This window comes from Macaca nemestrina, chromosome 12 (genome assembly GCF_043159975.1).
Source record: "Macaca nemestrina isolate mMacNem1 chromosome 12, mMacNem.hap1, whole genome shotgun sequence".
In the NCBI taxonomy this organism is placed as follows: domain Eukaryota; kingdom Metazoa; phylum Chordata; class Mammalia; order Primates; family Cercopithecidae; genus Macaca; species Macaca nemestrina.
In genome coordinates, this window is record NC_092136.1 from 122,345,332 (window position 1) to 122,589,124 (window position 243,793).

Consider the following 243,793-nt stretch of genomic DNA (forward strand, 5'->3'; position numbering starts at 1 on the left):
GTTTGGTTATCTAGACTCTTTATGGTTCCCTATGAATTTTAGATTTTTTTTAATTCTGTGAAGAATGATGATGGTATTTTGACGGGAATTGTGTTGAATTTGTAGATTGCTTTTAGCAGTATGGTCATTTTCACAATATTGATTTCACCCATCCAGAACATGAGATGTGTTTCCATTTGTTTGTGTCGTCTATGATTTCACGATTTCTTTCAGCAGTGCTTTGTAGTTTTCCTTTAGAAGTCTTTCACCTCCTTTTCATTAGGTATATTCCTAAGGTTTTTTTGTTTTTGTTTTTGTTTTGTTTTGTTTGTTTGCATTTATTATAAAAGGGATTGAGTTCTTGATTTGATTCTCCACTTGGTTGCTGTTGGTGTATAGGAGAGCTACTGATTTGTGTACATTAATTCTATATCCAGAGACTTGGCTAAATTATTTTATCAGTTCTAGGAGCTTTCTGGAGGAGTCTTCAGGGTTTTCGACATAAACCATCATATCATCAGCAAACAGTAACAGTTTGACTTCCTCTTCACCAAATTGGATGCCCTTTATTTCTTTCTCTTGTCTGATTCCTCTGGCTAGGACTTCCAGTACTATACTGAAAAGGAGTGGTGAGAGTGGGCATCCTTTCTTGTTCCAGTTCTCAGAGGGAATGCTTTCAACTTTTCCCTATTCAGTATTATGTTGGCTGTGGGTTTGTCATAGATGGCTGTTATTACGTCGAGGTATGTCCCTTGTATGCCAATTTTGCTGAGAGTTTTAATTGTAAAGAGAGGCTGGATTTTGTCAAATGCTTTTTCTGCATCTATTGAGATGATCATGTGATTTTTGTTTTTAATTCTGTTTATGTGGTATATCACATTTATTGACTTGCATATGTTAAGCCATCCCTGAATCCCTGGTATGAAACCCACTTGATCGTGGTGGGTTATCTTTTTGATATGTTGTTGGAAGCATCTATGTTCATCAGGAATATTGGTCTGTAGCTTTATTTTTTGGTTATGTCCTTTCCTGGTTTTGATAATTAGGGTAACGCAGGCTTCACAGATGAATTAGGGAGGGTTCCTTCTTTATCTTGTGGAATAGTCTCAGTAGGATTGGTACCAATTCTTCTTGAATGTCTGATAGAATTATGCTGTGAATCTGCCTGGTCCTGGACTTTTTTATTGTTGGTAACTTTTAAGTCACCATTTCAATCTTGCTGCTTGTTATTGGTCTGTTCAGGGTATCTACTTTTTCCTGATTTAAGCTAGCAGTGTTGTATCTTTCCAGGAATTCTCCATCTCTTCTACATTTTCTAGTTTATGCAGATAAAGGTGTTCATAGTAGCCTTAAATGATCTTTTGTATTTCTGTGGTGTCAGTTGTAATATCTCCCATTTCATTTCTTATTGAGGTGACTTGGATTTTCTCTCTTCTTCTCTTGGTTAACCTTGCTAGTGGTCTATCAATTTTATTTATCTTTTCAAAGAACTACCTTTTTGTTTTATTTATCTTTTGTATTTTTCTGTTTCAATTTCATTTAGTTCTGCTCTGATCTTGGTTATTTCCTTTCTTCTGCTGGGTTCAGGTTTGGTTTGTTCTTCTTTCTCCAGCTCCTTGAGGTGTGATCTTAGATTGTCAGTTTGTGCTCTTTTAGTCTTTTTGATGTAGATGTTTAGGCTATGAACTTTCCTCTTAGCATGCCTTTCCCGTATCCCAGAGGTTTTGATAGATTGTGTCACTGTCATCGTTCAGTTCCAAGAAGTTTTTAATTTCCATTTTGATTTTGTTTTTGACTCAATGATCATTCAGGAGCAGGTTATTTAATTTCCATGTATTTGCATGGTTTTGAAAGTTCCTTTTCAAGTTGATTTCTAGTTTTATTCCACCATGGTCTGAGAAAGTGCTTAATATAACTTCAAATTTCTTAAATTTATGGAGGCTTATTTTGTGGCCTATCATATGGTCTATCTTGGAGAAAGTTCCATGTGCTGTTGAATAAAATGTGTATTCTGTGGTTGTTGGATGGAATGTTCTGTATATATCTGTTAAGTCCATTTGTTTCAAGGTATAGTTTAAATCCATTGTTTCTTTGTTGACCCGGCCTACTAGGTATATATTTAAAGGAAATGAAAACAGTACATTGAAAAGATAACTGTATTGTCATGTTTCTTGCAGCATTATTTACAATAGCCAAGATATAGAATCAAGCTAGGTGTTCAATAACGGATGAATGGTTAAAGAAAATGTGGTATATGGCAGGGTGCGGTGGCTCACGCCTGTCATCCCAGCGCTTTGGGAGGCCAAGGCAAGCGGATCACCTGAGATCAGGAATTTGAGATCAACCGGACCAACATGGAGAAACCCCATCTCGACTAAAAAGATAAAATTAGCCGGGTGTGGTGGCACAAGCTTGTAATCCCAGCTACTCAGGCAGCTGAGGCAGAAGAATCTCTTGAACCCAGGAGGTGGAGGTTGCGGTGAGCCGAGATCGTGCCATTGTATCCCAGCCTGGGCAATAAGAGCAAAACTCCGTCTCAAAAAAAAAAAGAAAAGAAAAGAAAAAGAAAATGTGGTATATATACACAATGGAATACTATTCAGCCATAAAAGAGAATGGAATCCTGTCATTTGCAACAACATAGATGAACCTGGAGGGCATTATGTTAAGTGAAATAAGCCAAACACAGAAAGACAAATACAGCATGATGTCACAGGAATCTAGAAAGTTGATCTCATAGAAGTAGTGAATACAACAATGGCTACCAGAGGCAAGGAGGATAGGGGAAAGGGAGAATGGGGAGAAACTGACCAATGAGGAACCTGGATAGTCCAGTTGGTAGAGCATCAGGCCCTTAATCCAAGGGTCCAGGGTTCAAGTACTTGTTTAGGCACCTGCATTCCTTCTTAGGCTGGGTGGGGCGGAGCTTGCCGTGAGCCGAGATCATTGTGCTAAAAGAAAAAAAAGAAAAAAAGAAAAAAGAAAAAAAAAAAGAAGTTGGGCAATGGGTACAAGGTTACAATTAGAAAGGAAGAATAAGTTTTGGTGTTCTATTGCACAGCAGGGTAATAATATGGTCACATATTTTGATGTTCTGTTGCACAGTAGAGTGAGAGTATGGTCAACAATAAAGTATTATATATCAAACTACCTAGAAAAGAGGATTTTGAATGTCCCAACACAAACAAATGATAAATATTTTAAGTGATGGATATGCTAATTACTCTGATTTGATTATTATGCGATTATATATGTACCAAATCATCACATTTCCCATAAATATGTACAAATAGTATGTGTTTCATTAAAAATCTAAAATAATTTTTAAATTAAAATAAATTAAAATGTTTAAAAGTTTAAGAAGAAAACTAACTAGAAAGGTTCATATACAGAATACATGGCATTTAACAGTTAATCAATACATTTTTAAAATTTTACATTCAGGAGTACATGTGCAGGTTTATTAACATGAGTATATTACATGATGCTGAGGTTTGGGCTTCTAATGATTCCATCACCCAAGTAGCTTTTCAATCCTTCCTCCCTCCCCCTTTTCGGAATCTCAGAATTTGAAATCTATTATTCCCATCTTTATGTCTGTGTGTATCCAGTCAATACATTAATTTTTAATTAAAGTAATTCTATATCACATAAGTTAGGATTTCTTTAGAATGATTCTCAAATTGTATTGTGCAGCAGAATTACCTGGAAAGCTCATTAAAACAAATAGAGAAACAGGCCGAGCGGGGTGGCTCACTCCTGTAATCCCAGCACTTTGGGAGGCCAAGGTGGGTGGATCACCTAGGGTCAGGAGTTCGAGACCAGCCTGGCCAACATGGCGAAACCCTGTCTCTACAAAAACTACAAAAATTATCCGGGCATCGTGGCACACGCCTGTAGTCCCAGCTACTTGGGAGGCTGAGGAGGGATTATTGCTTTAACCTGGGAGCCGGAGGTTGCAGTGAGTGGAGATTGCGCCACTGCACTCCAACCTGGGCAACAGACAGAGACTCCATCTCAGAAAAAAAAATAAAAAAAATTGGAGAAACCCCCAGAGTTTCTAACTCTGCATTTTTTACAAGTTCTCAGGTGGTGCTGATGCTATGGGTACAGGGACCACACTTCGAGAACTCTAGAAGAAAAGAGAAAAAGATGTGAGAAACTGTATACATTTATAGAAAGGTTAATCTGATAAACAGTACTTTGCCATAGTACTAGTGATAGGACTTTGTGATGCAGTATAATTTTTTGGAACAAATTTAATTTCCTCATTCAATTTAGTTTCAGTCCTTTGGATTTAGGTTTCCCGGGCACCTAAAAAAAAAAAAACAAGAAACCCAGAAGGGTGCTGATTGACACTTTTTCAATCACATAACTTTCAAAATAAAAATAAAGCCCTATGTTATTCCATAGTATTCTGATATTTATAAATGTTTTAAAATGTATTTTTCCATATGCTACTGATAATCACCTGGGAGGCAGGCAGGGTAAGAATTTGTATCTGAATTTTATAGGGGAAGACCTGAAGAGTATGGGAATCAAATAATTTATGCAAAGACACACAGCTAGTAAGTAAGAGAGCCACAACACAAACCTGAGACCCCTGATTCCCCAGCCTGGGCTGTTTCCACTAAACCCCACTGACTTTAATGAGATAGTATTAAATTATCTCTTCATTTCTATGCATTGTATCCCTTGTTTAAATCTCATTGCTCCATCTTGTTTTGAGTCTTATCAAAGACTTGTTTTAAGTCTTGTTTAAGTCTTTTTTTTTTTTTCTTTTGAGACTGAGTTTCACTCCCATCGCCCAGGCTGGAGGGCAGTGGCGCCATCTTGACTCACCACAACCTCCGCCTCCCGGGTTCAAGCGATTCTCCTGCCTCAGTCTTCCTGAGTAGCTGGGATTACAGGCATGCACCACCATGCCCAGCTAATTTTGTATTTTTGGTAGAGGTGGGGTTTCTCCATGTTGATCAGGCTGGTCTCAAACTCCCAACCTCAGATGATCCACCCGCCTCAGCCTCCCAAAGTGTTGGGATTACAGGCGTGAGCCACCGAGCCAGCCTAAGTCTTATTTTAAGTCTTATTGCTCCATAACTCACAGTCAGAAATGTACATAATTAAACCATGGTATTCCTAAACTTCCATCAGGGTTGATTTTCCAGCCACCACTCCTAACCTTGATATTTAATGAGTGCCACCAACTCACCTTCATTCGTGCCAAGTATTGATAACATTAAAAATACATTCCATGTAGAACTGGGAATAAATTCTCATACACTTTGAAATTCCAGTCCTATGGTTGTTTTTGTATGAATAACTAAAATGTATCACCAAGATTCAGGTTGAACAGTAATAATTCATTTTAACAATATATATTCCTCCAAAAAGTTTATAATTATTACATAAGCTCACAATATAATACAGCTCTAATATTTAGTTAGAATGCAATTTATTCAGGGGAATTTTACATATATTATAATTTTGTGCCTTTATCCTCTTTTCTTTATAAACATTCACTCTAAATTATCAATTTCTTACTTAAAAACATTAGTTATACATTTCTCCTCTTGAAATGATATCTGAAAATTGTATCAGTTCTTTTCACAGGTCAAATTATATAGAACCATAAACTCTGAAAAGTTTTGAGGCTCAGCAATATTTTCTTTTCAATGTGGTAAAATATTATGTGGTAGAAAGTAGGAAAATTTTCAGAAAAACATAGAGAAAAATCAAAGAAGGGACATTTACATGGCTATTTAGAAATACTGACAGAAGGGGGTGAAGGATAAACGAAGACATATTGGATACAGTGTACACTGCTCAGGTGATGGGTTCACTAAAATTTCAGAAATCACCACTAAAGAACTTATCCATGTAACCAAAAACCACATGTGCCCCAAAATTATGAAAATACTAAAAAAATCAAAAAAGAAACACTAAAAGGAGGAAATAGTGATAATTCAGAACTAAAACTGGTTCACCAAGAGCATGACATGTCAGACTAACCTTGAGTTTTTCACTGACACGGTCACTGAACTTAAACAGATTTTATCAAAGCATGTAACAATGACTTTCAATGGTATCATGTAAGAAATAAAATATGTTTATGAAAAAATAACTGAAGTGACATCAGAAAGATGGTTGACTAGAAATGCCTGGCACTAAGCAGTACTAAGAGGCAAGATTATATAAAAAATGCTTACATCAATAAATTAGAAAAGTTTCAAATAAACAACCTAATCATACATCTCAAAAAACTAAAAAAGGCCGAACGTCGCAGCTTACGTCTGTAATCCCAGCACTTTGGGAGGCCTCCACACAAGAAAGGACTAAGAAAATGAAGAAATGACTAAGGTTTGGCTGGAGTGTCGAAGGGAGCATGCTGAAGTGCAGTGGGGGAGTGGAGGCACGCCTGTGGTGAGTGGAAGTCCAGGAGGGCAGCATGGAGGCAGCCAGCCTCTGCGGCCCCATCACCCAGGCCCAGATCACATCTGCCCAGAGTCAGAAAGGACTTCCCATTGTGAGGAAAAGATAAGAGGAGATCCCCACCCAGACCCCGTTGCCACTTTACCTGCAGTCCTTACAACAAAAGAATCCTAGAGTCCTCGCAAGCCCTGACCCAGTTTGGAGAGCTGCCAGAATTCACACAGCAGAATTGCCGCAGATTACCTTACCTGCCCACTGTGAGTCAAGCTGCTGCAGCATGGCACCATCTCGAAGCCAAAATCATTGCTGGAGTGTACCTGCTCTAGGGATCAGTAGCTACTGCTCCTCTCCAGCACTGGGCTGAAACAAATTTCTTGAAACAAATGAAAACAGAAACAAGGACAGGTGTGGTGGCTCACGCCTGTAATCCCAGCACTTTGGGAGGTCAAGACGGATCATCTGAGGTCAGGAATGCAAGACCAGCCTGGCCAACAGAGTGAAATCCCATCTCTACTAAAAATACAAAAATCAGCCGGGCATGGTGATGTGCGCCTGTAATCCCAGCTACTTGGGAGGCTGAGGCAGGAGAATTGCTTGAACCCGGGAGGTAGAGGTTGCAGTGAGCCGAGATAGCGCCATTGCACTCTAGCCTGAAGACAAGAGCAAAACTTCATCTCAAAAAAAAAGAAGAAAATAGAAACAAAACATACCAAAACCTATGAGACACAGTAAAAGCAGTACTAAGAGGCAAGATTATATAAATAAATGCCTATGTCAATAAACTAGAAAGGTTTCAAATAAACAACCTAATCATACATCTCAAAAAGTTAGAAAAGGCTGGGTGTAGTGGCTTACACCTGTAATCCCAACACTTTGGGAAGCCGAGGTGGGCAGATCACCTGAGGTGAGGAGGTCGAAAGGCCAACATGACGAAACCCCATCTCTACTAAAAATACAAAACTTAGCTGGGCGTGGTGACAGGTGCCTATAATTCCAGTTACTTGGGAGGCTGAGGTGGGAAAATTGCTTGAACCTGGGAGGTGGAGATTGCAGTGAGCCAAGATAGTGCTATTGCAGTCCAGGCTGGGAGATAGAGTGATATGTCATCAAAAAAAAACAAAAAAAAACAAAAAAACCTCGAAAAGTAAGAACAAGCCAAACCCAAATTAGTAGAAGTGAAATAATAAAGATGAGAAAAAAATAAAATTTACACTAAAAAAATACAAAAGACCAATTAAAGAAAAAAATGCTTTTTAAAAAAGTAGAGAAAATCAACAAACTTCTTTCCAACATATAGTCCCCATCAATAAAAAAAGTCAACAAAGCATTAGCTAAACCAAGAAAACAAGAGACGAGATCCAAATAAATAAAATCGGAAACAAGAAGACATCACAACAGATACAATGGGAACAGAAAGGATCATTGGAGACTACTATGAACAACTATATGCAAATAAATATAAAAACCTAGAGGAAATGAATAAATTCCTGGACACATACAACTTACCAAGATGGAAACAAGAGGAAATAGGAAACCTGAACAGACCAATAACAAGTAACAAGATTGAATCATTAGTTTAAAAAAAAAAAGACTTCCATCAGAGAAAAGTCTAAGACAAGAAGACACCGCTGTTGAATTCTGCTGAACACTTAAAGAATAATTAATATCAATTCTTCTCAAACTATTCCAAAAAATTAAAGAAGAGGAAATTTTTTCTAACTCATTCTACAAGGTCAGCATAATGCTGATACCAAAACCAGAAAAGAACATGCACATAAAAGAAGAAAACTATAGGCCAATATCCTTGATGAACATAGAAACAAAAGATTCTCAACACAATAATAGCGAACTGAATCCAACAAAACATCAAACAGATAATATACCACAATCAAGTGGCATTCATCCCAGGAATGCCAGGATGGTTCAACATATGCAAATCAATAAATGTCATACATCATATCAACAGAAAGGAAAAAAACCATATGACAATGTCAGTAGATGCAGAAAAAGCATTTGATAAAATGTAACATCCCTTCATAATAAAATCTCTCAGTAAAATGAGTATAGAAAGAAAGTACCTCAACATAATAAAGGCCATATATAACAAACCCACAGCCAGCCTCATACCGAATGGAGAGAAGCTGAAAGCTTTTTCTAAGAACTGAAACAAAACAAGGATGGCCACTCTCACCACTCTTATTCAACATAGTAGTATATATCCTAGCTGGAGCAATTAGGCAAGAGAAAAAAATAAACGTAATTCAAATTGAAAATAAAGAAGTCGAATAATCCCTGTTTGCAGACAACATGATCTCATATATAGAAAAACCTAAAGACTCCAACAAAAAACTGTTACAACTGATAAATCCATTTAATAAAGTTGGAGGATACAAAATCGATGTACAAAAATCAGTAGCACTTACAAATGCCAACAGTAAACAATCTGAAAAAGAAATCCAACTGTTTGATGCAGCAGTCTCATTATTGGGTATGCACCCAAAGTATTATAAATCGTTCTACTATAAAGACACACACATGGACACAAGGGAACAACAGACAACAGGGCCTCCTTGAGGGTGGAGAATAGGTAAAGGGCGATGATCAAAAACTACCTGTCTATCAGGCACTATGCTTATTACCTGGGTGATGAAATAATTTGTATACCAAACCCTCACAGCATGCAATTTTGCCTATATAACCAACCTGTATATGTATCCCTGAACATAAAATAAAAATTTTAAAAGGAAAAGAAAAAAAGGAAAACAATCCCATTCACAATAACTACAAAATGTAGGAAATGCCTAGGAAAGAATCTAACTAAAAAAGTAAAATATTATACAAGAAAAACTATAAAAGTCTGATGAAATAAATTGAAGAGGACACCAAAAAAATAGAAAGGCATTCCATGCTCATAAAGTGGAAGAATTAATGTTGTTAAAATGACAATACTACCCAAAGCAATCTACAGATTAAATGCAATCCCTATCAAAATACCAATGGTATTCATCACAGAAATAGAAAAAAATCTTAAAGTATATGTGGAACCACAAAAGATTCCGAATAGCTAAAGCAATCCTAAACAAAAAGAACAAAGCTGGAGGCCTCACACAGACTTCAAAATTTACTACAAAGCTATAGTAACCAAAACAGCATGGTACTGACATAAAAAAAGAAACATAGACCAACTGAACAGAATGGAGAATCCAGATATAAATCCAAGCATTTATAGCCAACTCATCTTCAACAAAGACACTAATAACATACAATAAGAAAAGAACAGTGTTTCAATAAATGGTGCTGGCTCATGTGTTCATCGCAGCACTATTCACAACAGCAATAACATGAAATCAACTCAGTGCCCATCAATACTGGACTGGATAAAGAAAAAGTGGTACATATACAACATGGAATACTATCCAGCCATAAGAAACAATGAGATCATGTCCTTTGCAACAGCATGGATGGAGCTGGAGGACATTATATTAAGAGAAATAAGCCAGGCACAGAAAGACAAATATCACATGTTCTCATTCATATGTGGGAGCTAAAAATGTAGATCTCATAAAGATAGTAGATTGGTGGTTACCAGAGGCTGGGAAAAGTAGAGTAGTGGAGGAGATGAAGGGAAAAAAAAAAGAATATAAATGTAATTATTATGACTGAACTGTGTACTTAAAATGGTAAATTTTATATGTACATTTTACCTCAATAAAAATTAAATTAAAAATAAATTAAAAATTTTAAAAGGCACAGCATTTTGAACCCTTTAAAAAGAAGCAGAAGCACAGGCAATAAAATCCAAAAATAAACAAATGAGATTATATCAAACTAAAAAGCTCCCGTGCAGCAAAGGAAACAGTCAACAGAGTGAAAAGACAACCTACAGAATGGGAGAAAATATTTGCACAAACTACCTATCTGACAGAGGATTAATGTTCAGCATATACAAGAAACTCAAACATTTCAACAGAAAACAAAACCCTGATTTTTTTTTTTTTTTTTTTTTTTTTTTTTGAGACGGAGTCTCGCTCTGTCGCCCAGACTGGAGTGCAGTGGCCGTATCTCAGCTCACTGCAAGCTCCGCCTCCCGGGTTCACGCCATTCTCCGGCCTCAGCCTCCCGAGTAGCTGGGACTACAGGCGCCAGCCACCTCGCCCGGCTAGTTTTTTGTATTTTTTAGTAGAGACGGGGTTTCACCGTGTTAGCCAGGATGGTCTCGATCTCCTGACCTCGTGATCCGCCTGACCTCGTGATCCGCCCGTCTCGGCCTCCCAAAGTGCTGGGATTACAGGCTTGAGCCACCGCGCCCGGCTGATTTTTTTTTATTTAATTTTTTTTTTTTTTGCCATTTTAAAACTGGTTCTTACTTTTTTAAATGTTTTATTTCCGTAGGTTTTGGGGGGACGGGAGGTGTTTAGTTTCATGAATAAATTCTTTAGTGATGATTTCTGAGATTTTGGTGCACCCATCACCCAAGCAGTATACCTCAAACAATCTGATTTTAAAATGAACAAATGACCTGAGCAGACATTTCTTAAAAGAAGATATACATATGGCCAACAGGCATATGAAAAAATGCCACAAAGAGGTATCATCTCACCCCAATTAGGATGGCTGTTACCAAAAAGACAAAAAACCAACAAATACTGACAAGAATTCTGAGAGAAGAGAACACTTAAACACTGTTGGTGGGAATGTAAACTAATATAGCCACTAGGGAGAACATAATAGAGGTTCCTCAAAAAAACTACACAAAGAGAACTGCCATATAACCCAGCAATCCCACTAATGGGCATTTATCCAAAGGAAAGAAAATAACTACATTGAAAAGACAACCGTATCCCCACGTTTATTGTAGCACTAGTTACAATAGCCAAGATTTGGAATCAACCTAGGTATTCGAGAACAAATAGGTGGATAAAGAAAATGTGGTATATATACACACAATAGAATACTACTCAACCTTTAAAAATAAGAAAATCTTGTCATTCACAGAAACATGGATGAAACTGGAAGACATTATATTAAACAAAATAACCAGGAACAGCAAGTTAAAGATATGTTCTCACTCATACATGGAAAATTTTTTAAGTTGACCTCATAGAAGCAATAGGTAGAACAGGATACTAGAGACTGGGAAAGGCAGTAGGGAGGGGAGGATTCGGAGATACTTGTTAAAGGATACAAAATTACAGACAGGAGGAACACATTCTAGTGTTCTCTACCATTGTAGGATGCTTATAGTTAACAATAATATGTTTCATAGTTTCAAATTGCTAGAAGGAGGATATTGAATGTTCCCAACCCAAAGAAATGATAAATGTTTGAGATGATAGATACACTAATTACTGTGATCTGATCAACATACAGTATGTGTGTTGAAATATCACCATGTACCCCATAAAGATGTGCAATTATTATGAGTCAATTTTTTTAAACCCCAGGAATTAAAAAAATAATAATAACTAAGGAAATTAGCATATGGTAGAACAAGAAAAAGGAACACTTATACACTGTTGATGTGAATGTCAATTAGTTCAATTTCTATGAAAAACAGTGTGGAAGTATCTCAAAGAACTAAAAATAGAACTACTGTTTGATCCAGCAATCCCACTACTGGCCATCTACCAAAAGGAAAGGAAAGCATTATATAAAACAGACATCTGCACTCAGACGTTTATTGCAGCACTAAACACAATAGCAAATTCTTGGAACCATCCTAAGTGTCCACTAATGGTTGATTGGATAAAGACAATGTGGTATATATACACCATGGAATATTACACATCCATTAAAAAAGAATGAAATCAGCTGGGCATGGTGGCTCACGCCTGTAATCCTAGCACTTTGGGAGGCCGGGGCGGGCAGGAGATCAAGACCATCCTGGCTAACACGGTGAAACCCCGTCTCTACTAAAAATACAAAAAACAAAATTAGTCAGGTGTGGTGGCGGGTGCCTGTAGTCCCAGCTACTCGGCGGGCTGAGGCAGGAGAATGGTGTGAACCCGGGAGGCAAAGCTTGCAGTGAGCTGAGATCGCGCCACTGCACTCCAGCCTGGGCAAGAGAGGGAGACTCCGTTCCCCCCACCAAAAAAAAAGAAAAAGAGAATGAAATCATGTCCTTTTCAGAAACATGGGTGGAGCTGAGGCCATTATCCTAGGTGAACTAATTCAGAAGCAGAAAATCAAATATCACATGTTCTTACTTATAAATGGGAGGTAAACAATGATTACAGACCAGGTGTGGTGATCCATACCTGTAATCCCAACACTCTGGGAGGCCGAGTGGGAGCATCACTTGAGCCCAGAAGCTTGAGACCAGCCTGGGCAACGTAGTGGAACCCTGTCTCTACAAAAAAATACAAAAATCCGCCAGGGGTGGTAGCGCATGCCTGTAGTCCCAGGTACTCAGAAGGCTGAGGTGAGGACTACTTGAGCCTGGAAGGTTGAGGCTGCAGTGAGCTGTGATGGTGCCACTGCACTCCAACATGGGCAACAGAGTGAGAACCTGTTTCAAAAACAAAACAACGGGTACACATGGACATAAAGATGGAGATAATAGACACCGAGGACTCCAAAACAGGGGAGGTTGGGAGGAAAGTGAGGGTTGAAAAATACCTGTTGGGTACAATATTCAATATTTGGGCGATAGGTGCATTAGAAGCCCAATCCCCACATTACACATGTAATATCCATATAACAAATGTACTCCCTAATATAAAATAAAAATTTTTTTAATGGTAGGACAAATAATCAAATGATTAATTGAATTTAAAAAATTATACATTAGGAGGTTCCTGCTGGTGGATCCTGAGTCAACAAATGCAAATTAGCCTTGGCCGGGTGCAGTGGCTCACACCTGTAATCCCAGTAATTTGTGGGGCTGAGTGGGGAGGATCACTTGAGGCCAGGAGTTTGAGACCTGCTTGGCCAACATGGTGAAACCCCATCTCTACTAAAAATACAAAAATTAGCCAGGCATGTTGGTGGATGCCTGTAATCCCAGCTACTCAAGAGGCTGAGGCATGAGAATCACTTGAACCCAGAAAGCAAAGGTTGCAGTGAGCCGAGATCCTGCTACTGCACCCCAGCCAGGGTGACAGAGCGCGATTTCGTCAGATGGGCAGAGCAAGATTCCAAAAGAAAGAAGGATGGAAGGAAAGAAACAAAGAGCGAGAGGCAGAGAGACAGAGAAGGAAGGAAGGAAAGAAGGAAGGAAGGAAGGAAGGAAGGAAGGAAGGAAGGAAGGAAGGAAGGAAGGAAGGAAGGAAGGAAGGAAAAAGAAAGGAGGGAGGGAAGGAAGGAAGGAGGAAAGAAAGAAAGGAGAAAGGAAGGAAAGAAAGAAAGAAGCAAGAAAGAAAAAGAGAAAGAAGAAAGATGAAAGAAAGAAAGAAGGAGGGAGAAGAAAGAAAGAAAAGAAAAAAGAGAAAGAAAGAGAAGGAAGAAGAAGAAAGAAAGAGAAAGAAAAGAAAAAAAGAGAAAGAAAAGAAAAAGGGAGGGAGGGAGGGAGGGAAGGAAGGAAGGAAGGAAGGAAGGAAGGGAAGGAAGGAAGGAAGGAAGGAAGGAAGGAAGGAAGGAAGGAAGGAAGGAAGGAAGGAAGGAAGGAAGGGAAGGAAGGGAAGGAAATGTTCAAATATTCAACCTCATATGTGGGGAGGTGTCCTATCACAGCACCCCTCTGTTCTTAATCCCTTGATGTTCCCCAACTCCACTGATGTGTTTGCAAATCTCTCACTCTGATATGCCTCATATACACCCAACATTTTAGCCAAATCGGATTGCACACTATTCTCCAAACATATCCCAGACTTCCTTGTCTCTGCTTTTCTTTATGCTACAGCCTCTAAAACGTCTTCTCTCTCTCCCATATCCCTCCTCTGCATGGCAATGAAGCTGGAAATCTACTATCAGTACACTCAGATGTGAGCTTGTTTATTTTATGCCTTACTTATCCAGTGTTCTCACAAGCCCCTACTCGGTGGTTAAGTAGGAAGGAAAATCTGCCTATATTTAGTTGAATTCAGTACAGTAATCTAAATTGTCCTTTAGAACACACTTAGCCTTTATGTGTAAAACTGAATGCCCGTCCCCTCAGAATGGCCATTCTCCCGCCTGCCTCTCCAGCTCTCTGTAGTGACATCTAAGCATGCCGTGGGGAGGCAGGAGGGGAGGCTTGCTGGATCTCTTGGTGGAAGTAAAGACTATGGGATTCTTGAATGTCTCAGCCTCAAGGGGGAGAGAGGAAATGAAAAGGTGAAATCTACCTTTCCCATAGCCCACTCTCTCTCTCCTTTTCCTTTGCATTCCTTCTGTAAGATTCCTAATCTAGGCTGGGTGCGGTGGCTCATGTCTGAAAACCCAGCACTTTGGGAGACCAAGGTAGGCAGATCACTTGAGGTCAGGAGTTCAAGACCAGCCTGGCCAACATTATGAAACCCCATCTCTACTAAAAATACAAAGATTAGCCTAGTGTGGTGACAGGAGCCTGAGGCAGGAGAATCATTTGAACCCGGGAGGTGGAGGTTGCAGTGAGCCAAGATTGCACCACTGCACTCCAGCCTGGGCAACAGAGCAAGACTCCATCTCAGAAAAAGAAAAAAGAATCCTAATCTACCTCTAGGTAGATGAGTATCTAAGACCAAAAAGAAGATCATGTGCTGAGAGTCCAAAAAAACAAGAACCCAAGCCAAAGCCCCTTCCTAACTCCTGCATTACACTTTTACCATTGGTCATCCTATGTTGCATTGTTTCAGTGTTTCTTGTATCTCTTAAGGAAAGACTTAACAAGATAAAAAGCAAGGGAAAGGAGTGAGCCAGGCCACTCCAGCAGTTACTGAAGCAGGTGTGACAGGATGGGGAGAAGAGAGGAAAGCTGATTGACTAAAACATTCAACAGAAGAAAGGGAAATAACAGATGAAGCAGAAGGCTTTGTCAGAAAGAGCACATCAGGCCAGGTGCAGTGGCTCACGTCTGTAATCCCAGCACTTTGGGAGGCCAAGGCGGGGGTGGATCACTTGAGGTCAGGAGTTCGAGACCAGCCTGGCCTACATGGTAAAACTCTGTATCTACCAAAAATACAAAAAGTTAGCTGGGTGTGGTGGCAAGCACCCATAATTCCAGCTACTCGGGAGGCTGAGGCAAGAGAATCACCTGAACCTCTGGGACGGAGGTTGCAGTGAGCCAAGATCACACCATTGCACTCCAGCCCAAGCAACAGAGCAAGACTCTGTCTCAAAGCAAAAAGAAAGAAGTATACCCTCCAGGACAGCTTCTCTGATTCTCTAGCTTTGTGCTGGATGCCTCCCTTACTGTGTTCCCACTGTGGTAAACCAAGAGAGGCTGCACCCCAGGCAGTGAAGTCTAAAGTCATGGAAAATGTTCCTAGGTTCTACAGGTAGGATGGACACAGAAGGGTAGTGGCCCTAAAGGGACAAATTCATATGGACTCGGGCCACTCAGCAGACAGTGGCTGACAACCATTGACCAGAAGAGCCTCCCCAGTGGTTTAGCACTAGGTGACCTTTGTGCCTTTGTATGTTCTTGGAGACAGGAGCTCTGATAATGACTGAGGTTTAATTTCCTGCCAGCAAATTGGTTATTTTGATTCCGATGCAATTTTTTAAAGGAAATTAAGAAATTTGATATGCTTTGCACACCTGGGTTTGTACACTGTGATCTGTTCCCGCTATAATAGCCCAGCTTATCCCAGGGGAATTTGAACCTGGAAGTGAATCTGTGCTTGCAGTCTTTTAGTTTAAGACCTTATGCTCTCCACCCAGTGTCCAGTCAGATTGGTTCAGTCAGCTTGGTCATGTGCCTGGGCCACTCTGACTGTCTCATTATTAATAGGTAATATGAACCCAACATCATGATAAATCACAGAACATTCCCTGATTCTTCTCTTTTAAGCTTCACAATTCATGCTAGGAGATACATAGCATAGTGCATATATGTATAGATATTGTATCTATATATGTATCTATACATGTATAGATATCTGTGTATCTATATATAATCTATGTATATCTATATATGTATCTATACACATATAGATACATATGTATAGATATTGTATTGTATTCTGTGATGCTATATCTATGTAAAATGTAGATACATTGTGTGATACTACTTTATATCTATCTACCTATCTATCTATAAAATAGTATCACACACTATAATATCTTGCCCATTTCCAACAGTGTTGAAGAATTCATTGAGCTTATCTGTGAGCCATAAGCATCTTCATCAAGTGATTATTCTTTTCTCCCCTAGCCCAACCATCAGGTTCCACGCACCCACACCCTGATTCAGGTTGCTGAATATAGATGTCAGCCAAATGTGTTCAAAGCTAAAGCCCTCAGAGGTTCCTAAGACTCTAAGCATCCTAAGGCCCTTCCCATTCTGACTTCAAACTACCTTTCAGGTTTTGTCTTCCAGCATCCACTTGCTGTGTGAAGACACACACACACACACACACACACGCATACACACATATGCAAATACTACAATTTAGCCATATCCAGCAGCTTCCCTTTTTTGAATGTACCATAGTCATTTACACCTTTGTATCCCTACACATACACACACTATTAATTCTTGGGAATGCCCTCCTGTTTCTGTCCCCCTCCACTTGATTAACACCAACTGAAACATCAAGATGCATCTCAGATGTCCCTCCCTCTCGTGACTCAGGACAAGCTAGAACTCCCTAGTCCCTGGGCTTAGAGTGTTTAGAGAACACTTTGTTACACAGTGCCTACACTTTTATAGCAACTGGTTTATCTGCCCAGTCATTAACACATCAGCTCCCACAGCATGTACTGTGTGTGCATCTTTGGATTCCTAGTTGATTGCAGTATCAAGCACAGAGCAAGCACTTGATACATATTTCCTGTATAAATGAATGACTGATAAAGCAATGAGGTAATCAGGAAGTCAAAATGATTACATTACCCACTACAAAAACCAAAGGAATTTGGACAGGATGCTCAATTCAATCCTATTTTAATATACTGCCAAATAAATTTTTTCTTTACATTTTTCTTTTTTAATTAAAAAATTAAATTTAATATAGAGATGAGGTTTTTCCGTGTTGCCCAGGGTGGTCTTGAACTCCTGAGCTCAAGCAGTCTGCCCATGTTGGCCTCCTAAAGTGTTGGGATTATAGGCGTGAGTTACCACCCCCAACCCAAATACATTTTTAAATGGATATTTTTCATCTACTAATGCCATTCTTGGGCCTTATCCTAAAGAAAACATTTTAGATGCGTTTAGGTATAGCATAGATTTATTTCATATATCACTCTTGAGCATAGGAAAAAAACAAGAAAATACCTACAAAATTAATCAAGATTTTTTTTTAAATTTCTTATTCAGACTGCAACTGTTCAGAATACCTCAGAGTTGTTGATATCTGTATTTTCCCACATACCATTTATGGCATTATATACCATCAATGCCATTAGTCATTAAATGCTTATAAAATGATGGAATAACTTGTACATGTTGCCTGCGTTTTCACTTCTGTGATCTTCAAAATGCTCACTGCACTTGCACTTGGAGAGTGTTCTGACCTCCACATTTTGTAAGCACATGCTGTTCACTTGAAAAACTGGTTATTCTTGGCCATTGCAAGTAAGCAATTTTCTGCTTTTGTAGCACCAATAATAATTAGCTTTTTATCTTTCACCACTAAGGAGCCTCATACACTTAACTTATCGCAGCCTTTTTGCAAAGAAACAATTTCACAGCTCTCTTTCATTGTGTAGTGAAGAATCCGGTCAGAAGGAATAATATTCATCTTCTCCAATACCAAATCTATGAGTCAGGGTTCTCCAGACAGACAGGAGTAATAGGACATATACATAGATAGATGAAAGAGGGTTTATTAGGGGAATTCATTCATGTGATTATGGTGGCTGAGAAGTCCTATGACAGGCTGTTTGCAAGTCAGAGACCCTGGAACAGTGGCAGCATGGCTCGATCGAAGTCCAAAGGCCTCAGAACCAGGGAAGCCAATGGTGTAACTCTTGGTCCAATGATGAAAGTCTCAGTATCCAGGGGTCCCCTGGTGTAAGTCCCTGGGTCCAAAGGCCAGTAAACTTGGACTTCTGATGTCCAAGACAGCACCAGTAAAGTCCGTCCCAGCTCTCAGAGAGAGACAAATTTGCCTTCTGTATTTGTTCCTTCTGGGCCCACAGCCAATTGGATGGTGCCCGCCAGCACTGATGGCAGATCTTCCCCCACCTAATCCACTCAGACCCACACACTAAGCTCCTCTGGAAACACCCTCACAGGCACACCCCAACTCATGCTTGACCAGGTTTCTAGGTATTCCTTTTTCCCGTCAAGTTCACACCTAAAATCCAGTTCAGAAATCCACCCTTCGTCACCTTGGCACTCGTATGCATCTCCTTCAACCATACTTAATTTCCAAGTAAAGACAATAACAGGGTAATAGTCCCACCTACCATAACACAAGTGTGATTTTGGAGATTTTAGATGCTAGAAATTTTAGATTTTATGAATTTTAATTTTTAGGGATTTCAACATTTGGGACTAAGGCATTCGGGACCGTCTTTCGGGATTATGATCCAAACTCAAGCCAGCACATATAAGGAATACGGCAGTGTGAAAAAATACTTCATCAACTGTGATTTCATTTGATTCTCATAATATTCCTCTGAGACTTGGTCCTTGTAAAGTTCCTGATGCTGGTGACGGAGCCAGGACTGAGCCACCGTGAACTAGATCACCAGCTTTCCTCTTCCTCATTCCTTCCAATATTAGGCATCATCCAAAGTTCTGGACTGTGGCAGACATTCCTGAGGTGTCCTTGAGATCATTATTCTGACCTTGCTCCAGTTTTCCCTCGCATTTATCCACCTGAGTTTTTTCTGATACTTCAAATCATGGCTATAACAGCTCTTCATCGGCTGCCACCGCTGCCTCCTCTTTCTCCTATTTCTGTTCATGGGCCCAGCTCCCTTCCAGTTAGGTAAGTCAGAGTCTCTGTTCACTTCATTCTGAACCTTCCTTAACATTCAACTCCCTCTCCACACCATGTCTTGTATCCATCTCCATTCTCCTGCTCTGGGGCAAGCTCCTAGGGCCTACGCATACATAGATGAAAGAGGGTTTATTAGGGGAATTGATTTATGTGATTATGGCGGCTGAGAAGTCCCTCTTCCATTACGAGATTGTCCCAACAAACACCCCTCCAACCCATCCTGCCTGCTTGCAGGACCAGACCCATGAAACATCTGGGGGCTCCACATTCTCTACTGAGTATCAATCTGCCCTTTGTCCTAAATCCTCACTGATCTATTTTCTGACGAGTTGTGGTCATGGGCCAAATGCAACCCCCGCCCCCATCCTCTCAAACCTGCTCATACCCAGAGGCCCCTTTCAGAATCTGTGTCTTCGTCAGAGGTCAGCAAACTACAGCCTGTGGGCCAAAGTGGCCTGCTGCCAGAGCTAAGGATGGCTTTTGCATTATTTAATAGCTGAAAAAAATCAAAAGAAGAAAACCATTTTGTGACACATGAGAATTAAGTGAAATTCAAGTTTCACTGTCTATAAACAGGGTTTTATTGGAACACAATTATGCCTGTCTGTTTACCTGCTGCCTATGGCTACTTTCATGCCACAGTGGCAGATCTGAGGAGTCACCACAGAGAATGCACAGCCCACAAACCCTAAACAGTGACCATCTGGTTCTTTACAGAAAACGTTTGCCAATTTCTAGTCTATGCTATGATCTTTCCAATCTTGATGACTATGCTTGTTTTTAAAGTATTTCTGATACATATTGTAAATGTTTCTCAGTTTGTCTCTTCTGATGCTAATTGCTTAATGTCTATAAGTTTTTACTTTTGTGAGATCAGTTCCATCTTTGTGTGCATTTATGATCTGCCCTTCCTTTTATGCTAGAAAGGTCTTACCTGTGTTGATGACAGTAAAATACTCATATTTTCTTCTAATTTTTCTTTTTTTTTTTAGAGAGGGGATCTTGCTATGTTGCCCAAACTGGTCTTGAACTCCTAGCCTCAAGTAATCCTCCTACCTCAGCCTCCCAAAGTGCTGGAATTATAGGCGCGAGCCACCGCACCCAGTCCTTCTAATTTTTTAGTGATTTATTTTCAATCTTTTAACTTTTTCACATATATGGGATTTCTATTGGTGAGTGCTATGAATTAAAGAAACTTAGCTTTTATTCAAATCATTATCCAATTGTCCTAGCACCATTTGTTGGATATATTTTCCTGATGATGTGAAAAACTGCCATTAAAATACACTGGGTGCCAAGTGCACTGGTACACACCTATAGTCCCAGCTATTCAGGAGGCTAAGGCAGAAGGATCACTTGAGCCCAGGATTTTTATGTATCTATTCTGGATTTTATTGGGTTTTTGTTTGCCAGTTTGAGTGTTCTCTCGTTTTGTTTTATAATTCATAAAATCTTGATCCAGGTGAGGTGAGGAAAAAATTAAAAATAAAAATGTAAAAATCTTGGGAGCCCTGCAGTTCGGTTTGCAAGCTGCAGGTGCCCCTTTGTCCACCAGATGGCAGGGCAGCTCTGCAGGTAACTTCTGGAGCCGCCTCCGGCTGCCTCTGCCTTTGCCCTGAGCAAGCAGCGCCAGTTCATCTTTCAAACAATGTCTCCCTTCCTGTCTTTAGGATTTTCCCCAAAGAATATTTTCAGCAGAAGTATTTTACATCTCAGCCTAGAAATGAACTTCCCCAAGAGTGTTGTGTGTAGGCTTGTAGGGTTTTTTTAAATTATTATTATTCACTATAAATCTGTATTAAGAAAGATTTAACAAACACCTAGGTACAGAAAGTCGATGTGAGGAAAGAAGACGGAACACACACACACACACACACACAGCTGACGCTCCGACACAGGGCGACACACACACACACACACACACACACACACACAGCTGACGCTCCGACACAGGGCGCAGGACAGGAAGGAAAGGGTAGCTCCGACACAGGGCGACACACACACACACACACACACACGGCGACACACACACACACACACACACACAGGGCGACACACAGACACACACACACACACACACACACAGCTCCGACACAGGGCGACACACACACACACACACGGCGACACACACACACACACACACAGGGCGACACACACACACAGGGCGACACACACACACACACACACCCCTACCTGACGCTCCGACACACACACACACACAGGGCGACACACACACACACACACACACGGCGACACACACACACACACACACACACACACACACACACACACACACACACACACACACACACACACCCCCCCTACCTGACGCTCCGACACAGGGCGCAGGACAGGAAGGAAAGGGTAGTTATAGACTGGCCGGGAGGAACATGGTTCCTTAGTAAGTCTGGAAAATACGGTATTGCCACTTAGGGAAAAACAAAGAGGCGCGCTATACTGCCACCCAGTGGTGTGAACTGTTTCTTTCCAGGCTTAATGCAAACAAAACCCTTTTTTTATGCTTCTGATGGTGGCTGAGATCTTCTTCTCAAAAAACTACATTACACACTACTGCTTGCGCCTACCAGTACCTGACACGGGTGTCAGGCCCAACCACGTGCTCGGTATATTCATAGACCTTAGTCACTGGAAGCACAGTCTTGTCCGGATGCACAGCATGTGAGGACTTGCTCTCCAAACTTACCATCTTACTGCTCCAGTTAATATCACAGCAGACCATTCATGCGTCTAGGAACGTAAGAATTACCCTAGGACCCTGCTATTATTTGGGCAAGAGACTCATAATGACCTTACTTGACTGGCTGCATAAAAAGTCCCAAATCTTCCTGCCATTCCTTCCTAGTCTTGGCCTCTGGTCCAGGAGCAGAGAGCCTAGGAAAGGACCCGGGGACACCTCTAGGTGCAGAAAAAGGAAATATCGAGGCACTGTTTTTCCTCCTACCACCTCAGCTTGGCCAAAGGAAATTTTCAGAGTAACTGAGCTCAGCTCCAGCATCCTCCTCTTCTCTTCTGATGTGGTTAGGCTTTGTGTCCCCAACCAAATCTCATCTTTTTTTTTTTTTTTCAGTCACCCAGAGAGATATGTATAACCTCTCTCTTTTTTTAATTTTTATTTTACTTTAAGTTCTGGGATACATGTGCAGAGCATGCAGGTTTGTTACATAGGTATACATGTGCCATGGCGGTTTGGGGCACCTATCAATCCATCATCTAGGTTTTAAGCCCCACATGCATTAGGTATTTGTCCTAATGCTCTCCCTCCCCTTGCCCCCCACCTCCTGACAGGCCTGGGTGTGTGATGTTCCCCTCCCTGTGTCCATGTGTTCTCATTGTTCAACTCCTACATATGAGTGAGAATATGCCGTGTTTGGTTTTCTGTTCCTGGGTTAGTTTGCTAAGAATGATGGTTTCTAGCTTCATTCATGTCCCTGCAAAGGACATGAACTCATTCTTTTTTATGGCTGCATAGTATTCCATGGTGTATATGTGCCATATTTTCTTTATCCAGTCTATCATTGATGGGCATCATTGATGGGTTGGTTCCAAGTCCTTACTATTGTGAATAGTGCTGCAATAAACATACGTGTGCATGTGTCTTTATAGTAGAATGATTTATAATCCTTTAGGTATATACCCAGTAATGGGATTGCTGGGTCAAAGGGTATTCCTTGTTCTAGACCCTTGAGGAATCACCATGCTGTCTTCCACAATGTTTGAACTAATTTACACTCCCACCAACAGTGTAAAAGCATTCCTATATCTCCATATCCTCACCAGTATCTGTTGTTTCCTGATTTTTTAATGATCGCCATTCTAACTGGCATGAGGTAGTATCTCATTGTGATTTTAATTTACATTTCTCAAATGACCAGTGATGATGAGCTTTTTTCATATGTTTGTTGGCCACATAAATGTCTTCTTTTAAGAATTGTCTGTTCATATCTTTGCCCACTTTTTGATAGGGTTGTTTGTTTTTTTCTTGTAAATTTGTTTAAGTTCCTTGTAGATTCTGGATATTAGACCTTTGTCAGATGGATAGATTGCAAAAATTTTCTCCCATTCTCTAGGCTACTTGTTCTCTCTGATGATAATTTCTTTTGCTGTGTGGAAGGTCTTTAGTTTTATTAGATCCCGTTTGTCAATTGTGGCTTTTGTTGCAATTGTTTTTGGTGTTTTAGTCATGAAGTCTTTGCCCATGCCTATGTCCTGAATGGTATTGCCTAGGTTTTCTTCTAGGGTTTTTATGGTGTTAGGTTTCACATTGAAGTCTTTAATCCATCTTGAGTTAACTTTTGTATAAGGTGTAAGGAAGGGGTCTGTTTTCAGTTTTCTGCATATGGCTAGCCAGTTTTCCCAGCACCATTTATTAAATAGAGAATCCTTTCCCCATTGCTTGTTTCTGTCAGGTTTGTCAAAGATCAGATGGTTGTAGATGTGTAGTGTTATTTCTGAGGCTTCTGTTCTATTCCACTGTTCTTCCCATTGTCCACATCCGAATCCATAAGCACAAATTTCCTCTCCTCTCCCCATTCTAATTATCCCCATCTCACGTGGGTGGCAGAAAGTTTGCACATTTTCCAGCCTTCATGGCTTAGAACTCCTTAGGGAATGGTTCCAGTCTCTACATCCAAGATAAGTATGGAGTTATTTTGTAAGAACAGGACATTTCTGGAAGACAGAAACCACGTGAGCAAAGGCAGGCAGGTGTGGAGTGTGCACACCAGTGAATCTAAGATTGTGCAAATGGCATGAATACCAGATGAAAGGAAACAGAGCAGGCCTAAGTTTCAAGTGTGAGAATGGCAAACAACCTGTTACCTGTATCAACAGTTCATTCTTTTTTCTTATTGAGTAATATTCCATTGTAATCACTCACTATAGTTTATCTATAAACCTGTTGAAGGACATGTGAGTAGTTTCCAGTGTTTGACTATGAAGAATAAAATTACTACAAGTATTTGTGTACTGGATTTGTGTATACATGTTTTAATTTTTCTAGGGTAAATATCCAGGAGTGAGAATGATGGTACATATGGTGAGTGTGTAATAATTTACAGCAAATTTTCAAGACAGGGCACAGTGGCTAAGGGCCTGTAATCTCAGCACTGAGAGGAAGAGGTAGGAGGAAGGCTTGAGGCCAGAAGATCAAGATCAGCCTGGGAAACACAGTGAGATCCCTTCTCTACCAAAAAAATTAAAATTAAAGGTAAATAATTTTCCAAACTTTTTCCAGAGTAGTTATATCATTGTTCACTTCTACCAGCAACGTACAGATGTTCCAATAGTTCTACATCCTTCTCAGCACCTAGTATTCTCAATATTTTAATTGTAGCCTCTCTAGCACGTGTGCAGAGGTATGTCACTGTGGTTTTACTTTGCATTTTCTCTTTTTTTTTTTTTTTTTTTTTTTGAGACGAAGTCTTGCTCTGTTGCCCAGGCTGGAGTGCAGTGGCAGAATCTTGGCTCACTGCAGCTGCTAACTTCTGAGTTCAAGCAATTCTCCTGCCTCAGCCTCCTGAGTAGCTGGGATTACAGGTGCATGCCACCACGCCTCACTGATTTTTGTATTTTTAGTAGAGATGGGGTTTCACCATGTTGCCCAGGCTGGTCTGAAACTCCTGACCTCAAGTGATCCACCTGACTTGGCCTCCCAAAGTGCTGGGATTACAGGCGTGAGCCACCAAAGTAGAAAATGCCTACTTTGCATTTTCTTAATGGTGATGTTGAATAGCTTTTCACGAGCTTATTTGCTACCCATATATCCTCACTGGTGAAACATCTGTTCAAGCTTCTCCCCATTTTTTAATCTGCTTGTCTTACTGATAAGTTTTGAGCGTACTTTATATATTCTGGATGCAAGTCTTTTGTCAGATACATGATTTGCAAATATGTCTCCTAGTTTAGAACTTGTCTATCTCTTAACAAGTTCCTTTCTTGTTTAAATTTTACCAAAATAGGCCTGGTGCAGTGGCTCACCCCTGTAATCCCAACCCTTTGGAAGGCTGACGTGAGAGGATTGCATCAGGCCAGGAGTTCAAAGTTGTAGTGAGCTATGATTACACATCTGCACTCCAACCTGAGTGACAGAGTGAGACCCTGTCTCAAAAAAAAAAAAAAAAAAAAAAAAGAAGCTTACTAATATATAAGTCCCTTTACACACACACCTTTGGGTCATACTTATCTTATATATTACATTTACATGCATTGAAACTCCATTAAACAATATTGTGATTTTTGCTTGTACACATCAACACATCGTAAAGAACTCAAAAGGAGAAGAATACGCTCGTATACTTACCTGATATTTGTCATTTCTTCATTTCTATTTCCTCTTCCTTCATTTCTTTGTTTTTTTGTTTTCATTTTTCGAAATGGGGTCTCGCTCTGTCCCCCAGGCTGGAGTGCAGCGGTGCGATCTCGGCTCACCAAAATCTCTGCCTTTCTGGTTCAAGCAATTCTCCTGCCTCAGCCTCCTGAGTAGCTGGGATTACGGGCATGCACCTCCACGCCCCGCTAATTTTTGTATTTTCAGTAGAGACGAGTTTCTCCCTGTTAGCCAGGCTGGTCTCGAACTCCTGGCCTCAAGTGATCTGCCCACCTTGGCCTCTTAAAGTGCTGGTATTACAGGCGTGAGCCACTGTGCCTGGCCCTCTTCCTTCATTTCTGATGATCCCAAAGTTCTTCTGGTTTTTTTATTTGCTTGTTTAATTTTGTTTAGTTTTGCTGTCTAACAAACTTTATTTAGCAATTCTTTTAGTATGGGTCTGCTGGTAATGAATCCTATTCTATTCTATTCTATTCTATTCTGCTCTATTCTATTCTATTTTTTATCTGAGAATACCTTTACTTCATCTTCATTTCTGAAAGATACTTTTGCTGGATTTGGAACACTGGGTTTACAGTTCTTTCAGCACTTTAAAAATGTGTCATTTCCATCTGTCCCCATGGTTTCTGATGAAAAATCTGTAGTTGTTTAAATTGTTGTTTCTCTGCAGTAATATGTTGTTTTTCTCTGGCTGCTTTCAAAGATTTTTTTGTCTTTTCTTTTCTTTTCTTTTTTTTTTTTTTTTTTTTTTTTTTTTTTTTTGAAACTGAGTCTCACTGTATCACCCAGGCTGGAGTGCAATGGCGCTATCTTGGCTCACTGCAACCTCCCCGTCCTGGGTTCAAACGATTCTCATGCCTCAGCCCCCTGAGTAACTGGGATTACAGGTGCCCGCCACCACACCCAGCTAATTTTTGGTATTTTTAGTAGAGACAGGGTTTCACCATGTTGGCAGGCTGGTCTTGAACTCTTGAGCTCAAGTGATCTACCCACCTTGGCCGCCCAAAGTGCTGGGATTACAGGCATGAGCCACCACACTCGTCCAATTATTTTTCTCTTGTCTTTAGTTTTCAGGAGTTTGATCATGGTGTGTCTGGATATGCATTTCTTTGGGTTTATTGTGTTTGAGGCTCTCTGAGTTTCTTCAATCTGTAGATTTACATCTTTCACCAAATTTGGGAAGTTTCCAGCCATTAATAAGTCAAACATTTTTTTCAAGCTATACCTTTTTCTCTTTGTTTCTAAGACACCAATGATGTAAATGTTAGACTGTTTTTGTCCCACAAGCCCCTGAAGCTCTGTTCTTTTTGTTTTTAACGTTTTTCTCTGTTGTTCATATTGTATAATTTCTATTGATCCATCTTCATGTTCATTGTCTCTTTTATTTGCCATCGCCATTCTGCTATTGAATCCATCCAGTGTTTTTTAAATTCATTTATTATATTTTTTGGTTCTAAAATTCCTATCTGTTATGTCTTCTGTTTCTTTGCAGAGGGTTTTTATTTTCTTATTCATTTCAAGGATGTCCATGATTGCTGTCAAAGCAATTTTGTAAAAGCTGCTTTAAAGTCTTTGTCAGATAATGCAAACATCTGTGTTCTCAGCATCTCAGCATTGACATCTGTTGTTTGTCTTTTCCTTGTGCATTGAGATTTTCCTGGTTCTTCATATGGCAGGTACTTCTGAATTATATCCTGGACATTTTGGATATTATGTTATCAGGCTCTGAGTCTTGCTTAAATAAAGTGGAGAAAGTTGACATCTTTGTTTTTGTAGGCAATCAAACCAGTTGGGCTCAGGTCACAAGTTCTAATCTGCCCTTTGTGGGCTATGGTTCCTATGTCATTTCTGTTTTCAAAGCCTTTAGTATAATTTGGGCCGCTTTGTGACTGAGACCTGGGCAATGACTTATCTGTCAGTTCAGTTCTCAAAATCTTTGGTATACTAATTGGGATCAAAAGTATGCATGTGCGCCTAGAAGATGAGCCCAGGACCTCATAAATAACGTCACGGGCTCATCTTCCGAAGTTTTCTCTTTCCATGATTTCTCCAGTCCTTTCTGGTTTTCTTGGGCTCTCCTCAGTCACTGATCAGAAAGTCAGCAGTTTAAGCTGGATGTGGTGGCTCACGCCTGTAATCCCAGCACTTTGGGAGACTGAGGTGGGTGGATCACTTGAGGTCAGGAGTTCAAGACCAGCCTGGCCAACATGGTGAAACCCTGTCCCTACTAAAAATACAAGAAATTAGGTGGGCATGGTGGTGGGTGCCTGTAATCGAAGCTACTTGGGAGGCTGAGGCAGGAGAATCACTTGAACCTGGGAGGTGGAAGTCGCAGTCAGCCGAGATCATGCCACTGCACTCCAGCCTGGGTGACAGAGTGAGACGAAAGGAAGGAAGGAAGGAAGGAAGGAAGGAAGGAAGGAAGGAAGGAAGGAAGGAAGGAAGGAAGGAAGGAAGGAAGGAAGGAAGGAAGGGAGGGAGGGAGGGAGGGAGGGAGGGAGGGAGGGAGGGAGGGAGGGAGGGAGGGAAACAGACAGAAGGAAGGAAGGACAGAGACAGAGAGAAAGAAAGAGAGAGAGAAAGAGAAAAGAAGGAAAGGAAGGAAGGAAGGAAGGAAGGAAGGAAGGAAGGAAGGAAGGAAGGAAGGAAGGAAGGAAGGAAGGAAGGAAGGAAGGAAGGGAGGGAGGGAGGGAGGGAGGGAGGGAAAGAAAGAAAGAAAGAAAAGTTTAATTACCTAACTCAACTGTGTATTTCTATGGCCGTGCTTACATCTTGGGCAAACAGTAGAAAACAGAGAGGAAAAAAAGGCAATGGGGGTTTGCCTCACCCTCATGGAACCACAACTCCACCAGCCAGAGAAAGTCCTGCTTGCTCAGTGTTTCAGCTCTACAAACTCCTGTTGCTGCTGCTATTTCCAAAACAAGATTACTTGGGGGCTGGAGTTTGAGAGAACAGAGATGAGGAAAAAAAGCAGGGGGGAATTTCTTCATTCTCTGGTTGTTAAGTTGCCTGCTCCTCAAACCAGAACTAGGACCCTTCCCCTGAAATTCTTTCTGCACTTCTGTGCTCACTTTTGGGCTTGAGGCTGTGTTGGGTTCAGGACAGAGAATACTGGAAGAAAAAAAATAGCAAATTTACTGCAGGTTCAATGGTGCTTCGAATTCTAGTCTTCATCCCCAATTCACCCATCACTACTTACTTTCCAGAGTCCTTAAACAGCCGTTCCATGCATCCTGTCCAAGGTTTTAGACATGTTCAGTAGGGGACGCAGGGTAACAAATGTTTACCCCATCTTACCCAGAACCAGCACCCCTGGCTGTTATCTAAGCACCAAGTGATATTGATATGCGTTCAGGGTGAAAATTACTGCCTTCCACTGCTCCCTTCATTTTCCTACCTATGCTTACAAATATTGTGCTGATCCTTGGAGGCCAGGCTCAAATATCCCTTCTTCCGAGATGTCTTCTCTGAACTCCTCACCAGAGCCAATCTCTTTCCCTCTTCTGATCTTCCACAGCGTTGACTTGTGCCGACATTACAACATCTGTCCATCTTCTACCTCTAGACTTTTAGTGGCTTCTTAAAATAAAAGATACTGTCCGGACATGGTGGCTCACGCCTGTAATCCCACCACTTTGGGAGCCTGAGGCGGGCGGATCATGAAGTCAAGAAATTGAGCCCATCCTGGCCAACATGGTGAAACCCCGTCTCTATTACAAATACAAAAATTAGCTGGGCGTGGTGGTGCATGGCTGTAATCCCAGCCTCTCAGGAGGCTGAGGCAGGAGAATCACTTGAACCCAGGAGGCAGAGGTTGCAGTGAGCCGAGATCACACCATTGCACTCCAGCCAGCGCAGCAAGAGCGAAACTCCATCTCAAATAAATAAATTAATTTAATTAAATAAAAAATACTTTGTTTTAATCTTTCTTGGCTTGCTCTCAGTCCTAGGCCTGGTGTTTAGAACATAGTAAACAGCTACGAATTACAATAGAATTACTAAAGCACTGGCCAATTTTTTGTGTTTTTTTAAAATGATAAAGGAAATCAGGACTTCTGGTCATAACATAGTCTAAAGATGCATTTCCCTCTTTTCTTCTTAGAAATTATCCAAAGGTAACTAAAGAATGTGAAGTATTTTTAATAAAAGAAAACCTGAAGGCCGGGCGTGGTGGCTCACACCTGTAATCCCAGCACTTTGGGAGGCCGAGGCAGGCGCATCACTGAGGTCAGGAGTTCGAGACCAGCCTGGCCAACATGGTGAAACCCCATCTCTACTAAAAATACAAAAATTAGCTGAGCATGCTTGTAATCCCAGCTACTTGGGAGGCTGAGGTAGGAGAATTGCTTGAACTCAGGAGGCGGAGGTTGCAGTGATCCGAGATCGCATCATTGCACTCCTGCCTGAGCGACAAGAGCGAAACTCCGTCTCAAAAAATAAAAAAGAAAACCTGAAAATATTTGTGTAAAATAGAGGGAAGAGACTCAGTAAACAGCCTTTCAGCTGCTAATCTGTTGATTATGGAAACTTAACATTGAAAGAACCCACTCGAATACAACATGGGGTTCTAAGGAAAACCTGCCTGAAACAGGGCACACTTCATCTTCCATACAGTTGGTATCGGAATACTTTATCTCATTCAAAGATGACTGATAATTAAAAAGAAGAAAGAAAAAGAAACCAATAGATGCTCTATAAAGATACACTACAAAATAAGGAAAAAAAGAAATGGGAAAATAAATCACAGAAAACACTAATGAGGGGAAAAAACCTATCCTCTTAATTCTTGGGTCGAAGAAGAAACTATAGCTAAATTACAAAACACTTTAAAATAACAATAATGAAAATGTCACATAGGAACAGAAGAAGATATTATTTATAAAAAATGAATGGGTGCTGACGAGTTGATGGGTGCAGCACACCAACATGGCACAAGTATACATATGTAACAAACCTGCACGTTATGCACATGTACCCTAGAAATTAAAGTATAATAATAAAAAAAAATGAAAGCAAGAATTAATAAATTATAAAATGGGGGAAAATTATAGAATTGATAAATAAACCTAAGACCTGGTTCTTTGAAAAACATGACCACCAAAAACATTTAGCTAACCTGATTTGTTTATTAAGTGAGCAACAAATATACAAAATAAGAAATATCATTGGAGAAAACTCTTCACCCTTACAGAAGAAATTAAAGGTATCATAGAACTACTTTGCTCAAGACTATGCATACAATTTTGGGAAACTGTATGAAATGGTTGACATCCTGGGAAAGATTAATTACCTAAATTAGCTTCATAAGAAATGGATCATTGAACAGATCAATTACCATTGAAGGAGTCAAAGTTTTTTGTTTGTTTTTTTTTTTTTTAAGTATGAACCCCATACCTACAGGTTTGACAGAGGACTTCATCAAACATTTATGGAAATCAATGGATCCTATGTAAAAGTGGTATATCAAGTAATAGACAGCTGGGTGCAGTAGCTCACACCTGTAATTCCAACACTTTGGGAGGCCGAGGCACGTGGATCACTTGAGGCCAGCAGTTTGAGACCATCCTGGCCAACATGGTGAAACCCCATCTCTACTAAAAATGCAATAATAATAATAAGCCAGGTGTGGTGGTGGGCACCTGTAATCCTAGCTACTTGAGAGGCTCAGGCAGGAAAATTGCTTGAACCCAGGAGGTGGAGGTTGCAGTGAGCCGAGATCCTGCCACTGCACTCCAGCCTGGCGACAGAGCAAGACTCCATCTCGAAAAAAAAAAGAAAGAAAGAAAAGAAATACGGATGTGAATGATAGAAAAGCAGTTGAAAGAGTTCAATGAGCTTCTTCCCTGGCGTAGGCAGGACTCTTGGGGAAGGAAGGATAGAAATGGGAGTTGGTCCCTTTTTTCTTTTTCATGTGGGGACTGGTCTTTTTGACACAAGCTTTTTAGAATCATTTGATTTTTTTAAACTACAAATATGTATTACTTTGCTAAAAACAAAAAGTAATTAAATGCTTTAAAAGGTTCGTGTGAAACAGGACAGGTAATTGGATAATTTGTTGGGCTGGGAGCCTAGTGAAACACTTGGGGAGGTCAGGTCCCCACTGTTTCAGATGAAGCTGACTCTTGTTCAGAGTGTGAATGACTACCCAAATTCCAACAGACACCCCTTTGCCTAGATATTGATGGCACTGGGCTTTCCAGCCCTCCTGACAGCCCTAACGTGGCCTTCATTCTTCTGTCCTCCAGGTTCCCCGCTTCGGCCAAGTTAACATTGTCTCTTTCTGCACTTACTTCTCCTACCCCTGAGTGTCTGACTCATGGGTCTTTCTGAAATACCATCCATGCCCAGAACATTTTCCCCATACAGTTCTCCTATAACAGTATTCATAAACCACTTTACCTAGGTGACTTTCGTTTATCTTCCCTTCTTATCACACTTCTCAGCATCTTGAGGTTGCAAAAGTGAGTATCTCATCTGGGGCTGGATGCATTTCTGCTGTGAACAAAAATGGGATTTATTAGCAGATAAGAAAAGGTAAATGGATATTGCATAGGCAAATAATATGGTCTGCAGTAGAGGGTAATGGAAGGAGTAGGAGAAATCTACCCTTTCTCCCAGAAGGACAATTCAAGGTTCATATGCACTTAGATGTATGGGCAGAAATTCAAATGTCTAAGCACAGCTGCGACAGAGGAATAAAGATTTGAGAGCGAGACATAAGAAGCAATTGTGGGGTAAAGGGTTTATCATCGTAGGATGAAAATCTCTCAGGAATTACTCAGCTGGGAAGTTCTTTCTTTGCCAAAATTCAAACATTCTAAAAATCTCACTTCACAACCTCAGGGGGTATTAACATGAAGCTGGAACAAACCTATTTGCTTCTAAGCAGAGTATGCAATCAGAACAGAAACTGCTAGGGAAATGCAAATCTGGGGGTGAACTTGAACTTGAAGCAGTTTCAGGATGAAAAACCAAGAACCCTTTGCAATTAGTATGCCAGAAGTGATAGTAAGAGGGAAATGGGTACTGTTGGAGAACACAGGAGATAATCAGAGAATGTCCACAAAAGGGGAGGTGGGAGCGGAAGACCTTAACTAGAATCAAAACAGGTTATTTCCCAGTCATTCCTGATAAGAATTTCACGAATGAAATGGGTATTTGTATAAATGAATGACAAGCAGGTATGGACCAGAATCAGTTCATTACTATTGCTGTGTTCAGTAATTGTTATTGAGCACATTCGATGACCAGAATGAGAATGGCATGCTTTATTCTCACAGTAATTTTGCACATAAATATTATTTTTCACCAATATGCCAATAAAAAGAATAACATTAAGAAAGGCTTAGAAACGTGCCCAAACCCAATTCAGTAGTAAGTGGCAGAGGCAGGATTCTGACTAAAGCCTGTACGTCGCCAAAGCCCAAGCATTTCCACTCCTCCACAAAGCCATCTTTGGTCACTATGACACAAGCAAACTGTATTAATAATTATTTTCTTATCTGCAGTTTGTTGAATATATTTTAACTGCTTAGTAAATTCAGTTCAATCTCGTCTTGAACACTTTACCATGGGATCATTTTACTTTTTAGTTGAAAACACTCTAATGGCATAAGAACTTATTAGAGCCCCTAAGTCAGATCCTAAAGAACCTTATAGACAGGTTTTAATCAGATGATTGACAGATATTATGCACTGTTGTGGTCTGAATGTTTGTATCCCCTATCATCCTGCAAATTCCTAAGTTGAAATCCGAATCCTCAAGATGATGGTCTCAGAAGGCAGGGCCTTTGGGACGTGATGAGGTCATGAGGACTGTGCCCTCGTGTACCCTTGTAAAAGAGCTGCTCTTGGCCCAGCGCATTGGCTCACGCCTGTAATCCCAGCACTTTGGGAGGCCGAGGCAGGCAGATCACCTGGTCAGGAGCTCAAGACCAGCCTGACCAACATGGAGAAACCCTGTCTCCACTAAAAATACAAAATTAGCCGGGTGTGGTGGCACATGCCTGTAATCCTAGCTACTCGGGAGGCTGAGACAGGAGAATCACTTGAACCTGGCAGGAGGAGGTTGTGGTGAGCCGAGATCACGCCATTGCACTCCAGCCTGGGCAACAAAGAACGAAACTCTGTCTCAAAAAAAAAAGAAAAAAAAGCTTCTTTCCCCTTTCTCTTATGTGAGGTTACAGCGAGGAAACACCATCTTTGAACCAGGAAACACGTCTTCACCCGGCACTGAATCAGTCAGTGCCTTGATCTTGGACGTCTCAGCCTCTAGAACTGTGAGGAATAAATGTCTGTGGTTTATAAGCTACACGGTTCAGGGCAATTTGTTCTAGCAGCCCAACAGACTAAGACACCCATTGTCTTGGTTACTAAGATCCCTGACCAAAGTTTTGGTTGCTATGGCTCTTTGGGGACCTTGGGATGAGTTAAAAGACTAAAATTATTTAGTCAGAAGAATTATGATATTGTGTTGGTATGACTTTCTGTGCAAATTAGGTAAGATTTCCATTTCAGCCTGAATCACATAGTTTCCAAAAGATTTTACATTAACTCCCCAGTGCTCTCCCTTATGGCGCCCCCTGTCTCCATGGAAGGGGGAAACCTTGGAGATCAAGTGATACCACCGGGTAACAGTTCTTCGTTCTCATGAGAATCGGGCAAGATGAACAGACTCGGACAATTGTCTGTTGTTCTTAAGGAGAGTACTGGAAGGATCTGTGTGTGATTTTCCGAAAGAAAAGTTGTATATTTGCTGCAAAGGAAAGAACATACTATGTTTTCAAATTTCCTATGAAAAGGTCGTCTTTGCCCAGAAATGATATTTATTTGTTTTCTGGATATTTTATTAAAGAATATAGAGAGAAAGTTTCTCAGTGTCCAAATGAGATTTTTAAAAAGCAAGTTGGGATGGGATGTCTCTATAAAATTTGTTCCAAATTATGTAAGAGACTTATATTTAAATAATACAATTATCCTGCAACTTCTGCACTGAGGAAGACAGTAAAAGGGGTTAGAATACTTTAAGGTGGCTGGGCGTGGTGGCTCACATATGTAATCCCAGCACTTTCGGAGGCCAGGGAAGGCCGATCACTTGAGGCCAGGAGTTTGAGACCAGCCTGATCAAAATGGTGAAACCCCGTCTCTACCAAAAATACAAGAATCAGCCAGGCATAGTGGCCGGCACCTGTAATCCCAGCTACTTGGGAAGCTGAGGCAGGAGAACTACTTGAATCCGGGAGGTAGGGGTTGCAGGAAGCAGAGCTCGCACCACTGCACTCCAGCCTGGGCAACAACAGAAGGAGACTCCATTTCAAAAAATAAAGAAAGAAAGAATACCTTAAGGTGAACACCTGGTTTGGCAGCCATCCCCTCCGTCACCTGCTTTCAAAGACCAAGTAAATTGAACTTATGCCACAGTCCTGAACCACATGGATGATCAAAGACATTCACCTTCAGAAACAAGGCAGAAACCATGTATATAGTATAGAAGCTTTTTTTTTTTTTTTGAGACAGAGTCTCACGCTTTCACTTGGGCTAGAGTGCAGTGGCGCCATCTCTGCTCACTTCGACCTCCACCTCCTGGGTTCAAGCGATTCTCCTGCCTCAGCCTCCCTAGCTGGGAATACAGGCGCCTGCCACCACGTCCAGGTAATTTATTGTGTTTTTAGTAGAGTTGGAGTTTCATCATGTTGGCCAGGCTGGGCTTGAACTCCTGACCTCAAGTGATCTGCCTGCCTCAGCTTCCCAAAGTGCTGAGATTACAGGAGGGAGCCACTGCACCCGGCCAGAAGTATTTCTTGACACTACATTTTGATGTCCTGACATTTTCAACTCATTCAGAGTAAAATAATCAAATTATGATTTGGACTAAACAAAGGAGGTGTCATGTTTTGGGAGACCCTAACACAAGCCCATATAAGAAAGAGGTGGAAACAGAGGTACTTATTACTGTTTTGTCTAGGAGTCTTGTCTTGCTCTTCCAAGATTTATGAAGTGACCAATAAATTCATTTTTTTAAAAACCCAGTTCCTCTACATTATTACAGGTGAAGCTGTTTATTTATTTAAAAAAAAATTGGAGGGAAAAAAGTAATATATAGAGACAAAAAAGTACCTTGAAGAACAATAGAAAGTATATCATGTAAATGTCTAGTCATGGATATCCTTTTTTCTGGAGGAGTTCAGTGGCAAACAGGGTCTGAAGGAAGGTGTAAGAGCTTTCTGCTCTGATGACTTATCAAGGTTCTTTATTAATTATTGGATATATTCTAAGCATTAATATTGCTCAATACTAACATAATGCAACTCAGAATCACAGAATATTAGAATTGCAAAGGTTCTCTCAGTCTAGTATTTTTCAAATTTTATTTAGCTATAAAGCCCATAATTTTTAATAAAGGAAGGGAGGGAGGGAGGGAAGGAGGAAGAAAGGAAAGGAAGGAGGAGGGAAGGGAGGGAGGGACGGAGGAAGGGAGGGAAGGAAAGAAAAAGAGAGCAGCCGCTACGTAATATGTAAAGCAGATAAAACAGGAGTAGCTTTGCCCAAAGAAATGAAGAGGGGGGCTTACTAGCTTCCACTTTCTTCTCCATAGAGTCCTTCAAAACTTCTAGAGAAGTCCTTAGTGTTCTGGAATACAGATTTTAAATCAATCATTCTAGTCCAAACTTCTTTTACAGAGGAAAAAAATGAGGTCCCATTGGGGGAAATCATTGTGCAAAGCCATAGCTAGAATTCAGATCTTGCGGCATCAAATCCAAGACTTAGAGAAAGAAACTGTCCTCCTTCCAACAGCTGTGATGGAAAGATGAGCCCCGAACACGTCTCTGCTGAGCCATGTTAGTTTCCTAATAGAAAACATGAAGTGAAATCCAAGCCTAGAAGCCATCAGGAAATTGATCTTCATAACAAGATAATGAGCCTGAGAAAGTGTGGTTACACTTTGCTGACAGCTCCACGTGCTGTTGCCAGAGTAAGCTCCAGAACCAAAGTGGCAGTGGGCCCATCCGCCCCCCTTGAGTGTAAGTCATATATGATGCTGTTCACAGTTCAATCTAACACACCCTGCAATTACAGAGAAAATTTTTCCTTTTTTTTGTTTTTTTGAGACAGAGTCTTGCTCTATCGCCCAGGCTGGAGTACAATGGCATGATCTCAGCTCACTGCAGTCTCTGCCTCCTGGGTTCAAGCGATTCTCCTACCTCAGCCTCCCAAGAAGCTGGGATTACAGGCATGCACCACCACGTCTGGTTAATTTTTGTATTTTTAGTAGAGATGGGGTTTCACCATGTTGTCCAGGCTGGTCTCGAACTCCTGGCTTCAGGTAATCCGTCCGCCTCCGCCTCCCAAAGTGCTAGGATTACAGGTGTGAGCCACCACATCTGGCCACATTTTTCTTTCTTTCGAAGGAACGGTATTAACCTATAAAAACACAAGCAGTGTTAGCACAGAAAAAATCGTGGCTAGACTCCTGGCCTTCTGTGCCTTGTTTTTATGTTTGAGAAACTCACAACGATACACCACGTTTAGTCAAAATATCTCCACTGTGATTTGTTTAAAAGGAAAATATTTGGAAGCTCAGCTGAAGACCATGGGAACGCATGGAAACTTGTGGAGGGGAACCACTGCAGGTTTGCAGGGAACGGGGCTGGTGGTGAACTCCACCCATGGAACAAGAACTGCTTACGGTGGTCACACACCAAGTGCCCACTTTGAGCAAGACCCTCTAAAGGCACTTTACATTGAGTGTTTCTAATGGTCACTACACACCCCCAACATGAAGGGTGTATTGTTATCCTCATTTTTCATATTAAAAAATAGGCCAGGCGCAGTGGCTCACACCTGTAATCCCAGCACTCTGGGGGGCCAAGGCGGGTGGATCACCTGAGGTCAGGAGTTCAAGACCAGCCTGGCCAACATAGTGAAACCCCATCTCTACTAAAGATACAAAAAATTAGCTGGGCGTGGTGGCAGTCACCTGTAATCCCAGCTACTCGGGAGGCTGAGGCCAGAGAATCGCTTGAACCCAGGAGGTGGAGGTTGCAGTGAGCCGAGATCGAGCCATTGCACTCTAGCTTGGGCAACAAGAGTGAAACTCCATCTCAAAATAAAAATAGCTGGAGCTCTGAGAAGGTTAGGAACCCAGCTAAGTTTATTTACAGGTAAGCTGGAAAACCAGTATTCATTCATTGAACAAATGTGGCATCAGCACCTACAGCATGGTAGGTGCTGGAGAGTCAGTGGGGAATGAAGAAGAACAGCAATATCCACATTCATGGGGCTTACAGTCCAGGGAGGACACAGAGAAGGGAGCAGCCACACTGGAGTTGGTGAAGCGCTGTCCTGGTGGAGGCACAGAGCATCTGTGAGTCATAGGGGAGCAACCAACCTGGACGTGGGGGCTGACTGCTTGGCTTCTCAGCCTCCCGTTCTTATTGACACTGAACCTGTCATGAAGAAAGCCAGTGTGACCTCAGATAATCTCACCAGAGCACCTCATAGCCTTCTCTCTGAGCCTCTCTGCAGAAGAGCTTCAAGTTCAAGTTGTCTAAGCCTTCAAGTAGAAAGAAGCAATTTTATCTCTAGTTCTGGGCAGCACAAGTGCCTGGGGAAGGGCATAGTTAAGTCCACTGAATGCTTAAACTTTTATGTATCTACTAATATGGTGATAAATTGTACCTGGCATATAAATTTCACTTGGGGAATTTATGCAATGTGGCAGAAGGATTCCCTTCTCTTAATTACAAAGAGTGAGTCCTCCAGCACAGAAACATCCCTCAGGGGATGCCCACAGCAACGGATATTTTTACCTCTCCACACCCACATCCCACCATATTGCTCAGGGATGCTGCTCCCCTCCTAATCCTTCCCACCACCTTCTATGGCATCACATGTCCTTTAGCTGAGAAGGCAAAAGCACCCTTTTACAACAAACCCCTGTGAAGTTCTCCCCTTCCTTTTTTCCCTCCCTAGGTTTCCCCCCATCACCCCCTTCTCTTTTATACCTTCCCTAATCCTAACCACCTTCCTCATTTTGGTTTCTCTGGCTTGTGCTCTTTGTAGCTTTTTTTTTTTCTCTCTCTCTCTTCTTCATCTTCTTCAATAAAATCAATCCAAAGGGGAGGTAAAAGATAGGCTGAAGATACCGTTCTGCTTCGCTTACGAGCAAGGGGCTGGTCTTCCATCTCAATGAATCACAAACTTGCTGCACATTGAAATCACCTGGATCTTCAGGAAACCCATGTCCTGACTCCCACCCCAGACTTTCTGGTCTCATGGGAAGGAGTGCAGCCTGGACATCAGGAATTCTAAGAGCTCCTAGGGTGATTTTAATGTGCACCAAATATGGGGGACTACTATGCAATTCTGCTTCTCACGTGGGCACCCACAATAAATATGGCCTTCTGAATGGCAGACCTGGGCATCTGGGGTCAGTGGAGGTCCATTTTTAAGATTCCCAGCCAGGCTGATCCGTTCAGAACAGAGCCCTTGTCCCTTTTGCCGGTCTCTAATTCAGACTGTCATCCTGCAGAGAATATAAAAACAAGCATGGTTAAGTCAAAGCTAGAAAGAGCACTGAGCTGCTCAGCAAAAAAAAAAAAAAAAAAAAAAAAAAAGACCTTAACTAATGATTACATTACAATCTTGAAGCCAATGTATTATATATGCAGGAGATGTCGACTTCAGACAAAACTCTATCGTTCTCTCTAACAGCTCCTCTTCTGGGAGGCAGAAGTGGAATCTATACTCTAAGAGTGATCAAACTGGAGCCCAGGAAGGTGGAAGCCTTGTCCTAGGGTCATACGGTCAATTTGTGGTGGACCCAAACCAAGGAGAATTCAGGTGATCTATGAAAATGGTTAGGGCCAAGCATGGTGGTTCATATCTATAATTCCAGCACTTTGAGAGGCCAAGGCGGGAGGAGTTTGAGACCAGCCTGCGCAACATAATGAGATGCCGTCTCTACAAAAAAAATAAAATAAATAAAAATTAGCTGGGCCTGGTGGCATGTGTCTGTAGTCGTAGCTACTCAGGAGACTGAGGCAGGAGGATCACTTGAGCCTGGGAGGTCAAGGCTGCAGTGAGCTATGATTGTGTCACTGTACTCCAGCCTGGGTGACATAGTAAGACCTGGTCTCAGAAAAAAAAGAAAGAGAGAGAAAAAAGAAAAAAGAAGGAAGGAAGGGAAAGAAGGAAGGAAGGAAGGAAGGACGGACTTAGGCAAATCAAAATTGACATCAAATTCTACTAACATTATTAGTACCGTATTAATAAATCATAATTACCACTAATTTTACAGTCATAATTTCATTTGGCTCTAATGCTGCCCATAAACAAGAAAATGATGATGACTTCTAGATAGCATCTCTCCATGCTTGTATTAACCTCCTCCATCTCTACCGTGGTCCCTGGAGTATCTGACTGGGTTTCCTGATGATGATACCGCAAGCTTTTTGCTGAAAAGTGATGTATTAGCCTGAGTGACTGGGTGGTCCTTGAGAATAGCCACGAGGGTATGCAAGGTCACTTGGTTTCAAGCACAGTCAGCTGCCCAGAGGGAAAAAAGCTTGTGCTGCATGTTACCTCAAGTTCCTAAACAGTGATTGACAACCTGGTGTAGAGGAAGGCACTGGGTCAGGGATCCCAAGCCACGAGTCCCTGTCCTGGCTCTCTACTGACAGGCAGGGTGGTCTCGGACAGCCACACTGTTCCTATTTGGGAAAAAAAAAAACCTTGGGCTGAACCATCTCAAAAGTCCCTTCCAACTCTCAGATCCATGGATTTCATGATCTGACTCACAGAACAGCAATGCAACAAGCTGCAGAGCCAGGCATACGTGGAAATTTGCAGCTCCCTGGAGTTCCATAACCTTAACTGAATAAGCTTCTTGGAGTGAACTCAAAGTTGTGGGAATTATATGCCTCTTTTATATTATGTAAATATATATATTATATATATTATATCATATGACAGAGAAATCTGTGTGCGAGCAGACAGGTAGCATAATTATATAGAGAGAGAAACCAAAAGTTAAGACTTTCTAAGACATTTCACATTTTAACTGTTTAGTCATCCCCATAAACACATTTTAGTTGTGCAACTATAGTCCCTGATAGTTGGACAAGAAAGCACAGTCTCTATTGACAGAAATCTTTTAGACCTTCAACAAACACCAGATTCTGCAATGCATCCTTGGCTTCCAACAGAGCATATGCACATTTCTTGTTCTTTGGTTTTATTCTGGAGAGGTAAAACATTTATGTCTTTTGTCTCAAAATGATGCTACTTTATAGAGCACTTTGCCGTGTATTATCTTTTTTTTTTTTTTGAGACAGAGTCTTACTCTGTCGCCCAGGCTGGAGTGCAGTGGCGCGATCTTGGCTCACTGCAACTTCCACCTCCCAGGTTCAAGTGATTCTCCTGCCTCAGCCTCCCAAGTAGCTGGGATTATAGGCACGTGCCACCATGCCTGGCTAGTTTTTGTATTTTTAGTAGAGATGGGGTTTCACTATGTTGGCCAGGCTTTGAACTCCTGACCTCAGGTGATCTGCCCACCTTGGCCTCCCAAAGTGCTGGGATTACAGGTGTGAGCCACCTCACCTAGCCCATGTATTATCTTTATTTATGGATTTGGGGTCCTTATCCATCAATCCTTCAAGATAGGTGGCATGGCACATTGCCCTATCTTACAGATGATAAAACTGAGGCCCAGGGGAATTAAATATTTTGCTAGTAAATATCAGCATCTCTGCTGATTCAACTCTAATCTTCCAACTTCATTTCTTGTTCATTTTTAGTTCAGAATGGTAATAGTCTCTACCCTGAGGAAACTTAGGGTAGACACTGATTTGGGTTTACCCAAACTTACAGTAAAAACTGATTAAGGGTTTGCCACTTGATTTGGGGTCTGGGATTTGTCAGTTATGAAATAGGCTTATTTGGCTCATTGTGATGGCTCACGCCTGTAATCCCAGCATTTTGGGAAGTAGAGGAGGGCAGATTGCTTGAGGTCAGGAGTTCAAGGCCAGCCTGGCCAACATAATGAAACCTCGTCTCTACTAAAAAAAAAAAAAAAAATACAAAAATTTGCCGGGTGCGGTGGCATGCGCCTGTAATCCTAGCTACTCGGGAGGCTGAGGCAGAAGAATAGCTTGAACCCAGGAGGCAGAGGCTGCAGTAAGCCAAGATCGCACCACTGCACTCCACCCTGGGCGACAGAGTGAGACTCTGTCTGAAATAATTAATTAATTAATTTTAAAAAAGAAATAGTCTTACTAGTATGAGACAAGGATCAATACTGGCTCATGGTCACAGTCAATGTCTATAGACTACACTGGAAGGCTCAGAGTCCAACTCTGGACTGGGCAAGCAGGCCCAGTGCACAAAATAAGCCCTGGGTCCACAGATGCTTAACTTTATGAACCTCTAACACGTTATTAAACAACTAAACATCGCTATCAATAAAAGAAGACGGCATCATGTTGGAAGCAGTAGTGTTTGAGACTGACTCAGATGGCGTTGGTCTATATTCTTACTGCCCAACTGGGATACAGCAGCATAAGTGTCACCTGAGAGCTTGTTAACATGCAGAATCAAAGCCAGGTGTGGTGGATCATGCCTATAATTCTAGTACTTTGGGAGGCCAAAGCAGGAGGATCACCTGAGGCCAGGAGTTTAAGACCAGCCTGGGCAACATACTGAGACCCCTGTCTCTACAAAACAATAGAAGTAAAAATGAGTTTAGCATGATGGTGTGCACCTGCAGTCCTAGCTACTCAGGAGGCTGAGGAAGGAGAATCACTTGAGCCCAGGAGTTCACGGCTGCAGTGAGCTACGATAGCACCACTGCACTCAAGCCTGGGTAACAGTGCAAGACTCTGTCTCAAATAAATACATAAATAAATAAAATGCAGAATCTCCACTCCCTCAGATGCACTGAATCAGAATCTGCATTTTAACAAAGGCACCAGGTGTTTCATATACACACTATGGCTGAGAAGAACTTCTCTGAACTTCCTACATTCTCCAGGTTCTAAAGACAATTATTTTATAAGTGCAGCTTCTAGTTCATGCTGGCAAGTGGGTTAGTTACAGCAAGCCCATGGCTGGAATCCTGAACATCAAGTGTTCACATATATGGGTCAAAAAAAAGCAGTTATAACAACTGCAGCAGCTGAGGTGGTGGTTCATACCTGTAATCCCACATTTTGGAGGGCCAAGGCGGGTGGATCACTTGAGGTCAGGAGTTCGAGACCAGCCTGGCCAACATGGTATAACCCCGTCTCTACTAAAATTACAAAAATTAGCCAGGGGTGGTGGCAGGCGCCTGTAGTCCCAGCTACTCGGGAGGCTGAGGCAGGAGACTTGATTGAACCCGGGAGGTGGAGGTTGCAGTGAGCCGAGATCAGGCCACTGCACTCCAGCCTGGGCAACAGAGCAAAACGCTGTCTCAAAAAAATAAATAAATAAAAATAAAAAATAACAACTGCAGAGCATTTAGCATCATGCAAGGAGCCACTTAGAAAGTTGCTTGTTGGCCGGACACGGTGGCTCAGGCCTGTAATCCAGCACTTTGGGAGGCCGAGGTGGGCGGTTCAGGAGGTCAGGAAATTGAGACCATCCTGGCGAACACGGTGAAACTCCGTCTCTACTAAAAATACAAAAATTAGCCGGGCGTGGCGGCGGACACCTGAGTAGTCCCAGCTACTCGGGAGGCTGAGGCAGGAGAATGGCAGGAACCCGGGAGGCGGAGCTTGCAGTGAGCCGAGATCGCGCCACTGCACTCCAGCCTGGGCGACAGAGCCAGACTCGTCTCAAAAAAAAAAAAAAAAAAGAAAAGAAAAGAAAATTGCTTGTTGGTCCATTTTATGGGAAGGATTGTGAGATTACCAGGCCTCTCACTTTCCTCAATTCGAACTTAAGAAGGTGAGAGTTGAGATTTCAAAAACTGATGTCGCTGTCCTTCCTTCTCACCACCCGGTTCAGAGAAGAAAGCTGGTTTTCTCCCTCTGCCCTCTCATTGACTTGTCTCTGCCTCTCCCTCGCTCTCCTTGTTTCTCTTTCTTCCTCGATGCACTCCCCTGCCCCCAACACACCCCCCCACACGAACAGTTGTATCTTCAAAGTTGAAGAAACGTGAAGATCCATCTCTTTTGATTAGGGCCCGGGAGAGAAGTTTCTGCAAAGACATTTGCATTAATTACCACATTAATTTCTTGTCCCAGGGCAAACTCAGCAAACCCAAAAGGCTTCCTGCAGGCAAACACCTGCAAGACCCGGCAGTGGGCTGGGGGTTCAGGGTTAGCGAGGTGGCAATGGCAGTGCTGGAAAGGAGCCTGCTAATGGCTTCCGCACAGGTGTTCAGCCTCATAGGGTGTTAATTGGGTAACAGGTGGAGGCACAGAGGGTGGAGTGAGCAGCAGAGTGAACAGGGCAGAAGCTGACTGCCATAGCCTAATTTCATACAGAGTGGAATTTTCCTTCTCCTTACTGCAGGTTTGACTTAGAAAGCTCAGCCACATTAGAACTGAACAGCACATCATCATGTACCACAACTAATATTTATTGCTGCTTTCTAAGTGCCCAACACTGAGCTAAGTACATTACTTGCTTTATCCCTAATCTGCAAAGCGATTCTACAGAATAGGTATGAGAATCTTGGCCTTAAGAATGCCGAAGCCAAGGCTCAGAAGAAGATGAATAATTGCTCAAAGGCACACAGCTAGTATGTTGCAGAGCTAGTATTCTCTGCTGCTAAATCATCTGTGTACCATCTTCTATATCGTTGATCTTATGAGAGGCAACAAGCCTGTTAGATGCATATTGGTCACCCTCATCTGGAGTGTCGTCCTCCAGAACAATCCTCTCAACTGATGAAAACCTAGAAACCATGTGAGAACTGGCTAAATCCGAGATCGTCTAACTACCACCCAAATCCAAGCCTAGCCCGTTGTTGTAAATAAAGTTTTATTGCAATACAGCTAATATTTAAATGCTGTCTGTGGTTCCTTTCATGTGACAATTGCAGAATTGAGTGGTTACAGCAGAGACTGTATGGCCCACAAAGCCTCATGTATTTTATAGTATGTGGACATTTACAGAAAAAGACTGCCCACCACTGAGCTACATAAATCATTGCCCTTGAGCATAATTACAGAGACTATTCTGAATCACCACTCAGCACTGCCAAAGAAATTGGAGGTGTTTGGCCTGAAACAATGAAAACTCAAGGCACATACTTGACATCATGTAGAAGTGGATTTGTTTGCAAGCCAATGGGTGGAAATTTCCAAGACGTGGTTTTTGGCCCAACCTAAAGACCTAATGTCTTTCCTGTTCCTAATGTTTATAAATTAACTTATAGGGCAATAAGTTCGTCATTGCTATTAGTATTTAAATAGTCAGATGAGCATCCTTCAGAAATGTCATACAGGTTGTCCTTCATGACCTCTATGATCCTTTGCAACTCCTGTGATCTTATGACTTTGTGAGTTTCGATATGGCTAACGAACCATGGGAACTTTTTTTTTCCTGAGTCTCTGTGCCCCAGTCTACTAGATTAGATCCCAGCTACTCGGCAGGCTGAGGCAGGAGAATGGCTTGAACCCGGAAGGCGGAGGTTGCAGTGAGCCAAGATTGCGCCACTGCACTCCAGCCTGGGCAACAGAGTGAGACTCTGTCTCAAAAAATAAAAAATAAATAAATAAGAAGAACTATGGTAGAGGCTTGAACTTTGGTAAAGAATAGGCATGGTTAAACAATGACCTATCATTTCGTAGCTGGCTTTTCCAGAAGTTGTTTGCTGCTCCACAGTCACATAACTGGGAAGGTCAGAAGATTTATAACTTCTGCAACTACTGCTATAGATAACATCACTATTGTGAAATAAAGAACTGGTCTTTGCGATATTTTTCAGATTTAACATTTCAGCAGACCAAGAGACGCTATTGATCCTGAGACCCCGTCCCGGGAACTGAGTCAACTACACAAAGACAGTTTAGACACCCTTGTGATTTCATCTCCAGACAATCAATTATTTCAGTTCCTGAGCTCCCTGCTTATCAAAGTACCCTGAAAACCTCTAGCCTCCAAAATCTCGGAGAGGCAGATTTGGGAAATGCCTCCTATCCTTGGGCTTGGCTGGCCCTGCAGTTATTAAACTCTTTCTTTGCCACAATACCTGCTGTTCTCAGTGTATTGATTTTTGTGGGCAGTGGACAAAAAAAGAACCCATCAGGTGCGACAGTGCTGGAATTACAGGCGTGAGCCACTGTGCCCAGCCTGTATGAAATGTTTTAACTATGTACAAGATAACATATGGCCAAGTACCAATGAAAACGGCACAAGGTATAAGTGGCTTAAAAGAATTTAAAAGACAATAGAAAATATTTAAAATTTTATCAAAGCTTCCCATTTAAAAAGCAGTAGATGAGTGAGAATGTAAATTAGTATAGCCTTTAAGCTATATGCAGATTCCTCAAAAAACACAGAGTTACCAAATGATCCAGTCATCCCACTTTTGGGTGTTTACCCAAAAGATCTGTTATCAGTTTGCCTGCATTCCCATAGTCATTGCATTGCTGGGTACGGTGGCTCACACCTGTAATTCTAACACTTCAGGAGGCCCAGGCGGGCGGATTGCTTGAGCCCAGGAGTTTGAGATCAGCCTGGGGAACATAGTAAAACCCTCTCTCTACAGAAAAATACAAAAATGAGCCTAGCATAGTGGCATATGCCTGTAGTCCCAGCTACTCGGGAGGCTGAGGTGGGAGGATGACTTGAGGCCAAGAGGTGGAGGTTGCAGTGAGCCAAGATTGCGCCACCACACTCCAGCCTGGGTGACAGAGAGAGACTCTAGACACTATAGCAAAAAAAAAAACCACACACACACACACACAAAGAGAAACAAAAACAAAACATGTTCATTGCAGCACTATTCACAATAGCCAAGTTTTGGGATCAAACTTAGTGTCCCATCAATAGATAAATGGATAAAGAAAATGCAGATATGTACACAATGGAAAACTACTTGGACTTTGAAAAAAGGGAATCCGGTTACTTGAGACAACATGGATAGAATTAGAGAACCTTGTGCTATGTGAAGTGAGTCAGGCACAGAAAAAAAATACCACATGTTCTCACTTATATGGAACCTAAAACAATCAAACTCAAAGAAGCAGAGAGTAGAATGGTGGTTATAGAGGCTGGGGTATGTGAGGAATGGGGAGATGATGGCCAAAGGGTACAAAATCTCAGGAAGAATAAGGATTTTTTTTTTTTTTAGATCTATTGCACAGCATGGTGAATATAGTTAATAATAGTGTAATTGCACACTTCAAAATTGCTGAGACAGTAAATTTCAAATATTCTCACCACAAAAAAGTGATAAGAACTTGAGGCGATGTATATGTTAGCTTGATTTAATGATCCCACATTGTATTTATAAATCATAACATCACTCTATACCTCAAAAAATATATATACCTCTGCCAGGCATGGTGGCTCATGCCTGTAATCCCAACACTTTGGGAGGCCGAGTTGGGGAGATCACCTTGAGGTCAGCAGTTCAAGACCAGACTTGTCAACATGGTGAAACCCCATCTCTACTAAAAATACAAAAATTAGCCAGGCATGGTGGCAGGTGCCTGTAGTCCCAGCTACTCGGGAGGCTGAGGCAGGAAAATTGCTTGAACCCAGGAGGCGAAGGTTGCAGTGAGCCAAGATGACACCATTGCACTCCAGCCTGGGCGACAGAGCAAGACTCCATCTCAAAAAAAAAAAAAAAAAAAAAAAAAAAAAGAAAGAAAGAAAGAAAGAAAGAGAAAAGGGGCCGGGCGCGGTGGCTCAAGCCTGTAATCCCAGCACTTTGGGAGGCCGAGACAGGCGGATCACGAGGTCAGGAGATCGAGACCATCCTGGCTAACACGGTGAAACCCCCGTCTCTACTAAAAAATACAAAAAACTAGCCGGGCGAGGTGGCAGGCGCCTGTAGTCCCAGCTACTCAGGAGGCTGAGGCAGGAGAATGGCGTGAACCCGGGAGGTAGAGCTTGCAGTAAGCTGAGATCCGGCCACTGCACTCCAGCCTGGGCAACAGAGTGAGACTCCATCTCAAAAAAAAAAAAAAAAAAAAAGAGAAAAGAAAAAGAAACAGAGAGAAGTCGGGGTGCAGTGGCTCACGCCTCTAATCCCAGCACTTTAGGAGGCTGAGGTGGGCGAATCATCTGAGGTCAGGAGTTTGAAATCAGCCTGGCCAACATGACAAAACCCCATCTCTACTAACTAAAAATACAAAAATTAGCCAGGAATAGTGGTGGGTGCCTGTAATTCTAGCTACTCAGGAGACTGAGGCAGGAGAATTGCTTGAACCAGTCAGGTGGAGGTTGCAGCGAGCTAAGATTGTACCACTGCACTCCAGCCTGGGTGACCAAGCGAGACTGAAAAAAAAGGAAAGAAGGAAGGAAGAAAGGAAGGAAGGAAGGAAGGAAGGAAGGAAGGAAGGAAGGAAGGAAGGAAGGAAGGAAGGAAGGAAAGAAGGAAGGAAGGAAAGAAGGAAGGAAGGAAGGAGGGAATGAGGGAGGGGGGAGGAAGGGAGGGAGGAAGGAAGGAAGGAAGGAAGGAAGGAAGGAAGGAAGGAAGGAAGGAAGGAAGGAAGGAAAGAAAGAGAAGTTTGGGTAGAAATGTCCTAAACTGAAATGCAGTTAAGGGAAGTTTCAACAAGACCATCCGGAGGACTTGAGCCAATAAGCAGACAAAAGAACCCCAGGTCTTCCCGAAAGGGATTTGCTTTAGTTAGCATCTCCCAACACTCACATCAGTGGTGAGAGAGTTTCACACATATATGGCAATGGGGTTTCAAGGGCAGCAACTGAAAACGTGGGTCTCTTACACTGCTCCTCGCAAGAGGAGGCCAGCAGGTACCTGTGAGTGTTATGAGAGCTGGACAAAGCACAGAGAAGGCTTTCCCTCTATATGCATCTCATTGAATAGGAAAATAAAGATGATCTGGGTTTTAAGGGTCATTTTAAGAGACAGGGCTTGGGGAAACGGAGAGACTGCTGGTTTGGCAGTTGACAGAGCTCCTGAGAGGGGACATGGCAGTACCATGCTAAAGTGAGAAATGTCCTATCTTCACTTTGCTACTCTTTAAGACCAAGGGTTCCAATTCCCTTATGCTCCAAACATTTTCAGAGTTGTTTTTGCGTTTGTTTTTGTTTTTGTTTGACAAGGAGTCTTGCTCTGTGGTCTGTCACCCAGACTGGCGTGCAGTGGCGCCATCTCGGCTCACTAAAACCTGTGCCTCCTGGATTCAAGTGATTCTCCTGCCTCAGCCTCCCAAGTAGCTGAGATTACAGGCAACCGCCACCATGCCCAGCTAATTTTTTGTGTGTGTTTTAGTAGAGACAGGATTTCATCATGTTGGTGAGGCTGGTCTCAAACTCCCTGACCTCAAATGATCCACCCGCCTCGGCCTCCCAAAGTGCTGGGATTACAGGCGTGAGCCTCTGTGCCCAGCCATTTTCAAGTTTCTGATAAAACTGTTCTTTCTGTGTTGCTTCACCTGCAGGTCCTGTCCACTCCTCCGGTCCCCTCCTAGGATATGGGATCTGTGGGGTAGGGCGAGGACAGTTAGAGTGGTGGCCCAGTTCTCCATCTGTCTGCCTGCCACCCTGCTCCCTCAGGAGAAGTTCTTTCTCAGGGGGGTCCTTAGCCTCTCATGCAAACACATCCCTGTGGGTCAAACTCCAGTCCTCCAGGCTTGAACCCACATGTCAGAATCCTAGGCCAAGGGCAGGTGAATATAACTCAGCTGTGTATCTTCTCTACATTTCCTCCACGAAGCAATATCTCAGTCTCTTCCAAAGGCGCCCCCTTTTGTCTAAGAATCCTGTCTTCTCGTGGTAAGATCCACCTGCATTAAGGCATAAAGTGTGCTTTCTTGAGTGTAAAGGAAGCTGCTATAGTACTGTGGGAATCTTATTATACAGCAAAGACGGAGGGTACTAACTCCAGAAAATATACATGTTTTTTGTAGCTTTCTCTTTGCTTTGCTTTGTTTTTTGAAACAGAGTTTCACTCTTGTTGCCCAGGCTGGAGTGCAATGGCGTGATCTCAGCTCACTGCAACCTCTGGCTCCCAGGTTCAAGCAATTCTCCTGCCTCAACCTCCCAAGTAACTGGGATTACAGGCGTGCACCACCACACCTGGCTAATTTTTTTAGTTTTAGTAGAGACAGGGTTTGACCATGTTGGTCAGGCTGGTCTCAAACTCCTGACCTCAGGTGATCCACCTGCCTCAGCCTCTCGAAGTGATGGGATTACAGGCATGAGCCACCACACCCGGCTTTCTTTCCCTTTGTTTTATTCCAAACTTTGGCCATCGTGCACCACATGAAAATGTGAAAAAAATTCATGTGGAATTCTGCTGAGTGTCCTTAGCGGAAGGCAAGAAGTCCAAGAACCCACTTCCCTACCTAATAGAAAGGAAAGACTTGCAGTGGGAGGAGGACCCTTCCACAATACCAACCACGCATTGGTGACCTCTGGGGTCCCCTGAGAACGACTTGGTTCTTTCTGAAGTCAACTGGGAGTGAATTTCCAGGCTAAGCCAATACATTGCACAATTTTAAAATGAGAAGAGGACTTAGATATTATACCATCTAAAGTTTCTGTGCATTGGCCATGGCTTGGATTAGCAGTCTAAATTTCACCTTTTGTATGGAGGTAGGTGGGGGAAACATTAATATGCAAATTCCTGGTTCTTGCCTATAAGGATTCCAGTTCCATAGATCTTAGGCGATACCCAGAAATCCTTCCTTTAAAAAAGTTCCATGGGAGCTTGGGAGATTTTTAGGGTAGTGAAATTATTCTGTATACTGTTATAATGGTGGATACATGTCATCACACATTTGGCAAAACCTACGGAAAGGGCTAGGCGCAGTGGCTCATGCCTGTTATCCCAGCACTTTGGGAGACCAAAACAGGTGGATCACTTGAGGTCACGAGTTTGAGACCAGCCTGGCCAACATGGTGAAACCCTGTCTCAGTAGCTGGGAATGGTGGCGTATGCCTGTAGTCTCAGCTACTTGGGAGGCTGAGGCAGGAGAATTGATTGAACCTGGGAGGTGGAGTTTGCAGTGAGCCAAGATTGCGCCACTGCACTCCAGCCTGGGTGACAGAGAGAGACTCTGTCAAAAAAAAAAAAAAAAGGGCCAGGTGCAGTGGCTCACGCCTGTATTCCCAGCACTTTGGGAGGCCGAGGCAGGCGGATCACAAGGTCAGGAGATCGAGACCATCCTGACTAACTCAGTGAAACCCAGTCTCTACTAAAAATACAAAAAAATTAGCCGGGCATGGTGGCAGGCACCTGTAGTCCCAGCTACTCAGGAGGCTGAGGCAGGAGAATGGTGTGAACCCAGGAGGCAGAGCTTGCAGTGAGCGGAGATCGAGCCACTGCACTCCAGCTTGGGTGACAGAGCGAGACTCCGTCTCAAAAAAAAAAAAAAAAAAAAAAAAAAAGAGGAATGTACAACACCAAGAGTGAACCCTAATGTAAACTATGAGCTTTGGTTGATAATGATGTGTCAATCAATGTTAGTTCACCTATTGTAATGATGCTGATGGTGGGGGAGGCTGTGTGGGTGGGTGGGGGATATGTGGGAACTCTCTGTACTTTCTGTTCAATGTTGCTGTGAATTTAAAACTGTTCTAAAAAAATACTCTATTAGAAAAATAAAAGCTCTGTGGGTTTACGAAGCCATCAAAAAAAGGAAAGAAGAATCCTGTCTTCTAAAGTAGAGAAACAGGTCTGGGCGCAGTGGCTCACACCTGTAATCCTAGCACTTTGGGAGGCCGAGGTGGGCAGATTGCCTGAGGTCAGTAGTTCGAGACCAGCCTGGGCAACATGGTGAAACCCATCTCTATTAAAAACATAAAAATTAATCGGGCGTGGTGGCAGGTGCCTGTAATCCCAGCTACTTGGGAGGCTGAGGCAGGAGAATCGCCTGAACCCAGGAGGCGGAGGTTGGAGTGAACTGAGATGGTGCCACTGCACTCCAGCCTGGGCGACAGAGCCAGACTCCGTCTCAAAAAAAAAAAAAAAAAAAAAAAAAAGAAAAAAAAAAAAAGTAGAGAGATGGACAGTTTTTTAACCAGAGTCCCCTTTGTCACTTTAATGAGCCTTGACCCCGGAAGTGCTGACTTCCACGTGCTGGAGAGTGTTGAGCTGTGAGAGTGTTGCTCCTTCCCCCAGCGCCCTGGAGCAGCACACATCCGTCTCCATGAAAGTGCTATTTCTGAGCCTCATCCACTTCCCACCTCAAGCATAACACACTCGGGATAGTCTCTTCCTGACTCTGGGAAACTTCCTTTGAGACTCTGTGGCCTGAAGGTTGGTCTCTTCATGCATTTTGGCTCAAGGTTAACAGCTGGACCTTAAGCTCCAGCCCGCTAGGCATGCTCCTTCTCCTGCCCATATTAGCAGCCACGTCAGAGTCCCACACTAGCCAGGGCTCCAGCTCCCAGACGGAGAGAGGAGTTTCCTGCCTTTTCACAGATTGCCACCTTCCAGCACTAAGTATTCCAGAAACTCCACCTCACATTACAGGGTGCAAAGGTGCCAGGCTTTGGAAAGGCTACAGATGGTTTAGACATCTGCTTTCACTCGCAAAAGTGACCTGCCCCTCTGTTTTCCACACTGCAGTTGTTCTTATTTTGCTGCAAGAAGCTAGAGTCTTCTCTTACTTTTTTCAAAGTCCCAGCCTCCTCCAAAACACTTCACTAAGGGATCTCCGGTAAGAACCTATTTGAGGAGAACCTGTTCCACTGCCCCATTTCTGTGACTTTCTGGAACAGAGAGGAAAGAGGAATTGGCAACATCCCCTCACAGTCCCGTAACTCCACCAAAGTGAGACTCTGAAGCCAATGGACTTATTAAGGTTCATTCCCTGAGAAGTAAGAATAGAGAACCACTGAAAGCTAGTGTCAGTTTTGTTTGTTTGTTTTGAGATGGAGTCTCACTCTTTTGCCCAGGCTGGAGTGCAGTGTCACAATCTCAGTTCACTGCAACCTCCGCCTCCCGGATTCAAACGATCCTCTCGCCTCAGCCTCCCAAGTAGCTGGGATTACAGGTGTGCACCACCACACCCAGCTAATTTTTGTATTTTTATTAGAGACGAGGTTTCACCATGTTGGCCAGGCAGGTCTTGAATTCCTGACCTCAGGTGACCCAGCTACCTTGGCCTCCCAAAGTGCTGGGATTACAGGCATGCGCCACCAGGCCCAGCCTAGTGTCATCCTTTCGTGATGTTGCCAGGCCTTTCCACTGAAACAGAAAATAAAAGTCCCAAAGGCTTTTTAGCATTATAACAAGGACACTTGTTTAAAAACAGTCACAGGCCGGGCGCTGTGGCTCACGCCGGTAATCCCAGCACTTTGGGAGGCCGAGGCGGGCGGATCATGGGGTCAGGAGATCGAGACCATCCTGGCCAAAATGGTGAAACCCCGCCTCTACTAAAATACAAAAAATTAGCTAGGCATGATGGCACGTGCCTGTAGTTCCAGCTACTCGGGAGGCTGCAGCAGGGGTAATCGCTTGAACCCAGGAGGCAGAGGTCGCAGTGAGCTGAGATAGCGCCACTACACTCCAGCCTGGCAACAGAGCAAGACTCTGTCTCAAAAAGAAAAAAAAAACAGTCACAGAGCCTTGCTAATGGGGAAAATATCCTTTTCCAGGTATGAATTTGGATCATATAGTCTCTAGGAAATACCTAATGTTTGTCTCGGAGATTGGTTCTTATTTAACAAGTCAACCAGTAAAGGAATCAGCCGTAACAATTCTACCTGTTGGGAAGATTGGAAAGAAATTGGCTCCCAACATTCCCAACCAGCCATAACACCCAAGCTCATCCGCTCTGCGAAATATGCAATGCAGACAGACTCCCTGCTCATCTGGCAGAAGTCCAGAGTGACACAGAGATTGCAGGACTAAGGCAAGAGCCAAGGAGTGAGACTCCCTTCTCTGGAATGGATTGGGCTTTCTCTAATGGATCTTAGAACAGCGCCTTTAAAGTCCCACACACATAAGCTGGTTCTAATCCTGGGCACAATGGCAGATCACAGCACCAGAATTCATAAGGGCCCCAGACAAAATATCAATATTTGTTTTCTAAACTCCATAACGGGCTGGGTGGGGTGGCTCACCCCTGTAATCCTAGCATTTTGGGAGGCTGAGGTGGATCATTTGAGGTCAGGAGTTTGAGACCAGCCTGGCCAACATGGTGAACTCGTCTCTACTAAAAATACATAACTTAGCTGGGTGGTGATGGCAGGCACCTGTAATCCCAACTACTGGGGAGACAGAGGCAGGAGAATCGCTTGAACCCAGGAGGCAGATGTTGTGGTGAGTTGAGATCATGCCACTGCACTCCAGCCTGGGTGACAGAGCTAGACCCTAGCAATTAAAAATTAAACAATTTGGCCGGGCGCGGTGGCTCAAGCCTGTAATCCCAGCACTTTGGGAGGCCGAGATGGGCGGATCACGAGGTCAGGAGATCGAGACCATCCTGGCTAACACGGTGAAACCCCGTCTCTACTAAAAAATACAAAAAAAAACTAGCCGGGCGCGGTGGCGGCCGCCTGTAGTCCCAGCTACTCCGGAGGCTGAGGCAGGAGAATGGCGTGAACCCGGGAGGCGGAGCTTGCAGTGAGCTGAGATCCGGCCACTGCACTCCAGCCTGGGCGGCAGAGCGAGACTCCGTCTCAAAAAAAAAAAAATAAAAAAAAAATAAAATAAAAAAAAATAAAAATAAAAATTAAACAATTAAAAGGCCGGGCGCGGTGGCTCAAGCCTGTAATCCCAGCACTATGGGAGGCCGAGACGGGCGGATCACGAGGTCAGGAGATCGAGACCATCCTGGCTAACACGGTGAAACCCCGTCTCTATTAAGAAATACAAAAAACTAGCCGGGCGAGGTGGCGGGCGCCTGTAGTACCAGCTACTCGGGAGGCTGAGGCAGGAGAATGGCGTGAACCCGGGAGGCGGAGCTTGCAGTGAGCTGAGATCCGGCCACTGCACTCCAGCCTGGGCGACAGAGCAAGACTCTGTCACAAAAAAAAAAAAAAAAAAAAAAAAAAAATTAAACAATTAAAAAATAATAATAAATAAACACAACAAAGTGCCAAAAAGAAAAATCAGGGCCCAATAAAACACTTCTAACTTTTTCTGCATCACTTAGCACAGTCCTTTGAATAGAATAGATAGGCAATAAATAATTGCTATCAATTTCAACTAAATAGCTTCCACTATCATTGAACATTAGTTTATCTGGTTTCATCCTTACAGCAGACTTCCCCAGTTAAAAGTCATAAAAAACTATTTAAAAATGTAAGCATCATTAAAATTTCACCCCATGGCTTTCAACTCCCTGAGGTCAACAGTGCCAGTATTTTTCACCTGCTCAGGTACAAATCAGCTCTTAGATCAGATGGTTGCTGCAGGCCCGGACTCTTCTGTTCCAAAATAGTTGTTTCACTGTGGTTGGAAGAAGCACAGTGGCTGCTGTTGGAAGGGGAGGGATGCAGGGAAAAGCTGTGAGGAGGCTTTGTGGGTTGGCAGATGCTACGACTTTCCTCTCGGTGCAGCAGTTGTGTTGAGCTATATGTTTTTGCATAGACACGTTCCTTTGGCAAACAGACTGTTCTTTTTTATTTCTGCTTCCAACAGACTGGTGGCATCCTGTGCAGTAAGAGGGAGGCATGCTCCTCCTCCAGGAGGGGGAACCCAAGGCTGGCTACTCTCATCGGAGCCAGCCCTTAGGGATGGATGCAGGCCCCAGGGAAAGCCACAAGGGGTCGCCTCTGTGCACGAGTGAAATCTGGTTTGAGAGACAAAATACCATTGTCAGTGGATGGGCGAGAAGGAAGCTGGAGATGGCGACTGGAGTTGTGAAAAGGAGAAATTACTTGTAAATCGACTGAGCCAGTTCAGCAACACACAACTCCTGGGTCTTTTTCAACAGGTGAAAATTATCTGCTCTCTTGCAACCTTGTGACCGGATTGAAATGAAAATAAGCCCCAAGTCAGATATGTACAAAAAGTTATTAAACAAGCCCTTCTTTGCAAACTGGCAAAGAACAGTTCATATAACCAGTTCTTTCTTTCTTTGTTTGTTTTTTGTTTTTGTTTTCGTTTTGAGACCGAGTCTCACTCTATTGCCCAGGCTGGAGTTCAGTGGCGCAATCTGGGCTCAGAGCAACTTCCGCCTCCCAGATTGAAGCAATTCTCCTGCCTCATCCTTCCGAGTAGCTGGGATTACAGGCATGTGCCACCATGCCCGGCTAATTTTTGTATTTTTAGTAGAGACGGGGTTTCACCACGTTGGCCAGACTGGTCTCGAACTCCTGGCTTCAGGTGATCCACTCACCTCGGCCTCCTAAAGTGCTGGGATTACAGGCGTGAGCCACCATGCCTGGCCTTTTTTTGTTTTTTGTTTTTTCTTTTTGAGACAGGGCAGGCAGTGATAATAACAGGGTCATAGCCAAGAACTGTGGGAATCACCACTATTTGGTCACCCAGTTGGTGCTGCTAACACACAGTCTCCCAAGGAGACTGGCAGTGGGAAAGGCTCACTTTCTGGTGTGAGCCAGCCCCCAAGGAAAGGATGTTTTCTATAAATCCTGTTCTCACATATCCCACTCCCAAAACACACACACACAGACACACACCACTCCCTCAACGCTACCTGAACACCTTCATCTGCGCTGTGATGAAGAGCAGTGACCTCAATCCTCAGTCCCCCACTGAGATGACGGTTTCCACACATGTGGACCCAGGAGCAGACAGAAAGGTTGGAAGGCAATGCCAGGAATCCAAAGCTTTGGACTTTGCTGCATGATGCTGACTCTTTCACCTTTTATTCTTTCGTGTGGTATAAACTTAGAATGAAGGTTGGTTTGTTTTTTCATGAACTAGTCAGACAATTGACAATGTGATGTAGCATTTAGATTTCCCAATACCCAACTGCCCACCAGCAGAAAGTCATTGTGTCTACTCCAGGCTTTTTGAAACAATGTTTGTATTGAGGGCATCAGAAGCACCTGAAACTTGAGATGTTAAAATCATTGTCTGTAGGCAGGTCTTAAGGTATTGTGGTGGTTTGTACTGTGTCTGTTTAGCTCAGCTGGAACTACGTTTCCTGGAATCTCCTCTCTATATGGTCCTGGATTAGGGTCAGCCTCTGGGGAGATGTACAGGAAATGTGTAAGGTGAAAGAGGCACAGCAGGAATTACCTAGGAGGGTTAGGTGAGACTTCGGGTGATGCCCCAGTTGGTAGGTCATTGCTCATGGGGCTGGGAGGGTCATCTCTTTAGCACGGGGCCGTCTTAGGACAGGATCATGTTTTCAGTTCCTCCAAGTCCTGCTGGATCTCCCACTTCAAGTTCTGCAAGTCCTCAGCCAGGCATGTCTGCAGTTTTATGGCAAAGAGCACCAGCCTCTTCCCATGTCATTGGGATTAGTGGCAGTGGGAGGTGGATGAGGATTCTATGTTGTCCTTAAGAGCAGCCTCCAAGGCCGGGCGCAGTGGCTTAAGCCTGTAATCCCAGCATTTTGGGAGGCCGAGGCAGGCGGATCACCTGAGGTCAGGAGTTCGAGATCAGCCTGGCCAACTTAGTGAAACCCCTTCTCTACTAAAAATACAAAAATTAGCCAGGCGTTGTGGCGCGCGCCTGTAGTCCTGCTTGGGAGGCTGAGGCAGGAGAATCTCTGGAAGCCAGGAAGCAGAGGGTGCAGTGAGCCGAGATCGCACCACTGCACTCCAGCCTGGGCGACAGAGAGAGACTCCGTCTCAAAAAAGAAACAAAGAATAGGCTCCAATTTCTCCTCAAGGGTTCCAGTTTATTCCTGTGGATTCTTGTGCATCTTCACTTTCCCCTGCTTCCTACTCAGCTTTTCTTCCTGAGTCCTTACCAACTGAGCTTCACTACCAGAGACAGAGCCTTCCACAGACATCTTCACCTACTGCATAAGGTCCAACCCCTGTAATAAATCTCTGATTCCATATCATTCATAGTGGTTCTTCTTGCCTGATGGGACCTCAACTGTTAAGACTTATGTCGATATTTTTCTGCCTCAAAAATATGGTTCTGTGGGTGCACAAATAAACAAATGTGGTCTTTCCATACAATGGAATATGATTCAGCCTTTCAAGGAGAGAAATTCTGGCACATGCACAACATGGAAGGAACTTGCAGACTTCTCTTAAGTGAAATAAGCCAGACACAAAAGCAAATATTGTATGATTCCACTTACATGAGGTACCCAGAGTAGTCAGATTCACAGAGATAGGGTTACGGTTAGTCATAGTGAGGAAGTGGGGAGTTATTCTTTAATGTTAATGTGTACAAAGGTTCAGTTTGGGAAGATGAAAAAGTTCGGGAGATGAACGGTGGTGATGGTTGCACAACAATGTGAATGTACTAAATGCTACAGAACTGCACACTTAGAAATGGTTAAAATGGGACCAGGTGTGGTGGCTCATGCCTATAATCCCAGCACTTTGGGAGGCTGAGGCGGGCAGATCACCTGAGCTCAAGAGTTTGAGACCAGCCTGGTCAAAAGGGCAAAACCCAGTCTCTATTAAAAACATAAAAGTTGGCTGGCCACCATGGCTCACGCCTGTAATCCCAGCACTTTGGGAGGCCGAGGCAGGAGGATCACCTGAGGTTAGGAGTTTGAGACCAACAGACCAACATGGCAAAACCCCCTGTCTACTAAAAATACAAAAATTAGCTCCGTGTGGTGGTGTGCACCCATAGCCCCAGCTACTCAGGAGGCTGAGACAGGATAATTGCTTGAATCCAGGAGGCAGAGGTTGCAGTGAGCCAAGATCATGCCAGCCTGCACAACACAGTGAGAATCCGTCTCAAAAAAAAAAAAAAAGTTATATCATGTAGGCTGGTGCAGTGGCTCAGCCTGTAATCCCAGCACTTTGAGAGGCCGAGGCAGGTAGATCACCTGTGGTCAGGAGTTTGAGACCAGCCTGACCAACAAGGCAAAATCCCATCTCTACTAAATACAAAAATTTAGTAGTGGCACATGCCTGTAAGCCCAGCTACTCAAGAGGCTGAGGCGGGAGAATCATTTGAACCTGGGAGGCGGAGGTTGCAGTGAGCCAAGACCATACCATTGCACTCCAGCCTGGGCAACAAGAGAGAAACTCTGTCTAAAAAAAAAAAAAAAAAAAAAAAAAAAAAAAAAAAAAAAAAATTATATCATGTAGTGTACTGAAGTTTTTATCACAGAAAAATTAGATTCAAAAGTTTTTCTTTTTTTTTTTTTTTTTTTTTGATATGGAGTCTCACAGTGTTACCCAGCCTATAGTGCAGTGGCTATTCACAAGCATGATCATAGCTCACTCCAGCCTCAAACCCCTGTGCTCAAGCAATCCCCTTGGTTTAGCCTCCCAAGTAGCTGGGAGCATAGGCACATGTCACCATGTCTGGTTCAAGAGCTATCTTGAATCTACAAAGAGCTTGAATACGTGATGGGCTGTTGTGTAGAAAGCAGGTTTCAAAGAGTTTTCAATTCCTCCAATGTATAGGTTTTAGATCTAAAGGGACAAAAACTGTAACCCCATATAAAGATTTCTGGGCCAGGCACAGTGGCTCATGCCTGTAATCCCAGCACTTTGGGAAACCAAGGTGGGAGGATCACTTGAGGCCAGGAGTTTGAGACTAGCCTGGGCAACATACTAAGACCCTGTCTCTATTCACAAACACACACACACACACACACACACACACACACACACACAAAAATTAAGATTTCTGTCTGAAATAGCTGCCTTGATAAGTGATGCATTCCCCAGAACTACAGTTGCTCTGGCAAATGGGGAATGACCTTTGGCAGGGTTGTTGTCAGTGAGTTCAGTCCTGGACTGGATGCTTGCAAATTAATATTCTAGTCGGCTTTGTTCTATTGCTTACTTTGAATATTATCAAAGATTTACCCATCTTCTCAAGAGCATCATGGTGGGTTAAAAAGAGGAAAAAGGGAATACAAAGAAGTAGAGAACCAAATTTATTTCTTTGAAATATTTCCAGTATCCTCAGGCAAACAAGATACACAATTCAACTTAATACAATAAATATTTACTAAAGCTGACTTTGTGGTCAAGTCTAGGCTTGTTGGTAAAAATTCAAAGAGGAATTGAGACAACCCCAAGAATCCTGGAGAGGTATATATTAGAACAAGTAGTGTAAACAAGATGGTATATGCTAAGGGTTCAGTGAATTTTTGCACTGTATGCCCTATATGAATTCAGAGGAAGGAGAAATCCTTTATTCTGAGCAGAAGCATAATTATGTATAGTCAGTAGTGCCTTAGCAAATACTTTGTACACACAACTTGCCCTACTAATTGCAATAAAATATGTTTATATCTTGACCTGAGGACTTGCTACAAGCAGGGTCATAGTGAGAGGTGACAACATGCTAGCAGCCCTCGCTCTTAGAGCCTCCTCTGCCTCAGCGTCCACTCTGGTGGCACTTGAGGAGCCCTTCAGTCCGACATGGCACTGTGGGAACCCCTCTCTGGGCTGGCTGAGGCCGGAGCCGGCTCCCTCTGCTTGCAGGGAGGTGTGGAGGGAGAGGAGTGGGCGGGAACAGGGGCTGCGCATGGCGTTCGCGGGCCAGCGCGAGTTTGAGGTGGGTGTGAGCTCGGCGGCCCCGCACTTGGAGCGGCCCGCCAGTGCCACCGGCCCTGGGCAGTGAGGGGCTTAGCACCCAGGCCAGCAGCTGCAGAGGGTGCGCTGGGTCCCCCAGCAGTGCCCACTGTGGGCGCTGTGCTCGAATTCTCACTGGGCCTCAGCTGCCTACCCACGAGGAGGGCTCGGGACTTGCAGCCCCCCATGCCCGAGCCTCCCTGCACCGTGAGCTCCTGCGCTGCAGCGCTTCCCCAGCTAGCACCACCCCCTGCGCCGCTGCACCCCGTCCCATCGACCACCCAAGGGCTGAGGAGTGCAGGCGCGGTGCGTGACTGTCGGACAGCTCCACCCACGGCCCCAGCACAGGATCCACTGGGTGAGGCCTGCTGGACTCCTGAGTTGGGTGGGGACTTGGAGAACTTTTATGTCTAGCACTCTGTCTCTAGCTAAAGGATTGTAAATGCACCAATCAGCACTCTGTGTCTAACTCAAGGTTTGTAAATACACCAATCAGTACTCTGTATCTAGCTAACCTAGTGGGGACTTGGAGAACTTTTTTGTCTAGCACTCTGTGTCTAGCTCAAGAATTGCAAACGCACCAATCAGCACTCTGTCTAGCTCAAGGTTTGCAAATACACCAATCAGTACTCTGTATCTAGCTAACCTAGTGGGGACTTGGAGAATTTTTCTGTCTAGCACTTTGTGTCTAGCTCAGGGATTGTAAAAGCACCAATCAGCACTCTGTCAAAACGGACCAATTAGCTCTCTGTAAAATGGACCAATCAGCAGGATGTGGGTGGGGTCAGATAAGGGAATAAAAGTAGGCTGCCCAAACCAGCTAGTAGCAACCTACTCCTGTATCCTTCCCCACGGTGGAAGGTTTATTCTTTGGCTCCTCGCAATAAATTCTGCTGCTGCTCACCCTTTGGGTCCACACTGCCTTTAAGAGCTGTAACACTCACCGCGAAGGTCTGCAGTTTCACTCCTGAAGCCAGCGAGAACACAAACCCACCAGGAAGAATGAACAATTCCAGACAGGCCGCCTTTAAGAACTGTAACACTCACTGCGAGGGTCTGCAGATTCACTCCTGTCAGCGTGACCATGAACCCACCAGAAGGAAGAACCTCCAGACACATCTGAATGTCTGAAGGAACAAACTCTGGACACACCATCTTTAAGAACTGTAACACTCACCGCTAGGGTCCACAGCTTCATTCTTGAAGTCAGCGAGACCAAGAACCCACCAATTCCGGACACAATAGGTTAGAAGCAGCAAGCATGCGTTTGCCAGACTTTAACCACAAGAAGAAAAGTCAAGACCTTCAAAGCCTTCCAGAGTGGGGACAGTAAAGGAAGGAATACACGGAGACAGAATGTAAGCAAAGGGGTTGTCTACTGGGCATGGTGATGGGCCAAAATGATACTATTGACTAATTTGTCATTTTTAAAATTTTTGCTTTGTCATTATGTAGGAAGCTTAACAATTACTAAATCCTTTGATAAGTTCACAGCACATCCAATTTGCCTCAATTATATCTTCACTCATTCTTTTCAAGAATTTCTGGGCCAGACTCAGTGGGGCTCACGCCTGTAATCCCAGCACTTTGGGATGCCAAGGCAAGTAGATCACCTGAGGTCAGGAGTTCAAGACCAGCCTGGCCAACATGGCAAAACCTCGTCTCCACTAAAAATACAAAAAGTAGTAGGGCATGGTGGCAGGCACTGGTAGTCCCAGCTACTCGGGAGGCTGAGGCAGGAGAATGGCTTGAACCTGGGAGGTGGAGGTTGCAATGAGCTGAAATCTTGTCACTACACTCCAGCCTGGGCAATGGAGCAAGACTGCATGTTTAAAATACAATAAAAATAAAAAAGAATTTCTGTATTCCTTAGAGAAAGAAGTGAATAGGAAAGGAAGTACATTTTTTGAGACTCTACATCAGACACTTTATATACATTGTCCTATTTTCTCTTGAAAATGAGTATTATTATCACCTCTACTTAATCAATGCAGAAACTCACACACAAAAGTGTAATTTGCCCAAGGTAATATCGCTGAGAAGAAACAATTCGAATTCAGATCCATTTGGCTACAAAGCACGTGGTTTTAAACTACCCTACACTGATTTCCCATTGTCTTCTGTATGTGCACCTAGCTATTGATGGTGATGATGATGGTGGGGAGGAGAATATTGATTGCAATATGCTGATGAACTCAATTACAGAATCAGATTCTCATGGTTCTAGAACAGAAGCAAGACAATGTTAACAACCAACACAAGAGGGACCTGTAACACCAGACTATAGGGAAATAGAGTTGTGGGTTTTTTTGGTTTTTGGTTTTTTTTCTGAGACGGAGTCTCACTCTGTCGCCCAGGCTCAAGTGCAGTGGTGTGATCACGGCTCACCACAAGCTCCGCCTGCCGGGTTTACGCCATTCTCCTGCCTCAGCCTCCCGAGTAACTGGGACTACAGGTGCCCGCCACCACACCTGGCTAATTTTTTGCTTTTTAGTAGAGACGGGGTTTCACCGTGTTAGCCAGGATGGTCTCCATCTCCCAACCTCGTGATCCACCCGCCTCAGCCTCCCAAAGTGCTGGGATTACAGGCGTGAGCCGCCACGCCCGGCAGGAAATAGGGAGTTTCTAAAGCCAGCCTGCCTACGCCTGAATCCCAGGAGAGAAGCAGTCCTGGCAACACTGTTGCTGCTTCCAATACAGAGAGTTTGATACTGCATTTTAATCCTTAACTGATTTAAAAGTCAACAATCATCTTTGATTAATTTTTTTTAAATTTTTTAATTTTAATTTTTTTTTTTTTTTTAGAGACAAGGACTTTGCTGTATCACCTGGGCTGGAATACAGTGGCATGATCACAGCTTATTGCAACCTCAAAATCCTGGACTCGAGCAATCCTCCCGCCTCAGCCTCCTGAGTAGCTGGGACTACAGATGTGTCACCAAGCCTGGCTAATTTTTTAAGTTTTCTGTAGAATCGGGATCTTGCTATATTCCCCAAGCTGACCTCAAACTACTAGCTTCAAGTGATTCTCCCACCTCAGCCGCCCAAAGTGCTGGGATTACAGGCGCGAGAAACCACACCCAGCCATTTAATTAAATTTAAATGAGTCTGTTAATAAGACATTAAGAGGCTGGGCGAGTTGGCTCACGCCTGTAATCCCAGCATTTTAGGAGGCTGAGGGGGACAGATCACTTGAGGCCAGTGGTTCAAGACCAGCCTGGCCAACATGGAGAAACCCCATCTCTACTGAAAAATAATTAGCCTGGCATGGTTGTGGGCACCTGTAATCCCAGCTGCTCAGGAGGCTGAGGCAGGAGAATCGCTTAAACCTGGGAGGTGGAGGTTGCAGTGAGCCGAGATTGTGCCACTAACTCCAGCCTGGGTGACAGAGTGAGACTTTGTCTCAAAAAGACATTAAGAAGGAATTTTGCATGGATTTCAACAAAACTACATGTGGCTTCATCATGTGTTACTTTATTTTTATTTGATTTGATTTAGATTTATTTATTATCTAGATTAAATACAGAAACAATTTTCATGAAAAAAACATTTTTAAGTAAACAATCCAAGGCATCTATTTTGAATGGAAAGAAGGAATTTTCTAATTTAATCCCGATAACAAATCTAGCATTCTCAAAGAAAAGATAGTCAAATAAGGCCACTATGCCCCTGGTTGAACTGTGTGTTTTCAGGAGTGGGAGAGAGAGAGAGAGGGAAAGGATCAAATATAAGAAATTCAGAGAAGAGAGGGGAAATAGAATGAGAAACAGATGGTCTCAGATTTCCAAACCGGAACTTTTTTTTTCTTTTTGGGGGTTGGTTATTTACCATTTGTAATCTGAACCAAAAAGAGGAGACAGTTATAAGTGCCTTCTAGTGACAACTCACACAGCTGGTGGTGGCTGGAAGTCAGGCCAACAACTTCCTGGAAGCAGGGTAAGGCGAGCTCCGGGCCTTGTGCCCCACCCCACAATCGGTGCAGGCTACTATTCCTGGTGCCTTCCAATTTAGGGCTTTGTTCAGGCTGACTGAGAGAATCTCGGGTTCCACGGAGCCAGCCTTGGTTTGGGCCCTGTGTGTTTTGTTGTTGTTGTTGCTGTTTTGGTTTTTGGTTTTTGGTTTTGAGACAGAGTCTCCCTCTGTTGTCCAGGCTGGAGTACAGTGGCACGATCTCAGCTCACTGCAACCTCCACTTCCCAGGCTCAAGCGATTCTCTTGCCTCAGCTTCCCAAGTAGCTGGGATTACAGGCGCATGCCACCACACCCGGCTAATTTTTGTATTTTTAGTAGAGACAGGGTTTCACCATGTTGGCCAGGCTGGCCTCAAACTCCCAATCTCAAGTGATCCACTCACCTTGGCTTCCCAAAGTACTGGGATTATTACAGGTGTGAGCCACCGCGCCCAGCCCTGTGTGTAGTTTTTATACTCGGCCCTATCCATGGTGTGCTGAGTGCAGAGGCCCCCAGTCCAGAGTACAGCAGGGTGATCCCTACTGGTTCAAAAGAGAAGCATTTATGTCTGTCAAGTCCCACTTTCATATTTCCAGTTTGCTGCCATGACACTTTTTTCAACATATCCAAAATAAATTTAGCAAACCCCTCTCTTCCTGTCCTAAATAAGCTTCTCTTCTTGAATAACCAGTTTTTGAGAATGGCATTACCATTTTCTTAGTCCTGTAGACTCAAATATTTCTCCTTCGTGGTCTCAATCCTCTAGAAAGGGTAGATTTACTTGGAAAAGATCTCTTTTACCTACTTTTTCATTTTTAACTGCACTGCCAACATCCTATTCAATTTCGCAACATCAAAAGTCAGTCCTTCTCTATCCCCAAAAACATGCTGTTTTCCTTGAGAAATGGATACTATTTTAAAGTGGAAAAAAAAAAAACGCCACTGGGCGCGGTGGCTCACGCCTGTAATCCCAACACTTTGGGAGGCTGAGACGGGCGGATCACGAGGTCACGAGTTCGAGACCAGCCTGGCAAATATGGTGAAACCCCGTCTCTACTAAAAATACAAAAATTAGCTGGGCATGGTGGTGTGCACCTGTAATCCCAGCTACTGAGGAGGCTGAGGCAGAAGAATCGCTTGAACCCGGGAGGTGGAGGTTGCTGTCAGCCAAGATTGTGCCACTGGACTCCAGCCTGGGTGACAGAGCTAGACTCTGTCTCAAAAAAAAAAAAAAAAAAAAAAAGCCTGGGTGAGGTGGCTCACATACATAATCCCTACACTTTAAGAGGTTGAGGGCACAGGATCCCTTGAGACTAGCCTGGGCAAAATAGAGAGATCTCATCTCTGTTAAATAAATAAGTAAACAGGGAAACATTCTATAGCCTTTCAGTGTTGATGTAGCTCATTTTGTATTATGATATTATTTAAATATATACAAAGACCAGGCACAGTGGCTCATGCCTATAATCCCAGCACTTTGGGAGGCCAAGGCGAGTGAATCACCTGAGATCGGGAGTTCGAGACCAGCCTGGCCAACATGGTGAAACCTCATCTCTACTAAAAATACAAGAATTAGTTGGGCACGGTGGCAAGTGCCTGTAATCCCCTCCACTTGGGAGGCTGAGGCAGGAGAATCACTTGAACCCGGGAGGCAGAGGTTGCAGTGAGCCGAGATGGTGCCACTGTACTCCAGCCTGGGCGACAGATCAAAACTCTGTCTCAAAAAAAAAAGGCCAGGTGCAGTGGCTCATACCTGTAATTCCAGCACTTTGGGAGGCTGAGGCAGGCGGATCACAAGGTCAGGAGTTCGAGACCAGCCTAGCCAACATGGTGAAACCCCGTCTCTACTAAAAATACAAAAAATTAGCCTGAGGTCGTGGCAGGCGCCTGTAATCCCAGCTACACGGTGGCTGAGGCAAGAGAATCGTTTGAACCTAGGAGGCAGAGGTTGCAGTGAGCCGAGATCATGCCACTGTACTCCAGCCTGGGCAGCAGAAAGAGATTCCATCTCAAAAAAAAAAAAAAAAAAGGAAAAATTTTTAAAAAAGAAAATATTAAGCATACACAAAAGTAAGGCAAATGGCACCATGAATCTCTTTGTACCCTTCACCAAGCTATAGCAACAATCACTTCCTGGACAATCATAATTCATCTATATCCTCAGCCACTTCTCTCCAGTCACTACCCCACTGGACTATCTTGAAGCAAATCCTAGATTCCATGTTAGCTCATATACAAATCTTTCAGCATGTATCTCTAAAAAATAAGAAGTCCTTTTAAAGCACAACCACATACCATTTTTATTTATTTTATTTTATTTTATTTTTGAGATGGAGTCTTGCACTGTCACCCTGGCTGGAGTGCAGTGGTGTGATCTTGGCTCACTGCAACCTCTGCTTCCCGGGTTCAAGTGATTCTCCTGCCTCAGCCTCCCAAGTAGCTGGGACTATAGGCATGTGCCACAACACCCAACAAATATATATATATATGTGTATATATATACACACACACATATATATATACACGTATATATATACACATACACATATAAAATATATATATATATATTTTTTTTGTATTTTTACTAGAGATGGGATTTGACATGTTGGCCAAGCTGGTCTCAAACTCCTGACCTGAAGTGATCCACCTGCCTTGGCCTCCCAAAGTGCTGGGATTACAGGCATGAACCATCGCACCCAGCCCCAAAAAAATGCTATTTAAAGTGGACTGATTTCTGGATAGTTTAGCTCACATTTGTTCTACTGGGCTCCAGGTCATACATTGAGTTTTCCAATTCTGTCCTTTTATCTGGGAGAAGGGAAGGCACTACCACAGTGGGGCCTGGACTGGACTGAGAATGAGAGCCAGACACCTTCATTTGACAACCATTTGTGAGGAAGCTGGCCCGATGGGAGGGGATGATAATCTTTATTCTACCACTGCCTTAGCGGGTTCTCTCCCTCCTCCTGCACTCTGCCATTTCCCTCCAGAGTATCCATCGGCCCACGCCATCCCCCACCAGCTGCTGCTCTTCTTATGACCACGAAACACTTCCCACTTCACATCCTTCCACAGATGTACAAGTGCAAAAGCATCACCACAACAGGAAGCAGTTAAAGGAGCCGATCTCTCTCTAATGTCCATCCTTTTTGTCTTCTCTCCTCTCTCTCACCCTTCCCTTCCTCTGTCCGTCCTCCCCTCCTGCCTTGGGAATACAGCATGCCTTTTATTTATTATTAATATTGAGACCAAGTCTTATTCTGTCACGCAGGGTGGACTGCAGTGGCTTGATGTTGGCTCATTGCAACCGCCACCTCCCAGGCTCAAGCAATCCTCCAGCCTCAGCCTCCCAAGTAGTGTGTGCCACCACAACTGGCTAATTTTTTTTTTTTTTAGATGGAGTTTTGTTCCTGTTGCCCAGGTTGGAGTGCAATGGCTTGATCTTGGCTTACCACAACCTCCGCCTCCCGGGTTCAAGTGATTCTCCTGCCTCAGCCTCCCAAGTAGCTGGGATTACAGGCATGCACCATCACACCTGGCTAATTTTGTATTTTTGGTAGAGACGGGGTTTCACCATGTTGGTCAGGCTGGTCTTGAACTCCTGACCTCAGGTGATCCACCAGCCTTGGCCTCCCAAAGTGCTAGGATTACAGGCATGAGCCACTGCATCCGGCCAGCATGCCTTTTAAACTCCTTCAGACTAACAGCAAAGGACAACTATTGGGGGTTTCTTGAAGTGGCTTCTGTCCCCTATGATGGGCCCAGGAGATTTGAAGTTGTCAAGAATTTCAAGATATTCACTTATTTTCATTCCTTACAGATCATTTCTGTGAAACTAGCTCCAGCTCTCATTGTGTAGTTGTTACCCCTGGGATGTTAGCAATAGGCAAAGAGCTGTCCTCCCCAGGTTTTAATGAGTAGAAATAAGAAAACTCAGGGATTTGGAGGTAGATGAGCCTGGACTGTATTTTCACCTGTACCTATTTTGTTTTCCCTTTTTCTTTTCCCCCTCCCATTCTAATTCCAGTATTACTGGTAGTTAGCAAGTTAGCTAGACCCAAGCCCATTGTAAGAATGACTTCTCCTTTTAGCAAGCAAGTCCCTGCTAGGGACAGTCCAACTTTACATATTGCATCTTATTGTCAGGTCACACGAGCTGAGGTTTGCCTCAGACAATATGGCGGCTTCATTTGTAAGTGGCCATACACCTTCCCCAGGGACCTAGCAAGGCCTGTTTTCACACCCGTTGCTTCTTAAGGAAGAACGCCAGCCAGACTGCAGCCATCTTGTCTTCATTTTTTTGTTTTGTTTTTTTGAGACGGAGTCCAGGCTGGAGTGCAGTGGCGCGATCTCAGCTCACTGCAAGCTCTGCCTCCCGGGTTCACGCCATTCTCCTGCCTCAGCCTCCCGAGTAGCTGGGACTACAGGCACCTGCCACCACACCCAGATAATTTTTTGTATTCTTAGTAGAGACAGGGTCTCACCATGTTAGCCAGGATGGTCTTGATCTCCTGACCTCGTGATGCACCCACCTTAGCCTCCCAAAGTGCTGGGATTACAGGCGTGAGCCACCGCGCCCCCCCCAGCCTTGTCTTCATTTTTATAGTGTGTGCTTAGCACCCCATGAGAGCTTGTAGGGGCTCCAGCAATGTACAGGCTAAGAAGATGAAATACACCTCAACAAACATCCCCAGTCGGAACCCTGACATCCTTTGCCTCAAGGTGTTCTCACCTGGCAGTGGAGACAGGAAATTACCTTGAAAATAGATGTTGTCACTTTAGCCATTGTCATTAAAAGCGATTCCCAATTTCTTCATCTATGAAATGGCAACAGTACTGCCACCCGCCCAGGACTATTGATGTTATAACTGTAAAGCCCCACACACGAGAGCTATTCGAAAGCCAATCCAGTTTCAGCTTCATCAGCCCTGCATAATGAATGAGGAAATAAAGGAATGTGTTCATGAGTGGATGATTAAATGAATACAGTGGTTTATTTTCAGTATAAATGGAGGGATGCGCTAGCTCAAAGTCTGTAGGATTTTGCAGTCTGCAATGTACTTGTTTTTGTTTTTTTTTTTTAATTTTTGAAGACTGGGTCAGCCGGGTGTGATGGCTCACACCTTTAATCCCAGCACTCCAGCACTTTGGGAGGCAGAGGCAGAAGGATCACTTGAGCTCAGGAGTTTGAGACTAGCCTGGGCAATATAGCGAGACCGTCTCTAAAAAATAAAATAAAATTTAAAAACCAGGTCTTCCTTTGTTGCCCAGGCTGGTCTCTGAACTCCTGGCTTCAAGCGATCCTCCCGCCTCGGCCTCCCAAAGTGCTGGGATTTACAGGCATGCGCCATTACACTCAGCATTTTTGTAGCATTTAAAAAAATCTTTTTGTAGAGCAGGAATATGAGATTCAGAATTGCTTAAAGTGAACTAGGTCGGAAGTAGAAGAATCAGAACTTGAACTCAGGTCTTTTCCAGCTAAATCACTGCTATTTTCATCTGGTATGTGTACCTCCTGCTGAACGTTCAGACCTCAGCTTAAATATCACCTCCCTGCTGCCAGCCTTCCCTTGCAGCCCAGCTAAGGTGCCCTCTTCCCCTTCCCTCTCTTTCTCATTCACCTGCTTTATTCATTTATCACTACTATGATTTGATGTCATTTCATTTTTTGAGTTGAAGTCTGCCAGGTATTCTATGTGTCGGTATCTGTGTTGGACTTGACCTCCATTATTTAATAAAATAATCACACAGCCTTAGGAAGATAATCTTCTATCTCTATTTTACCTATACAGAAACTGAAGTTTGTAGAGTTAATTTCCAAGTTTAAACAGCAGCTAACAGTGTTACTCTAAGTAGAAAGGCTCTGATATTTAATTGTAATGGCCACACACACTTTTAAATACTGGGCTAGCCTCCTAAAAGTGTTATTTGATTACCTTTCAAGGTACTGTTTTATTGTATTTTATTTTTTCAGATTTGATGTATAGTGTCTACATCTCTTTTTCTGTTTTGTTTTTGAGACAAGGTCTGGTTCAGACAAGGCTGGAGTGCAGTGGTGTGATCTCACTGCAACCTCTGTCTCCCAGGCTCAAGGGATCCTTCCACCTCTTGATCCTCTCACCTCAGCCTCTTGAGTAGCTGACACCATAGATACGTGCCATCATGCCTGTCTGAATTTTGTATATTTTGGGGGTAGAGTCAGAGTTTCGCCATGTTGTCCAGGCTGGTCTTGAACTCCTGGGCTCAAGCAATCCACCTGCCTTGGTATCCCCAAGTGCTGGAATTACAGGAGTGAGCTATCTCCCAGCCCTACAACATCTCTTAAGAAAATTGGTGATATCAGCCAGGTGCAGTGGCTCACACCTGTAATCCCAGCACTTTGGGAGGCCAAGGTGGGCGGATCACAAGGTCAGGAGATCGAGACCTTCCCGGTCAACATGGTGAAACCCCGTTTCCACTAAAAAATACAAAAAACTTAGCTGGGCATGGTAGGCGCCTGTAGTCCCAGCTACTCTGGAGGCTGAGGCAGGAGAATGCCATGAACATGGGAGGCAGAGCTTGCAGTGTGCTGAGATCGCGCCACTGCACTTCAGCCTGGGCGATAGAGCGAGACTCTGTCTCAAGAAAAAAAAAAAAATGGTGATATCCTGTTATCTATTGATTTCAGAATAATTGAGAATGATCTAAATCAGTGATTGATCGCTACAATAAAGGAATAATTCAAGTTTATTTTTCAGACTAATGGAGACAAGCAGCAGTATGGGCTTCATTAATATCTGGCTTGAAAATAATTGTTCTTATTCTTCTCAACAAATTTCACCGAAAACCATTTCACTGAAATCATGGGCTAACTGGTCAGGAAAAGGAGATAGCCCAGATGTGTGTTTGGGGATGATAGGACTATTGACCATCACGTATCAAGAAAATAGTAGAGTTGACTACAAATTACTGGAAACGGCAGACAACAGTGGAAAGAGTGTGGATTTCAGGTTCTGGTACTTACTAACTGTGGGTAAATCTCAACTGAGTCTTGCTTTTCTCATCTGTAAAATGAGAAAAATAAAACTTTAGTTACAGGGATGTTATAAGGATTAAATGAAATAATTCTTATAAACTACCTGATATGCACTTGGTGATAAGTTAACTTTATATTTTTTATCTTACTATTATTTTTTAAGGTGGAGTCTCGCTCTGTCACCCAGGCTGGAGTGCACTGGCGCAATCTCAGCTCACTGCAACCTCCACTCCTGAGTTCAAGCCATTCTCCGGCCTCAGCCTCCCGAGTAGCTGGGACTACAGGCATGTACCATCATGCCCAGCTAATTATTTTTATTTTTTTTTATTTTTATTTTATTTTTTTATTTTATTTTTTTTGAGACGGAGTCTCGCTCTGTCGCCCAGGCTGGAGTGCAGTGGCCGGATCTCAGCTCACTGCAAGCTCCGCCTCCCAGGTTCCCGCCATTCTCCTGCCTCAGCCTCCCGAGTACCTGGGACTACAGGCGCCCGCCACCTCGCCCGGCTAGTTTTTTGTATTTTTTAGTAGAGACAGGGTTTCACCATGTTAGCCAGGATGGTCTCGAACTCCTGACCTCATGATCCGCCCGTCTCGGCCTCCCAAAGTGCTGGGATTACAGGCTTGAGCCACCGCGCCCGGCCATTTTTTTTTTTATTTTTATTAGAGGCGGGGTTTCTCCATGTTGGCCAGGTTGGTCTCGAACTCCTGACCTCAAGTGATCCGCCCGCCTTGGCCTTCCAAAGTGCTGGGATTACAGGCGTAAGCCACTGTGCCTAGCCGGTGACAAGTTAACTTTAGTTTCTTTCCACTCTCTCTTTTTCATAACAATTTACTAGTCCATATATGAGATGTGATTATGAAATAAAGAACAAGATCGATATTTCATGTGACTGTACTGAAATGAAAACATCTAAATCCATGCCATCCCCAGCATAGCAGCACATCTTGGGAAGCTACCCACTTAGCCTAATTCCACTCACTGTGTTTGCTCAAAACATTTTTGGAATGCTTCTCTCTGCCAGTCAGAGCCCGGTGCAGAAGACATTCACAGGAAATGAGATCAATGATTTACTATTCATCCACCATAGACTGTTACTCATCCTGAACAAGTGAATGAGTGATTATTTTCAAAACAGACGAACAGATAAGAGCAAGCCACAGCCCTCACACCACTTCACAGAGTGGCCATTCAGCACTCAGACCAGTATCCCTCAGCTTCCCAGAACTTTTTCCAGATATGCTCAGAGAAGCACTTGTTGGCAACTTCACTGGGAGCCACTTTCTAAATGGGGAAGTGATTGGCTCTGAGGAACAGCATGGCTTAGTCACAGGAGGCGAGGGATGGTGACATTCCTGAAAACAGGGGACCAGAAATAGAATTACACATGTCTAGGACACTCTTTTCTCTAGAGAAAGGTTTAAAAACACTGGCTCTAATGAGGGGTGGGTGGTATGTAACAAGGGTAATGTGGGAGAGAGGCAAACCCATTTCAAGGGAAAGCATTTCCCTGGAGATGCTCTCAAGAGCCTCTATTTACAGAAAAAGTTGTGTGACCGTGAGCATCCTGAAGAAGAACCACCTTCCTTAGATTTCAAAGACCAACCATGTTGATGCTCTTAGCCAGTGATTACCAGCTGGATCTGTGGATTTGTGAGACGCCTGTGTGGTGATGTGAAAACGGAAAAGTCCAAGAACTGGAGGTCAAGCAGCTTAGATGGCTCTGGGGCCCTTCGGGCCAGTGCTAGGCACTCAGAGTGAGACCATCCCCTGCTCAGGTGAGGCATCTTTCCTGCAAGGCTCTGCCACCACTGGAGGGAAACCCAAGGTCCTCCATCATTTGAAAGGCTTAACTGCAGCCAGGTGCGGTGGCTCACGCCTGTAATCCCAGCACTTTGGGATCACCTGAGGTCGGGAGTTCAAGACCAGCCTGACCAACATGGTGAAACCCTGTCTCTACTGAAAATACAAAATTAGCCAGGAATCGTAGCGCGTGCCTGTAATTCCAGCTACTTGGGAGGCCAAGGCAGGAGAATCGCTTGAATCCGGGAGGCGGAGGTTGCAGTGAGCCAAGGTCATGCCACTGCATTCCAGCATGGGCAACAAGAGCGAAATGCAGTCTCAAAAAAAAAAAAGAAAGAAAAAGAAAAAAGAAACAGGGTCTCACACTGTTGCCCAGGCTGGAGTGCAATGTCACGATTTTGGCTCACTGTAACCTCCACCTCCCGGGCTCAAGCAATTCTTCCACCTCAGCCTCTCCAGTAGCTGGGATTACAGACAGACACCACCATGCCCGGCTAATTTTTTATATATTTTTTAAGAGACAGGGTCTTGCCATGTTGCTCAGGCTGGTCTCGAACTCTTTGACTCAAGCAATCCCGCCCACCTCAGACTCCCAAAGTGCTGGGCTTACAGGTATGAGCCACCATGCCCAGTCACAATTTCTTAATTTTTAAAAAAAAATTGAACATTTTCATGTCTTAATTTTTTTTAAACTGAATATTTTAAAACCCCCAGAAAATTGGAAAGAATAATACAAAAAAAAAAAAAAAAAAAAAGGAGAGAATAATACAACAAATCCTCATATGTTTTCTCACCTAGATTCATAGCGGCAGGTTTTTGCCATGTCCACCTTACTTCACTCTTTCTACTCACACACACTTCCCTTTAGCCAAATCATCCAGAAGGCTGCCCATATGATAACATTTCACCCCTAAAACTCCAGCCTGCATTTCCCAAGGGCAAGAATATTCATAATCACAACCTAATCACAACACCAGTATCACATCTAGGAAAATTCACATTCATACAAAAACAGCGTCCAACACTGCATCCACATTCAGATTTCCCAAACTGTCCCAAAAACGTCCTTCATAGTTGATTTTTTGGGGATCCAAGAACCAATCAAGGATCTGGCACATGATATTCTAGGCCAACCTGTGATTGCCTGCCTCTGACCTGCAATCAGCATCTCTCCGTGAAGCTCTGGCTCCTTTTAGTAGAGAATGATACTTAGAACTCAAAATCTAGGTGCCAGGTATGCTGTCTCTGCCATTTTTCTTTTCTTTTTTTGTGGAGATGGGGTCTCACTATGTTGGCCGGGCTGGTCTCAAACTCCTGGGCTCAAGCGATCCTCCTGCCTTGGTTTCCCAAAGTGCTGGGATTACAGGCTAAACCACTGCACCTGACCTTAACATTGCTTTTTTTGTTTGTTTGTTTTTTGAGACTGGGTCTCACTCTGTCACCCAGGCTGGAGGGCAGTGGCACCATCACAGTTCACTGAAGCCTTGATTTCCCAGGCTCAAGGAATTCTCCTGCCTCAGCATCCAGAGTAGCTGGGACTACAGGCATGCGCCACCATGTCCAACTAATTTTTTTGTGTATTTTTTGTAGAGACAGGGTTTCACCATGTTGCCCACGCTGGTCTTGAACTCCTGGGTTCAAGCAATCCAGTCACCTCAGCTGGATTGTGCTGGGACTACAGGCATGAGCCACTACACCTGGCCTACTACAATTTTTATTCTTATTTTATTTTATTTATTTTGTTTGTTTGTTTGTTTGAAACAGAGTCTTGCCCTGTCACCCAGTCTGGAGTGTGGTGACTTGAACTCAGCTCGCAACCTCCACCTCCCGGGTTCAAGTGATTCTCCTGCCTCAGTCTCCCAAGTAGCTGGAATTACAGGTACATGCCACCACGTCTGGCTAATTTTTCATATTTTTAGTAGAGATGGAGTTTCACTATGTTGGCCAGGTTGGTCTCGAATTCCTGACCTCAAGTGATCCACCAGCCTTGGCCTCCCAAAGTGCTGGGGTTACAGGTGTGAGCCACCACACCCGGCCTGTATACATATATGTGTGTGTGTGTGTGTGTGTGTATTTTTTTGAGACACGGTTTCACTCTGAGGCCCCGGGTGGAGTGCAGTGGTGCAATCTCGGCTCACTGTAACCTCTGTCACCTGGGTTCAAGCGATTCTTCTGCCTCAGCCTCCCAAGTAGCTGGGATTACAGGATCTTGCCACCATGCCCAGCTACGTTTTGTATTTTTAATAGAGAGACGGGGTTTCACCGTGTTGGCTAGGCTGGTCTCAAATTTCTGACCTCAAGCGATCTGGCCACCTCAGTCTCCCAAAGTGCTGGGATTACAAGCATGAGTGACCATGCCTGGCCCACTGCAATTTTTAAATGCAATTTGCAATCAATAAATTTCCAGGTCACTGTTCCTCATCCCAGGCATTCCTGAGACATGATGAGGGTTACTAGCAATACAGTATGACTCCAGAGGACAGTTCAACCTTCATCCTGAGAGAATTTCTATTTTAGATGCCTTTCAGAGGCTGAGGGAGTGAGTGAAAACGTCACTTGGCCTCACCTGAAACATTCGTCTTCACTGCTTTAAGGAACTTGCCCTTCCCTCCTAAGAGCGCCAAGTCACAAGACATTTCTAGACCCTGTTCAAGAAAGAAAGAAAGAACATTAAACGTATAGCTTTGATTTCAGAAAACCTGCATTTCAACACTGATTTACCATCTTTCATCACTCTATTATCATGGGTTACTCACATAATTTTTCTGAGCCTCAGTTTTTTGTTGTTGTTCTTCCAAAGAAAAATGTATTGAAGCAAATTTCCCATGTTGTTTTGTTTTCTTAGGTGAATAATAATTAAACAAGGTATTATGCCTGAAAGTGCTAGGAAATTGTAAAGAGCTATGTAAACACTATTACCAAAGAAGAACAAGAGTGTGACATTTTAGGTGGGCTGAAGTGGCACAGACAGTTGAAGGCCAGGAGCAGTCTCAGTCCCCAGCTTTTCAATTAGAGCCTTGAGCTAAGAGGTGGATTGGGGCTTGCTTTCCTTCCCCTCTCTTAGTTACCCTTAACAGGAGCTGCTAATAGAGGAGCAGGCCCTGAGGAAGCTCTTAGGAGGCTCACCTTGGACACTCAGTCCCAGCAGCACTCATACGCAGTCTGGTGGGAGGGCAATGACTAATGCAGACATCAGAGCCAAGAAACTGAAAGAAATGTGCCTCTTGTCATCTAGAGACGTGTTTTCCAAACCACACTTTCCACGGAACATTGGAGATTGGCTAAAATATCATTTCTTTTGCTGGTTCACGCCAGCCCATTCTAAGAGGGTCATTTTCCCTCAACGCCCCCCTCCTCAAACTTCCAGTTGTCCTTGCTCCACTTCCTGTGTGTGCCCCTTCGACAGACCCTTCAGGGACTGCCTTTAAGGAGAATCCCCTTGAGGTTACTCACAGCACTCTGTGCACCAGAGACATGAGCAAGGGATGAAGGTCTGTCTAATCAACAATGAAACGAAATCAAGGGAGGGAGAAGAAAGATTATGACCAGGGCTCTGAGCCAGTGCAGCCCAGGTGGGGCTGTGGGGTGGAAGAAAATTTGTTGACTTCAGTCTCAAAACCAGGGAAAAGAGAAAATGCAACCGTACTTGTGCTATCAAGACGCTTCTCATCTTAGCTGAAATGCAATTCAAGTCAATTCAACAGACATTTATTAAGCCCCTACTGAGGGCACAGCTAAAGTAAGATGCATGGAACCTTATGGAGCTCCCATTCTACCCTGGAGATAAGCGCTTAAGCAAATGAAATGTGCTTCGTTGTGCTTGGTGCTATGATAAAGGGGGCACAGAGGACAGGATATCCACTCCCTCATGAAATCAGCCCATTCCCTTTTGAATACGTCTTATAATTAGGAAGTGTCTTTTCTCTGTTCCTTCTCCCTCTACCCTCCTAGCCCTTCCTTCCTCTTCTCCTCCTTCTGTTTTTCTATTTCCCTTTTCTCCTCTTCTTTCTGCCCTGTCCCTGTTTTCCTCTTCCCTCCCAGGTCCCACCAGCTCTGAGAACCTGAGGTCCTGCTCCCTACCCTCTCTGCCCCATCTATGCGATGTGGGCAAAGAAGGGAAGTGAGGCCAGACAAGCCCTCTTAAAGGAGGCCAGAAGAAGGAAGAATTCCAGGCAGAGGGAAAAGCATAAATTGAGAAGTGTGGCCTTTCCCAAAAGGCTTGGGGAAGTATGATTTACTTACTCATTTCTTGTCCCTCCCATAATCTCTCTCTTCCCCTTAACCTAAGTCATGAGGCTGAAAAATCTTCTCCTGAATCTTGAAGCCCATTCAGCCTCAAAAAATTAGCTGCTCTAAGGAATGGTAGTGTGGTAGGTAAAATAATGGCCACCCAGAGATAGCAAGTCCTAACCAGGGTGTTTGGAGATGTAATGAAATTAAGGATTTTAGGCCAGGTGTGGTGGCTCACACTTGTAATCCCAGAACTTTGGGAGGCTGAGGCGGGTGGATCACTGAGGCCAGAAGTTCGAGACCTGCCTAGTCAACATGACAAAACCCGGTCTCTGCTAAAATAAAAAAAAATTAAAAAAAATAAAATTAGCTGGGCGTAGTGGTGGATGCCTGTAATCCCAGCTACCTAGGAGGCTGAGACAGGAGACTTGCTTAAATCCAGGAGGCGAAGGTTGCAGTGAGTCAAGATTGCGCCATTGCATTCCAACCTGGGCAACAAGAGCAAAATGCCATCTGAAAAAAAAAAAAAGGAAAGAAATTGAGGATCTTGAGATGGCGAGAGTATTCTAGATTAGTATCTAAGTGGCCTTAAATGCGACCACAAGTGTCCTTATAAAAGAAAAGGTAAAAAGAGATGTCAGAGAGATGCACACAGAGAAGGTGATGTGAAGACAGAACAGGAAGACTTGAAGATGTTGCCTTAAAGACTGGGAGAGGTCAGGCACGGTGGTTCACGCCTGTAATCCCAGCACTTTGGGAGGCTGAGGCAGGTGGATCATGAGGTCGGGAGTTCGAGACCAGCCTGGCCAACATGGTGAAACTCCATCTCTACTAAAAATACAAAAATTAGCCGGGCATGGTGGCATATGCCTGTAATCCCAGCTACTCGGGAGGCTGAGGCGGGAGAATCACTTGAACCCGGGAGGTAGAGGTTGCAGTGAGCTGAGATCGCGCCACTGCACTTCAGCCTGGCCAACACAGCAAGATTCTGTCTTGAAAAAAACATATTAAATTATGTTTTAAAAAACTAGGAGGATGTACTGCCAAGCCACGGAACTCCAGCAGGCACCAGAAACTGGAAGAGGAAAGAAATAGATTCCCTTCCAGAGCCTCCAGAGGGAGCGCAGCCCTGCTGACACCTGAGGTTAGCCCAGGGATTCTGATTTAGAACTTCTGGCCTCTAGAATTGCGAAATTAACATTTCTAATGGTTGTAAGCCACCCAGTTTGTGGTCATTGGTTACAGTCACCACAGGAAACGTGTACAATCAGATTCCTCCAGAGATGAAGCATCTCTTTTGCCTAGGAGTCTTTTGGAAGGAAGGAGAGAGGAGAGAAAGAGGGTGACCTGTCTCTTCCTTGCTTAGATGGTGGCCAACACTGGTTGGTGGTCTCCAATCCAGAGAGCCACACTTGTACAAAGACTTGTCTTGCATATTTTTTGTTTGTTTGGGGTTTTTTGTTTGTTTGTTTTTCAGAGTCTTGCTCTGTTGCCCAGGCTGGAGTGCAGTGGCGCGATCTCGGCTCACTGCAACCTTCACCTCCCAGGTTCAAGCAATTCTCCTGCCTCAGCCTCCTGAGTAGCTGGGACTACAGGCACTTGCCACCAAAGGCAGATAGTTTTTGTATTTTTAGTAGACACGGGGTTTCAGCATGTTGGCCAGGCTGGTCTCTATCTCCTGACGTCATGATTCTCTTGCCTTGGCCTCCCAAAGTGCTGGGATTACAGGTGTGAGCCACCATACCTGGCCTGTTTTTTTTTTTTTTTAATTATTTATTTATTATATTTTTTTGAGACAGAGTCTCCTTCTGTCGCCCAGGTGGGAGTGCAATGGTACGATCTCAGCTCACTGCAACTTCCACCTCCTGGGTCCAAGCACTTCTCCTGCCTCAGTTTCCCAAATAGCTAGGACTACAGGCATGTGCCACCACGACCAGCTAATTTTTGTATTTTAGTAGAGATGAGGTTTCACCAGGTTGGCCAGGCTGGTCTCAAACTCCTGACCTCAGGTGATCCGCCCGCCCCAGCCTCCCAAAATGCTGGAATTACAGGCATGAGCCACTGTGTCCGATCTGTTTTGTGTGTGTGTGTGTGTGTGTGTGTGTGTATGTGTGACGGAGTTTTGCTCTCATTGCCCAGGCTGGAGTGCAATGGCGTGATCTCACTTCACAGCAATCTCTGCCTCCCGGGTTCAAGCGATTCTCTTGCCTCAGCCTCCTGAGTAGCTGGGATTATAGGCATGCCCCACCTTGCCCAGCTAATTTTGTATTTTTTGTAGAGATGGGGTTTCTCCATGTTGGTCAGGCTGGTCTCTAACTCGCAACCTCAGGTGATCTGACCACTTCAGCCTCCCAAAGTGCTGGGATTACAGGTGGGAACCACCGTGCCTGGCTAGTGCCAGGTCTATTATTATTATTATTTTTAATAGAGATAGGATCTCATTATGTTGCCCAGGCTGGTCTCAAACTCCTGGGCTCCAGGGATCCTCCTGCCTTGGTTTCCCAAAGTGATGGGATTAGAGGCCTGAGTCACCACATCTGGCCTAAATTTACATTTTAAAAAGTCTATTCATCTGGGAGTGGTGGCTCACCTGCCTTTAATTCCAGCACCCTGTGAGGTTGAGAGGAAGTTAGAAGGATCACTTAAGGCCAGGAGGTGGAGACCAGCCTGGACAATATAGCAAGACGTTGTCTCTACCAAAAACAAAACAAGTCTATTCAAAATTAGATCTTGAGGCCGAGTGTGGTGGCTCATGGCTATAACTCCAGCACTTTGAAGGTTGAGGCAGGAGAATCAGTTGAGTCCAGGAGTCCAAGACCAGCCTGGCCAATATAGGAAGACCTCATCTCTACAAAAAAAAAAAAAAAAAAAAAAGAAGAAGCTGAGCATGGTGGGACACACCTGTAGTCCCAGTTACTCGAGAGGTTGAGATGGGAGGATGGTTTGAGCCCAAGTTGAGATCCCTGCACTCCAGCTTGGGTAACAGAGCGAGACCCTGAAAAAACAAAGGAAAACAAAACAAAACAAAAGGAAAGACAAAAAAAAAAAAAAAAAAACACTTAAAAAAATTAGATCTCGGCCAGGCCCTATGGCTTACGCCTATAATCCCAGCACTTTGGGAGGCTTAGGTGGGCAGATCACTTGAGGTTGGGAGTTCGAGACCAGCCTGGCCAACGTGATGAAACCCTGTCTCTACTAAAAATGTAATAATTAGCTGGGCGTGATGGCACATGCCTGTAATCCCAGCTACTCGGGAGGCTGAGGCAGGAGAATCGCTTGAACCCGGAAGGCAGAGATTGCAATGAGCTGAGATTGCGACACTGCTCTCGAGCCTGGGCAACAGGGAGAGACTCCGTTTCAAAACAAAACAAAAAACACACAGAACAACAACAAAAACAAAATATCCCAACATATAAAGCTGATAGACTTACAATGAAAGAAAAGAGGATACCACACTACCCTCTTAATCCTCAGTTGGGTAACCCCAACCCCTGTCCCTCAGAGTTCCCGAGGGTCCCTTGACAAAATCCTGGCGATCTCATTTGGCAAGCAAGGAAGTTGAGGCCCAGAGAGGGGCAGCACGTGGTTTCAAAATCTTCTGACCACGAAGGATCCCCTTAAAGTCTAGGGGTGAAAGTCATTCCCAGCAGTTCCAAAGCTGCCTTAGTTTGGCAAGGCAACAGCCCAGCCCTCAGGACTGGAAACACTGGGCAGACTTTACTGCCTGTTTTTTTTGTTGTTTGTTTATTTGTTTTTTGTTTTATTTTTTTTGAGATGGAGTCTAGCTCTGTTGCCCAGGATGGAGTGCAGTGGCGGGCGCCATCTCAGCTCACTGCAACCTCCACCTCTCAGGTTCAAGCAATTCTCCGTCTCAGTCTCCTGGGTAGCTGGGATTACAGGCGCCCGCCACCATGCCTGGCTAATTTGTTTGTATGTTTAGTAGAGACAGGGTTTCACCATCTTGGCCAGGTTGGTCTTGAACTCCTGACCTCGTGATGCACCCACCTCAGCCTCCCAAAGTGCTGGGATTACAGGCATGTGTCACCACGCCAGGCCTTGTCTGTTTTTTTAACAGGGTCTCACTTTGTCACTCAGGCTGGAGTGCAATGGCGCCATCTCGGCTTGGCTCACTGCAACCTCGACCTCCCGAGTTCAAGCAATCCTCCTGCCTCAGCCCCCCAAGCAACTGGGACTACAGGCACGCACCACCATGCTGGGCTAATTTTTATATTTTTAGTTAAGATGGGGTTCAGCATTTTGCCCAGGTTGGTCTCAAACTCCTGAGCTCAAGCAATCGGCCCACCTACCTTGGCCTCCCAAAGTGCTAGGATTACAGACCTACTGCATGTTCTTATTGTTATTACTTGACCATTCCTTAAGGACAGAGTGAAGGAGAAGGAGCAGACATACGACATGCTTCAGAAATTATGAGTGCAGCCAGCTGGGCCCATCCTGGGTCTCCCTCTGGCCATCTGAGAGGATATACCATAGCGAAAATGTGGCAGGGGCCAGTGAGGGAGGGTTAAACATGCTCACATGAACAAAGAGAGCTTTGTGGTCCAGTGTGTATTCTGACCTGACCGCACATGGGGAACATGTCAACTTGCTCTCCCTTCTGAGGGAGGAACTTCATGCTGATATGTCAGCTCTGTCCCTGTGCAAGACCCCTACTCCCATCTCACCTCTCTTGGCCACTGTAAGATATACTGCCAGATGAATAGTCATTTCTTTTCTTTCAATTTATTTATTTATTTATTTATTTATTTATTTATTCATTTTGAGATGGAGTCTTGCTCTATCGCCAGGCTGGAGTGCAATGGCGTGATCTCAGCTCACCGCAACTTCCACCTTCTGGGTTCAGGCGAGTCTCCTACCTCAGCTTCCCGAGTAGCTGGGACTACAGGCGCATGCCACCACGCCCAGCTAATTTTTGTATTTTTAGTAGGGATGGGGTTCACCACATTGGCCAGGATGGTCTCGATTTCTTGACCTCGTGATCCGCCCACCTCAGCCTTCCAAAGTGTTGGGATTAAAGGGGTGAGCCACCGTACCCAGCCCCACTCTTTTCTCTCTGTAATAGAACAATGTAGACATTTATGAAGTTTTTCCTAGCTTTTCAATGTCAACACAATTAAAGCACAATGCACCTTAACTGCCAGTCCCCCCACCCAGTGCAGAACAAATGGCAGGGGTCCTAAATAAAACAGGGGTTGGCACTGAGCTGAAGACAAGTGAGGAAGCGAAGCTGGGATTTCTGTAAAAGTGCCCCAGACAAAAACAGTTTGTGTCTAAGGTGGCTAGTTTTCCATAGTGCTTTTTCCAGTCTACCTAAAACTATTTTTATATCCGTCATTTCCTTTATCTTACAGTTTGCCTAAAGGCAGGGAGAAAGACAATTAATTCGATTTTTCTGGAGAAACAGAGATCCAGCATTTCTATGTCAAGGGGCATAGGTGGAGTCAAAAAACTATCTTAAAGGCTGATGTCGTCTCATCATCATAACAATGGTCGTAAGTAGTTGTTTGGCCAAATGTTAAGAGTTCAAATCTTGGCTCTGCCATTTACTAGCCATATGACCTTGGACAAGATACTTGACCTCTGTCTCAGCACCTTCATTTGTAAAGTAGTTCCTAGTTCATAGTCTTATCAAGGAATTGTTTGAGTCACATGTGTAAGAAGCAAAGAACAACACCAGCATATAGTAAGTACTCAATAAATTTGAGTTATCATTTATGTAGCGGTTTATGGTTTACAAAGCGCTTTCACGTACATTATTATCTCTTGACTAAGATCCAGATCACTTGACTTTCAAACCAGGCATTTGGAAAAAAAATTCAGAATACTGGGTAAAATCCAGCATATTTTACTGAACACATCCAAGGAGGCTAATACTAGGTATGGTGTTTCCAGCCTAGTCTTGTCTTTTTGCTCCATACCCCGGAAGTGCATTGTGCAAGGTCTCCAGGATATCCCCTTTGCTCTGGAAGAAGCTCCTATCCAGGAAGCATTAATTTTCCCTCATCCTTTATATAGCAGGAAGCAGAATTAATGCACATTGTTGCTTGAGCTCCAGCTGTCTTATCTCCCTGCTTCCAAACACCACTGGCTATTCTTTAGGAAGCCAATTCCTGGCTCAGGGAGTTACACTGTGTCATTTCCCCTGGTAAAACCTTTAGAGGCCTTATAAAGCAACCTCAAAATGCCACTCCATGGGTGCTGGTCACCATCCCTCCCCCATACTCCAACCAGGGACAGGCCCTGACTGACATTTCTGGAAAACCCAGTGTGTGCAAGGTTAGGTTACCACGGTCCATACAAATGAGGAAATTAGGCTGTAGAGAGAAGTAACTTGTCTAAGGCACTGTAGTGGATACAAGTGCTCTAGCTATGCACTTACCAGCTCTATAATCTTCCCCAACCTCTCTGAGCTGAGTTTTCTCATCTATAAAACTGGGATAATGATTAAATACACTCCTAGGGTCAGTGTAAAAATTCAGTGAGTTAATTCATTTATTACGATCAGCACAATGACAGGCACATACAAGAGCCCAATAAATGTTAGGTTTTATTATTACTATTATTACCCAAAAAAGACTATCGGTTATGGTTTACTCATTGCCTCTTTCATTATAGCAAGTGGGACCCTTGTCCCTGACTGAAGACAATGACTTTGTTTCCAAATGAAAGAGCGTTAACATCCCCCAGCCAAATTTACCAGGTGGGGCATGGAGCATCAATATGGTTATGACTTCCACCATCTTTGCAGTGGGAGTAGTTTTGTCCAACCTACGATACAATTCACTTATTATTGTGCAGCGGTGATTCAGTCCTTCTTTGAATCCTTTTATTGACAGGATATCCACTCCCTCATGAAATAAGCCTATTCCCTTTTGAACACCTCTTATAATTAGGAAGTGTCTTTTCTCTGTTCCTTCTTCCTCTACCCTCCTAGCCCTTCCTTCTACTCCTCCTCCTTCCTCCTTTCTTTTTCCCTTCCCTCTTCTTCTTTCTGCCCTGCCCCTCTTTTCTTGTCCCCTCCCGGGTCCTGCCAGCTCTGAGAACATTAGGTCCTGTTCCCCACTCCCTCTGCCCCACCCAGAAGGCACTATCCAGTCACTGACCATAACCTTGTAGAGCACAGTAGGTCTTGAGTGCAGCCACTTGGACGGCTGATTGGGAACTCAGCCTCCGATGGTCCTAACAACCCTTTGGGTTTTGCAGGATCTTTGGGAAGCAAAACCTTTTACCTAGGACTTATGACTTGGCCTTCTGGTCCATTAGTATCATCCAGCAGTTCACCCGATTTCCATTAATGACCGCATCTAGGACCACAAGAAACTTGAAATGGGTTGATCTGCTGTCTTGAGGCCCAGCTGGGAGGGTATGCCAGCCAAAGAGAGGGCTGGGGCGCCCGGCGTGACGGTCGGGAGCTGAAGCACACAAGCAGCCCATAAGGTTGGGATCCTCCGCCTCCAAGTAGCGCGACTAGAGCTCTTCCACGCACCGAGCAGCCTCGGACAGCGCGGCCGCTTTAAGAGAGGGGCGGGGCCCGGGTACAGGCAAGTCAGGGCCAGCCCACAAGGCTCCTTTTCCTTTTTGATCCATTCAAAAATTACTCATTGCAAATTCCCGGACTGCTAGGCGAGGAGAGGGAAGGGGGCGGAGGAGACAGGGCTACTGCAGGCGCAGCGCTGGGGGCAGCCGGGGGCCCGAGTGGCTAAGGCTGGTCCCGCAGCGGCCGCTCGCCGGCGTTCTGGCTCCTGTGGCCTCACCAGGAAGCGTCAGAGTCTCGACACTGGGGAAGCTCGGAGCGCCGCCTCCGCCGCCGCCGCCTCCTGCCTGGCTCTGGGTCCCCGAGCCCCCTCCTCTGGCCGAGCCCGACTCCCTCCTCCTTCCCGGACCATCCGGCTCGGGCTCCTTCCCTGGCGATGGCTGGCCGCTGAGCCATGGCTCAGTACGGCCATCCCAGTCCGCTCGGCATGGCTGCGAGAGAGGAGCTGTACAGCAAAGTCACCCCCCGGAGGAACCGCCAGCAGCGCCCCGGCACCATCAAGCATGGATCGGCGCTGGACGTGCTCCTCTCCATGGGGTTCCCCAGAGCCCGCGCGTAAGTGGCCGGGCTCGCAGCCCTCGGCGACCACTCCCGCGCGCGCGGCCGGCCCTCGGCTTCGCTCCGGCTCGCCTCCCAGCGCCTGCGGGACAGGCGGCGCGCTCCCCGCTGCCCGAGACCTGTTGGGGGCAGGATGGGCGCGCTGGCAGCCCGGGACTCGCCTCCGGGCGGGGGTGCCGGGGAAGACGCGGCGCGGGGGCATTGGGCCGGGGCCTGCTGTGGGATGCCTAAAGCTGTGGGACGAGGGCGCGGGGTTCGAGTCCCGGGTACTATGCCCAGCCTCCGGGCCCCGCGGGTGGAGCTCAGCGTTTCTCTCGCGCGCTCCCCTAGGTCTCCAGCGCCGAGCGCCTAAGGAGGCGGGGCCTTGCGGAAGACTCGGGCACCCTTTCCGCCTGGAATACTGGGCTGGCCTGGGATCCTCCGGTGTCTGGGAAAGGTCGAGAGACTGCGGGGCAGGGAGGCCGGCGCCCCCGATGCAGCGACTTCCAGCTCCGGATGTCGCTCTCGGGTTCGGTCTCCCCCTGGAGTAGGAGGAGCGGGAGCGTGGGTGTTGCTGCGTGTTCATTGATGGGGAGGATGGAATGAGAAGGAGAAGCGATCCCTCCAGAGAACCTGGGTTCTCGTCAGTGGTGACGGCAGCTCAGAAATCTGTGGGTGCCTGAGAGTAAGGAGGGGGAGCTGTTCTCCTTCATCCTTGCTCTAGGAGAGTGGGGTAGGGAAGGGCAGGGAGAGAGCAGGTGGCTGCCCCTGGAGCCTGCTGGGGAGAGGCCTCTTTGCCAGCATAGGGCGGCGGCGGCCGGAGTCGTCTTAAGCCGGTCGGCTCAAGTCTCAGGGGCTGGAACTCTGCCTAAGAGGAAGCCAAGGCCCAGCGGCCAGGCCCTTCTCCCCTGGTTAATCCCTGGCGTGCAGATTTCTTAGGTGAGGACACAAGGCCTGGGGTCCGGACTGGGCGCAGCTTCTTTTCATCTTTGAATTACATCACCTAAACAGGAGAGTTGGGCAAACTTTATCAGCAAGGGCCAAGTAAATGAAAGCGCTTTTTATTTTTTCCCTTCTCACATTTTTTTTTTTTTTCAGGTGATAACTTCATTTATTTATTTATTTGAGATGGAGTCTCGCTGTGTCGCCAGGCTGGAGTGCAGGGGCGCGACGTCTGTAACCTCCGCCTCCCAGGTTCAAGCGATTCTCCAATCTTAGCCTCCTGAGTGGCTGGGACCACAGGCGTGTGCCACCACGCCCGGCTAATTTTTGTATTTTTAGAAGAGATGGAGTTCCGCCGTGTTGGCCAGGCTGGTCAGGCTCAGGTGATCCACCCACCTCGGCCTCCCAAAGTGCTGGGATTACAGGCGATAACTTTAGGTCTCCCCTCCCGTGTCCCTGGGCAAACCTTGTTTATTCTTTACTAACTTGGTTGTAATCTCTTAATCAAAGTAGACCCTTGAATTTGTTATTCTCCAGGCTGCTGGGACACGTTGGAGTGACCTTAGAAGGCCGTAAAATGGACTGATGGTTTCTGCCTTCCACTGACTTCCTAATACAACTTCCTAATACTAGGGCTCCAGTTCCTGATACCAGAATTACAGGGAGAAAATGTGGGTTCTGCAGGGGTGTGTCAGGTGTGGACGCTTCAGGTGAAGTCATCAGTATGGATGATCAACGTGCATAACTCTCCTTAAAAACTGGAGGTGGGGCTGGATGTAACCCCAGCACTTTGGGAGGCTGAGGCAGCCAGATCACTTGAGGACAGGAATTCGAGACCAGCCTGGCAACATGGTGAAACCCTGTCTTTACTAAAAATACAAAAATCAGCTGGGTGGGGTGGTGCGTGCATGTAATCCCAGCTTCTTGGGAGGCTGAGATAAGAGAATCACTTGAGCCCGGTAGGTGGAGGTTGTAGTGAGCCAAGATCGCGCCACAGCACTCTAGCCTGGGTAACAGAGCGAGACTTCATCTCAAAAAAAAAAAAAAAAAAAAAAAACTGGAGGTGGGAGTGGGGAAGTCAGCTGGGGAATGCTGCAGAATTAGCAGAGTCTCAGGCTACTGCCTTTTTTGAAATGAGGCCAGCATTAAAAACCTAAATTGCTTAATTAAGGGAAGAAATACTTAACTGAACTCCTCAGACAGTCATATTTGAGATTCAAATCAGCTTTAAAGGGACATCTTTTCTCCTGCACTGAGTCCGGGAGGTCTTGCCGTGTCTTGACAGATTAGCATAAGGGTCTAATTTTGGCTTGCTCAACCCCTGAGATCTCCTAATAGCTAGCATGTATTCAATACTTATTCTATACTGTTCTAAGTACTTATATCTTTATTACCCATTTTATCCTCCTAGCAACTCAATGAGGAAGGTACCACATGCCCATTTTATGAATTGGGCAACTGAGGTGTAGAAGGGTTGCATAACTTACTCAAGGTCACAACAGTAAGCAGTGAAGCTGGGATTCAAACCCAGGTATTCTATCTGCACAGCCCAGGCCTCACACCATCTAGGGCCAGTAGGGCCAGGATAGAAATGATTTAATGTGGGTAAAATGCTTAGAACAGTTCCTGGCACATAGTGAGCAATCATGAAGTATTAGTTACTGTGTTAGCTTCCTGGGATTGCTGTAACAAATTGTCACAAACTGAGTGGCTTAGAACAGCAGAAATTTATTCTCTCACAATTGTAGAGACCAGGAGTTGAAAATCAGTATTGCTGGGCTAAAATCAAGGCATCAGCAGGGCCGTGCTCCCTCTGGAGGCTCTAGGGGAATCCACTCCTTGCCTCTCCTACCTTCTGGTGGGGGGCTGGCATTCTTTGGCTTGTGGCTGCATCAGTCTAGTCACTGTGTTTGTGGTCAGATTGTCTTTGTTTTCTGTCTGTGTCCAATCTTCCTTGGCATGTCTCTTATAAGGATACATGTGGTTGTACTTAGGGCCCACTTGGATAATCCAGAGTAATCTCCCCGTCTCAAGATCATTATCTGCAAAGTCTTTAAAAAAAAAAAAACATATAAGGTGGCATTCACAGCTTCTAGGGATTAAGATGTGGGTGTCTTTTGGGGGATCATTATTTAGCCTATCACGGCTACTATTATATTACTACTAGCACCGCCCCTCTTTACCAAAGAGGTAACAAGAGTAGGCCTGGAAAGCGGGAGGTTGGGTTTGCTGCTCTTTTTCTTAAATTCTCTGCCCAGAAGGGAGTGAAGCTCTGGGAGGTCACCTGATCTAGTCGGACTCCTTGCTCAGGCTTGCTTGCCTCCTCTGCTTCAACCCAGAAAGGCTGATGCGGTCGGCCTTCCTCCTAATAACTTAGACTAGTATGAAAAGGGGCCATCGGAAGCTTCAGAGAGCAGGCATTTAACTTCATTTTGGAGAGTTGAGAAGAAAGAGCAAGGCCATCAGGCTTAGCTCATCAGAAGCTTCTCTCTTGAGCTTTATGCCTGGAGAGCTGAGCATAATGAAAATCCAAAGCCCCAAAGAGCAGTGATGGTCTCCTGGGTCCAGAAGACTTGGATGTGATGCTTTAAGAAGGGATAAGATGGTTGTCTCAAACCTGGCACTTTTGACAGACTGACATTAGCCAGGGCTGACTGCTCTAGGCCCTTTTGACAGAGTGACAGCAGCCAGGGCTGACAGCTCTAGTTTCCCCTGTGGGTGTCACCGGGTCTGGTGGTGTGTGGCAGCAAGAAGGGGCACTCGGGCCAGGCTCTTGGTGGGCTGGCAGAGAGGGTTGAGGCCAGCAAGGCTGGATCCCACCCAGCCCATGCTGGGCTGCACTGTGCTGTGATCTTGCAAAAGTCACTTAGTCCCCTCAGGGCCATGCTGGTGCCCTCTGAGGAGAACGCAATTAATGACTGCATGCTTGTTAAGTGCTTGACAGAGCTAAGAGGACCAGAGGGCTGCAGGGCTGGCTCGAGCAGGGTGACCTCAGGGTGTGCTCTCTCCAGCTCATTACTCCCTGGAGCTGGGCTCGGTTTTTTCCATTCCACTCTATGAACTTCAGTCCAACTTAGAGACTGCTGTAGGAGAATCTGCCACATGGAGAAGGACTGAGAAGTGGCGATTTCACGGTGCGTGTGTGTGTGCTCGTGTGCAAGTCCAAGTTAAGGAGGTGTTAGGGAGGCATCAGGAAGGAAACCTTTCAAGGGTCAGAATGGCCAATCGCTTCCTTTTTTCTATGCCCACTAGCACTTCCCTGTTTTAAGAGTTCTAAAAATAAGGATCCAGCTTCCTTGAGGCTAGCGAGGTTGGTTGAGGGGAAAAGAATGTATTGGGGGCAAAGACCTGAGGAAGAGGAGGCCGCAGAGGCCAGGAGAGGGTCTGAGCCTAGAGAAGATGGGGCAGAACTCAGATCAGGGCCATCCCTTTGCACAGCCGGACCTGATACCAGCACTAACATCCCCCTGCTGACCTCTGGTTTCTGGGGAGACAGGCTCTCATCTCTTCTGTAGCTTGGGGCTGACGCTGGGCCTTGTAGCAAGTCACTGAATAATCGAATTGGAGGAATCCTTGCTGATACAACCCTGATCAGTTTTTGTTGTTGTTTTTTTTTTGTTTGTTTGTTTGTTTGTTTGTTTTTGAGGCTGCCGGTGGCTGGAACTTTGTCTACAGCAAATGGCTTTCTAATGTTTTCAATGATTGAGAGATAATAGTCTTGGGAGGGACACTGTGGCAGGGGTCAAAGGTTCTAAGGTCTGGTCTAGCTCCTGAATGACATCTGCACATTTTAGGTCTTCTATTTAACCTCTTTTCCTTAATATCTTCACCAACTTCTGTGCATGGCAAGACTTGTCATGTGTCATCGGTCTTTGCAAAGACAAAAGGAGATAACGGACAGAAAAGAACTTGGGAAAGTTAAAAATAGGATCAGGATGCAGGATGTGATTGTGGCATTATTGTGTTGGATTGGAAGAAGGGAGAGGAGGTGAGATGGTGATTGAGGTGTCTGGCGAGGATTTACATGTATTACTGGACTGTCCTTTTTTTTTTCTACTGAGAATATTTGAACAATGTCAGATTAAAGAGCAAGGCAGTGGCAGAAGGAAAGAGCTGGAACGAGCGCCTTTGACTTGGCTTTGGACAGTAAGCTGTGTTAGCTATGCCTCACTGCCCAAAGATAAAAGCAGCTCCAAGTTGGCTGCATGAGGAGTCGAGAAGCGGCGTGTGGAGCCCATGAATTAAAGTATCTGGTTTCCCTGGCTTTCTCTATCTTACCTGTTGGTTGACATTGGATCCTCTGAGAACACTTGGCCAAAACCCAGCATCTCGGAAATGTGGCTGACTCTGGCGTGGGGGCTGCAGTTGCTTTCCCGTCCTTAGATAGATAGAGGAACCCGCCTGGAGCTGAAGGGCTCTTCTAGGTGGGCAGGGCAAGGAGGTCTCTCATCTACCTGCTGTGACTGTGCCCCCACACAACACACCCTTCTATTTGTGTTATTGTACACTGTAAAAATTGCTCTTATGTGCGTGAGATACCCCACAGCAGTCTTGTGAGGTAAAGCACACAATATATGCTTTGTTTTAAGACAAGACTAGAGGCTCAGAGGAGCTCAGGATGTGTCTAGAGTCACACAGTTGGTATGCAGGGACCATGTTGCCATAACAGCCCTAGGGTAAACTGCAAGTCTCCTGAACTTTCCAGGCTACACAGAGGTCCTGGTTCACACACACAAAAAAACTTGATATGCTTTTTTATTGTTTTTGTTTTTGTTTTGTGTGTGTGGTTTTTTTTGTTGTTGTTGAGGTGGAGTTTCGCTCTTGTTGCCCAAGCTGGAGTGCAATGGCATGATCTCGGTTCACTGCAACCTCTGCCTCCTAGATTTCAAGTGATTCTCCTGCCTTAGCCTCCCAAGTAGCTGGGGTTACAGGTGTGTGCCACCACACCCAGCTAATTTTGTATTTTTAGTAGAGACAGAGTTTTATCATGTTGGTCAGGCTGGTCTCGAACTCCTGACCTCAAATGATCCACCCGCCTCCCAAAGTGCTGGGATTACAGGTGTGAGCCACTGCGCCCAGCGAGCCGATGTGCTTTTTTTAAAAAAAAACTTTGTTAAGTTATAACTTATGTATAATTAGCTAACCTATGTGATCACCTACTACAGGACACAGCACATTCATTGCCCCTGAAAGTTTCGTTTGTACCCCGTTGCCATCAGTCTTCTCTCAACCCCCAACCCTGAGCAGCCACCAGTCGTTTTCTTTTTTTTCTTCTTTTTTGCGATGGAATTTCACGCTTTTTGCCCAGGCAGGAGTGCGATGGCGCGATCTTGGCTCACTGCACACAATCTCCGCCTCCTGGGTTCAAGTGATTCTCCTGCCTCAGCCTCCTGAGTAGCAGGGATTACAGGCATGCACCACCGTGCCTGGCTAATTTTGTATTTTTAGTAGAGATAGGGTTTCTCCATGTTGGTCAGGCTGGCCTTGAACTCCCGACCTCAGGTGATCTGCCTGCCTCAGCCTCCCAAAGTGCTGGGGTTATAGGCGTGAGCCACAGCACCCGGCCCAGTTGCTTTCTTTCACTGTACATTAGTTTGCATTTTCTAGATTTGCATGTAGGTCATACAGTGCATACCCCTGTACTTACCTTCTTTCCTCCAGCATATTTTTGAGACTCATCCTGCATGTATCAATAGTTTATCTCTTTTAATTGCTGAGTAGACCTTCAGGTATTTGGATATACTAGTAGGGCATTTGTAACCCCTTGCACACAGCTTCTGTGAAAATTCCTTCTTATGCCCTAATTTCTTTTTTTTTTGGAGACGGAGCCTCTCTCTGTCGCCAGGCTGGAGTGCAGCGGCATGATCTCGGCTCACTGCAACCTCCGCCTCCCGGGTCCAAGCAATTCTTCTGCCTCAGCCTCCTGAGCAACTGGGACTACAGGCACATGCCGCCATGCCCAGCTAATTTTTTGTATTTTAGTAGAGATGGGGTTTCACCGTGTTGCCCAGGCTAGTCTTGAACTGCTGAGCTCAGGCAATCCACCCGCTCTGGCCTCCCAAAGTGCTGGGATTACAGGCATGAGCCACTGCGTCTGGCCTTACGCCCTAATTTCTAGTAATACCTTAAGTTTTTAGACCACGTTCGAGCTTACAAAGCAGAGTCACATATATAATCACTATCACATCTCAAACATTGATAATTTAATGAGGAAACTGAGGTTTGGAAGATTAAGTGCTACAGAGATTGAAGAGTATCCTGCCTCACTGTTCTATCCTGTGGCTTTGATCACTACCTGCTCCCCACCCTCAGCTGCCTCAAACTCCAGCTGCCTTTCAGGGAGTGGACAGTCATTCGCAGAGCTAAAGGCGCTGCTTTCTAGGGAAGCAGTCAGCCTAGGGAATTCTGTGTCTCCCGCCAGCTTTGCTCCAGCTGGTGATGATGTGGTGGTACGATCAGTGCCTCCCCGATCCTAGCAGGCATCAGCCTGTGTAAGGGTATCTCCCTTCTTAGCCATCTACAAGTTGAAGAGACCCCGTCATGATCTGCCCCATCCATCCTGCCCTGACAGACAGAAGTCTGAACTTGTGGCAGCCTGGCCTTGAATTCCAGCTCTGCCCCCTTACCAGCTGAGTGACTGACCTTGGGCAAGTTGCTGAACATGCTAAGCCTCAATTTTCCTGTCTGTACAAGGCAGGCAATAACAGCACTTACCTCGAAGGACCTTTGTGAGAGAAGGGTGCCAAACCACGCAAACAGCTCAAGAGCACCTGGCACGGGGCACACCCTCAGTAATGAGGTAGATATTAGTGCCACTCGAGTGGCGATGTTATTCCACATGGCTCCCTCTGCGGTTTGGTTCCTTGGTCGCCTTCCACTTTGATGGTTCTCTGCTCCTCACTGAGCTCTGGGCATAAGGTGGTAAGGTGGGGCAGAGGCCAGTGGATGCTTTCTCCCTGGTAACTGCATTCTGCTCTCCGTGCCTCTCTCTCTAGAGTGCCCAGAGGGGTGCAAGGCCTGAGAAAAAGCAGACCCAGGGCAGAGCGAGCACCACGCAAGCTGCTGACGATAATAAATGGCAGGGGTTGGGGAGGGAAAGGGGTACCATACGGTTGTCTTCCGTTTACTTTCAAATGGAATCAGACTCAAGCCTCAGAGAGAGAGCGGAGAGAAAAACACCACAGTGAAGAATGGATCCTCTCTGCACGGTGACAGACACAGCCAAGCAGGATGCAGAGCCATTGCCAGGAGAATGACATGCCTGTGATCCTCATTGAACTGAACACTTCCGTCATTTTCATGGATGGATTCTCCCAGGGGCCACTTTGTATTTGCGCAAAGGCTTATGGAGAATCTCTGGTTTTTCTCTTTTCCCTGGAGGATGGGTGGGTAGATGTGGCAGTGATCGCAGTCCTCTGGATCCTCTGCCCGGGGCCCTCGGTATGTGATAGGTGATCCCTTTTCTTGTTTCATCTTGCTCACATCCCTGTTTTCCTGGCGACTTTGCAGTCGTGCCCTTTGCCACCTACTATCTATGACGGTGAAGCCTATGGTGAAGTGTCCTAGATGAACATCCAGAAACTGGCTGAGCTCTTGCTGTGCATACAGCACCCTACTAAATTCTGTGCAGTTCTCCGGAGGAAGAGGTAAATGTCAGGTTTTCCCATCTGGCACTTTGAAGTCAGCTGCTCTTCTGAGCGGCCTGCACGTTCTCCACAGTGGCCCTCAGAGGGGCAGGCCTGCCTCTTTGAGGCCTGTGTGAACACAGCTCTACAGAGAGTCCAGCGGCTCTGGATTCTGCACACCGCCCACATGGAGCCTGGTGGTAGCACACTGTGAGGCGAGCTAGGTCTTCCTTTTGTTCAGACCCTGTCTTTGGGATGTCACTCTACTCTCAACTATTGGCTGCTTGGACTCATACACATCCTTTTCCTTCCCAGGCCTCAGTGGTCCCAACTGTAAAAGGAGTTGATGTCAGCCACCTTTCCAATCCCTTGCAATTCTGACAGCTGGATCAGTGTGTGTGTGTGTTTTTTTCTGTTGTTGTTGTTGTTTTTGAGACAGGGTCTTGTGTGTCACCCAGGCCGGAGTGCAGTTGTGTAATCATGGATCACTGCAGCCGCCACCTCACAGGCTCATGTGATCTTGCCACCTCAGCCTCTCGAGTAGCTGAGATTACAGGTGGCATGCCACCATGCCCGGCTAATTTTTGTATTTTTTTGTAGAGATAGGTTTTCGCCTTGTTGCCCAGGCTGGTCTTGAACTCCCGAGCTCCGGCTATCCGCCAGCCGCGGCCTCCAACAGTGCTGGAATTACGGGTGTGAGCCACTGCGCCCAGCTCAAGAGTGTGTTTCACTATCTCCCAGGCTACAGTGCAATAGCATGATCCTAGCTCGTTGCAGCCTTGAACACTTGGGCTCCAGTAATCCTCCTGCCTCAGCCTTCTGAACAGTGAGAACTACAGGTGTGCCCCACCACACCTGGATCATTTTAAAAATTTATTTTATTTTTATTTTTGTAGAGATGGGGGTCTCACTGCATTGCCCAGGCTTGTCTCGAACTCCTGGGCTCAAGTGATCCACTCGCTTCAGCCTTGCACAAGTGCTGGGATTACAGGCATGAGCCCCTGCGCCCAGCCTGGACCAGTGTTTTTGCACAGCACGAGGATGCTCTCACTGCTTCATGGGTGTGCTTCTCTGTTCCAGAGTATTTGGCTTTTCTGTTCCTGTTTTTGTTTTGTTTTTCGCAGTGCTTTATGGTCAAATTCTTCTCCTCTCCCTTTAAAGAAAACTCTTCTTGACTGTTGATACTCTGGAGAGTAAATAAATGGAAAGGAAGAAAGATATGAGGCAATTACAGCGGTGGGGAGCCGTTTACTAGTATACAATAGTGTAATTCTCAAATTGGTACAAAACAAAAACAATTTGTTTTCTTGCGAAATACAACCAAAGTGCTAGTTAAATAAGAGGAGGGGAGTGCCTTGAGCCCAGCCCCTGAGGTAAATAGATTGCTTATGGGTGCCTTTTTAATTAAAGGGACATCTTCTCTTCTGTGGAGTCACCAGCTGTTTGTGTGACACTTCCCGTGGTGCTCCCGGCCTCTGTGGAAGCATAAACATTCTCGTACATAAAGCAACTGTGGCAATGAACTCCACCAGGACCAAGGCTGTTCTCGTGCAGAGTGGGAAGCTGAAAGAACGACCGCTGTAGCCTCTCGCGGCAGTCCGGAAAATGCCGGGGGGAAGCCGACGGCACAGATGGCCAGAGGCAGCTGAATGCTTCCCATTTCTTTCAGGTTTTGTTGGATGAACCTTCTCGGTGATTCAGGGAGCAGGATTGTTTAGAATCCTACTTCCACGTTGATGGTGCTCGTTTCAAAAACATTTACCGAGAGCATTCGCTCCCTAAGTGTTTATTCCTTTACCTTGGGAAGAACTCTGCCTCGCTGGCCGCTTTTGTGTGCCGCCCATTCAGACACAGGCACATGTGGAACGATGCAGGGTTGCTGGAGTTCTCAACCAGTGGCATCTGCAGTTTCGTTTTGAATCAACTTTTCCTTGAATTGCCTGTTTGCTCATTTTTTTCTCCTCTTTTTCCCTAATCAGATTTTACCCATCCTGGAGAACTAGTTCCACCGTAATGCATCTGGCTCCTCTTCCCTTCTTTTCACTTTCTCTTCCTCTCCTCTCTCACTCTCCTCATCTCTTCTGCCACAAGACTTCTTAAGCTTCACACCCTGTGAAGCAAGCCAGGCTAAGGGGATTACCCCAAATCACCTACGAAGATACACAGTGATCTGCCCAGGGTCCTCAGCCACTTTCTCCATGACATGTCTCCTGGTAATGCCATTCTTTTTTTTTTTTTTTTTTTTTTTGAGTCTCACTATGTTGCTCAGGCTGGAGTGCAATGGCACGATCTCAGCTCACTGCAACCTCCACCTCCTGGGTTCAAGCGATTCTCCTGCCTCAGCTCCCTGAGTAGCTGGGATTACAGGTGTGCACCACCATACCTGGCTAATTTTTGTATTTGTGGTAGAGATGGGGTTTCGCCATGTTGGCCAGGCTGGTCTCGAACTCCTGACCTCAGGCGTTCACCCGCCTCAGCCTCCCAAAGTGGTGGGATTACAGATGTGAGCCACCGTGCCCAGCCCATTTTTTCTCTCTCTCTGTATATGTATGTATCTACTGTACAGACACTTCACACATTTATGTGCAACTGTAATATCCTATTATAACAGGAGTTGAGAATATAAAGACAATTAGCTATAATCTCCACCCTCAGGAAACTGGCAATCTAGGGTGGAAGATAGACGATTATGATAAAGCGTGGTAAATGCGATGCAAGAGACAGAAGACGGAAGACACATCAGTGTGGGAGGGTGAGGGTCATAAACCAGATGGGGAGCACACGATTACATCTGAAGCACCAGTAAGACAGGAGCAATACTCTTCAGTTTGAGAGGAGAGGAAAAAGTCTGGGAAGGCCAGTAGACAGTTAAAATGATTTAATATTATGCCCCAGGTGTAAGATTCTGCGTGGAAGAAACCTCCAGAGGTAGACGCTCAGAAATCTCTAGCTGGAATTGCTAGTAGAGCTCATCTAGTCTAGTACCCTTTGAAACACTTAAGTAAAATGAGACCAGAAAATTAAGTGATATTTTCAAGATCCCACACGGCTAGTCTGTGATAGAAACCAGAACTTAGGCCTGCTGATCTCAGTCGAGACCATGGTTTCTTTTTTCCACATCAGGCTACCTCTCTGAGTCCAGGCACCTAGAGACAGTTTTCTTTTTTTCTTTCTTTTTGAGATGGAGTTTCATTCTTGTTGCCCAGGCTGGAGTGCAATGGTGCGGTCTCTGCTCACTGCAACCTCTGCCTCCCAGGTTCAAGCGATTCTCCTGCCTCAGCCTCCCAAGTAGCTGGGATTACAGGCACCTGCCAACACACCGGGCTAATTTTTTTTTGTATTTTTAGTAGAGACAGGGTTTCATCATGTTGGCCAGGCTGGTCTTGAACTCGTGACCTCAGGTGATCCTCCCACCTCCCAAAGTGCTGGGATTACAGGTGTGAGCCACCAAGCGTGGCTGAGACAGCTTTCTAACAAGGTTTTGGCTCTGTTTTCTGGAGGAATGGGATGATCTGTTATCTGAATTAGCCTTTTCATATGTTTTTCTTGTCTTTTCCTTTTGCTCCTCTCTTGCTCCTGGCCTTTTGTTTGCATCTTAGCCTGTAGAAGACAAAGCTAACCTGTCCGTAGGCCATGGGAGTGGTCACCTCTCTAGGTGGGTGAGATGCTTGGGTGAGAAAGTGCCACTTGCACCAGTGATAGGATATTGAAGGGATAGACGGTGGTGGTCTCAGTCACCCATCCATGAGGGTAAGTGATATTCTGCTACAGCAGAAAGAAAATTGGCTTTAGAGACAAAAGACTTGGTTCAAGTCCTGGATCTGTCACTTTCTGAGGATGTGGTTTTGAACGTTATTTCTATAGGTGGCTGCATCAAAATGAGGCAATGGATCTAAAAGTAATAGAAAACCACAAAAAGTCATGCATATGCAAAGTGATACTATTATTTGTTACCAACAATTGGGTCCTGGTACTTTGAGGCTCTCAAAGTACTGTGAACTGTTGGTTTTGTGTGGTATTTAGTGGGCTATTCTAGTCTTCTTCCTTGCCAAGCATCACTGTTTCAGAGAGGCTAATTCTGTCAGGGTGAGGAACAGAAGTAGTCACTCGAGAAGCCATCTCCACCAAAGTAAACACATCCTTCTGGAAGCTTAAATTTTCACTTTATCTCTTTTGGGAACTAGGGACATGAGTCATAATGAGTTAGCAAGTGGCTTTTGTGAAATACAAGAGGCTTTGTGAAATGCAGCAAATATAGCCAAAAGCATGTGTAGTAGCTTCCTATGGCTGCTCTCACAAATTACTACAAATTCAGTGGCTTACAACAACACACATGCATTCACATTTATTCAGTTGGGAAGTCAAAAGTCTGAAATGGATATCATGGGCTAATGTCAACAGGTCAGTAAAACTGTGTTCTTCCTGGAAAGAATGTGTTTCCTTGACTTTCTTCCAGAGTCCGCCTGCATCCCTTGGCTAGTGGCCCCTTCCTCTTCCATCTTCAAGTACATCGCTCCAAGCCCTCCTCATCATCATCACCTCCCCCTTCTGTCTCTGACTCTCCTGCCTCACTCCTTTCCTTATAAGGGCCCTAATGATTGTATCCTCCCAGCTCAAGCTCATCAGCTGAATCACATCTGCAAAGTCTCTTTTGCCATGTAAGGTCACATATTCATAAGGTCTGCAAATTAGGACATGGACAGCTTTGGTGATTATTATTCACCAAAGAATAATTATTTGGTGATTATTATTCTGTCAGCCACAGCATGTGTGTGTGTAAGCGCTTGGTCTGCCTTTCCCCTGAGTTCATGACATTTCTGTTGCTAACTCATCACCCTTACCATTCCCAACCCAAGCAGCAGGTAGTTACAGCTAACCTTCACTGGGTACCTACTTTGTGCCAGACAATATCTTAAACACCTAACATATGTATTATTTTGTTTTATTCTTCATAACAACCCTATGAGATAGGAACTATTATTATACCCATTTTACAGACAAGAAAACTGAAGCACAGAGATTTTAACTTGCCCAACATCACACAGCTAGAAAGTGGTAGAAACCAGGTTGCAAACCTCAGGCAATTGACTCCACACTCAAGAGTTCTTAGCCAGCACCCATGGTATTGGCATGTAGCTAGTGTTCAGTAAGGTTTGATGAATAGCAGAAAGAAGGAAACTTGAGATCCAAATAAATGATGTGAAGTCTCTAGATTACATGGAACTGGGGTCGAGAGGGCAACCTGACTTGCCCATTGGTTTGGTCTTTGACTTGGCCCCAGCTAAATGCAGTGTGATTGGCTGTCTAGTGATGTGGTCTGGAGTTGGAATGATGTTATCACACTTTCTAGAATAGTGTGTGTGTGTGTGTATATACACTGCCCATCTCAGCTCCCAACTGTGAGAAGATGGGCACAGGATTGTACTTACGGGTCACAGAGCACCATGTCTCTGCCAACCACCTATCCCAGCCTCCACCTGCTGCTGCCAGATGTGGTAGAAATAGGAAGCGTGTTCCTAATCTTGCAGCCTCGAGAAGGGGCTCCTGGCGCAGAATGCATAGTGGTGTGTCTGGTACTTGAGTGTATGATCAAACTGATGTACATTCAAATTCCTACTCCACTTAGGTTACCAAATCCCCCTAAGCTCAGTTTTGTCTTCTGTTAAATGAAGGTAATAGTCTGTGCCTCAAGGAATTGTTACAATAATTAGATGAGATAATACATATAAGCATGGTGAGTGCAGAGCCTGACCTTAAGTGCATGATAAATGGTAGGTACGGTGGTTGGGCTCAGTGTTGAGTACAGAAGGGGACTCTGGGTATGTTAATAAGCTATTCTAAGCCTTTCGGTAAGAGTGTGTTTCTGTTTCCTCCCCACCCTCTTCAAGACCTGGGTGGAGCCTAGGAATAATTTATTATTTATTTATTCGTTTATTTATTTGTCGAAACCGAGCTCTGTTGCCCAGGCTGGAGTGCAGTGGTGCGATGTGGCTCTCTGCAATCTCCGCCTCCCAGGTTCAAGCGATTCTCCTGCCCCAGCCTCCCGCGTAGCTGAGATTACAGACATGCTCCACCACACCCGGCTAATTTTTGTACTTTTAGTAGAGATGGGGTTTTGCCATGTTGCCCAGGCTGGTCTGGAACTCCTAACCACAGGTGATGCGCCCGCCTCAGCCTCCCAAAGTGCTGGGATTACAAGCGTGAGCCACCGCACCCTGCTAGAAGGAATAATTTCAATAGCATTCAGTTTATGTGATGAATGTTCTGAGGAGGGGAACAGAGATGTGGGGAGCTGGCTTAGGAGTGTGGAGCAGTGCTCCTCCTCAGCGCGCAGTGGGAGCCACACCACTCCTGCCTTCTGCTTGGCCTTGCAAGTTCAGAGCTGCTGTCTTGTCAAGAAAAATCCACGGGCCAGGCGCAGCGGCTCACGCCTGTAATCCCAGCATTTTGGGAGGCTGAGGCAGGTGGACTGCTTAAGGCCAGGAGTTCGAGACTAGCCTAAGCAACATGGCGAAACCCCAGCATGGTGGTGTGCACCTGGTCTTGAAAATCCACTGATCAATCAAGATGTCCCTCCTGGGATCTGCAGCAGCTTTTCTACATCAGGGTGGAGGAGAACATTTGAAGTTCTTATCTTCCTCCAAACGTAAGACCACAGGCCCACAAATGGAAGGCTGAACAGACAGCTGTGTCCGCTTGCTGTCTGGCCGCCTCAGGCGCCACAGATCTCCCGGTATCACTTTATCCATCAGGCCTTGGCAGGGAGGCCGCAAGTGGGCTGTCCTGTTCCGGCCTGTGGCTGCCAGCCCTGCAGACCAGTGGAGCAGGAGATGGGCCTCGGAGGAAGAGCTGTGGGACACCAGGAAAACCGCCTTCGTGAGATGGCCCGCATCGTGCATGACTGGTGAAGACTTCCGAATGGGATGACTCCCAGGGGGCGTTGAGTAAACAGACGGTTGCTGTTAGCTGTGCAGCTGGCTCCGAAGGATGTGGAGGATGGAATCTCAGTATTTGAAGTTTTTTTTTGTTTGCTTTTTGTTGTTTGGTTTTTCAATGTTCCCTTTCCATCTTCTGCATTCTGGGGCACCAGCCGCTGCCCCAGAATGGGTTGTCCTGGGAAACAGGTCATGCAGGGCTACCAGTGTTTAGTCTGGAAAAGACATGCAGAGATAAGGAAGATGTTGAGGCAGGACAGAACCGGGCTCCTGTTAGTCCAACAAAAATTTACTGAGCAGTGACTTTGTGCCGGGCACCTGGGAATTGTGCCGCATCCTGAAGGTACAATCATGAATAAGACCCTGACCACAAGGAGCCCCCAACCTCTTGGAGAAGACAGACTCAAGCAAATGACTTCAACATAATGTGATATGATAGAGAGGGAGGGAGGGTATCTCTCCTCTAATAGTGAAAGGGCTGTCATCTGAAAAACAGATGCCTATTTTGTGACCTTTTTTTTTTTTTTGAGACGGAGTCTCCCTGTCACCCAGGCTGGAATACAGTGGTATGATCTTGGCTCACGGCAACCTTTGCCTCCCAGGTTCAAGCGATTCTCCTGCCTCAACCTCAACCTCCCGTGTAGCTGGGACTACAGATGCGCACCACCACGCCCAGCTAATTTTTGTGTTTTTAGTAGAGATGGGGTTTCACCGTGTTGGCCAGACTGATCTCAAACTCCTGACCTCAGGTGATCTGCCTGTTTCGGCCTCCCAAAGTGCTGGGATTACAGGTGTGGGCCACCATGCCCGGCCTATTTTGTGAAGTTTAATGAGTGGTTATAATTGCTGGGGACAGGGTCAGATTTTAGTTCACAAGAAAAACAACTTTGGAAACCATTGGCCCACGTACAGATGCTCGACCTCCTCAGGGAGAGTGTCCTCTGGTTCTGGGTGAGCACAGCAGAGCTTCCTGGTTAACCTCCTCAGAAGGACCCAAGCCTTCTGCGTTGGAGTCAGGAGCATACCTCAAGTCCCTGGGGGACCAGGCTGGCCAGCCTGCACGGGGGACATGGCCTCTAGGGGTGTTCTTTATGGATTAGCTTCTGGATAGCTGCTTTCATGGGCATGATTCCCCGGTTGGTTAGGGATGGATTATCCGTACCCCAGGGCTGAGGGGATGTGCAGTGATGAACTGATGGAATTGAGCAATGGCCTTAGGAAAGATGAGCCCACAGCATTCTCTGGTTGGGCAAGCATTCACTGGCCAGCCACTGTCTGGCCTCTGGGCATGTGACAGTGAGTTGCGCTCAGCATTTTGGGAAGGGGTCAGTGCTGAGAGAGGCCTCGCGAAGGAGATGGGAAGCAAGTCCAGTGTAACCAAGCCAGGGCAGAACAGCCACCTTAGGAGGAAGAAAAGGAACTGTTGAGCTGGGAGTGCAGGTACTTGAGACTCAGGAGGATTTGAATTTGTAACAGTCAGGAGGCTGAAGTTTTCAGCAGTAGGAGGAATAGCTTTAGCCAACCTTTAACTCCTTACCATAGAAAGTTCCAGGGCTGGGCGCAGTGGCTCACGCCTGTATTCCCAGCACTTTGGGAGGCTGAAGCGGGCAGATAACGAGGTCAGGAGATCATCAGATCATCGAGACCATCTTGGCTAACACAGTGAAACCCCGTCTCTACTAAAAATTAAAAAAATTTAAAAGTTAAAAAATAAAAAAATTAGCCAGGCATGGTGGCGGGCACCTGTAGTCCCAGCTACTCAGGAGGCTGAGGCAGGAGAATGGTGTGAACCCGGGAGGCGGAGCTTGCAGTGAGCCGAGATCGTGCCACTGCACTCCAGCCTGGGCGACAGAGCGAGACTCCATCACTTAAAAAAGTTCCAGAAGGCCTGGTGCTCTTTCTGTTGTCACTGCAATTTCTGATGATGGACAGAATGTATATTGCAACCCCTTTTTTTGCTAAAGAGTCCAAGACTATTTCCTTGTTTGGTCCTCTTTGCTCTGGAATTGCTCTTTCTGCAGAGGTGGTTTTCTACTTTAAAAGAAAAAGAAGATCATGATGAAGAAGGAAGTACTCTCAAATTTCTTCAGCCGTTCTCAGCTTACTGCTGGACTCCTGCCAGAATATTAAAGTATCTTTTTAGAGCTGCATATCTAGGGTTCAGGATGCCTCTTTTTCTTCCTTCCACGAATTTCCTGTTAATAGGGCTGTGTTGTTGTTTTTCCCACACACGTTTATTAAGTGTGTGCTCTGCTAGGATCAAAAGAAACAGATGTGAATAGAGAATGAGCTGCCACCTTGGTGCTCCCAGTCTAGTCGGGAAAACAAAAATTAAAATTAAATTATATTAAAATAAGAAAAAAAGAAAACCAAATAAGTATATAGCAGTCTGCTAAGTGCCCACAAACACAGAGACGTAAATGGTGCTATGGAATCATGGAAGAACTAGTGAAAATAACTCCAGTTGGGGCCCCTCATTCCTCTGAAGAGCTGGATTTTGTCAAGTGAATTGATATTAGATCCTCGAAGGTGTTGGAGGTAAATACCATTCAGTCATCTCTTATGTGCCAATCATAAGCCATGGCACCTTACAAACATTGTCTTTATTTTGAGACAGAGTCTAGCTCTGTCCCTGAAGCTGGAGTGCAGTGACACGATCTCAGCTCACTGCAAGCTCTGCCTCCCGGGTTCAAGCCATTCTTCTGCCTCAGACTCCCAGGTAGCTGGGACTACAGGTGCCCACCACCACATCTGGCTAATTTTTTTGTATTTTTACTAGAGACGGGGTTTCACCGTGTTAGCCAGGATGGTCTTGATCTCCTGACCTCCTGATCTGCCCGCCTCAGCCTCCCAAAGTACTGGGATTACAGGTGCGAGCCACTGCACCCAGCCCAAACACTTTCTTACTCAGGACAGCAAACCTCTGCAGTTAGTTGTTTTTTGTTTGTTTGTTTGTTTGTTTGTTTTTTTGGAGACAGAGTCTCGCTCTGTGGCCCAGGCTGGAGTGCAGTGGCATAGTCGCAGCTCACTGCAACCTCCACCTTTTGGGTTAAAGCGACTCTCCTGTCTCAGCCTCCTGAGGAACTGGGATTACAGGCATGCACCATCACACCCGGCTAATTTTTGTATTTTTAGTAGAGACAGGGTTTCACCATGTTGGCCAGGCTGGTCTCGAACTCCTCACCCTCGCCTCCCAAAGTGCTGGGATTACAGGCGTGAGCCACTGTGCCTGGCCTGCTGTTAGTATTAATAAACCCATTTTACAGATGAGGAAACTGAGTTTGTTAAACATGCACCATGATTAAGTGGCAGAGCTGGGTCCCTAACCCAAGTTTTCCTGGCTCCAAAAACCTTATATTAGACCCATGTTTACAGTGCCTCGATTTCTGCTTTGCCGGTTTATTTTTGTTCCTGGATAACAGCTTTAAACTTGCACACAGAGCTCTAGCACCCTGACTGGCAAATAAGCATTACTGGCAATGCAGCCAGCTGCTGTTTCCTGTGTTTAGAGACCACATTGCAGGAAAGTGTTTTAAGAGTTGTTTTGAGTGTTGGTTCTGTTCCTCTGTGTGAAAGTGTGGATGCTGTTCTGAGAAAGAGAAAGGTGACACGATGCTCAGTGTTCTGTGGCAGTTCCCATTCGGTGGGGATTTGGAGAGGAATTTATATGTCACCGACTGAGATCAGAGTCTTTGTTCTGTTTGGTCTGAGACCATGTGGCATCATGAAATCAATGGACTGTGAGGTCAAAGTTCTAGAACTAGCTCAGCCGCTGTTCTGTCCTGTGACTTTGGGGAAGACAGTTTATGTCTACTTTGCCCATCTGTGCAATTTAGTTCTTCAAAGCTGCAAGGAGCACCTCTGTTGAGCCAAGTATTTTCGGTCCATAGCCCCCAGAGAGAAAACAGGATGTAATCCTAGGCCCAGTGAATTCCTGAGATTAGGAAGGAGATAGACGCATCAACAGTAGATAATCACAAAACAAGGAGGCACCTGCTGAAGGCGGAGCCCATTTTCCTCCTCTTTGCAGCGGACCGTCTTGGAACTGCAGGGTATTCGGAACTCTATAATTAGAGAGTGAGAGCTTACATTTGTTCTGAACCTGCTAATGTGTAATTTTACTCTTTTCTCAATCCTGAGGAAAGTAGTAAGCAGTACTTCCATTTTACAAATGAGAGAAGCAAGACAGATACATTAAAGGATTTATCCCACTCAGAAATGACTGTGCCAATGCACTTACATTCATCTGGCTTTAGACCCCTCAGCTCTCCCACCTCACACTAACAGCTCTTGTAAGATTTCATTTTAAAAATTTTTGGCTGGGCGCGGTGGCTCGTGCCTGTCATCCCAACACTTTGAGAGGCTGAGTCAAGAGGACTGCTTTGAACCCAGGAGTTCGAAATTAGCCTGGGCAACAAGGAGAAACCCCGTCTTTACTAAAAAAATACAAAAACTGCCTGGGCGGGATGACTCATGCCTATAATCCCAGCACTTTGGGAGGCCGAGGCAGGTGGTTTACCTGATGTCAGGAGTTCGAGAGCAGCCTGGCCAACATGGTGAAACCTGTCTCTACTAAAAATACAAAAATGAGCTGGGCGTGGTGGCAGGCACCTATATAATCCCAGCTACTCAGAAGGCTGAGGCAGGAGAATCGCTTGAAAACCCGGGAGACGGAAGTTGCAGTGAGCTGAGGTTGCACCAGTGCACTCCAGCCTGGGCAACAAGAGCAAAACTCCATCTGAAAAAAACAATATATACAAAAACTAGTTGGGTGTGATGGTGCAGGCTTGTAGTCTCAGTTACTCTGGCTGAGGTGGGAGGATTGCTTGAGCCCAGGAGATGGAGGTTGCAGTGAGCCAAGAATGTGCACTGTAGTCTGTACTCCAGCCTGAGTGACAGAGCCAGACCCTGTCTCAAAAAAAATAAATAAATAAAAATAAAAATAAAAATCTAAATAGCGACATTCCAGCATTCCTGTACTATTGAATTGTTGTCTCCCTATCTTTCCCTTAGGCTCCCTTCTGTATTTCCTGGCATCACTGTCACCTTCTGGCCCTTCCTGCTCACCTTTGCCTCCCACCCCCAGGCCCTTCTGTGTGACTCCGCCACCTTTATGAAAGCTGCCATTATCACCTCTGGGTCTTGCTTATGTTTGTTGATGAATCCATGGATAATTTCTTCCTGGGTGCATTTTTCTCTTAGATGAAATGTTATACAGTCGGCCCTCCATGTCCATGGGTTTTGAATTTGTGGTTTCAACCAATTGCAAATCAAAAATATTGGGGGGAAAAATTACACGTATACTGAACGTGAACAGATTTTTTTCCAGCCGTTATTTCCTAAACAATACAGTGTAACAACGATGTACATAACTTCTATGTTGTGTTGGGTATTATAAGTAACCCAGAGATGATTTAAAGTACACAGGAGGATGTGCATGGGTTATATGCAAATACTGCACCATTTTATATCAAGGACTTGAGGATTTCGATATCTGAGGGAGGTCCTGGAATCAATCCCCTATGGATACCAAGGGAGTACTGTACATTCTTTTCAAATATTCTCTCCTTTGAGAAAATTTCTCAGGTTGTATTATCCATTCCTAACTCCTCTACATACTACATTCCCATCTCGGGGCAGAATGTGTTTATGTGCATCTGTGCTGCCCTGGAACGTTGTACATACCCGATATCATGCCTCTGGTGGAACACTTACCATTATCACATCATCAAGGTCAGCCTATGTCAGTTTCCCAGACTAGACTGTGACTCCTTGGAGAGATGGTGTCTTAGTCTTTTCTCTTTCCCTACCCCTTTGCATGGTGCCTGGTACATAATAAGCACTCAGTTCATTCATTCATCTCTTTAATAACCTTTTATTAACATTTATTATTTCATATACCCTGTGCTAGCTGAGATTGTGCCATTGTACTCCAGCCTGGGCAACAAGAGCAAAACTCCGTCTCAAAAAAAAAAAAAAAAAAAAAGTCTCTTATAATCTTATAAGGGCACTATTCTGTTTTTTTGAGACAGAGTCTTACTCTGTCACCCAGGCTGGAGTGCAGTGGCAGGATCTCAGCTCACCACAACCTCTGCCTCCCGGATTCAAGCAATTCTTCTGCCTCAGCCTCCCAAGTAGCTAGGAATACAGGTGCCCACCACCACACCCAGTTCCCACCACTGTGCCCAGCTAGTTTTTGTATTTTTAGTAGAGACAGGGTTTTGCCATGTTGGCAAGGCTGGTCTCAAACTCCTGACTTCAGGTGATCTGCCTGCCTCGGCTTCCCAAAGTGCTGGGATTATAGGCATGGGCCAAGGGCACTAATCTCATCGTTAGAATTCCTCCCATGAACTCATCTAACCCTAATTACCTCCCAAAGGCCCCATCTTCAAATACCATCCTATTAAAGGTTAGGGCTTCAGTATATGAATTTTAAGAGGAAACAATTCATTTCAGTTCATATCAGCCATCAGTGGCCTGGAGAGAATACCTGTGTGAACTGAATGGTGGGAGTTTGAGGCCAGGTGGGACCCTACTCCATCCTGCCACAACCCTGTCAGCTGGCAGGGGTCACAGTGGGGACCATGCCGTCTGCCCTTCTTTCCACTGTGGCTGCACTCAGCCTCGATCTGTCTGGCTGACCCATGTTCCTTTGGGTCCAGGTGTCCAATAAGAAAATAGAAACCACAAGAAGTGTAAAGGGAAACGCCTGCAGCCTCTAGGAGTGAAGGTGGTGAAGACTGAATCTCTTTCCTAGGCCTCTCACTAACCACTTGGAGTCGCTTCCACATGACTCGTTAGTATACATGAGGATCCAGCAGCCACTGCCAGCATCACCCCAGGACCCACTGCCCAGAGGCTGAAAGGTGTGTTTCCAGGAGCTGACTGACCCCTGTGCTCTACAGAGTAGTGAGTGGCGGGGAGGGGCCGCCATTCCCAAACTCTCTTAGGAGTTTCAGAGCATTCAGAGTTTGGAATGCTATGGAACAAATTCCTCCATCAGTTAGGAGAATGAGTGTCCACTTATGAGGCATGGCTTAGGGAAAAGGAACCACACACCAGGATTTAGAAAGTGTGGACTCTAGTCCCAGCTTTTTGCTTGGTTTGCTGCATAATCCTGGGGAGTTCATTTGTTCCATTCCAAATAACACTCATTATACCCCATGATGTACCAAGAACTATGCTTGGCTACTGGGTATGCAGGAATAAACAAGGACGCCTCTGCATTTAAGGGCCGTAGTATCACAACCATGTAATTCAGGCTGTGAAGAGGTCCACGAGGTACTAAGAGACCTCACTGAAAGCCACGTAGCCCAGACAGCATAAGACTCACAGGATCCAGGAAGGATCCACTCTAAGGAGGTGTCACTGGAGCTGAGGATGCGAAGACAGGAAGTTGGGCAATTGGACATGTTGAGGGTGAAGGGGTGGGGCGAGGAGGGGATAGTGCAGTTGAAGAGGTCAGTGTGTGCATAGGCACGATGGATGAGAAATCCTGGTGCACCAAAGGAGTGTGTTTGGGGGCAGTGGAGCTGGAGAAGCTGGCTACAATCACATTGTACTAGGGAGTCTCAGTTTATTTTGAAGGCCCCAGACAGGCACCAAAGGATGGTGAGCGAGTTCATGATGTAACTGGATTTGTCTGAGAGAGCCTAGCCTTGCCACTCAGAATGTGGTCCTCAGACCAGCCCTTTTGGTACCAACCAGGAGCTTGTTAGAAACATAGAATCTCAGCTCTATCTCAAACCCACTGCATTAGAATCTCCACTTTAATAAGATCCTTAGGTGACTGGTATGTACACTGAAGTTTGTGACACCTTGATCACCAGCAAACTCTGCAAAGGGCCAGAGAGTAAACATTTCAGGCTTTGCTGACCATATGGTCTCCATGGTGGCTACTCAACTCTGCTGTTTTGCAGTGCAAAAGCAGATGCAGATGAGACATAAACAAATAAGCATGGCTGTGTTCCAATGAAAGTTTATTTGTTTATTTGTGGGCACTGAAATTTCAATTTTATATAATTTCCATCGGTCGCACCATTGTCATTCTTCTTTTGACTTTTTTATCTTCTTTTTCTTTTTTTTTGCTTGAGATGGAGTCTCTCTGTCACTCAGGCTAGAGTGCAGTGACGCAATCTCGGCTCACTGCAACCTCCGCCTCCCAAGTTCGAGTGATTCTCCTTCCTCAGCCCCCTGAGTAGCTGGGATTACAGGCGCCCACCACCTTGGCTGGCTAATTTTTGTATTTTTTGTAGAGATGGGGTTTCACCATGTTGGCCAGGCTGCTCTCAAACTCCTGACCTCAAGTGATCTACCCGCCTTGGCCTCCCAAAGTGCTGGGATTACAGGCATGAGCCACCACGCCCAACCAATTGTTTTAACCATTTAAAAATGTGAAAACCATTCTTAGCTCACGGGCTATACAAAAGCAGGAGGTGGGCTGGATTGGCCCCTGGGCTGTAGTTTGATGGCTCTTGATCTGTAGGATTCTGGATCTTTAGCTTCAGATAAAACCTACTGAACTATAAGCTTCAGAGAGATTGTGAAAATCAAAGGCATGGGGAAGGACACCTAAACTAAGTCCTTATTTTCAGATCAGAAAATAGAGACTCAGAGTGGGACAGTGACTTGCTGAGAGTAGCACAGCTTGTTACTGGTTAGGACTTCAATGGAGGTCTGCTGCCTTCCTATCAAGTGCTCTTCCTTTATCTTTATTTTTATTTATCTATTTATTTATTTTTCGAGACAGAGTTTTGCTCTTGTCACCCAGGCTGGAGTGCAATGGCGTGATCTGGGCTCACCACAACCTCTGCCTCCCAGGTTCAAGCGGTTCTCCCGCCTTAGCCTCCCGAGTAGCTGGGATTACAGGTGTGTGCCACCACGCCCGGCTAATTTTGTATTTTTAGTAGAGACGAAGTTTTCTCCATATTGGTCAGGCTGGTCCTGAACTCCCTACCTCAGGTGATCCACCCACCTCGGCCTCCCAAAGCACTGGGATTACAGGCATGAGCCACTGCCCGTCCGTGCTCTTCCTTTATTCTATGCATAGCTGATTTGAAAGGAGAACCAGAGTCCTATCTTTTCTCCTCCACAACCAAAGCAGAGTAAAGGATGCGTAAAAGGCAAAGTAACCTTTCTGATGTGTTACAAATGGTGGGTAAGAGCTTTTTAATGTCAGAGCTGCTGTGTCAAAGCCAAAATGCTGTGAGCAGCCTGTCCCAGGGTGCCGTGTTGTCCAGAGCGAGACCCCAGGCATTTCAACACCTAAAATTAGATACCAAAACTGTTTTTATATTTAGCAGAATAAAAGTTAGATTAGGTGCTATTCCATAACAAATGAAGTTTAGCTAAAAATTATTTAATGTATTCCTATTTGTTTTTGTTGAAACCTTGCTCTTGCATAGTAATTAATGAATCTTTCATGGTAATAGTTACTTAAAAGCATAATAGAATGAATCAAGCATTCCCTTTGTTTTCTTATCCAAAACTGTAGGATGTCTAAGTGATTTTTCTTGTGACAAAATCCAAGACACTGTTGATTTTTTAAAAAATCCAGCCAAAATTTCTACATACATAGCCCCAGCTCTGGCCCTGTTTCTTCTTCTTCTCGCCAGATTCCTCAGTCAAACAGGAGCAGTGCTCACAAAGGAAATGGAGTTTTGCCTTCTTATACCTCTGCTGCTTTGGTTTTGGGCACAGAAAGGCAATGATGAGATTGAGAATATAAGTCCTAGACAAGCCACACTGAACAGTCCACTCTGAAGTCACATATGTAGGGAGGTCCTCGGGGAACCTGGATAAGCTTCCCTCCAAAGTAAAGCTGAGTCCTGGGAAGTAGGGACCTAGTCATTCACTGTTTGAGCGTCTTATTCCTTGTTCTTCCACCGTGACACTGGGATAGCACACTGTCTGCAGGGGTAATAGACACAGGTTCATATGCATCCTCCTGTACACACACACGTACACACACACACACAGGCACAGGCACGTGCATGCAAACCTACATGCTTACCCCTCTGGCTTGCTTGATCCCTTCAGGGTTTGAAAAAAAGATGCTTCTATTTGGAGGCTGGTAGATGCCTGTTAGGTTACTGAGTGCTTTTGGGGAAGGGACACAAAGAGACAAGTCATCTGTTGCCATCACGCAACTGCATGGTCAGCGCGTCTGCGATCCACAATGCTCTGCCTGGGCTTGGGAAGCCTTGTGTGCTGAGTGTGGCAGCAGCAAGGCTGACTCATCACTGCCACCCAGGGTGGCCCAGCTGTCAGAACAAGATGGGCCCATCTATCTCCTCTCTGTTCTCCCTGCCTTGTCAAAAAAGCACCGGTCATGAATCATCTGCCCCTGTACAACTCGGAGGGATCGCTGCGAGGACAGGAGTGCACATTCTCCTCCTGCGTAGTACCCTGCCGACACGCTGTGAGGCCTTGGACAAATTGCTTTTTCTTAAATAATTAATTATAATAGTTTTTATTTAGTAGTTGACTGTGTGGATGGTACAATGGAGCCACCATCAGATGCAAGTCTGACCCACGGCCCCAAGCTGCTTCTCACTGTCCAGTATGAGATCTCATCTCATCCTCATGGCAGTTCTTTGATGTGGATGGTAGTTATATTCCCATTTTATAGATGGGGACACTAAGGCACAGAGAAGTTCACTTGTCCCAGTTGCGGGACAAGGAGTAACTCTAAATTCAATATTCTTTCCAGTCTGCCTTTCCCGAGTTTTTATCTTTCTGTGTAAAAAGTTGAGAAACACTTCTTTCTCCTTCATTTGGTTCCTGGAGCCTGAGATGCACATCTCCTTCTAACCAAGAGCTTCTTTGAGGACGATGGTGATTAGGACACTAGGGGCCAACTCTCCATAACCCAGCTCTGGGTTGCCTCCTCTCCCCTCCAAGAGGGAGCTGCACCAAGCCCAGCACCGTCATGGGTAAGCTTGCTCTGTAGAATTCACTGGCCACCCTCCAGTGATTAGAAATAAAATAAACTACTGATTAAAAAAATTTAATGGAAATTTTCTAACTTATCGTAAGGTAGTAAAGGGAAACAAATGCATCAAGCAGTTCATCCCTGATCCTGTTTCATCAATACTACCCACTTCCCCACCCTCCCCCATATCATTTTGAATTAAATTTTAGGGTGAGGCATGGTGGCTTACGCCTGTAATCCTAAAACTCTGGGAGACCAAGGCAGGAAGACTGCTTGAGCCCAGGAGTTGGTCTTGAGACCAGCCTTGAGATCAGGGCAATATAGTAAGACCCCATCTCTACAAAAAATAAGTTACCCAGGCATGGTGGTGCATGCCTGCTGTCACAGCTACTTGGGAGGTTTAGGTGGGAGGATCCCTTGAACCTTGGAAGTTGAGGCTGCAGTGAGTCGCCACTGCACTCCAGCCTGGAGATAGAGTGAGACCTTGTTTAAAAAAAAAAAAAAAAAATCTTAGATGTATCATGTAGTCTGTCTTTCAGTTTGCATCTTTGAAAGACTATGACTCTTTAAAATATGACATGACCACAGGGCCTGGCATGGTGGCTCACACCTGTAATCCCAGCACTGTGGGAGGCTGAGGTGGGCAGATCACTTGAGGTCAGGAGTTGGAGACCAGCCTGGCCCACATGACGAAACCTTGTTCCTACTGAAAATGCAAAAATTAGCTGGGCATGGTGGTGCACGCCTGTAATCCCAGCTACTTGGGAGGCTGAGGCAGGAGAATCACTTGAACACTGGAGGAGTAGGTTGCAGTGAGCTGAGATTGTGCCATTGCACTCCAGCCTGGGGGACAGAGCGAGACTCTGTCTCAAAGAAATAATAATAAAAATAATAAAATAAAATATGACCACAGGATCATTATCACACCTGAAAAATACTTAATATCATCAAATATCTAGTCAATAATCACATATCCTCAATTGCCTTATAATTTAAAAAAAAATCTGTGTGTGTGTGTGCATGTGTGTATGTGTGTGTGTGCGCCAGATTTCAAATAAGGTCTGTACTTGAGATGGAGGGTTGCATCTCTTAGGGTAGTTAGCTTCCCTGCCCAGTCTTTTCTGGTTTTTTTATTTGTAATTTTTCTTGTTGACGACCAGGTCAAATGTCTAAAGTCTCCATAGTTCGGATGAGGCTGATCGCAGCCCTGGATGGCAGGGAACATCTATGTATTACAGTTCCTTTAAGTTGATAGTTAAGTCAAGAGGAAACTATCAGTTTTTAATACAGATCTCATTTGGATCAAAAGCTCACTTGACCAACTCTTGGTAAAACATCAGATACAGCACACATTCTTATAGAAAAAATGGGAAAGTCAGCTGAAGAATAGACTGAGATGAGACATTTTGTCCTATTATATGCATTTACAAGGTGTATCCTGGAGTCTGTGTTCACATTCAACCCATCTAATAAATTGGCCATAGAGACAAAATTGATCAGTGAGGAGTGATCTAGTGAGTAAGCATTTATTGAGTACCTACTATGTGCCTGCCTGATACTAGGTGCTAAGAAGTCAAAATCAAATAAGGAAGGCCTAGCCTTGGCCTGGGGATGCTTATCTTCTAGTGAGGGACAAGCAAAAGTTAGGAATGGTGGTATATTGTGAAAATGCTGTGTGTACTTATTCATAGATAGCAAGAGCTGTGGAGAAGAGTGTGTGTTCACCTCGCTAAAGCAGGTGAGGCTTCCTGGAGGGGGTGACATATGATGAAGGATGAGGTGTGAACAATTTTAGAACAGAAAATATTTGGTTCAGTTTCCTGAATTTGGAAAAGTAAAGAGGAACTCAAAGTGATGTAGGTTTGTGTTTGTTGTTCGTGTTGTTTTGAGATGGAGTTTTGCTCCTGTTGCCCAGGCTGGAGTGCAGTGGCACGATCTCAGCTCACTGCAACCTCCACCTCCTGAATTCAAGTGATCCTCCTGCCTCAGCCTCCTGAGTAGCTGGGATTACAGGCATGTGCCACCACACCCAGCTAATTTTTGTATTTTTAGTAGAGACGGGGTTTCTCCATGTTGGTCAGGCTAGTCTCGAACTCCTGACCTCAGGTGATCCACTCGCCTTGGCCTCCCAAAGTGCTGAGATTACAGGCGTGAGCCACCACGCCCAGCCTGTGTTTATTTTTTAAGAGATTTTCAACAAGGTTTCCAAGCAGAGGCTAGAAATCCTTACATAACTGATAAATCATTTGTCCAGATGTTTCATTCTTTCATTCTTCTGGCTCATCAACGTATCTTCATGGGCCCTGGGTCTGAAACTGCAGTATCTTGCCCTGGCAAGAGGAAAGTACTATCTTTTTCCCACCAATTCTGGGTCTTTTCCTTGGATTATCACTGAGTTTGCAACTGATGTTTCTGCAGCCTCAGAATAGGAAAATAGGGTGAAAGTCCATTGTGCCCTCAGTGGAAGGACAACTTGCCTTGTTTTTCTTCTTTATTTGCTCATTCTCTGTCCCATATCCCCACCCCCAGGATGTAGCTTTCTGAGAGCAAAGACCTTGACTGTCTCAGTCATTACTCTGATTCTCCTGCCTGGAAGAGTGCTTGCCACAGAGCAGGTGCTCAAGAAATACTGTAGAGTTAATTAATTTATCTTTGTCCTTCTTACCTAGGGTAGGGTTTCCCTCTGAAAGTGTCTGCCTGTGAGTATTCCAATTTATAGGCAGACGCAGAGTTTTCAAAATATAAAATGTTTTCATCCAACACCTCCTCGTGATAATGGCAACACTTCTTTATTATTATTATTATTATTTTGTGTCGCTCTGTCGCCCAGGCTGAAGTGCAATGGTGTGATCTCGGCTCACTGCAACCTCCGCCTCCTGGGTTCCAGCGATTATCCTGCCTCAGCCTCCCGAGTAGCTGGGATTACAGGCACGCGCCACCATGCCCAGCTAATTTTTTTGTATTTTTAGTAGAGACGGGGTTTCAGCATGTTGGCCAGGCTGGTCTCGAACTCCTGACCTCAGGCCATCCACCCACCTTGTCCTCAAAAAGTGCCAGGCGTGAGCTACCACACCCGGCCAGCGCCTTTCATTTTTATAGTTCGTTACATTCTACAAAGCATTTTCACCTCGTGGGGTCTTCCTTGAGCTTCATAGCAGCCCTATTTGGATACAGGCTGAACAGAGGATGTTATCACCATTTATTGAGGAGAAAACTGAGGCTCTGAGAAGTTGAGTTGCACAAGCCCACACAGCCAGGAAGGAGCAAAGCAGGTACTGAACCCAGGCCTGCCTGGCACTCGTTCTGCCACAACACTCTGCAGGACCACTCGGCCCTTCTCTCTCTGCTCATGGAAAATAAAGACTGAAAAGAGCAGGTTTCTCTCCGGTCACTTCCTCCCTGAGGAAGTCCAATCCCAACTATGGCCTTAAGTGGTTTGGAGTCCTTTGGGGAACATGATATTTGGGGCTGCTTAAGTGCTTAGCCAAAAGTCTGCCAGACAAAGTCTAAGTGGAGCTGAGAGAAGCAGGTTTTTTCTCCTATGAGCTGAGTCATGTCGAGGAAGAGACAAATGGCTACCAAGGAGAAATATGTAAGTAGACTGGTCAACACGCATGGTCAAGCATGAGACAGCGGACTCAGGTACAGTTATTCTGGGAGGAAGCAGAGGGCTTGACTCCAGGGTGTGGACCTGGAAGCAAGCATTCCTCCTAACCGGGACCCAAGGATGCTGTTGACAGTGGACTGGTAGATTTATAGGAAAGGTGGAGATGGTACTGAGATGGTCTTAAATGTTAAGAAAACAACCATAGAACTTGTTTGGGGGCTGGATCTGTGCAGGATGAGTAAGGCTCTTGGCCGTGGTATGCAGGGAAAGAACGTGGCCCTGGAGGAAAAGCCATCCAGGCTTTTAATAGAGCTCCGTGTGCAGGGACTTGGGAAGAGAATGGAGGCTAGAAGGCACTGTCTCTTCTTCCTACTCTACCACAAACGCCTTAGTGAAATAACTAGTCCAGGCATTGACTTTTTCCCTTTCCTAATCCCCTTCTTCCCCAACTGCTATTCCTATGTGCCAACTAATCTCCGACAAATCAACCCATCTCTCTAAGCCCTGTTTTTTGGTAAGTAAAATGAGGACTTTTCTTTTCTTTTCTTTTTCGTGATGGAGTCTAGTTCTGTCGCCCAGGCTGGAGTGCAGTGGCACAGTCTCCACTCGCTGCAACCTCCACCTCCCAGATTCAAGCAATTCTCCTGCCTCAGCCTCCAGAGTAGCTGGGATTACAGACATGCACCACCACGCCCAGCTAATTTTTGTATTTTTAGTGGAGATGGGGTTTTACCATGTTGGCCAGGCTGGTCTTGAACTCCTGACCTCAAGCGATCCGCTCGCCTCAGCCTCCCAAAGTGCTGGGATTACAGGTGTGAGCCACCGCACCTGGGCAAATGAGGCTATTTCTATTCTGTACCTCCAGTGAGGTGCAACAGATACTAAAGTAGAAAGTCTATCATGAGCCACACAAATGGTAGACGATTTTGATGGCATCATGGTAGACACTTTAGGAGTGTGTAATACATATAAGGTCATGGTATTTCCAAGTATGAAATAAGTTGGCAACTTGCCTTCTGCTTGGGCGCCTGCCTGATTCTTATTTAGCAATGATGACTGATGAAATGACTTACCCTTTGATTCAAACCTTCCACTTAACGTGGTCCTTCACAGCACTGGGCCTCCAGTGGGAGGTTTTATGTTACTCTTCTGCAAAAGGGAAAAATTTAGAGCTTGAGGAAGATAGAGAGTAGGTATGTTGTATTGGGGGGTGGCAGATGAGTGAGGAGGGACCGTGAGAAAGATATTAAGCACCTACTGCATGTCCCTTTGCTATGCTTCTACTATGTGTTTTGTATGCTGTATTTATTTCTTTCAGCAGCCTCTTTAAACCCATTTTACAGATAAGAAAGTTAAGAATTCACAGTGTCACTCAGTAAATGGGATCAGCATTTTAACCCATGTGTGCCTGAAGGTCAGCCCCTGTTTTTCCCCCACCACACCTCTAAGTCTTGCTATTTCTCCATGATCATCTTCTTCCTGGTGCTCCCATGTCTCCAAGATGAGAGAATTTGCCAAGACATGAAGCCAGTTCTGTCCTGTCTTATCTCCCTATCTTGCCATCAGTGCCTCATTTAAATACCTAGTAATAATAACAATCATAATAGTTGAGCAGAGATAGATTATACATACATTTCTTTTATTCATTGGTTTTATTTTTGTTTCTCTGCCCGACTTCTTTAGAACATAGGGGTCTGGGCCAATTGGCATGGTAGGTGCCCCAGCCTTGGAGAAAGAACTGTTCAACTGCCTTGGTTTCCCACTTATTTACTGCATACCTCAGGAACAAAGGGAGAAGCTGAGGGGACTTCTTGGTTTTCATTTGGGAGATGTCAGTTGTATAGAATCTCAATTCTATACAATTTTTATTAAAAAAAAAAAAGCATTCCTCAGGATCCAGACACCAAGAGGAATGGGAGTTTGCTGTTGGTTCTTTCTTTCTTATCTTTTCTTTTTTTTTTTCCTGAGAGGGAGTCTTGCTCTGTTGCCCAGGCTGGAGTGCAGTGGCACGATCTCGGCTCACTGTAACCCCTGCCTCCCTAATTCAAGCAGTTCTCCTGTCTCAGCCTCTTGAGTAGCTGGGACTACAGGCACCTGCCACCACACTGGCTAATTTTTGTATTTTTAATAGAGACGGGGTTTCACCATATTGGTCAAGCTGGTCTTGAACTCCTGACCTCTGGTGATCCACCTGCCTCGGCCTCTCAAAGTGCTAGGATTACAGGTGTGAGCCACTGAGCCCGGCCAGCTGCTGGTTATTTCGGATGGGCTTTTAAATAGCCCCACAGTGTAAAAAGTAATGTATGTTTATTGTGTAAATTTTGAAAAATATGGAAAAACCCAAAGAACAAGCAAATACTATATTATTTATAATTATATTTAAATTAAACAAAGTTCAGGTTATTACTTAGCAGTTTGCTGTCAATTATTTGTCTAAACATTTTTCTGTCAATTATTTGTCTAAAATGATTTCTCCTGCATTTCTAGTACATGAATATACTATTTACTCAGTACCCTATTTTTGGAAAACTAGGTCATTTTATTTAGATGAATATTCTTACACATAAATTTTTGTGTCCTGAATAGCAGAGTGGGATGAAAAGCCTTTAGTTTTCTCTTTTGTAAAATGGAGGTTGTTTCCAGAAAACTCTCAAACTGTGTTTTTGCTCTGCCCTTACACCACAACAGCAATCATCAACACCGAGGAAGGCTTCTATGACCACATGTGTGTCACGCGTCCGTGTGAAGAGACCACCAAACAGGCTTTGTGTGAGCAACAAGGCTGTTTATTTCTCATGGGTGCAGGCGGGCTGACTCCGAAAAGAGAGTCAGCAAAGGATGGTGGGATTATCATTGGTTCTTACAGGTTTTGGGATAGGCGGTGGAGTTAGGAGCAATGTTTTGCAGGTAGGGGGTGGATCTCACAAAGTACATTCTCAAGGGTGGGGAGAATTACAAAGAACCTTCTTTTTTTTTTTTTTTTTGAGTCGGAGTCTGGCTCTGTCGCCCCGGGCTGGAGTGCAGTGGCCGGATCTCAGCTCACTGCAAGCTCTGCCTCCCGGGTTCACGCCATTCTCCTGCCTCAGCCTCCCGAGTAGTTGGGACTACAGGCGCCCGCCACCTCGCCCTGCTAGTTTTTTGTATTTTTTAGTAGAGACGGGGTTTCACCGTGTTAGCCAGGATGGTCTCGATCTCCTGACCTCGTGATCCGCCCGTCTCGGCCTCCCAAAGTGCTGGGATTACAGGCTTGAGCCACCGCGCCCGGCCTTTTTTTTTTTTTGAGATGAGTTTCGCTTTGTGGCCCAGGCTGGAGTGCAGTGGCGCCATACCTGCTCACTACAAGCTCCGCCTCCTGGGTTCACGCCATTCTCAGCCTCCCGAGTAGCTGGGACTACAGGTGCCCACCACTGCGCCCGGCCTACAAAGAGCCTTCTTAAGGGTGGGGGAGATTACAAAGTACTTTGATCAGTTAGGGTGGGGCAGAAACAAATCACAATGGTGGAATGTCATCAGTTAAGGCTGTTTTCACTTATTTTGTGGATCTTCAGTTGCTTCAGGCCATCTGGATGTGTACGTGCAGGTCACAGGGGATATGATGGCTGAGCTTGGGCTCAGAGGCCTGACAACATGTGGAGGTTTTCCCCACACAGCAAGCAGCGGACACCAGTTAGTATCCTCCAATTCAGTTCCAACACTGTCTACCTGGAGATAGCCTCAGATCCCACAGTGGGAGGGCTCAGGCCCCAGACTGCCCCCATCCCCACCAGTTGCAAGTCCAGGCTTCTGGAACTTCTGACTGACAGCCTTCAAGTTGGAGTTACCACAGCCGCCTCTTTGGGCTCAATTTGCTGGAGCAGCTCACAGAGCTCAGGGAAACAATTATGCTTACTGATTTACTATAAAGGATATTGCAAAGGATACAGTTGAGGAGATGTGTAAGGTTAGGCATGGGGGAAGGGGCATGGAGCTTCCATGGCCTCCCCTGGCACCACCTTCCAGGACCCTCCATGTGGGCAGCCCACCAAACCCCGCCTTCTTGGGTTTTCATAGAAGCCTCATTCCCTCAGCATTTCTTCCCCTAGGGTGGGACATTCTCTGGGGAGGACTGCTTTGGAAGATTAAAGTCCTGCCTTAGGGCAGGTGAAAGGAGAGCAGATCAGGTCAGAGAGATTCTGTTTCCTCAGGCCTGCTCCTGAGTCCTACCGCACTCAACATGATAACAAAAGGCTAAAGGGCGATGGGAGTCATGAGCCAGGAACCATGGAGGAAAACCTAATATATATAAAACCAAACTCAAAGGACACTATATATATGTATATAGGGTTCTATATTATAATACATGTAGAGTTCTTAGCACATTGCCTTACATGGAGTTAGCTCTTTACATCTGACTTTTGGTTTTAAGTGAAATGCTAAGTAGAATTATGTTCTCATGGTTTTGAAGGGTGTGTGGTTGCACTGTGTTACCCTCTCTGAGGTTCAGGTAGCCTCTGTGACATCTCAGCTGCCTCAAAAATGGGGTCCTGGCAGTCAAACTGCTGCTGTCCCAAGCATCCCTTGCCAAGATCTTCTGGCGTCCGAATCCACTGCCTGTCACGAGCCCAGCTGCTGCTAAAGTTTAGATACGTATGCACTGAGAGCCAGTGAGACACATAGCACTGTGCTCCCTCCAAAACTCACCCTTGTCGCCTTATTTCCCATCTTTGTGCCTCGGTAGTGGGAATGATGGCTGAGGGTGGTGCGCGCTGCTCTTGGAAGAGGATTCTCCTTAGGGTACAGCACCTGGGAGAGTTGAGTCAGACTCGGCATCTTGCGCTCTGTAATATGCTACTATAAGATCAGTATTTCCGAGCTGAGGAACTTGATCATTGGGCCCGATCGTCTCACTTCTTCTGTGAAAGGCTGAAGCCCAGAGTGCTTAAATGATTTACCTAAGGCCACGAAGCGAATGAGCGGTAAAGCCAGAACCAAACCCAGGGTCTTCCGGACTCCTCCCCTCTGCAGGATTCTCCCCCTGGGTTGTGCTCACATCCAGCAAATGAAAGGTCATGGTTAACTTGTTGTCCAGATACGTTTGCCTGTCTCCAAAACGGAGTGTTTCTCCTGAGAGGTTCATCACTGGAAAAACGAAACCACATGACTGTGTGTGCTGTGTGCGTCTGCCGGGCCTTTCCTGCAGAGAATTCTGGTAACATCATCAAGAAGCAGGAAGGAGCTTTTACAAGGTGGCTCTGATTCCTTTTCTTTCCTCTCAAATTTTATACAATTATTTGAAGCTGGCGTTTGTAGGTTAAAGTCACTCTTTTCTGGACAAAAACTTCTGCAGCCAAGCAGCATTTCTCTGACTTCCTTGGGTGCAAACCAGAGGAAACTGGCCTTTGTTAGCTCAGATGCTGTCAACACAGGGCTGTGAGTGAAGAAAGAGCAGCTGTAACCCCTTTCCTCTCATGCAGGGAATGCAGTTATAAAAACCGGGTCAATATTTTCTCCCACTGGGGTGCTGCTGGACTCTCTCACTTAGCTCCTCAGTCAATTTAAGGCTTAACATCTTTATTGTAAAGTGTTTCTATTCAGCTTTCAAAGATACCAGTTCATCTGTTATTGCTGTAGCCACCCACCACTTGCGGGAAAATCCCAAAATGTGGGTATTTTACAAACGAAAAAGAGACATTTCTGGAATCAATGAAAAGGCTGCCTTGCCTGGCCTTCTGCTGGGTAGGTGTGGAGCTGGTGATTTTGCTGAGTCCCATGGTTTGAGCAAAAGGCTGTGATGGCCATTTGTGACAGGGTTCTGTGTTTTGGGCAGGGTTTGCTTGGTGGCTTAGCTGGGCTCTCAAAGGACACAATCAGTGCTACCCCCAGGCAGGCCCAGATCCATCTGCCCAGGATGTGGCTTCTGATCACGAAGGAGGGAGGGAGGTCAGACAGTATAAGCTCAGAGTCCAAGCCAGAGTGATAGTTAAGAACACGAGCTTTTCAGGCCTCGTTCCATGTGCTGGCTCTGCCACTTACAGAATCCTGGACAAGTGATTTAATCTCCCTAAGCCCAGATTTCCTCACTTGGAAATTGGCATCAGTAGAAGTACCTACCTCACAAGATGGGGATAATTAAATGAGATAATGTTGACAGAGTGCCTGGCACATAGTAGGTACTCCATTTAAGTCAGCAATAAATTTAATATTTTTATGGTTATACTGACCTCAACTCCAGGGACTTTGGGATTGCTGAGAGAAGAAAGATGAATATTTTCTTACTAAACATTAGTAAAATATTTTCTTACTAAACATTCATTCTTTTCTTCAGACAGTATTTAATATCCATTGATTATCCACTGTAAGATGCCAACCACTCTCTAAACCTTGGGGACACAAAAACAAGAAGCTCATAATTTACTGAATTATAGCAGCCTAGAAACAAAGAATTGCACAGATGTGGGACACACCCTACAGTAAAGGTGATATTCAGGGGCTATGGTGGGAACAGAGAGGAAGGAGTGCACCCTTGGCTTGGAGAATGGGCCCCCGCGAGGCTTCTCAGCAGGAATGTGGAAGAGAGTTTGCATACTGTCAAGGGCACTCTGGTCAAAGACACAGTATGTGGGCCAGGTGTGGGGGCTCACGCCTGTAATCCCAGCACTTTGGGAGGCCAAGACGGGCGGATCACGAGGTCAGGAGATCGAGACCATCCTGGCTAAAACGGTGAAACCCCATCTCTACTAAAAAAAAAAATACAAAAAATGGCCGGGCGCGGTGGCTCAAGCCTGTAATCCCAGCACTTTGGGAGGCCGAGGCGGGCGGATCACAAGGTCAGGAGATCGAGACCACAGTGAAACCCCGTCTCTACTAAAAATACAAAAAATTAGCCGGGCGCGGTGGCGGGCGCCTGTAGTCCCAGCTACTCAGGAGGCTGAGGCAGGAGAATGGCGGGAACCCGGGAAGCGGAGCTTGCAGTGAGCCAAGATCACGCCACTGCACTCCAGCCTGGGCGACAGAGCGAGACTCCATCTCAAAATAATAATAATAAATAAATAAATAAATAAAAAAGAAAGAATGATGAGACTAAACGATGCATCCATTCATTCAGTCATTCACACAGTTGTGTTCTGTACCTATAATTTTCCTATGTGACATTCAAAGCTCTTGGGATGCAATGATGGAGGCCCAATCATGAGGTTGACTAGGGAGCGCAGATGGTATCAGCTGACCCATGTGGCCTGATTTGGGTGATATGTAGACGTGACATTAAGAAATGATGAATCACATAGTGAACAATTTTTCTTTTTACAATTCTAATTACAAACAGTGAGGGGCTCAGTTCAGAGCCTATTATCTTTAAAACCTCTCTAGTACTTGTTAATCTCTTTTTTATGAGAGCTATAGGCCTTAGGTTCAGAGCACTAGCAGGGAGGGGATGTAACAAGAATTTAGTAAGATTCCTTTGTTTCCTTTTTTGTTTTGTTTTTTAATGGCAAAGGGTACTAGTTTTCTGTTTATGGTAGAAATAACATTTTATTCAAAAGGTATTTGAATAAAAGTAGATGAATTATTTTAATGAAACTTACTTAGGCCAGCATGGTGGCACATGCCTGTAGTCCCAGCTACTCAGGAAGCTGGGGTGGGAGGTTTGCTTGAGCCTGAGAGTTGTAGGCTGCAGTGTGCCATGATTGTACATGTGAATAGGCACTGTAGTCCGGTCTGGGCAATATAGCAAGACCCTGTCTCTAAAACAACTTGGAAGGAAGGAAGGAAGGAGGGAAGGAAGGAGGGAGGGAGGGAAGGAAGGAAGGAAGGAGAGAAGGAAGGAAGGAAGGAAGGAAGGGCGGTGGGGGAGGGAGGGGGGGAAGGAGAGAAGGAAGGAAGGAAGCTACTTAAATATAGTCTTAAATATAGTACAGTATAGATACTGATATAGAAAAATTAATGAATTGATGATGGAAATGGCTGAAGTCTTGGAAATGCTGTTACTGATGATGGGAAGTCAGTGGAGAGAGTTTTAAATTTTAAGAGTTCTAAGCACAGGGAAGAGCTCCTAAAACAGGCTTGTTTGGACTGTGGGTTCCTTGAGTGTCAAGATTTAGTATGCCACATTGGATCTGAAAACCCTAGCTCTTAGCATAGAACATTTAGTCTGTGCTTAATTTGAGGTATGCCAGGGTATGCCATTCACCACCGATCTGCTTTGTTTTTATTTTATTTCTTCTCTCTTTCTTTCTCTTTCTTTTTCTTTCTTTCTTTCTCTCTCTCTCTCTCTCTCTTTCTTTCTTTTTCTTTCTCTCTCTCTCTCTTTCCTCCCTCCCTCCCTCCCTTCCTCCCTCCCTTCCTTCCTTCCTTCTCCCTCTTTCCCCCAGGTTGGAGTGCAGTGGCACGATATCAGCTCACCACAACCTCTGCCTCCCCAGTTCAAGCGATTCCCCTGTCTCAGCCTCCCTAGTAGTTGGGATTACAGACACCTGCTACCACGCCTAGCTAATTTTTGCATTTTTATTAGACACAGGGTTTTACCATGTTGGTCAGGCTGGTCTTGAACTCCCTACCTCAAGTGATCCACCTGTCTTGGCCTCCCAAAGTGCTGGGGGATTACAGGCCATGAGCCACCACGCCCGGCCCACTGATCTGCTTTAAAATTCAAAACCTTGCATTTATTTCTTCTATCCACTCCTGTCATCACTCAGTTGCACGGGTGCTTGGGAGGAGCTCGAAGCTCTGGCATGATCTGATCAGAGCCTGCGGATGGGTAGGAGTTTGCAGTACTCATGCCAGCAGGCTGGTGAGCATATGCATCCGGCTCCTCCTCTGCAAACATGCTGAGTCCTCCCAACCTTGATAACGCTTCAACCCCTTCTGGGAATGTCTCCTGGGGTGAATGCTAATAAGTGTCTGATGCTGTTGCCATTTCAGTAGCCCTTAGGAGACTCTGTGGTTTTCTTTCCTTTTTTTTCTTTTCTTTTTTACTTTTTTCCCATTATCCATTAGCGTTTATGCACATCGTGTTTTATGCATTGTGATCCTCTTAGTGCCTTGGATATGTTGTTTGGACCTTCAGTTACACAGTGCCTCACCCCTGGAGGTTTAATGATGCTCAGAGAAGACGGAGAAGAGAACTGCCTTGCAGCATTTTTGCATTGACACATTGATTCCTGCATCCCAGCCATGCCCAGAGTGGTTTAAAAAATGAAGTTTTCATTTAGAGCTCCGAATGGCAGTTTAGAACTGTTGGGAAGTTACTAAATAGACACATTGAGCTTATGTTTCCACTCAGCCTGATAACCAAATAGTTTTTTTGTTTATTTTTTCTTTATTTTTATTTTTTTGAGAAAGAGTCTCACTCTCTTGCCCAGGCTGGAGTGTAATGGTGTGATCTCGGCTCACTGCAGCTTCTGTCTCCCAGGTTCAAGCCAATCTCCTGCCTCAGCCACCTGAGTAGCTGGGATTACAGGTGCCTACCACCACACCTGGATAATTTTTGTATTTTTAGTAGAGATGGGGTTTCATAATTTGGCCAGGCTGGTCTTGAACTCCTGACCTCAGGTGATTTGCCCACCTTGGCCTCCCAAAGCGCTGGGATTACAGGCATGAGCTACTGCACCCGGCCCCAAATGGTTTTTAGTTTCTCAGTAATAAGCTGGCAGAATTTTAACCTTAATGAGGATTTCTTCAGGGCCCTACATTTCTTTTTCTTTTTCTTTTTCTTTTTGTTTGTAAGATGAAGACTCGTTCTGTCACCCAGGCTGGAGTGCAATGGCGCGATCTCAGCTCACTGGAACCTCTGCCTCCCGGGTTCAAGCGATTCTCCTGCCTCAGCCTCCCAAGTAGCTGAGATTATAGGCACACGCCATCACGCCCAGCTAATTTTTGTATTTTTAGTCGAGACAGGGTTTCACCATGTTGGCCAGGATAGTCTCAAATGCCTGACCTCTGGTGATCCATCTGCGTCGGCCTCCCAAAGTGCCAGGATTGCAGGAGTGAGCCACCACACCCAACCAGTAGTACATTTCTAAATCTATATTTTCAAAGACTTTAGCTAAAGACTAGAATGTGTTAGTTGCACGTGTGTCCGAGCTGTGCCCACCCTTTCCTGGGCCGTGTTTAGTATACAGCCACATCAGAGCAGAATTGCAGGTGGCTAATGGCCCCTGCCTTCCCATCTGTACAGAATACACAGAGAGCAGCCCAGTTCTGGGGTAGGCCAGAGTCTGTTGACAGACATTTCTCCTTATCTTGTTTTCACATCAGCTGCAGCCACGATTTCTGTTCAGAGCAAGCGTGGGTGGGGGTTCCTCCCGCCCTGCCCTGTGCTAGCTGTTAAAATAGGAGGGTGGTTTACCGTGTTGTTTTTCAAGTAAAGATCAGGCCACCAGGAGTTGGTGACTCCAGTGGGTCACTAGCAGTATTTGTTCATAGCAAAGAAAAGTCAGCCCAGCTCTTTTGGGGATACATGGGTAATCTACATAGCAGCCATTTGATTTTGAAGATTAGGGTTTGGGGGAAGTTTGAAGTTTTGTTTGACTGCTAAGAGGAATTAGATAGCTCTCAAAACATTTTTCAAACCCAAGTAATTGAACTCTCCAAACAACAGGAATGGTGGCATAACAGACCCGAACATTTCAATTGTGCTTTCCAGGTTAACAAAGTATTTTACATATGTGATTATTCCCTTTATTACAGAAGAGAAAACTGAAGCTCAGAAATCCAAAGCCATATGTCATATAGCTAGTGACTGAAGGCGCTAGAATTCGAACCCAGATCCACTGCCTCCCACTTCTGGATCCTTTTTCCTCCACCATCCTCCCTCACACTTGTTTCCATCTTCTTGTCCAACTTGAATTGTTTATTTGCTGCTTCAGCATATAGCACCTCAGTGCCTTGATAGTCAAGACTTAGGGAGGGCAGGATAGCCACATTAAATAACCGCGGATTGAGTCATTGCATTGCACCATAGAGACATAAGCTTACAGCAACTTAGAATAAAGAGGAAGCAGATGCTGTGCTGGGAACTTCATAGACCTGACACTGTCCAAGGGGGAATATATTTATATACCTCCTCATTTAACTCTCAAACAGCCTCCGGAAACACATTTTCTCATTTTCGCCTGACAGTTAAGAGCACTGGGGCGTGGCGATGTAAGGAAACTTGCCGAAAGTTGCATAACAAGTCATTGGTGGAGCCTGCATTTGAACCTAGATTTGTTTTATTCCAAAGCCAGCCCAGTCCAACCCGCACATTCTCTCAATGAGGAAACCAGGGTGGTGGAATGACTGCTCTGGCAAATTAAGGGCGGAGCTGGGCTCAGCCACGTAGTCTCGGTGTTCTTGCCAGTATACCTGGCAGATCTCTTCTCTTAGAGTTGGAATTCTCCTCTGTCCTATTAGATGAAAAATTGTCAACATTGCAGATGCCCTCCCCTCCCCCTACCCATACCCCCCTAGTCATGCCAAATTTTTGTTGCAGTTCACACCAGGCATGGATTTCTACCTTCTGTTGCTCCCTACCTTCCAAAATCTTCCATGCCCCTCCTCTAGGCTCTGGCAAAAATTGTTCCCAAGTAACACTATGTGACCATGTGAATTTTACATTTTCTCCCTACCTTGCAACAAGGCAGGAGAGAATGGCTTTGGGACTATAGAAAATTAGGATGGCATAAGGCTGAGGAAGAGCAAGAAGATGGATGCATTATGTAATGAAAAATGCACTCGCAGTATGGGAGAGCCTGGGGCATATGTTTGGTAAGGCAGGTGCCAGCTGTGAGGATACTAGAAACCAGGTGTGGGAGCACCCTGGGTGCCGTGTATGGAGGCTCACTTAGTTGCTACAATGGTCAGAACCTAAAGCTAGTCCCCTAACTCCCAGTGATCCCACAAGCCCCCACATTCCATCCACCTGACACCCAGCACTCCCCAGGCCTCTGGAAATCTATTTGCTTCAGTATGGTCATTAATGTTCACTTTAATCTGAAGTTGTGGGTATAAATGTGTAGTGTGTGCAGAACATATACTGGGATTTTATTTATTTATTTATTTATTATTTGAGATGGAGTTTTGCTCTTGTAGCCCATACTGGAGTGCAATGGTAAGATCTCAGCTCACCACAACCTCCGCCTACAAGTTCAAGCGACTATCGTGCCTCAGCCCCCTGAGTAGCTGGGACTGCAGGTGCCCAGCACCACGCCCAGCTAATTTTTGTATTTTTAGTAGAGACAGGGTTTCTCCATGTTGGCCAGCTGGTTTCGAACTCCTGACCTCAGGTGATCCACCTGCCACAGCCTCCCGAAGTGCTGGCTGGGATTCCAGGCATGAGCCACCACGCCCGGACTGGGATTATTTTTAAATCTTTTGGCCCCTGATGGAGGAGGGGCATGGGAGGGAACTGGTATCTATTAGGTGCCTGCTGTATCTAGGTTATTTTATTTAATCCTCATGGTAACACTCAATGTCTTACAGATGGAAAAATGTGACTTTTCATCTTAGAGAACTCACAACTCAGAGGAGTGTGGCACGTGGAGTCACAGAACTGAGTTTGAATCTTAGGAAGCTGCTGTGTGTTCTTGGCATTTCCTGCAACCTCTATGCTATCTCTACTTCTGTGAAATACCTGTGGATAATATTATCCACCTTCCAAAATTATTGTGAGAAACACATCAGATGACTGATTTTTCTTTTTTTAATCCTTCCTTCCTTCCTTCCTTCCTTCCTTCCTTCCTTCCTTCCTTCCTTCCTTCCTTCCTTCCTTCCTTCCTTTTTTGAAACAGGGTCTCCCTCTGTCACCCAGGCTGTAGTGCAGTGGTGCAATCTCTGGTCACTGCAACCTCCGTCTCCAGGGCTCAAGCAATCCTCCCACCTCAGCCTCCTGAGTAGTTAGGACTACAGGCAAATGCCATGACAGCCAGATAATTTTTGTATTTTTTTGTAGAGACATGATTTCGCCATGTTGCCCCGGCTGGTCTTGAACTCCTGAGCTCAAGTAATCCGTCTGCCTTGGCCTCCCAAAGTGCTGGGACTACAGGCATAAGTCACCATGCCCACCCCAGATGACTGATTTTTCGATGTCTTGTAGTCTTTTAAGCTTTATGTAAATATTATTGTTTAGCTTTGACAGTGGTACCCAGAGCCCAGCAGTGGAACCAGAGGCAGTGTTGTTGGTGGTGCTTTATTCACTTGGCCCCATTCAGTGGGTAGGTGTGCAGCATGAGGCATCGTGTGTGGGTACTAGGGGAGACCCGGCGTGCTGCACATCTGAGAGGCCAAGAGAACAGCCCTGGGAGACCCTGGGAACAGCCTTGCTGCTGGCGTGAGGAAGAGGTCAGTCTCTTATGATTAGGTAGAGATCCAATTCCTCAACACTTTAAACTAGCACAAAGTCCCCAGTGCTGAATGAGATGGGCTGACATCATAAGCTTTATCTCCTCCTCTGTTTAGGCCCTGACCAGAGTTACATATGGTGAGTGCAGTTTTTAAATTCGTTTCCCAAGTTCGGGATTTGTTTAGTGGATAAAGTTAACATTTCTTTTCCAAACACCATTACATCTTTTTTTCATATTTTTCAATGTAAATGTTCATATGTTCATCTTACTCACTCTCATGGTTTACTTCTGATCTTTTTTTTTTTTTTTTTTTTTTTGAGATGGAATCTTGCTCTGTCACCTAGTCTGGAATGCAGTGGTATGATCTCGGCTCACTGCACCCTCCACCTCCCAGGTTCAAACAATTCTCCTGCCTCAGCCTCCTGAGTAGCTGGGATTACAGGTGCCCACCACCACACCCAGCTAACTTTTGTATTTTTAGTAGAGACGGGGTTTCACCATGTTGGACAGGCTGGTCTTGAACTCCTGGCCTCAGGTGATCCACCCTCCTCGGCCTCCCAAAGCACTGGAATTAATAGGTGTGAGCCACTGCCCCTGGCCTACTTCTGATCTTGATGTTAACAGTAGGGGATGCAATTTGTAGAGGAAGTGTGTTTCTGACAGGCGAGAGACCGCTTCACGTAGGGTGAACAGTAAACTGTCCCAGACAGGGATGTGCTATGTGGACGAGCACTGGGAAGCCTGTGTTTTCTCAGAGCTCCTGAGGACACCCTGCTCCACATTAAACCAGAATCATCATGTTTCATCACAAAAAGAACATGAGTGTTATGGGATATATTTTCTGTTTCATATTAAAAATTCCCAACCCCTGGCATTCGGACCCTGTCAAGCCCATGGGCTGCTACTAATTTGCATGGTTGTGTGATGTGTGTGATTCTGCTCCATCTGCTTTGAATTTCTTGGCTTCTTTGTCCAAGACGTTAATAAACCTAGTCCTTTCTTGTGAGGATTTAAAGATGCTATGGATTGATTTTGGATTACAAAGAAACAAAAAGACAATGGGAAATGTTCTAATTGGGTCTTCTTATTGTGCACTGTAGCCTGAATCCCGCAGGGTAATTAATAAGAAGTGCGAAAAGTTGAATGTTCCAGTCTAAAAGGCAGTGGGAGAAATTACATAGCTTGGAAATAATAAAATGAACTCTTATTAATGAGAACGAGGCTCTTGCAGTGGCAGGTTCTGCTGGTCACCCAGTGGGGATGGGAGCCTTTCAAGCTTCTTTTTGGGCAATACTCACAGTTTCCAACATCTGTGTACTTTTCAGAATGAGCTTGTTCTTCCTTCTAACACTCATCTCAAAGCTCCACGGTGACGCAGAGGTCTGCTGAAGGTCACAGGGTCCTCGCTTGCAATGGCATACGGTCCTGTAGCATCACTTGCTAGCCCACTGCTGCTTGGAGGAACTAAGGGTATTCAGGGATAGAGAGCTGAAAATAGGATTAATTCTTTCCTTTAGACTCTCCCCTCAAGATGTCCTTGCTTTGGTCTGAAAACCTCTCCTGACAACTTTTGCCCTAAGCAAACCTCTGCCTTTTCTGAACTCTGAGTGAATATATTAGCGTCTTCGCTTCTGAGCCCTTGTAGTGCCATGTTTGTTTATTTGTTTCCAATAAACTGTGTCTTGCTTTGTCACCCAGACTGGCGTGTAGTGGCACGATCATGCTCACCGCAGCCTCAAACTCCTGGGCTTACATGACCCTCCTGCCTCGGCCTCCCAAAATGCTGGGATTACAAACGTGAACCATCATGCCCAGCTGTAATGCCAGGTTTCAATCTTCATTCCCAGTGAAGACGACAGTTTCTTTGACGACAGATGCTGTGTTCTTTACTTCTCTATGTCTCCCGTAGTCCTAACATGTGGCTTCCAAGTAATGTAGCATATGCTCAACCAAGAGGGATGGTCAGCAAACAGCCCCTGAGGAAAAGTAGCATTTGTTCCCTAGGAAAACCGAATTATTTGCTTTAGTAATGAATCCAAGTCCAACATAGCTACGTGCAAGGAAACATTTCATCCAGAATACTAATGACATCAGCATGGAGAGAGGAGTCTAAAATAAAGATCTTTTTCAAGTACTTAAAGGAGGGCAGAGAGTATCATCACATAAAGTATAATATAGGACCCCACCCCTACAAAGCATGGAGATCCCTTGCCTTCATCGTTCAAGGTCAGATTGGAGATTTCAGAGAACTCTAGGTTGCAAGTAATGTGTTTGGGATTTCGGGGAACAGATAAAACAGTAGGCAGTAGGAAAAAAAAAAAATCACCAGATTTTCTTTTTTGTTTTTTTTTTTGAGATGAAGTTTCACTTTTGTCTCCCAGGCTGGAGTGCAATGGTGCGATCTCAGCTCACTGCAACCTTTGCCTCCCAAGTTCAAGCGATTCTCCTGCTTCAGCCTCCTGAGGAGCTGGGATTACAGGAGCACGCTACCACACCCAGCAAATTTTTGTATTTTTAGTAGAGACAGGGTTTCACCATGTTAGCCAGGCTGGTCTCTAACTCCTGATGTCAGGTGATCCACCCGCCTCGGCCTCCCAAAGTGCTGGGATGACAGGCGTGAGCCACCGTGCCTGGCCAGATATTTAACTCAGGAAAAATGTATATTCTCCTCAATCATGTTTGGATTATACTAATACCATTAAATGAAGGAGTGGAATTGCTATAAAACTTACTACTAATCCTGATTCTGCATTCACTCATCATTTGTTTTCTCATATATTCACTCATTCTATAAACAAATCGGACACTCCCTGAAGATCAGTGCTGTATCTGGTTCCTTTTGGAATGTCCTCTTTCCTCTTTCCCCCAAGCCTCGCCCACAGCAGGTACTTAGTAGATGTTTTTTGAACTGGTTGGTTGCAGACATGCCACATACTTCCTTGAAATATTTTTTTTTGACCGGGCACAGTGGCTCATGCCTGTAAATCCCAGCACTTTGGGAGGCCGAGGTGGGCAGATCACGAGGTCAGGAGATTGAGACCATCCTGGCTAACACCGTGAAACCCTGTCTCTACTAAAAATACAAAAAATTAGCTGGGCGTGGTGGTAGGCACCTGTAATCCCAGCTACTCGGGAGCCTAAGGCAAGAGAATCACTTGAACCCAGAAGGCGGAGGTTGCAGTGAGCCGAGATTGTGCCACTGCACTCACTCCAGCCTGGGCGACAGAGCAAGACTGTCTAAAAAAAAAAAAGAAAGAAAAGAAAAGAAAAAAAAGAAATATATTGTTTCTTGTTTCTTCCCCCCTGGCCCTTTTCAAAATAAATAGTGTCAAATGATGCTTATTCCCTTGGAAATATGGGGAAACATGCCTGCAAGTCATAGATTAGGTTTAGAAACTTGGGCAGTTTATTGATTTGAAAAAGAAGTTTAGATCACGTCTGAAATAGAAACTTTTAGATATGGTGAATAAGTGGGATTGTCTGAGACTCAAGGGTTAAACACAAAGTTCTTGGCATAAATATAATGTATTGTTTTATTGTACTTAAAGCTCCTTGTTTTTTGAAGACAAGCATCTCACGTCCCATGACACAAGAAATGACTGGATTCTAAAAGCAAGAGAACATGGCACCCTGGTGTTAGTTCAGTGGTTAGTGGAAAGAGGCATTTCTCTAGGGTAGAAGAGAGACTAGTGATGGCATAAGCCTGGGGATATACACTCTAGGGACCTGGAATTCTTGGAATGGGACCTGCAGGCATTGGAGGGGCTGTCCTTCCCTATCTTGGTGGACAAGATCTCTTAACTTGGGGGACACTGTCTCCAATGTGCTAATAGCCAAGGCCTCAAAGATGACTCACTTGGACTCGGAAACCAACCTAACTTACTCAGGGTGCCTGCGGCCATGGGGCTTTTGTAGACCAAAGCCAAGTGTTGCCAAAGGCAGCAAGTGCTTTGTAAGCTGAGTGGGGAACTTACAGGAACGAAAGCTGAGTGACCTTTTATTTATGGGCTGAGTCCTTGGCTTGAAACCTGCCAGTTGAACAGTCTAACTTGGTGTCATATGGAGTGTCTGAATCACAACCTGTTCGGTCTTCCTCTGAGAAGGTGGCCGGAAGAAGTTCACATTTCTCAGCATTGAATACACGCTCTGCTCTTTCTGTTGAAGATGGCCTTATGAAAGGCTACACGGGTCGGCCGTGAGTAGGAGAGTAGTTTCCAGGGGCACCTGAGCATGGGGGAACCAAAGGGCTTCAATTGCAGAGAATTCCCCGAGTGTCGGGTTGGTGGCGTGTTAGAGAGGCTGCTTTCCTCAGAGAAGTTACAGATGGGTGTCTCTGGAAACATTTTCTTTTCTTCTTTTTTTTTTGAGACTGAGCCTCACTCTGTCGTCTAGGCTGGAGTGTAGTGGCGCGATCTCGGCTCACTGCAACCTCTGCCTCCCAAGTTCAAGCGATTCTCCTGCCTCAGCCTCCCGAGTAGCTGGGACTATAGGCATGCACCACCACGCCTAGCTAATTTTTGTATTTTTAGTAGAGACAGGGTTTCACCGCGTTGGCCAGGCCGGTCTCAAACTCCTGACTTCAAGTGATCTGCCCGCCTCGGCCTCCCAAACTGCTGGGATTACAGGCATGACCACTGCGCCCCATCAACCATTTTTTTTTAATAGGAAACTTTATTATGGGATTTCTTTAAGGGTCGCACTTTCTCAAAGTGGCATTGGGTGAAAATAGGCAACTGTCTTATGTTTTCCTTATTTGGGGGGTTAGAAGAAAAGAAGGTCACTCTGATAAAAAGACCTGTGGTTAAAGAAGGATTTGTTTTAAGGCTCTAAGCCTAGTTACTGTAACTGTGGGAGGGAGCAGGCAATAACCTGGCCAAAATACTGTGTTTGGGCCTTGGCTCTGCACAGAGAGAAACTATCCCCGTGGACACAGTTTGCCCTCCTAGCTGCCAGCAAGACTCATGAGTCCCGGAGGGAAGTGGCTCTGAGGTTGCAGCTAAATCTGAAATCCCTGCTGGGCATGGTGACTCATGCCTGTAATCCCAGCACTTTGGGAGGCTGAGGCAGATGGATCATTTGAGGTGAGAAGTTCGAGACCAGTCTGGCCAACATGGTGAAAACCAACCATCTCTACTAAAAATGCAAAAATTAGCCGGGCGTGGTGGCACATGCCTGTAGTCCCAGTTACTCAGGAGGCTGAGGCAGGAGAATCGCTTGAACCTGGGAGGCAGAGGTTGCAGTGAGTCGAGATCGCACCACTGCCCTCCAGCCTGGGCAACAGAGCCAGACTCTGTCTCAAAAAATAAAAATAAAAATGAGGCCGGGCGTGGTGGCTCACGCCTGTAATCCCAGCACTTTGAGAGGCCGAGGCGGGCAGATCACAAGGTCAGGAGATCGAGACCATCCTGGCTAACACAGTGAAACCCCATCTCTATTAAAAATACAAAAAACTAGCCGGGCATGGCGGCGGGCACCTGTAGTCCCAGCTACTCGGGAGGCTGAGGCAGGAGAATGGCGTGAACCCGGGAGGCGGAGCTTGCAGTGAGCCGAGATGGCGCCACTGCACTCCAGCCTGCGCGACTGAGCGAGACTCCGTCTCAAAATAAATAAATAAATAAATAAAATGAAAAAAATAAAAAGAATCTAAAATCCCTCCATTACTGACAGTCAATCCAAGAGCCCACCACCCATTGCTTGAGGGCCAGCCTTCCCTTTACACACCTTGACAGTGTCTCACAGAAATTGTTGAAGCAAGGCCTGCCCTCTAGCCCTAATGAAGGAGGACTATTTCCCCAGGAGCTGCCGTCACAAATGTGCTTGGGGCTCCTGGGCTTCCTCACCAGGGACCTTAAATCTCACCAACTCATGGGGGCATCCATTGCCATCTACCACCTCATGTAGTTAATAGGGAGGCTGGGGGCTTTGAGAGTAGAAAGAAAATGGCTGCCAATGGATTCTTTCTGACCTCCCATCTTCGTTCAACTTTATCACAGGACTTCGTTCCACCCTTGCTCTGACTAACTCAATCTGCAGGGCCTGATGCCCTTCTTTTGTGGGGAAAGCCGTTGACCAGGCTCGACTCCTGTGATCACAGGTGTGGCATCCACTCCACAAGTCACACGGAAGCACTGGGACACAGGTAGGGGCTGCCTGGGTCCAGCTGTCAGGCCACCTCATGTCTATTCTGAAGGGGTCAAAATATTCATCATGAAGAGAGAAGCCAAAAACATTCCTTCTTTATTTGCCAAAGCTCTAATTGTTTTTTTCTTTTTTTTTTTTTTTGAGACGGAATTTCATTCTTGTTGCCCAGACTAGAGTGCAGTTGCATGATCTCAGCTCACTGCAATCTCCGCCTCCCGGGTTCAAACGATTCTACTGCCTCAACCTCCCAAGTAGCTGGGATTACAGGCATGTGCCACAGAACTCTAATTTTTTTTTTTTTTTTTTTTTTTTTCCAGACGGAGTCTCACTCTGTCGCCCAGGCTGGAGTGCACTGGCTGGATCTCAGCTCACTGTAAGCTCCGCCTCCCGGGTTCACGCCCATTGCCTCAGCCTCCCGAGTAGCTGGGACTACAGGCACCCGCCACCTCGCCCGGCTAGTTGTTTTTTTTTTTTTTTTTTTTTGTATTTTTTAGTAGAGACGGGGTTTCACCATGTTAGCCAGGATGGTCTCGATCTCCTGACCTCGTGATCCACCCGTCTCGGCCTCTCAAAGTGCTGGGATTACAGGCTTGAGCCACCGCGCCCGGCCAGAACTCTTAATTCTTAATGCCACCCCTGGATTCAGATCTAGGGCTTGGAACTTTAAAAAGTGTGTCTTATATGGAAGAATCCCTCTCCATTGCTATATACTTTTGCTGGCTTCTATAATCCGAGCTCTGAAAGGCCCTCAAAGGTCTTATTTGCACATCTGGCCATCTGTGGGGAAGTTCCTCCCATAAAGGTCTGGAGAAATGGCTTTGTTGCTAACAACTTGTGTTGTTGAGCTAGAGAGTGTACATTCTGCATTTTACTCCAGTACCCTAGATACGAGATTCTTTTAGGGAGTTGCTGATTTTCTGAGTGTGTCTGTGGAAGGGCTCAAGGATAGCGTTTAGAATGAAGAGTTTGAGGCTTGCTGATCTCCTGATGCTGGAATCTAACAAGGCGTGGACTTGTAGGCTTTTAGAGGAACTATGTAGATGGATAGTTATAGAAATCCTTGGCTGGGAGTACCAAGAAGTGACATATATGTATGCAATCACATATGGAAAAGGGAATATAAGATGGAGAATTTCAGCTGCACATTTCTGTAGATTATCATGTTTATATGGCACCATTATAGGTAAAAGAAAATTGTTTGTCTCTAAATCTATCTGGGTTAATGGGCTACATTCTTTTCAGTCCCGACTTTGGACCTAAATTCTGTCAATATTGTCATTAGTCCACATTGAAATGAGTCAAGCCAAAAAGAATGCCGGTGGAAATTGCTGGATGATCTTCCTTAGAAGGAAGTGTCTTTTATTCTGAGAGGGTACCCTTTCTACTTTTTTTGTGATTAAAACGTCCTTACTTTTATGAACTGTTGGTGGTAATTGATCATGGGGATTTCAGATGCAGATTTTTGCTGGAGAAAATTGAACATTAAATCCACACGATCCACCCCCACCTACCCCATAGATCCCTGTTTTTCAAAGAACATTGGTCCATAAAATCCAAATATCTGGGACCAGCTGACCTACTTACTTTCTTGGAAGTCATTAGGCAAATGTCACTCTCCTGTCCCAGAAAAACAGGCTACAACCCTACTCTGCAGGCTTTTCCAGTATTTTCCTCTTGCTTCTGACGGGGAGCGGTAACCTTTTCCTAGCGTGCGACTTCTCTGCGTGGTGCCTCTTCTACTCCTTACAAGACAACGAATTTGCCTCTTCCTCCTCTGGGCTGCCCAGGCACCTTGTTTGTACTTTGCTTAGCACTTGCCATGATAAAAGACAATTATTTGAATGAGGCTTTTTTTCTCACTAAGCTGTGAGGTTTCTGACAGCTTATCTTTTTATTTTTTATTTTTTTGTCATTACTAAGCACAGTGCCTGGTAAATAGATATTTGCTGAATGAATAAGCATCCTAAATGTCAGGTTAAAGGCTATTGTCTCGTTTGTCTCTTTCAGTAACAATAAACAGCTAGTCTTATTTTTTTTTTTTTTTTTTTGAGACGGAGTCTTGCTCTGTTACCCAGGCTGGAGTGCAGTTGCGCAATCTCGGCTCACTGCAACCTCTGCCTCCTGGTTCAAGCGATTCTTCTGCCACAGCCCCCTGAGTAGCCAGGATTACAGGTGCGTGCCACCACACCCGGCTAATTTTTGTATTTTTGGTAGAGATGGGGTTTCACCATATTGGCCAGGCTGGTCTCGAACTCCTGACCTCAGATGACCCATCTGCCTTGGCCTCCCAAAGTGCTGGGTCATGAACTCACTGCACCTGGCCTCTAATATATGATTTATGATGCCTGAATACTACGATAGAGTTCTTCTTTGGCCATCTCTTCTCCTGACATCATAGTACTAGTAGAAACACACTGAGCCAGAAATTTGAAAACTGGGCTTTAGTTCCAAGCCACTTACTCTTTGGAGATTCAGTGTCCGAAGGAAAGGAATTAAGAGCAGGTTCTCACCATCTTGAACATCCTAGAGCAGAGAGGCTAGGAGGAATTGGTCCTCAGAGGTGAGATGCTGACTCTTCTCCAAGAAGTTTTGCTAAGTCATTTTGGACTTTGTGGCTTTTTTTTTTTTTTTTGAGACAGAGTTTCACTCTTACCCAGGCTGGAGTGCAGTGGTGCAGTCTCGACTCACTGCAACCTCTGCCTCCCGAGTTCAAGCGATTCTCCTGCCTCAGCCTCCTGAGTAGCTGGGATTACAGGCGTGTACCACCACACTCAGCTAATTTCTTTTGTATTATTAGTAGAGACGGGGTTTCACCATGTTGGCCAGGCTGGTCTTGAACTCTTGACCTCAAGTGATCCGCCCACCTTGGCCTCCCAAAGTGCTGGGATTACAGGTGTGAGTCTCTGTGCCCGGCCTTCTTGTTTGGCTTTTGGTAACTTATTTATTCATTCATTCTTCCAAAAAGTTGTATTGCCAAATAGCACCATTCACTTGTATCCCTCAGAAAGATTCACGCAGGTTTTGGAGTCAGGCCTCTTTAAGTTTGATGTTGGCATGAGTCTTGGCTCTGTCTTCCAGGAGCCATGTAATATGGGGCAAGTTTCGATTTTAGGTTTCAATTTTTCTCACCAGCCGAAAGTGTATAATAATAATCCTTCTGTCATAGTTATTGAGAAATAAGAACATGTATATAATGTATTTAGCTAGTGTTCAGTACATGATCATTTCTCATCACCTCCCCTTAATGTAGAACCCAGTCAACTTAAACATGATAAATTCATTCACAGCCAGGTACGGTAGTGCATGCCTGTAGCCCTAGCACTTTGGGAGGCCGAGGCTGGCAGATGGCTTGAGCCCAGGAGTTCAAGACCAGCCTGGGCAACATGGTGAAACACTGTCTCTACAAAAAATACAAAAATTAGCTGGGTGTGGTGGCACATGCCTGTGGTCTCAGCTACGCAGGAGACTGAGGTGGGTGAATCACTTGAGCCTGGCAAGGCTGCAGTGAGCCATGATCACACCACTGCACTCCATCCTGGGTGACAGAGCGAGGCGAGACCCTGTCTCAAAACAAACTATGTTATTAGAGACTTAGAAGTCTTCATTTTCCCATCCCCAGCCCCACCTTCATGTCTACGTTGTAAAAGAGGCTGCAGCAAGAGGGCAATACCAATATCTATTCTAGAGGAAGAATTTGGTGATGATGGGCTTTCAGGAATAAAGGTTTGGGGGAAAAGCTGAGATTTCTTCACTTACAAGTGAGCCACTGTAGAAGCCAGTCAAGTGTATTGCGTGGTAAGCGAGCTTTGACTTTACTAAATCAGAAGGGGATGGGGAACATGTGTGGGTGTTGGAGTGATTAGAGATTCAGCGTGTTTGTGTCCTGCTGCTTTGATTCCCTTATTAAAGAGAATGAAAATAAACCCAGCAGCTGCTGGTTAACTCTTTCTGGGTGTAGGCCTACAATCAGCAGAAATGTTCCAAGTCATCAAGCATTGCTGACATCCTGGGTGGAATTATCTAATCTAAGGCTTTTGCAAGGGAGGAATTTGAGTCCCCACCTAGCCTTTCCTCCTAGAGATCTGGAAGAGATTATCACACAGTCTCAGAAACTAGAGCTCTAACCTGTTTTTAGTTTATGTGTTTGTTCATTTGTTAGTTCATTCATTTGCCTAGATCAAAAGAGCATTCTCGAGGCCAGGGGCTCTGGGTCACGCCTGTAATCCCAGCACTTTGGGAGGCTGAGGCAGGCAGACCACTTGAGGCCAGGAGCTCAAGACTGCCTGGCCAACATGGTGAAACCCCGTCTCTACTAAATTACAAAAATTAACCAGGCATGGTGGCGGGCACCTATAATCCTAGCTACTTGGGAGACTGAGGCAGGAGAATTGCTTGAACCCAGGAGGCAGAGGCTGCACTGAGCCGAGGTCACACCACTGCACTCCAGCCTGGGTGACAGAGTGAGACTCTCTCTCCAAAAAAAAAAGCATTCTCAGCCATGGATTTAAGATAATTATAATAAACAACATGGTCTAGCTTCCAGGTTCTCACAACAGAAGAAAGATAAGGCCAACAGAAGTAAAGTTAGAAGACAGAGGTAAATGCAGTTTAGGAAAAGCATTTAGGAGGAGGAGAAAGAGCAAGTCCCAGAGTGTGCTAGTGGTTGGAGAGATGGTGGGGCCACCATTGTTGTACACGCTTATTACATGCCAGGCATTGTGCTGCCCTTTGCACACATCATCTCTGTATCATCACAACCACTCTGCAAGGCAGGTCCAGTCTCATCCCATTTTTTGAAAAGAAGGCTCAGGGACATTAAACACCAGACATGATCTCCCTCACCTGAAAAGTGGCAGAGCCAGAAGTCAAACATTCATCCATCTGGTCGTGGTATCCTCAACCTCTGCCTCCAGAAGCATGTGATCTTGTTAAATCATAGCTAATGCCGATATAGCCAAAAATGGGCACATAAAGGCACCAAAGTAGAAGGGTGTAGGGGGTGGCTGCCCCAAAAGGGTCTGCTGGGGAGAATCGGGGAGGGGGACGGGGCATGTAGAATTGGTAGGCAATGGGAACACAGAAAGCCTATGCTGCATTCCACTTCCCTAGAGCTTTTGCACTCTCGTTCCATAAGGTGAGGAACCCCAGGTGGGTAGGCTTTGGCCTGGGGACAGGGTGGCGGGGGTGGAGATGGTGGAGCAGCCATGAGAACATCGAGGCATATACCCTGGATTTTCAGGGATAATCATAATTTTCAAATCATCCCTTTCCATTGACGGGCCATAGATGAAACATTGGTCTTGACTCTTTTTCAGAAAATAAGGTCCCAGCAAAGTTAATGGGCGAGGAAGTGTGGGAGCCCTGTTCTCTGAGGACTGTTGGAAATGAGATTCATGGAATGAAGCCTGGGCTGTCCTGAGTTTGTGCTTCAGTGTCCAGGCAGATCTCCTCAGTTAATTCCCCAGAAGAGAGCCCCCACCCTTCCTCTTTCTACACTCTGGCAAAGGGAGCTCCCAATCTTGCAGTCCCAGGCTCCCAAAATCTCTGTAACAGACATTTTTTGGGGTCCCCCATCTCTTGTCCAACGCTTGGAATTCATAATCATTTTAGTGCTTAGGGAAAGGGAGGAGAGGTAATTAGATCACATCTCTTGCCTTCCATTTTTCTGGCCTCACTCTCCAGCCAGGTGGGTCCCATCACAAGTCATCAAGAACAAGATGGTCACCCCTGAGGCCCAGGGAGGCTCACAAGACTCAGGCAGAGTGAAGCTGAGCACAGGGCAGGATGTGATAAGCAGGCCTGAATGGAGCCTAGGAAGGCTGGGCACTGGTAGCCTTTAAGTGCCTTGCAAGGACATGTGCCAGGAGTGCGTGTATGCCTCTATGTCTCCTGAGCATGCCCCCGGGCACTTCAGCCTGGCCTTGGCCTCATTACTGCCTCATGCTGTGTAATGGGCACAGGTGCATGTGGAAGAAGAATCCAGGTTTTCTGATAGAACCAATTTCCTTTGCTGGAGTTTGCGAATAACCTGCTGTCCTTGGGCCTTCATTTTTCCATCTCTAAAATGGGAATACTAATCCTGCCTTCGATGTCCCACTGACCACATACACCCCTCACAAAGATACTGTGAGGACAAGTGAGTAATAGCAAAGACTCTTAAAGCTGAAAGAACCCCAGGGTTCATTTTTTCTATCCCTTTACCTCCAGCCAAGTTCTCTACACAACAATACCCCACACCAAACAAAGGAATGTGCCGGGCATAAAGACCATCTAGAAAGGACAGCCCACAGCTTCCCCTTGGTTTGAAGCCAAGTTGGAAGTTGTCATGCCAGCTGCATTTTTTTTTTTTTTTCTAACTGCATTGCTGTTCATCATCAAGTAATTCAGGGCACTGGGGGGAAAAAACTTCTCTGAAAATGAGGGAGTGATTTGCAGCATCTGTTATTTCCTTTTTAATTGAATCTGTTCTTCTCAGATACCAGGAGCAAGTGCCAAAGTCAGCAGTAGAATTCAGCTGCGTACATTTTGAACGAGCTGAAAGATAAGTTTATGAGCACTATACGGATGCAGATTGTACAGATACCAGATGGCCAGATTGTCCTCAAAGTCCTCTGGAGGGCGGTAGCTGACATGAAGCTCCAGCATGAGGAGGTGGTAGGTCTGCTGACTTTCCTAAGGAGCTGCTTGGGTAGATACACCCCCAGGGTGGACTTGGATGCTTCCTTCCATCCAGGCCCTGAGTAATAGGCACAAGCCAGGGTCCCATTGGTACTCGCTCTTTTTCCCTCACATTCTGCATCCTTGTCGAGCACCAGGAGGGTCACCAAGGGAAGCTAGGGAATTTCTACCCCAGAAAGTACCTAACAGCCCTGACTAGCTGGGAGGCAAGAGAAGGACTCTATGGGTATCACAGCTACCTTCCTACCCATGGTGTTACGAAAACGAAAGGAAACACTCTGAAGTATAAAGAAATTCACTACCAAGTGCACCTTCTTAACAGTAGTTACGTTTGCCGGAGAAGTAGGGATTTTGCTCCTGGATGAATGAGCAATAGTGGTACAGGGATGTACATCTCTGAGCTGAGCCCCAGCAAGCTGACTGGACATTCATCTTTCTTCTCTGGTGGTTTTTTTTTTTTTTTGAGATGGATCTCGCTCTGTCACCCAGGCTTCAGTGTAGTGGCACGATCTCAGCTCACTGCAACCTCAGCCCCCTGGGTTCAAGCGATTCTCCTGTCTCAGCCTCCCAAGTAGCTGGGATTATGGGCATGTGCCACCAAGCCTGGCTAATTTTTGTATTTTTAGTAGAGACAAGGTTGCACCATGTTGGCCAGGATGGTCTCGAACTCCTGACCTCAGGTGATCCGTCTGCCTCGGCCTCCCAAAGTGCTGGGAGTACAGATATGAGCCACCGCACCCGGCCTCATCTTTCTTCTCTGAAAGGCCTACTTTCTGAGCCTTCGGGACCACAGCTTGGAGATTGACATGCCAATCTCTCAGCCTGTGTTTGTCTTTGTCTTTCTTATGCCCTGAGACTAGACAAAGTAACTTGGTATTAGTGTTCCTCATTTTCACACAGAGGAGTTGAGGCTCACCCGGGATGAAGTTCTCTTTAGGGCACACAGGAGGTGCACTGTAGATCCCAGGAGCAGCCACACAACAAAGAGAGGCCTTGGTTTGGGAGGTAAAAAGCTGTGTGATCAACTGACTCTGTGGCATCAGACAAATGCACGTGAAATCATGGATCTCACCCACTGGAGGAAAGTGGGAAGTTACATCAGCTGTGATAATAGATCTGTAGATGCAAAAGCCCTTGGAAGGAATATCCTATGGAAATGGAAGATATATCATAGCTTTAGCCTTTTAGGGGAGTGTATGTGATTTGTCCATAAAGATAAGCTTTATGTTAGCAATGATAAAGAAACTGTAGGCATCTTGCATTTTTCTGAGAGCTGTGGCCAAATTCTTGGTAAGAGTTTTCTTGAAAATCATAGTATTTTATTTTGGGGGCCCTAAAGTTTATTTATCTTAGCCACTCCCAAATCTGGCCACATGTCAGTCATCTGAGGAGCTTTAAAAAATATTAATGCTCACGGTCACCCCTGAAGATTCTGATCCAGTAGGTCTTGGGGAACATGAGAATCTGTATTTTTACTGCACTCCACCAGTAATTCAGATATGCAGCTGGCTTTGTGACCTAATCCAGTCCAGCCTTCCATCAGATGTTTATATCCAGGTTAGAAACCACCTCTGGATAACTTAAGCAGGAAAGGAGTTTAGGTAGCTCGCAGCACTGATCAGGGTCTTGGATAGTCAGACTCTGGAAACAGGCAGGAGCCAAGGACACTGCTACGGACGTTTGCCATGACCTCTCCACTCTTGGTCACTTGAGGTTCCAAAGTCTTTAATGGGAGCAGTTGATTGCCTTCGTCTAAGTCATATGCCTGGGCGTCATCTGTCAGGAAGCTGAAAGAGAGAACGTCTGCCCCATCACCCTCTTCAACGGAGCTGCCCCTGAACTCATATTGGGATTTCCCTAAGTAAGAAGAGTGCTTAGATACCGGACAGCCAAAACAGCAATTGCTGTCTACAGTGTTGCCACAGTCATCAAGACTATGCTTGAATTCCTCCATTCTTGGGGAGCCCACCACCTTACGAGACTATCCAATTCTCTCTAAATCTGCCTTCCTGAAATTGCTACCTATTGGCCTTTAAGGTCTAGCCTTTCCCAAAATCTCATATTTAGGGGACACTGAAGAAGACCTTCTGAACTTCCTCTTCTGCCTTCACTTTAAAACCTGAAGCGAGTGAGAGGGAGACCTCTTCTTCCAGTTATTGGGCCCAGAGGCAGCGGGGCAAAATGGAGAGAGTGCAGGATTGAACTCAGTCCTGGCTCTGACTCCTGGTTCTGCTGCTTAACGGTCGTGTGACTTTGGACAGATTGCTTCACAACTTGTGACCCTCAGTTTCCTCATCAGTAAAACTAAAGAGACTGATGATGGTGACAATTAAGCCTGAACACTTTACCAACGGGCTTCCTCCTTCTGTCTTCGCACTGAGTGAAGCGATGTCAGCTGACGATGGGAAGGCAGGGTAGGATGATGCTGAAGAACAGAGGTGTCTGGCAAGCCTGTGTCTGAGCCTGGGACACACTCATTATCTGCATAACCTTGTACAAAGTATTTACTTTCTCCTTTGCTCATCTGTAAAGCGAGTGTAATTATAGTACCGACATCATAGAGTTGTTCTGAAGACTAAATGAAATAAATTTGTTGTTGTTGTTGTTGTTGTTGTTGTTTGAGACGGAGTCTCACTCTGTGGCCCAGGCTGGAGTGCAGTGGCGCAATCTCGGCTCACTGCAAGCTCCGCCTTCCGGGTTCACGCCATTCTCCTGCCTCAGCCTACAGGAGTAGTTGGGACTATAGGTGCCCGCCACCACACCTGGCTAATTTTTTGTATTTTTAGTAGAGACGGGGTTTCACCGTGTTAGCCAGGATGGTCTCAATCTCCTGACCCTCGTGATCCACCCGCCTCGGCCTCCCAAAGTGCTGGGATTACAGGTGTGAGCCACCGCGCCCGGCCGAGATAAATGTTAAGTGCTGACACAGTGCTTAGCATTTAAATAACACTTAAGAAATGTCATGTCTTATTATTGATTGATGGTTGAGGTGGGATTTCATGGTCTGGACAGACCTTGCATTGCTGCCGTCAAGGGGAAGTTGCCTTTTTCAAAACAGTTCTAGCGCTGTGTCCGTGTCTGTTAAGAATGAGGTGGTGCGGCCGGGCGCGGTGGCTCAAGCCTGTAATCCCAGCACTTTGGGAGGCCGAGGCGGGTGGATCACGAGGTCAGGAGATCGAGACTATCCTGGCTAACATGGTGAAACCCCGTCTCTACTAAAAATACAAAAAACTAGCCGGGCGTGGTGGCGGGCGCCTGTAGTCTCAGCTACTTGGGAGGCTGAGGCGGGAGAATGGCGTGAACCCGGGAGGCGGAGCTTGCAGTGAGCCGAGATCACGCCACTGCACTCCAGCCTGGGAGACACAGCGAGACTCCGTCTCAAAAAAAAAAAAAAAAAGAATGAGGTGGTGCATATGCTGCAGCAGAGACCATCCAGAAAGCTTCTGAATCAATAGAACCTCCATGGCTACCGTAGCTTCGGCAGAGCTATCATCTTTTAAGGCCATTTACCCGATCTGTCACCAAAGAGACACAGCAGAAACTGCTGGAGAAACACGGACCCGAAAGTCCAATAATGACGGCTCCTCTCCTCTTCTTTCTATTCTCTCCACCCATCTGTTCCCCTACTTCCTTCAAAGCACACATCGACACACACCCCTTTTTTCTCTCTCAAAACAGGGGATAATTAAAAAACCAAAATCCAAACATCCAGCAGAAGTTTATGCTTGAGTTTCAGAACACAACATATGGCTTCCCAGCCATTGCCAGGTTCTGTAAACCACAAAGGGAGAGGTCCCCAGCCTCCACCGTGGCCCCCTGGCTTTGCCACTATTTGCTAAAGGAGGCAGCACCCCCCCCCCCCCCCCCCCGGACTAGAGGGTCACGGTGTTCAACCCCTTGAATTGCAGTCAAAATTATATTTTCCTGTCATTTGAAAATGCTCCAGAAACAGAGGAGATTCAAATACTTCCTTTCCTTCTTGTCCCTGTTTCAGCCCTCTCTTTCCAGTATTGGAGTAGAGTCTGTGGGGACTGTGGAGAGAGGATGAGGAGGTGGAATTTCCTGATCGTGATGCAGTGTCCCTCTGTGGGGGCAGAAAAACTGCATGGTAGTAGCAGCAAGCTGGGGCTGGTGAGAACCCCGAGAGGAAGGGGGATCTCAGCTGCAGAGGAGAGCTCTGAGACAGGGTCTCACTCTGTTGCCCAGACTGGAGTGCAGTGGCTCATTCATGGCTCACTGCAGCCCCAGCCTCCTGGGCTCACATGGTCTTTCTGCCTCAGCCTCCCAGGTTGCTGGGACTACAGATAGGTAGCACAGTGCCCAGCTCATTTTTTGTGTTTTTAGTAGAGACGGTGTTTCGCCATGCTGCCCAGGCTGGGTTCTTTTTTATTTCTATTGCCCAAGTCACATGGAGGAATTGTGTCAGATTAAGTAGAAAGAGGATGATTCTACCTTATCCCTCCCGCCACAAAACACACACATGTGCCGTGAGTTAGCTTTTCATCTCTGCCCCTCTAATATCCTTTGTGGGACCTCTTGCGTGGGGAATCGCTGTCCACCCAGAGGCTTGGAACATCAGGATGTCCTTTCACCTCCTGAGGAAAGGTCGCCTGTGGGAGACCTTGCTCAGAGCTTTCAGTCTGCACTGCTCTGTAAGGAGGTTTGGGTTGCAGACATGTCCTCTCTCCACCTGAGGGCAGGTAATACAACCACAGTATCACCCACTTCTGTAAAACGCCTGTCTAAGGAGTCCAGTTCAGTTTTCTGAATCTTGAACACCAGACCAGGCTAAAGAAGGGAGCCTCAGAAAGCTTTGCTGGAAGGAAGAGAGAGACAAAGTGCCTTGCCTTTCCTCCCGGTGGAAGCTGTTGGCCATGGCTCTTCCAGCCTCATAATTTGGAGATGGTAAATGGAATCATGGCGATTATAGCCTCATCTCCCCTTCTCCCATCCTGTCCAAGTAGTCACACAGATTCATGCCTTAATTTCCCATAGCACGGCTGAGGCCAAGGTGCAACAAACTGAACAAGACTTTACCAGCAGCTCAGGATCAGGACCAGGCTTAGGATCAGCCCATTCTCAGGGGGTTCCCTCAAAGCTACCACTGTATGACAGAGACCCCTGTCCTCTAGCTTCCAGAAAAGTCCTCAAGTTTTGCCAGACTCCCGGGAGTACTAGCATAAGAAAGCAAGGCCCAGAGACATGGAGAGTGTCTCTTCTTATCCCACCTAAGGCCTCCCTTCCGAATCCTCATTGCCTGTCCTATGAACTACCACTTCCTGGACTAATCCATAGCGGAAGGGCCAGATTCCCTCTCTGCCCCTGGGGAAGTGATCCTACCCCACAGTCCCAGGAGATGATCACATCAGAATAGAGCAGACCTGCAGTAGTGTGAGAGATCTCCTGGCAGTAAGAAGGGGTAGGGAGGAAGGAGGGTGACCTTGCCACACCCAGGCTGCCTGGATCCTGTGGCCTCCACCATATACATTAGGCGTGGCTGTGGCCACAGATCAGCAGAGGAAGAAACACTGCACACAGCATGGATACTTGTAAATGTCAGCTGCCCTCAGTGGCTATAATTAGTTTCTCTGGTACCCTGTGTTCAGCAAAGGGGGGAAACAGCCCCTTAGAGAGTGTGTATTTTCCACCGCTGTACCTCGTGATACCACCACAGGTACCTTCTGGCTGACGCCAAGTTTCTCGTTGTTCTCCAGGAACTGCTGTGACTGTTGGTGGCAGTTCTGCAACTCTGAGAAGTCACAGGGGACCTGGTCAACCAACAGCAAATGACTTCCTGTTCCCTTCCCCTACTGTCCCCCACCCCCCACGACACTAGGCCAGCCCTTGCCTGGTGAGAATGAATTCAACTGTATGTGGATTTCTCACCCAAGTTTTCTTTCTTCTTTCTTTCTTTCTTTCTTTCCTTTTTTTCTTTCTTTTCTCTTTCTTTCCATTCTTTCCCTTTCCTTCCTTCCTTCCTTCCTTCTTTCCCTCCCTTCCCCCCCCCTTTCTCTCTTTCTTTCTTTCTTTAAGTCTCACTCTGTTACCAGCCTCACTCTGTCACCCAGACTGGAGTGCAGTGGTGCCATCTTGGCTCACTGTAACCTTCGCCTCCTGGGTTCATGCAATTTTCCTGCCTTAGCCTCCCAAGTAGCTGGGATTACAGGCACCCGCTACCACGTCTGGCTAATTTTTGTATTTTTAGCAGTCAATTCCCTTCTCTAAGCTTCAGTTTCCTCATCAGATGATTGGTTTAGATACCCATGTCCACCAGTGCTCAAAATTTTACATCTGTGCTAAATTTAACCAGGAAATTTGGGGGTTATGTTAGTGATGTCTGCAATGGAAAAGAAATAGTTTAGGAAACTTAACATGGCCTGAAACTCTTTAAAAGTCTTCCTTACAATTTTTCTTGTCCCTTTCTTTTACTATTCTCTCCTTGTCTTTCCCCTTCATCCTCCTTAAAATAAATCTCTGAGAGGGAAAAACCTATGGTTCACATCATGAGTTCATCAGAACCAGGCATCTATGTATCCCATCACATAGGTCCATTAACCTCCCAGCAAAGGTAGTAATAATCAGCCTTAGTAGCTGGAAAGATCGTTTCATCTGTTTCTCTTCTTGCAAAACCTATTGTGTTAAATCAGATTCTTGAACAGTAACACGTCTCAAACAAGTTGTCTATACTGGCTGTTTCCACTTCCTGTCCTCCTCTTTTCTTTTAAACTTATTTCAGACTTTTGTCATGCTACCTACCAAAGCTGCTGGCATCAAGGTCACTAATGGCCACAGTATTGCCATATATTGTGAGCAACTCCATCCCCCATCAGCAGCATTGGATGCAGGCGATCAGTCCTCTCTCGATGCTTCCTTAAAGACTTCTGGCTTCTAGGAGTTTCTTCTCTCTTGGTCCTCCTACGGCAGTGCCTGCTTCTGCTCCAACTCCTTTGCTGGCTTCCTCATCTCCTCGCCTCAGCTGTTGGAGAGCCCTCAGCTGAAAACTACAGACCCCTTCTCTTCTTTGTCTAAACTCACTCCCATGGTAGTCTCCAAACTCCTGACTTTATGTTCTATCCATGTGCTGACAACTCCTGCACTTACATCCCCCGCCCAGTCCTCTTCCCCATTTTCCAGACTCCGCACTCAACATCTCCTACGGGTGTCAAATAGGTATCTCAAACGTGGGTCCTCCCACAGTCTTGTCATCGGCAAGCAGGGTAACTCTTGCTTCCAGATGCTCATTCTAACCCCTTGGAGTCACCCTTAGCACCTCACTTTTTCCCTCATCCAGTCCATCAGTGAATCTGTCAGCCTCGCTGCTTCCACAGATCCAAATCCCTGGCATTCTCTCTTGCTTGTATTATTGCAACTGCCTCCAACCTGCTCTCCCTGTTTTGGCTTTTGCTTTCCTATAGTCTCTTCTCATCAGAATAGCTGGAGATCCTTTCAAAGTGTAAGGCAGATGGAATCACTCCACTGCTCAAAATGCCCCAACGTTCTCTGTATCACAAAGTTAAATCTAAAGCCTTCATGTCTGTAGGGTGTTCCCTTGCTACCTCCCTGAATCTGTTTCCTAGCAGGCTCCTCCTTGCCCATTCAGCTGAAGCCACACGGTCTGTTCTTTGTTCCTTGAATACACTACACACACGCCACTGCCTCCGGCCTTTGTGCTTGTTCGTCCAGGAAGGCTCCTCACACAGCGATCCACAGGGCTCTCCCTCCCTGACTCTCTCATTACCTTTATCTCATCTTTCCATGCAAAATAGGAATCCCTTCCCACTCTTCCCTGCCTTATTTTTTCCAAAACACTTACTATAAGGCGCATGTATTTACTTACTGTCTGCCCTCTCCCGGAGAATATAAACTGCAGGAGGTCAAAAATCTTTGTATGTTTTTTTCTCTGCTATCTCCCCAAGGGTAGACAAATGTCTGACACGTAGTAGATGTTCACTTTATATTTGTTGAAAGAATGAATGCCTCGGCCAGGCGCAGTGACTCATGCCTGTAATCCCAGCAGTTTGGGAGGCTGTGGCGGGTGGATCACGAGGTCAGGAGATCGAGACCATTCTGGCTAACAGGGTTAAACCTCGTCTCTACTAAAAATACAAAAAATTAGTTGGGCGTGGTGGCGGGCGCCTGTAGTCCCAGCTACTCAGAAGGCTGAGCTGGGAGAATCGCTTGAACCCTAGTGGCGGAACTTGCAGTGAGCCAAGATCACGCCCAGACTCGAGCAAGACTCCATCTCAAAAAAAAAAAAAAAAAGAATGAGTGACTCTAGGTCAGTTTCTACAACAGATTCTGAATGACCAACCAAGATCCTTATGGAATTCTGTTCACTTAGAGTAAGCAGACCTTCCACAACACTACAGGGGGTGGGGGTGGGAATGTGGTGGCTGGGAGGACCACTAAATCTTTTTTGCCATAAGTTGCTTTTCCATATGATGATATTTACCATACCAGGATTTCAGCTGTAGCTCAAAGCTTGCTTAAGGATATTTGTCAGAGTGAGCTTGCCTGAGAGTTTGGTAATTCTCAAGATGGTTTCCCTGAAAGAACCGTTGTGCAAACACCATCCCTTTGAAAGTCCTTAATCCAGACTGCCTGTTCTGCAGACTTTCTCAGATGCATTATTTAAAGTTATTTCCAGTGGTGCGTGGGTGGGAGGTGGGAGCTGCATTTGTTACTTAGTGGTTTCCAAAAGCCTTCCAGGATCTTTCCTTTTTACCCTAGTGAGGTTGCTCACTTTTAACCCTTCTTTTCCAAGTCTCCTAACATAACCTCTTAGGCTTAGTAGCTCATCGGCAAATCCGTTAATGCATTTCACTGCTATTGGGTGAAATTTAGAAACATGCTACTCTGTTCTTTGGGGATGCCTCTTAGGAGAATGAGGCTCCTTTTTCTTGAGGAGTCAAAGAATGACATTCATAGAGGATACTGTTTATTGGATGAACCAGTTGTATGGACTTTTTAATTCTTGGGAGAATGTTCATATCTGTGGTATAATGCATTAGTCATCATACTTTTGAAGAATAAAGACATCACATGGTATTTGCCCTCTCCCAGGGCCCTGCAACCTTTTGCATCTGTTATTTTGTTTGAAGCTCACAAAGCTTCCTGCAGTAGATAAGTTGTATCACATTTTACAGATGAAGACAGAGGCACGGGGAGGGTAGCGACCAGCTGAAGGCTGCCCTTGATGGATGGCCCAGTGGGACCTAGAGCTCCGCCCGCACGCTCTCTTGCTTCCTTGCCTTGCAAGACTTTCACTTATACATTTTGCCTCTCCTAATTCCCGATAGGTGTCCTGGTTCTCTTCTGTACTCCAGGAGCCCAAGTACTGGTCTCAAACACTTGATGATTGTCTTTTGCTGCATGGGTCCATTTCTAACTTGCAACATCTTGTTTCTGGTTCTCCTGCTTCTTCCAGATACTGAGAGAGATGGGAAATGTCTGTGTGTCTCTGGATATTTTGAGACTGTTCTTTGTCTAGGAGAATGTTCAGTGGCTGAAGGAACCATCTAGATAATCCAAGGAGAAAACTGCCCTTCTTGAGTTCTTTGGTCTCTAAGGTCCAACTTGGTAGAGAATTGGGCTTCTTTTCTGAATATCCATAGTGAAGTCACATTCCTTAGAAATTCTTCACATGCAAGTCTGACAGCTCTAGGGTTACCCTTTAAGCATAATATTCAGACCTGGTGTTTCTTTTACCACAGGGTTATAATACGGCCAGCCTTTGCACAGAGCTTTAGAGTTGTGGTTATGCTTCAGAAACTCCCAGAAAGTTTCTGAAAATACAGATTCCTGGGCTCCTCCTGGCGATTTTAATTCAGTAGGCTTAAGAGGATCAGAAATCTGTAATTAAAAAAAAAAATCCTTTGGCAATTCTGACAGTTAACCAGGCTTGGAAACCACTGTTTAGATTACAAAGCCCTTTTGTATATAATATTTCATTTATACATCACAACACATGAGGAAGCCGTTAACCTATTTTTTTGCAGATGTGACTCAAATACGGTAAATAACCTATTCCAAGCCTCTAAGTTAGTGAATGGTAGAGCCAAGTCTCCAGCCTAAAGCCTTTGTCTCCAAACCTGATTTCATTTCCACTGCGATCTCCCTTGGAGACGCATTCTCCCATCTGTCCGTTGCCCCAGGGGTGTTGGTTTCTTCTCATACTCTGTTTTGCTAACCAGCAAAAGTCCAAATTCATCTGTTCTTCCCTGCCAGCAGCTCTAAGCAGATTTGGAGAAGGTGGTGGAAAGGCAGGCCCCAGGCAAGTGTCTCAAAGCATCCATCCTTGTCAGTTATCTGGGCCCATCAGACAACAGTGGCAGGCAGGCCCAAGAGACCTTTCAACCCAGTTCCAAGAAAGAGTCCTGAAGAGCACAGGGTAGAAACCACGGGCCGCTGGCTTAGAGAGTTAGTGGTAAACCTTTCCTCTTTCCATGTGCACTGTGTTTTGGAGCTCGGTCATCATGAAGAAACCTCAAAAATCTCAAGTTTCGTTGTGATAGCAAGGAGGCAGGGTGGCCCTGGGGGTGACTATGGGAAACTTTGAGTGGACTTTCTGGTGCTTCTGGGTGAGACTATGTCAGCGTGTAAAAGTAACTTGAGAGCAGGGCTCTTTTGTCCTAGCTGGGTCTGTGTCATTGGGAGCTCCCAGGGTGGAAATGCTTATGCGGACTTTGGTGGGTGGTGCCCTCATCCCAGATTCCCAGTGTGGCAGCTATTCTCAGGATTTTATAAATTGGAACCTAGAGGACCTTTGCCTTAGGAATGGGAGTTTGATTTCTGGTTATTTCGTTCATTCATCTATTGATAGACATTATTACAGAGTAGTTAAGAGCCTAAGCTCTGAAGGCAGACTTCCTGGATTCCGTATCTGGCTTTGCCACTTACTAGCTTTGTAATTGGTGTCACTGTGCCTCAGTGTACTCATCGGTAAGATCATGATGACACTGGTACCTCCTGCTTCAGGTTTTGGCGAGGAGCAGATGAATTATTATGTGTGGAGTGCTTAGAATCAGGGCAGCACATAGAAGTTGCGGCAAAGTGCTAGCTTCACTGCTGTTTGGCAAACATCACGTTCTGGGTCCACCACTGTGGCACAGAGGCAACCACCAGGGTCCCAGCTTGCAGGAGTTCACAGTTTACTGGGAGACAGGCATGGAAACAGACTACTGCCATGTACAGTTGCTGTTAACATGGGAAATGCTGTAATAGAGGAAAAATCAGAGGACTGTGGGGACACAGAGGAGAGGCCAGCTATGTGCCATGAATGGGCTGGGCCAGGCCTGAGCTGGCTTCTTAGAGGAGGTAGTAGCATTTGATCTTAAAATGTCATTAGCAATTCACCAGATGGGGGAAAGGGGAATGGCATTCCAGAGAAAGGCAACAGCACACACAGGGCCACAGAGGCATGACAACCCCAGCATGTGCAGGAAATGACAGAAAGTGGGGAATGTGCTGCATGAAAAGGAAGTGGGAGGTGAAGTGGAGAGTCCAGTGAGCGCCATCCTAAGATCCTAAGAATCATAAGCGCCATGCCAAGGGATGTAGACTTTGCTTGGAGGAAAGGCACTTGAGACTCACTAGGAGTGTTTGAAGAACAGACTCAAATTTCTATTTTATTTTATTTTATTTTATTTTGTTTATTTATGAGACAGAGTCTCGCTCTTTCCCCCAGGCTGGAGTGCGATCTTGGCTCACTGCGACCTCCTACCATCCTCCCACCCCCACCCCCACCCCCTCGTTCAATTGATTCTCCTGCCTCAGCCTCCCGAGTAGCTGGGATTACAGGCACCTGTCACCACACCCAGCTAATTTTTGTATTTTTAGTACAGACAGGGTTTCACCACATTGGCCAGACTGGTCTCAAATTCCTGACCTCAGGTGATCCATCTACCTCAGCCTCCCAAAGTGCTGGGATTACAGGCGTGAGCCACCGCACCCAGCCTCAAATTTGTATTTTAATAAAATCACTCTGGTTGCTGTGATGAGCATAGCACCATAAAAAAAAAAAAAAAAAAAAAGAAGAAGAAGAAAAGAAACAAACTCAGTGACTTGAGTACCTCACCCTTGTTAAATGTGAGTGTAAGGTATCTACCATTTCAGAGAGGGCCCAGCATCAACCGTGGTCAGGAGGCAAGGGTTTGGAAACTGTGGTGCTGATTCTGCCTACGACGTTCAGGGTACCCCTGAGAAGAGCCCGTCCAGTGTCTGCTCTCCCCATCGTTCTGTAGGTACAGTAGCGATATCATGCTCCCTCGCCAGAGCTCAGTGTTGGAGGAGCATGCTGTACTGGATTCCCTGCAAACATAGCCTGCTCAGGAGGAAAAGTGGGGCTTCATTGCTTGTTTCATTTTTCTTTCTTTCTTTCTTTCTTTTTTTTTTTTTTGAGACAGAGTCTCGCCCTGTCACCCAGGCTGGAGTGCAATGACTCAGTCTTGGCTCACTGCAACCTCCGCCTCCCGGGTTCAAGCGATTCTCCTGCCTCGGCCTCCTGAGTAGCTGGGATTATAGACGTGTGCCACCACGCCTGGCCAATTTTTTGTATCTTTAGTAAAGGCAGGGTTTCACTACGTTGGCCAGGCTGGTCTCGAACTCCTGACCTCAAGTGATCTGCTCACCTCATCCTCCGAAACTGCTGGGATTACAGGCGTGAGCCACTGTGCCCGGCACCAGCATTTCTTTATGCATCTGTGAGCAAATGAGATCATAGATTCTTACTGTTTTCCCCTTCACTTGTAGGATGTATCAACAAGGTCTTTGAAAAATAAAAGTCATACTCGTTGAGGGATTTCTAGCTAGTCCAGTTATTCCTTCCACAGTGAAATAAAGGAAAGCAGAAGCTTTGCTGTGACTGTGTCTCCCTGCTCTGTAAATGAGGGACAGTATTGTCCACTCTGACTCCCATGCAGGAGAGTAATAAGTAATTTCACATTTATCAACCGTTCTGAGCTTTCTGCCAGAAGGGATGCTCAGAGCAGTGCTGTTTTGATGATTTCTCAGCAAAATACTTCCCTCTTGTCCACGGGTCCCAGGACTTATTTTTAAAAAAGGATTCCGATTGCTAATTGTTAACAAGTTGTTGGGTTTTTTCCTCCCCTCCAGCTCTTCCTCTCAAAACTTCTGAGCCTCAATTGGCAGCCCCAGTCTCCGGCGGGACCATGTGTGTCTGATTTTAAGCCGCGTCCTGCCGGGGACTCCTGCTGCACACATGTGCCTGCAAGTGCTCCCCCAGTTTCTGTTGCAGTGTTTTTTCATTTTTTTTTTTTCCACCACATGTGCTGAGCCACACAGAAGCTTTAAGACTCCAAATCACAGGGCAGCAGTGAGCCAGTGTTGGCTGTAATTAGCTAGAATTGCAAACTCCCGGTCCTAAAGACGTCATGTCTTCGCTTACTGTGGTGAATTTCCTGCGTTCTCTAAGGGTCGCTGGAGAGGCTCAGAGGAAGGAAGTTGTCTATGAATTGAGGGAGGGGTGAGACTAGATGATCCCCCAGATGCCTTCATTTCTAAAATTACACTTTAATGACATCTTCTCCAGGACCCGCCTGTCCCCACGTAGGGAGTGAACCGCCAGGCCCAGCAAGGAGGAGGCCTCTGAGATGGGCACCAGGAGAGAAGGACAGCGAGGCTATCGTCTCGACACCACGGAACCTGGTTACCGTTTTGAAAGGGATTCGGTTTTGTTTTGCTGGGACGGTTCCTGAAGTCTTTTCTTGAGACAGTGTGTTTATCTGGTTTCTCAGGTAGAGCATAAGGCTGTTTTCTCTCAGATGTGGACGTGGCAATGTGGAACTCAGTTCTGGGCCGTGATTCAGAGCCTTGCCAGCTTTGTGAATTCAAGAAATCCTTGTTCCCACCCAAAGACCCAAAGAGATTTTGAACAGTCATTTCACCCTCCCCGCACAGCTGGGCCAGACAGCAACAGTGGCCCAGTCCCTGTCCTGAAGGCTCCTTACCTAGAGGAAACCCACCTCACTGGGGACCTTCTCCTGCCCTGTAGTTTTAGTCCATCTTATTATTATTATTATTTTTTTAATTTTTATTTTTAGAGATGAGGTCTCCTGTGTTGCCCAGGCTGGTCTCAAACTACGGGGCTCAAGCAGCCTTCCTGCCTCAACTTCCCAAGGTGCTGGTATCACAGACATGAGCTACCACACCCGGCCTTAGCCCATCTTTTTTTTTTTTTTCTGAGACGGAGTCTCGCTGTGTCGCCCAGGCTGGAGTGCAGTGGCGCGATCTCGGCTCACTGCAAGCTCCGCCTCTCGGGTTCACGCCATTCTCCTGCCTCAGCCTCCCGAGTAACTGGGACTACAGGCGCCCGTCACCACGCCCGGCTAGTTTTTTGTATTTTTAGTAGAGACAGGGTTTCACCATATTAGCCAGGATGGTCTCGATCTCCTGACCTTGTGATCCACCTGCCTCGGCCTCCCAAAGTGCTGGGATTACAGGCGTGAGCCACCGCGCCCGGCCTTAGCCCATCTTGAGGTGAAACTATGCAGTTGTTCTGGGCGGATCTACATGCCTGTCTTCATGAGGATGCAGAATCACTGAGTTTACTGAGTCACTGAATTTACATTTAGCCGTCCGCGTCGTTTCTGTGGGCTTCCCTAGGCTGACCCTGGAAAGGGCTCCGGATGCTACTTGGGAGATTCTCCTCTTTGCAAATTGGCACAGACCTCTTTCTGCCTTTTCTTTGTCCTAGGACCGCTCTTTATGGTGTTGCTGTTGAAGCAGGTGGGGGGATTGGGAATTAGGTATCGCTGACAGGGTAAAATTTGAGGAGCAGGAAGCTCATAGATGGGGGCCACCAGCCCAATTTCTTTATCTTAGGTCTGAGCTGTTAAGACCCATAGCTACTGGCCGGGTGCGGTGGCTCAAGCCTGTAATCCCAGCACTTTGGGAGGCCGAGACGGGCGGATCACGAGGTCGGGAGATCGAGACCATCCTGGTTAACACGGTGAAACCCCGTCTCTACTAAAAAATACAAAAAACTAGCCGGGCGAGGTGGCGGGCGCCTGTAGTCCCAGCTACTCGGGAGGCTGAGGCAGGAGAATGGCGTGAACCCGGGAGGTGGAGCTTGCAGTGAGCTGAGATCCGGCCACTGCACTCCAGCCTGGGTGACAGAGCGAGACTCCGTCTCAAAAAAAAAAAAAAAAGACCCATAGCTACTTCTCTTATAATTATCAAACTTTTCTTCTCCATTGAACATCTCCCTATTTAAATATGAGGCTCTCCAGGGAGATCTTTGTGATCTCCAGCCTAACATGGTGTTTGGCTCACCGTAGATGCTCAAGAATTGGTTGTTGGATTGGGTACCCCATTCAGCAACATTTATTGAGTGCCCAGAATGCGCTTTGTGCCCTGCTAGAATCTGGTGATGACAAAATCTGATAGAGCCCCTCCCTTTAAGCAGTTTATCATCTAAGAAGGGAGACATCTGTGTACTTCCAACATCTAGCACAGCGGCAGAAACAAAGTCATTTGGTGGCTTTTGAGCTTAGAGTCATAAAATGTCAGAGCTAGAGGGTCGTAGGGATTGTTAAGTCCCTCCCTCTCACTTTGGAAGTAAAGAAGCTGATTGGTCAGAGTCTTGCTCAAGGCCACCCGGTCAGACAGGGACAGAGAGTGCTCAGCCTGCCGTCCCTGCTTTCGGCTCTTTCTATCACCCCATGCAGCTTGTCTTTGGCCTTTAACTAGAAAGATCAAATCATGAAAAGTAGAGGCAGTACCAGAGAGAGCAGGAACCCACTTTCATTGCAGGTCTACTGTGGCTCAGTGACCTAAATCCTGGGAGGACTGGGAGGCTCTGGACAGTGGCTCTCGGACTAGGACTGCGGAGTGAGTACTCCAACGCCACAGGGGCCAGCTCCCTGCAGTTCCCACTGAGACTTATTTCTCCAGAGGCCAGAAAGCCCAGAAGATGAAGGCTCGCCACTTTTGGTCTTGTGGCCCAGTTCAGCTGAGATGCCACGTGGTTCTTGTTGAGGGGAAGGCGTGTGAGAGGCCCTGGCGCCTGAGCCACACACTGGGGCTTTCCATCCTGCTGAAGTCAGGACCTTCATTGGCCCCGATTCAAACAAACTGATTGGAAAAAGACATTTTTGAGACCATCAGGGGAAAATGAATGTGAACTTGATATTAGTGATATTAAAGAATTATTATAAATGTTAGATATGATAAAGGCAACTGATTATGTTAAAGATAAAACAGTCCTTATCAGTTAGAGATGCATGTTAATGTCTAGGTTGTTTTAAAATACTCTAGGGAAAATAAATCTTTATGAGTATTTTATAGTAAAATGATATGATATCTGGGATTTGCTTTAAAATGTTCTAGGCTGGGCATGGTGGGTCATGCCTGTAAACCTAACACTTTGGGAGGCCCAGGTGGGAAGATCGCTTGAGCCCAGGAGTTTGAAACCAGCCTGGCAACATAGCAAGACCCTATCTCTACCAAAAAAAAAACGTAAAAAGTTACCCAGGCACTTAGCTTCGTACCTGAGGTCCCAGCTTCTCGGGAGGCTGAACCGGGAGGATCAGTTGGGCGTGGGAGTTCGAGGTTGCAGTGAGCCGTGATCATGCCTGCACTCCAGCCTGGGTGACAGAGTGAGACCCTATCTTAAAAAAAAAAAAGGCCAGGTGCAGTGGCTCACACCTGTAATCCTAGCACTTTGGAAGGCCAAGGCAGGTGGATCACTTGAAGTCAGGAGTTCAAGACCAGCCTGGCCAACATGGCAAAACCTCATCTCTACTGAAAATACAAAAATTAGCTGGGCATGGTGGTGGGCGCCTGTGATCCCAGCTACTCAGGAGGCTGAGGTGGAAGAATCGCCTGAACCCAGGAGGCGGAGGTTGCAGTGAGCCGAGATGGCTTGGTGGCTGTGGAAGAAGTGGCTTCCACAGACATGACAGGGTGTGGGTGACATCACACAGGTCCTTGAACAATTGTACTCACATGGGTCGGGGGGCGGTTCCTGCCTTTCCATGCATCCCCTAAAAGACCCAAGGACTTGACCTGGCACAGTGGCCAAGATGAACTCCATGCTATCCTTGGTATTTTCCATTCATGTTGCCAGATCATCTCTGTTTCAGGTCAGCCTCCTCTGGCACCCAGAGAGGCCCATCCTAAGCCAAACCCCCTCATAGAGCTGTAGGGCCAACACTGCACATCGCTGCACAACTGAGCTTGCCTTCTCAGCCCACTGTGATGCAAATATTTGGATTCTTATTCACCTTCTGTCCTTGTTTTGCCCTCCTTCCTTTCCCTTCCTGACAGTGGAACCTTTACCACTTATACCCGCTAAAGGTTCTGCCATGTCTGCAATCCCCATAGTCTCTACGATGCGATTTTCCTATTACAGTGGCCCCTCCTTATACTCGGGTATACTCAAGACCCCCAGTGGATGCCTGAAAGCATGGATAGCACCAGACCCAACTGTGTCAATCGGATTCTGTTTCAGGTCATGCCTTCCATCCACAAATTTCACACTTTTTCCATTCTAACTAAGCAATTATCATGCACCGTGGCTATAACTTTTGCAGTTTGAGGTGTGGCAGCAAAACCAGCACAAATTTCTTTTTCCTTCTTCACAATTTCACGGATGGAAGAGGAGTTCTTACTGTAGACCTCAGCGACTTCGGCATGCAAATTTTTCCTTTCATTATTAAGTTAAGAACTTTCACCTTTTTACTTAAACAAAGCACTTTACGGCTTCTCTTTTGGGATATCCAAATTGCCAGCATCACTACTCTTGCATTTTGTGGCCACTATAAATTAAAATAATGGTGATGTGAACATAAGCACTGCAACACTGGGTCAGTTGGGCTGATAACCTAGATGGCTACTAAATGACTAACAGGCAGAGAGCAAACAGCATGGACTCACTGCTGCATCCACAGTCTGTATCCAGACTAGACGAAGAGATGATTCATGTCCCTAGTGGAATGGAGTGGGATGGCTCGAGATTTTATCGTGCTACTCAGAACATCGCACAATTTGAAATGTGTGAGTTGTTTATTTCTGCAATTTTTCATGGACCACAGTTGACCACTGAGCCCTTGGAAAGTGAAACCATGGATAAGGCAGGACTGCTCCACTAGTTTGTTTAAATGTTTACTCTCTTGTCGCACCCACTACTGAGGTTTTTGTACGCAGACCTGTTCTAGCCTAGAATGCTCCATTCTGGTCTTCCCATGGCCACGTTCTTTAGTACAGAGTGAAGAGGTCTTAGTTCCAAGGAGACGCGCATACACTGGAGCTTATGTGTCTCCCACCCTGACGACACACACACACACCATGCTCTGGATAGTCAGAACACAAATGACTAGGAACCTGCTTCTGGGGTCTCTCCCCCATCTCCAGTCTCCCAAAAACAGACAGCCCTAGCCCTGAGGATGACAAAGGAGCTTCTCTTTGTAGGGGTGTGGACACAACTTTGACATCTTCTCGGGGTACCCATATGCATACATGTGAGGACCCTCCTGGTACCCACAGAAGCCAGGGTCTGAGCTAAAAGCAGATGGAAGCAGACCACAGGAGAAGCGATCAGGGCCAGCTGGCTGCTGGCTCTTCCCGAGCTGCCGTAGCCTGGCACACAATGGCAAGAAATCTGAGCCTCTAACCAGGTTGTTATGAAGGTGTGTTGGCCAAGGTAGGAGGCTAAGGCATATTTATGAGTTGGTGGTCGCTTGATTATTTGTAAACATTTAGACATTGGGGTATGTGGGCCTCTCTTTACACTCTTGCCCAGGCCCTGCACGTTGTAAGTATCTATTTCCTAATGGAGACACAGGAATTTTGCTCTGGGCTGGACTTCATCTTGCCTTAAGGAAGGCTTGTGTTCTTCCATGGTATTTCCTGCAACTTGTAAAATACAACTTGTAAAGTCCTATTGTAGCACCACGTATTTCCTGTGTTTATAATGGAGATGAAATCATGGTTTGTCTTTCCACCACCCATCTTTCCACCCCCAACAACACTCAATTACATAAACTAACAAGCTAATTAAAAATAGCCTTAAAGTAAGGACACTTGTGTAAACCAACAACTTTATCAGAAAAGGTTTTCCCTGGAATTTCCCATCCTCATTCAAAGGGACAGGCAGTGTTCTGGATTCCAAACAATAGATTCTAATCAATAGCTCCTCCTATTCCAACAGCAGCAGAATCCTACCTGCCTGCCTTCCCTCCGGTGAAATGTTGTTCTCTCTCTTAATGAATCATTGAAATTCCTGGCTTGTTATGATGTACCCATCACTATACCTACATAATATCAAGCAGAAAGGTTTTGAAGGTGTTTTGGGATGGCAGAGCAAAGGTCTCCCCACGCAACCGGTCATATAATTGGCTTTTCTCTCTTTAAAGACTCAAAGCCTTTGTGCTAAACAGAAAATGCCAAAGGTCTTCGCATATGGGGAGTCGAGTGTAGAGGTGGGGTGTTGGCTTCATACACAGCAAAAAAGTTTTCCCTCCTTTGCTGTAGAAGACTAACCTTAGCAGCTTCCCACTCACTCCATCTCAAACCCAATTAAATTTTAATTTAGATCATCACAAATACAAAGTGCTTTCTTCAATCTCCGTTATTTCTGGAGTTCCCTGGTGTCCAGTTTAATAAATTCTTCAGGGAAAGATGTCTGGCAGTGATTGGATGAAGTGAAGGTATTGACTTTGGAAAGAGGAGTCTTAACATCAACAAGTATGTCAACGATAAGTCACTAGAAACAAATCCCAGCCATCCAGTTTGCTTGTTTATGTGGTTCAAGTGCCTCGCGCCAAAACATGGCCCAGATCCAAGTTTCACATCAGTAATTCCTGCCATTCAACATGTTTGGCTTTTGTTTCTTAATGGCTGTTGACAGACAAAATCTACTTCCCATAATCCTCCATTCGCAGCCGGCTTCATTGACATATTCATTCCACAAATGTGTTGAGTAGCCCTGGAGTCTTTGCCTTACAGACACCCGTGGATATGTCAACAGATTATTATTGTCATGATAAGAGTATATGATAATAGAGGTATGTATAGCACTGCATGAACTCAGAAGAAATAGTGTCTTGTCTTATCAAAGAACTAGAATATCTTAGAGGGTGACAGTTGACTTGTATCTTGAATGATGTACAAGATAATTCACAGGAGAGTTGAGCAGTCAAAATTTAATGTCTCCTCTCTTTTTTTTATTTTGTTTTTGAGACAGAGTCTCACTCTGTCACCCAGGCTAGAGTGCAGTGGCATGATCTCAGTTCACCGTAACCTCTGCCTTCTGCATCCAAGCAATTCTCATGCCTCAGCCTTTTTAGTAGCCGAGACTGCAGGTGTGCACCACCACACCTGGGTAATTTTTTGTGTTTGAAGTAGAGACGGGGTTTCGCCATGTTGGCCAGGCTGATCTTGAACTCCTGACCTCAGGTGATCTGCCCGCCTCAGCCTCCAAAGTGCCGAGATTATAGGCTTGAGCCACCATGCCCAGCTGAAATTGAACGTCTCCTCTCTTAAGATTTGTACTTCAAAAGCTTTTTGTTTTCATGAGCACAGAAAAGGGGCTGGTAGCCTGGTGATCAACTGTGGGCCTTATCAACAGCTGCAGTGAAGAGAGAGACATTGAAAAGAGCTTGGCATGGCTGAGCCTGAGGACAGGACTTGGCCTGAGCAGACGGGGATTCCCAAGGAGAAAGGAAGAGGCTCAAGGTCTGAAGCCACTGTGCTCTGACCCCATGCCTTTGCTTGAATGGTGTTCATAGATTTACTAGTTGTCGGTGGCTTCCAGTATGCCACTGGGGTGGGAACTGGCTGTCCAGAAAAGCCATCTGGGAGGGACACTTGTGAGCACACTGGCTTAGCTCAACATCCTGAAGATGTGGCGTGCTTCACAAGCAAGCCTCACACCGATGACCGCCTTGGTTTACATCTTGAAATAAGTCCTCATCACTGGATGAGTATTTTAAGATGCAGCTTTCATCAAGAGGGTTTCATTGAGGCAATTCCAGTAGAGTGAATAATCATTTTCCCCCCTCATCAGATGTGCTTATCTTATAGAATTATGATGAGTTTAATCCTCACTTTTGAAGCTGTATCTTAAAAAAACAGAATGAAAAAGAAAAAACCCTTAGAGAAATGATCCTGCCTCTGTGTCAAACGTTTCCCTCTGCATTTTCAGATCCGTCTTTTCTAGGTCACCGTTGCTCTTTACGGCTTTCCTTATCACAGTTTTTTCTAACTTCCTGTTTCCTAGCAAACTTTATATAAACTCATTTTATTTTTACTTAAGCCATTCAGCAGTGAACTTTTCCCCTTTTTGGAGGCCAGTACTTTTTCTGCACCTTATTATTATTGTACACATGAGGGTCAGAGTTATTTCAAATGTTTTGACAACCTTCAATTATTTGCACTTAAGAGGTTGAGTAGAGAAGAACTGCATAAATTCCGAGCAAAATGACATTAGAACAATCACATGGCTAATACCCAATAGCATATATTTCTTGTTGGTTTATTTGCCCTTGGAATGTACTTAAAAGAGTATTTTTAGCACACTAAACTGCTTCATTTGCAATTCTTACACTAGATGGGCAAAGAAATTTACAGTCCCCAACATGTGGGTAACAGAAAGCTAGTGTAATAGAACTCTCTCCTAACAAGAACAGCTTGTCACAAAGACAGGCTAAATACACACTTTTCTAGTTAAGGAAAGAAATGCAGTGCTAGATGAACAGGAAGGCCTGTTCCACCAACCCAATTCACAAAGACCTAGACCTCATTCCTTCAGTTATTAAACATTTGTTGAGCGCCTAATACGTGAGAGAGGCGAGAGATTCAAAGAAGAAAAAAGCATTGCCCTGTCTTCTTTGGGTTCAGTAAAGGAATACACAGTGTGGGAAATGCCCAGAGAGATCTGAGAGTCCCTAGTAGCAACAACTAATTCCACCATATTTCACAGAGAAATATTTGGTCTGGACATAGAAAAGTATGTAGAAGACATCTATCTACGTGTCGAAGTGGGAAACCGAGTTCCAAGCAGAGGGCCCAGCACGTGCAAAGGCAAAGAAGAAAATGAGGTAGTGAGGGAGGGAGAGTTCAGAGTTGTGGGATGTAGGGGGCATGAGAGCAAAGTGACAGCTTGAGCCTAGAGAGAGAGATTTCAGAACCATCATGGAGCACTTTGGACACCATCTGAAAAGGATTTTACCTGTAGGTAACAGAGAATCCCTGAAGGTTTAAGCAGAGGTAATATGGTTACATCGGAGCTCCAGAATAACTGATAGCAATGCGGATGGTGTATAAAATGGGAGAAAAGACAGGAAACCAGAGCAAACTTGGCCAGGTAAGAGACAAAGATATTCTGGCCCAAGACAGTGGAGGTTCAGAAAGGGGAAAGGAAGTGCAGTTCAGCCTCGTTTAGGATGCTTTGGTACCTGACAGAGAAAGATGGAGAAGTCAAGAATGCTTCCTAACTTCTTGTTATTTCAGCTTTATGCCAGTTCTCCCAGGGCACAGATAAAAACATCTACTGCTGGGCCAGGCGCAGTGGCTCAGGCCTGTAATCCCAGCACTTTGGGAGGCCAAGGTGGGCGGATCACAAGGTCAGGGGATCGAGACCATCCTGGCTAACACAGTGAAACCCCGTCTCTACTAAAAATACAAAAAATTAGCCGGGCGTGGTGGTGGGCGCCTGTAGTCCCAGCTGCTCAGGAGGCTGAGGCAGGAGAATGGCGTAAACCCGGGAGGCGGAGCTTGCAGTGAGCCAAGATGGCGCCACTGCACTCCAGCCTGGGCGACAGAGCAAGACTCCGTCTCAAAAAAAAAAAAAAAACCCAAAAACAAAAAACAAACATCTACTGCTAAAGTCCAACTCCCTCTGCTTCTCGGTGTTCTTCCACCTCTTTTCAGATCTGTGTAACTCATCCCTAGAGTTTTTTCAGACACAACCTCATTCTATATTCTGATGCTTTTTGGTCTGAGAACTACAAGTTCTCAGCATGGGCATCATGCTAGACGTTAAGGCATGCAGAAAGGAGACCTGGTCTTTTTCTCCAAGAAGGTCATAACTTATGGAGGAGAGAGATAGATAAAACTCTAAATACTAATTCATGCAGAATGAAAACAAAAGGGCTAGGGGACCACAGAGAGAGGGCTGGGAGAATTCAGGAGTTCATGTAGAAGGTGGGGCTTGAGCAAGACTTTTCATTCTTACGGAGCATCTACCTCATGGCCTGTACTACACTTACCACTGAGAACAACAGGCTAACATGCACATATGATGAGAAGGAAGATACACATCAAATAAGTAATTAACTACAGGCAGAATGCATGCTGGGAAAGAAATGCAGAGTGTCATGAGAATGTGTAACTGGGAGATTTAAGGATCAGGAAGCCAGGCGTGGTGGTTCACACCTGTAATCCCAGCTACTTGGGAGGCTGAGGAAAGAGGATCGCTTGAGCCCAGGAGTTTCAGTCCAGCCCAGGCAACATAGTGAGACCCTGCCTCGAAATGGAATGGAATGGAATGGAATGAAATGAAATGAAGAAATGAAATAAGTATCAAGGAAAGCAACATAGAAGATTTAAGCTAAGACATGAGAGGTGGGCAGAGATATTAGTGTAGGGAAGGAGAAGAATGTTCCTGAAGAAAGAATGCATGCCCATTGCTCAGCTGTGAGAAAATGTGGCACGTTCGAGGCACTGAAATAAATCTAGTGTTGCTAGAAGAGGTTAGCCTAAAGTAAACCAGGTAAGGGCCAGAAAATAGAGCATGCAGGTAGGTGGCTTAGCCATGTTAAGGTTCTGGAACTTTACCCTAGAGGAAATAGGGAGCTACTGAGATGTTTTTGTTACGCACATCCGTGTGAAGAGACCACCAAACAGGCTTTGTGTGAGCAACAAGGCAGTTTATTTCACCTGGGTGCAAGCGGGCTGAATCCAAAAAGAGAGTCAGCAAAGGGTGGTGGGATCATCATTGGTTCTTATAGGTTTTGGGATAGGCAGTGGAGTTAGGAGCAATGTTGCGGGCAGGGGGTGGATCTCACAAAGTATATTCTCAAGGGTGGGGAGAATTACAAAGAACCTTCTTAAGGGTGGGGAAGATTACAAAGTACATTGATCAGTTAGGGTGGTACAGAAACAAATGGTGGAATGTCATCAGTTAAGGCTATTTTCACTTCTTTTTTTTTTTTTTGAGATGGAGTCTTGCTCTGTCACCCAGGCTGGAGTGCAGTGGCCGGATCTCAGCTCACTGCAAGCTCCGCCTCCCGGGTTTGCGCCATTCTCCTGCCTCAGCCTCCCGAGTAGCTGGGACTACAGGCGCCTGCCACCATGCCCGGCTAGTTTTTTGTATTTTTTAGTAGAGACGGGGTTTCACTGTGTTAGCCAGGATGGTTTCGATCTCCTGACCTCATGATCCGCCCGTCTCGGCCTCCCAAAGTGCTGGGATTACAGGCTTGAGCCACCACGCCCGGCCTATTTTCACTTCTTTTGTGGATCTTCAGTTGCTTCAGGCCATCTGGATGTGCACATGCAGGTCACAGGGGCTTAGCTTGGGCTCAGAGGCCTGACAGTTTTAAGCAGAAGAGTGTATGATTATTGTTGTATATTTGGAGAATAAATTGGAAAGGGCAAAACTGGAAGCAGGAGATTTGTTAAAGCTGCTGGAGTACTCAAAGCAAGGGGTGATAAGGGCTTAGCATAGAGAGAAAACAAGGGATCAAAGAGAACCAATGCCTAAGAAATTTAGGAGGCACACATGGACAGGACTTAATGATGAATTAGATAGGAGAGGTGAGAGAAAGAGAGATGTCAAGGACGGATCTTAGGTTTCTAACTGGGGAAATTGCATGGATGCTGTGCCCTAAGCCAAGAGACTCTGGAGAGAAGCAAGATTGGAGGGGAAAAAGGCGAGTTCATTTTTTGAACACATGAGGTTTAGTGCAAGTAAGATATTCAAGTGGAGGTTTCTAGTAAGGAATAGGTCAGGAAGCCAGAGGGTGGAGCAGGAGAAACTGCAGGGACCTGGAGACTAAGGGCATCCTTAGCATGTAAAAGCCGGAGGTAGAGCCCAGGGAATAGCTGAGATTACCCAGAGAGAATGAGTAGAATGTATGGAGAAAGACTGGACAGATTCTTGAGGAATACTAGCGATTAAAGTGCCTGTAGAGAAGTCAGAGTTTACAAAGGAAACCGAGAATAAGCCACTAGAGAAAAGGGTAAAAGACAAACCAAAGGGGCAGAATCGGGAAAGTAAAAGTAGAGAACAAAGGGAGGGTTCGTAGTGGGAGACGCCCCCACTACTGTTGAGAGGCCAAGAGACAAAAATCCCGTTGAATAGAGTGTGGTGACTCAGATTCTCACTGCTGCTTACTCAGTGACCTGAGACCTGTTATTAATTTTACACTGAGCCTTATCCATAAGTTGGAACGATTGCATTGTATTTAGATTGGCATCTTAATACATGTTCAGTAAATCTTAGCCATTATTATTCAATGGCGTGAATAACTATTAGGGACTTTGTTAGTGGGGAAGTGCCAAATTAGAGTGACTTTCAGCTGAAGGGGACAGTGCGATTGAGCACTTCAGAGAGGTTGTTTAAATGCAAAGAAGCAGTTCCAGGGAGGAAGAGAGAGAAGATAGAGGAGGAGACAGGCTTTCCATGGGAATAAAGTGAAGCAACACAGAAGGACAGGCATAGCAAGAAGCCTGAGGCATGGGGTTACACGGCATGACAACAGATGTGGTCAAGTGCAATGGTCAAGAGGCAGGAAGAGCGACTGTGGAAGTTGAGCCTGTAAAGAATGTTACATTCGTCCAGGCACAGTGGCTTATGCCTGTAATCCTAGCACTTTGGGAAGCCGAGGTGGGCGGATCACCTGAGGTCAGGAGTTTGAGACCAGCCTGACCAACATGGAGAAACCCCATCTCTACTAAAAATGCAAAATTAGCCGGGTGTGGTGGTGCATGCCTGTAATCCCAGCTACTTGGGAGGCTGAGGGAGAAGAATTGCTTGAACCCGGGAGGAGGAGGTTGCGGAGAGCCGAGATCGCACCATTGCACTCCAGCCTGGGCAACGAGAGTGAAACTCTGTCAAAAAATAAATAAATAAATAAATAAATAAAGCTTACATTTATGAATTTGAATATTTGAATTTTGCTTTGTGGATATAAGGGAACCGTGGACAATTTTACAGGAGTGGAAGGGTTTTGTTTTGTTTTTGTTTCATTTTTGAGACAAGGTCCCACTCTGTTGCTCAGTTGTGGAGTGTGGTGGCTTACTGCAGCCTCAAATTACAGGGCTCAAGGGATCCTCCTGCCTCAGCCTCCTGAGTAGCTGAGACTACAGCACATGTCACCACACCCGGTTAATTTGTAAATTTTTTGTACAGACAGGGTCTCACTACGATGCCCAGACTGAGGAGTGGAAGGTTTAACTCAACCTGTTTCAGAAAAATTATTCTAACAGTAGAGAGAAGTATGGATTATAGAGGAGGAAGATTTAGGTAAGAGCTGTCCACAGTGTGTGGCAGGTGGAGGAATTTTAATAGAGAGCAAAAAAATCGCTTGTAAGCGTTTAACCTCGGCTAGGTCACTTAACCTCATCAAGACTCAGTTTCTCCACTAATAAAATGGGAATAATAAGATTTATCTCTGAGGTTCTTTTGGACATTGCATTTTCTATCAAGTACCTACTATAGTGCTTGGCATACAGTATTATTCTCACGCTCTCTCCTCCTCCTGACGGCTCCATGCTCTCGGTGGGTGTCCATGTCGGGTATCCGAATGTCTTGCTCTCCTCTGATTTTCAGGGGACATAAATTTGCTTCCTAACTTTGCAATACTGAAGGAAAACAACAGTCTTGTCTTCTGAAAAGTTTCCTTCCAAGTGTAGGTCTAAATTTCTATCTCTGCTCACTCTCTGATTTGGCAAATTGATCTAGCTCATTTGCTATGTCCCAAATTGTCTTGATGCAAGAGTTTTTGTGTTTGGGGCTGGGCAGTGGTTCAAAAGTATCACTTTCCCATTAAGCTTTCCGGGATTTACCTGCAAGATGGATAACACATCCTTCGGACAGATGGCACAACCCTGAGGCCATTGCCCTAATTTCTTCTTCAGCGTTCTCCTTTTATCCTGTCTTCTATGATAGCTGATTTCCTTACATTCATGTCCACCCAAATAACTAGTTTCTGGAAAAGCTGTAATATGGATTGTATTTCTGTAAAGCCATATGTTCCATACATCCTGACATTCTCACAGATGCCATTTGATTCCATTTTGTCGTATTCATTTAATAAATATTGAGTGTCTGCTTGGTGCCTGGCGTCTGCAGTGCAAAGAGGAATAATACTCAGTTCTGCATGCTGAAGGATACCATATTTTGTGGCAAAGCAAGATCTAAAGACATAATTTCAGTAGACTGTGGATAGGTTAATTTGGAGCTACTAACTGGCTATCATGTGGTTGGGGATTGGGAGGTCACAAGAAAGTTTCAGCAAATCTGGCATTTGAACCGCACCTTGAATTGTGAACTGGATCTTTCCAGGTGAAGAAAAGGGGATGGGCTTTCCTGACGTGTTTCCTGATGAAAGAGCATGCACTTGAAAGAGAATGGCTGGCTCTGAAAAGGGTGAACCATGCATTGTCCCAGGATTAGGATGCCAGCAGCTGTTTACTGAAAGCACAATATGTGTTGTGTGCATGGTGCTAAGTACTTGTTTTATTTCACCTGATGCACATAGCAACCATATGAGGCAGGTCCTATTCTTATTCCCATTATACATGGGATATCACTGATGCTTAGAGAGGTTGGATAACTTGCCCATAACAGACAAGGTATAATTTGAATATAAGCCATCCCGTACACTCCTGAGTCTGTGCTTGCAAGCCACCCTGACTTACCAGATGTGTGCAGACCATTCGTGTGCATGTGTGTGGGGCAAGGGGCCAAGCTGAAGGCAGAAAGGTCCATTGAAGCCAGTTTTGAGATACTGAACACCAAGATAGAGGTTGTGTAGACAAACATCTCCACATGTTCATTTTTTATAAAAATTCACTGTATTACTTTTAAAGTGAAACAGAACCCATGATTTAGACCATTTTTTAGCAAAGTCCTGCTTTAGTGGGACATGATGATGTACATGAAATGGGTATTGAGGTTGGTAATCTAACTAAAAACAAATCGTTCTCAGGGATTTTGATTCCTTGTTACTTCAAAGTCCTTATTGACATATAGATGAATTCTGTCCTCAAGGTAAGCCCCAATTATGTAAAAGTATTTCCAGGTTATTAGCTCTTTTCACCTTAAAAATGACAAAGTTTATTTTTTTATTTAAAACTCGAGGAATTCAGAACTTAACCTCTCAGCTAGCTTGAGGACTGAAGCTGTGGTGTGATTCAGATTTTATAAGATCTTCGCAGAATAAAATACTCAGTTTACTCTCAGTTCATAGGATATTTTCATGTTCGGCTCTTTTCCTTCACAGTGAGTTTAAAAAATTTTCAATTTGATCTTAAATGAGATGTATCCACGAAGTGTTCAGCAGAAACAAACCCAAACCCACAAAGATGCAAATCAACAACAATAGCACTCTTGGTGTTGGCTGTTTACCAATAAATGAACATTCAAGTTCATGTTAGAACTCAGCGAATGAGCAAAACCAGAGGTTGTGTTTGCTTCATTTCAAGCCCCTCCCTTTAAGATCTAAGTCAGTTCACATAGTGGTCAGTGAACATCCCACGCCACAGGAACTGCGTGAATGATCGAGTACCCCAAGCCTGAAGTCCTCGGGGTCTCCTGCTGGGAAAGCCAAGACATTTGCATTAGGAGGCCCCATGATGCTTTGCTTGGGAGAGCACAGACCCGTAAGCAGCAGAGCGTCCAGCTGCTCCTCTTCCCTCCCATGAGGCCCTCACGACAGCCAGGCCCCAGAAACGTGAACTTTCTGAACTTGGGTGGCCAGGCTGTTTCAGAGCCTCTTCTGGAGTCAGCAACCCTCCTTTGCTCTTCCCCTCCCCTGGGTTCTGTTTCCTGGACCCTTCTGCTGACCAAGACCAAGGAAACCAGCCTTGAGCAATTCCTTAGTATTTCACTCAACCGAAGCAGTCCAACCCCCCAAGATGACTCCCCTCCCCTTTTGCCAGATCTCTTCTGGAACCTGGCTCACTCTCACTACTCATGAGATGAGATTTAGCCTCTCTGGTCTGATGGTGGCGCAGAATCCTGAGAACCCCTCCCTCCCTCCCCTAGCTCAGCAGCAACGAAATCTGGAGGTGGACACAGTCCAAGATCATCTCAGGGATCCGCTTCCTCCAGGAAGATTCTTCCTCACTTGTCAGTCAGTGAGACTGCGTTGGTCGCAGTCTCTGACCTCAGGGATTATTCAAGCCTGGAAGGGAGAAGCTTTTCAGGAAAGGGTGGGACTTGGAGAAAAAGAGATTTGGACAGTACTGCAGACAGGAGAAGCAAACTGAGCCAAGAAGTGCAAGAAACCCTCCCAAGTACAGGAGTCTCTCGTTTCAGTCTTGAAGATCTCCAGGAAAGGAAATTCCAGGGCTTCCCCTGAGTCTAACCCATCCTTTTTCCTATGACCTCTGATGCTCCATTTTGTGGGTCCCGGCTGTGAAATATGTAAAACCTAAAAGGAAGAGGGCCAGGAAAAGGAGGCCATGGGCTGCCACAGAAGTGCTAGCCTGGCGGAAAAAGCCAGTCTGGGCTTGTTTTGCGGCCCACTCTTGTCTCCTTTCGGCCACACGTGTGAGATCACTAGGCCTTCTCTTAGGCCAGTATGGGAGGGTGGCCTGCCGGCATCCCCACTCTCCCCCCCAGAACCCCCTTTGTCAGGAATGCAGCACAGGAATCAGCTGCCTGGCATCGAGGCCATTTTCCTCTGCGAGGTCACTACTGTGGGAAAATGTTTCCAATCACTTTTCTCAGAGAAAGGGAAAAAACTGAAGTTCCAGGGATGTCATTCACCCCCAGAAATGTCATACTATGACTTCCCCTTAATCTTTTTCTCTGTATGTTATGGAAATCAGTTCCAAGCCACTCCAGCAATTCAAGTACGTAAATGGAGTGACCCCACCCCCGAACACCGCCTGAGCTTGAGCCTGGCCAGCTAGAGTTCATTCGTGAGTGTGTGTGTGTGTGTGTGTGTGTGTGTGTGTGTGTGTGTGGTGTGTGAGAGATGGGATAGAGTGAGTGCCTCCATGGCCCACCTGGCCCTGGGTGCCTGCTTCCTGTGGCAGCTCTCTGTTCCTTCTCTCTTTAGTCTTCTCTCCTTTCAGCACCCTTGTTGCCATCAGTTTTTGCTCTGGCCGTGCTGAGGTACCTTAAGAGCCAGAGTAGGAGATAGGAGTTATGACAGTCTTGAAAATGGAAAGTTGGGATCAGAAAGTCTACTTCTGGGACCCTGGAACAAGTGACTTAATCTCTCTCTCTCTGTCTCTCTTTGAAGCAGGGTCTTGCTGTATTGCCCAGGCTGGAGTGCAGTGGCATGATCACAGCTCACTGCAACCTCCAACTCCTGGGCTCATGTGATCCTCCCACTCAGCCTCCTGAGTAGCTGGAACTACAGGCATGTACTACCATGCCTAGCTAATTTTTTTATTTCTTGTACAGATGGGGGTCTCACTATGTTGCTCAAGCTAGTCTCAAACTCCTGGGCTCAAGTGATACTCCTGTTTCGGCTTCCAAAGTTTCAGGATTAGAGGAATGAACCCATGCCTGGCTGACTTAATCTCTTGCCTTCAGCTTCCTCATCTGTAAAATGGGTATCCTATTAGCCTCATGAAGCTGTCTTGAGGATTGAAGGAGATGCTAATTATGAAAAAAACTGTAAAACACAAAGTGCTGCAAGGATGTGAATATTCGAAAGCAGATCCCTGGTCTCTTTCACTTTGGAGTGGGGTTGGGGTAAGGCACAAAGCAGAATGTTTCCATTGCAAAGGAGCATGATGGAGTAAGCAGCAGAAGGCCTGAGGGACAAGGCAGCATGGCAGGCTCGAGTTAAGTCTGGAAGGGCTCTTGGAAGAAGCAGTTTCCAAAGGAGAGGGCCCCATATTGGCAGACAGGAAGGTGCAGGGTGCTCCCTTCTTCCTCACAGAAAACCCCTAGTGAGGAAGAGGTGTGATTTGATCAGCGTGGCTGCATCAGACGGGCGTTCAGTGCCTTCCCCGCCAGAGCTGGTGCTGCTCAGGAGCTGAGCCAAGTCAGGGCCTCGCGCAGCCCAGCTCTCCTGCCTGTGAGGGAGACCCAGGCGCCAGTGAGATGTCCCTTTTGAATCCAGCCCATGCACCTGGGCCCCTTGACAGTGGTTCTCACTTCACCAGCACCTCCCCTTCCCACGCAGGCTTCCTGTTTTGAAACCACCAATAGATGGAAAATGTGAGTACTGCCGCTTGAATGGCTCAGGCTGTGTGTATGTCTGGGTGTGTGAGGTTCTGTGTGAGTTTGTGCTGTGTGAGCCTGTGTGCACACATAAATGTGTATGTGCAAATGTGAATTTGAGTGTGATGTGTAAGCATGTGTTTGTGCATGTGGGTGAGCATGTGACTGAGTGGTTGAGTACACGGGCTCATGTTGTGTGCATTTGAGCATGTGTATCTGTGTGTGACTGTGTGAGTGCCTGTATAAGTATATGATCATGTGTGTGTTACTGTGTGTGTGTTGCCTGAGCATGTGTGTCTATCTGTGAGCTCGTGTTGTGACTGTGGTCCTGTCTGTGTAAGAGTGCCTGTGTGGGTGTGTGACCATGTGTGACTGTGTGTAAGGATGTTTGTGTGCATGAGTTGTATAAGTGTGACCATGTGTGTGACAATGTGAGTGTATGATCAAATGTGTGTTACTGTTAGTGTGTGTTGTGGGTGTGATCAAATGTGTGTCACTGTGAGGGTGTGGTGGGTGTGACAACATGTGTAACTGTGTGTGTGACCTGATGTGAGTGTTTTGTATGTGATCGTGTGTGATTGTGTCAGTGTGTATTGTGAGTGATCACTTGTGTGCTGCATGAGTGATCATGTGTGTGATTGTGTGTGATTATATATGTGTGTAACCAGGGGAGACTGTGTGTTGACTGTGGTCACGTGTGACTGTGTGTGTGTGTGCACTCGCGCATGTGAGTGTGCCGCACAGCCCAGGGAAGGGTGACTGAGGCAGGGGACTTTTCCTTGCAGGGGACCAGTCTGGTCTGAGGAGAGGGGAGGGTGTTGAGGAGCGGTGGTCCTCCCGGGGAACCTGTCTGCCTGAGTGACAAGAGCAAGGAGCAGGGCAGCACTGGCATCTGCAAGCACGTCCTGGAAGCTGCCTGAGGCCCTTCCATCCACACTGAAAGACTCACCTCTCAGCTTGTATCTTTTTTTTCCCTCAAGCTTTAAAACAAATAATTTCTTACCACTCCAAAAATGCCTTCCTGAGAAACTGGATCACGTAACAAACAGATCAGACTGTCAGCCTTCCTAGCTGGATGGGCAGGCAACACGTCTAGTCCATTTTCCTATTCCCAGTACCTAGCACAGTTCCTGGTAGCCGGCAGGGCCCGTGCATTCATTCAGCAAGGATTTATGGGGTGCTTGTGACCATGTGGGAACACAGATCATAACAAAGTCTCTGATCTCAGGGAGTGTACAGCAGTGGGGGCATGATCACAGTCCCATTAATACATAGGTACATGTGACTGGTGCTGGAAATCTTGGATGAAAGAATGGATTCCGTTTCCAGCTCTTTCCATAGCTTTGTAGAAGAGACTCTTGGCTTTTTCTGGCTATTGGAAGAGGCAAGGCTATAATCAATATGCCTTTCTTCCTTTACAAAGATATTATTGACCCACAGGCTTTGAAAACAAAAATTTTCCCCTAGTGAGAAAATATAAATGGGTAAGCTTTGTCTCCCCTGCCATGCCCTCTCTCACTCCTGTGACCACCTTGTGGCTTCTTGGATCCCTTCCCCCGTTGCACCCACTATTCTGTCGCTCTTGTCTGGGTAGCAAAATTCTGCTTATGTATCAAGGCCCAGCTCAAATCCTGTCCCTTCTGGGGCAGAGTTTATCTCCCACTACGTGACCCACCTGCATGCTTTAAATGACTGGGGGAGCACGTCTATCACAGCATTACGATGATTTGCTCCGTGTTTGTTTTCTGTCTCAACTGAGCTCCTTGAGGCCAGAGACTTTGTTTTGTCTATCACTGAAGTTCCCAGAGCCTGGCACGGGACCTCGTCCTTCTTAGATGTTCAACATGTGTGGGATGGATGAATGGATGGGTGCACGGGCAGACGGATGGTTAGATGAAGGCTCTGTTGCCCGCCCTACAAAGATGGCAGCCCAGCACTGAGCTAAGGCCCAGGGACCATGTAAGGGATAGTGTTTCAACAGTGGCTGGCATTGAGTCAGGGCAGCTTTTACATTTTTATAAATAATCTGAAAAAGGAAGTTCAGACTGAAACTCACCATGTCTATGGGTGACACAGAGCTCTTTCGGTAGGGAGGTTCCATGCCAAAAAGGTACAGGAGGGGAGGATCCCCTAAGATATGAGTGGGCGGACAAGTGGAAGGTTGCTTCAGCGTGAACAAACTCAAACCACTGCATTGACGCGGAAGTTATCTGAGGTGTAAGATGGTGCCTTTGGGTGATGAAGTTTGAGGAGAAAGAGTCACTTCATTCAATCAATAAATTAAACACCTACTATGTGCTGGGCTTTGTGCTCAGGCCTGTACCTCCTACCCTTGAAGATCTCAGAGTCTAATGGAGAAGAATGCTTCCAATGTAGTGGGAAAAATAGACATAGAAAGAAATAATTAGAGATAAGACTGGAAGGGCTAATAGAAGAGTGATAGAGAGTGCTATGAGACTTCCGAAGACAGCTGCTTGGCTCTCTGTGGTGGGGAATTCCGGACGGTTTATTGATTCTGTACTTATTTCATGAATATTTCAGGGCGTTTACCATGTGCTCAATTTTGAAGGCACAAAGTTAAGCAGATATGGAGTCTTATCTCCAAAGAGCTTACGGTCCATTGGGAGTGATGGATAGGTAAAGTGTGGGAGGGGCCCTGGGGGGGGATTTGTGATTCAGAAAGGATTTCGCTGAATGGTGAAATCTTGGCCTAAAGTCATCCTTTAAATTCATTCGGCAGAAAAGAGGGAATGTGGACAATCCCAGCAGATAAAGCGAAGTGGGCAAAGGTTCCACAGAGAGAACACCAGGTTGTGTTTTGGAAACTGCCGAGGCTCCCAGCTGAAGCAGAGACTGTGGGGTGGGGGTGGCCACGGGAGAGGCAGCCGGGCTGACAGGGGCCAGCACAGGCATGGCCGAGGATATGGGGAGCCTCTGCAGGATATTAAGCAGCAGAGTGATCTAGATTAGTATTTAAGAAAGATTATTCTAGTCTTGGTGGAGGTGGACTATAAAGTGGAGAATGAAAGGGAGAGTGAAACCAGTGGCCAAGACCCCTAAAATCATCCTAGCAAGAGCTTATGCACTGAGAAGAGAATGAATGAATAGACCCAGAACCGGTGGAGTGGAATTGTCCTGATGACACCAGCCAGTGAGTTTGGGGAAATGTCATTCTCTCACTGTGCATGTAAGGCACCCGGGGCGGCGGGGTGGCAGCAGGGGCGGGGTGGGGGCAGGGCTGAGCTTAGGACCTAGAGGCAGCATCAGATAGGAGGGGAGAAAAATGCACCAGAGTCCTGGGGAGTCTGGGCTGGGCCACGGCTCTGTGTCCTTAGAGAGTTGTCAGACTTGCCTGAGCCCCCGTTGGGACTGCTGTGAGAATGAAGCGGGATAACATATTATAAACAATAGCATCTGCAGCTGGAGTGATGTTGGGTGGTTTGGGTTCCTGCACATTTGGAGACAGAGTCAAGGCTGGGGAAGGTCTTTAAGCTTCTGAAAGCTTTCTTTATAGAGACGCAATGAAAATTTTAGAGCTGTTCAATCTGGAAAGTACAAAGGGAGGACGCCAAAGTTTAAGTAAGCTATGAAGCGCAGGCATGGAGAGGAACTCTAGTCAAACTGTCTGGGTTCAAATCCTGCCTCTACAACCTAAGATCCATATATTCCCTTGAATAAGATATTTAACCTTTCGAAGCCTCTGTTTCCTCATTTGTGTAACAGGGATAATAATGAGCTGACTGTTGTGAGGGTTAAATGATACAATGCAGGTAAAGAGCATAGTACATACACCACATGACACGTGATAAGCTCGATAAGCTCATAAGTAGCAGCAGCTATGAAATCATTAACTGGAACACTCAGTCCCCCAATCCTGCAAAAGGAGAGCAAGAATACCTCCCTTGTGCTGGAAGAAACACATTGTGGCAAATAAGAAGAGGTGGAGCGACTTCACGTAGTGGTTTAAAACTGATGAAATCCACCATTCCAAAAAAATCAGTGTGGACAACTCCAAACCTTCATTCTGCCCTTCAGCTGTAGGTGGGAGTTGAGTAGAAGCTGCCGCCTTTCTTTCATTGTTTTAACTTTGTGGAAATTATCAAACATTCACAAAAGCAGAGAGGATGGTGGAATGAACCCCCATGTATCTTCATCCAGATTCAGTAGCGATCAACATACCTCCAGTCTGGTTTCATCTCAGCTGCCCCTATAGATGGGCACGCGCCATCCCAGCTCCCTGTGCAGTCAGAGAATTCTCTTCCTCACTTGCTTTTCCCTCAGTGCAAATGGAAAACAGCCAGTTGTTAAATGTCATTTAATCTCAGTTTAACTTCCTTTACTTTGGGCTAAATAATTTACGTTTATGCAATTTGTTATCACAAAGCATTTCTTGACATTTTTATCTTCTCCTTGATTCTTTGAATACTTCCATTTCCTCCCTGCCCGCAGTAGACTGTGAACCCAGAACAAGACACCAGAGCTCTGTGAGGGTCCATCCAAGGGTCACAGTGACGTGAGGCTAAAGGCAAGGCCTGCTTCCCACCCAACTCTAAGTGCCTACCAGCCCCAAACTGTGGCACAGTCCCCGGGTCTCTTGCACACGCTTGTGCTTAATACTGATTTGCCACTTAAGTCCCTTGGATGTCAGCACAAGAGTGAGTATACACGGAAGGAAAGAGGGCCCCTGTTTTTTCTTTCTTTTTTTTTAATTTTTGTTTTTTAAAGAACACATCACCTCTGCGAGAACCCTCCACTTTGGCTATGCCTACATGGAGAATGTTTTCATGGCCAACACAGTCCCCGACAGCTGTATGTTCTCCTGGACCTGGAGAGGTCCCAGCACACTGTGCGCCTCATACTACACATGGCAGTGTGTGCACCATCACTGCGAGAGGAAGAGCCTTCTGCTGACACATCGAAAGTACTCAGATCGGATCCCTTGTGGCTTTAGCTGTCATCAGAAGCCCTCCCCTGAGTTACAGCTGAATCATGTACTGCATGTCTTTAGTTGGTGTCTAATTTGTGGGGCTGGCAGCCTGGAATGTAGTTATTGCAAATGATACTCATCTCTGAGCTGCATTCCAGAGCGAAAGAAACTGCTTCTATGGATGCTATAATTAGCACAGACTTATTATGCATTTACTATATGCAAAGCACTTCATGTATTGGCAACACTTGCCTAAAGCCTAGAAAATAATCACAATTGTTTGCATTTGCATTGCGCTTTGCATCTTACATCTGTAATATTAACAAAGAAGGTTTATTGGGTGCCAACTGTGCACCAGGCATGGAGTCGGTAAAAACCTCCAAACAACCCTCTCTGTATTGTTACCATTCTCTATTGTCAGATGAGAAGCTGAGGGTTAGCTCTATTTAGTGAATTGCCCAAGGGCCTCACAACTAGTGAGCAATGGAACATAATCCAAATCCCGGACTGTGCATCTCTTAAGTCCATGGGTCTTACCACTGCACCACACTGTCTTCTAACTCTAACAAAGTAATCACTATTTGAGAGGTAATCATTCTTTATTTTATTTTATTTTATTTTATTTTGAGACGGAGTCTCGTTCTGTCTCCCGGGCTGGAATGCAATGGCGCTTTCTCGGCTCACTGCAACCTCCGCCCTCTGGGCTCAAGCTATTCTCGTGCCTCAGCTTCCCGAGTAGCTGGAACTACAGGCACGTGTCACCACGCCTGGCTAATTTTTGCATTTTTAGTAGAGATGGGTTTTTGCCACGTTGGCCAGGCTGGTCTCGAACTCCTGGCCTCAAGTGATACACCAGCTTCAGCCCCCTACAGTGCTGGGATTACAGGTGTGAACCACTGCTCCTGGCCAAGGTAATCATTCTTAAACCACTTTTATAGATGAGATACCAATGCCCAAAGAGATTTTCTTCAAATCCCACTAATAAATAGCAGAACCAAGGCTCAAAGTCAGATCCTGTGACCCCATATTCAGTGTTTCTGAGGGCAACGCCTGTTCCTCAGGCCTATGCTGCTTGGGCCAGGAGAACAGCTCATCACCACTGGCCTCCCACTGTTGGGAAGGGGCTCAGTTGCAGGGCCCCCACCTTTCTTCTTTACTTCTGGCATATTGCCCAGGCTGGTTGGGAGGGACAAGTTTAAAGAACACATTGCCTGGGCAGGCCGGGAGGGGCACACTCACAGTTACAATGTACCCTCAGTTACCACCACAGAATGTTGTGATTTTGACCTAAACCCCCAAAGCTACAACAACTTCAACTTAACTTACTGGCACACTAGTATTATGTGTGTTGAGGGCAAGTGACTAATTACTGTATTCTCCATGAGGTAAGGAACGAAATCCCACCCATCCTGAGGAGAAAGGGAGAAAGAACTCTTTCCAAAGGATCCTCGTGAAATGAATCTGGAGAAACTAAGAATCCAGATGCTGCCTGCCTTGCACCTGATGGTGATTAATAGCCATTTTGCATCTCCAGAATCCATTTTTCACAATGCATTGAAGGCTAACCTAGTAAGCTCAGAGTGACAATCCTGATTGCTTGCATTTTAAGATCCTAGTCCAAGCTCTACTTCTGTCATGATAGGGAAGCTGGGGACAAGTCACTTGAACATAGAGCCCCCTCCTCCTTCACCAGGGAGACTCAAATGCTTGTCCCTCTTGTCAACCTCTTAGGAAGGCTGGAGAAACAGGCAACCGTGTGAACATGCCTTGAGATCCTTGATGGAAGGATACAGAAACTCCTTTTACTATCATTATCCCAAGAAAGGTGCATTGAACACTGATAGTGTGATCATTGAGATAGAGTTGAGCGAACATCAGCATTTCAGTGCCTGACAAGAGGGATTTGCACCTGCAGGTAGGCAGAAAGAACCGTACCACATGCCTGGGTTTTGGGCCATGTTGTTTACAATGCTTCCCGACCTCTCATATTTTGGGAAAGTGCATAATATATTGCAGTGCTTTGGCCAACAACAAGGAGCTTTTAAGTTACACCTGGCAGCATTTGTCTTATCATAATGGAAAAATTAGATATTGTTTCAGTATGTGGATGAGACAGTCGGGTCCCTAAAATGTGAAATTCCAGTTCTCTTGCACTGAGGAGTGTCTTCCCAGAAGCCTCCAGAATACTCCTTGGGAGAATACGGTCCACGCCCTAGGAGCTAAAGAAGCAGTGAGGTGTGTCACACTCCTCTGCCCTCCCAACTCTGTTGTCATCTATCCACTGGAGGCTTATTCCAGTCTGAAATTGGATGTGGCTTGTCAGGGAGATGCTGGCAGCCTGGCCAGCAGCTGGCTTCAGGGCCACCAACAGAGCCCACCTCCTGGCTCCAGCCTACCCTATAATTATGTGTTTTAATTGTGTGCTCTGTTTATACTCGGTCAGAACTGTTGTGCTGGCTGAGGCCTCACACAGGCAATGCTGCCTGGCTGCAACCTGTTCTCCCCTGGGAAGATGGTGTTTATTATGAAGGGAATGGAGTCTAGAGCCACACACCCAGGCCTTCTGCAGTGGACTGGGAGCCTGGCTTATTTTCCTAGAGAATCCTGGCTGATCATAGTGCTCCACTATTCATTAGAGTGCTGATTTTAGGACACTGTGCTCCACATCACATCCATCATCGTATCTCATGTTAGCTCCATCAGCCTTCTCCAGTGAGAGAAACCTCTAGATGAGTCATGGACGTTTGATCTAGGGTGAGACCAATTGCTACAACCAAAAGGAGTCAGATCTCCAAAGAACAGCCACAAGTAACTAAAACTCTTTGTCCTTTTGACTGGGCTGGAATTATATAAACCTAAAGTATAAAAAAAGGGAAAATTAATTATTATAACTTAATAAACACAAGGTATTTGAAATTATTATACTAAAACAGGGTTTCTATTGAAGGAATAGTATAGTCCATCTGTATAAAACTAAACTATCTTTTCAAACCAAATTTTCTTCCTGTCTTGCCTTGCTGTCCCTATCAATCTGGCCCCATCTAACCCCAGGCTTTCAGGGTCAACCGTCTGTCCCCATCCTTCCCCATCCCTTGGTACTCCTGAGATGCCAAGCTCTGCCTAAGCATACTCTCTTTGAGTGTTGTCTAATGCTATTGAGGAGATAAGACACACAAAACAATCAGAGAAAAAGTCCACATGGGAGAACATGTTACAATGTGCAAGGCCCGGTGGGCATTAAGAATGACAGGGTTATAGGGGGCAGGAGTTAGAGACGGTGAACTCAAGGGACCAGGTGCAATTTGCAGAGATAGAAGAAGGAAAGGCATGGGTGGGGCCTGGGTCACACTTGTAAGAGGAATAAGGCTTCTTGCCTCAGGAAGCTCCTGCAAAATGAAACAGCAGCTTCCTAAGCAAACAGGGCACAGTGCAGCAGCAAATACGAGAAGGAGTTTGTTCTTGATCTTACAGGCAGTAGGGAGCCATTTTAGTCTTTGCGGCATTGGCACGTGATCCTAGTGGTATGTTAGTGGCATTATTTTCTTGGAGGTATGCATGATGGATTGAAGTATGATCCCAAGGCAGGGAGAGCCGTTGAAAGAGGCCGCAAAAATATTCTCAAGGATTATGGCAGTGGGACTCGAAAGGTCAATAACACAAACATCTAACTCTTGACAGTCTCCAGAGTGTGTTCCTTTATATTTTCACGTGATTCATACAAACAACCAACCCCTGAGGGTAATATTATTACTCTCATGTCATTGACCGAAGAGACTGAGACTCAAAGGGGCCGATGGACCTCACCTGCCCTCCTGTTTGGAAACCGTGCTGGAACCTGGCTCTTTTCTTTCCCAATCCTCTGTTCCTCCCAATACATTCAGCTGCCTCTTTTCTTATTGTTGTTGTTTTTCATATTCCTGGTAGCACTCAGCTTAGGAAAATACAAATGAATGCTCAAAAAACATCTTCAAGTATGAACACTAGGAAAAAAAAAAAAAGAAAACAAGTTTCTTGCCAGGCGCTGTGGCTCGCACCTGTAACCCCAGCACTTTGGGAGGCCAAGGCGGGCAGATCATGAGGTCAGGAGATCGAGACCATCCTGGCCAACACAGTGAAACCCCATCTCTACTAAAAATACAGATATTAGATGGGTCTGGTTTCATGTGCCTGTACTCTCAGCTACTCGGGAGGCTGAGGCAGGAGAATGGCTTGAACCCAGGAGGGAGAGGTTGCACTGAGCCGAGACTGCGCCAGTGCACTTCAGCCTGGGCAATGGAGCAAGACTCCGTCTCAAAAAGAGAAAAGAAAAAAACCCTGAGTTTCTTTTTTCTTTCTTTCTTTTTTTTTTTTTTTTTTGGGGGGGGGGGACGGAGTTTCACTCTTGTCGCCCAGGCTGGAGTGCAATGGTATGATCTTGGCTCACCGGAACCTCCTCCTCCTGGGTTCAAACGATTCTCCTGCCTCAGCCTCCCGAGCAGCTGGGATTACAGGCATGCACCACTACACCTGGTTAATTTTGTATTTTTAGTAGAGACGAGATTTCTCCATGTTGGTCAGGCTGGTCTCAAACTCCTGATCTTAGATGATCCGCCTGCCTCGGCCTTCCAAAGTGTCGGGATTACAGGCGTGAGCCACTGCACCCGGCCAACCCTGGGTTTCTTAAAAGAAACCTGCTGAAAATTTTTGAATGATGAACATGCCTTCACCAGGGAATACTACAGTATTCCGTGCCCTATCTAAACTGCTGTCCATGAATTCAGTAAATGCATTCGACAAATCGAGTGCCTTCCCTGTGAAACTCCTAGTGCAGCAAAGTCCAGCTGAATGTTCTGTGATGATGGGAAGATTTCATATCTGCACTGTCTGACATGGTAGCCGCTAGCACCTGAAACATGGCCAGTGTGATGCGGACTGAATGCTCAGTTTTATTCAGCATGTGGCTGGTGGTTAGCATTTTGGCCGGTGCACGTCTAATGGAATGGTTTTACAGTCAATAGTGGAACTCCAGAGGTTACCCTCAATTGCTAACAAAGACAAATTACAGGGGAAAGGAGTCTTTTCCTAGGAAAAAGGGAGCCTGCCTTTCTGGCTTATCAATGCCACTCCAGAAGCGAAGACGGATGTTTCGGGCTTCTCTGTCGTCTCCTCAAGGAAACTGTCTTCCTGATAAGCTAAAATTGGTACCTCATTTCCTGAAGAATCGTTCTTTTGGGGTCTTTACTAGTGGACACAGAATAGTAATTGGAGGATCCCAACCTGTGTTGCATCTGGGAGGACATCCGGATGGTCAGTGCGTGCATGAGTGGCTTGGAGAGTGAGTGTCTGGTATCTTCTAGCTGGGATCAACAGCATTCGGCTTGAGGCTGCCACCTGGAAGGAGGTGCTAGAGTTTGGAATGGCCGCTCTGTGTTGTATTGGGTATTGTGAGTGTGATTCCTGCTTTGGTATCTGGCCTTGGTTCCCACTGACGATTCTCCATGAACCCCTCACTCCCTGAAGCCTGCTCTTCATCATCAGCCCACACCTCAGCCACTCGTTGTGATCTAAGGTTAAGGAAACAGCCCAACTTCCTCCCTCTGGTGGAGAGAAAAAGAAGAGAATCCGCAGCACACAGAAACTCAAAGGCTATCAGAGCTGGAAGGGGCCCTTGAGATCCATGTAAGCCCCTTTTCATTTTTTATGACCGCTGGAAGGTTGGAGGACTTGCCCAAGGTCATACTGCTAGTGACAGCAGGACTAGACCCCTGACTGTACCACCAGCTCGGTCCTCCCCCTAGAGCTGCACCATAGTCAGTCAAAAGGGGTGGAAAGAAGGCTCATGTTGGAGTGGTGGAGTGGGCACTTGACAAGGACTTACAAATGTAAGCTCTGCACCAAGTCACTATGACCTTAAAGAAGCCGTTGTTCTCTCTAAGCCTTGGTTCCCTCCAAGCCTTGGTTCCCTCCACCATGCAATGGAGAAGTCAGACTACATGGTTCTCCCTTTTCATGGTTCAATGCTGAATAATCTCTGCGTGGGTTTCAATGACGCCCCAGAGCTCTTAAGCATATTTAGTGAAAGCTAATACCCACTGTCATTCTCACATTGCACGTCACCAGGAGTTCAGTTTAATACATGAGCACAAGCACATGCAGCTCTACTCCCATCTCTGAGTCTCGGTTTCCCACCTCGTCCATGCAGAAGGCTCCGGTAATCCACAGAGCAGTTGGCCTTTTGGCTTATAGCCTTCTGTGGAAAGGACTTGAACATTTTCTTTTATTTTTTGGAAAGTGAGGATCAGGTTATTGCTTTGGCAAGCAGAGGGAACAACTGGGGCCGGAGGGTGTGGCCACATGGAGTGCTGGTCTGGCACCGAGGAGCTTTGCCTGGCCAGGTTCAATAAAACCTCCACCATGAATGAAAATGGCTCTGCAGAGAAAAGGCATGCTCTCTGATCCTGTGTTGTACCAAAGTGGCTCTCAGCCCTGAGCTGCTTATCTCCCCCTCCCACTCCGTGAGGGAGGCCATATCAGTAAGGAGGAAGCAAGGCAGGAAGAAGTGACTCATTTAGGATCCTCCTCTGAACTGGGGACAAAAGTCAAATTAGGCTTTGTCAACTCAGGCTTTGTCAACTCAGGCCCGAGGTCCTCTAATTTTAAGATTGGGTATCTATTTAGATAAAAAAGAAAACTTATGGCTAAAGATAACCCTGGTATAAACATAGGTAATTAATTATAATCTGCTTTTTTCCCATACTCACTGATTAATTTGATTGTCTGTTTCCTGGGGCTTAGAGCTAATTATAGGAGTCTTTTGTACCTAAACATTGCAGTGTTCCTCTCCCCGTTACCACGGAGGGCACTGAACTCAGGAGTTCCTGGGCAATTCATGAGCTGGTTATGGAAGAGGGTCGATTAATTAGGACGGAAGGAGTCCATCCCGATTTAGGCATAAGCACTAACACGTGTTGGCCTAACAGGAATCAAGGCTGACTGTATTCAGGGGCAGCATTTGAGTGTGGCAATAAGAATGAACTATGAGGAAAATTCTCAAGAGCTTTTGGCCTTGAAAACCGTGGAGACTTACCTAGAGCTGATTCGAGTCCTCTTTGTACTCCAGAAATGTGAAACTGACTAAGTCTCGATAATTAGAGCCAGTAACTAGATTGGATTCTTATGCTTGCACATTCGTAAGCTGAAGCCTAATACTGCCTCTTTCTTTAAGCCTCAGCTTCCCGGTCTTTAAAATTTGCCTTCAAAGCCTGCCTTGAGGATTAAATAAAATATTGCTACATGAGCAAATGTGCCTAGCACAGTGTAAGATACAGTCCTTCTTACACTGCCTTCTTTTCCTGCCTCAGCCCCTCTACACCCCATTTATTTCCAGTGTCTGGTTCCTAAATGTCAGGGAAAGCACCATTTCGGCCTGTTTCACATTACTGATGATTCTAGCTTCTATCAAAGGCTGTGGTGCCCCATTGTGGAGGGCTGTGGTAGGGCCTGGGGGCAGCCATTGTGGAGGAAGTCAAAGGAGGAAGTTAGACCCCAGGCAAGGAGGGCTAAGCTGTGAACAGGAACAACCCATCTCCCCTGCCATGACCATACTGCAGAGCCAAAGGCGAGCTGAGGGGTCATCTCTTAGGCTGCTCCCTATGAAGGGGATCCTCAAGCCTCTCAGCAAATTAACACTGGACCAGAGAGGTTGCACTCGATCCAACAGAAATTAAGAAGCACAGTCTAAGCGAAAAAGACAGAGACTCAGCATGGTAACGTGCAAAGGGCACAATTTGGAGAGTTACGAGACCTGGCTTCCTGTCCTCATCAAATCACTTGCCTCTGCGGGTCTTAGTTCCTCATCTGTAACATGAGAGGATTGAGGTAAGTGATCTTAGTCTCCAAGGCCTGGAATTCTGTGAGCAGCTTTTCCTAAATATCGTATCTTTTTTTTTTTTTTTTTTTTTTTTTTGAGACGGAGTCTCGCTCTGTCGCCCAGGCTGGAGTGCAGTGGCGCTATCTCGGCTCACTGCAAGCTCCGCCTCCCAGGTTTACGCCATTCTCCTGCCTCAGCCTCCCGAGTAGCTGGGACTACAGGCGCCCGCCACCTCGCCCGGCTAATTTTTTTGTATTTTTAGTAGAGACGGGGTTTCATTGTGTTAGCCAGGATGGTCTCGATCTCCTGACCTCGTGATCCGCCCGTCTCGGCCTCCCAAAGTGCTGGGATTACAGGCTTGAGCCACCGCGCCCGGCCTAAATATCGTATCTTAATATCTTAATATACATACTGTTATTCAATCCTAAAATCATAACCTAAGTATCTTTGCCTACATGCACATACACTTACTGTCATACCCAGGGTGCCCCAATGCAGTACTGAGCATGTTACTGTAGATGTTATGGACTGAACATTTGTGTTCCCCCCACAATTGGGTATTTTAAGATAGATACCCAATCTTAAAATTATAGGACCTCAGGCCTGAGTTGATCTGGGGATCGTAGTTGGGCCAGCAGACACACGGCTGGCTAGAGAGTTTTGGACCCGTCTCACTTCCTGGCGTGTTTGATCAAGTCCCATTTATAATATGTAAAGTACTCCCATAAAAGGGGATGCAGTAAATCATTTGAGGAAATTGAGCGTAACCTTTCTTAGAAGCTTAGCAGTGGTGGAGCTGGGGGGGTAGAATTTCCTGGGATTTCAGCTGCAGAGTAAGTCTCCAGAGCATCCGCCAAGAACTCCTGCCTCAGATTCCCTCCAGGAGCTTCCCAAACAGGCCTAGCCTGCTTAGAGTCAGAATAGCTGAAAAGGGCAGTCAGTGGTGGGGGCGGAGGGGGTACCCAGTAGCCGTAGAACACCGACCCTGTGCCAAACTCAGAGCTAAGCATGTCACATAACCCTAACAAGCTGGTGTGAATCTCCTTTTGTTTACATACGTGGGGACTGAGATTAGATGGGTTAGGTCTGTGTGGTTCTTTTTTTTTTTTTTTTTTTTTGAGACGGAGTCTTGCTCTGTTGCCCAGGCTGGAGCAGTGGCATGATCTCTGCTCACTGCAAGCTCCGCCTCCCGGGTTCACGCCATTCTCCTGCCTCAGCCTCCTGAGTTGCTGGGACTACAGGCGCCCACCACCACACCCGGCTAATTTTTTGTATTTTTAGTAGAGACGGGGTTTCACCGTGTAAGCCAGGATGGTCTTGATCTCCTGACCTTGTGATCCACCCGCCTCGGCCTCCCAAAGTGCTGGGATTACAGGTGTGAGCCACCACGCCTGGCCAGGTCTGCGTGTTTCTAAAGTAGATGCACCTGCCACTCCACTCCACTCCACTCTACTCTCTCCCTTAAGTTGCCAAGCTTTAACTCTCAGCCTAGAAGGACTTAAATTACGTTTTAACTGATGGCAGTAGTGAAATACAATGAATTCAGATCAGCAATTTCCACTGGTTATGGGATTGGGATCTTCCATCTCCTGCATTAAATGCCTAGGTTACCCTTTAGTGCTGTTTAGTGCTGAGCTTGGTCATACCAGCTCATTTCAGCCAATGCTCACTCTTCCTTTCCTATTTCCCTCTTCCTGAAAAGCTAGGTGTTTGCACTTTTTATGATGCAGCACTCTAACTGTAGTGGCTTAAAACACACATTTTCCCAGTTTCTGTAGGTCAGGAGTCCAGGCGTGGCTTGACTGGGTTCTCTGCTCAGTCTTACAAGGTTGCCATCAAGGTGTTGGCTAGGCCGTGTTCTCACCAGAAAGCTTGACTAAGATCCACTTATGAGCTCACCCATATTGTTGACAGAAGTCATTTCCTTTTGCTTGTATGACTGAGGGCCCCAGCTCTTTGTTGGATGTTGGCTACAAGCCATTCTCAGGTCCTAAGAGGCTGCCTGCAGTTCCTTGCCACGTGGCTCTCTTTTCATAGGCAGTCCACAACATGCTGCTTCTCCTTGGCCAGCAGGAAAGTAAATCATTTAAAGCAGCGGTCCCCAATCTTTTTGGCACCAGGAACCGGTTTTGTGGAAGACAGTTTTTCCACTGACCAGGGTGGTGGTGTGATGCTTTGGGGATGATTCAAGTACATTACATTTATTGTGCACTTTATTTCTATTATTATTACATTGGAATATATCATGACATAGTGATACGACCAACTCACCGTAATGTAGAATGAGTGGGAGCCCTGGGCTTGTTTTCCTGCAACTAGACGGCACCGTCTAGTTGGAGACCCCTGACTTAGTTGGGACCATCTGTGGGTGATGGGAGACAATGACAGATCATCAGGCATTAGATTCTCGTAAGGAGCCTGCAACCTAGATCCCTTGCATGTGCAGTTCACAGTAGGGTTCGTGCTCCTGCGAGAATCTAATGCTGCCGCTGATCTGACAGGAGGCGGAGCTCAGGCAGTAATGCTCACTCGCCTGCCCACCACTCACCGCCTGCGTGCAGCCTGGCTCCTAACAGGCCACAGACCAGTACCCGTCTGTGGCCCAGGGGCTGGAGACCCCTGACTTGGATGTGTCTTATGTGTGTCATAATGGAATTGCAGAAGTGATTCCATCACCTTTGCCATATAGAGATAAGTGATAGGTCTCACCTACACTTGAGGGGAGGGAATTATACAGAGGAGTGAACACCAGAATTTAGGATTATGAAGGTGTCACGGAGGGTCTGTCTGCCACACTGATATATATACCTTTAACATCTTGATGAAGTTCATATTTTAAAAATTTTAACACCTACTATGTGCCAGCTACTAGAGATGCAAAGAAATCAAGAAATGGTCTCAGCTTCAGGTAGCTCATGGTCCATCGCAAAGACAGATCATTTAAATATAATTTGGAAGGTGCTATGATACAACCGCCTGGCTGGTAAGGGTGCCCAGGTAGGGACCACTTCCTGGAGGAAACAAAATGCAAGTAAGTGTTAAAGGATAGGCAGGAGCTGGCCAGGTAACTGAGGGTGGAGTTAGCCTTGTAAGAAAAGGAACCAACAGAGAAAGGTTTTTTTTGTTTTTTGTTTTTGTTTTGTTTTTTGAGACAGAATTTTGCTCTGTCACCCAGGCTGGAGTGCAGTGGCGCTATCTCGGCTCACTACAAGCTCCGCCTCCCAGGTTCACACCATTCTCCTGCCTCAGCTTCCCGAGTAGCTGGGACTACAGGCGCCCGCCACCATGCCCGGCTAATTTTTTGTATTTTTGGTAGAGACGGGGTTTCACCATGTTAGCCAGGATGGCCACGTCTCGATCTCCTGACTTCATGATCCACCCGCCTCGGCCTCCCAAAGTTCTGGGATTACAGGCGTGAGCCACTGCACCCGGCCGAAAGTTTTTTTTGTTATTGTTCTTTGAGACGGAGTCTTGCTCTGTCGCCCAGGCTGGAGTTTAGTGACTCAGTCTCAGCTCCCTGCAGCTCCGCCTCCCAGGTTCAAGCAATTCTCCTGCCTCAGCCTCCCAAGTAGCTGGGATTACAGGCATGCATACCCCAAGTAACAGGGATTACAGGGATTACCACACTTGGCTAATTTTTTGTATTTTTAGTAGAGATGGGGTTTCACCAGGTTGGCCGGGCTGGTCATGAACTCCGAACCTTGTGATCCACCTGCCTCAGCCTCCCAAAATGCTGGGATTGCAGGTGTGAGCCACTGCGCCTAGCCCCAGAGAAAGGTTTTAAGTGTGAGAGAAGAACCAGGGAGCAGAATGTTTGAGGATGTTTGAGGGTGAAGCTGAAGAAGGAGACAGGTGTGAGGCCATGGAGGGCTCGGCATGGTAAGGAGTCTACACATGTTTTTGGAGATGAAGAGTTTAAAAAGTAGGATGGGATGCCTTATGTTGAATCCTGGTAGCAGCAGTGTCTAAACTGGAAATCTCTTTTTGTCACACCATATTCCATACCTAACTATAGTGGTCATCTCTTCATACTGTGAACCCCAAGACCATCCACTTGTTTCTCTACCCTGGATTTCGGTCTCCCTGGATAACACTTGAAATAATGACCAGCGGGGTGGATTTGACTATGCAGCAGTTTTTGCCATGACAGTATTTCCTTTGGTAGAATCTGACCTATAGTCTGGTTTGGAGGAGTTTCAAATCTTTCTGACAGTGTCAGTTGACAGGGCTGAGGTGGCAGAGGAAGGTTTCTCTTTAGTGGCATCTCCCCACTCTCCTTGGAAGGTCTTCTCAAGAATCTCATGATACTAACCCACCCTCCTGGTAGAAAGACCTGAGCTTAATTCTCCAAGTCTGTGATTTCTTTGTGTTTACTCACATATTCTTTACCCCCACCTCTACCAGCAACCAAAAAAGAAAAAAAAAAAAAAAAAGCCTGGCATGATGGCACACACCTGTAGTCCTAGCTACTCAGGAGGCTGACACAGGGGGATCACTTGAGGCCAGGAGGTCGAGGCTGCAGTGAGCTACGATTATACTGTTGCACTTCAGCCTGGGTGAGAGTGAGACACTAACTCCAAAAAATAAAACAAAAATAAATGTTGCTAACAGGTTACTTACCAAGAAGAGTTACAGAGAAGTGACAATGGCTCTGTCTGGTCTGTCTACATTTTCTCTGACCCACCAAACCCATTAGCCAGAGTATCCTATGTAGCTTTGGTATGAAACCATTTCAGAAGGACTAAAAATCACCCAAGTTTAAGTATTTTTAGCTGATTCTAGTGGTTTAGAGAGAAAAGGGGTGGAAATAGGAGAAAAAACAGTCTCTGTTGTCATCTGCAACTTGAAATGACTCTCCATATTCATCTGTTTCTCCCAGATCTTTTTTTTTTTTTGAGAAAGAGTCTCACTCTGTCACCCAGGCTGGAGTGCAGTGGCATGATCTCAGCTCACTGCAGCCTCCACCTCCCAGGTTCAAGGATTCTCCTGCCTCGGCTTCCCAAGTAGCTGGGACTACAGGCATGCACCACCACGCCCGGCTAATTTTTTTTTGTATTTTTAATAGAGACAGGGTTTCACCGTGTTGGCCAAGCTGGTCTCGAACTCCTAACCGCAGCTGATTCGCCTGCCTCGGCCTCTCAAAGTGCTGGGATTATAGGCGTAAGCCACCACAGCCAGCCCCAGATCCTTTTTTTTTTTTTTTTGGTGGGACGTGGTGGCGGCTGTTTCCTCTGTTTTAAATCCCACCAGCCAATTGCTGCAGCGGAGGTTCACTTCATCCCACCCTCGCCGCCCCTTTGCTCCCTGAGACCCAGTAGTACCTCAGAGCTCTGGACGAGACAGCAGGAGTCACCCCTCTCCTACATTAATGACTGGGGATGAACGAATCTTTTAACCTGTCTGTTACCTCCTTTTCCTAATCTATGAAATAAAAGTCATAATGATGTCCTACCCACTTTGTGGGCTATTATGAGGATTCATGAGAGTGATTATATGAGAGTCTTAACAGCTTCAGCACTGCCGTGGCACTGGTGTTACACACCATTTTCATAAATAAGCTCCGTTCTTTTCCTCTGTAGTAGCAGTCACTGCCTTTCCAGTTTTCGGTGTCTTTCCCCAGAACCTTTCATACCTTTTACACACCTGGGAGCACTTCCCCATCGTCTGCCAGCCTTGATAGGAGTTTGGGGGTTCACTGTGGCTCAGTGTTAGCCTCCCAATTCCACAGCACCCCAGAGAGAAATAGCCCCTTTCACTCAATGGACACCATTAGCCCCAAACCAGCTGTGCTTTCCTCTGCAGGGATGCAAAGTCTCCTGACACTAACCGGACACTCTCCCTCCCAGATGCCTGATTTCCATGGTGCTCTGCAGAACCTGTAACCTAGAAACAGAATCTCCTGGACTGACAGTCAGAGGCTGATGCCTTAAACATGAAATGGAACCGAGCGGCTAGAGAACTAACTCACATTCCACTCCTCCCTCAGGTATCCCTCAGGGAAAGAATGTGTGGCCTGCAGAAATGGTAAAGTCCTGGAGAGAAGTTAGTCATAAAAATATAACTCATGGCCATATTTATTGAGCACCTATTATGGGCAGGTGACTGCTAAGTGTTATTAGGTTGGTGCAAAATTAATTGCAGTTTTCACCATTACTTGTTTGTTTGTTTGAATTTGAGACAGAGGCTTACTCTGTCACCCAGGCTGGAGGGCAGTAGCGCAATCTTGGCTCACTGCAACCTCCGCCTCCTGGGTTCAAGCGATTCTCCTGCCTCAACCTTCCAAGTACCTGGGATTACAGAGATGCGCCACCACGCCCAGCTAATTTTTGTATTTTTATTAGAAACGGAGTTTCACCATGTTGGCCAGGCTGGTCTCAAACTCCGGACCTCAAGTGATCCGCCCACCTCCACCTCCCAAAGTGTTGGGATTACAGGCGGGAGCCACTGTGCCCGGCCGGGTTGGCGATTACCTTCAATGGCAAAAACCACAGTTACTTTTGCACCGATCTGATAACATCTGTGATCTCATTCTGGAATCACCATGCCCCTGGCTTGCTATTGTCCTTGGGTAAGACAGGCTTCTGATCCTGTTTCTCAGGAAATAATGATAGTTCACCGCATACAATTGAGAGAGCTTTTGAAACTTACTCCCTCCAGAGACATTCAGGTGGGCAGAGTTACTACCCTGCCAACCCGAGAGTAAAGGCTTCAGGGATAGCACTAATGACTTGATCTGAGGATCTGCAAGGAAGAAGGCAGTCCTGGCTAGCCTCTCCCCAGAGCCTGACTGTGGACACCAGCTCAGGGCTATCACTCTTCTGTTAGGATACCTCTGCTGAGCAGAAACACACACCCTCCACTGACTGCCTAGATGATGACAGACAGTGGGAAATGTTGCTTTCTTTTTCTCCACGCCGTGCTGAGAGTTCTCAGTGACTCCCCACTTTCTTCCTGATCAAACCTAAGCTCCCCTGCCTGGCTCCTAACAATCTGTGTCATGTGTCCTCTTCAGCAGACTCCTGCCACCGTCACCTGTCCCCGGATGGTTTCTACCTGTGCACCTTTACCTTATGTTATCACCTTACCCGAGGAGCTTTTCTCTCTCCCTGAATCCCATACATGCTTTAAGACCTTCCCAGATGGTTGTGGATTATTTTAGCAGAGAAAGAATCTGGGTCTTCTGGTCCCCAGTCTGGAAATATTTCTATTAGCATGGAATTTACAGACATTTATTCCAGGAAAACTGCAAAGATTGATTAGATAATATGCACAGGCGTATGTGCAAAGGTTATTTCTGTTAAGTACCTAATATATGCCAAACATTGTGGTGAGCTCTTCAAATACATTATGTGATACTAATCATTATTCTACCCTGTAAGGCAGTTATTATCGCCATTTAAGAGATGGGGAAAGTGAGTTTTAGGATAATGAACTTGTCCACAGTCCCATCGCTAATGACAGTTGTGTTCCTAAGAATGTGCTCCCACCTGTGCCTGTGTGCAAAAACCCATTGATCATGGGGAGCAGAAAGGCCTTGTCTAGATGCTAGAGGGACACATAACAGAGGCAAAGAGAAAAATGTGTTTTATTACGTCACCACCCATGGTCTAACGGCCGGTTTCCCAATTACAAACTGCTGCCTCCCTACAGCAGAGGCCAGAGTTCCAGCCCCTTTTTAGCAGGAACAAAACAAGGCCTCCTATATGGGCTGCTGGGCCCTGCCACATAAAAACATCGGGAAACCTAAACAGCATTTTCCCTGCTAACCACCCCCTAAGGAGGGCTGCCTAACAGGCTCTTTATGGGTTGGAAAACAGAGTCTTGTTGATAGGAGAGAAAGGCCTCCCCCACAGGTTGGAGGCCTTCAGCTGGAAGACTTACTTAAGCCCCCAAATAGCTCAGGAAATTTTTTTCCCTTTCTCTGATTAGCTTTATTAAAAAAAAAAAAAAAAAAAAACCCAGAGCCTTTTCCCATTGGCTGGCCTTGGTGGTAATGTCCCCAGCAGGCTTGCTATACCATTGATTGTGGGATGTACAGCTCTTACGCTGGACAATAGCTGAAAGCAGAAGCCATTAACCCCAGCTAACTGAAAGGGTTCACCACCAGGAGACTGATTCTGAAATTGAGTCTTTGTGATCAATATATCTTTCTCCATTAGTTTCATTTCCTCTGAAGGAAATGGGTAGAGACGTTATGGTTGATATTTACTGATAGGCTTCTCTACTGCCGTCCCTCAGCCTCATGGGGAGGAGGCTAGGGGAGAGGGGGCAAGACTTCGGAGATGAGATTGTTCAACTGAACTGCCCAGGCTCTTTGCAAGCCTATTTTACTGGCCTTGGTGATAAAAAGTAGCTGGATTTCCTTGTATGAAAGTGATAGAATAAATAATCTTATTATGTAGGAGAGTGACCAACTGTACCGGGTACAGAAAAGGGTGGCATAAGTTTGAGTGTCATTGGAAGGAGTTTGGACATATGGAAAAACTTTCTGAGTGCAAGGGCCATTAAGCAACCAAGAGACATTGCTGGATCTCCTGCTCTTAATATCTGTGAGAAGAGGAAAAAGTCCTTCAAAAGTCATGGATGGTCTATAGTATAGTCTTATCTAGCCATAAGGAGAAATGAACAGGATTGTCCTAAGATCCTTTGCAGCCAAGGAATCACTATCACTTATGGTTGCTTCTGAGGACCTCAAAACACTTTATAGATGTCACATCTTTCTCAATCTCCCTGTGGGCTTGTAATCACCTCCTTTTTGAAAACGAAAAAACGAAAGCACAAAGAAATGACTTCCTTTGGGAAAAAGACACCTACCCGTGTTCCAGCTCCTGCGAGAACTTTCTAGAGCAGCTGTATGTGGCCAGTCCCTGATTTTGCTTTAGCCTGGAAAGCTTGGCTGAAATACCACTGCTTCCACTCCTTGGCTTGCACAACTCTTAAGCTATTCCCCCAAGGCTTCCCAACATTTACTTGACCTCTGTTGATTGAAGGTGGGACTGAATTGCATGAATCTTATTGGCCACCGGTAGCTGAAAGAGTGACCATATCAGAAACTGAAGTCTCAACTAACAGACGGTGGTAGATGAGAGGTGCTGTAGTATGTGAATTCAGGGAATTTGGTTGGTTGCTCTGCCAGCATCTTCCATCCCTGGTCACGGAAGTGCCTGGAATCAGGCTGGCTCTGATTCTGCCCATCCTCATACCCAACTGCTCTGCACATGGAGTAGACTCCATTCCCGGAACCAGTGTAAGCCAACAGAAGAGAAAAAGGAAGCACGCTGATTTTAGTGTGGGGTGGAACTGAACCTTTGCCAAAGCAAAAAGGTAGAATCCAAGAGGAATGGGTATTTAACAAAAGCCTAGAAGCAAGTCAATTCTGCTGCATAGAAAAAAAAATGTAGGGGGAAGCTATCCTTTTTAGATTAACAGGATTTTTTGTTTTGTAGTCATAAAAGCCCTTTTCATGTCTAGACTTGCACCCACAGAGACTAGGTTCTGTTTTATTCATTTTTGTCTCTGAAAGATAAGAAGGAAAGCCTTTGCTGATATAGCTAAGGTAAATGTCAGGGGCACAGGCCCTAAGACTGAGAGGCAGATACTGAAATTCTCAATATCCCCAACTTCCTCTAATGCCAAGAAGCCCCATTCCAGCCTGGAAGGCATCAAGGGTCTGGAGTAGAGCTCCATGATTATGCCTAAGGAGAGGTTTATTGGTCACTTCTCCCTGGGTTTCCAGGGAAGAGCGGGCACTTGTGACGCTTCCCAAGGCCCTGGGCTCAGTGTTTCGACACTGGTAGTGGGACTCTTGCCTTTACCTGAGACTCAAGGATTCCAGCTCATCCAAGTGACTTAGAGGGTGAAGGGGAAGAAAGAATTGCTCTGGCTGCTTGCTCAGACCCCTCCATGACAGGACACAGCAGGTACATCAGAAGAGGGCGACAGCTTTTTCATAGGGTTGAGTTCTACCTCAGTGGAGGAAGAAGTTTAGCAGACTAGAAGTGGTTGATCATTAATTAACCACTCTGGCAACCACTGCCTGATGGATCTCTGGCTCTCAGCCCATTGGGTTACTGGATGCTTTGTGCCTAGCCCCTATCTCCAACATATGAGTCTTTTGGAAGCCTGATGCCTGGGAGCTCACGTATGTTTAAGTCCTGGACCTGGTCCCCAGGCTGCTTCTGGGCTATGATTGTGGCTTCGGTGTCTTCACCTTCCCTTTACACAGCTTCATGTAACATAGTCTCACTCCCATGCCATTGTCTGTGGCCACTCTACACATCATTTCCTGCTCAGCCTAAAATTGGAACAGGTTAGGCCTTACCTGAGGTAGGCAGTCTCCTGTATTAGTCACCCAGTGTGGCTGGTGCACTGCAGAAAAGTGATGGCCTTTCACTAGGCTGTGAAAGCTGCCTGTCTTGAGGGAAGAAGTGAAAGGAGAGGGGCAGGATAGCAGCTGTGGATACCCAGGGTCCTTCTTAGCAGAATGAGTTGAGGGAGAAGCATCTCCAAGTGAAATGGAGGCCTCCATGAGTCAAGAGCTATCATGAACTGCCTATCTTATTCTGCCAGGAATATAGACGTAGTTGGCAATTAGGAGAAGAGACACAGTGATATAAAATAAGATATAGTGGCCGAGCGCGGTGGCTCATGCCTGTAATCCCAGCACTTTGGGAGGCGAGGCGGGCAGATCATGAGATCAGGAGATCGAGACCATCCTGGCTAACACGGTGAAACCTCGTCTCTACTAAAAATACACACACACACACAAATCAGCTGGGCGTGGTGGCGGGCGCCTGTAGTCTCAGCTACTCGGGAGGCTGGGGCAGGAGAATGGCATGAACCCAGGAGGTGGAGCTGGCAGTGAGCCAAGATCGTGCCACTGCACTCCAGCCTGGTGACAGAGCGAGACTCTGTCTCAAAAAAAAAAAAAAAAAAGTAATCTCTGATAGTAAAGGTTTCTTTTTGTTTTGTTTTGTTTTGTTTTTTGAGATGGAGTCTTGCTCTGTCGCCCAGGCTGGAGTGCAGTGGCATGGTTTCGACTCACTGCAACTTCTGCCTCTCAGGTTCAAGCAATTCCCCTGCCTCAGCCTCCCACGTAGCTGGGACTACAGGCATGTGCCACCATGCCCAGCGAATTTCTGTATTTTTCAGAAGAGACGAGGTTTCACCATGTTGGCCAGGCTAGTCTCCATCTCTTGACCTCCTGACCCGCCTCAGCCTCCCAAAGTGCTGGGATTACAGCCGTGAGCCACTGCACCTGGTGTCTTATGCTCTTTTTGTATTTCAAGGGAATGCTATTGGTTAACTAAGGGACAAAACTTTACCACAGAGAGGCAAGCTGACTTTTCCCAAGCCACACAGCACAGAGGACTAAGAATGAGATTTTCAAAGCTCTGACTGCAGTCAGGTCTCTTGGGCAGCATTCACAGAGGAGGAGAAGCAGCCAGGTGGGACAGGTACTGTGGAGACGGGCAGGGTGGGCAGGAACGTTGCTCTGGAGTCAGAAGCAACTGAGTTACAGACCTGGAGGCCTTCACATAGTGCACTCCTCAAGAGCAAGGCCAATGTCTTCATGATGTGTCTGTGTTTATTTGGACCTTACACATGGACATCAGGTGCTGAATAAATGGCTCTTGACTTGTAACGGTTGACTTGCATGACTGTCGTGTGGCCTGAAACCTCAGTTTCCTCATCTGTAACAGGATAAAAATGACTGCTAGCCTGGGAGCCCGCCTGAGTAGTTGGCTATATGGGATGATTTTCATGCATCCTTCTTGGGAGAGATTTTTCCCCCCCACAAATCTCAAGCTGCCTTCAGTCCTGCTGCCACATTGCTTATTTTTTTTTTTTTTTTTTTTTTTTTTTTTTTGAGACGGAGTCTCGCTGTGTGGCCCAGGCTAGAGTGCAGTGGCCCGATCTCGGCTCACTGCAAGCTCCACCTCCCGGGTTCGCCATTCTCCCGCCTCAGCCTCCGAGTAGCTGGGACTACAGGCGCCCGCCACCACGCCCGGCTAGTTTTTTGTATTTTTTTAGTAGAGACGGGGTTTCACCATGTTAGCCAGGATGGTCTCGATCTCCTGACCTCGTGATCCACCCGCCTCGGCCTCCCAAAGTGCTGGGATTACAGGCTTGAGCCACCGCACCCGGCCTGCCACATTGCTTAACTGAGAAAGTACAGGGAACAGAGAAGTAGATATCCCAGACCTGATTGGCTCCATTTGGTAACTAGATACAGGCACAGTGTCCTTCCCACTATCACGGCCAATGACTCTCCTGTCAAGAGGGCACTCTGTGGAGAAGCAGAATTGCTGTGTCCGTGAGGGCTGTCTGGATGGCATGAGGATTCAAATACCGTATTGCAGTCAGGAGTTTTGGGTACTGAATCATATATTTACTCATATATATAGAAAAAATATATACATATAAAGAAAAAAAATATATATATATATATTTTGAGACTGAGTCTCTGTATTGCCCAGGCTGGAGTACAGTGGCATAATCACGGCTTGCTGCAACTTCTGCCACCCTGGTTCAAGTGATTCTCATGCCTCAGCCTCCTGAGTAGCTGGAATTACAGGTGCCTGCCACCAGGCCAGGCTAATTTTTGTATTTTTGGTAGAGATAGGGTTTCACCATGTTGACCAGGCTGGTCTCCTCAAACTCCTGACCTCCAATGATCCACCCACCCCGGCCTCCCAAAGTGCTAGGATTACAGGCGTTAGCCACTGCGCCCAGCCTATTTACTCATATATTTACAAAACAAAGTTAAACATCTGACCCTCTCAAGATTGGCAACTACTCGGTACACTGATTTATGGACTTTTAATCACAACCTCTAGAACCAACCCCTGTTACAGGACAACCAGAGATGACTTGACTGTTGGCCAGTCAGGGCAGAGCCACCAGGTGCATGGAGGTTCCTAACAATACCGACTTCCTAAGTTTGTCATGAAGTAGCTTGGTCCATTTTTATTACTATAAAGGAATACCTGAGGCTGGGTATAAAGAAAAGAGGTTTATTTGGCTCACAGTTCTGCAGACTATATGAAAAGCATGACTCCAGCATCTGCTTCTGTCAAGAACCTCAGGAAACTTCCACTCATAACAGAAGGCAAGGGGAGGAGACATTATATGGAGAGAAGAAGGGAGAGAGAGAAGGGAGAAGCTGCCAGGCCCTTTTCAACAACCAGGTCCTGTGGAAACGAAGAGTGAGAACTCACTCCCGGGAGACTGACTCCAGGCCATTCAAGAGGAATCCACCTCCATGATCCAAACGCCTCTCACCAGGCCCCACCTCCAACACTGGGATCAAATTTCAACATGAAACTTGGCAGGGTCAAGCAAGCCATATCCAAACCATGCCATAAAGGTGTAAAGTCTGAAGTGCCTGGTACATAAAGGCCCTCGATCATGATTGACTCCCTTATCCTCATTTTTCTTCTACTAGAGAAACAAATAGATGGAGAATCACCTGTGTGCCCTCAGTTCTCAAGATAGCCGCCAGCCCCAGGCACTCTGTTGAGCAGCCTCAGAGCATCCTGTAAGGATATTCAGCACTGATTCGGCAATTCGTAGAGCACGCACAACAAAAGGCTCTGGTATTTCTACCTAAAACTACTTTATGAAAAAAATGTTGTTTTCCAAATATACCCAAAAAGAATACCTCCATCTTCCTTTGTGGCAACAATCACCACGGTATGGCTGGACGCTTCAACCAGGGAAAAGAGGAGTTGGGTTCTACCTCGGTTTTCCCATCCCCCAGTTCATTGCTGACTTTTAAGCTGATTTTGAGGGAGGAGAATGAGGCGTCTGATTAATTAGGTCATCTTTTAATTGAATTCAAACTGTTAGGTGCGGAAAATTTAACAACTGGTATCCTGGAGGTTGAGAACATTTTTAAAAATATTACAGTTAGTATTAAATGTTTCCAAATTTAAGATCATCTTAGCTACATGAAGGAAAGATAGAATTTAATTTTGGTTGCATAGGGAATTTCGTCCACTTGAAGGATTACATACTTGACGCTGTGCCTTCTCATTTCTTACATGAACAAGTCCTTGGTGACAGAGAACCAATGCATGGAGCAGGTGTGGTGCCTGCGGCCATGCGTATGAGTCCACCAGCAATGCAAAGCCAAGGACAATACAGCTCCAAGTAACTGGAAAGCCCAACAAATTAGTTTGCTACTTACTTGGATGAAAGTCTTACTATTTTAAGGGAATATATTTTTCATTCCATTAGCATATATCTTGTCTCTTGCTTTTTATGGCAGGTGTCAGATATTTGAGTTTTATCAAGTGACAATAAAATAGGGGAACTGTCCTCTGAAGGCATATGCTGAGCGTCCCTAGAGAACCTGCTGGTCTGGGCTAATCTATCCCTCTGAGTTGGGGATGTCTTCAGTGTTTTTTTGATCACAGCATTGAGTGATTTGGGAGCCGAAGGTATTCCTTAGACAGGAAATAGGAGCTCAATGGGTGGCCCAAAATAAATGTCTGGATTACAAACAGAAAGAGGTAAGAAAGTATAGTCAAGCCAACAAAGAAAACGACACCTAACAACAAGGCTGGGTGTGTCTCTTCAATGATACCTGGTCTCACTATTCTCCTGGAACAATACTAACCTCACTGTCACTATCACCCCCAGCCCCAACTTGTTTCTACTCCTGCATTTTCATTCAGGGGGTGTCTCCACCATCCACATAAATATTCGAGCTGCAGTACCAGATCAGTCTCAGCTCTATTCAGTCAACCATCTAAACATCATTGCCAATATCCTCATTGTCACTGCTTCAGTTCAACCTCTCAATGTGTTCTTCCCATCTGTTGTCAAGGCCTTCTACTCTCCCAGCATCCAGCTGTATCTCTCTGAAATTTATCCTTCAATGCAAGCAAATCTGATCGTGCCTCTCTCTAGCTTAATTTGAGTCAGGTCCAAGCTTTAAAGTGGCGCATAAGGCCTTTGCAAGTGATCTCCTGCCTACGTTTTCAGGTATCTGCAGAGGCCTTTACCTTTACCCTCTTCCAGCTTTACAATTTTGGCCCTAGCATTACCAAACTCGAATTTTCCTGCACATGCAGTGCTGTCTCTTGCTTTCATCTGTTAACTGCTGCCATTCTCTCCACTTCAAATGTCCTTCTGCTTTTCTTTCTTTCTCTAGTCAGCTCTCACTTTGCCTTTTTTTTTTTTTTCTTCTGAGATGGAATTTTGCTCTTGTTGCCCAGGCTGGAGTGCAGTTGCGCAACCTCGGCTCACTGCAACCTCCGCCTCCCAGGTTCAAGTGATTCTCCTGCCTCAGCCTCCCAAGTAGCTGGGATTACAGACGCCCACCACCATGCCACCACGCCCGGCTAATTTTTGTATTTTTAGTAGAGACGGGGTTTCACCATGTTGGTCAGGGTGGTCTCGATCTCCTCTCCTCAGGTGATCCACCCGCCTTGGCCTCCCAAAGTGCTGGGATTCCAGGCATGAGCTACCGTGTCCAGCCTCTTTTGGCTTTTAAGGTCTAGATCAAGCATCATTTCTTGTAGGAAAGAATCCTAAACTTTCTCAGCCCACAACCCCCTAGTGTCCAATAATTTTTACATAGAGCCTGTGGGCCAACATAAATACCAACAGTTCTGTTTATTTAGTAGTTAGATCTAAACACCTTAATAAGGATTTTTGTCCTGCCAACTTAAGAGCTGTGTCAACACACACAGACACACACACACACACACAAATTGGAAGAAAAATCATATTTGTATTCTTAAGTAACCACAGCTACTTACTAATGGGATGTGTGTGTCTGTGGGGCACCGTACAACTGCCCAAGCCTTAGGATCAGATGGGGCACTGCCACTGTCATTACCTGTTCCACATTGATTTTCACTGGCTACTTGGTTTTTATTACGACAGTTGCTGAAACTGCAGCTTCACCACGATAGGACCTCAAGAATGCAGCCCAGTCTGACACTGTGAACTCTAACTACCTCAAGCTAGAAGCTTATGTGGTGTTCAACAAATGAGTATGCTGTGTTTCCCTTATAACATTTAAAACATCCAGTGGCACCTCTTTGAGTTTGCTGTGGTGTTCTGACTTAGAGTAGCTTGGTGTACAATTTGAGAACCTCAGGCTTGGGAACTCCCCACTATGGAGCTGGGCCCACCGTGAGCTCTCTTAGCATCCTGCACGTCTTTGTCTTGGCCCTTGGCCTATTGCATTGTACGAAGCTGCTTTTGTATCTGACTCTCTAAGGCTGTGAGCTCTCTAAGGGTAGGAACCATACTTTCCTCCTCTTTGTACATCCCGTGATAATGCAGGGTTTTGTTTTTTTTTTAATTTTCATTTGGTTTCCTGGTAAGAGTTCCATAGAAGGAGAAGAAAAAAGAGAGTAGAAGGAAAAGAAATAAGGGAGAGGAGGGAAGGAAAGAAGGAAGGAAGAAAGAGAGAGGGAAGGAGGAAGAGGAGGGAGGGAAGGCAGAAAGAAGGAAAGCTGCTTTGTCTCAGGCAGACTAATAGGAAAGCAATTTTTGCTTGCAAACCTCCTTCAAGGGAATGAGAGGTATTCTCCGTGACCCTGGGGCCAGGCCAACCTTGAATTCAAAAATCCTCCGCGCTGATGGCAGAAAGTAGGAAGAATCCCGCCCGAGCGTTGCAAGGCCATTGGCGGGCACTGCTGGTCCCTCCCCTGCGGGAAGGATCACTGCTCTCCTGTTTTTTTGTTTGTTTTTTTGTTTTTTTGTTTGTTTGTTTGTTTTATTAGCCATTGTGTTTCTTTTCTTTGTGCTGTTCTTCTCCATCCTCAGTAAGCATGAGAGTTTTTACACTATTTCTTTTTCATATTCTGCTACAAATGGGATAATCAGAAAGATTAGGGCTAGGATCAGAAGTCAAATTTAGGTTCACACATGACAAAACTTCAACAATTCACATTTCACCAGTTCTAACCAAGAAGCTTCCATTTAAATCACTGAATGCTGTCATTTGTTGCTGTCATCCAATGGGTGCATTTTAATTTCAAGGGATATGCCTCCTTTATCTGCTGGAGGTCTCAGTGTCTGAGTAAACTCTCTGTCAACTCCTCAGCCACCCTGAGGATAGCAGACGCACAGGCTCAGGCTGGGGTTTAGGGTCCACCCCACATACTCCCACTTGCCCTTGGCATTGGCCCCATGGGTGGACCACGGAGGTGGGTGCTCTATGGCAACAGTCTTTCTTCAGCAGAGTGGAGAGGGAGACGCATGTTCTGCCACGCCCATGTTCAGTCTGTTCTGTGGGCAGAGTTTGGGGAACACACTTAGCCCAAATCGGTGCCAGCCTGGCAGTGGGTGAAGGGCCAGCAAGGTTTGTCTGTGGCTCGTGACCTTAGGGAAAATGAGATTTTACTCCTACAACTTCCTGCCTGGAGAACTGCACTGTTTCAGATAGGTAACAGCTTTCTCGAAGCTTTCAAAAATAAAAATAAAACCTTTAACGCACATAGCTGCCAGAAAGTCCTTCCTGGAAGCTAACTTGCGCCCTTTGTGCTTATTTTATTTTGGCCAACCCTCCCTGGAGCATGTGCACCAGATACGATAACCTTCCACCAAACCGGGACCTCTCAGATCTCGGCTTTTCAGAACAAAGAATTCGGATTTCCTTAGCCTTTCATCATCATCTTATCACCCAAACCTTTCATTATCTTTTTCAATTTTTTCTTTGAACTCTTTCCAAAACTTGTCTTTTGAGTTACGGAGCCCGTAACTTAATTAGATCTTTCATTTCCAGAGGATACTCCTAGTGCCTCGGAAGAAATAAATTAAATTTCAGTTGGATGTATTTCATTGGGGGAAGGGTGCAGAAAAGAAAGAAATTGAATTCCTTATATAAATAGCACATTGTCTGGTGCCACAAACGCGTTTTCCTTTTCCCAGTTGTTTTTGGAACAATGGGTCCTTTTTTGGTGACTTTAATTCCTCAGAGATTCTAACCTCTAAAAGGTCATGGTTTGTGTTCTTTTGTGCATACACGGCTTCTGTACTGAAAAAAAAAAAGGCGAGATGTGTGGCCTCTGATTGTCTGGTAAGTCGTGAGGAAACAGACAAGGCTGCAGCCCAGCAGCAGTTAAGCACCTTGTCAACGTGTGGGAATGAGCATGTGTGGGTCTCTGTGCTTCTAGCCTTTTCTGCACCAGATGTTCCAAGGGGAGCAGAGGGATCTGTCTTGCTTCTCCGTAACTTCATCTCCCTGTAAGTAGGCTTGCGTTTTACAATGCTGTTCTCATGAGCTGTGCAGACTTCCCTATCCTGATCATTTGGTATCTGTGCACAGACTTTCACTGGGGAAGGGGACAGTCTTTAACTTGTCTTTCTGCTGTGGAGCAGAACAACAGAGGCTGGCCTTTGCTCAGCCATCACCCCAGCCAGGCTGCTTTAAGCGCATTTCATCACTTGTTTCCACTTGAGTTTTTCCTTGTGTCAAATGAAGAAGTTGGGTTCACAGATGACCTCTGAGGTCCCTTCCAGTCCAACTCTGTGATTCTCACAGCATCGGTCATTCTAATTGCTCCATAGAAGGGTAGGACAAGGAAGCAGGGGGTGAGTTTAGCAGCCAGTTGGGGAAAGGATGTTTGCAGAGAGTGTCAGTGTAACTTGGATTCCCACTTATCTCTTCTCCCTCCCAAGGATCCTGAATCAACGTAGTGTGAAGGGACAGGAAAGAGCACGTATCGATCACCTGTGATGGGTCGGATGCTCCTTCTCTACACTGGCTCGTTTAATCATTACCTCTCACGTAGAATAGAGGTACCAGGCGTTTTCCACCTCAGCAACCGCCACGCACCCCATCCACCCCACCCAGATGTGTCTGCACCCTCAGATTTCACTTGAAATGTTCCCTCCTTAGTGTAGCCTTCCCCAGCCCCTCAGACCAGGTTAGATCTCCCTGTCCTATGTTCTTATGTCCCCTATGCTTTCCCTCCACCGCACTTAATGCCAGTGTAATTAAATCATTATCTGTATAATAATATTTACGTGCCTACTCAACAGAAAACTACTTTAGGGCAGGGATCTCATAACTCTTGTTCATTACTGTATTCCTAGAGCCTAGCACAGTGCTGACAAAATAGTTGAAATTCAGTAGATGTTTGCTGAATAAATGTAAGCATGAATGCATGAATGAAAGGATAGATGAATAGCAAGGCTAGATACGAATCCAGAACTATCTGGCTCTTGGAGACCTGTGTATGATTTCAGAAGAGCTCCACTTGTAAGTTTGTACACAGGGCTTCACTGCTATAACCGGCCTATGGATACTTAGCCACAGTTAGTTATGCTCTGAGTCATTTCTCCAGAAATGGGAATGATAGCTGCACTGCTGTGGCCATTCCTTTTAACCCAGTGATACTCGTCCCCAAAGATGTCTATAAAATACTTGGAGATGATGGATCCAGCCTGGTGGTGGTTGGAAGTGGGTGGAGGGAGGCAATGAATTAATCCAAACCAATTGTCCTTGTAAGCATTTAGCCCTATGTCTTAATAATAATCAGCACCAGCCTGGGCAACATAATGAGATCTTGTCTCTGCAAAAATAAAAAATTAGCCAAATATGGTGGCATGCACCTGTAGTCCCAGCTACCTGGGAGGCTCAGTGGGAGGATTGCTTGAGTGCGGGAGGTCGAGGCTGCAGTGAGCCATGATCATCACATCACTGCACTCCAGCCTGGGTGACAGAGTGAGACTCTGTCTCAAAAGAAAAAGAAAAAGAAAAAGAAAACCATCAGCACCACTTCTAATACTTTCTACCAAACGAGCTGAAAACAAGAATCTGCTCTTTCGGGGATCTGGGTCAGTAAGAATGAGCGGGTGAAGAGGAAGGAGGAAAAAGCAAGACATGACAACCTTTAGAGAAGCAAAAATAAAACTCTAATGTGGAAACTGCTGAAAATAGACTGCCTGGGCTGTCAGACTGCATGCAAATCTGATGCTAATTACATGGAAATTAATTACAAGTCCTAACTTCCATATGTCTCGATCTGACCCCTGGGGGAAAAGCTGCTGCAGGTGTCTACTCCCCACCACAGAGTAGCGAGCAGAGCACAGGCTATGATGTCGCCTCCTTCACACTCGCTCTTGCCACTGCAGTGAGAAAAGCTGAGAGGAGGCTAAAAATACTAACAATAGAAATTTGATTTCTTCTTTCAGACAAAAAGCCTTGGCATCCACGGGAGGAAGAAGTGTTCAGGCAGCATGTGACTGGTTGGTATGAGATAAACAAATTGAGAAAATAGCATATAATTAACTCTAAGTGCATGTGGATGAGTGGGGAGGTGCAGACTTTCTCTAGTGGACCCTTCCAGAAGAGACAGGAGCCAAAAGACTGTGGCAAGGCCATTTATCAAGTCAATTGCCTCCTCTGCCCTGGCCCCAGGGTATATTTCTCCTTGGAGCTGTTTAAAGAAAATTCTAAGTAATTCCCAGATAGAGCCCCTCTCATAAGATCTGTCCCCACTCCAGTCACTTAAAGATTCATTTTAGGGGTATGGATTATGGGCAAATCAATTTAGAGAAGTACCCTACTTACCTTTCAGGGTATCCCTACCCAGGGTGGATCCCACAAGGTTACCTTTCTGGGAGTTTCCCTTGTCTTTGGAGGGACATGGGTTTAATTATAGGCTGACCTGAGGGACAGGCTGGGTTGGTCCTAGTGGATTGAGAAAGGATTTGGAGTTGATCCAAGAATGCTTCCTGGAGAGTGGTTTCAGGACTTTTTTAGGGAGTTGTAGGATGAGGAGGCAATATGACAAGAAGGAAGACAGAAGTTGCTGCATCCGAGAGTTGATTGTGAAGTGTGAGTTTCCAGAAGTAGATTTTTAAATCATGAATGAACACCCTTCCCTGCGCGCTATGCCGGGGATTCGGAGCACATGGAGGGTGGATCTGTCTCTCAGTCCTTTTTTTCCTCCTGTTATTCTCAAGCAACACCTCATTGGCTTACTTCTGTCTTACAGGTTATTCTCCCACGTCGGTGACCCCTTCCTGGATGACCCCCTGCCCCGGGAGTATGTCCTCTACCTCCGTCCCACTGGCCCCTTAGCACAGAAGCTTTCCGACTTTTGGCAGCAGTCGAAGCAGATCTGTGGGAAGAACAAGGCACACAACATCTTTCCCCACATCACACTCTGCCAGTTCTTCATGGTGAGCGGCAGCCCCCCCGCCCCTGGGAAGCCTGACTCCCAGGATCCCAGCCGACCCTTTGGGACCTGGAACAAAGGGGGAGCCTCACAGGAAGATGGCAGGAATAGTCACGGGCTCTTAGAGCTGGAGGGACCTTCAAGGGATCAGTGAGGTCCACCATGAGCCCCTCACCGCAACGCTTCCTAGTTTTATCTGCTGAGGCCCAGGAGCACCCCAGGATGGGGGCAGCACCAGATTGTAACCCTCTGTGAGAGACACACGGGTCTGGCTGCTGGAATAGAATCACTGATCTAGCTTCACACTCATTTGCTGTCTACCCTCTCCACTCTTACGACAACCAAAGAGGAGGAACTAAGAGCAGGGAACAAAAAAGGTAGTCTATAGACAGGCAAAGCCATTTCCTATCCATGGGGTTTTTTTTCCCCACTATATATTTCTAGAGAATGCAAAGATATTTACTTGCCATTGTTACCTAGTCTATAATCCTAGCTGTCAGGAAGCTTATCTACTGACAATTTTTTTTTTTTTTTAAGAGACAGAGTCTTGCTCTGTCACACAGGCTGGAGTGCAGTAGCATGATCTCAGCTCACTGCAACCTCCATCCCTCGAGTTCAAGCGATTCTTCTGCCTCAGCCTCCCAAGTAGCTGTGATTACAGGCATGCGCCACCATGCCCGGCTAATTTTTGTATTTTTAGTAGAGACGAGTTTTCACCATGTTGGCCAGGCTAGTCTTGAACTCTTCACCTCAAGTGATCCGCCCACCTTGGCCTCCCAAAGTACTGGGATTATAGGTGTGAGCCACCGCGCCCGGCCTCTACTGACCAAATATCATCCCCCTCACTATCACACATGTAAATACATTTTGTGTACTTTAGCTCTCTGTGGTAATACAGAAGAGTTGATTTATCTCCATACATTCAAGACCAAACAAAGTGGTTGCATTTTAAAACATTTTTATAAAAAATATTTTGCTTTATTCCCCAGATATATTCTCTCTCTTTTTCTCTCTCTCAGGTAATAATATGTTCCTAACACCTTCTCTTTTACCATTCAGCCTGAAAATCAAAGTGACTATCATTTCCTCTTAGTCATCCCAGGATCTTTCTCAAAACCCTTCAGAGTTTGAGAGACATTCATTCTTTTTTCCAATGCTCTCAGGAAGGTAGGAGGATGATGTCACAGCTCTCTGGGACTCATTCTTCCCAACTCTCATGAGGGTGGATGTAGAGTCAACTTCTGATCATCTAAGAGGAAAAGAAAAGGTACAGATGATACAAAGTAGTAGAAAACACCCAGCTTCTCCTGGGATGCTGCACTCTCTCCTGTCACATTCCTTCTTTTTTTTTTTTTTAAAACACGCAGCTTCTCCTGGGATGCTGCACTCTCTCCTGTCACATTCCTTCATTTTTTTTTTTTAAAACACGCAGCTTCTCCTGGGATGCTGCACTCTCTCCTGTCACATTCCTTCATTTTTTTTTTTTTCACAAGCAAGGAGAACTTTGATTTTTTTTTTCTTTTTCTTTTTTTTATTTTTAATTGATATATAGTCTCTCTCTGTCACTCAGGCTGGAGTGCAGTGGCGTGATCTTGGCTCACTGCAACCTCCACTTCCCAGATTCAAGTGATTCTCCTGCCTCATCCTCCCACGTAGCTGGGACTACAGGCACCCGCCACCACGTCTGGCTAATTTTTGTATTTTTAGTAGAGATGGGGTCTTACTATGTTGGTCAGACTGGTCTCAAACTCCAGTCCTCAAGTGATCCGCCCACCTCAGCCTCCCAAAGTGTTGGGATTACGGGCATGAGCCACTGCGCCCAGCCTGATTTTTTCTAATTGATAAAAATTGTATACATTTATGGTGTATAACATGATGGTTGAATAAATGTGTGCATTGTGGAGTGCCTAAACCAGGCTAATTGTATATGCATTACCTCGCATGTTTATCATGTATTTATGGTGAGAACAAAATCTACTCTCTTCGTAATTTTCAAGCATACAATACATTATGATTAACTATAGACACTAATAGCATAATAATAGGTCCCTTGAACTTAATTTCTCCTGTCTCTTAAGTTTTGTGTCCTTTGACCAACATCTCCCCAATCTCGCTCCCCTTTCTTGCTTTGTGCTCGACCAGTCCTACAGCATTTTGGCTGGGTTCACAGGGGCCACTTCAGAGCAAGGAAAGGAGGGAAGAGGTTGCGTGTTCCCCAGATTAATCCACCAGTTGGGTAATCTGTGTCTGAGTAATTGGAAGTCTGCAGTTCCTCTCTCTCCCCACAGACGGGGGTGGTGGTTAAGTAATTGCATTATCAGCCTCCTCCAGTCTCTGGGGAGAGGATGCCAATGTTAAGTAGCAGCAGACTTCCATCTCCCCTCGTCTCTAAGTGAAGACTCCCTGTTTTCCCTGCCAGTGCGAGGACAGCAAGGTGGATGCCCTGGGGGAAGCCCTGCAGACCACGGTCAGTCGCTGGAAATGTAAGTTCTCCGCCCCGCTGCCCCTGGAGCTCTATACGTCCTCCAACTTCATCGGCCTCTTCGTAAAGGAAGACAGTGCGGAGGTCCTCAAGAAGTTTGCTGCTGACTTTGCTGCAGAGGCTGCATCCAAAACCGGTGAGCAAACAGCTGCCAGGCCAGCCCTGGGCCCTGTCAATCAAAGAGCTGGAAAGGAAAAGGGATAGGAAATGGTGGTAGAGGAGCAGGATGGGGTCAGGAGGTGGAGGGCCCTGCAGGAACGGGCACGTGTGACAAAAAAGCAGCCTTGTCCTGCAGCACCCCACGCCTTTTTGCTCCCTTGTAAAAATGTTCAACTCCTTTTCTGCTAACCTGGAGAGACCATCTAAGGCTTATTACCTAACCCCCAAGTTGAAGCTTCACAAATGACTTCCATACGGAACTAGAAATGTATTTCTTTGTAGCACCACCATCTCCTCCTGTTTCAGAATTAAAGAAACATCCCTTCTCCCTCCCAAGCTACCGCCCATGTAGGTGTTTATCTGGGTCTCATTGTTTACTCCACGACAATCCAGATCTTTTCTCAGTGGGTAGCACAGGATAGAGAGAAGAGTGGAAGCACTTCGTATTATATCACAATAAAATCCACTGAGCCAATACCCTTCAATTTGCTGAACACCATTAGATAGGACCCCAAGCCCCAAGAGTCTGTCTAAAAATGTAACCCCTTCCAGATGTCTCCTGCTCTTCTCATGGGAGCTTTTAGCTCAGGGCACCTGAGATTTCCTGTCAAAGGAATTAGCTTAAAGCTCGAGGCAGGAGACACGATGGAGGTGACAAGAGGGAGAAGTTTGCAAAGCTCTCGTGTCTGGCTACAGGTGTGGACAAGCTCACTTAGCTCAATGACAGCAGGGAAACAGACAGACAACCTGGTGCGGGGAGAGCCTCTTGGCTCCCTCCAGCATGAAATCACAATTGGCAGGTACTTACTGGTCACCTACTATGAGGATTCCTCCTACATGAGGAGTGCAACAGGGAAGAGAACAAGAAGTGGTTTCTCCTGGCCAGGCCCTGTGTAACATCAGCTCTGAAAAGAGAAAGGGGTGGTTCCACCTTCACGAAAGGAAGGAAACTTGCCCTGAGACGATGTTGATCAGGACAATGGAGGAAATATCGGCAGGTGGGCGGGTGGCAGGAGCACAGGCAGGCAGGCATGAGGAGGGTGTGAGCAGAGGACAGTGGGGAGGCTGCCCTGGCCAGAGTGGACGGTGCAGGATGCACAGTGGAAGCCAAGCGCTGAGTGCGAAGCTGGAGGAGACCTGGAACTCCCCTACCCATAATTTTATGGAGTGCCAGAGAGGGGGAAGACCTGAGCAAAGCCACACAGTTTGCTCCTTAGCCTTTTGGCCTATCCCGCACCTGCCATTGTTCCCTGCTGCTACTTTCATCACCATTTCAGGCCCTTTGGGGGCCTGAGATTCCTCTTTACCAGAAAAGCCCCACACAGGGCTTGGGACTTATGAGTGTGATGGGGGCTCAGCATCACTGCAGGATCACAGCGCTCTCGGAAGGAACACAAGGACCTTAAGACCCCTCTGGACCTGGGGAGGGGGCCTCTTTAGACTCTGCAACCCCCACCCCCACCTCTTCCTCTCCCTCAGCAACGGGACTAGTCTCTGGGTCCTGACTTCAGTGAAACCTGACATTTCATAGGAGCTTAATATTTCAGAGAAAGAGCATAACAGAGAGGCAAATTATTTCCTGTTCTTATCCCTCAATCTCAAGGAAATGGCTTTCTCTCATCACACAGTAGTTATCATCAGAACCACTAAATCCCCACAAGGACCAAAACTAATGTCAAAGCCGCAAAACCCAAATCCTTCACAAATGAGAAAAGCAAGCCTCAGCCAGGGCCGCAGAAGATTCTTGGAGTGCATACTGAGCGAGAAGCAGTCGAAGCCCCAGCTTTCCCCATGGGAGGTGGGAAGAGCCAGTCCCTCTCCAAGATCCTGCTGTCATGAAGAACTTAGCCAGCTTCGTTTCTCTGCTGTTGTGTGGCCCCCTGGTGGGGATGTGGAGAACTGGATGACCCTGCACAGCTTAGCTGGTCCAGCTCCTTATTACCTAGCATGGAAAGCCGGCCACCATGTCTTTGCCCTGGAACTTGGTATTCTCCAGTTGTTGGCAGGCCCAGATATAATCAAGAAGATTTAGTGTCGTCCTCCATTCAAAGTGGTCAAAGGAGATTCATTCATGTGCATTTATTCATTTAACAAGTACTGAAAACCTGCATGATATGCTGAGTAAGGACACAGTATAAGCAAGAGACAAAAACCTTGTCTCATGGGACTTACACCAAAGAAAGGCAATGCAGTATAAAAGAAAAAGTACTTAAAACCGAAATGCTCAATTTCTGCTTCTGTCTTGGGCCACTAATTCTCTATGTGACTTGACCAAGCCCCTTAAATTCTCAAATTCCCTAATTTCTTCTAGTTGCAACTTCTTCATTATTCTAGCTTGTACAATAGATGATTCTCCCTCACTGAAAATACAAAAGAGGCCAGGCATGGTGGTTCACACCTGTAATCCCAGCTACTCAGGAAGCTGAGGTGGGAACATCACCTGAGCCCAGGAGGTTGAGGCTGTGGTGAGCTGTGATCATGCCACTTAACTCTAGCCTGGGCAACAGAGCAAGACCCTGTCTCAAAAAAAAAAAAAAAAAAAGTACAAGAGAAAGAAAATTTAAAAAGCCATTCCCTCATGTAGGTAGGGTTGTTTTGTTTTGTCTCTTGGGGTATCTTAGAATAAGTCCGTATACTTTAAATGAGTATGTCTCAACTAAGGGTGATTTTGCCTCCCAGGGTACATTTGGCAATGTCTGAGGTCATTTTCGGCTGTTACAGCTTGGAGAGTGCTGCTGACTTCTTGTGGGTAGAGGCCAGGGATGCTGTGAAACACCCTATAATGCACAGGACAGCCCCCCACAAAAAATAAGTATTCAACCCAAAATGCTGTTGAGAGAAACCCTGCATTAAACTTTGAAAATATCCATCTTTTTCCCCTCATTTCTCCATCCATCTCACCCAGAAGCTAAGAGACCTAGCTCCAAAATGAAGGGAATATAGCCTTGGGAGTCATGCAGTTACAAAACATGCTTTGTATTTCTACACAAATTATTTCATCACTGTAGGTCATAGTACCCTCGTCTGAATGGTGGGGCTGGTGACCAGCCACTGGAATGGTTGTGAGAGGACTTAACTAAAAGGACTGCCCTCAGCCAACCCATAGCTCCTAGAGGAAAGCCGTACGGTGGCTCTTTATCTCTTGAACAGTGGCTCGGTTCGGAATCTCTTGCCTTCTCCTTACCCCCTTATTCTACTGCTGTGAAGGAGAGAAATATCTTTTGTCTTCCTTGTTATGTGGGAAGCAGAAAATTTCTCAGGGTACCTTTCTAAGCCTTTCCTTAAGTCTTCACCATTGCTATGATCGCCACCTTTTAATTACTGACTTTTTTCTTCCTTTTTCCAGAAGTGCATGTGGAACCTCATAAGAAGCAGCTACATGTGACCCTGGCTTACCACTTCCAAGCCAGCCACCTACCCACCCTAGAGAAACTGGCCCAGAACATTGACGTCAAGCTAGGGTGTGACTGGGTGGCTACCATATTTTCTCGGGATATCCGATTTGCTAACCATGAGGTAATGTCTCACTGTGGTTCCAGAAGCTACCAGGTGCAGGGATGCGATCAGAGTCAGCAGCTCGCTGCTGCAGGGAGATGGGTACCTACAGGGGAAAAATGGAGCAAGCACCTAATGGAGAGTCTGTTGGCCCAGGATTGTGTCCAGCCTCTGCCTGGCTCCCTGGGAGGCTTCCAGCGTGCCTCCCTCCTTTCTGGGTCACAAGTGGCTCATCTGGGTAACATAGTTCTGTCTCCCCTGCCAATCTTACCCCAGCGAAAAAGAAATGAAATGAGAGAGAATAAATAAAAAATATATTGGAAAATTTTTAATATTATATAAATTTATGGTGTTAATGGAAGACATCATTTTGACCTTAGGTGAGTTGAAGAACACATAAATACAAACAAAAACAAAAACCTTGCAAAGACATAATCAACATATATTTGCTGTGTATCTGTGTCATGCGAAGTACCATGTTGCATACTGGAATTTTTAAATGTGGTCCTGTCCTCAAGGAGCTCTGAGGACAGACACGCATGAAAAGAAAACTCAAACCACCTGTTGTGAGAGTCTTTGCACATCCCAGTGGGAGGCCTGAGTGACAAAACTGAAGAAAGATTGGCACAGCCCTACCATCCTTCCTTTGAGGGAATCAACATTGCCTTCTAGACAAGTATGTGACATCTTGGAAGCATAATATTGCCTTTTTTTTTTTTAAATGGAGTTTCACTCCTTGTTGCCCAGGCTGGAGTGCAATGGTGTGATCTTGGCTCACTGCAATCTCTGCCTCCCGGATTCAAGCGATTCCCCTGCCTTAGCCTCCCAAGTAGCTGGGATTACAGGTGCCCGCCACCACACTGGGCTAATTTTTTGTATTTTTAGTAGCACCAGGGTTTCACTGCGTTGGCCAGGCTGGTCTTGAACTCAGGTGATCTGCCCGCCTCGGTCTTCCAAAGTGCTAGGATTACAGGCATGAGCCACCGCACCTGGCCGATATTGTCTTTTTTCTATCCTGAAGGAGAAGCTGAGACACAAAAACATTGGTGTCTTAGTAACTTAAGGCCAGAGATAAAGCGAGAGCCCAAGTATTTTGACCAATAAAGAGGGGCAACCTGTCTGAAACAAAACTACATCATAGCCAGGCATGGTGGCTGTCACCTATAATCCCAGCACTTTGGGAGGCTGAGGCAGAGGTATTGCTTGAGACCAGGAGTTCCATACCAGCCTGGGCAGCATAGTGAGACTGTATCTCTCCCCACCCACAAGAGACCTCATCGTGTGTTAAAAATGTGCCTTCCAACTTAACTACATTTATGAAGCAATACTTAACATTTATTTCCCAATTTTTCAAGCAGCCAAAGAACTGGTATTTCTGTTAGTTTGCATAGCCTTTTAACATCTCTCTGAGGCTTCTTTAAAAAAAAAAAAAACAAACCATGAGAAAACAGTTAGAACCCCAGGGCTGAGAGCAGATAAGCTCATTGTTTTGGAAGTGGTAGAAGAGCCAACCCACGAATCAGAGGTTCAGGGCTCAGCGTGCGCCTGTGAGTGTCAGGGGCATGCAGCTTTGTCTGACTCTGCTCATGGGAACGTGATGTCCTCCTTTTGAGTCATTTGATGCAGGTTTCTGTAAGATGCCTTGAGCAGACTGGGCCCGATCGATCTTAAGAATTCTGACATCTCAGGCCGGGCCCGGTGGCTCACGCCTGTAATCCCAGCACTTTGGGAGGCCGAGGCGGGCGGATCACAAGGTCAGGAGATTGAGATCATTTTGGCTAACACGGTGAAACCCCGTCTCTACTAAAAATACAAAAAAATTAGCCGGGCAAGGTGGCGGGCGCCTGTAGTCCCAGCTACTCGGGAGGCTGAGGCAGGAGAATGACGTGAACCCGGGAGGCAGAGCTTGAAGTGAGCCAAGATCGCACCACTGCACTCCAGCCTGGGTGACAGAGCGAGACTCTGTCTCAATAAAGAAAAAAAAGAACTCTGACATCTCCTAGAGTCACTTAGAACTAGCCCTGAAGATAACAAAGGAGGTGTGGCTGGTTGGACTCCTTCTGAGGGCAAAGAAAAAAAAAGTCAAGGGTTGCATGCAGATGACCTCTGAGAAGTCACCTTTCTAAGAGAAGGAAGGTGGCAGTGGAATTTTACAAGGAATATCCTCTAATCAACACTGTCCTCCAGTTAACTCAAAGGGTAATTGGTTTTCTGCCTGACCCACATTCTGCTCAACTGGCATGGAAGGAAAAAGGCAGCAAGCGCCCACGTGAATTATGTTCTAAAAATAACTTGGCCTCTTTTATCTCTTATTTGTAAAAGCTCATTTATTACCGTTCGTTCTGATAAAGCTCTCCTCGGCCCCTTTGGACTGGACCTCTCCCGTGAGGTCTTTCGGTCCTACCTGAACCCTCTTCTTACCTGCCTTCTTCAACGTGCCCCCAGGAGGCAGTTTTGATTGACTGTTCTAGTGAGGGGACAGATGTCCAGAGAAGGAGAGTGGTTTAGGCAAGGACACTCTGGCAAGGCACCATGATGCTGAGGAAAACTCCAAGGCCTCATCCCTCTGCTGTTTAGATTCTCACTCGATTTGGACACGCAGATCCTCATTTGTATTTCACATAGGCTCTTTCATGTTAGTGATTACGTTGGGCCATGCCAGTTTAATATACCAACCAATAGAAATCCAGAGGAAGTACAGGGTGATCCAAAAAGCATCAATTTTGGAGTCCAGCACACTTGGCTTCAAATCCTGGCTCCATCACTTTAGCAAGGGTTAAATTCACTTTGACAGCTTGTACAGATCTCCAGTCCTTAGTTTTCTCATCTGTAAAATGGTGACAATGTTTTGCTAGATGGTTATGAAGACTAAATAAAGAAGATGTATGGAAAGGCTCCAATGTAATACCCAGCACAAGGTGGGTGCAACAGCAACAAAAAATTGCCGCAGCTATTACTGTGAGTGAGAATAAAAAGGGCTCCAAAGACATTTCAGCTCCTGTATTCACACAGGGCTGTGGCTGCCTTTCATTCAGCAAACTGAGTTTCCTCCCACTGCAGTAAGGGAGGAAAAACATACCTGAGGTGGATTCAAGAGTTCGTTTTGGTTTTTTTTAGATGGAGTCTTGCTCTATCACCCAGGCCAGAGTGCAGTGGTGCAGTCTCGGCTCACTGCAACCTCCGCCTCCTGGGTTCACACCATTCTCCTGCCTCAGCATCCTGAGTAGCTGGGACTATAGGTGCCCACCACCACGCCCGGCTAATTTTTTGTATTTTTAGTAGAGATGGGGTTTCACCATGTTAGCCAGGATGGTCTTGATCTCCTGACCTCGTGATCCGCCCGCCTCGGCATTCCAAATGCTGGAATTACAAGCATGAGCCACGGCGCTGGTCCTGGATTCAAGGGTTCTTAGAATACAGGCCAGGCACAGTGGCTTACACCTGTAATCCCAGCACTTTGGGAGGCCGAGGCGGGCGCATCACCTGAGGTCAGGAGCTGGAAACCAGCCTAGCCAACACAGTAAAACCTTGTCTCTACTAAAAACACAAAAATTAACCAGGTTTGGTTGTACACACCTGTAGTCCCAGCTACTCCGGAGGCTGAGACAGGAGAATCGCTTGAGTCCGGGAGGCAGAGGTTGCAGTGAGCCAAGATCATGCCACTGCACTCCAGCCTGGGCAACAGAGCAGAGCAAGACTCCATCTCACCAAAAAAGAAAAAAAAAAAAAAAAAAAAGAAGAGTTCTTACAAGTAGATGGCAAACATAAAACAAAATAAGTAGAATGTAATATAAATTAGGCTTGTGTTCTCATATCTCTCAAACTCAGGCTAAGGTTCTGAATCTGCTTTTGGTGAGTGAGAAAGGGCAGTGGGGACATGGGTCCCAGTTATAATTTTAGATTTGCTACAATGCCTTAATTCTTTTATTTTTCATGCAATAAATCAAAGCTACTTATTGCCCAGCTTTCCTATGCCTAGGACATATTGTCTCTACCTTTTGCTGTGCCTCAGTTTTCCTGGGGATAACCTAGAAATAGAATGAATACCCACCTCCCCTGTGTGATAGAACAAGTGAGGACTTCTCTGAAATCGCATTGAGTTTCTCAAGGGGAAAGGCACTACTGGCCCAAAGGCATTATTAGCCAAGACCATGCTGTGCTTGAACATTTAAGGAACACGAGTTTAGGCTTGTTTGCCTGTGACTCGGTGCCTTTCTCCACCTTGTCCCAGAAAAAAAAGAATGTTCCTTTTCATGGGACGTCACACATTTAGCTTTGCAGTTTATGAGATTTTGCGTGAATTTTTTTTTTCCCTTTAAGCTGATTTAACAATCCCACAGAAAACCTTCCTGGCTTGTTTGGAGAAGTGGTTTAAGTGTGTATGAGGCAGAGGGACAGGAAGAATAAGGAAGGAATCAGAGCAGGAAGATCTAGAACTGAAAGATGCTGGAGTCAGAATTAGAGAAACAAACAGGCGCCCTACATAAAAGGAGAATCAGAAATACAGCAGTACAGATGAGCTCCCTGCACAATCACTCTCATCCTCCGAAAAGAATCACACCTTAAAGGCTCCTTTCTTTAGAGATTTCCAGAAGGAAATTCTCTCTTCATAACATGTTCTGGTGTATCACTTTGACATCGAGCCAATTAGTTCACAGGCCTACCCAGCGCAGGGTCCAGGGATCAGGGTCGGCTGGAAGGAAGGATGTGACCTGGGAGATCGGGTACTCTGCTAGAAATAATTACGCCCCGGCTCACGCCTATAATCCCAGCACTTTGGGAGGCTGAGGCGGGAGGATCACCTGAGGTCGGGAGTTCAAGACCAGCGTGACCAACATGAAGAAACCCCGTCTCTACTGAAAATACAAAATTAGCCAGGCGTCGTGGCTCATGCCTGTAATCCCAACTACTCAGGAGGCTGAGGCAGGAGACTCCCTTGAACCTGGGAGGCAGAGGTTGCAGTGAGCCGAGATCACGCCATCGCACTTCCGCCTGGGCAACAAGAGCAAAACTCCATCTCAAAAAATAAATAAATAAATAAATAAATAAATAAATAAATAAATAAATAAACAAATAATAATTATGCCCCTTCGGTGCACAAGGCTCTGTCCTAAGGTGTTTTCTTAGATTGTCTCATTTAACTTTTATAGTCTTAAGTATTCTTTTATAGATGAGAAAACTGAAGCCAAAGTTAGAAATATGCAAGTGGAGACCAGAATACATAGCATCCAACTAATGGCTTTGAGACCCTAGGAAACAGTGAAAGCTATTATAGCTTTCTCCATCTTTATGTCCCTTGTGAAGCAAATAAGATAGGAAATATTTTCCTTACTATTGAGGTCTCCCACTATTAGTAACAAAAAATACTAAAATAAATGTTTTCTACAGCACCTTCATGCCTGTATCTGTGATGTTAATACATCCCAGGGAAGGAAGGCAAAAAGAAGAATAAATAGCCAACTGGCATGGCCTGTTTTTGGCCTAGGGGCTGTTTTGGAGCACAAAGTAAGAACGTTTTCTCCATCTGATGAAAGCTGGCTACATGCTGACACAGACACTGATGTCTAGACATTTTTCTTTCAGGATCTTTGTTAAAACTATAGGTTTAAATAAATCTCCTTTAAGGCAAGAACCATGTCTGGTTTAAAGAGCTAAGTTGGCCAGGCGTGGTGACTCACACCTGTAATCTCAGCAGTTTGGGAGGCCGAGAGAGGGGGATCACCTGAGGTCAGGAGTTCGAGACCAGCCTGGCCAACATGGTGAAACGCTGTCTCTACTAAAAATACAAAAATTAGCTAGGTGTGGTGGCGGCTGCCTGAAATCCTTGCTACCAGGAAGGCTGAGGCAAGAGAATCACTTGAACCCAGGAGGCAGAGGCTGCAGTGTGCTGAGATTGCAGTATTGCACTCCAGCCTGGGCGATAAGAGTGAAACTCCATCTCAAAATAATAATAATAATTCTTAAATAAAGAGCTAAGTTACATAGAAAGGAGGGGTACTTTATTCCCTGAGCCTTCCTATAGGAGAGACACTCCACCTGGCCCATCCGTAACCCCCATATGGAAGACTGGCTTTCCATGAGCTTCCATGAGCTGGGTTTCAAGTGTCTATCATGGTGACTATCAGATGAAGCAAGGGAAACTAGGTCCAAGTCCATTTATATAGCAGTTGGCCAGCGAGCCTACAGGATTTCAGGTCAGTTTCCAAAAACGATACTTGAATCCTGATGGGAAATCTAGACATGCCTGAAGAAAAGTACGGAACCATTTCTAGCACCAGGCATACACCTGCAGTACTCTGAAGAGAGACGTGCTCTCTGATAGGAATTCACATCTACTCAGGGCACATCGCCCCCGGGAGGTGTGCAGTATTAATGCAGAACACACAGTCCTGCCCTAAAGGCACTCAGGAGAACGGTGAGGCCTGGGGCTTACTCACCCTCTCTTCCTTTTTCAGACATTACAGGTCATCTACCCCTATACCCCACAAAATGACGACGAGCTGGAGCTGGTCCCCGGGGACTTCATCTTCATGTCTCCAATGGAGCAGACCAGCACCAGCGAGGGTTGGATCTACGGCACGTCCTTAACCACCGGCTGCTCTGGGCTCCTGCCTGAGAATTACATTACCAAGGCTGATGAATGCAGCACCTGGATATTTCATGGGTAAGCAGACAGCAAGACCTTTATGCCATTTGAAGAACGTTGCTAAGGCAGACTGGATCCTGGATACACAAATCCAAAGATGGGAAATAATATTTTCTTCCTCAATAACCCCACCCAGCAATCCCTTCCCCTCTCTTTCACTCCACTCCCACCTCAGCCCAGCCCGTGAGCCTGCAGAACCGGATGGCACAAAATTAGAGGTCAGAGTTGTCTCATGTTCCCCAAACATTTGCTTTTTCAGAAGTGCTTTGGAAGATCAAAATATATAAGCTGGGTTTCCAAAGTCTCCATTTTAATCCCTATAACAACAAGGAAAGCAAAATTGCATGAATAAACTGAGAACTAAAAGATTATTTGCCTGACAAAGCATAGTTCTCAGATCTATTATTTTTTATTTTACAGTACTTGGAGTTGCTCTTTTATCAGATCTCTTTCTTAAAAGTGGGTGTACGGCCAGGTGCGGTGGTTCACGTCTGTAATCCCAGCACTTTAGGAGGCCAAGGTGGGTGGATCACTTGAGGTCAGGAGTTCAAGACCTGCCTGACCAACATGGTGAAACCCCGTCTCTACTAAAAATTTTAAAAAAAATCAGCTGGGCGTGGTGGCACACGCCTGTAGTCCCAGCTACTCAGGAGGCTGAGGCAGGAGAATCACTTGAACCTGGGAGGTGGAGGTTGCAGTGAGCCAAGATCACACCACTGTACTCCAGCCTGGGCAACAGAGCAAGACTTTGTCTCAAAAAAAAAAAAAAAAAGGATGTATGTGAGAAGCAGTGCTGATCTCTTAGAGTTCACTCCATCCAAGCCCACTCTTCCCTAAATTACAGCTCAGGCTGACGTATAGGTGAACCTGAGTGACTTCGGTCAGTGCGTCCCAGGGAGGTCTTTGTGTCATCTTTTATTTGAGAGATTACTCATGATGTCATGTCTGTGAGAACAATGTCTGAAATTAAACTAACAGCTTCCCCAGCCAACTCCGTTCAAAGTAGGGAAATAAGTTAGGCATTAGTTTATTGTAATTAAGAATTTGAGACTGGGTTCCAATAGTCTTGGATTTAAACGATAACTCTACCACTTACCAGCTGTGTGGCCTTGGCCAAGTTGCATTACCTCTCTGAGCCTCTGTTTGCTCATCTAGAAAATGGAACTAATCATTGCACTTACCTCATAAGGTTGTTGTGAAGACTGCAATGCCGAGCTTCGCTTTACATGGTTCAGAGTCTGGTGTATAGCGGTGACTATAAAATCACCATTTGCATAATGATGACTTTTGTCTATCTTGTGTTTGCCAGTCCTCACTGAGTGCTCATCAAAGGACATGTGTCTTCCATAAAAGCAATCCTGTAGATGAACTGCACTTTCCTATTTAACCCCAGAGGTTAAATGACTCAAGGAGGCAGAGCCCAGCTTCCTTGTAAGACAGATCTTCTCTCACTCCTAACCCAGGATAGACATCAGGAGGTAGAACCCCAGGGGAATGGCAAGCATGGCCTGGCTGGCATGGTGGGAGTTGTCCAGGGGATCCAGGCAACAAGTCATGATTGGGGGTCAATGAGTTTAACAACACTCCCTGCCAAGTGCTTCTCAGTTCTCTGAGTCCCTCCTAAGGAAATACGTCCTCTCCACACTAACTTGAGTGTCTTACTTGGTTCTAAGTAAGGCAAGTTGATGAAGCCTCCTTGTGTTCTCTGAAGCTGGGTGAGCTGCCTGGCCGCTCGGGCTTAGCACAGGCCTGGCGTGTTGCAGGGAGAAACCAGCTCTCCTGATGCTTGAGATGTTCTGGATCTTAGACCCGGCTTCCTCCCTCCACTGTTCTGAGCAAGAAGCATCTGACTATTGTCTTACTGGAACTGGCAGCTCCACGCTGTCTCAGAGTGAGTCAGGTCCTTTGATTATAATGACAGTTAAGAAGGGAAAGAGGCTGGCATTCGTCTTGCCATGGGAGCTGAAGGAGGGAGAGAAGGAATCCTATCAGTATCTTCACAGCTGCAATAAAGTAAAGAAACAGACATGTACACGCAAGATGTCAGCACAATTCTAGGTAGCCAGACGTTTTGCACCCTGAAGCTTTGATGAGTCAGACAATAAAACTGGATTTTCTTTTTTTTTTTTTTTTTATTTTTTCTGAGATGGAGTCTCACTCTGTCGCCCAGGCTGGAGTGCAGTGGTGTGATGTCAGCTCACTGTAACCTCCGCCTCCTGGGTTCCAGTGATTCTCCTGCCTCCGCCTCCTGAGTAGCTGGGACTTCAGGTGTGTGCCACCATACCCAGATAATTTTTGTATTTCTAATAGAGACGGGGTTTCACCATGTTGACCAGGCTGGTGATCCACCTGCCTCAGCCTCCCAAAGTGCTGGAATTACAGACGTGAGCCACCGTGCCCAGCCAAACTGGATTTTCTTGAACTGTGTGATGTTTGGAAGGGTCTTAGTTTAAAATAAAGTAGAATAGCTGGTCTCTTATACCGTGTGAACGGCACAAGATTTCCTTGGGCTACAGTTACTTAAATTTTTCCATAACAGGTTTCACTTGGCAACATATTCAGATGGACTGATACAGGTTTCCTGGTTCCCACTCTGACCTACTGAATCACAGCCTGTGAGGAGCAGAACCCCAGCATGAGTGTTTTTTTTTTAAAGTCCCCTGGTGATTCTGATATGCACAAGTATTCAAAATCAGTTTTTCAGGGCATGAGACTTCTGAGACCTTCGTTTATAAGTAGATAGAACGAGTCTGTCACTTCTAGTGAAAAAGCAGCCACTTCTGAAAGTGAACAGGGTGCTAAGATAGTTAAAATCACATAATTTTTGGAACAAAAATTTACCAACAACCAGTTAGCTGTATTATATTTGTGAATATAAAAAGTTATTTTCAAAAATAAAATTCTGGGCCAGGTGCGGTGGCTCACGCCTGTAATCCCAGGATGACTTCGGGAGGCCAAGTGGTCAGATCACCTGAGTTCAGGAGTTCGAGACCAACCTGGCCAACATGGTGAAACCCCGTCTCTACTAAAAATACAAAAATTGCCGGGCATGGTGACACACGCCTGTAATCCCAGCTACTCCAGAGGCTGAGTCAGGAAAATCGCTTGAACCTTCAGGGTGGAGGTTGCAGTGAGCCGACATCGTGTCATTGCACTTCAGCCTGGGTGACAAAAGTAACACTCCATCTCTAAAATAAAATTCTGATAATACAATGTTAAAAGTGAATAATCCAAAACAGGTGGTAGCCCAGACAGGTTGCTGGGTCAGCAGATGCAAGCCAGGAGTATATGGAGCAAACTGGGATAGATAGCTACCCAAATTGTAAAGAAGCAAGAAATCTATAAAATTTAAATGTTTCCCCTGGACTCTGCTCAGTGATTTCCAAAGATGTTCACTGGATTTGCCTAACAACCACATTTAAATTGCAATGTTTATTAGATAAAGCTTTGTGGAAGTCTTACTATTGACAACAATTTAAGCTTGGCAGGTTTTGACTGTCTTCCTTTCAGCAAGACCTCTTTTTAGGCTTCTGTAGCTATAGTGTTACACTCAGAAATGAGAGTTCTTGGCTCCCAGCTCTAAACATCTGGTGAGAATGGTCTTCTCTGAAATAATTCTATTTGTAATCATCTTGTTGGAGGTGTGATTGAGGGGAGATAGGGTTTGGAGACTGAAGAGGGTAGAATAGGGGACTTTGGCACAATGTTTCCTTGACCGTTAGGAGCCACTGGCTAAGTGGTGGAGATGGTGAAAAGACCCCCCTATCACTCTTCACTTCAGATGGAAATTACCACGGGAAATATTAAAGGCAACAGGGATCATAGATTTCTTTTGAACCAGAAAAATAGCTGCAAACAAATAATTGATACATTGTTATTCTTGAACTTGTCTTTGGCGTGAACCATGCATGGCACAAAATCACTAGGACCCATCCCTGCCCAAAGGAATGAATATATCTGTCCTCAGTGCAGAAATCCATCTACCTCTAATTTATTTATTTACTTATTTTTATTTTTATTTCTTTTTGAGATGGAGTTTCACCCTACCGCCCAGGCTGGAGTGCAGTGGTGCGATCTTGGCTCACTGCAACCTCTACCTCCCAGGTTCAAGCGGTTCTCATACCTCAGCCTCCCGAGTAGCTGAGACTACAGGCACACATGACCACGCCCAGCTGATTTTTTGTATTTTTAGTAGAGGTGGGGTTTTGCCATGTTGGCCAGGCTGGTCTCGAACTCCTGACCCCAAGTGATCCACCTGCCTTGGCGTCCCAAAGTGCAGGTGTGAGTCACCACGCCCAGCCTACCTCTAATTTATTAACTGCAAGTCTTCAGTATAAAAGAAGGTATTCTTCCTTTAGGAATGGGACCACTCCAGCTCAGCTTCCCTCATCATTGCACTACCCACAGAGGGCGTTGAGTTAATTCCCACACTCCTGTTGAGCCCAGGAGGAAGTGCTGATGACTGCTGGCCAGAGCGTTCACACCTTCCTTATCTTCCTCTGCAGTTCTTACTCAATCTTAAATACATCATCGTCCAACTCTCTCACATTTGGGGATGGAGTATTGGAGAGGCGGCCGTATGAGGACCAGGGGCTCGGGGAGACGACTCCTCTTACTATCATCTGCCAGCCCATGCAGGTAAGGCCGATTGTTAGGGTCACACCCCCAACTCTAACCAGGATTCACTGAGAACCTATTTATTAAATATGAGGCATTGCCCTTGCTATCTCCAAAGGTTCCATGATCTCTTGGGAAGAAAGGACACCAAATTATAAAAGATATACAAAAATTCAAGGCTGGGAAGAGTCAGATGAGCAGTACTGACAGTTACTTCCAACATTTGAACCTAGGCTCATAAGGAAGGTTGTTCCACAGACATAGGAGGAAATTTTCTCTCTAAAGTAGGAATAATGCCCATAGTTGTATCTGTTTTGTAGTTTGTCACAAAGATAAAAGAAAATAATAAAATAAGGCTGGCACAATAACTGGCATATAATGAGTGCTCAGTACGTGTTAACTTTTTCAAGAAAGGTTGGAGATGGAAGGAGGCAGGGAGTCGCTGTTGAACAGTACAAATAGAGGCAAGCTGAAAGTTCAAGCATGTTGAGGATCAAGAGAGTGGACCATTGTGGCTGGAGCCCAGGATTTGAATGAAGGAACAATAGGAAAAGAGATGGGACGGATCATACCACCATTCCACGTATTAACCTTGTCAGGGCCACTAGAAGCAAATGTGAAGTGCTGGCCAGCACTAAGGAAACGGGAAAAGCTGACTATATCAGAAAGAAGGAATGCAGAAACGTCTGTAAGGTTCCATCCAGCAGTTATAGAAGCCAAAGTCATTTGGACAAGCCTTTGACTCGATTTGCCTGTGTCATCACCCAGAGGTAGCAGTTGTCTCATTTTGGGGATCACCAACATATATATAGTCAGACAGCAGAGCCTACATTGTGATTAGAATAGGAAAACAGGGTCTCGTTGCTGGAGTGGACCATGAGGACCATGTGATCTGGCCACACACTTTAGAGAAAAGGTAGACACATTTGTGATCACAGAAGCCCTCACTCCCTGAAGAAGTTGATGAATCGCCCCTTCTGGGCGGGGGAAGATGTCCCACTAGATGGCTGTCTCTACATGAATGGCTAGTTTTGCCTCTGAGCTGTAACTGAAAGTGTACAGCATGTTTTAGTAATGGCCAAATGCTACTCCTACACAGGGCAGCTGTAGCAACAATAATGCCCTTTTCACAACCCTCCTCGTTTTATAAAGACATGCAGTTTATCTTATTTGAGCCTCAAAATAATTTATGAGGTCTGTAGGATGAGTCTTACTGTCCTCACCTAGTCACACCTTGGCAGAACTTTGGTAGGAGAGCTCAGTTCACCTGGCACCTGGCTCCAAGACATGTCCACTTTGCCATGTGAGTCTTCACTAATAGCCTTTCTTTCTCTGTAGCCGCTGAGGGTCAACAGCCAGCCTGGCCCCCAGAAGCGATGCCTCTTTGTGTGTCGGCATGGTGAGAGGATGGATGTTGTGTTTGGGAAGTACTGGCTATCCCAGTGCTTCGATGCCAAAGGTGAGTTGTTGGTGGGCCTGCTCAGCACTGCCATACCCATAGTGGCCTCTAGGGGGCACAGTCAAGCTACGGTTATCCCGATGGAGTCATTTATAGTTTTGTGTACTATAGAAAATGTCTGTTATCCGTAAGCCCCTCCTGATTGTCTTGAGCTTTAGGGAAGAAGTAAGTGTTCTTGTCCCCATTCTATAAACTTGGATGCCAGGACTAAAGAAGACAGATGTCTTGCCCAAGGCCACATGGCAAAGTCAGCAGCAGCAACGTGCCCTAATCCCATGGCCAGAGCTCCTGCCATTAAACCTCCCGGGTTCGCTGGGTTCCATTTTCACTTGAGTGGCATTTGAAGACACGGAGGCTTGCCTGACCAGGGAATCTCACCTGCCTTAGGGTGCATGGTTATTACCTTCACTGAGAAACTACCTCATGTCACTTTTGTCAGTAGAATGGAAGAGTGAATTCCAAGTCACTTTATGAAACAAAATATCAGCCTTGATATTTTCCATCAGCTCCAGAGAGCTCAATGTGATCTCTTTGGCCAAGAAGGAATGGGGGTGGAGAATGTCAGGATCAGTAAGGGAGTCCCAAGTAAACAAGAAATGTATGTATCCTCTGTCTAACTTTTTTATTTTTCAGGCCGCTACATACGGAGCAACCTGAACATGCCTCATAGTTTACCTCAGCGGAGTGGTGGTTTCAGAGATTACGAGAAAGATGCTCCCATCACTGTGTTTGGATGCATGCAAGCGAGACTAGTGGGTAAGTATCCTGGAGTGACTGTACTCCAGGCATTTCCTGCCGCCTCCTTCAAAACGCTGGTACCATGGATATGTGGGACCCTTCCTGGGGGCTTCTATAACTTTCCTACAAGTAATAAATTTCTTCAATTCAAAAGGAACTTGCTACACAACCATTAAGTTTAGGACACTGTGCTCAGCCCTGGGTTGGTTGACCAAAGTGAATGAGGTGTGGTCCTTATTGAGGACCTCGTGATCCAGTAATGGCTTGGGTTACTGTGCTCACTGTTGGATGTAGCAGACAGGTCAGCCTCTAGTTCAAGACAGCAGCATCTGCCAGCATGGCTGTGGAAGAGGACAAGAGTGAAGAAGACGGACCTGGACTTGCTGAATTTATAAAGGCCAACTGATCCTTTGAAGATGCCCAGCTCTTTGCAAGCCCATTCCATTACTGCCGCGGGGAGATAGTACTTTCCTGTTCAGTCACTTAGCAGATATGTAGTGCTCACTTACCTTGTGCAAGGTATTGGACTAAGGGAACCCAAGTGTGAGTCAGGGAAACAAACTTATGTGTGGATAAATATCATACAATATGATATACATAGAGCTATGCGTGGTCACCAAATATTATGGGAACACAAAAAGACATCTAAGAGGTGAAGAGGTGAGCTGGGAGCTGAAGTGGAAGTTAGCTGGGCAAAGAAGGAGCAGGAGTGAGGAAATTGCATTCTCAGTGGGAGGGACCACATAAACTGTGTCTGAGGCTTGAGAAACAGCCTCAGGAATGCAGGGGAAACAAAGTGCCTTGTGTCTAGAGTATAAATTGCAAGGCAAGGCAGAGATGAGGCTGGCAAGATGGATAAAGGCAAGTTCATGGAAGACCTTGATCACCATATTAAGGTGCTCGGATTTAATCCAGTAGACAAAATAACTGGTTTCCAGGCCCGGCGTGGTGGCTCTCACCTACAATCTAGCACTTTGAGAGGCTGAGGCAGGAGGACTGCTTGAGACCTGGAGTTTGAGGCTGCAGCGAGGTATGATCGCACCCCTGCACTCCAGCCTGAATGACAGAGCAAAACCCTATCTCTGAAAATTAAATTAAGAAGAATAATAAATTTTTTAAAGAAGTGGATTTTATGAGGATAGCATTAAAGTATGAGGTGTTGGGATTTATCTCTGGTGTCTAAGAATATGACATGTTGAGATTTTGGTTAGCACAGAATAAAATTAAAACAAGACCTAATATTCATAAAATAAATCCTCTTTCACAAACTTGAAGCCAAAGTATTGTCCTGTTTCTTCATATCTCCTAGCTAAAGGCTTTACCACTTGTTAGCACCAGAGGGAAGGGAAAGAAAAGACAAGAAGGGCTCTGTCACTTGCTCTCACAGGAACACCGATGAGGGGTTTTGTTAGAAACTAACAAAGGCTGACACTACTGGCTCTATGTGAGCCCCAGTTAGGAAAGAAGGGTTTACAGGGGCTTACTGCTTGGCCCCCTCTCACACTGCGAATCGAGGTGAGACTGAGTAAATCCATCAGACTGATTCTTTTGTGGTTTTCTTTGCAGGCGAAGCCTTATTAGAGAGCAATACCATTATCGATCATGTCTATTGCTCCCCGTCCCTTCGCTGCGTTCAGACTGCACACAATATCTTGAAAGGTAAGACTTGCAGGTTGACAAAAACAAGTAGTCCATCCCTCTGTTTCTAGGCAGCCCCACACATAAATTATCTTAGAATCATGGGACATTTGCCAGTTGAAAGCTTCGAATTTGGAATGAAGCAAGGATTCTTTCAGAAGGCGATCTTTGCCCAAGTCACAAAAACATACTCTGGCAGCCTAAGCGAAATAAGAGGAAGTATACTAGTCATGTTTTCTTTGAGAATTTAAAGCGCTCTTGGATGAATCCTAGGCTTGCAAAATGTTTAGAGCTTTTAGAGTGTGATCCTTTCTTTACACTTAATAGTCAAATAACTTTCCTGTTTTGATCTGTTGTTTGCCTCCTGTGGTGCTCCTAGGAGCCTCAAATCTTAATCATCATTTTTTCTTTACTTAATTGGAGAGACTTTAGAAGCACCATTGCTACCAAGATACTCAACTCTCACCCTAAAATCTGTGGAAGCATGAGTTACAGGTATCTCCATTCTCATTTCATGGGAAGGAAAACTAAAAGGAACAGGATTAGACTGTTTACTTCTACCAAAGAAATGAATGAGCCAGAAATAAGCCAACAAAGAACTTGACACTACATCTGAGTCTTCTATCCTTTAACCTTAAGTAGACCTCTTCACTACCAGAAGGCATTTATGTATTCAATTTGCACAGAACAACTGGACTGCATGCAATATGACGATAACTAAGCAGGGACCATTTCTAGGAAGCCAGCTGCACTACGGGGTAAAACACACGGCTTCTGCACTGCTACTAGTAAATGTTCAGCATTCGATTTTCTGGTAGAGAAAATGAACAATTTACATGATATTCAAATACGATGTTGGATACTCAGAAACTATCTGAAGTTTCTTGGTAACACCATCATGGAATTTGCCTTAGAAAGAGGAATTATGGGGGCCAGGTGCGGTGGCTCATGCCTGTAATCCCAGCACTTTGGGAGGCCACCGAGGTGGGCGGTTCACGAGGTGAGGAGATCAAGACCATCCTGGCTCACACGGTGAAACCCCTTCTCTACTAAAAATACAAAAAAAAAAAAAAAAGAGCTGGGCATGGTGGCAGGCGCCTGTCATCCCAGCTACTCAGGAGGCTGAGGCCGGAGAATCACTTGAACCCAGGAGGCAGAGATTGCAGTGAGCCAAGATTGGGCCACTGCACTCCAGCCTGGGTGACAGGGCGAGACTCCGTATCAAAAACAAACAAACAAACAAACAAAACAGAAAAAAGAAAGAAAGAGGAATTATGGTAGTCACAGAATTGAATAAATTTTCTTTTTTTGAGATAGAATCTCACTGCGTCACCAAGGCTGGAGTGCAGTGGCACAATCTTGGCTCACTACAACTTTCGCCTCCAGGGTTCAAGTGATTCTCCTGCCTCAGCCTCCTGAGTGCTGGGACCACAAGTGCAGGCCACCACACCCTGCTAATTTTTGTGTTTTGGGTAGAGATGGGGTTTCACCATGTTGGCCAGCCTGGTCTCAACTCCTAATCTCAAGTGATCCGCTCTTCTCAGCCTCCCAAAGTGTTGGGATTACAGGTGTGCGCTACCGAACCCAGCCTTGAATAAATTATATGAACAATGACTTGTGGCTTTTTTCCTTAAGTCAGATATGACTTAAAGCCAGCATACATCCTCGGAGTATGGCAGGAGTATGAAACTCACGTGTTAGTAATGCACAAAAATTAAAAACCTTGTCCAAATCCACATGCTTCCACTTCTGTTTAGCTATGTATAGCAGCCAGTAGGAAAGAGAATAACTGATTTATCAGAATTTTTATAACAATTTGGCCTGAGAATATAGAGGCACTTCCTTCATCTTCACTGTATTTTACCCCTAAGGTTTACAACAAGAAAATCACTTGAAGATCCGTGTAGAGCCCGGCTTATTTGAGTGGACAAAATGGGTTGCTGGGAGCACGTTACCTGCATGGATACCTCCATCGGAGTTAGCTGCAGCCAACCTGAGTGTTGATACAACCTACAGGTAAGCCTGGGAAACTGCTGCTTACTGAGGCCAGTGTGGAAGTGCTTTCTGCACTAGCACTAGGCCAGGTTCATGAAGGAGACAGGGCTGGACATCACCTACAGGCAGTTGTCCATAGTGGTGGAAATCGAGCTACGATTTTAGAAATCAAAACTGGAGAAAAGCCAGCATTTTTTTCATATTTGGCATTAGTGTGGATTAGATTCTCCAGCCTCACCCCCGTGCTGGATTTTTCTGACTTTATTATACCTGCTTCACTGTAATAAAACCATTTTGCATTCCAGCAATAAGCACCAGCTAATGATGATGCAGTTGAGAAGACTGGAGCGATAAGGGAGATGACGATGTCTTGCAGTTTCTACATTTAATTTTTCAAAGCATTTTTAAATCTCTGTATTACCTTTGTTTATTATTGCTATATGCTCAGAATGTAGGTAAACCATTTTTATATATGAGAGAGTTCAAATAACTTGCCTAAAAGTATTTATACATTTAGTGACCACATATAACAATAATAATAATAGGCTTTATTCATCATTTTCCACATGTCCAGCCCCATGCAATCTTCTGGGCAGTCATCCCATTCCTGTTCCTTTCCTTTTTCCATTAGACCCAACTGTGCTGGGATTTTAAAAAGTGTTTGTAGATTGCTTACAGCTGAAAAATCCGCATGTACACAATTAAGAATTAATAATAGGGCCAGGCTGGGTGGATCACGAGGTCAAGAGATCGAGACCATCCTGGCCAACATGGTGAAACCCCATGTCTGCTGAAAATATAAGAATTAGCTGGGTGTGGTGGTGCGCACCTGTAGTCCCAGCTACTTGGGAGGACTGAGGCAGGAGAATCACTTGAACCCGGGAGGCGGAGGTTTTGCAGTGAGCCGAGATCGTGCCACTGCACTCCAGCCTGGTGACAGGGTGAGACTCCGTCAAAAAAAAAAAAAAAAAGAATTAATAATAACAAGTGGTCAATATAAGCAGAACTTTCTTATGTGATATCTATTGACCTTTCATTTCAAATACCTACCCAAACCACAAATAAAGCAATGTGCATTTCTAGCTAAGGTAATAAAGAATATCTTCTTTTTCCATACTCATTTTTTCTGCTCAGCAAATAAGACCTCAGATGACCCCATTAACTAATTATGTGCTGCTGCTTCTTGTGTGAAAGGAATTAGCATTGCTCAAAAATAAAATCAGATCGATCAACAGGATCCCCCACGAATACACTTCACATTTTGTCCTATCCCCTTTCTGGCCACCGTTTTTCTGCTCTTTGCAGGCAATTAGCAATAAATTGTTGTCCCTGTGCAACAGCCAGCATCCCTTTGGCATGGAAAGAGGGGGAGTTGCTACCAACATTGGTTAAGTGACTTTCATCATTCACCACCAGTCCTACACAGACCAATTTGGGTCAACTATGTCTTTGATATTTCCTTTAGGTGTGTTCTGCCATTGCCTCCCAAGCAGCCTTACAAAGGTCTCCAGAATCATCCTACCCGAGCCTGTCAATGTACACTCAGATACACACCCCACCAGCAGTGTGAGCAGAAGGATGAATGCCAGGAACTTGGGGATCAGGACACAGTCCTGATTCCAGATTGCCTTTTCCTCTCCGGCAAATCAGAATTCAATTCAACCATTTTCTGTTTGGTGAGGGAATTGGGGGAGGAGATGAAGCCTCTAATTTGAAAAATCAGTTGAGAAAGCCAAAGTGTAAGCATGTGAAAGGGACAGCCCTGGAGTTTAATTACCTATGAAATTAATGATGCCAAACGAATAAGCCTTTGGAAGCAAGGAAGTGGTGCCCAAATGATTGAAGACACATGGTGACAGGCAGAAGGGCAAGCCCCGAGAGCCAGGGTAGTGTGAGTCAGGCGGGCTCTGCTGAAAGAGCCCTCTCACCTTGCAACAGGGGTAGGAAGAGAACAGGAGGGAGGTGGGACTGAAAGCCGAGTTAGGGAAGCTAACCAGGCTGGTGACTAATATCGAAGCATCATCCACAGGCAGCAAGACCAGCCTAGGGCCTGGGGGATTGAAAAGCAACCCTAGCCTTGAGGAGCTGGGCCAGAGGAGCAAGGCAGAAAACACAAAATCCACACCAGCTGGGTGGGGCTTCAGAACGGGGCATGGGACTGGGGCATGGGACTGGGGGAGGGCATGGATCTGGAGTGTTAGAGGGGAAACAAATCAAACTTTGGTGTGAGGCTCAAAGCACAGGCCTGTGCTTACAACGTGGACCACAGCAAGGTGGGGAGCAGAGAGTATATGGAGGAGGATACTGTTTCGGGGATGCCACCTGACTTCCAGAGCACCGTATTCCAGGTTGAGTGGGTGGTGGGAAGGCCACCTGACTCTGAGGACAGTACAGGGCCTGCAGGTGTGGCTAGCAGCATGACATGACCTGCTGACAGGGGTGAGGAAGCTCTGATTCAGGCCAAGCCCATCAGGGCTCCAGACACTGGAGTCATTCACAGGCTCCACTTTAAGGTGCTGGGAGAAGCCATAGGCAAGAACTGATCGGGAGGAACCAGATCCCAGTACGTCTCCCGCTCTTCACCTACATAAATCTCACACATTACATGGTCTCACCCTTGAAATGACTCCCTGGGCCATACAAAGTGGCCTTTTGTCACTGTGGAGAGGGGACAGGCCTGGGAGATCAGGTGACATAAATGGAGATGGAACTGGGTGAGAGGTGGGGATGGGGAGAGAAAAAGAGGAGAAAGAGCTTGCTCCAGAACAATGAGGTGCAGCCCCAACAAGTGGTGACTCAGGTCTCTACCTATCCCCCAGGGTGTTGTGAGACTCAGAAGGCTGTTTCCTAGGAGAAACATGCATGCTGAGAGAATGCAAGTTTCCTTCAAGTGGAACGGCATCCTTCCTCTCTGGACAGTAAGCCTATGTGCACAGAAGGGCAGGCTTGACAAGGGCACTGTCAGAAGCTGTGTGTGGAGGATAGGCTCACAGGCCAGACCCCAGACTCAGGTTCAAATCCAGGTTCTAAGAGTCGCTAACGGTGTTAGCGTAGGCAAGTCAGCTGCAGCCTTTCTGAGCTTCTGTTTTGTCATCCATCAACAGCATTTACAAAAGCATTGCTGGGAGGATTAGACTGAAAGAATGCAAGTAGGATGCTTGCACAGAGCCTGACACATACGGGAACCTCAGTAAATATTTTGTGCTAATAGTAGCAGTAATAGTATATTCTGATCCAGAGGCCATGTGAATTCATTTTGAGAACTTACCACACCTCTACCAGGCACTAAACACCCAGCAGTGAAAGATAAAATGAAAACTGACAAAGTAAGAAAATTGAAATGACATAGTTGTACCCAGAAAATAAGATAAACATCTTGTGGACCAGAAACAACACAGAAACTCTACATAGTTAAGCAGGGCGGAGGCAAGCAGAGGTGGGCCCTAAGGGCATTGGCGACTGGGTTTGAAGACATGCAGGGGCAGCAGGACAGGAAGCCTAGCTTTGATCATCCTCTTCCATGCTGTGTTAGTTGACAAAGACGTACCTGGGACTGGGCAATTTACAAAAGAAAGAGGTTTTAATTGGACTTATACTTACACGTGGCTGGGGAAGCCTCACAATCATGCCGGAAGGCAAGGAGGAGCAAGTCACGTCTTACATGGATTGCAGCAGGCAAAGAGAGAGCTTGTGCAGGGACCTCCCCTTTTTAAAACCATCAGATCAGCCAGGTGCAGTGGCTCACGTCTGTAATCCCAGCACTTTGGGAGGCTGAGGTGGGCAGATCATCTGAGGTCAGGAGTTCAAGACCAGCCTGGCCAACATGGTGAAACCCTGTCTCTACTAAAAAAAATACAAAATTAACCGGGCGTGGTGGTGCATGCCTCTATTCACAGCTACTCGGGAGGCTGAGGCAGGGGAATCGCTTGAACCCAGTGGGTGGAAGATGCAATGAGTCGAGATCAAGCCATTGCACTCCAGCCTGGGCAGCAAGAGTGAAACTCCATCTCAAAAATAAAAAACAAAAAAAACAAATAACAAAAAATAAAATAAAAATAAAATAAAAAATAAAACCATCAGATCTCATGAGACTCATTCACTATCATGAGAACAGCACAGGAAAGACCTGCCCCCATGATTGAGTTATCTCCCACCAAGTCCCTCCCACAACATGTGGAAATTCAAGATGAGATTTGGGTGGAGGACACAGCCAGGCCCCCAAGCCGGTAGAGGACACACAGTATCACATGCCTTTGTAGATTGTATAGTAATCATCATTTACATCACTAGCCTCTTCACCCCCAACCACAGACAGAGAACTTCTCCAGCACAGAAATTGGGTTGTCTTCATCTTTATGCTCTGCACTTCTCTTTGTGCCAAGTGTACGGTCTGTGTTCAAAATAAGAGAGAAATAAAAGGAAAAGGCTGGTGAAATGTTATAAACTCACAAAGAATCAGATGGACCTAATATCTGCTTTTAAAACCTATCCTTGCAGTTCTTGAGGAGAGGCCTGGGAATCCCCACTGATGTAAATAGGTTGAGGGTTCCCATCTCTGCTTTGCTTTGTATTAGCTATGTGACTAGGACCATCAATCAAGGGCTTATATGTTATCCTGTGAATGAGACTTGCACTGAATGTCTCATTTTTCACCTGGTCACTGTGACGCCATACACGTAGCTGTTATTTCTGTACATTTCCACTCCATGTTCATACAGTGGAAATACCCTTCCCTATACCTTTCTCCTTTCTAGGGAAATGGATAAGCAAACAGATCTATGGGATCTTTAGAAAGGCCTTGAAATAAAAGTTTGGATCTTCCTTTGTCTCAAGATCAAAATGTTTTCATTTCCTTTGTTCATTTTTCTATTACAGACCTCACATTCCAGTCAGCAAATTAGTTGTTTCAGAATCCTATGATACTTATATCAGTAGAAGTTTCCAAGTAACAAAAGAAATAATAAGTGAATGTAAAAGTAAAGGTAAGTGGTTATTATTCTGAGCTCCATCTTTACATACGTGATTATTTCTCTATAATGGTTAATAGGCTATTCAAGATGTTTCAACTTGCTTTGGCTAACCAAAGAAATGTATTTCTAGATTTTCTTCCAGATACTTTTACATTAAATGTGTAATATTCTGTGAGTATCTAAAATGGTAGATATTCCAGGGGTTTATACCAGACTTAGTTACTATTCTTAATGACTTAAATTCTGCATTATAGCTATTCTTCTTGCACCCTGTGAGATTCCCTCTTACAATTTCCAAAAGCTCTAGCATGCCACTGTTTTGCCTATCATTGATCTAGCAGGATGCACACCTACACACAACACACCTACACAGGTACACACACCTTCCCTGCTATCACCAAGAGCAGTGTTCTGTAAGGCTCAAGTGTGTTTGCTATTGAATTTTCTAAACATTGAGCTCAAATATTTAACATGTAAGATTGTTCACTATAAATTTTTTAGTGAAAAAGACAGATTGCAAAAAAAGTGTGGACATTCCCTTCATCTCTTTTTTTTTTAAGTTAAAATACTTATATTCAAATGGTAGACAGCCATGAGCAACAGTATTATGGATGATGCCCACCTTCCAGTTTTCATTGATTAGCCAGTCACTGCCATAAAGGTACACAACATGTTCTATCAACCAGAAAGTCTCAAGTACTCACAGTTCTACAGTGGGAGCATTTAAAACTATATTAGAAGGAGTAACCCAGAGAGCCCTGTGGACCTACAGCAGTTCTGTATCTTGACTGTCATGGTGTTACACAAAGCTACACATATGATAGAATTGCATGAACTGTATCGTCACATACACACAAACTACTGTTTGCACACCTGCTAAAATCTAAATACGCTGTGTGTATTGCACCAGCGTCCATTTCCTGGGTCTGATACTGTACCATAGTTATGTAAGATGTTACCATTGGAGGGAGCTGGGAGGAAGGGTTCATGGGACCTTGCTGGTATGTATGTATATGTATTATATGTAGCCCTCCCATAAGTCAATAATTATTATTATTATTATTACCGAGACAGGGTCTTGCTCCTGTCACTCAGGCTGGAGTGCAGTGATGCAATCATGACTCACTATAGCCTCAATCTCCTGGGCTCAAGTGATCTTCCCACATCGGCCTCCCAAGTAGCTGGAACTACAGTCACAGGCCACCACACCCAGCTAATGTTCTTTTAATTTTCTGTAGGGACAGGGTCTCACTATGTTTCTCAGGCTGGTCTCAAACTCTGAGCTCAAGTGATCCTCCCTCCTCGTTCTCTCAAAGTACTGGAATTACAGGGATGAGCCACCACACCTGGCCCCATACATCTGTAACTATTTTAAGATAAAATGTTTTCTTTAAAAAAATTAGGCTGCCTTATCAATAACAAAGCACTTACAAAATATTGCTTAGGCAAATTGTCTTTTTCTTGAGTGTGTTTGCTCCCCTCCAGAGCATTTAGTTAGCTTCCAGTATTTGCAGTTTCCATGTCTTTATAGAAACAGTCTTCCCATTCCTTGCCATTTTCCCCCAGGAAATAACATCCTGATTGTGGCCCACGCATCTTCCCTTGAAGCTTGTACCTGCCAACTTCAGGGCCTGTCACCTCAGAACTCCAAGGACTTCGTACAAATGGTCCGAAAGGTAATTCATTCTCGCTCTGTGGGGTCCGTGATGGCTAGTAGTTTGAGGTCAGCAGAGTGACTGGCTGATTACTAAGTTCTTTGAAGCATGTGTTTATGCTGAGCTGGGAATATTCATTTATTGATTCTCTCAACCAAGACGTATTGAGTGATACTCTGTGCAGGGCACTTTATTAAGCCTTGTGTTAGAAAAACAATGTATTAGAGCTAGTTCTAGCTTCTAAGAGCTAAAATGTAGGAAGCAGCTAGGAATTATAAGTAAATTGTATGGATTTCCCTGAGGGACCTTCTTTGAATTTCCCCGAGGGAACTTGGGGTTGGATCAATAGAGGTCAGTCCAAAAGACAGCATCTGAAAGCTTAACTCAAACACAGGTCCTTGAAGGTAGGCTGAGGCGTGCAGCAATTTAAAATGAGGAGGCTAAGAGGCAAAGCCAGGAACAAGACAGCAAGACAGAAAACCCATGAGGCTGACCCACACATCTGGAGTCTTCCTTTCTGTGGGAGAGGTTCCCTGGTCAGCTGCCTCCCACACACTTCCCTTCCGGCGAATTACATACTTCCTTTCTCTGCCACCAGAGAAACTGGTTCAAACTCATTCGCAATTGTTTTTCGCATTTTTGAAAAGTTTATTTATGCATCTGTCCTCATTTGTCAGTGCTGGAAGACAGAGAATTTTGTCTTGTTTGTAAATGCAGCTCTCTGGACACAGACAAAAATAAGTTTTAAAATTGCTGTGACAACTGAAGTGAGGGAGAGCGCAGCTTCAGCTTTGAATGTTACAGACTCATAAGGAGAAAAAAAAAATGGGTGAAACAAATTTTTTTAAATTGGAGCATCTTTTCCATTGGGTCCAAGTATAATTTCAGAAATGTTTGAGCTGCCTTTTTCTTTTCCTTTTTTTTTTTTTTTTTTTTTTTTTTTTTTTTTTTGAGACAGAGTCTCACTCTGTCACCCAGGCTGGAGAGCAGTGACACAATCTCAGCTCACTGTAAACTCTGCCTCCTGGATTCAAGCGATTCTCCTGATTCAGCCTCCCAAGTAGCTGGGATTACAGGCACACGCCACCACGCCCAGCTGATTTTTTGTATTTTTAGTATAGACGAGGTTTGCCATGTTGGCCAGGCTGGTCTTGAACTCTTGACCTCAAGTGATCCGCCTGCCTCGGCCTCCCAAAGTACTGGGATTACAGGCATAAGCCACTGTGCCTGGCCTTAAGCTTCCTTTTTAACTTGACTTGCAATTAGGAATTAACTCCTGACATTGTAGCCTTATGTATTTTGGTCCTCTTTTTCTGTATTAAACCTATCTTCTAATATCCCCTTCCTTTACGACTCTTACTTCAGATCCCATATCTGGGATTTTGTTCCTGTGAAGAATTAGGAGAAACTGGAATATGGCAGCTGACAGATCCACCAATCCTTCCTCTTACCCATGGACCAACTGGGGGCTTCAACTGGAGAGAAACCTTGCTTCAAGAATAAACCACACCAGTGAACAAGACGGAAAGGCCTTTTGGAGACGTGTCTTTTTGTGTGTTTAAAAATCCACACCACACTCTAAGTGGACAGCTCAGAATAATTTAGCATTTCCTTTCACACTTAAAGTTCTTAAGATGAGACTATGTAAATGAGAGAATGACTTGATTCAGAGGAAAAAAAATGTGTTCTCTCTGGACTCTTGCCTAGCTCACAAGGCTTTGGAGAATTGTCTCCCTAACTTGGGGCACCTGCTACAGAAGAGAATGTTTCGTTCCTTCCAGGTATGCACAGCTAAGGGGCCTCATTCCTCCCAGAGGGAGCTGCTGGCCCGCTCTAAGGGGTACAGGAGGAAGGAGTGTGCCCAGACCAGCTGGGGGAGCATTGAAAGGGCAGTTTGGGGATGGAATTTTTTTTTTATCTCCATTTTCCAGTTAGGCAGAGCCAAGCTGAGGAATCCTTTTAAGATTATTAGAAAACATGCCCTGAAGAGAGTTGTTCTTAGGTTACACGTGAAATCCTACCCTCATAGCCCCCATACACCGGTGTTGCTGGCTGAAGACACCTGCTTAAGGATGCTAACATTTACCCTGGTACTGCCACATTCTCTCTAGAGCAGCTGGCCCTTCTTGCTACAGCCCTTCCCACCCCCTTGCTTCTGTGAAATGGGGAGACAAAGCACTTTTGCTCTCCAAAGCACTTTTGGATACTCAGGAGGAAAGATAAGATACGTGTTTGAAGTATTCAATCATAGGAACAAAGAACTTGCAAAATATGAAGTGACTTGGAATTACCCGTGTTGTAGCCTAATGTGCTACTGCATTTCTAAATCACCAATATTTGCTTGTCTTTGCCTAGGGGCAAAGCCTAGACTCTAGACTCATAGTCTAGACTCTAGACTATGTTAACTAGTTAAGGATGTTACATTTTGAAAGGATGTATGTTAGATATATTACTTGCAGCAAGAAGTTCACTCTGTGCAATATGGACGTGTTTGCAAACCATACCAAGGGTCAGGTTGCTGTACACTTACAGTACATGTCAACCATAACAGAACATCCACAAATGCATCAATTATACCAGGGATGTATAGTAAGTCAGGGAACTAATATAAATGATGACAGTCATGGCTGCACTGCTACTTGTGCTGTCGTTTTGTTTGTTTTTCTATGATAATTTAAAATATATAGGTAGGGCTACTTGAGGAAATTTGGAGAGCCACATTCTGTGGTTTCTCATTATACTTCCTGCATTTAGAGGGAGTTTATTTAAAAGAAAAATAAATGACAATCAAACCAAATCATCAGTTATCAATGTCTGTTTAATTGTGTGACTATCTGACTGTTGATGGCCACAGACGATGGTCTCCCATGGTATAGTTCACTCTGTAGAAGATGTATGCAAAGTGAAACGCCAGCCCTTTAAAGAAACAGTAGTTAGTGTAAAATGAATGTTTGTATGTTGCAGTAGCATTGACTGTGTTTCAAAACTCAGATGCATAAAACGTGAGGTATATAAAAATAGATCTATGCCTGTATTTGAAACTACAACTTGATAACCCCTAGAAAGAAGAGGACATGAAAGGATGCTGGCTATATATGTTAATCAGCAAAAGGATTACAGTTGTTTTGTTCTGTTTTTAGAGACAGGGTCTCACTATATTGCTTAGGCTGGTCTTGAACTCCTGGGCTCAAGCGATCCTCCTGCCTCTGTCTCCTAAAGTGCTAGGATTACAGGTGTGAGCCACCACACCTGGCCCATAGTTGTATTTTTTTAGGTCACTTAGAAAAATATGTCATGCATTTTACATTTTGAGAAACAAATCATGGTTTCTTCTAGCATTGCACAAACATTGACCCAGCTTCTGGGTATGGAAATAACCCTGTGGTGACATGTTAATATAAAATGTTGGGGGGGAATATTCCCAGTAAAGGTCTTAAAAGAAAAGTCACATTACAGCTAATGTAATGGCCCTACCATTCATTCTTCTGGTATTTGTAATGAAGTGAATCTACTGTTTAATCAGATCCATAATCTTTAACAGATTCACCACAAATTTTTTGTGGGCGTTGAGTGCTCAGAATAATGCTTGAACGCCTCACCTGGAAACTGTAGCAGTGTGTTCTGGGCAGTATCTGTAATGTATGAAATAGAGTCTGGAATAGGTTATCCACTCCATCTCTCTAGGTTATCTTAGTCATATGATGGCCTGATAAATCTGTCTGACTGGGCTACAATCCATTGTTCTTAGTCCAATATGGACACTGCCTTAGGCAATGGTCTATATAAGCAAAAGGAGATAGAGATCTGAAATAATTTTCTGAATAATTTAGGTGGAAAACAAGAAAGAGTGTATTTCTCTGCTTTCATTTCAATTTCATTATTTCAAATTGCTTATCAAAACGGCCCAAAAGATCTGAATTCACATTAAGTTCTCCTTGTACACTTACCTACTTAAAAAACTAAACTTGGGCCGGGCGTGGTGGCTCACACCTGTAATCCCAGCACTGTGGGAGGCCGAGGCGGGCGGATCACGAGGTCAGGAGATCGAGACCATCCTGGCTAACACGGTGAAACCCCGTCTCTACTAAAAATACAAAAAATTAGCCGGGCGTGGTGGTGAGCGCCTGTAGTCCCAGCTACTGGGAGGTTGAGGCAGGAGAATGGCGTGAGGCAGGAGAATGGCGTGAACCCGGGAGGCGGAGCTTGCAGTGAGCCCAGATCGCGCCAACGCACTCCAGCCTGGGTGACAAAGTGAGACTCCTTCTCAAAAATAAAAAATAAAAATAAAAATAAAACAAACTAAACTTGCACTGCAACTGAGAAATTATTTGGAAATCATGTGGAATCTATGTATAATCAAAGAAACAGACAGCTATATTACTCAATTTCATATACATCCAAAAAGTATAGGCTAATATTATATATAACCTGAAGTTGCAGCTGGTTCTTTTTGATCTGAAGCTGATGCTTATTAGAACAAATGATATATGGGGACAGGAGAAGGAAGGAAGGGCAAGGAAGGAATTGACAGATAAGAAGCAAATGGTTTCTTGTAGAGAGGAATTTTGTTTTAATGTAGAAAGTTATTTGAAATGAACTAGGTGAAATGAAATTAACTAAAGGTTTTAATCTGGGATTGAAAGCCTGAAACCGTTTCCTGCTTCTACAAGTGTGCCACATCAATCCGGTAATGCCCCAGTGTTAGTCACAGATAGAACTTTGTTTCCTGTGATTTTAAAATACCGCATCTGTTCCTCCATGGACTAGAGTAATTGGCACATTTTAATGCATACGCTGGGGGTTTCATTTTCCCAGGCTCCCTTCACCATCACTGCATTGGTAGCTAGGAGCTTATTGCTTCACCCCAGTATGGAGTTCAGATTACAGTGTTTTCCATTACATTTAGATTCATAGAATCTGAATGGCTGATTAAATGGCCATCTGATGGCTGAAAGAGGGGCGTATTTTTCACTCTGTAGTGAAAGGCTTGGAGGAGTTTCTACTTTTTATTTTAATTATACTTTAACCAAAGAATTATTTTAAAGTAACCTTATATTTGAAAGATGATTTTGCAAAAAATAAAAAATAAAAAATATGTCTTCTGGAGTGATGTCTGTTTGGTAAATCATTGTTGATAATTTCCTTGTTAGTGGTATTTGGAATGCACATAGAGTGTCCTGTCACTGTTTTTAGCATTACCATCAATGTATCTTTTCCACTCAACTGGCTGCATTCGTATTAAAATGAAGTCTGTTATTTCAATTACCTAGTGTCGTTGGGAACTAATTGAACAGCTACAGTAAGAGAAGTTCCTATCTCATTGCCTTTGTGGAAAGGCTTCCCTATGTGGTAAAAGGAAGGCATTCCTCCATAACCTAGGCACTCTGCAAGTCCAGTGATTAATTTCAAAGCAGTGATGAATTGCTCTTTTGAAATTACTCTAAGTAATCCATGTGTTAGAATACAGATGAACCTCCATTTGATTTCACAGGCTTCAGCACAGACAACTGTTACTGAGTCTGCACAAACTTAGATAATGAGGTGCAGGGTGATTTGCATTTAAATTGTAATCCAGCACACGTGTGAGAGAGAAGAGGCGCTAGTCTAAAAGGCTGCCTTGCAGGGAGAGATGAGACAGGCGGAGGAGGGTGGGGTAAGGAGCGATGTACATCTATTTAGGTTAATGTTCACTTTACAAAGGTGATGGGGATATTTTGTTAGGTGATAGCAGATGCTTTTCATTTTTAAACATAGGATTAAAATTGGATTTGCTTCTCTTTAATACTTCAACATATTGAATTTTCCTAGGAAAGTGACTAGCTATAATGAAAATTCAAGGGAAAGGGGAAAAAAGATTGTCTGTAAATGCAGATGAAATAACTTCATTTTAAAATACAAATAATAGTAGGTTTGGTGTATGTAGGTTTAAAATTATAGTGATGAGTAGTCAAATTTAATATACAATCAGTTCTTACAAATATTTTACACTTAGCTGCCATTACACAACAAATTGGAATTTTGCAGCTGTTCAACTATCATGGACTCTGTACAGGATAGATGTGTATAATGGGAAATATGTACTGCTTCTTTCTTTGATTGCCACTCAAGATGGAAACACCATGCCAAGGCATTTTGGTTATACACAGATCATTCTAAACCTGTTATTTTGGAGAGGTATATTGGTTTCTTTCTCATTTATAAGGCTATTGTATTTTTTTTCTATGTGATTCAGGTGTATTTATTTGAAGACTATTTGTAATTATAGGAAAACCACACCTACCTGTATTGCCAAATTCTTTGTAAACTCTCCGTGGCATTTGTGCTTTCCTGGCTGAGAGCTCTCCCCTGTTGATACAGCTATGGCACCATTGTAATTACAGGTGCACCTTTCAGCTGCATCTCCATTAAATGGTTCCTAGATGATTTAATAAAAAGAAACTTCTTAGTTGATCCAGAGCAATGTCATTTTAAATCTGAGTGGTCTCTTCCTATCATGTTTTCAGATGTTACTTTGTTCATTATTATTTCTTAAACGTGCATTCAGAGTGTGATTCTGTTTTCAAAAGGCCAGAGGACACTTGCTGCTGATGGAAGGGGAGGATGCTCCAGCAGCACTGTGTGTCTCTGGACCCTTCTGACCAGGCATCAAGCCTCCATGCCATTCAGACTGGGGAGCTGGACACCCACTGTGTGTGAAAAAAGCAAGCTTCAAAATGCTTCCCCTGCCCTATGTGCAAACTAGGGAACAAAAAATATCTTTCCTTCTGCCTATCCTAGGTTCATGGCTGAGGCCCCTGTAACAAAAGATAGATTGACAAAAGAAAAAGCATATAAGTTTTTCATGTCTTGGGGCCCAGGGAAAGCCTCGCCTCTACCCTCTGAAGGTTCACTGAAAATAATTGACAGGAGGCAGA

General features: G+C 45.4%; 1 protein-coding gene and 1 long non-coding RNA gene across 6 annotated transcripts; one reads left to right on the plus strand and one right to left on the minus strand.

The window, feature by feature from the left end:
- Nucleotides 1–16,511: 16,511 nt before the first annotated feature.
- LOC105476337 (uncharacterized) lies at nucleotides 16,512–21,904 on the minus strand. The gene is made up of 3 exons (XR_984027.3): nucleotides 21,744–21,904; nucleotides 19,804–19,914; nucleotides 16,512–19,521 (listed from the first exon to the last, which is right to left on the minus strand). It is a non-coding gene; the product is annotated as an uncharacterized lncRNA (long non-coding RNA).
- Nucleotides 21,905–85,072: 63,168 nt separating this feature from the next.
- Nucleotides 85,073–243,329, plus strand: LOC105476335 (ubiquitin associated and SH3 domain containing B). 5 transcript variants are annotated; one of them, XM_011732160.3, is made up of 14 exons: nucleotides 85,073–85,587; nucleotides 206,037–206,094; nucleotides 206,843–207,029; nucleotides 209,445–209,643; nucleotides 213,013–213,182; nucleotides 219,617–219,825; nucleotides 224,313–224,445; nucleotides 225,763–225,883; nucleotides 226,517–226,639; nucleotides 228,188–228,280; nucleotides 230,131–230,275; nucleotides 235,130–235,236; nucleotides 236,791–236,900; nucleotides 238,245–243,329. In XM_011732160.3, the coding sequence occupies exons 1-14, from the start codon at nucleotides 85,536–85,538 to the stop codon at nucleotides 238,380–238,382; spliced, it is 1,845 nt and encodes a 614-aa protein (XP_011730462.1). In that variant the 5' UTR covers nucleotides 85,073–85,535; the 3' UTR covers nucleotides 238,383–243,329. The 5 variants fall into 5 exon arrangements, with proteins under 5 accessions (XP_011730462.1, XP_011730460.1, XP_011730464.1 ...); XM_011732158.3 differs by having other exon boundaries at nucleotides 85,074–85,587; nucleotides 206,037–206,090; XM_011732162.2 differs by lacking the exon at nucleotides 85,073–85,587 and adding an exon at nucleotides 203,911–203,916.
- The last annotated feature ends 464 nt before the right edge of the window (nucleotides 243,330–243,793 follow it).

Coding starts and splice junctions, on each gene's coding strand:
- LOC105476335 (XM_011732158.3), top strand. CDS start 85,427: ATGGCTCAGTACGGCCATCCCAGTCCGCTCGGCATGGCTGCGAGAGAG. Junction 206,091..206,842: donor GTTCAGGCAGCATGTGACTG/GTTGGTATGAGA, acceptor TCTGTCTTACAG/GTTATTCTCCCACGTCGGTG. Junction 230,276..235,129: donor AGTGTTGATACAACCTACAG/GTAAGCCTGGGA, acceptor TTTCTATTACAG/ACCTCACATTCCAGTCAGCA.